The 251038-nt window shown below is 32.5% G+C and overlaps 6 protein-coding genes across 19 annotated transcripts; 4 read left to right on the top strand and 2 right to left on the bottom strand.

Moving 5' to 3' along the window:
• The first annotated feature begins 4879 nt into the window (after positions 1-4879).
• Positions 4880-16368, top strand: LOC123703504 (hepatocyte nuclear factor 6). Of its 4 annotated transcripts, none has more exons than XM_045651534.1 (5): positions 4880-5682; positions 12070-12244; positions 13356-13379; positions 13881-13987; positions 15743-15878. In XM_045651534.1, exons 1-4 carry the CDS (start codon positions 4965-4967, stop codon positions 13984-13986), a joined length of 1023 nt encoding a protein of 340 aa, XP_045507490.1. In that variant the 5' UTR covers positions 4880-4964; the 3' UTR covers position 13987; positions 15743-15878. The 4 variants fall into 4 exon arrangements, with proteins under 4 accessions (XP_045507490.1, XP_045507491.1, XP_045507489.1 ...); XM_045651535.1 differs by having other exon boundaries at positions 13881-13993; positions 15743-15871; XM_045651533.1 differs by lacking the exon at positions 12070-12244 and having other exon boundaries at positions 15743-16368.
• A 7361-nt stretch (positions 16369-23729) lies between these two features.
• On the top strand, positions 23730-86272 carry LOC123703524 (potassium voltage-gated channel protein Shal). Of its 8 annotated transcripts, none has more exons than XM_045651564.1 (7): positions 23730-24855; positions 76106-76268; positions 77443-77631; positions 80069-80221; positions 81447-81509; positions 82503-82616; positions 83812-86272. In XM_045651564.1, exons 1-7 carry the CDS (start codon positions 23741-23743, stop codon positions 83908-83910), a joined length of 1896 nt encoding a protein of 631 aa, XP_045507520.1. In that variant the 5' UTR covers positions 23730-23740; the 3' UTR covers positions 83911-86272. The 8 variants fall into 8 exon arrangements, with proteins under 8 accessions (XP_045507520.1, XP_045507519.1, XP_045507521.1 ...); XM_045651563.1 differs by having other exon boundaries at positions 80036-80221; XM_045651565.1 differs by lacking the exon at positions 81447-81509.
• A 470-nt stretch (positions 86273-86742) lies between these two features.
• LOC123703572 (piggyBac transposable element-derived protein 3-like) lies at positions 86743-89182 on the bottom strand. The gene is made up of 2 exons (XM_045651644.1): positions 88994-89182; positions 86743-88844 (listed from the first exon to the last, which is right to left on the bottom strand). Exon 2 carries the CDS (start codon positions 88839-88841, stop codon positions 86907-86909), a length of 1935 nt encoding a protein of 644 aa, XP_045507600.1. The 5' UTR covers positions 88842-88844; positions 88994-89182; the 3' UTR covers positions 86743-86906.
• Positions 89183-109965: 20783 nt separating this feature from the next.
• LOC123703546 (paired box protein Pax-5) lies at positions 109966-186610 on the top strand. 4 transcript variants are annotated; one of them, XM_045651607.1, is made up of 12 exons: positions 109966-110047; positions 138086-138258; positions 138648-138689; positions 160202-160367; positions 166701-166898; positions 172705-172810; positions 173391-173559; positions 174885-174970; positions 175666-175804; positions 182265-182399; positions 184087-184195; positions 185787-186610. In XM_045651607.1, coding segments are annotated over exons 2-12 (1293 nt in total). In that variant the 5' UTR covers positions 109966-110047; positions 138086-138116; the 3' UTR covers positions 185788-186610. The 4 variants fall into 4 exon arrangements, with proteins under 4 accessions (XP_045507563.1, XP_045507562.1, XP_045507561.1 ...); XM_045651606.1 differs by having other exon boundaries at positions 138648-138698; XM_045651605.1 differs by having other exon boundaries at positions 138633-138689.
• Positions 186611-190249: 3639 nt separating this feature from the next.
• Positions 190250-190813, top strand: LOC123703523 (wiskott-Aldrich syndrome protein family member 1-like). Its single transcript, XM_045651562.1, has one exon. The coding sequence runs from the start codon at positions 190312-190314 to the stop codon at positions 190732-190734; it is 423 nt and encodes a 140-aa protein (XP_045507518.1). The 5' UTR covers positions 190250-190311; the 3' UTR covers positions 190735-190813.
• Positions 190814-191427: 614 nt separating this feature from the next.
• Positions 191428-249378, bottom strand: LOC123703407 (muscle calcium channel subunit alpha-1-like). Its single transcript, XM_045651364.1, has 49 exons — positions 248988-249378; positions 233385-233575; positions 232858-232963; positions 231796-231935; positions 231024-231130; positions 230515-230667; positions 223399-223592; positions 219387-219490; positions 218732-218904; positions 218172-218281; positions 217147-217262; positions 216674-216776; positions 215630-215781; positions 214933-215143; positions 214420-214540; positions 213804-213892; positions 213473-213573; positions 213053-213165; positions 212611-212761; positions 212115-212250; positions 211331-211494; positions 210821-210908; positions 210633-210740; positions 209349-209401; positions 209022-209159; positions 208681-208795; positions 208465-208595; positions 207853-207997; positions 207443-207523; positions 207131-207232; positions 206808-206831; positions 206626-206649; positions 206333-206518; positions 202193-202292; positions 201361-201536; positions 200990-201087; positions 200758-200846; positions 200379-200519; positions 199694-199859; positions 198566-198574; positions 197424-197580; positions 196967-197083; positions 196722-196789; positions 196245-196337; positions 195158-195198; positions 193676-193752; positions 193075-193181; positions 192700-192766; positions 191428-192367 (listed from the first exon to the last, which is right to left on the bottom strand). The coding sequence occupies exons 2-49, from the start codon at positions 233567-233569 to the stop codon at positions 192302-192304; spliced, it is 5496 nt and encodes a 1831-aa protein (XP_045507320.1). The 5' UTR covers positions 233570-233575; positions 248988-249378; the 3' UTR covers positions 191428-192301.
• Between the last annotated feature and the right edge of the window lie 1660 nt (positions 249379-251038).

Here is a 251038-nt window from a genome sequence, read left to right as displayed (position 1 = left end):
ATCGGGAAAGAAATCGAAGTGATTGATTTGGAAAGCGATTTTTGCGACAGCGTCGATTTGGTAAGAAACAATATGGCGGCAATTGACAGTTATTGATTTTCGATATTTTTTAGGAAACTTATTGATTTTTTTTAAATGATTATAGTATCGATTTTTGTCTTTTTAAGAATACTGATAATTTTTTGTATATTTTTAATATGTGATAATAACTTAGGTATCTGCATTTACATTATTTAGCACCCGACTCTACCTTTCATCCCGAATAACTACGGCTCTATGTATGTTTCCATATAAGAGCGTTCGTTTTGTTAAAGTTACTGCACTAAACTTTTCAAAGTTCGGGTAAAATTTCAATGACTTAATCTAGTTTTAAATCCATTAATTTTATGAAAATTATAGGTACTTTAGCTAGTAGATAGAGTTAAATTATTAAAATAGGTTTAGATGTAAGACAAGTATCTTGAAAAAGATGCTTTCAAATTGAATAGGTTTTTATATTTTCTTATAAGAAAATAATATATAAAAAATTTAAAGAATAATTTGAAAAGATAATATAAGTATTATATTATATTGAAGAATAGGGAGAAACCTCTTTATTAACACGACAGAAGTCGTATGAATGAGCTAGTCTGTAAAGTATTTCTAAAATACATTTTCTTACACTGAAACTAGTTTTAGTCTGTGGCTTTACTCGTACTGTGTCGTGTACGATAAACATACAGGTGAAGCTAATAAAAGCGTGTTAAAAATATACATGAATACGAAATTATAGCTAAATCGGTTCAGTTGTTTTTGAGTAACAGTTTGAAGTAGGATTTATAGTACTAGGTGTTAAAGTAATAACTTGTATGTTTGTTACTCTATCATTCATCGCCAATTGACCTGAACAATTATTATTGATGAAATTTTGTCATTTTGGATGCTAGTGTTAAATCTAGAAATGCTATGTAAAGCCAGAATGATCTTAGAATATTATTGTTAAATGTAGAGTCTATTGTTATTATCTATTACTAATTTAACAATGAACTGCAGCATAGCCTTATTGATTCGAATAAAAAAATTGTCATTTATTCAATACTTCGAGACTTTTCCCGGAATTTTGATAACTTTCTCTTAACATCTCTATAAATGAAAATTTGATCGAAATGTGGCAAGCGGTACGTACGGTACCTTAAAAAAACTTGAGGATATTAAAACGGAAGTTGACTTTTACACCCCATATGCATGAAACCTTATGCTTTTTTAATAATTAAAATACTCGGTAAATCATGTTTTAGCTTTAAAAAAGTAACAGAGTGTGTTTTATTTAATCGTATTTATGATCTCTGATTATTATCTCGGTATATAATACAAATTATCTCTTTCTTTATTGTGTTCTGTTGTTCTGTTATAGGTATAATACAAACCCTTCTCCTTATTTTTGTATTCTTAAATATATCAGTAGAGCCAAAATACTCTACTTCAATGACAGCCGGGCAGATCTTTCTTCAACTCTTCACCGCGCATCGAACCTAAGACCCTCTTTGAACAACACACAGGCTTATTTGAAAAGCTCTTGCTCCAACCACTTTACCAAAGATCAAATGCAATTAACAGATGTACCTCCTTTCTTACAATTTCTTATCACCCTTCTAAAAAGGTCATTCACCCCGGAAGATAGTGCAGCACAGGTGTGCGGTCGATAATATCGATAAAAAAATCGATATGACGTCACAGAACGTGACTAGCGCGCGCAGCTGTCATGATAATTACTTAGGGTGCAATATTAGGGGCACGGTAGTATGCAAAATTGTTTTTTATTCTAACAGGGGTGTGTTTGAAGCTTATAATATATCATTTTAATATCTACACCTGGTTCGCGTATGGCGTAGATAAGTAACTTTTGTTTATCTGTTCTCTCTTTGTAAAATAATAAAAAAGTTGTTGGACCGTGTATGAGTTGAAAGAGCAATTTTTTAATGTAAATTCTTGTTCTTTTTAACAGCCGCTTCGTAGGGTGTAATTACATTACGTGAAGCTTTATATTTTTGGTGACTTGTTTTAGATATCTTTTTGTTTTTCGCACGTATGCCAGTTTAATTAAAATGTATATAACACTTCTAAAAAAATATTCATAAAATGTGTAAACTTTTGTATAGTTTGTAGAGAGTTGGACAGACGGGGGTTACGATAAGACAAATGACAGCAAAATATAGTATTATTGCTGGACAAAAAGAGCTAATAATCATAAGTATATTTCTAACAATACCCACTGTCTATTATAGATTAATTTGTATAAATGACAAAGCTTTCCATTTATATAAGTAGCCTATTTCTAACCGAGCGAGGTACGGCCAGAAATAAACCATTAAAGTTTTCTGGGAAATCAAATTACTTTCATTACACGAATAAAAAAGTTCCAATTGTAAGTTCTCAACAATGATGCCGACAGCTTTTTAGTAGCTATGCTGAAATTCAGATTTACGGTTAATACTAGCTTTTTGCTCGCGTTATTATAGCTGTTTCAAGTTTTGTTTTCGCGACGAATATAATATTCTAAGATAACTACTACCTTATTATAAAAAAAATCCCTGGTTATGCATTCAAACCTAATAAAAAGACAAAAAGAATGCTACGAAATTTGTAAGACAATGAATAATTTGTGTGGTAGTAGAGTCACAAACGTTTTATAACGTGTTTAATAGTGAATATACAGTTTTCTTCATTACTCATATATTTACATTGTACGAGAATATCAAAGGTTGTCCCCAACGTGCCCAGTAGCTCGTGCGAGCAGGATGTTGCAGTGATGTCTATAGCTAGAGTATATCGATGTTTTATAACTTCCGATTTAGAAGATATAATTTAATTTTTGTTCTTGGCGACTGTTTTGTGTATTCAAAATCAATTCTACATAATTGTGACTTTTATAAGAAATAATTGTTACTTTTATAAGAAAATGAAAATTAATTCCTTTGGACAAAAGGAGAGTTATTTAATAGAATACCATATAAAATACGATACATAAATTTATTCATTTAATCATTCAATCGATTATCAACATGGAAAAATCAAAGGATTTCTTTTTATAATCTAACACCAATAAGAGCCGCCAATATGTACTATATACACTAGTTAGTAGTAGTTTATTTCACTTCAAGCATGTGATTTGTTCAAACTAAATTGTGAAATCGTAAGACAAAGGATTTTTCTCAACGAAGTGATCCAATAGTCTAATTATACTATCGACGTAAAGTATATCGATGTTTCGCACATCACTACGGTCACCACTAGTTCCCTTTGTAGCGCCAGGTGTTGTACCGGGGACTGTGGCTTGTGCCACAGATAAAATTACATTGTAAAAAATATATATAGGGTTGATAATAGAGTGGTTTTTATGCTTTCTATTTTGTGTAGGAAAGGAAGTGATGTAACTAGCGTCCGGCCGTGGTTTCACTCGCATTGTAACTACTGGAAACTGGCCTTTTTATTTTTGGTTACCTATAAGCTGCGTATAAAATTTTAGCTAAATTGATAGAGCAATTGTTGAGAGATAGAGCGACAAACCTCAGTTAATAACAAATGAAAAGCTCAATTTTGATTATTTGAGTATAACTCGTAAACTACTGGATATATTGCGGTTGTAAAAATGTACTTAATACTTCAATAGTAGTAATATTCGAAATAACAGAGTGTTTCATATACACAATTAGGTATCGTAATCAGTTTTTGATCTGAAATAGCTAAAACACGCTAGACGAGAACTCTACCTAACAGAAGATTTAAAATATGAAACAAATGGTTGAGATTTGTATTTATAATACTTATTCTAACGATTTCTACCTTCACCGTAAAACAAAACTCGAGTGTAAAGATGAAGTGAAGAAAGAGCGTCGAAGTCCTAATGCAAACAGAATCTATCTCCAAATTTTACTCAAATCCGATCAACCGTTTTTTCGCGATTATTTGATTAGAGAAACAAACATAAATTCATATTTTATATATCCATATTATTTAGTTGATTCACGTTTTGTGTTTCAAGAGAATAACCTGATAGGTACGTTATATGAAATTTTATAACGTTAACACCCACATACAATTATAGATACTCTGACTCTATCTAATTTATCAGCGGGATGTCATTTCCTTTAATTTTGTAGACTACAATATTGATCAAAAATAATATATTATAACAAAAATGATCATATGCTTGTTTTTTACATTTTGTCGCGTAGGAACCGATGTTCATGAAATTTTGAAGGAATATAGATAGAAGTAGGTCGTTTTGAATAAATAAGATAGCAATTGAAAATTAAAAGATATTAAATAATAGGTACGCATTATCGATAAGCATAATGTTTAAAAAAGTCACCGTAATGAATGTACCATAGTGAAATATGAACGAAATGCTGTCCAAAATAATAGCTAGTTCATTTGACTCCAAGCTCAAAGCAAATTAGGTCAAATAAGGAAAAACCTGTGTATTCGAAATGAGCAAGAATTAATGTAAAATAAAATTTCCCCTCAGCTGGAAGTTCCACTACAAGGCAGAAAGTAGCCGAGTGACAGCCAACGGGGGCACCCCCCGCACCACACCACACGAGCGAAACACAAAACATCAACAATTTTACCCGTTCCTTATCCATTGCTCTCCCAAATCTCTACATAGCCATCTTTCTTACGCTTAGCGTTCAATGTATACGCTGCAACTACGTTATGTATACGTATAAGAGTAAAAGCATCGCAGGTTAGGTTAAGGGTGCATTGTATAGTGTTCACGTCTCACGACCAGACTGAACGCTATGCACACTTGAATACCAATCGTATTTTATAAGCATAGAGTTCACATTTCACTGTAGCCGTAGGATGTAGGACGTTAGGGTATAAAATAAGGGTGTTTGCAGGCGGACAGAGGGGAGCGAAGGGTTCGTGGCGCAGGCGTTGTTCAGTCGCTAGCGCGACCGCGCTCCCACCGGCCGCGCGCCATGGACGAGACTCGAGTACGGGACCGCGCGCCGCTCACCGTCATCGTCGCCCCCAGTAATGCATCGCCGCCGAGGCTTTCACCCGCAGACCTCTTGCCAGACGGAGATGCCGCCTTCCACCCGTTGTCGGCCGTCAACGGGCGCCTCACGCCGCCAGGCTTGGAGCCAGCTTCGTACGCCACGCTGACACCTCTCCTCCCGCTCCCCCCGATCAGCACGGTATCCGACAAGTTCGCGTACCACGCTGGAGGCACGTTCACGGTTATACAGCAGCAGCACTCGTACGCGTCCCTGTCTCCGGCGCCCTACAACGAGCCCCTGTCGCCGCAGTCCGCGTACAGCAGACGGAGCGCGTCCCCGAACTCGTTCGAGAGGCGGTCGCCCACGCCGCCCCTGCCCAGCCCGGGGCTCGACCTCAACGCGGCGTTGTTAGCGAGGGAAGAGGCGCAACAGCAAGCGCAAGCACAGACTAATGACACGGAAGAGATTAATACGAAAGAATTGGCGCAAAGGATAAGCGGTGAACTAAAGAGGTATTCGATACCGCAAGCTATTTTCGCACAGAGGGTGCTGTGCAGGTCGCAGGGGACGCTCAGCGATTTATTAAGAAACCCGAAGCCGTGGTCCAAACTAAAGTCAGGCAGAGAAACGTTCAGGCGAATGTGGAAGTGGTTGCAGGAGCCAGAGTTTCAGAGAATGTCGGCGTTGAGATTAGCAGGTACGTTTGCATGTCTGTTTTTTTTAAATAGTTCTTGTATATGATTAGTTTTATTTGTAGAGATGTCATATTATGATATAAGATTTTGAAGCTAATAAGAAAGTGATATTTTTAAAATATATTTCCAAGAATAGACCATATCATTCAAAGAAACTGTTCACTTATTCATTAAGGTGTTTAAAAAGTTTAAAATAGGTAAATTAATTTTAGATCATAATATTTGAAATATGTTAAAGTGGGATAATACTTTGTTTAATTTAAATGTCTAACTATGGTGATGAATGCTATATAATTATGTTCAACTTAAATAGTAGTATAATAGTAATCGTTTTAGGTACCTACTTTTTTAGGAAATCGTATGATAAAATAAAATTATTAAAATACCTTATTTACCTTGAAAATGTAGAGCGTCAATTTTAATTTTAATGTCAATTAATTGCAACAATTATCCCTGTTGTGTTCTGTTCAGTGTTTATCCAGTGTTCTGTTCTCACAGAACAAAACAAGTTAAAAAATATTTAATTGAAATAAAATAGAGCAAAATAGGAAATTAACTTTTAAATAGAGTTATTAAAAGTGATAATTTATTTAACTGAATAATTTTAAGTTTTCGCTTTCATGATTACTTAATACAACTTCATTTACTGGCAAACTCACTAGCCGTACAAACTCATTCGGTTCTAAAATCCAACCCTTCCTCTATCAGCGAGGCAAATTGTGTCATTTCCCCACGCCGCGTTTACAAACACGGCCCGCGTCAGCTGCCGACATCGATTGCTTGAATCGATACAGCGGGGTCGCGCGGTCGACGCGGCACGTCACTAGCTACCGTTCGATATTTGATCTGTTGAGAGCGTTCGAATTTTGAATTTGCCGCTAGGAATGGAATGCTGTTTTTCTTTTTAATTAGATAATGAATTCGGAAATCAGGAACGAGTGTTAGCTGCCAACATCGATTACTTGAATTGATAGCGACGGGTCGCGCGATCGACCGGCACTAGCTCCGCCGTTCGATATTTGACCTGTAAAAAAAGTATTTAAATTTTAGATTGATGTCAAAAAAAATATATGGTTTCCATTTTGTAAATTGTGAACAAGTACTATCAGCATCGGCTGTAAGTATCGATTGCAATAATCGATATGGAGCGGTCGATACAATACGTCACTAGCGATGGTATTTGATATTTTAAATGAAACTGGATGTCAACAAATAGGAATGTAGTCGCAGTTTATATTGAATTTGAAGCTAATGAGATTCCGTCACCGCACGCCTCAGCTGTCGACATCGATTGCTTTAATCGATATAGTGACGTCGCGCGGTCGATGTAGCACGTCACTAGCCGTTATTACACATTCATATAGCGATTTTAATACTGATTTTTTTTAATTTGCAAGAGAAATGAGAAAGGATTTAAATTTAAGATTTTGAATTGAGATACCAAAGAGAGAGACTGATACATTATATTTTTACTTTATTACATTTATTGTAACTTTTACGATTACATAGTTGAATTAAGATTAACTTTGATTTTAAAAATATGAATTTTATATCTGTTTCTTAAGTTAGATAAATTAACATTGGAATGGAAATTGTATAGCTTACAAAAGATACTGCAAGCAAAAGGATGGAAGTTTAAGTTATATTCTAAGTTTCTCTTCAATGCTTAACTTTTGAAAAGAACGTTTTATACTTTTGTTTTTGATAGAAAATAAGATTTATTGCATCTTGTATATTCATTGGGAATAAAGAAATATCTCAGTTCCAGATAATGAGTTAAAGATACCATAATCATAGATTTTGGGTTTATAAAAGGGTTTCTTAAAATTAAAATTAAAAAATACTTTTCTGCAATTCGATACTAAATTACAAAATCCCCATTTCGATTCGATGTTACTAGACTAGACTTTTAAAGTTTTGTTTGTTTGTTTGTTTATTTGTCTCTACATACTATTTAATTGATACAAATATGATTGTAAATTAAAATTAACACAAATTAACACAGTTAAAAGAGTAAGATAGCTTATCTGACTGACTTACTGACGTCGTCTCTACATCGAACGTCGACAATCGATAAACTCTACAATCGATATGGTATAACGTCACTAGAGAACTTAATATATTATCTTATATATAAAAGCATTTTCAGAGTATTATTTACATATTAATTATTATTTACCACCTTGTACACTTTTATTATTAACTTCTATATTGTATTGTATAGATATAAAAAAATTGTTACTGTAAAGATAAATTTTCTAAATTTTTGATAATGTTACTATAAAATATGTAGTTTTAATATGCAAGTGATGCTTATTCTCTTTTGAATTGTAAACGTTATTTTTTAAACCAGGAAATTAAATACTTTAAAACCTGTTTTACTTTTTAAATATAGTAGCTTTGTTATAGTAAAAATAAACAGTACTTATCACTGCACATATTGTTATAAGTGATAAATAACGGAATTAACAGATTTGTAAAACAAATTGTTTTCCTGTCTTGCGTGAATTGTAAAACAAATTTCTTCTTATATTATATAATTTTTCGTAAAACTTTTATTTTTCTTTCGTATTTTAAGTTTGTGGTAAAAAATCTTCCTGATAATAACAAACACAAGATACAATAAAGAGCGAAATCAGTACAGCCATTCACGTGTGATGCCGTGTTCAAGGGAAATACATAATATAAATATGTTTAAAAACATTTGGATTTTCTGCGCCTAATACTATTGTATTAAATAATTTGTTTAGAAATCTAACAAAATATCAAACGCTAATAAAATACAGAGATATAACTAGATAGAGATGTTAAAATAAAGTTTTACGTAATTACTTGTATTTTATGTATAAATATTTTACACATAGAGTTCACAAACGTCAGCTGAGTATCGATCGCTTTGTATCGATAACACGTGGTCTGTCGATAGAGCACGTCACTACTTGACGTAACCGATTAGATTCGAGTACATGTGATTTTATTGGTTTCTGCATTGTTTTAATAATCCGTTGTGTGGATATAAATTTTGGTTTTATAAATTTTATTTATTTGGCTCTTTTTACATTGTAAATAATCTGACAGAATATTACTTTTTATTACTTTTATGTTACTTTTGCTATAAATGTGGAAATAACTGCTTGTCGTTGCATATTTTTATAACAAAAACGGATGGAACATTGAGGAAGGAAAAAATATTTAAAACAACTTTTTGGTGGTAAAATAAAACTAATTGAAATAATGTATGAAAAAATTGTTTTGCTGCGAACCAATTCGCGGGTGGAAGGTTATTGAATATTATAAAAATGTATAAGGGGTTGTGTAGTATTATTATCATTGCAAGTTTCAACCCTATTTCGAAAGAATATATACGTATGAGTATACGAATGCAAGCATAATATTTATTTAATGGCTCTAACAAATTTTCTTTTCTCATATTGTTTACATAAATGATATAAATTATAAAATATTCATCAAATACAAATATATCAATAATTAATAAAGTATTTTGAATATCTAATTCTCCTTTTTAGAATCGGTGGTAAATGTTAAAAATATGTATATCGACGTTTCAAAAGTGCTTCTCGAAGAAGTCTAATGAATAAATAAATGTTTTAGTTTGAGTTTAGAATGCCATTTTTATAAGATTTACCACAAAATAAAAGGAGATTAAATCTTTCTTTACAAGTAGGTATTATCTTTATAAGTTGTAAAATCTTAATATTTTCTTTATCATTCGCCTTTATTTTGAAATCTAGGTCAATATTCGTAGACTGATGCATACTTGCAAAAATGCATCTAATTGACGAATTTTTTCGAAGAAAAATTTCAATCTTTGAAGCAAAAATGCTGTTATAAAAATTAAAACATACAAAAATTAAATATATACTTAAGACAATTATAATTCTCTAACTCCTCTCTATCTCCTTTTTAATAAACATAGATTAAGCCAATATGTGTAAAGCGAGCAACGTCAAACTAAGTGTATCTGTGTAAAAACATTTGGTTTATAAATAAATATATTTTTCATTTTTTTTTTCTACATTTTACAACATTATCAGTTCAAGAATTACAAAATTCTGAATATGGTGATCAGATGTATACGGTTTGAATATAATAAATCAGAGACCAAATAATATGCTAGCTTTAGTACAGTTTTGTATGGAAGTCTACTTATTATTTTTACTCGATTGCGCCAGAAGAAATGGTATAATTTTCCAGTATATAATATTCGTATGCTTAGTCTGACACGCTCTGCAGCGAAAACGGCTGAATGTATTTTACCTTGGAAGGTGTCGTTATTTCCAATATATTGTTCTCACAATCTCTGCCTATAATATTATGTATTTTAAATGGTTATTTTTATAATGAATTTAAGAAAATAGTTGCAATGTTTCACAAAGTTATGCTTTTCGATAAATAATTGTTTTATGTTATATTTATTATCTAAGTTTTTCACTGTAATATACTACCTGTGTCCCGCGATTTTACCCGCAGTGCTCCTTTCCTGTTGGTCTTATCGTGATGATATTATTTTCTATAGCCTTTCTAACACCGATAAGGTTTTTCAAATAATATCAGTAGTTCCCGAGATTAGCCTTCTCAAACAAAAAAAAAGCTTTATAATATTATAACCGATCCAAAACGCTTATAAACGAGTAATTAACGAACCTAAATTTATCGGACTTATAAAAAGGCCTAGAATTTGCGGAATTAGGTCACTTTTTGTGCCCAAATTTAGACATGACACATAAAGACTTGCATGGCCTGATTTCTTTGAAAGTTTCAAACGTCCATTTTTCCTTTAAGCCTGGGATTTACGATAAAGTATGGTTAGATGAATTATATAAAAAATGAATAATGAATGCAATGTTGCAGTTGTTAGTTTTAGACAACACATCACTATCACTACATAGTATAAAACAAAGTCGCTTTCTCTGTCCCTATGTCCCTATGTCCCTTTGTATGCTCTTTAAAACTATACGCAACGGATTTTGATGCAGTTTTTTTTTAATAGATAGAGTGATTCAAGAGGAAGGTTTCAGTATATAATTTATTCGGTTTTAGACAAAGCGGGCGAAGCCGCGGGCAGTAAGCTAATATAATATAAAAAACACAAATAATATAAAAGACTTCAGTGTAGTTCAATATGTAATCCACTTTTAACATTATTTTTTCGTAGGTTCATATAGTACCTACCTAATATATATGAGAAATGTTTTATATTTACCTATATCTATTCTTGTTTAATGTTTCTCGTTAAGATTTTGCAAATTCTGTCATTTTCAGCACTTTATGATTAATTACCATTGAATAGAGTTCTGTAGCTATCAATTTATTATTCTTGTCTGGTCATTCCTTAATTTCATATTGTTTATTTTCAAAGCTGTTTGGATCAATATTGTGTTTGAAAAGCAATGATGTGCTTCTTATTTATGAAGTGTAGGTGTGTATAAATAATATGTTTTTTTATCTGATTAGACCAAAAATATATCGTCATGTTGTCTTGTTACTATACCATCACTATAATTTTAATATTAACACAATGCTTTAATCTATCGATAAACATCATGAAAATTGCATTTTATTACCTACTAGCGGTCCGCCCAGGCTTCGCTCGTGGTACATATTTCGCAATAAAAGGTAGCCTATGTTCTTTCTCAGGGTCTAAAGATTGTCTGTGCCAAATTTCATCAATATCGGTTGAGAGGTTTATGCGCGAAAACCATACATACATACATAATTACAAACCTTTCCTCTTTATAATATTAGTATAGATTTAAACTGTATTGTATTGTGAATTTATTCATTTCAATATCTCTTATTTAATTACACATACCAAGAAACAGCAAATTTGTTTTTTCTTATAGCCAACATAAAAAGGATTTACTTCAAATCTAAGTTTTAATCAAACAACACAAATTGCAGTACATATTTTATTATTAGTGTGTCTTATTTAATTCACATACCAAGGCATTTCATTTATTTTCGATTCTGTCGCCAAATGTATGAGAGCGTAGCAAGCGTGTAGCTCCCTCAGTGACGTCACGATGTCGTATCGATCGCGCCCCCTCCCCCCTGTAGAATGTTCTAGTCCTATGTAGGTATTTGGGCTTGGGGTTTTTACCTTCAGTGTGTTACTTTTCTCTATACGAAATATAAATATCATGTTTTGGTGGATTTTAAGGGAAGGGTTGGTTTTTGATGCGTGTTTTAGGGTGTCCTCGAAATATCGATTTTTTAATGATATTAAATATAGGCATTGATATTATGAAACTAATAAACATTTAGACGTTACTAAACTAAATGTAGTACGTTAATTAACCTTATGTAGAGCAATCAAAGTAAAGATAGCCTATATACTTTCAAAATACATGATGCAAAACGTTTTACAGATAACCCCAGTCAAACGGTAAAAGGCGACAATGTAAACAACATGCAGCAGCAGAATTATGGGCCAAGGGACTATCACGGGGCCCCCTTGCCCCAGAGCCCCGCTATGTACCCCTCCGGGCCCACGCCCCATTGGGAACCACCGGCATACGAACCCGCCGGGGACGTTTCTTGCTTGTGAGTCCTCCCCGAAAAACATCCTGGTCTCCTCAACCTTTCCAAGATTATTTTCACTTTGATTTTATGGTCAGAACGACGTTTTATTTTTCCCGAAAAATGTAACATTATACCTAATTTTTTTGGTTTAATAAATGTTTCAAAATAGCATTATTTTTGTCCTTTTCTTTTGTGTCCTTCTCCTTTCCCAAACCCTGGCCGTGTAGCAGTGGACTTGGTTTCTTTTAGGTATTATTCAATAGCTTGTCGCAAAGGTAAATTATTATGTATACGTATGTATAATTTATTTAAACTAGCAAAAACATTCGCTTTGTGACAAGTTCATAGATTGGAAAGAATCATTTTGTTATTTTTTTATTATTTTCTACGGATAAAAGATGTGTAAAAATATAGATTGCTCTTTCTAGATGTTTACTTTTGGGTAGGCAGTATCTTTTCCATGGATTGCGTGATCGACGTTTGTTTCAATGTGTACACGGCGACGATACTGCCTATGCCTGAGATCATTGTGAAAATAACTACTTAGTATTAATATTATTTTAGTAGTAGGTAAGTGTATTTTGTTAGCTTCGAGAAGCCAAGATGTTTGTTAGACTGCTACCGCTGCCCCTACCATCCCGATTTTATTTTTCCCGCGCCCGGGCTGACTTAGTTTTTTGAATATGATTTTTAGGTGCCTGCGTGATCTGAACCCTTTGTTAATGTTGTTTACATTGTCGCCAGGTATGCGAATATTTGATTAAGCGATAGTCGGGTACTAGCCCTTAATGGCTTTATAGAATTTCTTGTTATTTTGTCGAAGTTAGTTACAGTTTACGCATGTCTGAATTTTACAGCAACATTGAATATGTCGGAAGCTTCTCAGATTTCTCAATGCTGCAAAATTCAGATATACAGATGAAGATTTATGTTTCTAGGATCAAAATGTACGGATGTTTTTATTTCTTTGATTGTAATAATTTATTTTGTGGTGGAAATAAAAGCATTTGTGTTTAGCAGCATGATTGTTGTCCCTAGAATTTCCAAGGGCTTGGTGTGCAATGGTCTTAGACCGTATGTATGTTATTTGATATAATTATAACGTATTCATTGTTTCTATTTTCTGTTTCAGCGGCCCAGATTCCACAGAGAGGCAGTGAGTATACTTTTTGATAGCTTTTTTAATACTAATTTGCATAAACTCATCAAATCGGACGAACTTTAGCGCGCACGTAGCGACGCAACTCCCCATACAGTTGATGGGGACAAAATAGTTGCGGAGACAAAAGTTGCTCTTGCGCGCTAGCTCTAAGGGCCGATTTTTCAATCCTTGGTTAAAATGTATCCGTCCAATGAAGTATTACACTAACATTTTAAAATGTCACCGGTAAACTGTCAAATACGAACAATTAGAATACATTTTTGAAATGGAAGTTTAATACGTTATTCGATGAATAAGTTTTAACCAAGGGTTGAAAAATCAGCCCTTATAGATATAGAATCAAAGATAAACTGCAATAATAAATCTACTACTAGAGACTAAGTTGAAAAGCCAATTTTTTATATGATATAAAACTTTAACACGTTACAGCAACATTAATGCCACACGATAAAGAACCGTGTGTCTACATAGCTGATGACACAAATTGCATTGCAGGCTGCAAGCGCAAGGAGGATATAACTTCGGATACCCATCCTTCGCCGAAGAAACCGCGTTTGGTTTTCACAGACCTCCAGCGGCGTACTCTACAAGCTATTTTTAAGGTAAATGTGAGTCTCGTTAAATAAACTAAGTTGGATTCAATGATGTAACCTTATTTATTTACTAGCAATCCGCCCCGGCTTCGCCCGTGATACATATTTCGCAATAAAAATTAGCCTATGTTCTTTCTCAGGGTCTAAAGATTATCTGTGCCAAATTACATCAAAATCGGTCCAGTAGTTTATTAGCCTATTCATCATCATCAGCCCATATACGTTCCCACTGCTGGGACACGGGCCTCCTATGAGGGTACAGGCCATAATCCACCGCGCTGGCCAAGTGCGTGTTGGCGGATGACACATGTCGTCGAACTTTTTAATTCTTCGACATGTCGGTTTCCTCACGATGTTTTCCTTCACCGTTCGAGCAGTGGTGATGTTACAACATGCGCAGATAAATTGAAAAATCAATTTATTTCCTACGCGCTCGCCTGGTCTCGAACCACGGACTTATCGATTCGAAGTCTAAGGTCTCACCACTGAGCCACCACTGCTCTACTGAGCCACCACTGCTCTGCTTATTAGCCTATTCATTACAATCAAACAAACAAACAAAGTTTTCCTCTCATACTAGTGTAATATGTAAAGATCTAAAAAGCTACATCAACTACAATTTTTTTTTCAAACAGTGTTTTTGTTTCAACATCTTTGTTGTCTATCATCGAATATAATTCAAAATGCTAGGGCCTCAGCATTTACAGTTTATAGTCTCTCGGGTTTAGTAGAAGGTAAATTTAAATAAAGAAGTTTTGTTTTAAAGTTGTTCTAATATTTTTATCTTCAACATCACACAATAATGAGACTCATTTTACATTAGAAATTGCTTCCAAAAGTTCTACTTCTTGATTTTGAAATAGTTAAAACAATGAACGAATGAAAGCTTTATTGTACACACCAAAATAATGAAATTACATTAAGTAAAATAAACATAAATTGCACAATAGGCGATGCACATGCTCATAACAATGACATGCTGCAAATTAAAAATATGTATAATAAAGTGTTAAATAAAATAAAAAAATTTGTGTGGTTTTATGAAACCACGGCAAAAGTGAAACTTTTTTTCACACTATAGATATTTAACTAAAAATTATCGTATTTGTACGATAATTATCGTACGTATCGTGCGTCACGCGACATGCGCTACACAGACCAAAAAGTTTGAGACGATTTAATAAAAGTTTCACTTTAAAAAAATGCTTCATAATTTTATTTACAAGGATTACGTTAGCCTCTCTTAATAAAGTCAGACTCATACGTTTATTTATTTACTAGCTTCCGCCCGCGACTCCGTCCGCGCGGAAAAATTAAGAAAAATTAAGATTAAATTTTTTTCTACGTATTTTTCCGGGATAAAAAGTATCCTATTTTATGCCCAGGATAATAAGGTATAATTATACCAAGTTTCATCGAAATCAAACCGTTAGTTTTCACGTGATGCCTTCACATACAGACAGACAGACAGACAGACAGACAAAAAATTTTTTAATCACATATTTGGGTTTGGTATCGATCCAGTAACACCCCCTGATATTTATTTTTTCAATATTTTCAATGTACAGAATTGACCCTTCTACAGATTTATTATATGTATAGAGAAGTAGCTAGATTAATTTTAAAAGCTCTTTTGAATCTACCACATATATTGGTAAAAAGCTTCTTTAAGTTTCATCACTAATGTTTTTAATGAGGTGAATATTTTGTAACATCTTATCTTACTATATTCCGTATATTTATTTCAATAATTTCCATTTCCAGGAAACCAAAAGGCCATCGAAAGAAATGCAAGTAACGATAGCTAGGCAGTTGGGCTTAGAGCCGACTACAGTAGGTAATTTTTTCATGAACGCGCGCAGGCGCTCCATGGACAAATGGCGAGATGACGACGCGCCGTCCACAGATCTGGACCAGCAGTGCGACACGCACGACCTCGACCACGTCCCCAGTCTCGACTCCGCGGACTCCGAGGAGGACCACGAGGACCACGACGACCATCTCTTGTGACGCCGTCTACCGCCCCAGCATTTATTAGTGCTTTGAAAACAATTTGGAGTTGTCCCTGATGGTGTGATCTTGACACATCACGAAGGGCGTTCCGGACATTGATGTGAATATGTCTAAGTCGATCAGTATTGTGCAAGGCGACTTCTGTGTACAGAAACATATTGTAAGTTACATTCGTTCAATTATCATTCCAAACTGATCTCCAATATCAATGTTTCTAGTCAAACATAATCGATTAGTCATTTAGTTTATATTGCTAGATAAAATATGTATTATTTTATTTATGTTTAGTGTCGTCGTTTGAATCCACCGGTGTATGTACAATTTTGATGACATTTGATTTTAGAATATATTAGAGCTCGCGCAAGAGCAACTTTTGTCTCCGCAACTATTTTGTCTCTCCCATCAACTCTATGGTGAGTTGCGTCTCTACGTGCGCGCACTTTCTTACTAGCCCATAGAGTTGATGGGAAAGACAAAATTGTTGCGGAGACAAAAGTTGCTCTTGCGCGCTAGCTCTGGTGTGTGACATTGAATTTATCTTTGACGAGTGAGTCAGAAATATCATGTTAAAAGCAATATTAAGGTCGATGATAATAATAGAGAAAAGGTGGATTCAAACGACCAGCTTCTATAGTTAATAGTACATGCAATAAACGATCGCTTATGTTTACGGCGAAATTAAAGTTTAGTAAAATATCCGATCTAATCGGGTCCCGAAAAGTCAGTATTTAAGGTTACTCGTCAAAATGTACAAAAATGCTACGATATTTCCTATAATAGACATAGAAATTCTGTTACCATTTTGAAGTGAAACTTCGTTGTCTTTTGGTTTCTCTTGTGGTTATTAAAATAATAGAGTAGGTATGAACTTTAAAAATGTTATACAAATAAAACTCTATATGTCATTCTATAAAATACATTTTGACATTAGAATCATTAATAAATTCTTTGCCCTAAAATATTACTTTGGCTCATAATTTTACTCGATGATCATGCTGTTAGATACTGTATCTATCTCAATCAAACATTAATTTTAATATAAATTATTTTCTAAATTTAAATACTATTTAAATTTCTTTTTAGAAGTTTCACTTCTAATACGAGTAGCAGCTATACATTTATTTTTTTATGAAAGCAAATAATTATTGATTTAGAATCACAGAAATATAAACAGAGTTGATGACTTTTTGTATATATTGACCGTGTAGCAATTATTTCCTCTAGTCAAGAGATCTCTACATTCCACTTATGGACAAAGACAGATGTAGCAAAGAAGTTTTGCGTGATATTACATAAAATTAATAATAATTAGATATAATATACACTATATAAGCTTCACTATTTTTAAGGGAAGTTGTGAATTCTAGTCCGAGTCGTGCAAGCGTAGAGAAGAATGTTACAGCTTAATGTACCTATATTAGGCAGTTTTGCTCACTTCGTGGTCATTCTTACTCGCTGACCGTGAATGTCACGGTCACCGAGTTAGGAGTAAGGACATTATTTCAATGCTTATTCGAGGGGTTAGTTAAATAATGTAAATGTTATTTGCATTTAGTTAAGTTATTTATTTTTCATGTTTATGAGGTATTTTCTGGTCGTGGAGAAGTTTTGTCTTTAACATTTTACAGTACAATTGTACCAAAGAAATTTATGTGCAATTTCTTTAAATATAAGTTTATGACGAGGTTTGCAATTTTAGACACATTTGAGAGTTGTTGATGTAGTCGATTTTCTTTATGCAAAGATATAAACGTATAAAGTTGTAATCATTGAAAGAAATAAAACTGTAACAATAATTTTTACCAGCTTATTATCGTTGGATGAATATTCAGAAAGTCTGTATTTGTGTAAAATAATTTAAAATACGTAAAAGAACGTGGAAATCGACTACTTCAGATGAATATCAATTTTAACAGTCATTAGTCATTACATTTAAGTGAATATTTATTTATTGAACTTAGAACATTATTTATCTTTTAAACATTTGTATTATTGTAAAATCTCTTATTTATATTGATTATATTTTAATATTTTTACTCTCACATGTACATAACCACTGATTTTTTTGTCAAATTATTTCAGTTTTGATTCGAAGGCGCACAAGGCATTTAAATATACGAAATCTGCAGAATTATTAACGTACTTATAAAATTATAGTTGTCTCGCTCTGGTTTGTGACTAGTGAAACAGTAGAGTGAGATAGCATTATCGTAATAAAAGTACAATCACATGGAAAATAAAGTTTTGGTTTAATTAAGAGTATATTTAGGTAGTTATACCTTCAGTTATAGTCGAGCCAATTTAATAGGCAACATTTGACGTCTATCAATTTTATCTTCGAAGAGAGGTAACCTGCTTAAAAACATCGATTAAAGTGTATTAATCGATACGGATTTGAAACATTTGTCAATCGAATTTATTAATTTATGATGATTTTTATTCACAAGTAATCAATGCATTCGATTCTAGATGTCAGATTTCGATTTTTAGAGTAACGTCTCTAGTATTTAAAAAGAAAAAAGGTTTATTGACACAAAATTGTAGCGACGTCAGTTCTTCAATTCAGAAATTGATTATTATGTTTAGGATGGTTTATCAGTAAAATGAAATCTTAAAATTACTTGTATCGGTCATTATTATTATAAATATGTAATCGTAATTGAAATAAGTTAAGCAAATGTGCAGTTCTAACAAAACGAAATATCATGTTATTCTATGTCGTCGTTACTAGGTTACGTTGTTGAATTTTGTTGAACTGTCAAATGTTGCCTATTAAAATGGCTCTACTATAGGACCTTAGATATTCTGAATTTACTTTTTATTTTATAGTGATTTTTAAATGACATATTATTTTACTTAATTGTCAATAAACTTAAATATACTCTTTATTAATCGATGTTAAACTCGTAAAAAAGAACAAAAACGCGTTATTTATGAAATTAGTTCAGAGACACGGTAACCACGTTTAAAACTTCAGTTAAGAGAAACGATTGGGTAGATAATACACGATCAGATATTTTATAATTAAATAAATTAGCTCTACATTTCATACTTTATTTAATACAATTTCAGAACTTTAATATGTCCCTCTATGATTGTTATTATTTTATCGTCAGAAACTGTTCCTGATTATTTCATTGTTTAAAGTTATTTATATAAAGAATTTTCGTGCTTTCAATACCTAGTTGAAATGTCCATCATCCATATCGTGTCCACATCCGACATCTATGCTTTCGTTAAAAATGTCATACATCAATTCAAACGCCCCTGATTAAAACTTGAATGGTATGATTCATATTCCTGATAATGTAATCTAACATAACTTTTACCTACTAGATTTTTATTGAAACATTAATTTACCACTTCATTTCTGTTAAAATATAGACGAAATAGTTAAATTAATACTTGTGTCACATCTTTCCATTGGTTTATTTCTATCGCCACAACTAGCTCAGTTATAAACCTAAGTGAAACTAATTTCTAGATGGTATGGACTTTTACAATCCACTTTTAATATTATTACTGGATTTGTATGAACCTTTAAAATATCAATTTTAAAGTGAAACTTTTATTACATCGTCTCAAACTTTTTGGTCTGTGTATCGCATGTCGCGTGACGCACGATACGTACGATAATTTTTAGTTAAATGTCTATAGTGTGAAAAAAAGTTTCACTTTTACCGTGGTTTCATAAAACCACACAACATTTTTTTATGGAACTAGTAATTTGACCAGTAGGACTATTATTTCTATTTATTAACTTATTTGAGGTATACCGTGTCTCCTACAGAAAATAAAGTAGTTTATGATACACTACCCATAAATGAGGGAGATTGTATCATATCGTGGAAACTGGGAAATTAACAACACAATTCAAGCAAATGTTTGCATTATTATTAAAAATGCATTCTTTTATTATACAATAATGCTTTATATAAATTAAAAAAAAATATTTTTGTTTTCCTGACTATGCAATGAATGATGATTTACTGTGCAATGAATGATGCTGTTTTTAATTTAATAACCAAAATGTTCGACGAAGGCTTAGAGTAACGCTTAGAGAAATTGTTAATTTTGAAGTTGAACGTATTGAATGAAAAATTGCAGAGTGCGCTTTTCTTTCCGACTGTACATAGTACGTAAATATCGATGTAAGAATAAATGTACATTTTATAAAGTGATTTGATTTTTTATTTCACCCTGTTTCTTTTCTTTCGTTTTAAGAAAGTAAAACCAATTCAGTTAGTTTTTGAGAGAATGTTTTTTCCATCAAAAATTAACTAAACAGCAACAAACATTTTTCATGTTAAGTTCATAATAATATTATTGTAATATTTATTTACTGTTATTTTATTATTAGTATCATTTACTTTGAATTATTCTCTCTTATTTCTAAAAAAAATATTATCTTCTCTGACAATTCACCGATTTTAATTAAAGTAGGTAATTATTTATAATCTATATTATTATAAAACTGAAGAGTTTGTTTGTTTGTACGCGCTTATCTCAGGAATTACTGATCCGATATGAAAAATTCTTTCGGTGTTAGATAGCCCATTTATCGAGGAAGGCTATATTATATCATCACGCTAAGACCAACAGGAGCGGAGCAATGCGGGTGAAACTGCGGAGCACAGCTAGTGTAGGTAAGTTAATGATTAAAGGTCTGAGAATAAATCGTTTACTTTACATTTAATAAGTAATAATTATTTACAAAATTAACTACCGGCCGCCCTTTGCTGTTTCTGTTAAGTCTTTGTTTTATGTATTTATTTTCAAAGAAATAAAGCATATTCATTCGTTCATTCATTCAAAAATAATACTGAATAATTTATTCTCAGTTAAGTTATTTCCCATAGTGATTATTTCTGGTAACTTCCTATAGGTAACTTTCTAAATATAAGAATAAATACTTATTTCCCTTGGTTATTACGTTTACGCGTGAACGGCTAGACCGATTTCGATAATTATTATTATTATGCGTTCGTTGATATTTGCGCCGAAATATAAAAAAATGCTAAAACATAACAGCTATATTAACTTCACGGGTTTGACAATTTGCACGAAGACAGGACACAGGGCTAGTCTCTGGATTCAGCTAGGCATGAAGCGCCATCTAGTTTCAAAAGTATATATTGTTCACGTTAAGTTCCTCGACTAATTTCTCTTATTTCATTAATCTTTGCAACATGGCGGTAGGTAAGGCGCATCATCAACAAACTTTTAACTATAGTAAAGTTTGTAATGAATAAAGATAATTGTGTATATTATTATAAAACAAAGTCGCTTTCTCTGTCCCTATGTATGCTTAAATCTTTTAAACTACGCAACGGATTTTGATGCGGTTTCTTTAAATAGATAGAGTGATTCAAGAGGAAGGTTTTAGTATATAATATATTAGGTTTTTGACAAAGCGGGCGAAGCCGCGGGCGGAAAGCTAGTATATTATAAAACAAAGTCGCTTTCTCTGTCCCTATGTATGCTTAAATCTTTAAAACTACGCAACAGATTTTTATGCGGTTTCTTTTAATGGATAGAGTGTATATTTAATTTATATAATATATTAGGTTGTAGACAGAGCGGGTGAAGCCGCGGGAGGAAAGCTAGTATTTCATAAAATACAAAATACAGGTTATATTAATTAATTGTCGAAACATATTACAATAATTACCTAATCTTTTTTTAAAGCCGTAATAAGTTATCTGGGTGTGAGCACGTCTATTAGGTAATGATGATTGTTGAATATTTAGTTTTAAGAATTGCTGATTTTTGATAGAGCCCCCATGTAGAGTCACTTAAAATCAACACTGAATAACTTATTAATTTATTTATCATTTGGACTAAACAGCATTTAATTAGTAAATAAAAATACACATTACATTCTTAAATATGCACAAAGAAAATATAATATTTTGGTTAAATATTACACGTTGTGTGCATACGTACGCCCTCTATCATGACAAATGACAAAGCATAAAACTCTTATGAGAAGTGAAAAAAGTGAACATTTAAGAATTATATTTATATTTTATATAATCCATACCACGTATATTTTAGGACTCTACATTGATTTACATAGATTAAAAAAAATATCATTGAGCTAAATTTTAGAGACGTAAACAATTAAACTTTTAGGTAGGTATTTTAATATTATTCAAACCTAACTAGTGATATAATCCAAATCTCGTTTAATAAACCTTCGTAGGTTCTACACCGTTTTACAAACTCACATATTCATCACATTAAATTAATATAAAAAAATCATCCTTTATCAACGTGTCTATAATTTTTCGATTTTCCCGCCCTTACAGGGCCCTGAAACGTCAGCCATCAACAACTGACAGCGTTTAGGTAAAGCTATTAGCGATTATAACCCTTCGTTACAATCTGTAGTATTATACTGTCTGTGTAACCCTTGTTTTCTCTAATGGTTCGATGAGATTGCAGTATGGAAGGTAATGTTAACACTTTAGAGTACGGGAATTTAACTTTTGCAATATATGGCTAAAGTTACTAATACTAGATAATTTATCAAATTTAAAGTCTTGAGAAGCGTGGTAGATGTAAAATATTATCATGAAAGAATGGATACTTAAAATATTTATTAAAAATAGTTATAAAAAAAAAACAATACCAATATAAAACAATAAGTACCTAATACAATTCCAATTTTCGAAAAATGAAAGGATTCAATAATTCTAAACTGCTACAAAAAAAAACTATCTCTTAAAAAACATTCACAAATATCGGTCCAACAGTTTCCGAGCAACACCCTTAACAAACTTTCAAATGGCTGAAAATCAGCAAACCCGCAAAAATTAAACGCCCATTAAAGGTGTTAATCAATGTGTTAAACCAACGTTAGACCAGTATGCTCTCGACCTATTTCAGCAAATAAACGGGACAAGAAAACAGAGTCTCACTCAAGAATTAAGTGTACCTTCGACGTAAAGCCTTTAGTAAAGACAATGGCGCTTTTAAAAAAATATATTTTAAAGAGAAAAACATACAAAAGGTCGCTTAATCTTAAAGGTGTGCGAGGGAGATGCAAGCATAGAGACTGAGCTGTGTAAGACAGGGATGCACGGATGAAAATCAATTTATTAGACTGTGACGTCACAATACACGCATGCGCTTCCCACCCAATCCCGGGATAGAGTTGCTAGAGCTGTGGAATCTTTGCGAAATTTCCGGGAATTTTCTTTTGTAATTATTTTATTTATGCTAATAATAATAAAATTATATATTATGAAAAAGCATTAAAATATTGCTCTACATTCTACAAGATGTTCTTTTATTTCGTATGAAAACTCTACAAAGTTTAAATCACAGTAATCTGGGGCATGTAGGTAATAGTAAGTAGGTATCTAACGTTATGTTGAATTTTGGATATCGTAGAGTTACAAATATTCAATTTATTTATTTATTTATTTTTGTTTAGTATAAAGTTAAACGTTTTACTGAAGATTGCACGTTTATAATTAATTATGAGATAACTTCTATTGTATTTTAACAAAATTAGACACTACGTATACGATGGAAATAACCACTGCCGTACTTTTATAAATATCGATCCACCTTTTAATGATCATCAAGCTCGGTTGAGGGTCAATACACAGTAAACCACATGTTTGCTTATTTTTAATAATTCACTGGCAACACCGCTTGCATCTGGGCGGGCGGCCCGAAATAGCGCCACGCGGGGGGTGCGGCTCAGTAGAGCGGCGACGGTGGCGCCGACAGCACGCGATGGCGTCCGTCGCCGCATGGCTGCCGTTCGCGCGCGCCGCGGCCATCGGCTGGGTCCCCATTGCCACACACCCCCTGCCCCCGCCCCCCGTCCCCAAGGATCGACGCCGAGCTGAGGATGAGAAGCTCCTCATCAACGTCTCCGGGAGACGGTTCGAAACCTGGCGGAACACCCTCGAGAAATATCCCGACTCCCTCCTAGGTTCCTCTGAACGCGAATTCTTCTATGATGAAGACAGCCGGGAGTACTTCTTCGATAGAGACCCCGATATATTCAGGCATATACTCAATTATTATAGGACGGGTAAACTGCATTACCCAAAACACGAGTGCTTAACTGGTTACGATGAGGAATTAGCTTTCTTCGGCATCCTCCCGGACGTTATAGGTGATTGTTGCTATGAAGACTACAGGGACAGAAAGCGGGAGAATGCCGAACGTCTCATGGACGACAAGCTCAGTGAAGCTGGCGACCAGAGTCTGCCCCAGCTTACAGATCTGCGGCAGAAGATGTGGCGGGCGTTCGAGAACCCGCACACGTCGACTGCGGCTCTAGTATTTTACTATGTTACCGGATTTTTCATTGCCGTCTCTGTGATGGCGAACGTCGTAGAGACGGTACCCTGCGGGCACAGACCTGGCCGCGCGGGGACCCTGCCCTGCGGGGAGAGATATAAAATAGTATTTTTCTGCTTAGACACAGCTTGTGTGATGATTTTCACAGCTGAATACTTACTGCGACTGTTCGCTGCGCCGGATCGTTGCAAGTTCGTTCGATCCGTCATGTCCATTATTGACGTGGTGGCTATCCTGCCTTACTACATAGGGCTGGGAATAACTGACAATGATGACGTCTCCGGGGCGTTCGTGACCCTGCGGGTGTTTCGAGTGTTCCGAATCTTCAAGTTTTCCCGGCACTCCCAGGGACTGCGGATCCTGGGCTACACGCTGAAGTCGTGCGCCAGTGAACTCGGCTTCCTTGTGTTCTCCCTGGCGATGGCTATCATCATATTCGCAACTGTAATGTTCTACGCTGAGAAGAACGAACAGGACACAAATTTCACATCCATTCCAGCTGCCTTCTGGTACACCATTGTGACAATGACCACCCTGGGGTAAGTTCTAGCTAAGTACCCGGAAAAATATAATAAGATCACATAAAATAAAAGTTTTGATTGATGTCTGGCATATGTAACACCTCAATTTTGACACAAAAGGTTTTTTACGTGCGTGTGATTAAAAATAACGGAAGTCGATCCAATGGCAGCCCTGACCTTATTCTTCTAACAATCCCAAGCTGGTAAATGTTCTGAGAAAAATGTAAATGCAGTGCCACCTGTCGCCTCCATTAAATATTAACAGCTGTCATGGCTGAAGGATTTCCCTCCATAAATTGATTCAGCTGAAAAATTAATGGCGTGCAGATTGGTTGCGTTTGGTTGCGTTTCAATGCGCCATGTTATTTGGATTTGCCTTTTATATTATAACTAGTGGTCCGCCCCGGCTCCGCCCGTGGTACATATTTCGCAATAAAAGGTAGCCTATGTCCTTTCTCGGGTATTAAAATATCTCCATACCAAATTTCATGCAAATTGGTTCAGTAGTTTAGGCGTGATTGAGTAACAGACAGACAGACAGACAGAGTTACTTTCGCATTTATAATATTAGTATGGATAATGTCATTGCGACTGTCATTATGATATAGTTTGTATGTGAATCTGTTAGCAATCGCGTATTTGCGTGCGCGTAAACTTATTTTTACCAGATAAATAAGAGCACATAAATAATGTTTTTTTCAGTTTGATTTTTTAATATGCAATGGAAATTTTCAAGATCTTCTAAATAAAAATGCGTATCTACGTAACACGTTGGTTTGGAACACAAATTAATATGCTAAATATACCTAATACATATTTATACACACACAAATATTATATCAGTCTTTTTATCTTACTATTGACAACTTATTATCATAAAAATAGTAATAAAAGATCAAAACTGACTAAAATATTTTACCAAACATGTCCACATACGAAATATACGTTTAAAGTCGCTAAGTCATTATTTATATTGTATTACATATTCATGTGAACCTTTTCAATATATTTCCAACCCGGAATCTTCAATGGACCTTCTTGGATAAGTAATTAGGGGTCGAAAATGATAAAACGTCTCTCTGGGACCATCAGGACTGTTTTATCTGAAAGACCTCTGAAATATACATACTTTTTCAATGCTATTACAAGCATTTTATGGTTGTTCAACCGGAAATCAAACCCATATACTTAAATGGAATCAAATATAAAGGACGAATCCCGAGAAAAGAAGTTTCTTCTTTTATAGACTTGTTTTTATAGAGCGTATCGGTGAAAACGTGTTTTTTCAGGAAATCTAGATAAAGTTAATTTGAAATATCGTTGTAACTATGCCAAAATGCAAATAAACGAGCAATGATATGGATGGATAGTTTTATGGATACTTATGAGCGTCTATCATCATTAATTGCTTGAAAAAATTAAATAAAAAAGATGCTTCTGTAGGTATTTCATATTTTTCATGAATTAACCTATTTCACGGATATCTTATGAGTCAAAAAATCTTTATACATACGAAGGAAATAAGTTATTCAACATGAAATTAAGTATAAATCATTTTAAGAGGTAAGTAGACACAAACTAATTTTTTATTTCTAAATATATTGCAATTCTTTTGTAAGATTATTATTTAATTTATGAATTATAGAATTATAATGTATAGTAAACTAAAAATGAAAAGGACAATGAATTTTGGACAGGATTTAAAATAGTTGGATTATTTATTTACTCAAGCGTAAAATTTATATTTATAATATTCTGGAAACGGAAAAACTTGTATATTTCGATAAAAGCCTTTCCAAATCCCTGTCTAAAAATAAAACGATTCCCAAATAACAATTTAACGTACCTCAAATCGTTATTCTTTCAAAAGAGGTTTCTCCGTTTAGAATTAATATCTTCGTTTTTGGGTCACGTCTCAGAAGCGAGTGAGGTCTTAAATCTTTGCTGAGATTCTGTTTAAGATAAATAAAATGATGTGCCTTTGTGGTTAATGATAAGGGAGCATTCAACGTTCGATTTAAATTGTTTATAGAGCGGATTTGGTATCATCAGATTCTTTGTTATATTCTAATGAAACAAATACTATATTATAGGTTTATTTCACAACATTTTACACTATTTGAGGTATATTTTAATAGATAACAATTAAGGTAAACGCAGGTATTAACGACCCCTCTAAGGCAATTTCAAAATCAACCATATTTTTTAAGTATACTGGTTCTTCTAAAGATTTATAGTTTCATTTTATATGCTAGTGCTATGTCTAAAAAATGTTTTTATTGAAGAAAATACATTCTAATAAAGGATTATCTTGTAAAAAATAATTTACAATGTGACTTAGTCGATTGTTGCTATTACCGACCCATAAAAACGGCTGTGAAGCTATTAACGATTTTTATGCAGCTATTCCCGATCGTATGTGAGAGGAGGCCTTTTCCAGCAATGGAATGTATAGAAGCTAGTGATGATGATGATTACCGATCTTAATAAAATGAAATAAAAATGCAAATATATTCGTATTTTTTTTAGTATAGTTATTTTTAATAAAACAAATGAGTACTTCTTAGTAATGAACTAAAATAATTATAAACTTTTAAATTAATCAACATAATACTATTAATATAATATATCTATACATATAATAAAATCGTAGGAAAGTCAAAATATAATAATAATATAATAAAATCGTAGGAAAGTCAAAACTGTACATTGAATATTTTTTTAAAAGAATACATAATCCATGATCTATAATCGATATAGAAGCCAAAAACATAGTTTTTAGAATTTTTGTCTGTTTGTCTGTTTGTCGGTTTGTCTGTTTGTCTGTTTGTCTGTATATTTGTCCGAGCTAATCTCGAAAAGTACCGCATAGATTGACTTCAAATTTTGCATGAATATTACTAACAGGTCGGGTGAGGCTTTTATATACACATTATCATGCTATCACCTCCGGGGGAGGAGCTGTGAACCTTTATTTTTCTAACGTATTCCGTGACACAGCGTACAATCTAAAGACTCATGTTTCAATGTTATTTTTGGGTAAGCCACGCTATTATCTAGCTTTACACTATAAAAACTACGTCATTTACGTAATTTTGGCAGAGAAACAGTTTAATGAATCTTAGTAGTATAAAGACAAATTTGAAACAGCGCCATCTATGAGACTTCATTAAAATCAAATCAATTTACATGTTTAACGCTTCTTGCAAATTTATAATTAAAAATTAAATAATATGATGTTGGTGGGGTTTTTAATTGTACTTATTTATTTAACTTTTTAACCCATGTCTTCCCAGAGTCCACTTCGGGTGCTTATATTTTATGTGAATATACTAAATAAAATTTTACAAGTGAGGGTAGATGTTTATTATTTGATGTCAAACAAGACACTATTAACAGTTAATTGTGACATTTAAAAAAAATCCTTCTTGCGTTCCCACAAAAGGTAAGTTGTAGCTTTTATAATTAATTATTTCTTTATTAATTAATTATATAGTTAGACTCATGTTTTTAATTAGAATTGAAGTTACGACAAAATAAGAAAATGATGAAATTTTATTTTTATGTATAACTTTTACAAGACGATATTAAACGCCCAAAGAAGGTCACTTTAGTTCTTGATACAATTTTATTTATTAAAATTAGGTAAAGTAATTTTTTCATTTTTTTTATTTACAGATTCAATGTTCATAAAAATTAACGATTTGCATGAGGATGTAGTAGAAATAAGTATCCTGGCGCGTGGTCAATTGTTGACTTAAGTTAATTTCCAACGTATGGTACAATCATTGGAAGAATCTTGGGTAATTTTAGAGGATATTTTTCGGGAATGAGAAAAGGGGCAGCCAACCACGTATCAGCGTGCGTGCGTGAGAATCTACCTACGTTTTAGTACCAAAAAAATGTTATTTTTAAACGTAAATATTGCACTCACAACTACTGTACAAGTATGATTTTTAATCGTGCTTTACTGTCATCTGATTGTTTTATTATCGTTATGGCTATCGCGGTACAGATCGTACTGGGATCAGAGTACATATTATTATTTATCAATTGGTGTGGTAATATACGTACCACACCAAGTAAAATATTTACAATCATACCAAATGGATTAACACGGTATGTACATAAGGCGGTCTTATTGCTTACTAGCGATCTCTTCCAGACTGCCCAAGGTAAGAGATAAAGAATTATACTCATGATCCAGCAATTTTCAACCGAAAAAGAAGTTTTTCTGTAATTGGTAGTTGTTTCATTTATTTATTTTAAATACCTAATTTTACTTTTATATTTGCCCATTTGCATTACATTCAGCTTCCATAAAACTTATAAAAATTTTATGTTTATTTCTGTCTAATATAAATACTCTTTTTTAGATATAAATAACAAAAACAACTTTTTTATTAAAATTTTGTACCTTGGGAAGATATTATCTATGTGTTAATAGAACACATAAAGGAAATTATGTTACGATTTTATACAATGAAAATATGTAAAAAAATATTAGCAGGTGTAATTATTAAATTGATCCCGAACCCAAAACTGTAGTTAATTTTTTTTTGTCATTTAGTGTTTAATTCATGTCAATTGGTTCATTAATAAAAAAAATTATGATCATTTAAATAATCACGGCGAACATTTGCTAAGGCATTCATGTACAAGGTGTAATCGTTCAGTGTGCACAGGCGATTTTTAGGGTTCCGTAGCCAAAATGGCAAAAACGGAACCCTTATAGTTTCGTCATGTCCGTCTGTCCGTCTGTCCGTCTGTCACAGCCGATTTACTCGGAAACTATAAGTACTACAGTGATGAAATTTGATGGGAATATGTGTTGTATGAACCGCTACAAAAATATGACACTAAATAGTAAAAAAAAGAATTGGGGGTGGGGCCCCCCATACATGTAACTGAGGGATGAAATTTTTTTTTTCGATGTACATACCCGTGTGGGGTATCAATGGAAAGGTCTTTTAAAATGATATAAAGTTTTCTAAAAAACATTTTTCTTAAAGTGAACGGTTTTTGAGATATCAGCTCTCAAAGTCGTAAAAAGTATGTCCCCCCCCCTCTATTTTTATAACTACGGGGTATAAAATTCTAAAAAAAATAGAGGTGATGCATGCTAATTAACTCTTTCAACGATTTTTGGTTTGATCAAAGTATCTCTTATAGTTTTTGAGATAGGTTGATTTAACTGTAATTTTGGTTAAGTTATTGTGCTTACACTGAAAAGGTGTATAAATTGACATAATAAGTTTATTATATTTGCTGCTACGGAACCCTTTGTGCGCGAGCCCGACTCGCACTTGGCCGGTTTTTATTTTTTGTAAGTATTACAGATAACAAAAAACTTTAAACTGATATCGAAAGTACTTAACCTAATAATGGCCGTAATCATTTTTTTTTAAATAAATCGAGAAATATAAAAAAAAATATCTTTAAACCCTCCCATACATTAAGTACATAATATGAAATATGAATATCCCATATACATTTAATATGAAAGATTTTAGCTTTCTTTTTCTTTTTTTGGTTGTCTGCTTTAATTACTTCGCAAATTTGAAGTGGCATTTTCCACGCTTTTCCCGGACATTTTCCGGATATTTTCCGGGCATTTTCCGGGCAATTCCTCACGCATTTTCCGGGGATTTTCCAGACATTTTCCACGCCTTTTCCGGACCATTTCACGCATTTTCCGGATATTTTCGAGATATTTTCCAGGCATTTCCCAGGCATTTTCCTGACATTTCCCTGGCATTTTCCGGAGATTTTTCAGGCATTTTCCACGCTTTTCCCGAACATTTTCACGCATTTTCCGGATATTTTCCGGGTATTTCCCGGACATTTTCACACATTTTCCGGGGGATTTTCCAGATATTTTACAGGCATTTTCCGGATATCCCCGGAAAATGCCCCGGATTTCCGGAAAATACGTAAGTTTTTTAGCTTAGATTAGTAATAAATTCTATTAACAATTCTATGAATTTTTTATGGTAGTACGTGTTTACTAAATAATTGTATGTAAAGTAGTAACTACTATGCAGTCGCTTTTCCACGCGGACGAAGTCGCGGGCACAGCTAGTCTCTTAATATATATAAATCTCGTGTCACAATGTTTGTCCTCAATGGACTCCTAAACCAGTTAACCGATCATAATAAAATTCGCACACCATGTACAATTCGATCCAACTTGAGAGATAGGATAGTTTTTATGAAAAAAAAACGTAAACATGTAGGTACCACGGGCGAAGCCGGGGCGAACCGCTAGTGTACATATATTAAATTAAGGATTTCAAACTCTAGGATATTTCCTTATGCTATTTGATTGATTGCTTCAGCGAGTTGTGTTTTACTGTATACTTTTCGCCGCTTTCGTGGCTCCATATTTCTGGAAAAAATATAATTATATGTTTTATGTTAATTTAACCTAAAAAAATATAATTTTTAATAGGCACCTATTATTTCATAAAAGTAATAAAAATATATTAGCACGCTCAACTACGAGCAGAATGTTTAAGGATCAATATTATCTGTATCTACAAACATCTTTATTCTACATTCTGCAAATAAAGCAATTTGAATTTGAATTTGTAGATGAGAAACTAAACAATCTATATTCGATCGGTAATAGCTTTCTATAGTTGCTATTGCCGACCCACATGGGTCGGTAATAAAGTATGTAAGTATAAACCTAAATTGTATTACCGACCCATAAAAAAAATGGTTATTTTAATTCATTTGACCATCAGACTATAAAATAGATTATAATTGATTAATGTCACACAAAATATGAACAAATGCATATTGTTTGAACAAAAACACAATGATTTACTACTGTAACTATTCGATATCGATCCTCGAAAAATATCATAACTTTGTATAAATTGACAACGCTAAAAGGTAAAAACTAGACAAAAAAGTTTAGGTCGCTAATAGATTTTTATGAAGACTCATAGCTTAGATTTAAACTGGTCTATAAAACCACTTGTGTTAGTGTGATACAATAACATAAAAGAAAATTAAAACAAAAAGTTACGTTGCTGCCATTGCCGACTTATGGGTCGTTGATACCTGCCACGACTTAAACTGGTGAAGCTAACACCGTCCCATTTTAATTTAAAGTTTTATCGTTTCAAATTACTTTCTATTAATAAAATGTTGTGAGAAATGAAAAGTTGACACTTAAATGCATTGACATTTAGTAATATAAAATAAAGTATAGATGTCATTTGTTTGTAAATGTCTTAAAAAGATAAATCACAGTACTTACCCGAAGGAACAACGGAACAGTACGAAACGTCCTGCGTCCACGCTACCCCGCAGTAACTTACGTATTTTAACTCTTTTTTGCACAGTTACTCACACTAACGTAAAAGTATACGATGCTCAAGTAATACATTCGTGTATAACTTTGCCTACCTATAGCTAGAATAGTTCTGGAAACGTTTAAATTTCGAATTACTTTTATAGGTCGGTAATACCTTCAGATTTTCGATGGGTCGTTGATAGCTGCGTTTACCCTAGTCTATTTAGCTAATAGATAAGCTGAATCGAATGTAGCTTGAAGCTCTGAAACCGTAAATAACAAAAAGGACGATACACATATTTTTTTGCGTTTTCGTTCTTTATAATATTATAAAAAAATACAATGAAAATATTAGATTATGTTTTCATAGTTGTTTCCTACTGTTTCACGCCATAGGTGAATTGATCTAGATGATTTTTTTTTGCAGAAATATATCATATTTTTTTTTGCAAAAAGGCACTTTCCAAGTTAAGCCTTTTGTTTTACGTAAACCACTATTCTCTTAGATGTTGTTAGTATGAAGATAATAATAAATTCATTTCCCCGAAGCTTCCAAAGATAAATAGAGAAACTTTTTTGTTACATAAGTAATAACGTTTTATTTGCCTTTGTCTGTTGTATTCGGTTCGATTCCCGATAGAGAAAAGTCATAGAACCAGTTCCATAACTTCTAGATATGTGTTAATTAGTTTATCTGTTAGTATGTTAATCTATACTTATATTATAAAGCTGAAGAGTTTATTTGTTTATTTGAACGAGCTAAACGCGGGAACTACTCCGTCCGATTTGAAAAATTCTTTCGGTGTTAGATAGCCCATTTGTCGAGGAAGGCTATAGGCTATATACCATGAAGATAAGACAAACAGGAGTGGAGCAATGTGGGTAAAACCGCAGGGCACAACTAGTATAATATTATGTTAACAAGTTGCAAATAAGCTATCAGTAACTCTATCTGCAAGTCCCTTGATTCTGCGATTTAAAAATCAATACGAAATTAAACATATCCCCAATTTTTTTTAAACTAGAATAGATATAGGTATCAGTATGTTGATTGAAAAACTCTTTTTGAGTTTATTTTTCTATGACATATTCTTTTCATACTGAGAAGAATCCATAAAAAATATAATAAAATAGAGATAGATAGATGTAGTAGTATTGTATATCATATTTGTCGAAATTATTCTTAGAGCTTTTGAAATAGAAGCATGTTAACGATATTCATCTGTTATTGGAATTAGTGCCAGGATCTCCAGTGATACTAATTACTGTTTTCACTAACTAATTAATAATAACTATTTTAAGAGCGATGGAGAAGTAAACATATTTGTTTTTGTGTGCTTTTCCACTATATTATATCTGCAGTGTGGTCGAAATCAGCTTACAAAAGTTTTTAACCAACCACAAAAAAGGAGGAGGTTGTTTATTCTTCTGTATGTATTTATTGTTGACTAGCTGTACACCCCGGTTTCGCATATGGTACTTTCGAAGATTGGTCGTAACCACTCAGAAACCTTCATGAGCATAAACACAACATTTTGCTGAAAATCATCACAGGATCAAATGCTGAATTATTCTTAAAACTCTTTGCGAACAGCCCTAACAAGCATCCCGCCCAATTTTGCCACCCGCACGTGAGATTATGTTTTCATAGACAAAATGCTCACATTATCGAAGCGTTATATGCCGGCTGCGCGAAGCTAGAGAAGAAAACATGAATTTAAAGGAAAAATTTAGCAAACAATTTTTGGCGTATTTTTGTTATATATTTGCATACACTGATCACGTATTTTTTACGTGATCAGTGTATGCAAGTCTACTAGTTCCTTCGCGCTTAGTATACCGATAGTGGGACACCCTGTATAGAGGACATATTATAGACAAACATTAAATTATATATACGTATCTATAGATTTATATTTAAGCCAATTAATTATTCTTATAAAAAAGTATCAATAAAATTTAAAATTTGATACTTTAATTAAAATATTTCAGAACTTAATGCACTCATTGTATGTAAAATTAAAATCTTTTATGCTGTTCAATATTAATTTACTTTGAACAATGAAAATATTTCATACATTTTACTGGATGAAATTAAAAATTCTTTATCGGAAAGCTTTTAATATCTTTTATTACTAAATAGGTATCTACGTAAAAAGATAGAGCAGTTTTATACGTTGTAATAATATGATTTTGTTTTGCAGTTTTCTATACAAAATATTAATGAACATCTACAATTATAACCTATTAATTTTTGTAGAGTTTTATTATTCCAACAATTTGTGCTTAAATCTGATGTTATAATGAGTATATATTTATCTATACTAATATTAGAAATCTGAAGAGTTTGTTTGTTTGTTTGTTTGAACGCGCGAATCTCAGGAACTACTGGTCCGATTTGAAAAATTCTTTCAGTGTTAGATAGCCCGTTTATCGAGGAAGGCTATATAGGCTATATATTATCATTTACGCTAAGACCAACAGCCCCCCTAGCCGAGTGGCTTTCTGTTAGCGTAGCATTCAATAGAATAGACTACGAATGTATGAGATTGACGTAAGCTGCAGATACGTTTATCTACAGCTTACGTCAATCTCATACATTCGTAGTCTATTCTATTGAACGCTACGCTAAGTGCTGATTTACACAGGGTCAGTAGACAAGTCATTCGCGGCGCCGAATTTCGGCGCCACGACTGACTTTAACTGTTTACATAGACTTCAAGCCTCTGTACTGACTTCAAATCTGTTTACACAGGGGTTTTTTTCGGGTCAGCACAGATTTGCGTCGAATTTGTAGTCAGTTACTGACCCTGTGTAAATCAGCACTAACAGAAAGCCACTTGGCTAGGGGGGCAGGAGCGGAGCCACGCGGGTGAAACAGCGAAGCGCAGCTAGTATGAATACTCCATTATATACAAAGATTAACCTTTAACATTCAGTATTGGCGAAGTTTTAATTTAGACAATCCGTTTAGTTAATCCTAGATGTATATGTAGAATTTACAAATAAACTATTTTACGTATCAATTTGGCTTTTTATTCACAAGACAGAAATAATTTTATTTACGTGCTTAGAAATAATTACGAAATATTAATGAATTTACTTATTCTCGCATTTACTACGCCATAAAAAATCATATTTATGAGTTTTTACAAATTGTAATATTTTAGTAATATAAGTGGGTCAAGTTTGTGACAGACAGACTGACAGTTTCGTAACTGCGGTTATATATATATATATACATTTTTAAGATTATTGCTTTGTTTTGTAAAATCGTTAGAAGTGATGAATGAGTCCAATTAAATGTGTTTTATTTTAATGCGTTTTTAAGTTGTCTTTTGATTTGTGAGTGTTTAAAAGTGGACTTGATAATGTATGCTCGGAGAGACGAAAGATGGCATTTTAATTAATATAGTATTATATACAAATATATAATTTTGTAGTATTCGTTTTTCATACGGTGCATTTACATCAAAACGAACATAGAGCTAGAGTTAGAGCAAGAGCATTCTTTCGTGATCTTTTAATAAACGAACTCGTATTCAGAGTTGTTCAGTATAAGAACATTGTATAGAATCTTTTCGAACGCACTAAGAACAACCAAAGAATGCTCTACGTCTTTTTACACTAAAAGAATTTGACATAGTGGGGTTAGAATGAGCTTTCGCTCGTTGCATGTAAAACCACCGTAAGAACCTACACGTTTGATCTCATGTGAACAGTGAAACATTCTAATTTCTCAAATAACAAACCTGGTACATCATTACAATTTGAATATCTTCAAAAGGAAGTTTTTAAAATTTAATTAAATTACCGAAATTTTTGATTCTGCAAGATTTATTTCTTCACAATATTGATTTGCCTTTTTTGACTCACGAGACTATGTGAAGAAACTTTAAAACCGTGAAAATCGGTACAGAATGACATCCATCTGTATGTCTATAAATAGTAAATACATACAATATCTAAATAAAAAACTCAAAGGTGACTAACTGAAATAATGATCTATCAACACACAGCCCAAACCACTAGTCCGATCGGGCTAAAATTTGGCATGCAGGTAGATGTTAGGACGTAGGCATCCGCTAAGAAAGGATTTCCCGAAATTCTAATAGGAACGGAGAAATTGTTATGTACGTACAAAGTCGTGGGCGGAAGCTAGTTCAATATATTACGGTTCTTCCCTCAAGGGTTATAATATTATTACGTGGGTATATGGATGAATGTGAACAGCTTTCACTAATCGATTTTCTCAACGGCTAAGCAATTTTCTTCGCTGAAATATTATGGTTGATTGGTATACATGTTATTAGACTGGTAATAAATGAATTTGTTTATTATTGTTTGAGGTTTGAGATAAACGGCTTGCAAATACTTAAAAGTAACTTATCGATGTCGATATCGATACTTTTTTCAGCAATTTTCACATTTTGGAAAATTTATATATAAATTAAACTATTTGGAATCAAACTTATACTTACAAGTTACATCATAATATTATTATAATATCTTAATAAATAAATAAATTATTGTCTGATCACAAATAAAAATACACTACATTTTGTCACTCCGGAATAATAATTAAGTTTTCTATCGATGAAACAAATATTATTTAACGATTAAATTACAAATAAAATATATCATACACACAAATTTACACAAAATACTTAAGTTACAATAGCAAAGATTGAAATATGAATCTTATCATACGTTTAATACAAACATATATTAAAGCATGAATATCAACACGAACAACGTAAAATGGGCATACTCTTATCTGTACGCACTACGCAGGCAAAGCCAGATCAACCAGCTAGTAAACAATAAGTGATATAGCGCATAGCCCCTCAAGTATAAGTTATTCATGACATAAGCGAAGCGAGAAGTTAAACAATTAACTTGAAGCAACTTAGCATAGACTTGGGGCTACGTTAGCTTAACTAAGTTATGAGCTGGCTAAAATTTGCTCTTTAACCTTTACGTGGATCCTGGGATATCATTTTGATGGTAACGGGTTAACTGCTTTCGGGCAAAGTGTTTGAGAGGAAATGAAATTTTGTTGCTAAAATAGAAGACTTTAGTTACCTTATATATACCTACTAGCTTTCCAACCGCGGCATCGCCCGCGCAGTCAAAGAAAAACCCGCATAGTTCCCGTCCCCGTGGGATTTCCGGATAAAACCTATCCTATGTCCCGTGGTAAAAAGTAGCCTATGTCCTTTCTCGGGTATCAAAATATCTCTATACCAAATTTCATGCAAATTGGTTCAGTAGTTAAGGCGTGATTGAGTAACAGACAGACAGACAGAGTTACTTTTGCATTTATAATATTATGTTTGGATTTGTTATTAATAAAGAAAGGTAAGATAGTAAAGTTATAATCATCATCATCATCATCAGCCCATATACGTTTCCACTGCTGGGACACGGGCCTCCTATGAGGGTACAAGCCATAATCCACCACGATGGCCAAGTGCGTGTTGGCGGATGACACATGTCGTCGAACTTTTTAATTCTTCGACATGTCGGTTTCCTCACGATGTTTTCCTTCACCGTTCGAGCAGTGGTGATGATACAACATGCGCAGATAAATTGAAAGATCAATTTATTTCCTGCGCGCTCGCCTGGTCTCGAACCACGGACTTATCGATTCGAAGTCTAAGGTCTCACCACTGAGCCACCACTGCTCTACTGTAAAGTTATAATACAAGTTTATTTTTGATAAACGCTTTTAACACGGTTTTAACTCCACCTGCCTATACGTTTGTGTGTATGTAACCGACTCCTTTAACTATATTAATTACTAACTGCTCCGCGAGGTTTCACCCCCGTGGCTCCACTCCTGTTGGTCGTAGCGTGATGATATATAGCCTTTAACCTTCCTCGATAAATGGGCTATCAAACATCGAAAGAATTTTTCAAATCGGACCAGTAGTTCCCGAGATTAGCGCGTTCAAACAAACAAACTCTTCAGCTTTATAATATTAGTTTATATTAATTAATGAAGAGTTTAAAAGTTATTCAATAATTGTTTCAAGCTGTCGAAGTGTTTCTAAATTAAGAAATTAATGTATGCAATGTATAGCTTGGATTAACTTTAAAGATTCAAGTTACAGTACAAACTGTACAAATCTTCAAGTTTTTATAATCGTAACAAGTCTGAAAACTATTTGGTCTCAGTTTCAATCTCATTTTATTTCTTAAAACAAAATTGACAAACATTGTTGACATGTTTTGAAAGTAAATAAGACGTTAAATAAAACAAACTAACAAGTCTTGTTTTGATCTACATGTAAAAATATAAATATTTATAAACCTTGGCTGTGTACTATACACATACCATTGACCTATATCTATTGAAAAATGACAAAAATGAAATAAATTTCGATACTTGGCACAAGATCAAAATATCTTACAAATTGTAACAGATCGCCTAATTGCGTAAATACTTGTGGTTTGTTATTTAATTATTCGTTATATGTATAAGAAGAAACTAACGAAGTTACCACGTGGTTTTGTTGTGTTTTAGTTTGTTTATATTCTTAATAACCAACAAAATATAACGAACCACGTTAATCAAATGTTATTAAATTTGTAAGCATACATATCTATAGTAATATTAAAGCTGAAGAGTTTGTTTGTTTGTTTGAACGCGCTAATCTCAACAACTACTGGTCCGATTTGAAAAATTCTTTCGGTGTTAGATAGCCCATTTATCAAGGAAGGCTATAGGTAGGCTATATATTAGCGGATCCACGCGGGCGAAACCGCAAAGCGCAGCTAGTAAATATATTAAACTATTTATTTTTACAAAAAATGCATACATACTTCAAACATATTTCAAAATTGAATTACAGTTTGGCCAAAGGGCGTTTCCATTTGAAGAATCTAAAAATTATTCAAATACTTTCACTTCTTTGTTTCACCCTATCCATTTGTTTCACGATTTACATAAAAAGGTATTTAATTAGCATTACAATACGAAAATAGATTTAATTTCACGAATGGCTCGAAAGGTCGAAAATATTGTTTATTTTTGAACTTGTAAAAATAACTGCGAACGTTCAGGGGCGGTACAGGGTGCTGGTCTTACCATCAAGGAGTTGTTGGTATTGTATCTTAAATTACATTAGTAATAATAATTATTATAAATTGTATTTATGGACTTGTAACCAAAATAAAGGACAGCTACCTGAAATGCAAAAAACAAAAACTGCCGATCTACAATCCTTTTCCTTTCTTTTAAACGAATGTCAACACATATTTAATCTACTACAGATTTATATATCGCAAAACGAATTAAGTCACCATTTATTCCTAAATACACATTTCCACTACAAAATTATTATAAAAACTATGAAGTTTAACAGCTTACCTTTACAATAAATATTATACATGACGTGTGTTTGTAAAGCAATATATCACACTAGTATATTCAACCTGGCGTCACGCGATCTACATGAACTCAATTCGACCTTACAACTGTGATTCTACATTACGAGCGTACAAATGTTCTTATTTTTGTACGTTATTATTATAATAGTCATAATTTTTGTAAACGACTTTGTATTGTGTTTTTGTTTTAGATTCATGATAAAGAACGATGATTAATTTTAAGAGTGTTTGTATAATTTGGATAATAAAATTAAAATAAAGTTAGGTTTAGGCACTTTTATTAATTGTAGACTGTAAATAAATGTATACTTTAGGTAATGAATAAGTAAGCAGTGATCGTAGGTAGTTACAAAAAGTAACACCATGTTATAATATAATGCGTATAAATTATTATTAATTTATAGAATACTGAATAACAATAAAAAAATCAAAACATACAAGCCTAATAATTCTCACAAAAATAATCCAATCAATGCACTTCAAATATCTAATTAATCTATACTTATTATAATATCTACACTTATATTATAAAGAGGAAAACTTTGTTTATTTGTTTGTTTCATTGTAATGAATAGGCTCATAAACTACTGGACTGATTTTAAAAATTCTTTCACCATTCAAAAGCTACATTATCCACGAGTACTATAGGCTATATAGAATCACGCTAAGACCAACACTAGCGGAGCCACGCGGATGAATCCGCGCGGCACAGCTAGTATATAATAATATTATTAAGCTGATGAGTTTGTTTTTTTGTTTGAATGCGCTAATCTCAGGGACTACTGGTCCGATTTTAAAAATTCTTTCTGTCTTAGATAGCCTATTCATCGGTCTCTATATATATCATCACGCTAAGACCAACAGGAGCGGAGCCACGCGGGTGAAACCGTGAAGCGCAGCATCACATAAAAACGTGCCAAATAATTAAACTCTCGTAATAATAAAGTCATAAAAGGAACTGAGCACATTAAAATACGCAATAAGTGTTTGTACACAAAAATAATTCACTAAAATCACTAAATAGTGTAACATCGATAATTCTCGGCAGATGTTTTCCCTCTTTCATTTAGATACACAGGAAACAAGTTGAAGGTCGTCGGAAGCTATAATTCATTTGAACAAGATATAAATTTAATTTCGACGTTGTATTCTAAATAAAATTAAACCCATATATTTTAAACGCGTTTTTATATAGAAACAGATGAATAGAACATAGGATAGCCGAGTTAAAATGTAGTCCGCGTTAAAATGTTTTCCGCGTTAAAATGTAGAAGCCCTTCTGGCTAACATTGAGAAACACCACACAAAAAAAAAACATAGGATATTATGTCCCCTTGTGGGGCATACCCCAGATCATTAGGCCTATGGGGCAAATGATCATATCTGTTTCACTGATCGATTTTCTTTACGTACTAGATTAACCTTCCCTTAAAGACTGTGACAATTATAACACACTTTTATTAGCTTCACTTGTTTGTATGTATGTAACCAACTCCTGACACGATTTTGATCCACTTTAAACGAAAAGATTTAATTCAAGCACTTAGCAAGAATCGGTGACAATATAATAATTTCACGAGTTAATCTTACAGCATATTTTAAACTTTCTTTGAATCGAGAAATTCCGTAACGAAAAAACCTCACGCTCCCCACTCCGACGGGCGGTATGGCTTGAAGGCATAGCATGCAATAGCTCTACAGCGGCAGTCCCCGAGTGCCACACGTGTTTTTTTTTCGGTTTTTAAGGCATTCAAGTGGTATTTATCTACACTGGGAATCGAACTTGGAACTTTTCAGTACATAATCTTATATATAAAAATGAATCGCAAAATGTGTTGGTAAGCGCATAACTCGAGAACGGCTGAACCGATTTCGATAATTCTTTTTTTATTATATTTCTTGAAGTACGAGGATGGATCTTATGTAGAGAAAACGTAAACATGTACCACGGGCGAAGTCGGGGCGGACCGCTAGTATAGTAATGAAAATACTTGATGACATCAAAGCAGTTATGTATGTTGCATGGTAGCTATAGAATAAATAAACCGATTTGAGTGTGTATTTTTAAGCGAAAGATTATAATGTTGAGATATTTTGTTATGTGGAAAAGGAAGTAGTTGTCTAGATTATTTTCAGCTCCCAAAACTAGATCTCAGTATTTTAAAGTCCTTATATCTTAGTTTAATGTAATAATAGTTTTATATACCTCTATCGCGACTTATATCACTACATATGCACAATTGCACAAGATTTTAGTACATAATTTGTTATTTGTAGAAACGCGAGCAAAGCCGCGAGCGAAAAGACATAAAAGACTTTATAAATCACCTTCCAAGCCTTAACCTACAAAATATTTGTCTAAAATCAGATAAAAGTAATGCGCAACAAAATTGGGTTGGCGCAGACCGTCCTACATACATACATACAATATAGTCTACGTCTAGGAGATTTGGCATGCTACATTTACCGCCTAGACTGGCGTGATTCATACTTCGCTAGTCAATCAATAACATTGAAAGTTTGGAAAATTATTTATTAATACTTGAACACTTTCTGGGAAGATTTAACGAGATTTCTTTGTCTATTAATTTAAAAAAATGAATAGACAAAGAAAATAATATCGTTTTAACGAGTCTGGAAATATTGAATAGAAATAAAAAGTATCGAGCCGTATTAAACATTGAAAACTCATTGACATATTAAGGTTTTTTATATATTAAAACCTTAAATAAAAAACCTTAAAGAACGAATTATCAATGAATATTATTGCAAACTATCTTTTCTCCCTCGTAGTCAAAGGAAAACCCGCATAGTTCCCGTTACGTGGAATTTTAGGGATAAAAACTAGGTATGTATTAATCCAATTTAAGCTCTATGCATGTAAATTTCATGAAAATTGGTACTGCAGTTTTTGTGTGAAGGAGTAACAAACAAACATACAATCTTTCGTATTTATAATATTTGGATTACGCGGGAAAAATCTGGAAGTTACGGGCACAGATAGTATAGGTATATTATAAGCCGATGTTTCGAATTTATTTACGTAGGTGGCCACCCAGGCTAACAGATTATTTTCTTTCAAAATAAAGCGAAGAAGTATTCAATTTCTAAGAGCCTATTTAATGTGATTGTCAGTCTAAAAATATTTTGGCAAAGAAATGATTGGTACAGAAATAAAAATATTTAATGTATAATACATTCGTATTTCTAATTTCATAATACGCATGAAATATTTGGTAGAAATTATGTCTACGGAGAAATTGTATTCCTTTGTAATATTTGTATTGAGTTTATTCATCAGTAATTGAAATAAAATAAAATATAAGTGGTATTTATAGAATCCTGTTAAGGCAGTATTATTGATGATATTTAAAAAATCTATACTAATATTATAAAGCTGAAGAGTTTGTTAGTTTGTTTGAACGCGCTAATCTCAGGAACTACTGGTCCGATCTGAAAAATACTTTCGGTGTTACATAGCCCATTTATCGAGGAAGGCTATAGAGTAAGGCTATATATATATCATCACGCTAAGACCAACAAGAGTGGAGCACTGCGAGTAAAACTGCAGGGCACAGCTAGTGTAACATAAAGATCGTAATAATAGTTTATTTATTTTTATACATAATGCATTTGTTGTTTTCATGTTTATTATAACGTGTTGAAATATTTAAAATAAAGTGTAAATATGAACTGTTAAGAAACTTTATTTGAGTGGAGACTTGGAGAGACTATATTGGTCATTAATTTTTTATGTCGTGTAATAAACATACACGTAGGTACCTACAGTTAAAATACTTTTCTTCAACAACTGTTCTTTTGGTACATTTACTAGCCACTCGCCCCGTGTTCGCCTAGATTGAATCGATTAGTAAGTACAAGAAAAAATAGTCTTTTAGATATATAGGTAACTGAGAAACGGTGTATTTTCAGGTGATAGGTATACCTAGTTTTTGATACAAATAAAAAAGACGTGTGGCACTCGGGGACTGCCGCGGTAAAGCTATTGCATAGCAAGCCTTCAAGCCACACCTCCGAGCCCGTCGGAGTGCGGAGCGTGAGGTTTTTTCGTTACGGAATTTCTCGATTCGGTCCCCGCGCTCAAGGCCCGCGATCGAAGCTATGTAATAGCTTAAAAAAATTCCAACCAATTTTTTCGCGCTGTCAATCAAATGAAGTTTTCTTCTATTAAAACATTTATAAATTAGGTACTTACCTATACGAGAAAAAAAAAGCAGTAGCTTGTTCATTTATAAAGTAAATACTAAATAGTTTATCGTCTTATCCAGACATTTAACCACTCTCGCAGACTGACTAATTGCATGTAGAATGTAACTTGACCACGCTCGCTCGTGTCGAGTAAATAATATAATGAATAAATCACGTTTCAATGTTAGGTCTTTATGTGATAAATGTTTATTTTGTTTTCGCGTAGGGAAATTGTGTTTTCATGAAGGTATGTGTATCTATACTAATATTATAAAGCTGAAGAGTTTGTTTGTTTGTTTGAACGCTCTAATCTCAGGAACCAGTAGTCCGATTTGAAAATCCTTTCGGTGTTAGATAGCCCATTTATCGAAGAAGCTATAGGCTATATATCATCACGCTAAGACTAATAGGAGCGGAGCAATGCGGGTAAAACCGCGGAGCACAGCTAGTAAAACATAATTATATAGAAATTATAAACCCAGGCGAAAGCGGGTGGCAGTATTGTATTAGTAATAACCACAACGCAGTTCCTAAATCCAACAAAACAGTTTTCGAATTGACTTTTAAGAATTGTTTTCAATTTGCACTATAAATAAACGCATTCCTTCCCCAAGAACAAACAATGTTTACAATTACCGGACAATCTGTGCTAGAGCGGAACGGTATCGTAAAAAAATTGTAAACAAAGTTTTCTCGGCTTTTCGTATGATGTGTATAATTTAGTGACTCTTGGGTATTGTCTTTAAGTTTTATGTTTAGAAGGTTCTGGATCGATTTCCTATATATATGGAAGTTTAAAGCACGTGGCTTCGCCTTCTCCGTTTAAAAAAAACAGTTGAGAACCTCCTTTTTGAAGTCGGTTGAAAACTTAATAAACTATTTATTAGAACCTTAATCAATAAACAGGCTATTCATTGGTGAAAACAAAATGACAATCAGTGCAGACGTTTTTTAGTTTCGCAAACAGACAGACACATATTTCCACTGCGTACCTATGCTTAGAATATAAGGTTAAGACATATTTACGAGTAAAATCTTTTTAGTCGAAACGGCTGAACAGCTTATAAATAAATTTTCTTTGGCAGTCGTGGAATTTTGATGATGTTTCATGAGATTTGGGGTAATAATATAACCTTTTATTAAAAGAAACACTCGATAAAATACTTTTTACTGCAAGACAAACAAACATTTGTATATCGTTGCAATAAAATTAAAATTCAAATAAAGACGTCATGTATATGAGTTGTTATTTATAAGCGGGAATTTATGTTTTGTTGACGTAAGGGAGTGCGTTGTTTTAACGCTTTAAAGTTATGGATGTACTGAGTACTCGACCGTTGTAAGTAGATATTATTCCTACAGGAAAAGTATTCTAGAAGCTAATTGTAACATAATGTTTTGTGTTATTGTTGTACCTATATATTTGAAGTTTTAGTGTTAAGTAACTGTTATATTATCTACATTTACACTTAATTGAAAGAGGAAACATATTTTGTCCATTTTCTGCTTGTTTGAAATGATCTAACTCAAACGATTAGATTTGAATTGTTTTAAATATGTATTAGAATGATTTACCGAATAATTTAAGATGTTATTTCAATTGATTGTAGGATAGTGATAATAAAATATTATCTTTAATCTATAAAAAAAAATCTATAAATCAGGGGGCATGTACATGTACTATACGAAAATAACGGGACCAAACAGGACTTTATAATATGTACATAATATACATTGTACGCACCAACGTAGGGGAGCGGGGGGCACGTTGTTACAATTTTTAGATAATTATTAATATCACAAAAGCTATCAAATAATGTATACATATTTTGATTGCTTTTACCATTAGTGTGTCTATTCAGCTACTAGAATAGCATTGGAAAAATATTAAAATTTATTTATTTATTTATTTATTTACTCTTTATTGTACTTACAAAAGTCTTATAAAATAAAAATACAACAAAACCATTCAAAATGTACAAATGGCGGCCTTATGGCTCAAAGCCATCAGGCAACCTTCAGGCAAAGGACAAATCAAAACTTTAGGTACCTAGCCAATTAGTATTTACGTAATTTTTCCCATAATAGAGAATTATTGAAATAAGTCGATTGGAACAACTTACCCCTGACTTGGGGCTAGTTGTTACAGCTTCGGGGCATGATGTTACAGTAGGTAAATAAACAAAATGAACAATAATAAATCATTTATTTTTTATTATTTCAAAACGTTATGAATAAAAGAGACTATTTTGAACGGTCTTATAACATTTATAAGCAATTATAATATCTATATCGTAATTTTCCAACTTTTTAACAGAATAATCACGTAACTTTGGCAGGAACTTTCTTAAATCTTATATAAAACACTTTTTCATTACTGAATTAGAAAACTTCGTCAGTAAATATCAACTTGTTATAAATTATTTATACTTTTTTAACTTGGCACTTCAGTCAAACTAAAATCTCATTCTAAAAAAAACATTGATTATTTAGAATTAAAAATAATTGAAAGATGAACCATTGTTTTAAAAAGCAAGAATGCGCCCGTCGGAACGAAAGCTTCAATTTCTTTCCATTTATTTTAATTTTTAAGTACAACGTAGTAATTTCTAAAAAATGATACTGAGGCAAGTCTTTACATGTAACAACCTACCCCGAAAAATTGTAACAACCTGCCCCATGGTATGTTTTTTAATTAAAATTAAAGCCGCCATTAATGGATATCAATAGCAGAATAAAACGCTATTACAAATTAAAACTCGATACATTATGAACGTTCGAGGTGAAAAGAATTTAGAGAATAATAAATATAGACAGCAGGAATCAAAAATTTCGTACTTAAAAGATTTTGTTACTTTTCTTCTATAAATCGAGACACGTTCACATAACCTAACAGTTTGCCGCTCAGCGGATCACTGATTGTTTTTTTGCAACGCACGATGTTATAAGGAAACAAATGAGTCCACTTACGTCTACCAAAGAGTTTTAAATCCCGGTAAAAAATGCGTGTAACTTCTTACCCCTGTAACAACGTGCCCCCCGCTCCCCTACGCATATACAAAGATGATATCTGAAAAACTGCGACTGACAGAAGCGTACCTAGTCTTCTACTAGGTACATAAAAATAAGTTGGGTTTTCCTTCCTGACGCTAACTCCAGAAATCAGAATGCACGAACCGATTTCCACGGTTTTGCCTACGATTGAAAGGTCTCGGGCTCCGTGAGGTTTATAGCAAAGAAAAGGTGTCTCTGGTGGCGAAACGGAGTTCGCCCGGTTTGCTAGTAGGTATCTATGCTATAAAATTACCCTTATTAGTATCTAAGTACTATCTAAATCTAATTGTGTCCGTAATTTAAGTTACTTTTCTAAAGAATTACCAAAAATAAAAATAAAAAAGACGTTTACACTGTCTGGAATAGACAGTTGCAATAAAAATAGGAGCAAAATAAACACGGTCGCGTCTACCTAACCCTTTTTTTGCCCGTCGGTTGAAAACCAAATATTCGTTATTTCTGGTGATTGTAAATTTATTCCGATGTGAAATATTGGATGCTGAATCAGGCTGAGATCGTCATAAATGAATTATTCATTTTTAATATCGAAACTTGAAGCAACTTATTCCGTTCCTTATCGGATTTTATAATTAATGACTGCTGAAGTTACAGTTATTAAGCTATGTTAGTGTGGTGTTGTGTTGTTTTGGAATAAGTTAAAAATTGAACACGATTTTTCACTACTTTATATTATTTGCTAGGTTGTTATTTTTGTTTAGTGTTGCATAAACCAAATGTAGATAAATAAAACAGAGATACTTAACAACTGAAAAATTATTAATTTTTACTAGTCCTTTGACTTATAGCCAATCAAATAATATGCTCTGACGGTGATATTATGTTATACGACTATGAGTTTTGTTTTTAAATCAGATTGTTCGAGTTAATAAAACGAAGGAAATATTAAATATTATATTTTGATCAAAGTAGTGAAAGCAACGTATGGTGAAATATTCCATTATATAAATCGTTTCTGCAACTTGAATCTCTTATTAGGTTTTCATTTTATAGAAATGTTCTGCTAGATTACAGAGTTGGCAGAGAAATTCACGACCTTCATATTGTACTAGCTTTCCGCCCGCGGCTTCGCTCACTTTGACTAAAACCTAATAAAGTATATACTAAAACCTTCCTCGAGAACTACTCTATCTATTAGAAAAAGAACTCTTTCTGAAAACTATCAGAAACTATGGAAGTATTCAAACTCAAACATTTATTTATTCAATTTCATTAAGAAGAGCTTTTATATCGTAATACAGAAAAAAATTAACACCGGTTTGGAATTAAGCAGTATAAAAAGTCTCGAAAAAACTGTTATGGCTGTTTTAAAATTATTATAAGAATATTTAACATTCAAAACAATGAAAATAAATGCTAACGGAAGTGTAGAACTACGTATTTTTTAAATTTGTAAATATAGAACTACTTATTTATGTTCTGTTTAGTTTAGCCGTTTAGTTTATAATATATACCTATATAAAAGAAAAATTACTTCAAAAATGATTTGAGTGTTACTTCAGTCATTAGTCTCTGCTAATTTAGAGTGAAATCTATCTCCGTTACTAATTTCATACATATCCAGTCAGCTGTTGCAAACATTAACAAACATACTTCCGTCTATCTTGACTTTTTATACTTTTTATTATATTAGTAGAAATAAAAACGACGTATTAATTTTTTATTTTATTCATTTATATTTATTTGGCACACCAACAATAAATACCTACATTTGACATTCATACAATAGACATTACAAATTCATTAATATTTTATGCATTTATCAATAGCAGGTGTACGCAGCATTCACAACAGTTCTCGAAATTATATAGAATTATTTAAGTACATTAACAAGTTTTATGACGATTTTCACACACGGCAAGATCTGATCCTATACCACAGTCTATATTAAGCTTTTGCTTGTGTTATGGCTGATAAACATACATAGTATATAATTTTAAATACAGAGTATAGATAATTAATAACAGGACACAGAGCAAACATTTATTGTTAATCACACAAATATTTGCCCTGGGTGGGAATCGAACCCACGACCTCTGGCTTGGAAGGCATTAGGCAGGGTCACTTCGGGTCTATGATGCATTTAATATATTTATTTTGAATTATCCTAGGTACTTAAATTGAGGATTGTTTCCTTCTTTTAGAATTATAAAAAAAATGTATTTGTCTATTTTTAACGCTCTACAATAAAGCATTTTATTCATTCAAAATAAATCAATTCACTTGAATGTATTTAAATGATGCAATTTCTGTAATGACGCATTCGTACGTGACAACATGGCTTCATCAACACCTTGCACATACGTCATTATTGTATTACTAATTACTATGAATTCAATTTATATTTTTCATTATTATTAAATAAAGATACAAATTACTTTATATAATTTGGTTCAAACTAAGGACATAAAGATTTATCAAATCAAATCAAATTGTCTTCAGCAAATAAAGACAATTTGATTTGATAAATCTTTATTTCATTAGTTTGAATCAAATTATATAAAGTAACCAAATTGGTTTAGTAGTTCCGCATATTAGTCGTGACAAACATGTTTATGTAATGAATCCTCTAAGGTTTCACTGTAGTGAGATATAAAATTAAATGTATAGTAGAATGGTTATTGCGTTTTATAACTAAGGTACCTACTTTTAGTTCGATTTCTGGTTGAATTATCATAATAACTTTCACAGGGTCGAAAGCAATTTAGCTTTCCAATCGTGTTCAAAACTAAAAAATCAACCAATCAGACGAGTAATTCCACCTTTCAGTGTGTTAGAAAAACGCTGATTTTAAAAACCTACATGTATGTACAAAAAACATCAAATCACTCCTATACCCCAAAAAGATCGAAAGCAATTCATATAACATAACCCTGATAGTGCAAACATGACCTAATTTGAAACGTGCGTCAAATTTGGCAAAATATGCCCCAAATTTTGGCGAAACACGACCCAAATCTTGGCAAATTATATCCAATAGCCATCTAATTGTATATTATAAAGGCGAAAGTTTGTAAGTATGGATGTGTGGATGTTTGTTACTCTTTCACGTAAAAACTACTGAACCGATTACAATGAAATTTAGCACACATATAGAGGGTAACTTGGATTAACACATAGGATAGTTTTTATCCCGGAAATCCCACGGAAACGGGAACTATGCGGGTTTTCCTTTGCAAACGCGGGCGAAGCCGCGGGCGGAAATCTAGTCTTACAATAAAGACTTCTAAAAGTTTTAATATAGTTTTCAATAACTAGGCACCAATATCCGAGTGACCCGGTTTCCTCTTTAATTGGAGGCATTTCGTTCCATTTATTGTTAAATACGGTACGTTTATTTCAAATATTACCATTTAAAATGCTTTTAAGCGTTGCCATTGAGCTTTCAAGTGCAAAGCGTAGTGTGTTTATAATGAACTGGGGAGCATTTTTTGAAAATTGCCGTTTCGTTGCCTACTTATACATTTCAGTTATTTTAATTTTTAAGTTAGGTATGTATAATTGGGTTCAAGCTTCTGAATTTAATTGAAGCGAAGATTTTAAGAAAATCTTTTGATGTACCTAGTGAAGGAAATTATCGTGATGAAGTGTTTCTCGAAGAATTATTAACATTTTTGTTTGATGAGGTTTTTACTTATTATTGTATTGTTTTTAATTAGTTTAAATTCAAACGAAGTAAGTTTACTTATAAATCATTTTTTCTAATAAAGAATATAATGTCTCAATGAGTAAAATTCATTGGCAAACGATGGCTTTTATAATCAGTTCATAATTATTATAGGCTTATCTTCAGGCTGCTACAAAACGTCAAGAGTCGTCAATGCGCAATTAAATTGTTATTATAATTAAAATATGCAAATAATTTGTGAGAATAATTTAAAGCTATAAAAGCAAACAAAACCGCGTGAAAACAGCTAGCTCATTAATCTCTTTGCCCACAGAAACATGAGCGTAATTACTGTGCAAATAAATATTAATTAGGGATCAATGATCGTGTCATATTGCAGATGTTAATTACCGCAGTACTCTAAATTGTTTACTATGGGTTCCGTAGCTAAAGTTTTTTCATTATAAAAGTTAAATGGAAGTTCTTGAAGATTCAGTTACGTAGACGTAGGTCAAGACATAGTTTGTATTGTTTGTTTAGTTGTCCCTTCTGTAATTAAGTTTCGTATATTTACTATCATTATTTATACTGTTATCTGGCTATGTATGTTGTCATTTGGTAATAACTGGACGGATTGTGATGATGTTTGTTACGATATAAATAGAATGAACATTTATTTCTTTCATTTTAGGTGTGTAATTAATAATTGTGTTTTCTTTTTCTATCAAATACGGCACCCGACTCCAAAGTAGAGAGTTGTTAGAAAATATTCGAAGTTATTAAATTATGTATCTACTGCCTGTACTTCTATACTATGCTACTTTAAAATAGAATCTTCTGATTAGAAGTTCGATATTTATAATGTTGTACCTATTGTTGTTTAATTTTGTCAGATTCTGTAGTCGGGTGATTTTCCTATGTAATATTCAAGACTATAATCTATCTCTGACCCTCATACAGTATCGATCAATAGTTTTTGCGTGACAAACATCCATCCATACATACAAACTTTCGCATACATACCTAATAGTAGAATCTATAACTTTTAAAAATCAAATGTAAATTAAACCACTTATTTCTAATAGAGTATCGTAATTCCAAACAGATTTTCGATGTAATTTTTTTTATATTATTAGGAAATATTTTATTCGAATATATGGTGATATTATAAAAACATACAAGATTACTTGAAAGAGCACTTCAACACATAAGCATTATAAATATAATATTTAATGTTATTGAGTATGCATTTAAAAGTACTATTTCAATAATTATGTCATTTAATTTCATTTTGTTTTATTTGTTTGTTATTTTCTTTTTTTACGAAAAAAAATTAGCATACGTGCTTTCCTAGGCCATGTTCACACTGGCCGAGCTGCTGCGCGAGGCTGCTTGCTTTATGTAGTCCAGCCTAATGGTTGCCAACTGTCTTTTTCCCAGGCTAGTTAATAGGCATTTGCTGGCGATGACAGTCTGCATATTATCCACCCTTTTTCTTCATTATTTTCTAGCTTAATGTATTTCCTGAAAGTTGCATATCGTTTAATAACTTTTAAAAATAAATCCAGTAGAGTGTAGACGGTAGGTATCAATAAATCCCTCCATTAAAAAACCATAACGATCTGTCTGATCTGTAATTCTATTTTTAGTTTTTATGACTTAATCTATAGGTACTGTAATATTATAAAGCTGAAGAGTTTTTTTGTTTGCATGTCTGAACACGTTAATCTCAGGAACTACTACTGGTCCGATTTGAAAAATTCTTTCGGTGTTAGATAACCCATTTATCGAGGAAGGCTATAGGCTATAAATAATCACGATAAGACCAACAGGAGTGGAGAAATGCGGGTGGAACCGCGGAGCACAGCTAGTATCTCATATTTAGGTATAAAAGATTGGATTGAACTAAGTTTAAAAAAAATTTGTTTAGCAATAATATTTTACGATAAAACTTCGTTACAATTAAATATAATATTAAAAAAGCTATTAGGTACCTATTAACTCATCGTAGCAACGATTAATATATTTTTATAGCTGGAATGTTGGCAGTCCGCCATCTTTAATGTCAAACGTATCTCACCATGATCTGACGTTTCACTCGCTGTTTTGTTTTGTAACTAATAGTTTTATTTATTTATTTTTAATTAAACGTCGAACCGCTCGCGCGCGTCGTGTTTTGGCGCCATTTTTATGTTTTCCCGCGGAATTGGTGAATGATTAGATTAATGAATCGCGCTTTTTTAAGAATGGCAATTACAATCTGTAGTGAATGGTAAGAATTTTTATTTTGTTGTATCTAAGACATGAATCTAATTTTAAAGCGTAACGTTTAATAAAACCGGTACACCTACAATGTTATTTTTAGCTGAATCAAATGACATTTTCCTGCGTCTTTGACAGTAATTTATGAAGTTAAAATGATAGATAATATTATTTCGAACAGTTCTTAAATTTAATTTTAATTTGAAATACCTATATAACAATCCCAGAATGCAATTAGGAAACCTATAACATTATTTTATCACAACCTCTATTGTATAGTCTGTACCGTGAAGACCATCAACATTTCCCGCATTTTCAATATCTGTGGAACAATCACAGAACACATAACGCATTCAGCGACAAAGCGCTGGATTCCTCGAAACAATTATATATAGCGCAAATGAACGCCGCTTTAAATAATTTTTACAGCGTGAAAAGCGGCTTAATTGCGCAGCGGGTTTGAGGAGGTTCGCTGAGAGGTCGTTTTCTTAACATTTTCTCTACAGAACGACCTGGGAACAGGGCCCAATCTTTTATTTTTAAGTGATCGCGCTTAAGGGCCGCGTAAAGACTTTTTTTACCGCTTTGTTATATAAAATAAGCTAGAGTTTGTGAAGAGCTCTTGTGGCGAGTGTTTCGTTACGCGGTTAAATTTGATATTATGAACATTAATGGTGCAAAATTTTGGATGGAAATTTTCGACTATAGTATTATAATAGGTTATTTTAAACTGAAGCGCTACATTATAGGACAGGGCATTGACATACTTTTCTATTCATTTTGATAATTTTCTCTTTATTAAATTTATCCAAGTATTTATCGTAGGTAATATACCTACAACAATAATGTCGTCAATTTCTATTTTGGTCTCAGGGTTATTTATGAAAAATATACCTACTTTTTCATTAAAAGAAAAGTATATTTATATATTAATATATAAATATGATTACTATTTGGGGAGGTTAGGTTCACACTTAAGCTGTAATTTAAAAATTCGGTAAAAGATAATTTGTATTCGTAGGTACATAGATTATGATTATTCTGCTTATGTAACTAGTAGAAACTACTTTATATCGAAATGGAATGAGATTAAATTTTCAAATGTATGTTACAATCAAATTTTCGCAGAATAGTCAACAAGGCTGATCGAAAATGAAAATCTGAAACCCTTTTAATACTGTGTAGGGTTAGCAAAAACGTACAATACTATTTTAAAAAGCATTCAATATCTACTTTATTGAATTGTTACAAAATGACAAATAAAATGATTAGTCATAAAAGACGCATCACAAGTTGGTTTTCTTAATGACTTTAATATTTTTTTCCTTTATGTGCAAATAACGAAGTAACGTGGTCTTATTTTTTATTGAGTATTAGACATAGAAATTAAGATAGCAATTTCTTTAAACTATTCAAAATATATATCACGTATATAGTTACTTAAAGAGACTTTATTAATTACATCAAACTTACTATAACAATAAATTACTGAAAATCGAAAACCAATCGTTTAAAACCATTGTATGTACGTGTTCTGTTGGCGCTCTTTTTTGCAGAATTAAATATTTTTCATAACAATAAAAAATAATGAATTTGCTGACGCTACACGGTTACACAGGAAATAAAACGAGGCTAGCAATCCCGTTGCAATCTGCCTGATGGACGGATATTTTTGAGATTCATTTTGTATGAGATTTCTAATAATTTAAATTATGATTTGAGTTCAGTTGAAAATGGATAGGTTTTTATCGTGTTTTTAACGATGTTATTTGATATCAGTTGAAGAGTTCGATTGCAAGTAACGACAAAGTCGCATTCCTCCATGCTTTTTGAAACACGAGACGTTTCTATACGTTTAAAGATGTTACTATACATTTATCATTAGGTACCTATACCTACATAGTTAAACATGCAAAAATGTAGAGCAAAGCTGATTCATTCTAGATTGATTTATCGTCCTCCTGAATTTCATGATAATCGATCGATCCATTTCCGAGTTTCATAATATATATAAAACTAGCTTTCCGCCTGCGGCTTCGCCCGCGTTTTCAAAGAAAAACCCGCATAGTTCCCGTTCCCGTGGGATTGCCGGGATAAAACCTAGCCTATGTTACTCGTGGATAATGTAGCTTTCGAATGGTGAAAGAATTTTTAAAATCGGTCCAGTAGTTTATGAGCCTATTCGTTACAATCAAACAAACAAACAAAGTTTTCCTCTTTATAATATTAGTGTAGATAACTAACTAACTAAATTTAATGGTATTACATTAGATAGATAGTAGATTATCTTGAAGGGTACGAAAAACATTGAGTTTAATAAGAAATGGTTCAGTCTAGCGCAGAAGATTGATCACTCACTTGCCCGTAAGAAAATCGATCAGGGAACAGCTGTGTGAAATGCATCTGCCTCAGATTATTATCTGCTTTCTACACGTTATTTATTTATAGCGGCTTACCGCCCGCGGCTTCGCCCTCTTTGTCTAAAACCTTATAAATTATATACTAAAACCTTCCTCTTGAATCACTCTATCTGTTAAAAAAAACCGCATCAAAAATCAAAATCCGTTGCGTAGTTTTAAAGATTTAAGCATACAAAGGGGCATCAGAGAAAGTGACTTTGTTTTATACTATGTAGTGATGATTATAACAGTAACTGAGACTTAATCTAAGAATGAATTATAAAAAAAAATTATTGGTGTTACTACACAACAAAGTGATTTAGTTTATGTACAAAAGTACATAAGGAATGTATATGAAACACAACACATGATACAATTTCTAATAGACAAATATAAGACATTTATAAATACACCATTTATTCGCAAGAAAAATAACGAAACCTTTTTTTGCGCACCGTAATAAAACTCTCGCCTTATTTTGCGGACGGTACAATAAAACGACGGTAGCTTGTAATAACGGCGCAATCTTTGTGATGGACGCTGCTATCCGGATAGACGCGGAAATGGGAATGGATTTTGGATGTCATAGCTTTGTAGTGCTGCCATTTTTTATTTTATTTATAGTTGCTAGATATGTGCGATTTCGTGTTACAATACATTTTTACAAGTTTTTTAAAATATGTGGTGATTCCGTGTAACAATTAGTAAAGTAAGTTTTAAGCTATATTGCTTCTATCGCGGGCCTTGAGCGCGGGGACCGAATCGAGAAATTCCGTAACGAAAAAACCTCACGCTCCCCACTCCGACAGGTGTGGCTTGAAGGCACAGTATTGTAATACTGTGTTGAAGGCATAGCATGCATGATGCAATAGCTTTACCGCGGCAGTCCCCGAGTGCCACACGTCGTTTTTTTGAAGTTTTCAACTTAGTGTGGAGCTTATTACAACATAAAAATCAAATAAATATAAAGACAGTTCCTTTATTATGTTATAAACAACTATATTTTCAATTATTTGTAATAAACAGTAACTTACTTTTGCATCGAAATATTATTATTAAATAAAAATCAATAAAATCCTGATTTTCATTGATCTGAACTTATCCTTAATTTCCAAAGCAAAATTTCTAAAATATCAGGGGTAAAGATAATAAATTATTATAAGTTTTACATAATTTTGCCAAACGAGGGTAAGTGGAGACGTAACTCAGCACTTTTTAAATTTTCTTTCAGCGGCGGAAAGATTAACGATTTATTAATTGGAAAATTGTTTTATATTAACCGAGTTTATTGAAATACGTATTTTGAGAATTTGGTAACAATGTTAAAAAACTTTAAAACAGATTTAAAAACTAGATGTCTACCTGCAAACCGTTCATTATTGAAGTACCTATCTAAAACAGTATTATTTCAGTTATAATATTATACAGAACTTATTTCAAAAACAATTACATTTTCCCTTGGGCGGGTAAAATTACCTATTGGGTAAGTTTTAATCCTATATAATTAAAGACTTTCGATAAAGCTAAAGTGGAACTTAAATTTTAAGCGGTTAGTATTGAATTATTATGTATGTACAATAAATAATCTACGTACCTACTTCTAAAACTCAGATTTGAGTAATATGAAAACTACACTATAATATAAACTATACTCTATGATATTAAGTTAAAAATTAAAGTTTTGATTGGACGCGCTTATCTCGGGAATCGAATGGTTCAAAAAATATTTTAGCCTTGATTAGATAAATAATGGATAGACAGGACTTTAATGTTTTTCTTTTGCATTTTGTTATTTGTAACTGTTATATTCGCATATTTTCTATAAAAATAAAAATATAATTTGTGTCCCGAAATAAACCCTCTTAATTATACATTATTAATTTACCTATTATTAATGAAAAAGGCAAATTGCGCGGTAAAATTATCTTATCCCTCACATGAACGAAGTCGTAACTATGTAGTTATAATCCGACCAAAAATAGTGGCTAATGTGTTCATAATTTATTAATGCGCAGGACTAATGATTGTTCTTGACGTGGTTGGTTTATTTTCACATTGGGGATGTTCACATCTTGGATAATTCATCATTTTCGAGATAAATGGACGGTAATGAAGGAATGAATAATGATCTGTGTTTTAGGGCTGTTAATGACGGTAGTGTTAAATATTACTAATAATAGATTAGATATATGTATATTTAATATTGAAATAATACAATTATTATTAATTATTCATACAGAAAATATACCTACACGTCTTTTGTAATTTATTTCAAGGACCCGAATTTTATAAATTTGATTTGTAGAAAATTATTTAAGTGGAGCAATACTTTAATCAATATCACAAATTATTTTCTTGTAGCAATATAATTCTTCTAGCGCTGTCCATAACTAACCCCATTGTCTAGCAAGACAGATACTGTGAATAAGTTTCTACAAATGTGAATATTGTTCGTCATTCACGCAAAAGCTATAGATTATTATAATTTAGTAAAGTAGGTGACAGAGGCTTTATGTGAAGCTATATTTATTAATGGCAGGTCTTTTGTTAACTCTTATTTATAGTGTCATATTCACAATCCCTTCGAGTCACGTATTTTTTAAATCCTCTGTGTATTCCGGAATAAAGATTGGCGTGTTATTATAATTATGTATTCTATAACCGTTATAACATTTATAGCTGTGATTTAACACGTAGTTACCTAAGTTATGTTTTCGTAAATAATAAAAAAAAATAAATAAAATCTTTATTTACTAAAAAATTTAAAGTACATTACATCATTACAGGAGATCCAAACTAGGCTGTTGCCTGTATCTTGGATATCAAAACGGTGTACAGGTTTCTAGATATGTCGAGTTATACCTTAACTATAACAAAATTTAAAAATATAAAAAAGATAAGTAAATTTAGCGATATGTGGCTAAGTGGATTACTATGTATGTGTGTGTGTGTGTGCGCGTGCGTGTGTGAGTGAGTGTGTGAGTGAGTGTGTGTGTGTATGTGAAGATGTTATGTATGCGAGTGAGTAGATTTGTGTGTGAGAGTATTTGTGGTTCTGTGCGGATACGTGAGTGAGATCAATAAGTTAATTGTACGTTTTAGACCAGATCTTCGGTGTCGCTGTACGTCAATTCATGGAGCCAGGATTTAATTATTTTCTTACATTTATGCGTGCTGTAATTCTTCAATGATTTTGCCTTACAGACATTGTTATAGGTGTGAATGAGTGAATATGATGGGCTTCGTCTGGCTAAAAGCTGGTCGTAAATATAAAACTTATTCAGAATGCCGACGAAAGTTACGATTTATATGTTTGGATGTCGCATTTATCAAAGAAACGAATAAAAATATCACGCAACAACCTACTAACCTTTATTTCAGCCCAAACATAAAACGTAAAAATACCTACATCCTTACACTCAATCATATACTTCGTATATTAAAAGCCCATCCAAATTCCAACCTCGCCAGCGCGCGCTTAACCTCGTAAACGTAACATTATATAGGTTGGAACAACTCGTAAACTCGCTATTTATTCGAGCACCGCGATGGACGTAAAGTCGCCTCATAAAATAGCCATAAATATCCAATAATAATAAGATCGATGATGTTTTACGACTCGTGAGATGCTGTAAATATGTTTTGATAGTGGAGCCGCGGTCTGCGTACGCGCATAGTAGGCGTGCAAGGTGAATTTGTACGTTCTTATTTGAATTATACTTTGGTAGTCTATTATAAAGTATTATATAATATCTTAATAGATATAGTACTAGTATTAAATTATCTGTGGTTAACTTAAGAGGGTGACAATCCCCCCCATCAGTTCCAAGCCTTGTCGTGGCCGGGGGGGCTTAGTAGCTTGGAGTGCACTCGTGTACTCTGAGTGAAGCTAATTGGACGCGGAGGGGCTGAAAGGCCGGTCTGTCGTCTGACGACATGATTGGTTCGACGGCCAGGGATCCATATAGCTGGCTGGCTGGCTTGAAGGCAGGCTGGCCGGGCTGGCTGGAACCGGCTGGTCACACCGGCTGCCTCGCTGGCTGGCTAGGGGGCCGGCTGGCAGGCTGGCTGAAACCGGCTGCCCCACCGGTTGGCTGGCTGGCTGCTTTGAGCCGCGGCGGCTGGCTGGCATGCTGTCACCGGCTGGTTGTCCGGCTGGCTGGCTGGCTGGCTGGATGGCTGGCTAGCTGGCTAGGATCCTCCGGGGGGCCAGGATTGGCTCAGGTGCCGTTGTGGTACGGCGAGGTATGGCGGCTAGTGGTCGCGGCCTGGCAATTTGGCTGGGCAAAATGGGGTTGGAAGGTCGATTGGGCCTCGTTTGGGTCTCGTTCCGACCGACTGGCAGGGGGCTGCGCTTTGCGGCGGTGGATGGCGGCCAGAGGCCGCGCGCGTTGTTTTTTGTTGGTAGTCTAACTACCAACAAAACAGGGGGCGGGATCCCGACGCGTCACTTTTGTGACACGCGGTGACTCCTGTAGGTGGGTGTAGGGCGGCGGCTGTCCTGTGACAGCCGTCTGCCAACTCGTAATCCGGTCCGTGGGGCCGGACCGAGGGCCGCCACCTCTGGTGTGAGGTGGGGGCTGCGAGGGAAACCTCTATAAAAGTGCGCCGGAGGGTCCTTCGACGCGTGAATCACGTTTCAGAGGGCCTTTCGGCGCGCGCCCTTCGGCCGGTCGATGCTGGGGTCGAGGGTTTGGGGAACGCCGATGATGGAACGGGGAACAATCCATCATCGGCGAGCGGGTGGCGTGAGCTCGTGTACAGCTTGCGCCACCCCGGGGTGGGCATTTGGTGGAGGGCCTGGAAACGGGCAAGTGGCGGAGGGCCTGGAAACGGGCAACTGCTGGGCGGGACATGCGGAAGATTGCGAATGTGTACCCGCATCCCGTCTAAAGCAGCGCGTTGGTACACGGTGGGGTTTTAGTCGGTAGGAATCCGACATAACCCACGGCTCCTTCCCCGGGAGCCGTGGGTATCTTAGGCAAGATTTCCCCACTTGAAAAAAAAAAAAAAAAAAGAGGGTGACAATGGATCACGTGAGGTGTTTAAAGGGGGTCCAACAGCCATTGAGTTAATATGTACTACGTACTAACTCAATGCCAACAGCTTACTAAATTTCACAAGGGGGATAGTGTATAGTCGAGCTTCTAACTATATCTCATAGGGGAAAATGAAGTATATTAGAAAATACATAATTTACTATTTTATGTCATGTTATAAGTACATAGGTAAATACTTGTGTCAGGAAGTTACGTGTAATAAATATGTATTACTAATGAAGTACTACCTACTACGGGATGTCACCTGTAAAATTGTTCGTTGCTATTTCACTAAAACAATCTAAACAGAATTGGCTGAAAGTTTATTTGCAGAAAGCGAGTACAAGGAGCAGTTAGCATTTCATATACCTACCACCAGATATTGATTTGGGGACAAGATATAAATCCTGTATTAAAGCTGTGCAAATAAGTTTTTCATATAAACTTAGCTCTATATTATAATATTGAAAAGTCACTTAGTTATTCTCACAGAGTTTGAACACATACAAATTTAAGAACAAAATGTCGGCGACCAAAAAAGAAAAATACAACAACAAAATCCAGCCAATTTCGCACTGAACCCTAATACATAAAAACCGAACACTTAATACGAAAAACGCGGTGAAAATCTTGAAATATAGCATTCGTTTAAATCATTAAGCACGTTTCACACATCAGTTGTTAAGCGTCTGTACGGGGCTTTATTTTTTCATAAAGCAACTGCAATGCAGAGCCGGGTTTAACTTATAATGTGTTTTTGCTTATATTTCTTTGGGATGGTCGAAGCGATCGGAAAACTAAATCGGTTTTATATTAAGTGGATTTTTATTTTTTATTGTATGCCTGTTTTGTAGTTTTTGAAGTGAAACTTCTTTAACGGGTTTGGAAAATAATTCAGTGTAACATTTTTTCGTTACGCGCAACGCGTGGCATTTTTCTGTTACATTACGTTACCACGCGTGATTCGACGTATTTCTTAGTTGCATATAGTAAAAGTTCATAAAGAAGTTTCACTTCTTACGTGTGTACACTAGTACACGCACACATGTATTTTATTAATTGGTTGTAATATTTGTGTATGCGACAGAATACATTAGTTGGAATGAATTCGCGTTCAGCGGTACAAGCCTAAAATGCGGACACGAATATCGTTTTTGCTCAAATTATACTTATATAATATTCTATAGCACATTAGTTTGCCCATTTTCATTTTCATTTTCATTTGTTTATTGCCAGCTTCGTATTCTGCTCGCCTATAATTTATTTGTAATCGAACCCAAGACTCTCCTATCTACTCGCCATATATTTTCAAATATACTAACCCCTACACTATTGAGGTATTGAACTACAGAAACTACTTGTATAACACTGTAACCCAATTCGAGAAGCAATTCTCCATTTTGTAAGCAAACTTCAAACTAGTTCGCTAAAGTTTGTCAATACTACGCAAAGTAATCATTGTTCTATACTTCTATTATGTACTCTGTCAAATCTAGCACATTTATAACTGATAGGTGTTATGTAAAAGTTAGAAATCAAATCAATAAATTAGAATATTGGTTGAACTTTTAAGCTATTGCATAGCTTCTATCGCGGGCCTTGAGCGCGGGGACCGAATCGAGAAATTCCGTAACGTTCCGTTACGGAACGACGGAATGGGGAGCGAAACGTCGGAGTGGGGAGCGTAACGTTACGTTCCGTAACCTTACGCTCCCCACTCCGACGGGCACGGAGGTGTGGCTTGAAGGCATGCTATGCATTTATGCAATAGCTTTACCGCGGCAGTCCTCGAGTGCCAAACGTCTTTTTTTAATTAGTACGTAATTTAGGCAAAAAGAACAAAGCCTAACAATGCCTTTTACGGAAATAGTTGCTTAATTATGCTTAATCGACGGCTTCGTTATTCTTTTATAGATATTCAATAATTATGTTAGTATTTAGAGATACCTAATAATTATAATTAATGTTTAAAGAGCAGACATTAAATTAAATCTAATTAATAAAGAAAGAAAGAAAGAAACCATTTATTCTAACACACACAAACGCATAACAATAGCATTATTATAAATTTATAAAGAATAGAAAAAATTCGATCACGACTCACGAGGCGGGACTCGAACCCGTATCCTTTCGCGCCAAACCGGGGCATCCAGACCTGACTAAACCAAAAATATCAAATTCAATAGCATTATTGCATTGTAATTCAACGAGGCGTGGCTTTAATTTTTTTGCAACACTAATAAACTCTATGTAATCTCTACAATAAAAAACATCATCTGCAAGTACTCAAATCACCACCAAAAATCTAAAGTCAATACATTATGAATCAGATGTTATGCATCACGTCTACAAATACATGGTCATAAATCATTTCATAATCCGCCTTCACGTCGTGTTATATTTTCATATTATTGTACTAATGTTTGTTTGTTGATCATAATGTGTGGTAAGTAAACAATCCTAGAGATATTTCAATCGATGGTATAGTAGTTTTTGTGTTATAAAAGTTAAAACTTTTGTATTATACAAGTTAAAACTAAGCCTGTGTATATAATGCGTGTATGCTGAGCACACGTTTCAGATGTGAAACTTCTTTGGCAACATTCAAAGATACCATAATAGTCCCCTCCATCACGTGACGGAGCGTAACGGTATAGCCAGGACGCAAAGTCGAAATTTTACTCTCAACGTGCCTAAAAGTTTCACTTCAAAAACAACTCAATAAAGACTAGTGACTACTGACTAGACTAATAAATGCAACGTAGGTAATAGGTATATTATGTATGTACAACCTTCATAAACTATATTAGGTATAATGTGTGTCAAATAATAGGGAAGGAACGAAGGTCATAATATTCAGGGATTGTTGGCATACCTAGAGACTAACTAACAAATTTCTATTCAAGTATGTTTCCTTATTTTTATAATTGAACTAGTGGTCCGCCCCGGCTTCGCCCGTGGTACATTTTTACGTTTTCTCTCCATAAGAACCATCCTCGTACTTCAAGAAATGTAATAAAAAAAAGAATTAACGAAATCGGTTCAGTTGTTTTCGAGTATGCGCTTACTCTAAGGCGCTTACCAACACATTTTGGGATTCATTTTTAATTTTTATATTATAGATTGGTAAGTTGCCAGTCTTTAAATTGTATTATGAAAATTGATTAATTATGATAAGTACTATTTACTACGGTAAATAAATGATAGAATTGCCGTATAAAGAAAAATCATTCAGTGTGAAATCATATTATTATATATACCCTATCTCACATGGGATTAAAGTTCACTTTATCAAATTTTCAAAAGAAAATTTATGACTTTGGAAAAAATGTACTCACTACACTGAATGAATGGGGGTCGTGAATGGTGTGATATTTAAAAATAGTCATTATAGTATTATGGGACCCCTGGAGCGATAGTTACGATTTACGAAGCATAGTACCTATAAGTTCTCTATGTACATACTTAGTACGAAGCTTGAATTAGGTCACAGTGGGTCAATAAGATCACACAAAAGTAGTTATAATATCTTAATGATATTTTCATTATGTATAGATCTATATACTAATATTATAAAGCTGAAGAGTTTGTTTGTTTGTTTGAACGCGCTAATCTCAGGAACTACTGCCTACTGGTCCGATTTGAAAACTTCTTTCGGTGTTAGATAGCCCATTTATCGAGGAAATAAGCTATATATTATCATCTCGCGTGAAGTTTATGAGGATGTATCTTTGCACAAAACAACTGTTCAGATTTAGATTGTACCTATGCAGGTATATAAAAAAAAATCAATTCCAATGGCGTAAAAGTAGTCTTGTAGTTAAAAAGGAAATTGTTATACCTTTAATAAGATACGAATGCTCACCTATGTACCAAAAACAACAGCGAAAGGAAGGTCTTTCAATGGAGAAGATGGGACATTTACAAATGTATGCCATTTCACTTGCGCGATTGAGAGACATATAGATACCTACTACGTGCTACTACATAGAGAGATATATACTACAAATGTAGTTAAAATGTTAAAATAGGTACTAATACAATCTCATTAACTTGAAACACATCACCTGCCACAGTCACATGACCGGAGTTTAGAGTGAACCATAAAACTGGCTGTTAAAATAAATAAACACGGCAAAGGCGGGAAACAATAAAATGCAACGTTAAAAATGTCGCGAGCAAACAAATCTTTTAATGTACGAGAGTCGATGTTTATTGTTCTGTTTAAACTTTTGTAATTCTAAATGTATGTACTTCTGTATGTAACTGTTAATAAAAACATATGTGTCAACAGGTAAAAATTTAATCACTATCACTACATAGTATAAAACAAAGTCGCTTTCTCTTTGATCTGTCCCTATGTCCCTTTGTATGCTTAAATCTTTAAAACTACGCAACGGATTTTGATGCGGTTTTTTTAATAGATAAAGTGATTCAATAGGAAGGTTTTAGTATGTAATATATTAGGTTTGAGACGGGCGGGCGGTAAGCTACCGCCCGTCTCAAACGCTTATATGAATAAAATTCTTAATAATATACTTACAAAATACATACGTACCTTAAAATAAATTTCTATAACCCTTGGCCCTGCTATTACTAGAGAACAACTTCATATTTCAACAATAAAAATTAAATTATGTTTTCACAATGGTTATCACATAAAATTATCACGACTGAAAAGTGCTTCTACAAGCAGTCTAATTGAATAAATAAATGTTTGAATTTGAGTTCCATTTTCGAATACGATGTAGTTCTTAGAGATTAAAAATTTAGTAGGTAAAGTTAAACGAAGAAAACGGGAAGTTTTATGAAATATAAGTATAAATAATTTTAATTTTTCTTCAAAATCTGTAGGGTCAAAACTATTATACCTAATAAAATTAATCTACACTCAATAACAATAAAATACATCTGTCAGTTGTATAAAGTAACATTTAATAAGCTGTGGTGTGCTCTCACAAAAATGATGGACAGTATTGAACACAGTTTTCATCTACTTCGCGAAAGAAGTTAAATATTCTAATAATAGTTAAAAAAAACTAAAAAACACGCTTTTTATAGAAAACCGAACTAAAAAATAGAAAATTTTATCAAATTAGTGTATTGTCATCGGTCCTCAATAAATCTACAAAGTTTGAACGAAATCTGGCCGTTTAAAGTGGGTCAAAATCGCGCCCAAAGAAGTCGGTTACAAACATACAAACATACAGGTGAAGCTAATATAGAGCGTGTAAAAATTGCTCTAAAGGCCACGATATAGGAGTAACTTTGTTCTGTCTGTGTGTATCGTTATCACTTATTTCACCCTAGAGACGTTGGTTTACCTTTTTATCACGAAAACTTTGTAAAGACACAAAATTGTATGAAAAACGGTTCACAAAGTACGCAAAGTCACAGGCAAATACTAGCGAGCACAATATAAACAAAGTTACTTTCTATTTTAATGTGTACGTATGTAATTCATGTCATATGCCGTGCCAAATATTATGGAGCTGCAGTTTTAGATTCCTAGTGACGTCAGCACGACCTAAATTATCGCAGATTCGATGCAGATTAGCACTTACAAAGAAAGTGTTTTAGGTACTAACATTTTTTATTCATAAACTTACAAGTTTTAAAAATTTGTACGCTACTATAGAAAATAATCGACAAGGATTGTTCAACTTTTTAGTAAATTATCAAATTATACATACATACCTTACTTATGTTGTTTGTTTGTTAACAAATAAGGGAGAAAAATATCCTCAACTTCGTCAAATTCTATTTCAATATTCGCAAAATTAAATCGAGGGATTTGCAGCCGCTACGCGTAGAATATTTAACTGAAAAAAAGAAAGAATTGCAGTAAAAGAAAAAGCGCGCTGCACGATTATTATTGTTCTATTTAAAAAAAAATTCTAATTGTCTATTACCCGTTTATGCTTCGAACAAAATTATGTAGATATCCTCGCGAACTATCCCAGTGGGTTTCGAAATTTGAAAAAAGAAAAAGAATAACAATTCTCATACATTGAGGTATTATTACTACTTCGCATATAAATTATACATCCAATTTTTGGATATCCAATTCATTATAAAGATATTATACATTTCATAAACATGCTAATGTTCTGTATTCAGGGATTGCGGGGCTAATCTCGATAATCCGTTCGGGAGTTAAAGCCCGCCCGATGAAATACGATCGTAGTTTAAATGTTTAAATTTTTAGTGGCAACACTAAAGATAATATATTTTTCATAAAACTGTCTGGACGTGCTTTTGTTCTTCTTTTCGGTCGATTTATGGGTTTATGAGACTTTTTGGTGATTATTATGAAGTATTGGCGTGATCGAAAATTTGTATTGACTGGTGGTATAATTGAGATTTTAATTATTTATTTATTGTATAAACAAAATCGTGTTTAAATGCGAAAGTGAGATAAAGCCTAGAACGTTTTATATTGGCGTAAAAAAAACAGAACATTGTTCAAGTTTTTGATCGTTTATTCGAAGTTTGTAAATAATTATATTAAAAACTTTAATAAATCATAATGAATGAAATAATCTATTATTTCATAATATTTACTTGAAAATTTGTCTCATTTTTTGTCTAAATTATTTTATTATCACTGAACCTTATTTGCAACCATCTAACAACGCCTTTGCCATTCTTAAAAAAAAAAAAAACAAAATTGGCGCCAAAATCCTAATCCATTGTTGCACAGATAGTATAATAACCTCCGTCTATTTTAGAATTCTAATTTTATCTCACATAATATATTAGGACTGGCAAAGAGATAGTAATAATTCAATTCTAGATTATATCTGGCCGATGATGGCCTAATTTCTTTGTAATATGTTATACTCAAAATAGTGCCGACATTTTGATGGTTTTTACTGTTTGAAAATAACTTTTTGGAGTGTAGTGTCTGTGTGTGGTCTTTTTTTGGTGCACTTGAAATAAAAATATAAACGAAATAATAATGAATAATTATGAACGAACGAATATTAGTTATATTTTGGCATAGTGGTATATTGAAAAGTGATAAATCTAAGAAAAATTTGTTGTTGAATTATTTAGAGGTAAGTACTCTGTCCTAAGTCCTAATATATTATGTTACAAAATATTTCAAACTGAAACTCCAAATGTTTTCATTCATGTGAGCTTTTTCAAATATTTATGAATAGTCATAAATAGAGATAATATACTACCTACCACCTTTCATTATTCTAATTATAATTTTTGTAAAAGTAAAATTAATATATGTACAAACAGCGAAGTGATATACTGAGTAAATTTCTTTCTTATTTATTTATATCCTTGCAGCGATGTTTTTTATTTCTTACTTTTTGTATTAGTGTATTTGTATTTTGTTGTTCTAATGAATTAACAACCTGAATAACCATATAAATATATTAATAAACCATAAAAATGTATTGTTAAATCTACGGCGTATCGTTGAAATAAAGTTTAAAAATAATCGGCTGATTTTACTAGTTGACGTTGAACATTACCTACTATCTCTAGTTGCTATATAATATTATCATGGTACAGATTTGTATTTAGTATGGATTTAAGTTGTAGTTGCAGTTTGATAAGCCAAAGTATTTATGGATAAATCCGATTTAAAATGGCGGACGTAAAGGCGCGGACGTGTAAATCACGTTTCCATTTCAACATAATATTGTTACAATTTACAATGTTACATACATAAGCTACTGAAACTAGAGTCCGGTTTGTTTAATCCGTAATGCAATAGGTAAACATTAAATAGTCAAACAAAGGTATTTAGGAAGGAAACGGTAACATTTATAAAAAACAAGCTTTCCTCGCGCCGCGGCCGCTTCGCTCGCATTGTCTAAAACAAATTAAATGGGAACTATATTTTCTATCACCAAAATTTATTTTTGTCATCAAGTTGTATCACCTAATAAATAGATCTATCACCACGAAATATTTTCGTTCTCAGATAAACAAAAATTGTTCCCAGGTATGAATTATCAAATTAATGTTAATATATGTGTAAAATAAGAGATCGATAACCAATAAAATTATATTGCATTACATGAATATAAACTTCGTTCTTATAATAACAGTTTTGTTACTTAAATAATAGCTCTGTGCTCAGAATGGTAGATCTGTCACCAAATAAATCGATTATCGATCCCTAACTGCGATTCCTTTTTATTTGATATTTTGTCACCTATACAGTAGTAACATTTTATTTCGTTCAGATAATAAATTAATAGTATTCGTTATCAATTTAATACATCAATTTATAATTTTAATGAAAAAATGATCAAAGAGTCGGAGACAAATTGGCGCGCTTTAAAAATTGACATGTGCAAACATATTAACGGATGGGTATCATTTAAGCTATCACCAATTTAATTAGTTTTGTGTTTCTTAAATAATAGGGTTTGTCCTCAAAATAGTAGATCTGTCACCAAAATGTAGTCACCAAACAATGCAAAATCAGTTCCACAATAAATCACCTAAAATCCTGAGATATAAGGTCTAGCACCAAATAAATGTTTTTGTATGTAGTAATAGGTGTGTCCTAATAAGTATTTAAGCAAACTAATTTAAAGAGATCACCAATAAATCATATTATGTTACTAAAAGTTAAAAAAATCAATATTTATTCCTAAAAATAATAACCACTTAATAATCAGCTCTGGTTTAATAGCTGGCTAATGGTTAGCATAATTGTAGATAAAACACTTAATTAAAGTTAAAATAATCAATATTTATTGTTAAAAAACAATAATCACTGAATAATCGGCGCTGGTTTGGATTTCGAAGGGCGCCCCCTTTTTCTTTTCTGGTCGATAAGCACATTTTTTTGCTTCTGGTGGGGTGGCCAGCTTATATTAAATTCATTTACCGTAGTATGTACCGTAGTTAGTAATTAGTATACATTAAAAAAAAAATCTCTTTAATATTTCTGTTGAAAAACAACAAACTTCGTTAGACCAGTAGGTAAACAAAGCTGCGGAAAAACTAGTGCGACATTTTTATTCAAAATATATAAAATATTCGAGGAAAACTCCACGCATCATGGCACGGACATGTGAATAAATGAATTTATTAATTAATGGCAGAATAAATGGATATATACAGGGATGATATTAATTAATTGATGTATAAAGGGTTAATAAATTTTATGTATAAAAAGGATCAATGCCAAAAATACGGACACACAATATCATTACGTTAAAAAGGGAATCATAATTATATTGTTTTCAGCAACGTTTAATAAATTGCCTAGGCTCTTAATAAAACGTCTGATTAACTTTCTCGACTTCGATACTATTTATGTTGATATCACCATAATTGGAAAACAGCTTTTCCGTTAAGAATGTTTTTATAAAAATTTAAAAAAGGATCATACATAATGAAAAATGAAGGTTATTAATCAAGAAATTTAATTAAATATTATTTTAATTTCTAATTTCTCACATTTAGTAGGTCGAGGTGTTTGTCGGCTAGTTCCTACTGAGTTCTTTGTACTAAATATTTTCTTGGAAAGCTTTTCTTAATTGCTCATTTTATATGAATATAGTACCTAGGTAATAAATAAGGGTCAAGAGGCTTACTCGATTTCATAATATGGTTGTAATAGGGCTACGTTTCTAATTGATTTAAGATTATTTCCGTTCTTGGGAACTCGCAACGTCCGCGTCGTGTTGGCCGACAATTATTTCATTTTTTAGTGTGTTTTATATTTTTTTAATATTTATGATTTTGCTGATATAGTGTTTTATTTTTTTATCTAACATGATGTCAGTTAACATGTTACATTCATATCAATTGTTATCGCTTACAAATGTAAACAATTTTTAATTCAGTTGAACAATATTACACGTAGTTTTTTTAATAAATTTTCGTGTATTAGATTTTGCGCGTCAATTATAATGAAGGAAACTGAAAACTTTTAAAAAGATTAAAATTTAAAAACATAGTTTTAAGGGCAGAGGGTATTCTAAACGTTTTGTTAATTACTGCAATGAATAATTATAGTTATCACATCTTAAAATCGAAAAAAAATTACATACTTACTGTGTATTAGTTACATCATTTACACCAAAAGTTGTCCTAATATGTATTATAATTATAATTATAATAATATTATAAAGCTGAAGAGTTTGTTTGTATGTTTGTTTGTTTGTTTGAACGCGCTAATCTCGGGAACTACTGGTCCGATTTGAAAAATTATTTCGCTGTTATATAGCCCATTTATCGAGGAAGGTTATAGGCTATGTGTCATTACGCTACGACCAACAGGGGTGGAGCCACTGGGGTGAAACCGCGCGGAGCAGCTAGTGTATTATAATATTAATTGAAGGTTGGCAGCCCTGTCCGAATACATTGTACATTGTGAACAAGGGAAACAATGTTTTATGACTGTGTTTACTCTGAATTGAGGTTAGAAATAAACTAGAGTACTATTCAAATAAATACTCCTTTGGTCTCGATTATAGTGTTTGTTTCGCTTGCCATTTGTTTCATTGATCGAATTGATTGCAAGGAACAAGATGACGTTGCATTTTGAATTATTTCTGTGTAAGAAATTATAAAATACTAGCTTCGCGGTTTCACCCGCATGGCTCCGCTCCTTTTGGTCTTAGCGTAATGATATATGTATAGCCTTTAAGCGATAAATAGGCTATGATATACAGCCTATAATCGATAAATAGGCTATCACACCGAAAGACTTTTTCAAATTGGACCAGTAATTCCTGAGATTTGCGCGTTCAAACAGACAAATAGCTTTGTAATATTACTATAGATTAAAGATTTGTATAGATAAGAGCGCTATGTATGCCGCGGGTATGAGGACATATTATAAAGACAAAAAATCATTTTTATTAGTAGGTACATTATTGTTAAAATATTCGACTATCTTGCTTCTTCCACGTTCGTGATTGTTGCACCTATTCGTGTTATATTACAAATTACAATACAGATTTGTTGAAAGAAATCGATATTGGTGCAGTCGAATTTCGGCTGCCAAGCTATCACAGTAATTTTACTATGACGCCAAGAATATGCGAGAAAAGTGTTTGTAAATAACCAAAAGTTAAATGCTAAACGCTTTCAAACTAAATGAAGCGAATTTCCAAGCATTTCATATTTGAAAGAAAACACAAAATTCTATCTTCAATGTTTTTTTTGGGTTAACTAGGTATAGATGTCTCGGCAATGCATCCCGGTTAAAGTGACTTTACAGTCAGTGAGAATATAAATGCCATAAATGGCTACTTATAAGCTGCTTGTTGTTGTTTACATTACATCAAACTGTTTCTGTGTAAAAGCGCTGACACTTTTATAATTATTTTTTTTTATGTAGCTGCAACATTTGTATTGTTATATTTTCCGGGTGAATCGGGAATAAAAAAAAATATTTTAAAGAAAAAGTAGAAACCAATTGGCCCTAAATTGACTTACTGTCGATTAATGAGATATACAAAAACAAACAAACGGTAAAAGTTCTTAAAAACAGGAAGCTTTTGCGTAAAATTGCGTCATGATTTGGCGGTAACAAATTGATGTTCTACTAATAGTAATGATATGTTTTGACCGATTTAAATCGAGATTTATTCGTTGGAATACCTACGTTTTTAGGACGTAATGCGTAAAAAATCAACGTAAATAATGAATTGCGTAACCGTAAAAGATGTAATAAAATAAGTTTGTGTGTGGTTTGTGTAGATTATTCATATTATATACCAACGTGTATTTTTGTGGTGTGAAATAAATAAATATTCTAATCATTAAAAATATAGATTAAGTAGGTACCTTTATTGTTATTTTAATGTCGTATTTTTTTCTGTCGATATGTCTTAAGATAAAGAAAAAGATAAAGATGTTGTATAATGCACTACTATTCCCAGGAATTATGTTAGAACTTATTAGATTAAGTACTTAATAATAGTCGTAATTATATAATTATATCTTCTATTTATCGAGGTTTATCTTAACCAGCTGAACCAATTTTAATGTGACTTTCCGGTACAGCTTCCGATCGCGAATTTCAGCTCAATAATGCGCCAAATTCCGCAGATAATCTATTATAATTATAATTTAGCAATAAAGGTAAATGGCCGTGTCTATCATAAACCAATCAGCGGCTCTCAAAATAGCCCGCCAAGTGATTTGTAAACAGCTCCGTTTATTTATGTTAGGGATGTGCGAAAATGATGCGAAGTATCGATACAACGATTTATAGGTCAAGTGTTTGATATTATCGATATTTTGAGTATGAAATACATATTATGCATTATTAAATTGTAACGTATAGAATATTTAGTATCGAATTTTTTTTGTCGATGTTTTCAGCATGTTTATAAAAGTTTGTGGGGTTAAGCATTGTGGTGGAGACGTCCGATGAATGAATAAATGATTCGATAAATATAATAAATAGTATTTTATGTCTCTATTTTGAGCTGCTTGGAGCCTTTAGAATATTGTTCGCGCTATACGGTTGATATCATCAATAAAATGTATCGATAAACCATAACGCATTGGCATAGAGCGTTGTATTGAGAATATACTATCGATATTTTGTCTACCATTGTAATGAAGTGTCTTGGGGTAAGGTAGAATGTAAGGCACGTCCGGAATACAATATCGATAAATTGTAATGCATAGAACGCATAGTATTCCGTATTCTGTGTCGATATTTTGAGTGGCTTCATGACAGTATCTGGGGGATATGTGTTTGTTAGAATTGTCTGAAATACAATGTATCGATAAATCATAATGCATTACAATGTATCGATTTTATGTCGTTGTTTAAAATAAGGTACAGTGTCTGGGAGGAGAAGGAATTCGGTAAAAATATCAAGGAGTGGATTTGTCAGTTGAATACTTTTAATTTGTCTCGTAATATGATATTATTCTTCGAACAATTTCAATGTACTGAGACATTATTTTAACTTGATATGATTACAACGATATTCTATCGATGTCTAATTCACCAGAACACCCTTAGTTATTTATAATAAAATTACCACAATAGAGCGGTCGGATGCGTCTACAGTCTACACGGTCAACGAGGATGGAGGCCGAGCGTGTTTATCCATACTAATAATAAAATGCTTGTTTTGTATGTCTGTTTGTGACCTTTAAACTACAGGACCGCTGAATTGGTTTAGATGAATTTTGAGAAATGGATAGGTGGAATTTTAGATGGTTTTTGTGAAGTCTTGAAAGGGTAAATGATGGTGCTCTTTTTCATAAGAATCGTCATATTAGCACTGTTTTGTATAGCAATTTCCGAGAAAAGAAGACAACAAACCATAGTCTCTATTTATCCTATATTCTCGTATTATATTTTAATACACCATATTTTAGTACTCCCTCCACATACACACAATATACCAACATCACAATACAGATTTTTCAAATGTTTTTCAACCCGCTTAAATAAATAAGAATAAGGCTTTTAAAATAAATTAAATACACGCAAAGTTCCGTTGAAAAGCCGTAATCGACAACTGAAAGTATATTTTCACCTGAAGCATTCTCGGTGGTTAATTTTTAATTGAATATCGTGTTCTGTACACTTGTTAAACAAGCCGAGAGTTTCAGGCGCCGTTTCATAATTTGTATGTTTTTCATGTATTAAGAGACTGTATTTGAGGCTTTATAAGGTTCAGTGGGTATGTGAATTCAATTGAGGTTAGGTAGGTGAGTTTTTATTTGAACTGTGGATATAAATCAATGATTTTGATTGTATCAATTATTATTGAAGATAAAAATACACATGGAACGATTATCACCATATATCGCGTTTGAATAGGTATAATATATTTTACTAGTTTTCCGCCCGCGACTACGCTCGCTTTGTATAAAATTATATACCTTCCTCTTGAATCACTCTATCTATTAAAAAAACCGCATCAATATCCGTTGCTTAGTTATAAAGATTTAAGCATACAAAGGAGCATAGGGACAGAGAAAGCGACTTTGTTTTATACTATGTAGTGATAATGATAATATTATAACCGTTTGGTTATATTTCCCACGAAATGGCTCTTTCGATTTTAGTAGATCTGAGATTAAATAGGTCGTAACTTTTATTATCCCTAAATCATAAGGGAGAATAACTCTGACTAAGGCCAATTATTTTTTTTGCAATTCTTAATAATATGCCATAAGACACAACAATGTTAATTAAAGATCTAGGCTCCTAGTTATTTAGGTAGGTATATAATTGTACTTGTAAGTTATCACAACCTTATTCAGAAACATAATGAAAGATTATCGAATAATTACAACTTACATCAATATTCAGGAAAAGCTGGCAATAGATGATACAAGTGATAACTGCGTTAAAAACAACCGACTTCAAACTTGCACTTGCAAAATTTACAAATACCTACAGACAAACATGCTCATAAAATAAAAACTACTGGGCCTATCCGAATAAAATTTTTATGGGACCAATTCGACACCATCCCGCATCGAACAAAAAAAGAATCACGTAAATCGGTTCAGAAACCTCGGAGTAATCGGTGTACATACATAAAAAAAAAAAAAAAAAATATATACCGGCCGAACTGATAACCTCCTCCTTTTTTTTGAAGTCGGTTAAAAACTCAATTATATTTATAATTATTAATTACTGTCCGTACAATAAATAATTAATGAATTTAGAGGATAATCCGTGTGAAAAGCGTAAGCGAGTAAATAAATAAGTAATCGGGTTTAACTTATTAACTTTTATTTTTTAGTAATCTTGTTAACGCCTTTCCGGAATACATTCGTACAAAGATCGACCGATTATTAAACTTTGAAAGCTATGTAGCGAAAACATTTATTCCATATTATCTGTACTTATCAGTACTTACAATTTATATGTCTGTTTATCTGTCTCTACTTCACACCTATACCTTGAAATCAGAGAAAAGATATTGAATAGTTTTTGTAAATATGAGTTTTACTTTGACTACGAGAGCGTATCTAGGGCGGAAGGTATTTTAGTACCCCAAGTCGAATTGTAACAGAAATAACTACCTCTATTAATATTACTAGCTTACCACCCTAATAAATTAAATACTAAAACCTTCCTCTTGACTCACTCTATCTATTAAAAAAACTGCATCAAAATCCGTTGCGTAGTTTTAAAGATTTAAGCATACAAAGGGACTATAGGGACAGAAAAAGCGACTTTGTTTTATATTATGTAGTGATACCATGCATAGACGTCACAGCTATACGATATCTACATTTGAACCAATATTAAAAAATAATAACCGGCATTAGGTAGTAGGTAGTATTGTTTCCAGAAAACATTAAAACCTAACATTTGCGCTATTATTAAAGTGTTTACAAAAGAAATTCAGGAAACTACTAATGGACTGCTGGATGTAGAATTGACTCATCTCTATTCCATTCCTTTGATCTTGCTCATTCGCTTTATAAATTGATTTTCTAATATGTAAGAAAACATTACAATTGCGTACAATTCGAAATACGTGCGTCAATTGTTTAAATTGATTATGTAGAGCGGCATTTTTGTTATGATTTACTTTGTAGATTCATTCGTGTGAACTTTTTATTTTAGCCTCAATTTCAAAACTAACTGAGATTTAAAATTTCTTACGCATAGCGATTAGCGAAGCTTCAAAAGCACTCAAAAGCTTCCCCTATCGGTCACACACTAAACTATATTTTTTCGCCTCGTGATCGATTTTTTTCTATTCTTAAAATCTATCGTTAGTATCATATACAATAGTCAATAATTAAATATCATATATGTACTTACTTATATACTTATAGATGATAATACAATATTTTGGTAAGTTTACGTGTACTTGTGCAATAAGTTAATACATATTATAAAGATTAGGTAATTACTTCTTCATTTATTACTTTCATGTGTTTTAACTTGTAACCACAAAATATATATTGTAGTATAAACACATTATAATATTTTCCCGAAATATGTGTCCACAATTAATAAAACTAATGTAAACTATTCACCTTCCAGATATGGTGACATGGTACCAGGCACCATAGCGGGCAAGATAGTTGGAGGCGTGTGCTCCCTCTCCGGAGTGTTAGTGATAGCCCTGCCCGTGCCCGTCATCGTCTCCAACTTCTCCAGGATCTACCACCAGAACCAGAGAGCTGATAAACGGAAGGCGCAGCGGGTCTGTTGCTTTGTTTACTTTATTTTTTACCCAACTGCGAAAGGAGGGCTATGTTTTTCGAGTGTATATTATTTGTTTAATTTATTTTATGAGGTGTTGTTGTGATTAGAATTGCGAATTGGATAGTGAAAATAATAATAGTCGGGTGTTTTATTTTATTTTTATTTGTTATTTCAGTGTTCTAAAGTTTTTCTTTCTGGTGAATATTGATTTAATAATTGCGAAAGTATAGCCTTTGTCTATGCTGGATTGGCCAAATTAAATAATAAAAAGCCTGAATTACAGAGAACAAAATTTATGCTCGATTCTTACCTTCGCACTTTTTGAGTTTAAAAATTAGCATTTTTATATAAAAGATTGTATTATAACTGATTTGATATGAATGAAAGTAAATTAAGAAAAATTTTATACAATTCAAATAACCTTTTCCTCGTTAAAATAATTCATATTTCCACCCGATTTTAATTAATTTCTCCTAACCAAAGACAATATAGAAGTTAGTTTAGGATGTTAGTTTTACGAATGGTTATAACTTATAATAATATGATATTTCTGTACATTTACATAATATTATTAATGTTTCTGTATTTCGCGTGTATTTTTTGGTGTTATAATATAGGTAATTATTATGGATAAGCTGTCTGTACGTCATAGGTTTTTTTTAACGGTTATAGAACCTTGGATTTGTTACACATTAGATGCCCGGATTGGCCGGGGCAAAAAATAGCTCGTGTGACTCAAAAATTGGGATTTCACTCTTTGTAATAAGTCAGATGTAAAAGAATAATTATTATAAATGAATAAATGAATCGCAGCTGAGCTATTTATAAACTAATCATATAATTTGTTTGTTTGAACCCGCTAATCTCAGGAACTACCGGTACAATTTGAAAACATATTTTACTATTTATAGAAAGCCCATTTATGGAAGGCTATACGCTAGCATCGTAAGACAAAAACGAGCGGAGCATTAAATTTTCAGCCTGAACCGCTCAGCTAGAATTGTTATATTATCAAGATTATTTCTTCTAGCTATCTCTAATAGCTATATCACGCTAAGACGCACTAAACGTGGATAAAACCGTATGACACAGCTAGTATATTACGGAGATAATGTTATTCACATTTCAAACGTTCACTTAGTTTTATTAAGGGCATATTATTCCCTTTCCAGAAAGCCCGGCTCGCCCGAATCCGCATAGCCAAAGCGTCATCAGGCGCGGCCTTCGTCTCCAAGAAGAAAGCAGCTGAAGCCCGCCTCGCCGCCCAGGAGTCTGGCGTGGAACTGGATGACGCTGGGCGGGATGAAGACATCTTCGAGTTGCAGCATCACCACCTGCTGCGGTGCTTGGAGCGTACCACGGTAGGACTACGTGATGTGTCGTGGGGTGATGTGACGTCATGTGATGTGATGTGGTGTAGGGTTGCCAATTTAGGGAAATAGAGTTAGATATTTGCAAACAATGTTTGAAAAAAGCTTGCCATAAAGCGAGATAGTGGTCAGGCGCTTCCCAATTGTCAATAAAAAATTGAGTATTTTGGGATGGAATGTGAAAAGTTATGTCACTGGGTTGCCTGAAAGAATGGGCTTACAAGTGATGAGGATGCCTATTTGTACAATTGAACTAAATGAAATAATTGGGATAGTTAATGAAGAGTCCTACATCCTAACTCCTAAGGTTGCCTGGGAGGATGCACTTCTAAGCAATAAGTTCGCTAATTTGTACAGTTGATGTGTTTTGTCGTCTTTGCATTGTGCAAAAAATTGGTTTAAGAGTATTTTGGAGATATATTAACAATATATCCTAAAAGTTTTAAAGACTGGTGTTACTCGCAGTTTAGATTGTGTGGTTGATTTTGGAAATATCGACATTATTTTTATGATGATGAATACTATGTTTATCTACAAATTATTCCTACTTTAAAATATTCTGCACTAGAAAGTTTAATGTAACAACGGTAAGTAGATATACTATAGTTGGCAACCCTACTAATATATTATTGTGTTGTTGTTCGTTTATTTTTCTTTTGTCACAAATATAGGTAAAAGTTGCTACATAACGGTAAAAGCCACGAGCAACTGAAACATAAGTACCTACTTTCAATAATGAGTATTTTTGTGAATATAAACATTTTAATTTATTTGTTTCTTCTCTTTGTTAATAGCTCATTATTTAGCATCTGTGACACAGCTTTAAGGATGTCATTTATAATTTTATTTTATCCCATAGATATTTTTTTGCTTTTGATGTTAGTAGTTGTTAGTTAGTAAATATGTATGAAAATCTATTCTAATTAATAGTAATATATTTCTGTTAAAAATTTAATTATTGAACTGCATGTTGTTATAACTATTTGTAAATGTTTACATTACAAACTATTAAAATTGGTTGTACATAATAATCTAGATACATAATGATAATATAAAAAAATAAAAATGTGTGCGTGTACCTACTAGTGTACACACGTAAGAAGTGAAACTTCTTTAAGAGCCTATTTTTCAAAAAATATAAATAATTACTATGCAGCTTTACAGAAATACGTCGAATCACGCGTGGTAGGGATAAGAAAAAGATGGCGCGTAACCTTAGCGCGTAACGGAAAAATTTCACGCGTAACGAAAAAATGTTACATTAAATTTTTCCAACCCCGATAAAGAAGTTTCACTTCAATAATTGAATGTACCGAAATTACTATACTTCTAAAAATATGTAGGTACAACTTATTCACAACAAATTTATTGTAACCACTTGTATCTATTTATATGTAAAATTTAATATCATTGTGTATTTAGAGTTTCGTTGTTATGCATGAACCGTTAAACAATTATAGATAGGGAAAATAAAACTTAAAGAGGGTGCAAGCTCGATTTATTTATACAGTTATCACGCGATATCGCGATGTGCACGCCAACGAAGCCGCGGGTTGAGAGCTAGTTATTTATTTTAACACTATGCAGTAGAATATTTTAAAGAAATTCTTTGAGCTAGCGCTTCTTTGTCTCCGCAACTATTTTGTCTTTCCCATCAACTCTAGTAAGAAAGTGCGCGCACGTAGCGACGCAACTCCCGGGAGACTTTTTTTATTAGCCCAATAGAGTTGGTGGGAGAGACAAAATAGTTGCGGAGACAAAAGTTGCTCTTGCGCGCTAGCTCATATTATAAGAAATGAATTGCTATTTATTTGTCTTGCTAAACTCGAAAGTGACTGAACCGATTGATCTGATTATGGTTTTGAATTTATCATAGGTCAAGAATAATTTTACTTACTACATACGAAGTTTACAGAGTTAGTTATAATATAGATAATATATAAAAATACATTGTCTTTGTTTCGCTGAGACTCGAGAATTGCTGGACCGATTTGGATATTTTCGACAATATAATTTTACGGTGATTCGAGTTCACCGGATATTTAGAGTGAATAATTAATAATTATGTTGTAGACATATTAAAATTTATAAAACCAATTGGCAAATTGTTCTTTTTGATTGGAATTAGCCTTTTTATTACAAAACATGAACGAATTGAATTTTCTAGTTGTTTTATATAGGTATTATGACTGCTCTGAAATAGATTTATTTAGTAGCCCGTAGCCCCCTTCCTATTCAAATTTATTATGAGCATCTCATTTTTGCATTTAAATATACTTCTTAAAGTCCAAAGACAGACATTCTAGCTGCCTGTAGCTCTTCCTGCATCACATTTCAAAATTTCCACTGCACTATTTATTACACTGCCACTTTTAATCAGTTTGTCGGTTTGTAGGATTTTCAAAAACAATCCGACAAAACATTCCAGGATCGTGAGTTTGTCGAAATGGAGAACCCATACAACGGCGCGGTGAAGCGTCCGGGCTCGCCGTCCCCGCTCGCTTCGCCCGCGCACTCGGGCCGCGCGCCCGCGCTGCTCGCCTGCTGCGCGCGCTGCGGCTGCTGCCCGCAGAAGTACCAGGTAACTTGTGTACTTATATACTTGGCACTTTTATTTAAAGGGGTTTGGGTACTTTGTGTACTTATATACTATTCAGTTTTACATATTTACATATAAAGGGGTTTGGGTACCTTTGTATGGGCTGGTGGCGTCGCGCTGTCGGGGCCAGTGATGAAACTTGTATATTTTAAGAGTATTGCTCTTATATTATACCTATACTGCGTATATAACCGTTTACACATAAATGGGTTTGGGTACTTTGTATACTTACTAGTCACTTTTACATATAAAGTATTAGGTACCATATTGTAATACTGTGGTATTACTCTTAAATTATACCTATACTGCGTATATAACCGTTTACACATAAAGGGGTTTGGGTACTTTATGTACTTATATACTAGTCACTTTTACATATAATGGGGTTTAGGTACTTTTGTTTGGGCTGGTGGGGTCGCGCTTTCGGGGCCAGTGATGAATTGTATATTTTAAGAGTGTTGCTCTTATATTATATAGGTACTAGCGGTCCGCCCCGGCTTCGCCCGTGGTAGTTAGATATTTCCCGTTTTATTTTTTAAAAGTTACTATTGTCACTTTGCTTATTAGGGTAAAGGGCTTTCGATATCAGTTTAAAGTTTTATAATATCTGCAATGGTTACGGAATAATCGCCTGTGCACACTTAACGATTACACCCTGTATAACCGTTCATATTATACATCGTTTTGATTTCCTTAAATAAATAAAGGAGAAAACTAAATAAACTTAGAAAAATCTTATAATAAATCATCTAGATTCTAGGTAATGAATAATACAAAACCAACTATCTCTGTTCCTAATACGTTTCCATAATAACTTTTGCTCACAATATATTGTTCTTTTAAAATATCCAAGTTTCATCCACTGGCCGCGAATGTTCATCGCGATGCCAATTTTACCCAAACCCCTTTAATGTCGACCTTTAAAAATAAATAATCAGTCATAATAACTAATATCGAATAACTAATTCTGTTCAATTAGGAGGATTATAAAAGCATAGTTGCAAACAGCTTCTTTTCTAATTTAGTTTCCAATGGAGGTGTAGTAAAGGCCCGACTCGATGGTAACGATTACCATTATTAATTATATGGCATGTGACGTAGACATCACGTAGTGAAGATTCGTCTAGTTTTACGATCATTAGGTTAACACGTTTGTAGATTTATAGGTTATTTTATGATATTTTCTAAGGATTTTGTATCACGACAGAAGCGTCGTCGTTCCGTACGGTGCGTCAGTCCGATCGGACTCGCTACGGGTCCGCGTCGTGAGGTATAAAGCACACAGCACCGTCCATGTTGTTTACGATTACATGTCGGTATTCTGTTTATACGACCAATAGGTGCTTTTACAGGGCACGATATTAATGTCGGGTGCCTACGGGTGCAAAATAAATGGACCGTTTTACAGCACACGATATACGTGTTTTATTAAGGGTTTTTATTCGATACGATATTGTGAAGATCGTTGGTCGTATAAACAAATAACACATACCGATATTGTGATTGGGTTCCGTATTGTTGCTTGTGTGGCTAGAACATTGTGTCCCTGACGTGCTTGTGTGGTACACTCCCAAATATATAAAAAATATACCAAAATATCGATAAAAATATATAATCGCTTTCGCTGAACCACAAAATTATAAGCTACGCTACGCTTCATATTATGAATATTGCTGACGAAGCAAATTTCGTAGCAAATTATCACATTGGCAATATAAGTATTTACTTATGAAATGTATTTAACATATTTTTATGTAAGTTTATGATTATACAATCCAATAGTATATAAACAACGTCTTTACGGGACGAAACGTTGAAATAAAGATGTAAATAATTACCTAATTATTAATTATATTTTTCTGGTAAGTATGTTTAGTAAAAAACGATTATACGTGAAGTCCTATTCTTGTAGAGATAGTTGTAGAATCTGTTATGCTATCCCTTTCTTACGAGAAGTAGACTAGCCACTGTGAATACGTTTCTCCCAACGATACTTTATCTATTTTTTACCTTTTTACTCTATTAGTTTCCATGTTCATGTAAAAACTCATACTTCGTAGGTAGATAAACAGACGATATAACGCTAGTTTCAGAAACTCTAACTGAAACACGTTTCACACACTTTCTTGTACACTTTACCAATCTTCTTCCATCTATCTCCTACTTCTAAATCAAAAATTTGGCTAAACAATCGCGTCATAACGGGAAAACACTACGCGATACTTCATTACCAATTGGCTCTAACAGGTAGTTGTAATTCAAGGTCCTGCTATTAGACTCGAGTAGAAAAAGAGCGCGAGGTACTCGGAGGTACACGGCGACGTCTCGGCCCTCGGACACGTCCGTGTCGGCCGCGCCCAGCGAAGACCCCTTACCAGTATGTCTGCCCAGTACAACCATTCAGCGATAGATTATCTATGTGAAAGTAACTGCTAATATTATGTCAACGATACTCGTTCTATGTCAACGATACTCGTTATAATATGTCAACGATACTCGTTAAATTACAACAATACTTGCTCTATGTCAACGATACTGAACCTCTCAAATCGCTGTGTGGTAACTGGTTGGCTTTTAATGTCTGCAGGGTGTTGGCTGCTAAATTTGTTGCTTAAACTATTATTGTAATAAATGACTATTATTATTGTAATTGATGTGTATTATTTTTAGCTTTCGCTGTGCTACCTTCGTTGAGGATTATTTTACTGTCAATGTGAGGTGTATTCGATTGTAAATGTGTTATGTAATTTATATTGTTATAAGTCGCATTTTTCTAAATTTATTATTTCTCCTTTGTTTTCTTATTGTTGTATATTACACGTATACAGTGAGTTTGACACGAAATAGAATGATGCGATTTCTGTATCGATAGTAGATCCACAAGTGTTGTAAATGTATAATCGCTTGAACTGGTGTCGCTCGACCGTTTGCTGACACAGCAAACAACATTGTAAACGCCAACACACTGCACACATGCTCGATGTAAGGGTAACTTGCAGTATGTAACTATATAGAGACGCGCTTGGTGTGCAAACTAAATGTTACAATATGTCCGGAGGTTCTTGCACTGAATGTGTAAGCTGCAGTGCAAAGCGGACCTAACTGACACTTCACAATGATACACTGATGGGTCTACATGATAATTTACGATAGCATGATCCAAGGCACCTTTTTACTCATCACACCAACATCCACTGCAACTTGCTCACTTCCAATTTTTGTTATATTTGTAAGAAAGTCTTTAGCTTATGTAAGTGCTTCCAGTTCAAACGTAAAGTCTTGTAAAGTAGTTAAAGTAAAACGGTAACGCTATAGTAAAGCTTTGAAATCGTCTAAATTAAGTATTGGCATTTTTTTATTTATATTAACCTACCTTTTTGTTTAAAATTTTTAATCTGATAAAAATTGGTTGTGTTCGAATTTTTTCCATTCTTTATAAATTTATATTTATAAATCATTTGAATGCCATAAAACCAAAAAATATAAATTACCGTTAAATTTGCAAAGCTAATTTACACTCGACGATATTATGTCGTGACGATAAAATTGATTTTATTTTTTGACAATTTCAGCAAGCGTGTGGCAAGTACATTCCAGCAGGCAGCACGGTGCAGGGCAACCAGACCGGCGTGGCGATGGACGGCACGTACCTCGTTGAAGCGTCGTTCTAGGACCCGTCTACTAGCGCTCATGTTGAGAGCTATGTGTAACGAGAACTGACTCCTGAGTGACATTTGCCGCAATTATTAGGTTATGTCTACAGCATCTAACGTGATACTGCCCGATCGAGATATCATAGATTTAGACATTCGGATGGAGACCTGTATGAGCTCGTCTCGCTCCATTCGCGAAGGATTTGGCAAACAGAATGACGGTACCGATGTGGATAACAGAATCGCAATGAGCGTTAGTCGTAGGTAGTAAATTCAATTATAGTGTGTGTTTAAGATAATATAATTTGCGCTATCTAGGCTTTTTAAAATCTTCAAGTCTTCAGGTCACGTGTTTCTAATAGAAAGGACTGTATCAAATAACTCGCTCGAGGTACGCGTTCGAAAAGACAGCTTTCAATAGTCGGGGAAGTCGAAGAATCATATCATGTTAGGCGAATAGTTCGATTCAGAGGAATTGAGCACTGGGAATCCTGTTTTCGGTTATATCAGGATGCTAGTGCCTTCGGAGATCATTGATACATTAAACTGTTACTCTGTGTTAGTGAAGTATAGTTATTAGATATTCTCTTATTAAAATTATCTCGATATTATCGGCGCGTAGCGGTCAATCTAACTGTTTGTACTTATCTGTGGGTTTCGACCAGATGTCAGTTTGACAGCTGTTTTGGCGCGAATTCGTAAAGTTGAAAGCTTCTTGGTTAAAGAATGTTGACTGTTTGTTGATAAGAACTATATGCAGTGATATTTAATTTAGTTTGCCTACTCGATATCTTATTTGAGGTTTAATGATAAGTAAGCGACGCAACGTGCTCGCGTCATATTTTAATGTATTTCTTATTGGCACGGACTATTCGGAAATAAGGAAATTTCAAATATGTATTGCCAATTGATCTGTATATATATTTAAAATACGCTACGTGCCACGTATTAAACATTGATATTACGACTCATTGCAACGCGCAATGTATAAAATAATAAAATTCTTATCCAATGGATGTTTTAAGTCCTTAGACCCTTATAAATATGTCTTATGAAAGCTATAGAGAAATAATGTTATATATAGATAGATGAATTTATGTGGTTATGATAGAGATTTATTTAATAATTAAATGTTAAAACATAGCCTTAAGTATAAATAACCGTGGGAGTTTGCATTGAATGCATGTTTTGATTACGTAGGTTAATTTTAATTTTTAGTAGTCGTGGGATCGTTGGTTACGAAGAAAGAAGAAGATAAAGGGAATAAAATACTACGTTATTTTCTCATTAATAAAGAACATTTTATACTTAAACTCGAATTACAGTTTTTCATACAAATGCACATCGTATAGAGACGACTTGAAGACTTCTCCGCTTTTTTACTTTTTCAATGCTAGCCAAATTAAATTATTATTAAGAACAGTATAATTGATTTTCTATATTTGGGTATAGCGTATAAAATGTTCTTAATTGTATAGTGTCGAATGATTGAGGAAGGACAAACTTTTTCCGGTTTTTCAACGATCCCACGGTATAATCTGTAAACCGAATTCAGTGTTAATAATACTTCTTCCAATAATGCCATTATAATTATCTATTAATATTCGAAAGTAGACATTCAATTTGGTATATTATAAAATTAATAATTGTATAAGAAACGAATAATATTAATTCTCTAATTCTTTTTACCTATATCTTCTTTTTTATTGTAAATCTGGTAATTCTTAATTGCTAATAAATATTTATAATTGAGCCAATAAAGGATAAAATTAAAATATTGGTTATTTAGTACGTGTGAGTGAAGAAGGAATACGTGTGAGTGAGATGTGAAACAATAAGTTGATTGCATTCTTTATTGGCGCGTATTTCAAGAACCTTCTCGAAATAATTATTCAAATTTAAATTTTCTCCTAATTCCAATTTCAAATGCGTCATAATAAATTTACGTCAGAATTCGTATGTATTGATAATCTGTTCCCTGTGATTCTTATGGCTGTAGATGTTTCTAAATGTATAAAATATTTATTATCTGTCCAGCGTTTAGATTCATATGAATTGTATTGGTAAATAATTATACCAATGATAATAAATATCTATTTCAAATTTAAAAATACAATAAATAAAGAGCAAGATTTATATTCTGAATTTAACTTGAAATTTCGATAGCATGCAATTTGAAAAAAACTTATTTATCAAACTATAATAATAATTATATTTGGATTGGTATTACAATTGTAAAAAAAAAATAACATCAATCGATTTCAGCAAGATTGGTAAACTTTAATGCATTTTTATGTCACGACAGATTTTTAAAATAATGTCAAATTAATAAACGTCGTGATATTTATTTTAAGTGACACGAGGCCTATGTTTAAAATACCTTTTAATTTTCATTGATTTTACTCATAAATGAATTAAATATTACCTACCTACCTAACTTGGAATAAACATAACTTTAAAAAACAGATAGTTAATCAAATATTTTTTTTTTAATTGCTTCAACGAATTGCAAAAAATATTTTAAAAGTCGAAATTCAAAATAAATAATGCCTAAAATCATCAGCAATATTTTTATAGACAAAAATATTTTAGGCAACACTTGAAAAAGCATTCATTTATAAGTAAATTGATGAAACATTAAAAATCTAATTTTATTGTTGAAGATAAAATATTTATGACTTAATATTTAACCCTACAAGGCTCAATTTTTTTTTTGGTTGTGAAAAAAATATATATGATGTAATTAGTTATGAATAGTTAGGAAAAAATTAAAAGAAAGTAAAAACTCCAATATTTTTCTAAAAAATCAATTTTTTATTTCAGTTCCATATATGGTACACTGAGCTTTAACTATACTATTTAGTACTGAATTACATTGAAACGTAATTATTAGGAAATAGTATCTTATTTTAATTATTACAAGCTTTTTTTATTTTAGACTTATTAACATAAGAAAAAAGAACATTATCTTGTCTGAAACAAAATTAAATAAGGAACAATTATGTTTATAAAAGCTATGTATGAAAGTTTCGGAAACAGTTATTATCTTTATTCAGGCAAAGTTCTACCCGACATTTCTCACAAAAAATAAAGGTTTTGCCTTTGCAACCAGGATATTTGCATCTTTGTCTTTTTTCACCCCAGACGGGAAAATGCTCAAACCCATCACGTCTGACATCACGAGGAGGTAGGATTGCAGTATTGGGCTTCTTTCTTTTCTTCTCAATTTCTTCAGACACTAATGATGGTCTACCTCTCTTCTTGTTCATGGATGGCCCAAACATACATAAACTTTTGCCTACCTCAAATTTGAAATCTTTTTGTTTTAGTAGAACTGGCGTGTTATTCTGTTCCCCAACTCTTTTGTACAATAACCAGCTATTGATCAGAGTAATATCAAGAAGATGATAAAATAGTCTCAAATACCATTTACGAGTCCTAATTTTTATTTTATATTTCCCTAGGAAAGAATCTAGAAGGTCGACACCACCCATATGCTGGTTATATGTTTTGATTATTTTGGGGCAATCTACTTGAATATACTTTTTCTCTTTCTTGCAATATCTTCTTACAGATTCTTTTGGCTCTACGCCCACAAAAGATGACGATAAAACGACCGGCTTGTTATCGTACCACAAAACGGTTACAATATCTGTATTATCACAGTTTGCCACCCATTCCTCTGAATAACCCCTCTGAATCTTCTCCTTTTTTAGGTCTTTGATGGTAGGTATTTTGAGATCTTTTCCGAAGCGACCTTTGTTGACAGTTCCTAGCGACTGTATCCCTTCTTTGGCCAAATAAGCAATTAATTCCGTTGACGTATAATAGTTATCAAAAAATAACTTGTAATTTTGATTCCTTGGTATTGATCTAGCTAAGCGTACTACGATATTTGAACTTGCTCCTAAGTCTGGTTCACTGGAATCTCTTCGTGCGGGATCATTCTCCATTCCGGAATAAATTTCGAAATCGTAAGCAAAGCCACGATCATCGCAAAGCATCAGTAGCTTATAGCCCCATTTATGTGGCTTGTTCGGCAGGTATTGTCGAAGAAGATTGGATGCTTTCGTGGCGCACATTTGTTCGTCAACGGATAGGGCCTCCCGCTTAGGCACACTTTGACATTTTTTTTTCAATGTTTCTAATATTGGTCTAATCTTATGCAAACGATCATACCTGGGATTATCTGACGGTGGTTGTGTAGAGTTATCGTTAAAATGTAGGAACTGGCAGATTTTTTTAAAATCATTTAGTGACATTGTTTCCATAATCAGAGGAACACCCAATTCAGTTGCCCAATACATTCGAATATTTGGTAATGGTGCCAAGCTCATAATCAGACAAATACCTAAAAACTTTTTCAATTGAATAACTGAAATTGTAAATGGCTTTGAGGAATCTTTTTGGATACTAAATTTGTGCATTTCTTCTACAATATGCCCAAGTAAGTCGTCATCAAAGAACCACGAAAAATATTGAAGGGGAGTTTCAAAGTCTATAATTGGTGACTGTAAACTTGTGTCTCCAGTAAATGTAGAATGAGGTGAATGAAATGTTGTTTTTCTCCAAATGAATCTCCTTTTATTTCTTTTGGCAACAGACGTAGAACTAGGGGTTCTATTTGATGATCGCCCAAGTGCCCGTGATTGTCTAAAGGTACCTGTAGTTGTCTCTGATGTGCTAGGCTGCGGGTCTGATATTTCTGACCTGTCCCGTAAAATATTCACAACATGAACATCCTCGTTGGCAGGAGACAAAGATCGTCTTTGCGGCGATAATGAAATGTCCTCGTCTCTAAGTGATTCAGATATAATGTTTTGGATTGACTGAATTTTTTCGATGTCATCATCACTTCCAGCATCAGAAAAATCCTCCTCATCTTCACTCCCAGAAGGGATATTCAAGAAATCTTCAATTTCTTGACTACACAATCTTCTTCGCGACATAATCTATAAAAGACAATAAAATAATAGTAAATATTTAGCGTAAGTACGAAATAGTAAAACAAGCACCAAAGCTCACCGTACCGTATGTGGAACAAAGATAAAAATGATAATTTCTAATACTATTACTAGAGAAATATGAAAAAATAACTTACCTCTGCAAAATATACACTCCCTTATTACTCACTGTATTTTTTTTGGATTCAGAACTATTCAATTACTATTTTTTAGAAATTTTTGAAATCACGAGAGCGATTAACGTAAAATTTTTACTCAAATTTCTCGCCAAACTATCTAAACAGGAAACAGTGACGACATCTATGCCCAATGGCTAATATTATTCAGTTGCTAAATATCCAATGGTTATGTTCGAATTGATAATAGATGTCGCTGCACGTTTTTTATCGCTGTAGGAACGATATAAATGGTTGTCCCACATGTGGAACTGGGGGCCTTGTAGGGTTAAGAAATGTTCCAGTATATAATATCTTATGAGTAACTGTTTTATGAAAGGACGGCGTGGTGTCCAATGAGAGTTACCAGAGTTAAAAAAATATTGGCGCGAAATTTCAATAAGAAAAAACGTTTTGCCTATAATAAAGTTAAAATTTAAAATCATTTGTTTATTAATGAACTATAATAAAACATACCTTATTGCATAATAATATGCAGATTTTGGAAATGACAATACCGAAAACTTTTTTTAATAATTATAAATTAATAAAAATGTTTGGACATCACGTCTGTATGTATCGGACCAAAGTACGATAAAGATTTTAAAGTGAAGAATTCTGACAAATAATATAATTTGTTGGTTTTAAAAGAATCTCTAAATATTTATACCCTAGTCTGTAATCTATGAGAACTGTTTTTATTTTGCCGCGTTTTTAATACTGCCAGTATTCATGCAAATGCTCAAATAAGTTTCTGAATTTGACAGATAAAATATTTTTTTTTAACTTAACGTACTTACTAAAAAGGTTTTTTCATTACCTAACCCTCACAATACAGTCTCTTGAAAAAACTGGCAGTATTTTGCATAAATTAAACATATTATTAACTATCTCTATGTTTACGGTAAACACATTTTTATCTAGTCATATTATTATTATGTTTAAATAATTCAATTTCATTGTAAACTACTTCCAAAATAATATAATAAATACCTATAAAATGTATTCAATATTTTTAGTGTCACAAATAGCGTTGACATAGATTTTATTATAAATAATAACCATTTTGGAAAATTTTAGGCCATATTATTATGATAATCACCAAATGTTATTCACAGTTCTTATTTATTCTTCAATTAATTTTCTTCAAATCTGAAGAAAGTTTTATAGAAATATATATATATATATAATATATATTTTATAAGAAAGTTTTATATATATTTTATGTGACAATTTTGATTATTATTTTCTATGTTTTATTGCAGTAGTTACTTATTTTTTATTCTTGAGGTAGGTACGAAAAATCCTGCCATGCTTTAAACCCGTTAAAAGATCACAACGATTGTCAAAAGAATAAAGAAATGAAATAATTTTTATTTTAATTTTAACTTTTAAGTAGGTAACTACGCAGTTTACAATGAAATTGGATATTTTCGGTTAAAAACCTTTAGATTAACTAAGAATTCTTTGTTATTTTGGAAAAAAATGAAATAAAATTAATTGTATATAATGTAATTTTGTTGTTTTATTACCCTCTAACGGTTAACCTGTTTCATAATAATGGAGTAATAAATTTCATATTCCCTTATTATTTTAAAGGAAATTCACAATAGAGAGATTTTCAATTCGAAATTTGAAGCCTTCTTTTTATCTTTGTATTAACGAATTATAAAATAGTTTTCAAATTTAACTTATTTGTTTACAAGGCGTTTACTCTGCAACTACTGAACCATAATAATCAATATTCGGTCAACGGCCTTCGCTTCAAAACTCAAAAGGCATCATAGCATGGGTTTCTTTAACCAATGCGTCCTCATCGTATTTTTTCTAGAATAGTATTCTTCTTCTTCTCTTAATTAATGGCTCCACCCTAGAATAATATTCAGTTAGTTAAAATCTAGTCTAGTCTATAATTAGTCTTAGTTAAAATCATAGGCTCTTTAATGTTAAAATATTTTGAGCGCCATCTAGTGATAGTCTAAAAACCTAACAGCTAATATTTTTACTACAGCGCCATCTAGTGATAATCTTCAGAAACGTAACTGCTAAAATTTTATTACTGCGCCATCTAGTGACAGTCTTTAGAAACCTAACAGCTAATATTTTATTACAGCGCCATCTAGTGATACACCAATAAACTATCTGCTATTATTTACTACAGCGCCATCTAGTGATAAGCCAATAAACTAACTGCTATTATTAGTTACAGCGCCATCTAGAGATTTCCATTAAAACTACGTGATACCTTTGCATGATGGCGCTAATTAATGTTTGAATAACAGATGTCGCTTTAGTGTATAAATGAACGAATTCCAGGATAGACTTAATAATATTTGTATGTACGTAGTATATTATAATTATTAGTCTGTGGTAATATTAGATTTTGGTCAAAATAATAATTTAAATTAAAAATTGTGTAAATCTTGTAGGTTTTGCTTTACTAGGATATAATTTGGATATAGTTTTCATATTTTGTTTTATGCAATGTCTATAGTAGCTTCACAGTATACCTAGCTCTTCAAAAGCTTTCTTTACACGTCTTGTAATTATTTAGATAGGTACGGTCTACGAGGTAATTAAAACCAAAACTATACTTACACTTTACACCGTATTGACTATTGAATATCTGTGATCATTTTTAAATTATTACCTAATTATTAGTACCTAATAGTCTTATAATATTTTTCTTCCATCAAGCACAGAACCTGTTAATACATAATAAAACTATCGAATAGGCAAGACAATTAGCTAACCGGTAACATTTATATACGCATCAACGATTTCTGATGATATCGCATGATTATGATGCTAGAAGCTTCCATGACTGTCAATAAATATATATTATTTACTTATACCTAGGTACATATTTAGCTACCCCGGAAAACCTTGCGTTGCCGTATACAATACCTATATCGATATAGAAGTACCTACCTATGTATAGAATTATGTATATCGATACCTCTGGGCTCAAAGGGCGTATAGCACAAAACAGCTACTTTTCAGAGAGAATTGAAAACTGAATACGGTGGTATTATTAACTCCATTTGCCCCTCAATGTGCTTAATACATTTGTGCATTACTTACATACTTCTATCCCTATATTAAACCCTTATAAAAATTGCATACGACCTACATTATCTAACCTACCTATTACCATCTATTACCAAAAACGCATACCTAGTTCAAAACTCAAATGAATCAATCGTTCAAGCCGGATCGATGTAGTTTGGTCATTAACAGTTAACACTGACATGAAAATTTATATAAATAGATTGCCTAGCTGAACAAAAAGACGAAGCAGAGGATTAGCTTAATAAGTACCTAGTACCTACTCTATTTTACACGCTTTATATTAGCTTCACATGTATGTTTGTAACCGACTTCTCTGGGCGCGATTTTGACCCACTTTAAACGGCCAGATTTCGTTCAAACTTTGTAGATTTATTGAGGACCGATGACAATATACTAATTTGATATTTTTTAGTGCGGTTTTCTATAAAAAGCGTGTTTTTTAGTTTTTTTTAACTATTATTATTTAAATTGAACTGTGGTTTATGTTGAAATGTTATAACTAATAAAAAGCTACATTATTGTTTAGTGGCGTCGGCTGTTGGTAAACTACCGAAGCTTACTTCAAATCTCGATTTATTACAGCAATTTTATATGATACCATGGACCAATCGTCTCCTAAAAATAGGTAGGTATCCAATTAATTGACAAAGGTATTTAAAAATAGAAATAACACACAGATACACTCTATATACAATTTATTCACACAAACAAACTTATACCTAACTTAGAATTAAGTCCAAGTAATTACTTAATAAAGGAAGCCAAGAATACAATCCTTAATCAGAAAGTCCACAATCTCGGCTGCTAACGGTGAACACACACACATACAAGTATATACCTACATAATATAATATGTACATACATATGTAATTGTGGAGAGAAAAAATAACTAAGTGTGCCTTACTTGTGCGCTGAGTTAAGTACAGTCAGCTGCATGTGTGTTTCAAGCAATAAAGATGATGAATAAGAACTTACAAAATTTTCCACAGAAACTTTAGATGATTGAGTTGAGCTGATCAGCATGATCAAAAATTATAGTTTAAAGAATGGCTTACATAATACAAATAAATGAGGCGTATAAAGGTGATAATAAAATTCCATAGACAAAATTTTTATTAATTACTAAGCAATACCTGCTGCGTATTATGAAAGTTTAAAATTTTAGAAAGTGTTTTTATTTGTAATTTGAAATTAAAATGAAAATATATCTGGGTGATTATACAAAAATGGGGTAACTTTTAAGGATATTTTGTTTACTATATTTTTTATATCAGATTATTACAAATTAGGGTGTATGTGATAGCTAATCTAATGAATATATTGTTCCAAATCGGGCCAGCCACTTTTTTAAGTAGATTGTGAGATATTTTAAATTTTCTGGATTTGGCCTCCAGGGGACTGACAAGGCTAACATAGTACTGATAAAAAACACAATTTTGTAATATTCTTAAAGAAATTCAATGAAAATTACTACAAATCTCTCAGTTTTAATAATGGCACATGTCTTTTAAGTATTAAAATCACTTAGTTACATTTAAAAATGATAATTGATAATATATTGTGATACTGGGAAAAAACAATGTCTCAATTTTCAAAACAGCCTTCTGACATTTAACGCAACGTGAATATTCTTACTCTCTTACTTAACTTACTACTTTGACTTAGTTTTACTTAATATTTCAAGTAATTCACAAACAATAGAAACAAAAAAAACGGCCAAGTGCGAGTTGGACTCCTAACAAACCTATTTTTTATTATGTTTGTAACTTAAAATTTACACTTTTAGCAATTTTTCCTTTATATGTGTTATAATACATTGCTTTTTACCATATTTTAAGACTGTATACACGGCAAGCATCCTGTGTATTTTTTTATTCCCTTGCGAATATTTAAATTTGCGGAAATTTGCAGTATTAACGGATGTAGGTATCTTTTAATTGCGTTGCGTTCCAAGTTTAATTTTTTTACAGCCCAAGGGTTCTTAATGTTGAGTATTTAATAAAAATTTCAAATTGATACCTCCACGCGCTTCAAAAAAACGTCTTACCAGACAAACGGACAACAAAGTGATCCTATAAGTATAAGGGTTCTGTTTTTTCCTTTTGAGGTTCGGAGCCCTAAAAATCTAACATTATTTATGTTAAAAGTACTAATTTTCATAAAATGGTTCATGGTTTTTAACCAAAGGCTTGAATGAAAGTCTCATCTGAGTTTTCATAAGAGCCTTTTGACATTTTTATAATGTTATTAAAATAATTAACTTTTATGTTATTTTGAGGTAATTTTACTTCACAATATTATACGTTTACGTATTTATCTAATAAATACATATAACAAGCTATGCCCTGAAAGCATCAAAATCAATAATTAAAATAAAATAAGATCTTTTAAATAAGATTATTAGTAGTTTGTTTCAATAGCTCTTTTCTTTGCTACTCTTTTTTAAATGTTTCTTCCCTAGTCAAATTCAGTTTCTTTTAGCGTGGCGCATGATGTTTTAAACTGAAATATCAAATAAAAATGCTTATACCAATAGCAATCAAGATAAAAGTTCTCAAAAACGATAGAATCATCAGTACTATGGGGTCGCGTCAGTCCACTGGCGCGATATCTGACATAGGACTGATGCCAGCGGATTGATAAAAAGGGACTTAATATGAGATTATAATCACAAATTATGTTTTTTTGCCTTATTTATTACATCAACAAACTATATTTTTACAAATCATACTTAACCATGTATGAATTAAAATAAAAATCAGTTTAACAATAAAATAACGACTCACCATAGGACTGAAATGTTGACTGGCGCAGCATGAATTTAGAGGACAAACACAACCCTAGCGCTGGTACAGTTATGACGGCCATCAAAATATGGGATGCACAAGTAACTTCATTACCATCATTAATATTTAGACAGGGATTTGACCTCGACTTGGTGATATTTAGCGAGAATTTCATATTTAAAGAACACACAACGGACTGACCAATAAAAACGATGACAAAGTTTATTTTTATTTTTTAAATAAAATGTTAAACATTTCGTTATGAAAGTTATACTATATAATACTATGTATATCAAAGATTGTCCTGAGTTAGTAAGTTTTCTCTAATCAATGATAATGTTTATAAAATAGTCACTTGATTGTTGGTTTTCGGAGTTGTGACATGCCAAAGTACTGATTATTTATGTATTAATTTTGTTTTTTTATCAATTTGTATTTTAAATAAAGAAGTGAAAGTGAGTGACCAAATAAAGGACGCTTTATTGTTTTAAAATAGATTGTTATTTGATTAAAATATAATAAGACTTTGTATAAATTGGCTGGTGACATTGAGTTACCCCATTTTTGTATAATGACCCATCTATTTATTTCGTAGACACAATTTTACAAAGACAAAAATTAATGGGACTTTTTTAAAAGGTTAAAAAGTTTTGTTCATGTCTCTTTCTTTGAATAACTCTATGCAGGTATCTACTAATTACTATTAATACATTGTAAGGAAACGGCTGTTGAACTGAAACACTATTCTACCGATTTCAAAAATTATTTGAGAATTAGAAACCTGAGTTCTACTGAGTAAATATTGACCATATTTTATATTTAGTTTTGTCATATTTTTCACTAACATAGGTGCTATAAAACAAATAAATCACGTACACCATTAACTTAAACTTAGCTTACTCCGCCAACTGTACATAGCGGCATCGCACCGCCCGGCCACAGTTGGCCGGCAGAGCGCGAAGTTCAAATATGCTCGTAATTGATAAATAAACGGCACGTGCGGCCGGGTCAACACACTTGTATGCTTGTCGTTGCCGTAGTTTATCTGTGGGTAGGTGTATCCACTTAAATAATAGTAATAATACCTGACACTTTTAGGAACGTAAGCCGGTAAATGGAGAGCGTACAAAAAAGTTCATAAACTGTAACTCGAACGCATGAAGAAGCTCTAGAAGCATTTTTGAATAGTCAGAAGTCTTTTATCATTTATTATCAGTTCGGAAAGCAGTTTCTACAGAGAAGAGTCAAATCCGAGTTGGGACATGTTATTGGTGAAGGTAAAAAAGTGTGTTAAAATCGGGCAAGTTGCTTCACATAATGCTGCGTAAAACTCGTAGATATTTAATTTATTCTACGAAAATAATGTCATTTTTATAGGCAATAGGATAAGAAGAATATCATACTGAATGCAGGTACAACTTACAAGCTTACCCCTTACCCTGGTTGCAGAGCTTGACCGACCATCAGTGCGTACGTCAGTCGCGCTTGTCATAATATGTATGGAAATTCATAAAACCGTTCATAGCTAGACCGACCATACGCACGCGTATTGTCATGCGCATTAGTGTCATAGTCATACAATTGTTGATGCGTATCGTCAGGACCGACGGTACGCACTGACGGTCGGTCATCCTCTGCAACCAGTCTTAGGCTAACCCAATACACAATACACATGCCAAATATGTAGAGCGTCAAATTAATTTAAAACTGATAAAGTTTCATACAAACTTAAACCTTGTAGTTCTCGTCATAATCACGTTTAAAACCCGTTAAATTCTCGCTTGTTCTGGAATGTTCGTTGACCTTGGTATTGTTACCATCTTCCACCCCCTCGCCACCTGCTGTTGTCTCGCTTCACTTACCTCCCTGTTAGTGAAAATAAGAAGTTCCCACAGGAGCAGCTTTTAGCCAAATTAACGATAACTATTGTATAATAAGTAAATGAAAAAATTGTATCCTTATCTATACTATAATTGCCTTTTGTGCACTTACCGTATTCATGTTTTCTTGTTAAATTATGTTTTTATTACTGGTACTTGTACAATAAAGTGTCATAAATAAAAATAAATAAATATAATAATATTATAAAGCTAAAGAGTTTGTTTGTTTGTTTGAACGCACTAATCTCGGGAATTACTGGTCCAATTTGAAAAATTCTTTCGGTGTTAGATAGCCCATTTATCGAGGAAGGCTATAGGTAGGCTATCATCACGCTAAGACCAACAGGAGCGGAGCAATGCGGGTGAAACAGCGGGGAACAGCTAGTTTAAGATATAATGTTTGACCAATGTTACTTAATAAGAGATAGGTACATTGAAATATATTACCTATGTAGCTAATGAAAATACATAGTTCCATTGAGCAATTTACGCCTTTACGTACCTACTGTATTGTATAGATAAATTTTATTCTGCTTTTAGCTTTCTTGTTACGAATTAACTCGACTGATTTTTCTTTGACCATAAGAGTTTTATATTAGGTACTAGCCTTCCGCCCGCGGCTTCGCCCGCTTTGTCTAAAACCTAATAATATATAAAACCTTCCTCTTGAATCACTCTATCTATTAAAAAAAAACCGCATCAAAATCCGTTGCGTAGTTTTAAAGATTTAAGCATACATAGGGACAGAGAAAGCGACTTTGTTTTATACTATGTAGGTACCTAGTGATATCTTTTTTTAGCACCAGGCTACCCGGCGAAGCTATCCACATTTACACATAACTTTTATTTATAAAATGGATATGATTTCAAAACAGGAACCATAGTTTCTTGTCGGGTCTTATCTGTAGAAACTTTCCTGTAGCCAATAAATCTCTATAATTGTCCGCACTTAAGCAGCCTAAAATAAGTCAACTTTAATAAATAACTATTAAATGTTACGTTTGTGTTTTATTAGAATCGAACCTGTGACCTCTTAGACCCTTGGTCCTTGACACTGGTCAATAACTTCCCCCGGGAATCGAACCATGACGCCCGCAGGTGAACTACCACCTGAAGAAATACTTAAAATGTATATATAACAATGTATGTTTAAATTATTGGAAAGGAAGAAAGGAATGACATTTAATTCAAAGAGCCAAAACTAAACATGGAAGAAATAATATTTCTTGTCTGTCTCCCCGTGATCACGCTCCCTGCAAAGTATTGGAAACGTCGGGATAATATAATTAACTAGCTGCTCCGCGCGGTTTCACTCCCGTGGCTCCACTATTGCTGCCCGTAGCGTAATGAAATATAGCCTATAACCTTCCTCGAGAAATGGGCTATCTAACACCGAAAGAATTTTTCAAATCGGACCAGTAGTTCCCGAGATTAGTGCGTTCAAACAAACAAACAAACAAACAAACAAACAAACTCTTCAGCTTTATAATATTAGTATAGATAATTATGTATAAATCGCCTTAATTTAAAATCCGTTAAAATCTTTAATTTCTAAATGTTGGAAAAAAAAATTTTTGATTGTTAATCTATACTAATCTGTACTAATATTATAAAGCTGAAGTTTGTTTGTTAGAACGCGCTAATCTCGGGAACTACTAGCCCGATTTGAAAAATTATTTGGGTGTCAGATAGCCCATTTATCGAGGAAGGCTACAGGCTATATATCATCACACTAACACCAACAGGAGCGGAGCAATGCGGGTGAAACCGCGGAGCACAGCTAGTTCATTCACAGTATGATTATTTTTAGACCAGCGAATAATAAAATTCATGAGTAACTAAAAAGTAACATCTCTGTCTATTAGATTGTATAAGTGTTTAGTTAGATATCTTTATGAGAAAGCTAAAGCATTAAAAAAGTGTTAATGGAATATCTTAAAACTAGTAATCTTAGAATTATTGTACGAGTTGAATTAAAGACATATAAGATACACAAGTATATTATGTCTATAATATTGTATGTAGAGAAAATTTAAAAGTGTTTTTTATTTAAGTAATTCAAAACAAGTGATAAAAGATATATTTTTGGTAATTATAATGCCTCTTTCAAATATGCAGATTCAAGATTGCTACAAAAATAATCCTACCTCAATTTGAAAAAAAAAACCTCATATACTTCTTATAAAAAATATTTACATTCTCAATTTATTCAAAAAAATGTAAATTTATACCATTAGTTTAAAAGTTATTTTTTGTAAGTTCAAATCGTTTTTTTTTATTTTTAAAGTATGGTTCGTATACGAGGTTGTGCCTTTTTTAGATCAATCTGTATTAGATAAAATATTTTTATTACAGACTAGTTTTGTTCCGCGGCTTCGACTGGATGTTAATCCTATATTAAATGCCTAAGGGTTCTTATATTTAAATTATAATGATAAGTTTTTAATGAATCGTTGATAACTGCATTTCATTCCACGCAGTAGTTTTTGCATAATGCGTGTAAAAACAAACAGACTGACATGATAAAAAAGTTTTTCTTTTAAAGACCCTCATATTAGTTTTTCTTCAATATACATATTATATCTAATGTATAATTCAGAATCCATAATGTACGGAGTATACCTATAGTACATTTTATATTATACTCGCTTACCCCGGCTTTGCTCGGGTTGACAATAATAAAATAGCTTATGTTACTTAGTAGAGACATTCTAATGAAAATTTTTTAAGTGATCGTCTTGTTGAGAGCTTCATTGTAAGCACTTAAGTATGGATTTATACTTATCATCACTACATAGTATAAAACAAAGTCGCTTTCTGTGTCCCTCTGTCCCTTTGTATGCTTAAATCTTTAAAACTACGCAACGGATTTTGATGCGGTTTTTTTAATAGATAGAGTGATTCAAGAAGAAGGTTTTAGTATATAATTTATAAGGTTTTAGACAAAGCGGGCGAAGCCGCGGGCGGTAAGCTAGTTGTTACAATATTTGTAAAATATTTTATGTCTCTAAAATCTACGCCACCTTGTCCATAGCTTGACCGCAGAAGAATGTAGAGCAATGCAATTTAGAAACATTTTCAAATGAAACTAGAGATAATAAATACAAATTAAAAAAAAAATACTACCATTTATAAATTTTTTATTTACTATAAATAATATAAAAATTAAACCCGTTATCCTTGGTCATGGCATCACGATTCACGCGTGAACGGGTGGACCGATTTCGATAATTCTTTTTTTATTATATTCCTTGAAGTACGATTGTTCTTATGTAGAGAAAACGCGAATATGTACCATGGGCGAAGCCGGGGTGGACCGCTAGTTTACTATAATATAGCTACTCTATCTGTTTACTTCTTAAATTGAATATTATTTCTTTTCATCCTTACTAGATAGCAACCCATACATCTATTAAAGAGATTTCATCACACAATGTCAAGCGTGTATCAACTTCCGTCGTGCGTGTGTGTGCGTGTGTGTGCATGTGTGCCGGCGCGTGCGCACATAAGGCTGTCTCTCTCTAACACGTATGTAATTACATGTACGTTACCGCCTTGCGAAGATATATGGATTAATAACTAGTGGAGATTTTTATTTTTATATACTTTAAAACGTATGGCACAAGTATGGAAAAATATGTTGATGACGTTAGTATGTAGTTTAATTTATGTTTTTGATAGTTGTTTTAACTTTTTATCCAGTTTGCGTATGAACAGTGGTTTTAGGAAATTCTTTGTTTTATACTGTTTTAATTTATGTGATGTATTTTTTTTAATGAGTACTGTTTTTGGGGTTGAATTGTTAAGTTGAATTGATATTATAATACACTACTGATATATCAAGAACGACTAAACTAATAAGAAATTGATAGATTTTTAGTTAGGTATATAATATAATATGTACTTAGTTTCAAATTTCAATTCAGATGATTTGAATTTAATAACTGTAAATAAAACTGAAACCTATCAAATACATAAAAAAACTGCACTAAGCCGGACGGAGCCGGGGCAACAACTAGTCTACAAAAATAATAAAATAACCATATAAAGCATTTAAAAAAAAACTTGTTTGTACCAATTGACTTAGGTATAACAAAGTTTTTCATAAAAAACTAAAATGTTCATATAAATAAGAAATTTTCGTAATAAAAAGTAAAATAGAAATGAGTAAAGTAGGAATAGAGAATAATTTCTTCGGGTGTTGGCCGTTACGACGGGTGTGCTTTCTTCGTTTCGCTCCGCCGCCTGCGCAGACGCTAGTGCTGTGGTCTGTCGATAGTTGGTTTATCGATATCGATAGTTGGAGTGGATATGACTGTAAAATGGTATAGAGGTTTGGGATAGAATGAGTTTGAAAATATTTAGTATTTTAGTATTACTTAGAACGATTAAAAATTTTGTGTTTGTGTGCGCTGAAATAAATGTTAATCTTTCTTTCTTTCTAATAAAAATAATATAATATTATATGCATTATTGAATGTAAAATTTTTGTAATTAATGTAAAATATGGCCAACATACGACTTGCACTCTGCAAATTTATCAGATCTTAGGGGAAGGGGGGGCAAGACAGGGTACTTAATGTTTAGGTTTGAATAAAAGTGGAAGGGTTTTGTTTACAATAACTGTTTTATTTTTAAAATCACTTAATATAATCAGTCTTCAATTTTATGTCTCTTTTAGGTAGCTTAATGGCACAGGAAATTAACAAATATATAAAATTCAAATACACCCCCTACACCCCATCTTGCCCCCCATGTCGGGTAAGATGGGGCACCCTTGGAGGCAAGATGGGGTACAACCCACTATCCCAAACATAATTCGCATGTGAACGTGGCATCTTCATCCTCATCCTCTATACCAGCACAGCTGCAATGAGCCCATTTTCCGCATGCAGCACAAGACGCCCAGCCTTCGTTTGACTCCAAATATCGACCATTACAATACAAACATGAAGTATTTTCAACATCACTATCGCTGTCGTTAGTTTTGGCTTTTTTCTTTTAAGTACTTTCGTTTTATTTTTAGTCCTCTTCACTGCAGTATTCTTCACTGCTGTTGTTACTTCTTTGTTTCAATTTATACCCCATTTTTCCTTGGATAACTGCAGCATCCACTGCCTTTCGCATCGACTCCTCCTCCTAATTTCCTCTATTTGTTTTTCTTTTGTAGTTCTTCACCATTCTACATCCGCATGCAGCACAAGACGCCCAGCCTTCGTTTGACTCCAAATATCGACCATTACAATACAAACATGAAGTATTTTCAACATCACTATCGCTGTCGTTAGTTTTGGCTTTTTTCTTTTAAGTACTGTCGTTTTATTTTTAGTCCTCTTCACTGCAGTATTCTTCACTGCTGTTGTTACTTCTTTGTTTCAATTTATACCCCATTTTTCCTTGGATAATTACAGCATCCACTGCCTTTCGCATCGACTCCTCCTCCTAATTTCCTCTATTTGTTTTTCTTTTGTAGTTCTTCACCATTCTACAACAGTAAAAATGCATTAATGAAGTTCTAAACTTATGACACTCAAGTGCACCCCCGTCAGATATACCCTATCTTGCCCTTCGTGCCAATTAGAATACAAAAACAAATTTTAAAATAACTGTTAGCAGTAGAAGGACAAAAATATACTTACATGGTAGTCAAATCATTAGCTCTCTGTAATAAATTAACTTCAAAACAATAAACCTCCTTCACGTCAGAACACGCTTCGAAAATTACGATAAAATGACAACGAAACCATTAAAAAAATGTTTTTCTCGAATAATAAAACAGCGCGGGATTTCTGTGTTACTTGACATCGCCGACTAGTAGCTGTAATGGCGGCGTCTCGTCATGCGTTAGAATGATCGTGATTGATCAGTTAGATCGCCTGATACAGCGGGTACCCCGTCTTGCCCGCTACCCCGTCTTGCCCCCCCTTCCCCTATATGTAGAGCCCAGTGTCTAACTCTACACGTATTAAGACTACAAAACTTAACAAAGTTAACACCTAGGTTTTAATCTATTTTAGCGAGCGTACCTAATACGAAAAAATGTCTCAGTATGTTATGGGCTCTTGTAGTAACGACGTCATGTTACAAATTTAAAGTTTTGATCATTTATTGTCCTATTAATTTATTACTTATACTTACGTTACGTATACGGACTTGGTACGGTTACTTACTATAGACTACTGCCAGTAGGATTGATTCGATCTGGCCTAATTCTTATGAATGCTATTGTTTTACTAACACACAATAGTATTACAGAGTACTTATTATTGGTTAAAATACATTACCTTAGCAACACCTTACATTACAATAATGATAATAATAAACTTTATCGATAACTCCTTCTCATCCCTAGCGTCCTGCAGCGGAAGTAAGATAATTGTGCGGCGTCTTCCCCTCACTAGTCGGCTAGTCGGACTCTCCACGATAAAAGTACTTGAATTATTTATTCATTAGGTATTATTATTTCATCGATAAGTAGTCGTTGAAAGAAGAGTTTGGCTTTTTACTCGATTACGTAGAGGTAAATAGCGTTATGGTTTTAGAAATAATGATAAATTATTGTTAGGGTTCCTATATTGCTCCGAAACAAATATCAAATCGACTTATGGCAGAAATAACAAAGGATATTTAGTATTCCGATAGAATATTGAAAGAATTACATCATATCCTTAAGATATTTTATTCTTAAACTAGCTTATCGCCCGCGGCTTCGCCCGCTTTGTCTAAAACCTAATAAATTATATACTAAAACCTTCCTCTTGAATCACTCTATCTATTAAAAAACCGCATCAAAATCCGTTGCGTAGTTTTAAAGATTTAAGTATACAAAGGGACATAGGGACATAGAGACATAAGGACAGAGAAAGCGACTTTGTTTTATACTATGTAGTGATATCATATATTATTATATAGATAATTAAAAAGCATAGGAAAATATAGTAATGAGTCAAATTTATAGTCTATCTCTACAACCAAAATTTAAGAAACAGGAATTATGGTAGTAGGTATAGATAGTAGTAAACGAATATGTCAAGTCACATAAATTAGTGCTGATTTACACAGGGTCAGTAACTGACTACAAATTCGAGGCAAATCAGTGCTGACCCGAAAAAAAACCCTGTGTAAACAGATTTGAAGTCAGTACAGAGGCTTGAAGTCTATGTAAACAGTTAAAGTCAGTCGCGGCGCCGAATTTCGGCGTCGCGACTGACTTGTCTACTGACCCTGTGTAAATCAGCACTTATGTTTATTTTCACACTTTACCATTTTTCTACGTGTAATAATATAAATTTAGCTAGAATATTAGAAGACCTTGCTATGATATATATCTGAATATGTAGATATAATCCATAATCGTTATGAATTTCAAATTTTCTCTTCACATATAAAACTAATTATCACATCTTAAGCATCAACATTTTTTTTTATAACTCTACTTCAAATATTAAATAAAATCGTTTTATCAATTTTCGAATTTTCGAATTTGGCGAATTGATTAGATAGATTTGTTTTATATGGAATTACTTGTCTAATTTTTATTTTTAAACGAGTTTCTTACACATACCTAACTGCATTTTATGTAATAAGTGCCGTTATTTTCTAGTGTTTGATTTAATGCAAGAATTACACATTTAGAAAAAAAATAACAGTTTTAATGTGTTATTTTATAATTATTCCTATGTCTTGAAAACTCTATAGCGAGTAAGATCACGGGCAAGTAGAGTATCAAATGGACATTATTAAAAACATAGAAAATTGCTCTAAGTAAAATGAGTTTCAATGTACATAATATTTGATTATTTATAAACCAGAACTATTGCTTACTATTTTTTGTTCTTAAAGTATCATTTCTAATACTATAAAAAAATGAAAAAATAATAATAAATAATAAATAAATAATAATAAATATAAACTTATGCGATAAATAAATTAATGGTATAAAATTCCAATGACCATCTTGTCAACAGGCAATTTCATCCACACAAACAGTTGTGAAAAAAAGCTAATTAAGTGAGATGTATTAAATTTTAGTCTGTGTAATTACTAATTAGTATAATTAACTTGTGAGTAAACAAATTATAATAAAAAAATGAGCATTCACTTGTTTTAAGCAGTTTTACCAAATACGAGAAAGGTGCTAAGGTTGTATGTAGCATAATTTACCTCTAAGGATAACATATTTTAAGAGAGAGTACATACCTTTGACGATGTTTTTATTTAAAAACTAGCTTTCCGCCCGCGGCTTCGCCCGCTTTGTCTAAAACCTAATAAATATAATATACTAAAACCTTCCTCTTGAATCACTCTATCTATTACAAAAAACACATCAAAATACGTAGTTTTAAAGATTTAAGCAAACATAGGGACATAGGGACAGACAAAGCCACTTTGTTTTATACTATGTAGTGATATTGAGACAACGTTTTTATAATTCTTATTAACATTTTTATTTAAATTATGATCGCATGAAATTAATAAATTAAATAAATAAAATTATGAACTTAAGTTTACGAAAAACGAGTTTTACCCCATTCCTAACTGATTAAAAAAATAGTTTTAATTTTATAAAGCGAACATTACTTCAAAATAACGAAGAAATTATTAAACAGTAAATACTAATTAAAAAATAATATAATTGCATACCAAAAATGTTACAGTACTGGTGTATATAACATAATAACGACTGTAAATCTGTCTGTGTGTGTTATAAGCCTTTTATCTAGAAATCTAGTCTAGCTGCGCGTGCGCCGCGATCTTTTGTTCTACGGGCAGCGGTTCTCAAAGATATGGTACATTTAATATAATGGTTAATGTAATAGTATCTATTTAAAAATGTTTATTTTTTTATAACATTTATTTGGTTTTGACTACATCTGGTAAGTTGGTTTGAAACTATAGGTAGAGTGGGAAGAACTTTGACCAACTTCCAAAAAGGAGGTTCTATCTTGCACTGTGTAAAGTACTACTACTAATATTACGTTTGCGGTAATGTACTGTATCCCACAAAAGTAGCTGATCGATTCTCTATGAAATTATGTACAGTGATAAATTATAGTCTACAAGTACAACGGTTACTTTTTAGGTTTTACTTAAAAACCACTTACCAATGGAAGCAATGGGAGTACTGTCTTAAGTTAGTAGATAGATATTTATACGATGAAAATTTTAAACACATACTATTAAGTACATAGAAATGTAAATTTTCTATAGTATTTGTTTTTATGTATTTTTTGACGTGACAAGTGACAACGTCTTATAATTCGATAGAGCCGACTGCACGCACGAAAAAACATGACTCATGCGGCGTTATCTTGCTCTGAGGCGTTCCGTAAGGCTTGAAGTGCAAGCGCGGAATGAGCGACAAAGAAGCAAAATCGGCCTAAAGACGTTGTCACGTTCAACTATCGTCAGTAAACCGACTTTACAGACAATCTATTTTTTTTAGTCAGTGACACGGTCTATTTAGTGCCAAAATGAAAAATATGAAAAATCAAAATATTATGTAGAGAGGCGAGATATAAAATTAAAATTATGAACATATATATAATATTATATTTTCTTCTTTAATTAAATAAAATCTGCTCGACTATTCCATGATATAAACCTAAATATTAAATATGATATAACAATTACGTATATGTATATCTACAAAATAAATTTGATTTCAACAAACAAACCAACTACACAAATCGAAAGTTTAAGAACCGTTGGCGAACAAAAGTCAGTTACGACATTCAGGCCGTTACAATTTATTCGACTTTTATCTTCCGGTAGAGAGGGACGCATGCATACCACTCACACTAAGTGCGAGCGAGAGGTCTGTATTTACACCTGTCACTACTTTTTGCCCCATCCAAGTTTTTTTCAAGTCACAATTAAATTGTAATGGTGCAATATCGGAGAGTCAATGTTATTTTGTTTGTGAAATTACTTTGTAATTTGGACATAATTGCTTGTACACAAATTGCGAGGAAATTTTTGATGATCTAGCTCAATGTAGCAAATGTTAAATGATCTTAATAGCACCGTTGATTGGAATGTGAAACCTAATGTGTACAAACTTTACGCACGTAATTTCTTCTACGAAAATAACGGGAAATAAAAAGGGATATACGGATAAAATTGTGTTTAATAAAACATGAATTACTTTAATAACGTTTTATTTTTTCTCCAATAAAAGTTCCATTCTATATGTAGGTACACCTAAATACATCAGACTTGATTCAGCAGTTTGGAATATAGTAACAAACCATTTTTTTCACATGAAACATAAAACATCTAAGTATGTTAACAGTTATACTATAAATTTTTTATTAAAAACTACATTATTGATAACGGTATTATGCACCATAATATAATTATGTGTTATGACGATTCAAAAAACTTTTTCAAAATAATTTTTGAATTATGTTTGTATAATTGATCAAGCATTACTATTCAATGGGGTGCTCATGGTTTATTTTAAACACACTTGTTACCGTAACGGTGCATTTAGACCAAGCGAACATAGAGCTAGAGCATTCTTTCGTGATCTTTTAGTGTAAACGAAAACTCGTATTCAGTGTTGTTCAGTATTAGAACATTGCATAGAATTTTTTCGAACGATCTAAGAACAACGAAAGAATGCTCTACGCCTGTTTACACCTGTAATAGAATACATAGGTAGTCGGGTTAAAATAAGTATTCGCTCGTTTGATCTAAATGCAACGTAATATATAATAAAATAATTGGTATGTTTAATGATATTTTTAAAAGGCAAATAAAAAACAAAATGTCACAATTTTTAAAGAAGTTTATTTGAAATACGTACTTATTCTAAACTTAGTTATAATATACACATAACCAAATATACACATTAACGCAATAGGATTCATATACTTACATTGCAAATTCACCAGAATTATTTGTTCTCTTAGATACTCTACTTAAATCTAAATAATAAACAAATAACTTAGTTAAACAATTCTTATTGGAATTTAAATTTATCTCTATAATTTAACAGTGAAAGGCTCTATGTCTGTACTAATATTATAAAGAGGAAAACTTTGTTTGTTTGTTTGTATGATTGTTACGAATAGGCTCATAAACTACTGGACCGATTTTGATGAAATTTGGCACAGACAATCTTTAGACCCTGATAAAGAACAAAGGCTACTTTTTATTGCGAAATATGTACCACGGGCGAAGCCGGGGCGGACCGCTAGTATCCAATATAACCAAATCTAACTAGGTATGTATATTATTAAATTAAACAAGAAAACGCAAAATAAGTAACCTACTAAAATAAGTATGGATTGTCGACGCAGGCTTCGAAGGAAAGTTATGACTATTCAATGACTGGGTTGGAGCCACAGATTATATATCAGTTGCCCTATACAGCCTCTTTACTTAATAGACTAGCAACGTAGCCCTGCTTTACTTGGTTACAATTAGGCTATGTGAGCTTTAGAAGTACATTTTTGAAGTGTGAATTATAATAAGAATATTATTTATTTGGAAATTATTAATTATTGTGGACATCGTTTCAAAATCTTTTGGGTACTAGTGAATAAAGAGAAGAAAATTTGATAAAGATGACTTCTAGAAATAAAAAATAGACACACAAGATAAGATAAAACAATTACTGTAATAAAAACACATTGGAAGAGTTTCAAAATAGAACCTAGTTTCAATATCCCATTTATCTCTCTTTTTTTAAAAAGAAATGTTTTAAGCTGCACATTGACGATTAAACAACTTACCTGTAAAGTTCTATGTGAAATAAAACTAAATTGTCCATGGCCCACAAGGGGACATATATATTTTCTTTAACTGGTTTGGATCTGTTAAGTTATTTATCAGGTGAAAACTTCATAAACTTCGAAGAATGCGTAATAAATGATATAGGGTTATGATATGAACTTTGAGTTTAGCTGGAGGCCTTATAATAAATAAGAATAGTGGGAAAAAAAAACTTTAGTATAATGGGGTGACGATGGAAGTCTTTAACTGTGTTATAATTAAGCCTTATGAGGGAAATATTAAACACGATTATTGTTTTATTAAGTATATATAGTACCTAATAAAAGTAATTTTTAATCTGAGTTGGTATTATTATTGTTGCAAGAGTTGTTAGATAGACTTAAACTATAAAAAAAATCATATTTTATCAATTATTTGTGAAATAGTCAATGCTTCTATCCGACCAACAACGAATATGTTTTACAATATTTATTGTAAATTTATAATATTATTTTTAACATTTGTTCATTTCAGACAACTCTACATTCTTAGAAGGTAATTGATATCGAATTTTTATCGAATTTATTCACAAATATAGGTTTAAATACTTAAAAAAATCAGTGAAATGAGGAAACAAATGTTGATAAATATTTAAATTAAGTAAGGTTTTTATTGATATTTTAGTAATTGGAGAACCGAAACACGAAATAGCCTAAATACGTAGTACAATTTTACAGAAGCAAATAAGTTTTGTTGTTGTTTTTGTAGTTTTTACAAGAAAACTACTAAAAACATTATGAAAAATATTTAATTAATTCAGTCTGATGCCTGATAAGTATATTTATATTTTATTAATTATATTGATATAAATATCTTTATTTTAATACTGTTATCATTTGACAGGTGTGGATACTAATAGGTAGAGATTTACAACCAGAATTCAATTTATACTATTATAACAAACACAATGAATAATATTTATTTATTTATTTATTTATTATAAAATTTCCAACAAAGGACACAGTTCACGTTTATTACATCTTATTAAAATACATAATCTACTGTACCTTTAATTACAGGAAATTACAGCGTTCAATGTTCATTACAATTCAATTACAATTTGTCATTTTATTAAAAAATATTAGGTATATAACAATAATAATTAAAGAGCCATTATATAAATCAAACAAGCATTACTATTACAGATAATACTTGATTAAAAGTATACGAAACATATACCTTATACGTATTTTAATAGATAATAATGTTAAGTCCATCCATACTTATTACATGAAGAAAATTCTATGAATAAAAGCACAGCGCACACAAATCTGTACCTTCAATTAGTTTTCCCCTTGAAGACTATCCCTAACCAAAAACTGTCATCATGAAGCTGCCTAATGATCGTTTTCCGTTAAGGTTTATATAAGTTGTGCCTGTGTGCGTGATGCGCAGGAGTGGCTGCTGTTCCACTCAGCCGCATTTGTGTTCTAACCGTCGCGCAACACAGACGTGCGCGTGGACAGTGTGTGTGTGTGTGCTTGTGTTAACTATTTGTGTGATTTCGCTGTATAGAGGTATGTTTTTTTTTTGTTTGTCGAATGTGAGAGGCTTCGTACAGGATTCTTATTGGATTAAATTATATTATTTTATATTGGATACGATAAAGTGCATTCTCGTTTAAGTCTTTTGTACGGGATTCTTGGTCACTGAAAGTGCGTAGAGAAATTATGGCATGTAAGTTGGAAATATTGTTATAAAACTCTTGTAGAGAAGAAACAGTTATGAAATAAATATATAAATAATAGAATGGAATAAGTTTCGTATGCTCTATGTAACAACTCTACATAATTTTAGGTATTGTTATCGTGACTGTGCTTTGGCCATGATTTTTTAATGCTTGAGGTTTTGTAGAGTACAATAAATATATTGAATTATTATTTCCTGGAATGGAAACTCTACATTTTAAATAATATCAAATATGTTTCCAATATTGTATATTTTTCGTAGTCATTAACTGATAAAGAAAGAAGAATTTTACAATATTATTAAAATATATTGTGTCATTAGTTTACTGAAAAATACTTTTTTATAAATTCAAATCAAATAAGTACCTACATGTATGTAAAAAAATGAATAAAAGAAGAAGGAAAACCATAATGACACTAACTCTACATAATAACAATTAAACTTTCTTATACTTAAATTTAACCAAAATGGCGTCGTTTAACAAAATATATACGAAAAATCATAAAATGATTTAAAATGTACACTTCTGACAATAATTGTCTAATTAAGAATTAAACGCCGGAAAACACAGGTTTTCCTAATTTTCCGACCTGAAAATTTTTATTTCATTAATAAGTACTATGCTTTTTAGTTTAATTTTTAAAACAATTGTGTATCAAAACAGAAAAAAAAAATACTTGTATATTCTATGACATGGAAAAGTAAGTTTAATGATAAACATCGTACAAGAAATGAAATTTTCCAGAATTTACTAAAACTTAGGTGGCGTCGCCGTCGGCTTCGTTTTAATGTTATAATTGAATGGTTTTGAAATTGTAACAGTGGTGATGATGTTGATGATGAGGTCCTTTATATATCTTAATTTAATCTATACTAATATTATAAAGCTGAAGAGTTTGTTTGTTTGAACGCGCTAATCTCGGGAACTACTGGTCCGATTTGAAAAATTCTTTCGTTGTTATTTAGCCCATTTATCGAGGAAGACTATGGGCTATATATTATTAAGCTACGACCGGAGCAATGCGGGTGAAACCGCGGGGAACAGCTTGTAATTTATAAACCTTGCAAAATACATCTTCTACATAGTGAAGAATACATTCATGGATAAAATTCACTTAAATTGGTAAAAAAATAATAAAATGTATTGAATTCAAAGTTCTTAAGACTTTAATTATTTTTTTTCTGTTTACAAAATAACGTAAATGCCTCGTGAACGACGGGATTCGAACCTATGCCTCATAAAAAACTACTTTAAAATAGCACCAAATATTATTTATCAGAAATAGTAAACGTTGCAATGATATTTATGCAAATTTTAATTACTTTTAATTACTTATATATTTGTTTTATCTCAAGGTCTTTATTTGCATTAAATAGTGATTAAAATTTAACAAAAACGAAAACATTTATAAAAGATTGAACGTACGGGAGTGTGCTAAATAATGGTACCTTCTTCATATAACTACACTATTGCAATAGATTACACGAATTCTAGTATTAAAACAATATTACAAAAAGCCTGCATTAACAATTATTTTAAGTTATTCATAATCTATCTGTCCACGAAGATTCATTCCGATCGGTAAAGTAGTTTATGCGTGAGTTACAAACACAATTCACACCATGATTATTTTTATTTATTAAGATTTATCTTTCAATAAAAAACATACGTTTGAAGTGTGTTATATATAATATTAAGTACTTGTAGGCTTTAAAGGTTATAAGGCAGATGCATTTCACGACTTGTTCCATTGATTGATTTTCTGTACTCTACTAGCTACTGTATGCATATTATAACAGACGGTTATATTTATTTTTATTATGCTTATAATTCTTCAATACATAAATATGTTAACCGTTACATACCTAGAAACAATATAGTTTAATAAATGGCATTATAACTTAGTAATCTCTTCCAGACAACCAAACCAAAATAATAAAAAAAAATTTTTTTTCTCCTCTAAGAATCCATAATAAATAAAAACTGTTTGTTTGTTTCCACCAAGAATCCATCTTCAAATGCCGAGTATAAAAAGGAAAAACATTATAAACGTTTAATAATACTTTTACTAACAATGTTTATAACCCAGTAAGTCCATGGGAACGTTGTAACAAAGTGCAACCTAGACCTAGCCGTTCCCACACTTGACGTGTTCAGATAAAATTGTCTTATGTAAGTTTTTAACGTTCTGACGTTGGATTCCGTTTTATGTGCCTTTAACTGATTGTCGTATGTGTATTATACATTTGTTTTATATTATTAGTAATTGTACATAGAGATTCTATAAAATTATAGGTATAGAAAAAATTAATAATACAGACACTAAGAGCAAAGTTAAATAAGTTATTAGGATGATAATAGTTAAGCATACATATTTTCAGACAAATGTGTGTTTACCTTAACCACACCCCGGACACTCCATACAAAATTATAGTTTTGACAGTCACACTGTAGAGACTGCAAATGTGTGTGTAAACTCTTTATGGTTGGCACATTTGTGACTAGCGTAAAAAAAAATTCGCGTTTTTCTGATGAAATACATCCGTAAACAGCACAATATCTAACCATTTTCTACGAAAAACGATAATCACAAATCCAAAATAATAAAATTGCTTTAAGTCAATTTGATTAATGTTGTCAATCTTCGTTGCGTTTCGTCTAAAGACGTCGTTGGTATCGTCCTTGCGGGGAAATGGGTACCATAACATGTCTGATCGTGCGGGGTGAGGTAAGTGTTTAATTTTGGCGGGAGGCGGAGAGTGTCCGTTCTGTAGCGTTTAGCTACTATTATGTATTCTGTGCCTTAACTTACCTTACCACCATGGACCCAATAAATATCTAGTTATCAATAAGGTTATATTCGTCCATGCTTACCACACAACAATGGGTGAACATAATTTGTTGAAACGAACTAAGCAGATAGATTATAGCTTGATATGAGCATTTATAATAGAGTATACCATTTGAACTATATAACTGTGTTAATAATTATAAGGAAAATAGTGCAGTTTTCTTGAATTAGATTCGGCAAAGATATCATATTATCTACCTACTAATATTATAAATGCGAAAGTTTGTGAGGATGTGTGTGTGTGTGTTTGTTACTCTTTCACGCAAATACTACTAAACCGATTACAATGAAATTTAGCACACATATAGAGGGTAACCTGGATTATCACATAGGGTAGGTTTTATCCCGGAACTCCCACGGACACAGGAACTATGCGGGTTTTCCTTTGAAAACGCGGGCGAAGCCACGGGCGGAAATCTAGTATAACAATATATAATTATATACATAGATTCGATACAAAAATTAAATTAATAAGTATGACGCATCTATAACGTTATAAATAAGTAGTATTGCGTATACTATTGCGAAGCTCAAAAATTAGCTAGATAGTAGATACTCTTTTAAAAATGTTTACACATAATATTTTAAAACAATATTAAGGATTAACATTTTACAGATAGTTGGACCATTCGAAAAGATTCTCGCAATGGTAATTATCATATTTTCCTGTTTATGTCATTTCATTGTTAATAACAATGTACATTATTATAAATGTAAATACGTAAGAATTCCATGAGATTTATATCCTCCATAAGTCGAATGAATTACATTATAAACACCTTTATTTAATAATTTAACGTACCCTTATAAATGCTGTAACTTTATGGATAAAATTATGAGGTACATATTATAAAATAGAGACAAACGTTTATCGGGATCAATGGACATTTTTTAAAACTGCTCATCAGATGGGACTTATAATTTAAGACTGATTGATTGACAAACATTCATACATATTACCCATAATATTCGCATTTATACAATATTAATTAGATTAGAAAACACATGAAATGATTGAACTCAGTAGTCATTCTCAAATTCATCTACATTCATCAATGTCCTACGAAAACGGGTAATTTTCGCGCACATAAATAAATGTAGAAAGAGTTATATTTAAATATAAAACCGTTTAAACGATACAAACTAATAGATACAATTGATACATTCATAATCTCGGTGGCAACACCTTTCCATCATTTTTTGTCGTTAAAAAGTAAAAAACACAACTCTATCACACTTTCTAAATACTCGTTGCATTAAGTACGACACGTTTAAGATTTTACATTGAGAGTTGTTTGAAGTATACATCAATATTAATCTGTTTATCGATAAAATAAAAAGATAAAGGATTTTTTGAATGTAGAGCAATGTTCGCTTAGTACATGGAATTTGTTTTTAGTTTTATGAATTCAAGGGTTTATTTTTAATTAGTACTTCATAATACGCTATATTAAATAATATATACGAAAAAATCATTAAGTCAATGAATATATATAGATATATAAATATGGTCTAGTAAGTTGAATCTGAAAAGAAATAAAAGAAATGGAAAGCACTAACTATAATGAAAGTACGATTACATTTCAATGTTAATAGTTAAGTTTAATTAAAGTACTACAGACTAATTTTATTGCACGGTAATGAGTATTTATCTACACGTATAATATAATAAAGCTGAAGAACTTGTTTGTTTGATTGCTCTGCTAACCTCTGGAACCACGGTCCGATTTGAATATATTTCACTGTTCGATAATCTATTTATCGAGGAAGGCTAGGCTACCTATATATTATCATCATGTTAAGACCAATAGGATCGGAACACTGCGGGTAAAACTGCGGGGCATAACTAGTGCACCTTTTAAATTGTCAATTCTAAATTTGTGGAATATCGTAGTAAGCAACTTCACACCGTAACCATTCGACTTGCAGCTAACTTCACACAAAACTTACTATTCACTAGAGTAAACGTTCAGTGTGCCTAGTGCGAGTTTTCATCGAGTACGAAACGTTACTATCGCATCTGCGTCACAGCGAAATTTGTATGGGGAATCAAAGCTTCCCCATACGTCCGCTAGGGGCGCTGTTCGATTTCCCATACTAATTCGGCTGTGACGCAAACGCGATAGTAACGTTTCGTACTCGATGAAAACTCGCACTAGGCACACTGTGCAGTCATTGTGTGGAACAAAATAGTGGCTTCCCTCCATTGGAGCATACGCCACGTGGTTGCTTAAATAATGAATAAATTCAAACTAAATATAACCAGCTTTGTTTTGGCTATGACGTCACATTTCTGCAAAGTTGCGGTTTTGTGACGTTACATTGAATAAAATTGCAACAAATATAACTATGATTATTCACAAAAATAAGGACAGTTAAATTGATAGTTTCTTTACATTATACAACGGCCTTTTTTGGCAATATTTTCTGTACATTTTTGGCTAATATACCAGCGTAATTGACTGCTAATTTGCATAAAATTAATTATCTTGGGTGATTCTCTTAGCATCTTTTTTAGAAAATATTGAATAGTGGACGTACCTAATTATTCTAATTATAATTTTATATACGCTACAAGTATTTATTCAGTTTTGTACCAAAATAGATTAAAAAACAAGTCAAACAGTTATTATATTCTCTATATCAATTCAAGTTGGTACGCATTTTTAACGCAGTTTGTTGCTCTCCAATTAAAGATTACTTACAGATCGAATTTCCCTTAAACCTCACATTTAGTGATCGATGTACCATCTATAGTATGATAAAATATAGGTTTAGTATACAAGTATGGGTATAGAACTTAGGTATAGAATGATAAGGGTATGCTATGAAATCGGTATGCCGTATAGGTACGATATGGGTATAGGTATGTCAAGATATCGGTATATCATTTGTTTGTTTTTGCTACCAAAACCTCGGCTAACAGTTTCTTCATCAATGAGAGGTCAGTACTATTTTGGATTGAGTGAACATGGCCAACGTGTGGAACCTGCCTTGCTCCATTGGAGCATGCGCCACGTGCTCTGTGTTCTGTTATATTTTGATACGAATTGTAAAGAGCGTTTTTTGTTTGTGGCATTGATATGCTGTTTGAACTGGTGTTAAGCGTATGTTTTGGATGAAGTTTGGTTCAGGGATAGATTATAGTATGCTTTAGCAGATAGGTTTCTGTCATAGATAATCTACCAAGTGGAAGAAGCATTAATAGGTTTTGTACTAAATTAAAGTTTAGTTAGTTGTAGTAGCGATAATCTGCTTCATAGTTGTAACTAGTAGTGGCTCTTGACTGGAGAGACACTGGCTTCGCCGACGCAACCAAGACGGTCCTATGAAAAACAAAATTACTGATAATATATAAAATATCGGCAAAAAATATAGAATTAAATATAGATAAAATATACTAATATTTTAGGAGTTGATTTCACAAATTAAATGCTACGTAACTAAAGTGAAAACTAAACAATCTGTGAATCTTATCATATATCTTAAAATACTAATATAAAACTCCAAATTATCCTAAAAAACCTTTAAGTTAGTGTTGCGCAAGTGCCCAGTAACCTTGCGAGTAATCGACATCGATAAAAAACCTATTAGCCAACTATCGACCTCTGTTTTTTAAGGGATGTGCTGATGGTCGATTTTTTTTACGTTTTCATTTGGGATTAGGGTCATTTTATAAACCAGGGCAGGTCCGTGACTCTAATTTTAAATTTAATTGAAACGACAATATGAACTTGGTGTAAGTTAGAAATTCGGATACATTGGTACTTTAGTTTGGGGTTTATGTGACTTCTTAATCTCTTTGTGTGTTATGTTTGTAAATAAATGTGTGTCTATGTCTATGTCTTACGCTGGTTTAGAAATACTGTATAGATTGGTATGTAATTATAAGAATTATATTACTAAAACTTAATTATTATTTATTATATAATTTAATTACATTACATATTATGATAAGTAGCAACATAAAATGTTTAGAAATGTAGAGTCGTCGAGATGAAAGATATTTTTGTTCTGTCGCAACAAATGCTACAGAATCGATTCACAGCATTAGTAATTTAATAATAAGCTTGAAGAACATACCTAATATAAAATACTAGCTGCTCCGCGCGGTTTCACCCCCGTGGCTCCACCCCTGTTGGTCGTAGCGTGATGATATATAGCCTATAACCTTCCTCGATAAATGGGCTATCTAACACCGAAAAAAATTCTCAAATCGGACCAGTAGTTCCCGAGATTAGCGCGTTCAAACAAACAAACAAACAAACTCTTCAGCTTTATAATATTAAGTATAGATTGTATTTACACATTTACCCTAACCCTGATCTACAGGCAGTTTTTACCACGTTACTACGTCACAGAAAACTTAACAGTATACATTTATAAATTTTTAAATACGCGGTAAACTTCAATCCCATTAAAAATAGAATAGAAACGGTTGATTTTGTCAAATATCCAAGCAAGGTTAGGCCAAGTTCACACAAGCTGAGGTCGATCATTGTCCACGCTTATTTGAGTAAGAATTATTTAATTGTATTTTGTTATGGATTAAAATAAGATGACATTGATGATTTTTTTAATTCACGGTACTGAAGGGCGTTTAATTGTTTATTTGTTTGTATTAGTTATACTATGATAATTGTGAATTGGATTCGTATACGTTATGTAATTTAAAAATAGGAAAACTCGCACAAAAGTATTGAGTTATAATTTAGAAATTCACAACAAAATGAGAGTGAATGCTAGGTTATTTTATTGCAAGAAGTACTTAGTTCAGGTATAGACACATAAATTGGTTTTCATCAAAGATAGAACTAATGGATGAGCTAAATTTTAAAGAAAGAGAATATCTAACATGTCTGTTCAAAAAAAGCATCCGTGAAACGTCGACGATAGCTTTATACTATACTAAAATACATTGATGTTAAACTATCCAGATAGTTTAGTTATTTTTGTCACATAGTTACACAAGCAGTAAATAACTATTAACTAGCTACATTGACAAACATTACTGTACAACAATAAAATCTCATTAAAATAACAATTTAACATCCATAATTAATGATCAAATCCAGACAATAAACAAAATTATTCGAACAATGGCGGCCGCTCTAAAAACCGTCATTACATCCTTTCCTGAGGGAAATCCATTTTGGCTCGCTCCCATTTCCCATGCCTCCACAATGCGCAGGCGCAGACAAAATGGCTGCCGCTGACGTCACTCCGGAAACGGCTCCATTTTGAATTTGGAACGGTCGAACGAGCAATGGCGGAACATCCGGCGAAGACGTTACAATGAGCGCGCGATCAGATCTAGTTTGTCGTCTTAATTTATGCAAATAATTGTGGGTTGCTTAATTTTTTGCGTCTAATATGAAACATGTTATTATCCGAACCATTATATGCTCCTATAATTATTATGAGTAAATCTTGTTCAACATTTTCTGGACGTGTGCTTGAAAATGAAGAAAAAAATTAGCGTTTGCGATTTACGTCGCTTATAACGTTAATTAATAATATCATAATGAACCAGTTCTATCTTTAGCACTTTATTTTTAATATTGATTAAAATATAAGTATTAATGAAAGAGAAAAATCCATGAAAGATAGTTAATAAAATGCTTTAGGTAAATTTAATTAACTTCTAGGCTCTTAAAGTATAATTTTGTAAAGAAAAACGTAAGTCATTGAGAATAAAGGATCTTCCTTTCAAATAAAAACAATTTTTTATCAGTATATCGATAAATTTTTTTTTAAATGATACGAAAATACTGAATCGGTAGTCGTGTGAAGTTCCGATACAAGCAATAATGATTTGAAATGGTAAACAGACCGCTAATCGCTGTGGTTACGTGTAGGGAGGTGCACTATTATCGATAGAGTCGATAATTTTATTTTTACGAGGAATTTTGTGGATTAGTTGACAGACATATTAAAATTCAAGGCAAATTACATATTATTGACTTAACTATTATTATTTTTAACTACTTTAAATACATTGTGAGTCATCAGTTTATCAGCAAAAAATACAAGAACCAATTTTATAACATTTTCATGCTTTAAATGTAGAGCAAGTCCCTTTTTTACAGCAAAATTTGTTATTCACCCGTATCGATCAAGTCAACGTCGAATTCAATAACGATTTATTGCAATTATCGATAAGAATGCAAGCATCACTAATCAATACGAACGGTGGCTATCTTTTAGAAATAGAAAACTCAATATTAGGTTTCGAATCCATTTATAATTTTATTTCGTTCGAACGGTAGTAATGACATTATTATTTAAATGAAATAAACATACAAAAAGTGATGCGGTTTTGAAAGGGACTTAAATGGTTTTAAAGCGAGATTTAAAGCTGAATGCCAAACTTGATAATAGTATCGAGAAAAATATATATTTTTATGGTGATTTAGTATTCAATACTTGAAGTTATGTGTAAGACATTTGGCCAGCACGTTAATTTTTAGCATAGAAGATTACAATAATATATTAAATAGAGGGAAAAAGTTATTGTGAAAATGTTCAAAACCTGTTTGTTAGACGATGTTTACGTAAAATAATGAATGGTATAGCGAACAAATCACGTTTTAAAATGCTATGAATGGTTACATATCTAAGGAGGTTTCTCCTCTATATAAACGACTATAGCTGTTGAGTTTGATTCCCTCAAATTATCGTGTAAAAACACATGTAGAATAAAAACAGTCCCAAAGAAGATTTATTAAATTTTCTTTTACTGTCAAAGAATTACAACTACGGTTGTGAATGAACTCTGATACTCCCTGTTTTTTTTTCAACGTTAGTGTAAAACAAATGCTAGAAAAAGGGCGCCAAAACAAAAGTTTAAGAAGAGTATCGAGAACAATGGGACAAAGGTAACGAGAGACGGACCACTACAGACTGACCGCATCCGCCACCTGTAGGTACCCAGTATCAAGTGATTTTAGAGACAATCACTATGAAACCACAGATCTATAGAACATATACACATATAGGTTTATACAACAAATATACGTATTGATTTTTTTTGTAAAAGTTTTGAAAAACAAACTATAAAAAAGATTTTGGAAAAAAAATTTTAAACGCAAAATTAAGTATGATTGAAATTACATTTATATAATGTACTAGTAAATCAAGGAGAGTATTGTAGAGTCAATTTTCAATGTATCATTCGCTTATAGTACCTATTGTATTTATTTACTAAAGTTTTATAATGGGTTACTATTTTATAAGTTCCTTATGTGATACGAGTTAAAATATTAGGTAGTGAAAAGTATTTCACATCTGTTCCAATTCTCGTTCTTTTCCGGTTTGATACCTTCAAATCAGTCCAATAAGCTATACCGATATATGACTTCGGGAATCGAAACTAGGACCCCTTGGATCTTCTTTACATTAACCACTTTACCAAAATGGCGGTTATACATAAAAGGAAGAAAATCGTTACTTTGGTTGAAGTTATAGGTACCTACTTCTTTTGGCGCGATGGAGAAAAATGATGAGAATGAATTTTTACGATGCGCGCGCACACCGACACCCAAATTTAACAGCATGAAGTTAGTTCTAGGTGGTATGAATATTGATAACTATATTCAAGTTGTATATTCTAGTAGTTTTTCCATACGCAAAAGAAGTATAACTTCTAACGCGTGTACATAAGTACACATACCTACTATTTTTTTATTATTATAACATGAACAAGGAAAAATATCCTGTCAATGGATGCATTGCTTCATTATCAGGATATTTTAGCTCAATATTATTATATAAGATAGAGTCATTATTATAAGAAGTGCATTTTAGGACATCACGCTTAGTCGTGACCTAGGTTTTCACGGTCCAGTGGGATCTAAGTCATATTTTTCAGAAGTCTAAAAAAACTAACCTAAAAATAATATTATATTTAAAACATCTTCCATGTCTCTTCTTGGTCAATATATCTTATATTGTCCAAGCATTTAGTAAACAATAACAATAAAATAAAATGAACAACTAATAAAAAACATAAAACGGCAGCACAAACCTCGATAAACTTAAAACTTAGTTTAGTCGATTGATAACTCAAAGTAAATCTTCGTACCAAACGAGCTTTTAAAAGCTTTAACAGTTTTTATCTCCATTCAAATATGACAACTATTCACTGCAAAGTAATTTTAATCTTATTATCTATAAGGGTATTTATATAATATGCTAAAGTTCCAAGTCCATAATTACAAATCATTTTTGACACAGTACACATCCACACACAAACATCATAAATTATACTTTTAATCTATACTAATATTATAAAGCTGAAGAGTTTGTTTGTTTGTTTGTTTGTTTGTTTGAACGCGCTAATCTCAGGAACTACTGGTCCTATTTGAAAAATTCTTTCGCTGTTATATAGCCCATTTATCGAGGAAGGTTATAGGCTATGTGTCATCACTCTACGACCAACAGGGGTGGAGCCACAGGGGTGAAACCGCGCGCAGCAGCTAGTTTAAAAATATATTTAAAGCCATTTCGGCATAAGTAATAGACACAAACAACAAATAAACCTCTAACCACAAAAATATATAAAACCATAGTATTATCTAGAGAGCGTCTAGCCCAGGGCTACATCTGAGAGACCTAGATTCACAAATACTTAGGTATTCAGCTCCGCGGGCGACACTTTCTTTAGCGAAGTCTAAATAACGTTTTGTTATTTTACTATCTATTTATAAGTGCTGTAGTTTATAGCACAACTTTGTGTGGATTGAATTTTTGTGACAAGAAAAAATAAAAAGTGTAACTAGTTTATAATAAGTAAATAATTTTTAAGTTAATTAATTTGAACTCAAACTCAAAAATGAACACAAGACTTCGTTTAGAAGCGGTTTTGAACATCAAAATATAAAAAAAAAATTACCACCGTTTTGGGAAGAAGTTTATTATATAACTAACAATAAAATAATATTTTAAACAATCATAAATAAATTAGAACTATGCAGGTTTTAACCAGAAATACCTAGGTCGTAATTACTGAGTTAGGTTCTGAGACAAAAAACGAGGAATAAAAGATACCTACTTCCTGACAATTACCGTTAAACTACTGTTGAAAAACTGCAACGAATTTTTAAACTACCGTCTTTTCATTTTACATAATATTGAACAATTTTCATTGCAATTTATTTAAAAGTATCATACAAATTGCATTATATTTATGAAAACTATCGTACTTAATTTATGAAAACTAGATAATAAACGATAAACATGCCTATTGCCTAGTTTTAAATTGAGCTTTATATCTTACAAAGTTTACCAGTTTTGTTTAATTCATTTAATTTACACAAAACGAAAAAATAGCGTGTGTGTCGAGCACACGGGTGAGAAGTGAAACTAGCAAGATTCAAAGATATCAAAATCGTCGCCTTACTCCATTACGTGACGGTATTGCCATGACGCAACTTTAAATTTTATTCTCTCAACGCGCCTAAATACATTTCAGTTCAAAAGAACAATTAATCTCATTCTCTACTTTTTAAAATTTCATCCAATCGCGTGTCACTTTCGCGTGACTAAACATTCTAAAACATAAGTTCACATTCTTGTTCAATAAATAATTTATTATAATATTGTGTACAATGTCAGTTGTTTACTTCGAGCTAACGAGGAAGTAAAACAGCTGATTGTAACTGTAGTAACGGAAAGTGGACACCTGACTGAGGGACGGTTTGACCTTAAGAAAAAGTTCTTATAAGCTCTGATAAAGGATCGTGTGTCTATGGCTGTTTCCCGCCAAAATCGAATCTTGGTTCGGCATGTAATTTAAAATTCGAATATATGTAATTTAAAAAAAAATTGATAGATAAATAAAAAAGTGAACTGTCATTCGAGAAATATCTTGGATTTGGAATGATGGTTGAAATCTTGGTTGAAATGGTTTGAAATTTGAATGTGATGAAATAAAATTTGTTATAAGAATAGTCTGTCAAATTGAGATAATTTGAAAAATTTGGCGCTAATACTTCTTGATTTACAATACTATGTCATTAAACAAATATAAAAACAATTAATATCACTACAATTTATAGAACCTCATCCAATCTAACAATTTCCCGCCAAATCCTCAACCGCCAAAATAATAATTACAGACAGTTTTTATTTCCCTATCATTGTCATCGCAGGAAATGACTTCACCCCTTGTAATTGGGCATAGCACCACGCGTCGGCATTTGAATGAAGCCTGCATTATCTATGCTTTTTATAAACTTTTTTCAACTGTCAATCGGGTTTTTGACAGTGAAAGTGCATTAAACATGGACAAGAGTGATCATAGACAATATCATGAGTTCTATTTTGTCTATCAAGCCTCGAAAATCAAAAATCAAAATACGCTTGCATGTGGATTCAACTTGTGGTCAATGATCTCTTGATATTACTTAGTACCGTAAATTTTTCATTTGAATCGATAAAAAAATGAATAATTATTCTAGTCATTGGTATTTTATAACAAACATGCATAATATAATATAAGGACTCTGATCAAGGAATAATGATGTAACAAATACGTGCATTTTTTCATTCACTTTAAATTGCCCTCGTCAATCGTCATAATATGAAGATTTTATTTTATTATTCGAGCACTTGTGTCTGTGCTTGTATGTCACCTTTTTGGTACGCTTGTAAAATACGTCCTTGATGGATTTTATTGTCATAATTGACGTCAATTTCGTGAGAATACTGCAAAAAAATTTTGAAATCGAAATTTAAAATATTGGCGCCCAAATTTTAAATTTCGATTTTCTAGACAAAAATGAAACGAATTTTAAGCGCCAAATTTTAAACTTCGAATTTTCCACAATTTCTTTGAATCATTCTACGTCATAGATTCCACGTGGGCAGTTAATAGAATAGTTTAACCTCGCTTGACATTTGCAATGTTGCTAGCTATAAAAAAAATCACGCGCCCCTTCAACTGGCAACACCTGTAGTTTACTTGGAGTTTCTTCAACGGTTGCTGCCCTTTCACAGGGCAATGACATTTCATATACGATTTCAGTTCAGGTGTTATTTATTGGTTTATTAAATAGTAGATCTGATTAGATAGTAATTAATTTATACATATATATAATATTTTGTACGTGCATAAATAAGAGTTGTTTCTTACTTGTTTGTGACGATTTTAGATTTATGTAAGAGGAGTAGGTTTTAGAGTTATGAGATGAAGAAGCTTTTTAAGCTTAAGGAGAAGTTATGAAATATTATTTTATTAGAGAAATGTTGTATTGGATTATACTTAGCTTTAGGTTGATCTTAAATAGAACTAGGGGCTGAAAATATTCGATTCAAATACAGGATATAAACGTATCCGGGAACGAAATTATATCCAAATTCGTTCATCCGTTTCCGTATATCCGTATATTTCTAACAAAAGTATATTAGCGTTTATTGAACTGTATAAATTCCACATAACCTCACACTAACCATATAAAATAATAAAAAATTTCCCGCGTTTTTCATCGTGGGGTGGTTTTTAAATTCAAATAATATGCAAATGTATATATTACAGTGACAGGTGTTGGATTTATGTGTGAATTTTTATTCACATGTAACGCCATTTAATAATGGTCATTATGTCGCTTTATGAGCTTAACAATGAGCTATCGGTTTGGCAAAATTTATCGATACTGGTTGAGCCGTTTTAACATAACCGCTTCTATACAATAATTATATTTTGGAATACTTAATATATAATCGTGTTTTGTAGGAAAAGCGTAAATGTTTTTCTAATCAATTAACTTTATGGAAATTATTAAATTGCCATAAAACTTAGATAATAAATTATTTTAAAAACCGCCATAATTTTGTGAATGCATGATGCATCCATACTTACAGACACACAAGAAACTTATCTTTCGTCTTTGTTATATTAAAATAGATTAAAACGACGTGTGGCACTCGGGGACTGCCGCGGTAAAGCTATTGCATGCTATGCCTTCAAGCAACACCTCCGCCCGTCGGAGTGGGGAGCGTGAGGTTTTTTCGTTACGGAATTTCTCGATTCGGTCCCCGCGCTCAAGGCCCGCGATAGAAGCTATGCAATAGCTTAAAAATTGTTTGATATTTTACAGCTGTATTTTATATACCGAAAAAAAATCTCCTGTTTAAATTTTAAAATTATAAAATTTCTACGTAACTTCAACTTACCCTATTTCATGTATCCGTTAAAAATAGAATTTAAATAACTTTAAGGAAGTCGTTTGCATCTCCCATTATAATAGAAAAGCTATTATAGAACATTAGGGTCTGTCCGTATGTCGCGTGCCGTTGTATCAGGTGTTTGGTGTTAGGGGATTATTTTATTCTTCTTGAATATTTAATTGTTTATAAAACTTTTTTTATGATAACTTTAAGAAAATAGCCGTTAGAAATCCATACTAATATTATAAATGCGAAAGTAACTCTGTCTGTCTGTTACTCAATCACGCCTAAACTACGGAACCAATTTTCATGAAATTTGGTATGGAGATATTTTGATACCCGAGAAAGGACATAGGCTAACGGGAACTATGCGAGTTTTTCTTTGACTGCGCGGGTGAAGCCGCGAGCGGAAACCTAGTATTAGGTAAATAAACGTTTTAAGTGAAGCACTAGTATTCTTATTATAGGTAAGTATGTATTTCTGAACCTGATAAAAATTATAAAATATTATATCAATTAAACATTATTAATAAGCCCATGTAATTATAACAGTTTTTGGCTCTAGGTATTTCAGTTAAAATTCAAGTATAGGGAGTAAGGACCTAAAGCATTTAAAAATATGTTTTAAAATATAAAAAAAGACTAGGTATCAAAAGAAAATAAAAGTAAATTGGCGCCAAATTCACTAACGTCAATAAGGTTGGCCGTTGGCCTCTGCCATTGATACAGGGTGAAAGAGTTAAACACGTTTATAGGGGTACCTAACATGTATTCCCTTAATGACATAGCTTTTTTTATATTTCCTTGAATATCCGTTACCATAATTTATAGATATTATTTTGAATAACTTAACATTTCATTTAATGTTGATTATTAATATTTTTTAACTCCTGCAGTATAACTAACTTTTGCTCTAGGACATATAAAACGTTAATACTAATTTATATATTAATAATCTATTTGACATTCCAATTTGTCCGAACAAATCAGTGCTGGCCACAAATAAAAAAAACATGACACTTGTAAATATTAGCTCTATACAGATTACAGATAAAAAAAAATCAGAGCTGGCCGCAAACAAAAAAATAAACATGACACGTGTGAATCCTAGTTCTACAGATTGAAAAAGAAAAAAAAGTGACGTTTAGGCGCGAGCACGTGTCCGTTACGTCAGGTGCCGCCCCCGCAGGTGCAGGGTGCTCCTGTCAGCTGATTGTCATCTGCTATGCTGATTTCTAAACGGAACTGTAGATTAAACATAATTGTATCAGCCCTATCTGTTTCGTCGATTGTGTGATATCATTTTTATTGTTCTTAAAAAAAGTTCGATCGGCCTTTGTTTTCTTTTTTTAATTTGGAACTTAATATTGTGGTTTAATGGATCGAGTTGATTGACTGAAAAATTTGAAGGATAATAAAAATTGTAAAGTTCAGTGACAGTAATTAAGAAATACTTTATGCAATTGATTTAAAATCCTTCATGTTATTTTAAAGTTATTGTCTGTTACAAAAAAAAAAACATAAATGACGTTAGATTTGGCGGGAAAGCACATTGTGACGCACGTGCTACGTCACAGGTGTGATAGCAGGTGTAACGACCTAAGTGTTAAGACGTTAACGAATTCATTATTTAATAATTAATCGATACACACATACAAATACATTTATACAAATACTGATACAAATAGATTAATTATTAATAAGAAACTCAATATTTTATAATACATACTAGATTTCCGCCCACGGCTTCGCCCGCGTTTTAAAGAAAAACTCGCATAGTTCCCGTTCCCGTGGGATTTCCGGGATAAAACCTATCCTATGTGTTAATCCAAGTTACCCTCTATATCTGTGCTAAATTTAATTGTAATCGGTTCAGTAGTATTTGCGTGAAAGAGTAACAAACACACACACACACACACATCCCCACAGTTTCGCATTTATAATATTAGTAGGATGTAGGTACAGGGAATTAATTAATTAGTATTTCACTTAGACTGTCTAGAAAATGCTATCAGCTGCTAGGTCATTCAACCGATAATTATTATCTATTATAGAACAATGAAAGAAAACGCGATGAAGAAGTCATGAATAACATTACTGATTTGGGTATTTCCTTCTAACAAATTGGCATAGAGCAAAGAAACATAGGTTTTTAACTTTTTAGATTAAGTATGTCTATCCCCTGTATTCTGTAGGAACTTACATAATTGATGTTACAGCCAATAGGCAGCTCTTATTTGATAGAAAAATATTAACAGTACCTAAAAGAACCTAACACTTCTATGACTCTACATTTTACATGGTATGCTTTATTTGAGTACATTTTAATTTGAAATTTGTTTTGAAAAGGAACAAATCTATGAGAAATTTCTGTATTATTTGCATATAAATAAAGTAGACGTCTTTCCGTAAGTATTTTATAAAGTTCCCTTCATGTATGGTGATGATAATATATCCTTGTTTCCATATTACAATGAGGATTTGTCGATTGTATGTTTCATCGCGATACATGCATTGGAGCGCAGGTAAATATAATTTAAATCGTCGATCAGATTTTAACATCAGTTTTTTCAAAATTACAATGAATAAAACTGACTTCTGAGTCACAGTTAGTCAGTACAGAAGTCAAGGTCACAGCAAGGTTAAACGTGTGTTCATACGATAAGGTTTTTTTAGTTATTCTATATTTTACTAGGTAGGTACATATAAACTATTAAATAAAATATACAATGAGATATAACTAACTTTAGTATGCAAATATACACTTAATTACTCGTTAATATGATGATTTAAAAAGCTCTTCTGATAGTGTTCTAAGTCTTATATAGGTACCTACCTATAAGTACAAAAGGTGGCTTTTCGCTGTATGTATGCTCAAATCTTTAAAACAACACGATTTTGGTGTGATTTTTTAATTCATAGAGTGGTTTTCAGGGAAGGTTTAGTGTTAAAACAATCATTTAGACAAAACTAACGAAGACGCGGGCGGAAAGCTAGTACGTTTTCAGGCAAAGGTTTTTCGGTTGTCCCTTTACACACTAAAAACTTTACTTCCTCTAAAACTAGATGGCGCTGTTTCATAATTCAAAAACTATTACCTCATCGCGCATAGCAGCTATTACCATAAGAATCAGTATCATTATTTCCCACGACGCCAATGCTAAGGTCATGCGAAATGTGTTATGTCACATTGTATAAGCGTGAAAGGAAAAGGCACTTTCATTGAACTAGCTTCTGAATTAGGCTTAATTGTTGTAAAAATGCTTTAATTTACACTGAAAATATCGTACTGAAATCCATACTAATATTATAAATGCGAAAGTAACTCTGACTGTCTGTCTGTTACTCAATCACGCCTTAACTACTGAACCAATTTGCATGAAATTTGGTATAAAGATATTTTGATACCCGAGAAAGGACATAGGCTGCTTTTTACCCCGGGACATAGGATATGTTTTATCCCGGAAATCCCACGGGAACGGGTACTATGCGGGTTTTTCTTTGACTGCGCGGGCGAAGCCGCGGGCGGAAAACTAGTAATACTTAATATATTTTATCTGTAGAGTGATACGAAAAAACTGCTAGAGGCGTATTATAATTTATATGTTACGAGAAAACAACATAATATTATTTTAAGATTAGGATCGTCACTCTACGTTTGCGTTAAAATTTGTAAAGTACCTACCTATTATTAAATCTACGCTGAAGGTACCTACTACGTAAGCGTATATAGCTACGAAGTTAATGAATATAAACTAAATATTCAATCTTCATTTTAGCTGAAGCTTCGAGACCACGCTATTTACACCACAGGCTACACACTCACACCAAAACCATTAGGATATACCTACAATAATACAAGTTATGGCAAAACCAGACCCGAATAAGTTCGTCCATATGCCTCAAACTAACATAAACATTAACCGAGGTTCATAATCGTATAGTCTCATAATAATCTATAAACAATGGTAGCAAATAAAAACGTTCTATTTCCCATATTATCAATGTCTAGGTCATGAGAAATATGCACAATGGCATATTATGTCATTTATAATACTTTCGTATTCTCTTTAACACGTGGTTTTAAAAAAATGTTTGGTGAGTAGGTAATAAGCAATTATTGAAAAGATATAACATGGAATTAGGTATCTGTGTAATTACCTTCGTTAATACCGTATGGATGGAGTAAAAAATGGCATATTTAAACGAGTTTTCGTAGTTTGTTAAATAAGAATGTTAAGTTTGTATTTGCTTTTAAAGCTCTAGGATAGAGTTTCAGGATATGTTTATAAACAATTAAACACACTGATTTAGGATAGGATTTAATACGTTTTAACGTAACTTTATATTATAAATGCGAAAATAACTCTGTCTGTCTGTACTCTGTCTCTTTTTCACTGAACGCATTTGTATGAAATTTGGTACAAAGATAGTTTGAGACCAGAGAAAGAACATGGATAGGTTTACTATGCGTGTTTTTTTTAGGCGTGGGCGAAAAGTTAGTATTTTCATGCACAAATTCTTGTCATTTTAACTAACAGATTTTAAAGAGATTCCATCGAGAAGTTGTTAAAGAACATGATAGAGAGATGAAAATGAAATCAAATTGCGACACAAATAAAAATGCATAATATAATAATTTCGTCATGCTCCCTAAATTAAATACAACCAAGTTAATACCATTTCACACATAAATTAGCGTGGGTAAGCATGTATTAAAATGCCACTTGACGGAAATCGAGTTTATTATTCAAATAGGGGTGGTAATGGTCACGCGAGGGATTGACCATCGGTATGTGGGGGGATGTTTTACTATTGTAACTAGAAAGTAAATTGTTTTAGTGTATAGGTAGTTGTGTGAAAACTGCTGTACAGATTTGGTCAAAATCGGTATTCTTTATGGGTTAGTAACTCCATAAACACATTTTTTCACAAGCAGAATAACAAATATTTAGGTAAACTGGGCAGATTATAAATATCACGTTCTTTTGAATGTATGAGACAATTGCATTTCACATCTATTTACTGTTAGTTATTTAAAGTACATAACTCCTTTGTAAATTGCTTTATTCAGGTATTTTTCATCTTACAAATAGAACAAGGACCACTCAATTTATACTTTCATGAAATATCAACTAAATTTTTGAATACTGACTACTGAATTTTTTGTGTAAGTAGTATTTATTAATTAGTATTCACTTGCTTCTCATCAACAACCATATTATAATATACTGTATTATCTATGTAATTTCCTTAATTTCGTATTCGATATTATAATTGGCGATAACCGATCGAGAGTCCATAGTAACTCGAAAGGGGGTTAATCGTGGTGCGCTTACGCAGGGGTCACGCAGCAAATCTACCGTAAAATTACCATTGTTTACAAAATGACTTATTTTTGTACGTTTTTCATCGAAATTTTCACGCACCAATAGTAATTGCAGCCCTCGTTATATTTTGTGAAATAATTTAACGTCTATCCTATCTTGTGGAATGTTTCTATATTGTTTGAAATAATCTATACTAATATTATAAAGCTGAAGAGTTTATTTCAACGCTCTAATCTCAGGAACTACTGGTCCGATTTGAAAAATTCTATCGGTGTTAGATAGACCATTTATAGAGGAAGGCTATATTATATCATCACGCTAATACCAACGGAAGCGGAGCTTCGAGAGGGAAACCGCGGGGCGCAGCTAGTAAGTGATAATTATTATGTGCAGATAGTTATAAAATAGGCAGTGTTATTTTATTTTTAACTTGATTAGGATTTACGTTAAAATGTGTTCCAATTAGATACGTATATTTTGTAGATAATTACTTGCAATAACTGAATAACATACTTTGTTTAATAGGTCTGCTAATATAAATTATTATTATCAATTTTTCACGCCCTTACCAAAATAATATATAGTTTTGTTAGATTAGATTAGAAGGTTTTAGATCTTCCTCGTCCGTATAGGCCACTAATTAATATTGCTACAGCATGATAGAGTACATAATTATTGAATTTGACTAATTTTGTAATTCTTTTCAGTTCATTAATTCCTGGTATTCTTGTTTTATTCTTACCTCTAATGGGAGAAATAAAACAAATAAAAATATAATGTGTTGTTTCCTTGCTACGCCTAAAAACGATGCTGAAATTTTGACAAGGTAGGTAACAATGAAAATCACAAAGCATTCATAAAATTTATCTATATATTTAATGGCTTTTTGTATTTGATAGGATGTACATAAATAACAACGGGTTTTACGAGCTTGTTGGATAAGTGGATAGGGTGTGTATACGTTTTGGCTTTTTGGGGATTTTTTGCTTTTACATTTTTCGGTAAATTTACTGAAAATATGTTATTCGAAATTTATAATTAACTCTTTTATTGCCAAAGCGATGATTATTTTTACATTTAATTGAATGTTTTTTATAGTGTAGGTAGTTACTAGTGATACTGATATCACTAGTAACTACCTACACTATAAAAAACATCAACAACTTTAATCAAAAAGATTGAGAAAAAGTCATGCAATACATAAACCATTAAAATATTATACTTGTCATTTGTAAAATGATAGGTAAAAATTAAAAATCTCACAGAAAGCAGAACTTGTCCTGACTTTGGGAACATATTTTGGATAATTACCTAGGTAATTTTAACTCTACGTAGATAAATGACCTGTAGATTTTTTTTAGAATTTATCCCCATTTAAAATTTGAAATTATGCATCACAACCGCATCCTAAATTAACAGGTCACCTTGTTACTGTGTTCATTTATAATAACTGTTATTTTTATTTCAAATATATCCCAAATTATCATCATTTATGGTCACAATGTTCATAATTAAATATACCTTTGTCTACATTTCGGCTGTGAGTCAATCGCTCGGTTCAATGTCATTGCTTTTTGTCAACGTGAGAACCGCCATCTTGTTTTATTCTCCACAGATAATGTGAGGATGTTAATGAATTTGTTGTGAACTAACTGATTGACCCGGCTTTGCCCGGGTTGACATGGGATAAAAATAACTGGTGTTACCTATTCAATAAAGATTATTATTACCTACTTAGGTACTAGCTGTGCCCTGCGGTTTTACACGCATTGCTCCGCTCCTGTTGGTCTTAGCGTGATGATATTATATTATAGCCTTCCTCGACTAATGGGCTATCTATCACAGAAATATTTTTTTTCAAATCGGACCAGTAGTTCCTGAGATTAGCGCGTTATAAATTTAACCAAAGTAATTTTTTTACGTTTTTCATCTCAGACCCTCTGTTAGGATCTTGTCACATCATTATCGCTAATGCGTGAGAAAGCGCAGTCAAATTGTCACCCATAGATTTATACACGATTACTACTTACAAATTTGATTTTTTATTTGTATTTTATCACCTAATTTTGTGATAATCTGAATAGGACAGGAAAAGATTTGTACACCTACAAGAAAAAGAAAAATGTAGGTTATGGGTGGTAATGGTAATGAATGGTAGCTGCGATATTCATACGTACAGAAAAAAACAATATTAGGTAATTATTACTACGAATCCTATATGGAAATAGGGCCGATTATTTGCTTGAACAATTTTTTGGAAATTTTTCTTGTAAAATTTCGACACACACACACCAAACTCATCGTCATGTTCTGACAAATCGTAATCTTCTAATATATAAAAATCAATGCCACTTTTCGTTGTAATTCCATAACTCGAGAACGGCTGAACCGATTTCGATAATTCTTTTTTTATTATATTCCTTGAAGTACGAGGATGGTTCTTATGTAGAGAAAACGTAAACATGTACCACGGGCGAAGCCGGGGCGGACCGCTAGTTATTCTATGTATTTATTACTCACATTTAGACGTAAATAATTTGATAGTCATCAACAAGATTCACATCGGCGGACGTGTGAATGAACCGGGTGTAGGTACGTGGTAGTTATCGTGGGGATATATCTCGGGATATAGATGTAAAAAAAAATTGAATGAAAACACGTTGTACTTTAAAATTTCGAAAATGAAATTCTGTATAGGTATTAAATATGTTTAGGATTTAATGGTATAATGGTAAATCATAAATCGATACAGTAATATAGACAAAAAAAACCCCTGTGTTGCTGCATTTTCAGTAGTAAATGTCGATATAGTATTGGAGAATTGAATGCAGACTGGCAATTACGATCAAATTATTAAGTTTGAAATTCATCAACATCTATTTAGTTTTTATACAAAGTAACAATATTTTGACACTTTATCGTACGATGTATCCTTAATGAGTTATATCATGTGTTCTGTAATGTATTGTAAAAATGATTCCCATAGCCTTGCGCATCGCGTTTTTGTTCATAACTTCAAGTGATAGGAGATAGCGTTTTATTGAAGATTCCTAAAAAAACAAACTATAGATAAGTTTATTAACCGCGCCATTACGTAATAGCCTAGATAAATAAAAATAATTAAAAAGTAGGCTTTTACTAGCCCTAGTGATTAGAACTACCTATATATTTAGACAAGAAGCTCTCTTTTTTCCAAAATATATTATAATCGAGATAGATACAACTATTCTGACGTTGTAATTACAAATATTCGCATTTATTATTTAAGAATACTAATAAAGAATACTAGGTTGGTTTCATATAAATATTTAAACTTAATATACAGCAGACAGTGCAATATTTTATATATTTTGAACAATAGAAGGTTTGCAAGGACATTCCGCTAAGATATACAAATTATGGATGTGGCTTTTATTTTTAAAATTATGTAGTAGGTGAAGTTAATTTTTTCATGATTGATTATGACGATGCGATGATATAATATAATTAAGTAAAAGTATATAAATTTATTATAGAAATGTACGATTTTTACAACTTTCCAATTATTTAAGCTCTACGTAATATATCTACTTTCGCTGCCTTTTTGGTACTCGCCTAAAATTTATATTATACCTTTTATTCCATAAAACAATCTATATTATGTAATCTGTAAACAATAAGAACTAAATCAATTCAATAATTATCCTCTAATAACAAACAAACTTAACTTCTAAACAATTTTAATTCAATTCTACGTACGATATTAATGGTAAAGCACTTTCAACAAAAAAGCGAACAAAACCAGAAGCTGCGGCTTGTTAATAATTTATACCAGGCATTGTATTCGTAAATCATAGTAACGCGAAAACAATGGCTGGCCCGGGCACGAACCTGGGACTTTCATACAAAACATTAGGAAACGGAACCAAGTGATTTATATTCTAGCTTTAGGTTATCTGTTTAACACTAGATTATAATATTCATTATGTATCTGTGTTATGTAGTAATTTAGATATCTCGACCTGAGACGCATTAGGTCTGATGTGGAATTTTACAAGTTTAGAGGAGAGCCAAAAGAAAATTATTGACACAATCGTGTCATAACTTTTGTTTATTATCGAATAGGCTAACAAAAATAGTATAATATTTTAGATAAGTTATCTAAGTTTGTATCAGTATAGTAATAAAACCAATCACAGTAATATAAAAATATTTTATTTTTCAAAAACATTTTTTCAGTGACATCCAACCTTATGCTTGTACACAGTTATTAAACGACGAATGCTTTTAATTATATTTACTGATACAACTTTATGCCTGCAATTTTTTAGTAAATTCTATTCGTATTTTAAGCTCTAATAAAAGATGTAACGTTATGATTGGCTAAAAATAGAAATTTAGTTACGTCCGATCTTATCATGTATCCAATTATGAGGCATTTAAATGAATTTATTATTAAGTACATAAGGTCGTAATTAACAAAATAAAATAAAAAAAACTTCAAACAAATTTCGCCGTTGATATAGGCTGCCACCTATATTTTCAGACCATAACATGTTTGCAGCTCTATTAGCTGTAGAATCAAATATTGTCAAATTTAGTGTCCAAAGCTTTCGTAGATAAAAAGATTTACTATTAGTTAAATTCGGTGTAGCCAAACACTTCTGCAAATCAAACATCAATACTTTTTTTTCGCCTGAACTTGATTCTGCTTCCTTTTTGTCATTTCTCTTCAAGTTATATCTTTCTTCAGCAGTTTTAGCATGAATGTCCTTTTCTTTTTCTATCTTTTGTTTCAGCTCTTCATCCACAACATCTAACAGTTTTCTCTCAAATGCATCGCAATCATCACATGTGTCGATCGACGGTAGTTTGAAGCTTAAATTGAATTTGGTGTTGAAAATGTTTCGATACAACCATTCTTTGGCTACCAAATTTGGAGCGATCTCTGTAGATTCCATTCTTTCTCTATACTGTTTATACATAGTAGGGATATTCAAGTCCGGTCCCAAAAATTTGCGTCCGCTCTTTTGTCGTGAATAATGACTCTCATAACATGGATATGAGTTAATATGATCCATCACTGATTGCACTACCACATCTGAAGTTTTATTACCAGGAATATGCTTTCCCCTCTGATCTGGAGCTTTCAACCCTCCATCGAGCTGTTTCTCCAAACTCACCTTAACAAACTTTTCTCCTATAGATAGCGTGTGAAGAAACATATTCCGGCATATTTTTTCGCTCTTAGAATTTACAATAAGTCTATATTCGTATGTAAACTTCCTTCGGTCAGTATCTAAGTTCCCAGTCGTTCTCATTGTGTGTTTTTGTTTTTTTGTGACGTTAGAGGCTGGCTGGCGAACTGGCGACGTTGATCCCAACTGCTGCATTTTTTCCAAAATTAATCAAGTATTTGTATTCTTGTTTCATTAGGCACTTTTTCGTAACATTTTGATTTACACTTACATGGAGGTTTCATTTCACGACCGTCTATTTCAGGGTTTTTTTGCTACAGTTGAATGATAGGGAGAACCTTTTAGTCTTGCAATTTTAGCCGCAACTCTTTTCCATTTAGTTACGTTTTTAACTTTCTTTCTTGTGTTAGATTTTGAAGGGACTGCTGTAACGATCTGCTGTATGTTTTCATTATTTCTTATTTGTCGGTCATCTGGTATATAAACATTCCCATTCTTATCTGCGACCATAATTCGGTTCGAGTTAACTATATCTTCATTCATAGTAGTATCAGAAATATTAACACTTTCATCAAAATGGGGTACAATTAACAAGCCTGTAGTATGGTCTCTGTCTGTTAAATTACGGTTTTCAATGTGATCATTCTTATAAGCAGATGTACTCGCCCTTACTTGAATCAACATCATGTTATTTGAATTCGTACTTTTAGGGCTATCTTGATCAAACAGCGAAGATTCATTAAGGTTATCTACCGACGGATATACAGAAAGAATTGTTTGTTGAGCTGTTGCAGCAAAGCAACGATCGTTTTCTTTAGGATTTTCATTGAAAACTGAAGTTGCAGATATAATATTTTTTCGTGGACTTAGAAGATCGTCTAAAGTGATTAAATTAATATCTTCATTATTTCTCACTCTAGCTTGCCTTTCAGGCGATTTTTCCGAAAAAGAAAGCTTTCTTTTCACCTTCAAATACCTCGATAGAGCTAAGACTTTTTCTGGCGAACCACTGACGTAGCTGCCATCCGAAAGATCTTCATGTGGTTCGTAAGTCTTGTCTTTAACGCTATCATCACTATCATAATCGGAAAATTCTTGGCCAGGATCTGTAACACAATAAACTTACTTTACTCAACATAACTTAAGTAAATGCACCCGTTCGGTGCTATGCGCTGATAGGTCAAACCATTGTGGCGCCAAAAACGGCCGAGTGACCGGCGATAATGTCCGATGTCATTCTATCGCGTCGGTGTGTGGTCACAAAGTCAATAGAATAGTGTTTCTTCTTCACATAGGCATTTTTTTACAACGATAAAGTACTTAGCACTTTTTAAAGGCATAAGGACTAATTTATGTTTGTAGACCTTAACCAAACAAATAAAATTTCGGACATAACACTATATCTCAAGGTACGACATCCCAATTATTTAATTTCAAGAAGCATAAAGTTCTATCTGACATTACGTATTATTTTTGCCAACAATCCTTGTAGGATAAAGTCGAATGACAAAATTGTCCCTTCGTTACGCATGAAATAATTTAAAAGCATAAAAGCTGAAGTCAATATTCGACTTTCCAATTAAACCAAAATTTTAAGCATAAATACTGTACTTGCTATTAAGCCTTATTCCACAATATAAATTTGGAAATTCGAGAGATTCGACCTTATGCTTTTGTATTATTATTAGAACAAAAAGAGCTAGAATTATGATTGTTATATGCATAGAAAGAGCGCGAGATACTGGTTTCAGTTGACTAATAAAGATATTTTACTCTGATGTCGACATTCGACCTTATGCATCTCAGGTCGAGATATTTATTTCGACTTTTGCAAATTGAGGCAGAAAACTTTTAAGTGTCACAAAATTTTTAAAAGCTTCGTTTTTCTCATAAACAACAAGTATTTTGAATGCACGACCGTAACAATCAATTTACTCGACACTCGTATTGCCTGGTAGAGAACACCAGACACGTGCAAGCCCAACAAGCCTGCCAGATAGAGAACGTCACAAGCTATGAAGCCGGTTTCTCTAATGTATAGGTACTTCATAATTCATTTTATTAAACTATTAACATAAATAATTTGTTTTACTTATGTCAAGTTGTTTAATTAACTTGCTTGAAAAAACACCGCAACTGATGAAGCCTGCCTCCTTATACCTAAATTTAATTTTTACTTTCAACTTCATTAATAATAATTATGTGTCTTACAACACCATACCTAAAGTTCTCTAAATGGCATCTGCGTGTTGAACCTGTGTCCCCACGTAATCCTTCCAAAGGGCCGTATCTCCCATCAGAAAAAGAGGAATATAATAATATTAAAGCCATTGTTCCAGGATGCACTCGCGGTAACAGCTCAATGATAGGATGGACCTGCACACGCCGCTGGTGGTCCACGGGTATGAGCACGCGCCGCTGCTCGAGGTGGAGGGGATGGATGGGCCCCAGAAGCTACTGCACCCCCCCATACAGAGTCAGGAGCTGATGAGCAATGACCATAGGAATGGAGGTGAGCTTTCTGTACACTTACTGTGTACAAACTGTTTTCAGAACCGGTGGGATATAATATTATTGGGGAAATATTAATTGACGATGCAAAAGCGAAAACGGGCTGCGTCTGTCTGTCCGATCGCGATATACTCAAAAATTACCGCACTGGAAAGGTTTAATTACCTATAAATAAATATTCTTAATTCTGCCGCAAATGGAATATTTTGCCGATTGTCCAATATGTCTTTAAAGACAACACACAAAATAATGTGTAACAATACAATTCTTAGAACTTGTTTTAGTGCAGATGCTATTATTTATTTATTCATTCATTCCCACTTATATCATAAGATCAATTATTGTATCGAGAGCAGATGTGCTTATCTAACATAGAGTACGAATTTTCAGATGAGCAGTACCACGCCCACAGCAGCAACCAGAGCGGAGACGGTAAGTCAGGTAGTTGAATTACTATTTTTTATAGTAATTTATTTTATTATTTTATTGACGTCTGGACTATACATAAGGATAGGATACATAAGGATCATTTCGAATGTATAGTACGGTACACTTTGAGGATTCGATTTTTTTTTATTTTAAGGATAGATTTTTTGTGTTCGTAAATCGAATGTTCTTACTAAATTACTTATGTTATTTGTAATTATTTAATATTTAGTTCGATTTTTTGGTAGGTATAGGTATCATTTTAAAAAACTTACCTACTTGATGTTTTTGCACAAGTTTGCAATCGATATTACTTACGCATGCTTTGATTTTTTTATGTTCGATTTAGAATTATGCAATGAAGACATGAATTTGTCTATGATAATTTTGACAAATATTCCAGACGTGCTAAAAGTAAATAAAACTAAATGATTATAAAATAGAAATGAGAATCCATTATGAATATAGAAAAATACTAAAGAAAGCTGAGTGAATGTTAAGTGAAAGTAAAGAATAACAATACCGTTATGCAAGCAGATCGGATTCAAAACACAATTAAATTGTGTTCAGTAATTACCTACTTACTTTTTGTAAACATTATTACAAAATCCACTGTTATGATTTGATTAGATTTTAATAAAATTATCAAATTAAGATTTTACTTTAGGTTCTTTTAGTAAATAACCCATTTTATAATCCAATTTTAATAAAATTTCCGGTCAAAATATACTATAGTTATATTCAAAAATACACAGAGCTTACCTACTATAGGTCTTTTATAAAAAAACAACGCACTTATTAAAGGTTACAAATTTGTTTTCGTAGAAATCGAACCCGGTACACTAAAAGTATTATTCCATGTGAATATTCCAATACGACGATACAGACAGACGATGAGTCACTAAAATTTGAATTATGTATGGATGAACTGTTTGTGGTCCGAGTGGTAGCGGTTTTATAAGCTGATAGCGATTAGCGGTTTGATTTAGCGTTTTTTGTAAAAAAAGTTGGTCTTCCAATTCAAAACTGAATTTTTTTATAAAAAAATTACGCTAGGTTTTTATTTTCTATCAAACAACCACTAATACGAGCTCAGAATAATGAAAATTGTTATCACATTTAAAAGAAGGTAATTTCGTTCCTACGAAAAGCATTAATGACGATTCATTGGCAATTTAATTTTTACTTATAGCTTACCATTACATATAGGTATATGTATACATATACATAATAATATGTTAAGTCCTTAAGCGTATTTTTTATAATCGATACTGTCCAGTGTTTAAAGTACCTATTATTCTTTAATTCGTTTTTCATATTTTTAATTCGTTCTCTTGCCATTTCATTTGTAATAAATATACCTACAATAATAATGTGAAGGTACAATACATCTTTTCGATGAAGGCTTGGATAGCAGCCATTGTTATATAGAATCTCTTAGCTAAAAATGTGACTTCACATTCACTGTACTTAATAAAAACAAAAAAATGTGTGTGTGTACACACGTAAGAAGTGAAACTTCTTTATGACCTTATTTTTCAAAAAATAATTAACTATATGCAACTTTACTGAAATACGTCGAATCACGCGTGGTAGGGATAAGAAAAAGATGGCGCTTAAGAAGTTTCACTACAAAAAATCATAAAATCGACTTTCAATAATATTCGTTATAATTTATTGAATGTGGTTCCAATAAGACATATTTTAATGACTCACTTTCATTGAACACAAAAAAAATTACGAACCACGATACAAATTTTGACTTTTCAATATTAAAATATATCGCGGTAACTACAACCGCACAACAAAAGCAGCAGCCGGCAAGTAATTTCACAGTGATTTAGTCAAGTGTAAGCTCACAAAAAAGCCCCATTCACCCGCGAGTCGCCATGAATGAGCGGTGGCCCTTTTGGAATATAGGTCATAGTTTTATACGTATTTATATGTTACTAGCTGTTACACGCGGTTTTGGTCTCTTTTTTCTTTTCTTTTTTAGCACCTGTAAGAAAGTAGCGATTTTTATGTAATTTTTTACATAATATTGTCAGGTCCAAAAAAAAATTAAATAAGAAGTTTGAGAAAACCTAGATTGAAAATATAATATTTTATTTTACTAGGTTATTAGAGTGTAGAACAACATTTGTCGGGTTAACTAAAAAGTAATAATTAATAAGTATGTAGTTGATATTTTTCACTAGCAAAACGCTCTAGTGACGTCAAAACCCATATACCTAGTTAGAACCCATTTTATTCAAGAACAACGAAGCTTTCGAGTGAAGTGTTCTACATTATAGTGTAAACATAACGTGACTACAATTATTAAAATTCTTATCAAAATTGATCCAATAGAACTTGATTTAAAGTTGAACAGACACTTACAAATGTGCGTGTAAATAATTGATTTTTGCAACAATTACAATAAACGAACCATTTGTAAAGTGTACTAATTTATGTAATTGCATGCATTCAATTATAATTCGGAAGTTTGATTAAATCGTAATTCCTTTTAATGAGAGCGAAAGAGATTGATTAATATAGTAATTTTATAAAATTGTTTTTATTTGTAAGTGTAATGCAATCTCCGGAAATGCTGTATTAAATTAAACACTCTCTATTTGATTATAGATTTGAGCTTGATTATTAGAGAATTCAACGTAAGTGTCTTGCACATTCCATTGTTAATAATGATTCAATAAAAAATATTTATTGAGCATTTCGAACGAATACAATAAAATGTCAAAAAATGGTTAAAATTCAAAATCACTTCCGTAATGTTACAGCAGTTCCAAACGTGACTGCTTTACTGTTTACAAAAAAATGTACCTACTTATACAGAGTTCAGTTTGAGTGATAATTGTGTAATATCTGAAATGACTGATCCAATTTTGATAATACTCTTATTGAGAGACAGTTCATGTTTATATGAATAATAATTTATACTCGTACAAATTGTGTGCATTTTGCAATTTGACCCTCTTATTAAGAAAATCAACTCTTTACGTTTATATTTAACAACATAAATCAGCAAAAGTGCTGTCTCTCCTACTTGTTACATTACTTAATTATGTCAAAAGTGTCAAAAAATCTAAAATGACACATGATAACATAAATCTACATAGCCTTTCATTATCAAAAAATACTTAAACTCCCTCAAAGCCATACATTATACACATATTTTATATTCTATTCTATAACATCCGTAAGTCCCGGCCCCGATATTTAGTAGTCACGCACAACGAAAGCGAAATTCAAGAAAAAACGCTACGTGACCGTCGCGTCGCTCTGAGCGGCAAGCGGTGAACTAATATAGGTATGGACTATAAGTAGATAGCGATAAAATTGGAACTTTTTCGAATTTCGAATACGGCGTTCTTTTTTCAAATTCTAGGAGCTGGTTGACGGGTTAGTTTTTTTTTTTTTAATTTCGAGCGTTTTTTGAGTTTAAAAAGGATTTTTAATTTGGGATGCTTAATTGATTAAGTGATTATGGAATTATAAATTAATATGCGTAGGAGCTTAAGTAGGTACCTACAATAATATTCTCTAATAGATTAGATACTAAACTAACATTATAAAGAGGAAACCATTACGAGTACCTAAGTATTTTATAATATTATCTGTATTCTGTGCTATAATATTATTTCGTTTTTATCAGTTATCGATCTAGTAACTATTTCCACAGGATAAAAAAAAGCGAACATACATTTCTTGCTCCCATGCACCAAGTTCCCAGGGAAGTGGCTGCGGTCGCGGGTTCGATTACTTTCTCAGCTGATGTGTCGAGATTGGTTCCGGTTTTCTTGGCGCATGCGTTTTTATATGGACGGGTTTCGGAACAGATAAAAATCCCGGATTTTTTTCTGTTGTGGATAAAATTTGACGGATTTAAATCGGTTAATTAAATATAATATCTGATAAGATAATCTAGTTATCTTGCAGAAATATAAATCACTTTTTAGTTATGGAACAACTTTTTTGAAGTCGATTGAAAATTGTACCACAAAATCACTTTCTTAAAAGTGTGAACAAAAACCAAGCAAACAAGAAAATCATTACAATATTAATATCACGCAAATATAAATTATATTATCAGTCTATTTTTTATCGAAAACCGGTTTATTGAAACGAGGGTCACGCCTTCGAGTCCCGTCGCGTAACAAATTGGATAGTCTGTGTTACAAACTTGATTTTAAATATAATTCTATGATAATATTATTTAAAGTATGAATGTTACTCAATATCGCAAAAACGAATGAACCGATTTTGATGAAATTAATAAATATTGATATCAAATTCGATCGATCGAGTCGATTTCAAAGAGTGAAGAAAAAAAAGGGAAACCACAACTTTGATTTATCCTATACTGTAATATTTTTATTTAAATGAGAAAAAAGGTAGGTAGACATAGCCTAAACTCAAATAACATTTTATGTAAAATTGAATTGTAATATTGACAATTTTAAAAGAGCAACTATGGAGTTTCTTGCCGGTTCTTCTCCATAGATACTGCTTTCCGAATCGGTGGTAAATGTTAAAAATACCTATGTAATGACGATTCGAAAGAAGTCTTATTGAATAAATAAATGTTTGAGTTACCTAATGTTTGAGTTAGCAGGTGCAGATGCGTAGACATAATATACCTAGGCTCATTAGTTACGTCTAATTTTTGCAGTCAAGAGCGGTTTTGACCGGTTTTGAATTTGGCTGTAACATAAACTTACTGGCAAATCTATTCATAGACTTTGTTATGGAATATAAAACAAATGTTATTTCAATATCTACACACAAAATATTATCTAAATACAAACACAATATAACAAAAACATATTAATGTACCATTCTATGTATATCCATAAAGATAATTCAATAAGTCCGCTATTGACAATATATCCCGAAAATTTTGTAGATCTAGCCTAATCCAAACCCAAGTTATGAGGGTTCAAAAAAAACGTCGAAGCGCTTCGAGAAAAGGTAGGTAGTGCCCGTGCGCTTCGCTTTCGCTTGGCTCGTCTACTACACTACCGTGCACTACCGTCAACCGTGTCCCCAGATGAAGTTATTGGTAACTAAAAAAACCAAAAACCAATCTCATATTAAAAAATTCTCCACACCATTAGATTTAAAAACTCTAGACAGAGACAGCTATATATTCCTTCGTTCCGCTCGATTATCCCGCCTCACTTAATTTTTGACAGCTCACCGCCCAATCAAATTTAATTCTAAATTCGTAATTGACATAAAACAAAGCCTTCTACAGACAATCGATTTTCAACCTTAGTACGTTGTAATAGATTTGCTTTTGAAGCTGTGATTGATTTGAGAAAGCTTACGATTATTGGAAACAAATGTCTTTATTTAAATAGATAGAAATAGATTGTAATTACTGAATCGATTTTGAACATGGTATTTTTTGTAAGAGATAGTTTTAAAAATCTTTGTTAAAGTTGAACTCCTAATTTCTATATATAAATAGGTAAGTTTTTATTAACAAGTAAGTAGGCATCTAGGCATAAGAGCAGTGGTGGCTCAGTGGTGAGACCTCGGACTTCGAATCGATAAGTCCGTGGTTCGAGACCAGGCGAGCGCGCAGGAAATAAATTGATTTTTCAATTTATCTGCGCATGTTGTAACATCACCACTGCTCGAACGGTGAAGGAAAACATCGTGAGGAAACCGACATGTCGAAGAATTAAAAAAAAAAAAAAAAAAAAAAAAAAAAAGTTCGACGACATGTGTCATCCGCCAACCCGCACTTGGCCAGCGTGGTGGATTATGGCCTGTACCCTCATAGGAGGCCCGTGTCCCAGCAGTGGGAACGTATATGGGCTGATGATGATGATGATGATGATGAAGTAGGCATCTAATAATGCAACACTTTCTTTTGTTACCTACCTAATTGCACATTATTAAATTGACATTAACATTTGAAATATCGATGTCAATAAAATACACTTACAAATTTATATAGTAGGTATATACCTACAATAATTGTATAGGTAGGTTTATTTCTATTAGAAATATAATATACCCACAGGTCTTGCAATATTTTATTTCTATAAAACTATGAGAAAGACAGACAAAGCCGCGAGCTATCACTATGCTAGTAATAATGCAATAAATTATTTGTCACTAATGGACGCCATTGGTGGAATTAATGATCAATCAATCATATTGTATAATACAATAATAATTATTGTAGATAAATCACATTACCACGAAAACTAGGAACTTGAGACCTTCTTGAGACATTTTCATTTGAAGTTGAAACTATATAATATCTACCTATAGGTAATCAAATAATAAATCTAGAATCTAGATGATAATTTACTATTTTTATCCTTGACTGTCTCCTTGATACTTTGGTCAATGCATATAGAGTACAGCACAGAGTATTGGGATCAATTTCAGATAGATACATCACAAAAGGTTGATCATCTAATAATTGTTTGAAAAGAATGTAAAAAGGTACATGCAGTTATAACTCTTCCTCATTATGTGAATACCTAAAGTTGATCTGGGGCTTCAATAGTAGATAGTAGGTAGTACCTAATAGGTACCTAGTTCTTCTATAACAAACATACAAAAACACTTTTCTCTTAAAATTTATTTAGTTTTGTCTCAAGTCCGCAATACAGTGGTCACTCTACCTACTACCTATAGGTATTATCGATATCTAATTTGTCGAACAGACAGAACCATTAGCCATTATTCCGATACCTACTGCATATTATAAGATAATAATATTATTATATGTAATATAATATGCTATGACTTTAGTATATGTATATTATGATCCTGGAATAAGGTCAAAACAAGAACTTGATGTTTTGATTATTTACTTTAGTTTTAGAGAACCGACCTAAAGTATGTAAAACCCTGTTTTTCACTGGATAAAAAATCATAGTATGTTAATCTACACCAACGTGCAGTTCCGGCGTAATTATAACCAAACAATCATTTAAACCTTTGCACTTTAAAATGATAATAAACTTATGGTATTATCAATAATAAGGTAAAGGTTTTGCATAAATCCTTACTACCTAGGTATATCTACAGATACGTACTCAGAATAATTTCTCAGTCCAAACAAAAAAGAAACTTAACTTTAATATAATATTTGAATAATTCAAATTTCGAATGGAATGTGTGAGCGAGATAACAAAGATCAAAAATCACGATAGAGAGAGTCGGCTATGGGAGCGTTCGGAAACTCTCTGTGAAATTATTTTAGATTAAATAGTTTTGTTATATTTTTTAACATTCAGTTAAGTATTTCCACCTCTTTCACTGACGTCGTGAGTTAAATGATCAGTAGGTATAAAATAATATATTTTTCATAGTTATAGGTAGATAGGTACTATCATTAGATATGTTCTCCACCACGTCTGTCTGTCTGTTCGTGATAAACTACTGTTGCTGCTTTTTCATTCCGTTTTCATATCAATATAATTTGTTTTGTTTAAGATAATGAGGGCGAAGCCGCTAACAAAAAAAATAGTGAAGAATAAACTAATACTTTCAGTAAAATATTGGTCAGATAATTCAGATTGGCGCTAAAATGTAGGTAGATATTTTAAACTATTTAATCACTAGTATCAGATTATGATTATATTTTTAGCACTCGAATAATCATTGATAGCTCACTTAAAAGTTATTATCAATTACCTTATCTTTCGAGGAATACCATGATGTCTTATTGCAGTATTATTTCCAGTATGGGAAAATGATGGCAAAAGACGACCTATATCAGTCAGTTTTCAACCTGGAACTAATAGGTACTGCTTTAAAATAATAATACCATAATTATAGGTACTTGTGAAAAAAAAATTTTTTTAAAATACATGTACCTACCTACTTTAAACAAAAAATATTTTTAAAAATCATTCTAAAACAGTCAACAATCAATCGTAAGTGTATCATGTGCAATGTGCATGATGACATATATGACGAAATATCTGCTTGTTTTGTGATATTAAAACAAATCATCATAGATAATGTTTACTGTTTTCATACGGTATTTTAATTGTCTTTTTATAACCTGTCGTGCCGCACTGAAACTTCATAACAGTACATTAATCAAGAAATAATTTAAGATGTTATTTATTTCTTTCATAATAATTATGTGCTTAGGTGTGCTTCTGCTTTTGATATTTTGTTACTTCAACTAGGACCTTCTGAATAAAAAGTTCAAACTTAAAAAAAAAAAATACTAAGTAGGTATACTTAGGTATGCCAGATTATTAATTTGTGAACGAGATTAATTTAACAATCAAACATACTGCTCCCGATCCTACAAAATATCTATTATTCGAGTAAAAACTGCTCCTGATCCCGAATATATTCTTACGTCATTCATAACTAAAAAATATAAATATAGATGAAAAAATAGCTTATCTCAACAGCTAGGGGTAGTATCCGAACGCGTCCCATCCGCCACGTGCCGTAGAGGGTGTCGTGTCATCGCGACGCGCGGTCGACTGCGAAATATCCCGCCAAAATTTGCCAAACATACATGTCACTCGATACAAAATTGTGTTCCGATATTATCTGTCCATAAACCTTCGCTTCGTTTAAAAAAAAAAAAGTATATTGACGCGCTAATGAAAACAACATTCGAAATTTTCAAATTTGGAAGTGATACATGAAAAAAAAAATGACGAACTTTCGCGCGTCTTGTGTTTAGTGTTGTGTCTTCACTCTTCAGTGTTTTTAAATTCGATAAAACGATAATTTAATTGGTGCAGTGAGATTCTTATCTATATTTATTATCTATTAAAATATAACATCGCAGTGTAATATTATTGTGAATTGAGGTTTTAAATCTAGAATCGCTATATGAAACGAAAAATATAGGTATATGTATAAACTATATAGGTGCACAAGTGATACATAAGCTGTAGTGTAAAATAATACGCCATGTAATTCTAATACCTGTCTAAATGAGAGATCGGTTATGTGAGCCATGTGAATAAATAATACAGATCGTATTAGCTTCGTATATGGATAATAAAATAAATATTAATATTTCATTGATTTTCCCGATCGTAGTTTTTCCTAATAGATTCATCACCTACGTCATAAATTATCTACAGGATTGGCTATAGGAATAGAATACTAGGTTACAAAATTGACAATAAAAAAAAGCTTCCATTATGAAAGTTTACATCAATATAGCCTACGTATATTGAGGCACTAGGCGTAAAAATCTGTCCTACCTTTCCGACGATAGAAAAGTGCTTTTGTACTAGCAGCCTCCTTAAATCAGGCATTGATATTTTATATTTCAGTAAAAAAAATATATTTTCCTAATGCCATCTTTATGATAAATCGAGGTGGGTAGGTAGGTAATGTAGATTTCTTTACAATATGTTATACACAGGTCCTGTAGTTAGGGACGTACGTAGCTACGCACAAACGTCGATAAAATAATATTACGCGACCGCATTGATTACTCGTTCTTACATAAATAATTTCATAATGAACAAAACAATCCCACGCCAAAGCCGGACATAAGATATCAGAAAACCGATCCTCTTGTCACAATCCATCGATTCTGAGCGAGCCAACCGTAAAATATACCTCAAAAACGAGATCTATTCATCTGTACTGAGACGTCTACGAAGCGATTAAGACGTATTTAAATTAGTGATATTTAGTGTAAGTGAAGTGATAAAGTACCTGAATAGTACTAATAATAATAACATGCGTTTATATACAGTGAAAACGTGATATTGGGACACGTGTAAGAAACTAGTATACGCAGGATAAGCTTTATAGGTATAGGTACCTACCTATAATCTTTTAGATTTCCTACGTGTGTGCAGTGCTTTCAATAGATACCTACTAAAGTGGCAGCTGAATAAAAACAAAGAGCATAATACAGTATTCAATATAGTGAATAATAATTGGTTTAACGATTAAGTAAATAAAAAATCATAAAATTAACTTTAAAATCATGCTTCGACTTGAGACTCGATAATCATGATGCTGATACGATGCATTGTAGGAAAATTAATGAAAAGCGATTTAGATTTCTATAGGAATTAAAAAATGTTGATATTTGGGTTATAGGTACTGTTTTTTTTTAAATAAACAAACCTTTAAACTCACTTTTTGGTAGGTAGGTACGCAGGAACTTAATTTTGCTTTCTCATACCTTATGTATGAAACATATCTCTCTTCCTTGTGTTTTATTGGTATCTTATGTACCTACCAATTAATAATGAATTAATCGCGCTTTAGTGCTTAATAGAGTAATCATTTCTATAAATAACTAAAAAAATCTCGTGAGAAGTACCACCTGCCGCCATCGACCGGAAAGAGTATGCTCAAACAGCGGAAAATCGCCCAAAAACCGGTGAAATTTAACCAAACGAATCGGTTTTGACTAAGAATCGGTTACTTAACGGATTTTAGACACTATGGCTCTTCAATTAGATTCTTAAAAAACGAAACTCTTCAAGTGTAAAGTTTATTGCCAAAAATAGAAGGTCTCATTACAATAAATAACGCGAACCTACGTAAGTCGATGTAATTAATGCAAATTTATGTGTTTGTTTAATGTATGATTTAAATTAATTATATTTTAGTGGAAAAGAACAACAGCGGTGGAAATTTAAAAATAGTTACAAATATTAAACTAATTAAATACCTACTTATTTATTTGAAATAGTTATGACTTTAACTAATCAAAAAACTAAGAAACAATCGCCAAATTATAAATTATTTTAATATTACCTACTTTATTAAAAGCACAAAATATCGATTCCTATTTATCACATGGCCACATCACTAAATAAATAAAAAAAAAAATTTCGAACGCGACTTCAAATTACGAATTTTTTACAGCCACATGAAAAATTTAGAAACAGCACAGATAGACAATGTGTTCGTATAAAAAATAATAAATAAAATGTGTTTGTGAGTGTGTATGTGTGTTTTGTACAAACGTGATTGTGCCGGCAAGCTGGAGGGCCAGGGTAAGGCCACTTTCGCGGCCCTTTTTGGGCTGAGGGCCGGCGGCGTTGACCTCTCCGCCGCGTATCGATATAATCAGAATATGATGGAGTATTATACATGTAAGTCTAAATATACACATTTAGTTTAATTCCTGTAGATAACATTCATATATAAAAACATACAAAAACTACTAGATGATCTGAAAAAGTAGATGTAGGTAGTTATTTTGTATAGATTGTTTCTATACAGCTTCAATATTTGATGCCGAAAGTTTAATCTACTTTCTATTTCGTGTGAAGATTTACCACAATATTTAACATAAAAATAAATGAAGCGTTGGTTATACTATAGTATATAGTATACTATAGTAAAGCTGATTATAATCAGCTTTATTTTTAGAGGAAAGTCATACGAAAAGATTGCAATACTTACCTACCTACATTTTTTTTATAAACCTATACCTAAGTAGGTACTTATTGGCAATATGCCAAGGTAATTCTTATTCGGTTTTTTATTCACAAAACAAGGCACTTTTTGATGATTATTATTACTTAGAAGTTATTATTACCTACCTTTTAATAGTATACCTATACTACCTATGCTAAATAAAATGAATTGAGGGATTATTTGAAGAGATTCATACAAATATTGCAACAACATAAAAGCTTTTTGAAATCTTTATAGAAAAAAAGGTAGAGTTTGATTAATAAAAGTTGCTCTCTATTTTTATAGGAAGATAAGAAATTTCGTAGTGATATAAAATATCTACCTAGGTAGGTACTTATAAAAAAAGAGTTGCTTGATTGATTGATATGCTTAGGTTTAAAGTTTAAACCTTGTTAGTGTTAAGTAGATAGGTACTTATTTAATTTAATTAACATAATACTTTACTAAATAAAAATAATATACCTACTTAATATTATGTATTCAAAATCAAGACGTGTTTGACTAAGACTCGTTTTTGTGTGTTGTCGTTGTTGTCGTTTTCGTGTTGTCGTGTTTGACTAAGACGCGTACTTAGGTATAATTTAATCCAGCCCATTAAGAACAACTCATAAACTCGTTCTGTATGAAACATATGAAATCATAACTAAACATAGGTAGGTATATCCAGCATAATCTTCATAAAAATATAACAAGCCATTATCCGCTCCCATATTCATAAGCAACAAAAAAACATCCCAATCTTCCACAGACTATAAACGCAAAAAGAGCCATCTCCATAACCGGATTATCATAACGACAAACATAAAAACCATAGAGATAACTCTATAGCACCGCACATCTGCGTTGTGATTTAAAACGGCCAAAAATTTCCTTCCAAATTCAAGATTTCGAACGGGCCAATGGGGGCGCCGCTTTCTCGCGGGAGGGAGAACGCTCCGCTCTGATTGGCGGATCACTTGTGGGCGGGAAAATGTGTCTGTGTGCGTGGAACGCGTTTGAATTTGAGCATGCGTTGGAGGACATTGGCTTGTATGGATTTGCAAATTGAAGGATGTTGGAGCGATTTTGAGGTTATGTCCTTTACATCGATCATTTTACGGTGCGAGCTTGAGATTGGATAGCTTTCTGTAGCGGAATGATCGCTTGCTGTTATACAGTGATAATGTATGCTAAATGCTAATATAATTGTTCAACAATTAATTGAACAGTATTCGCAAGGCCTATTGCATATATTTTGTTAATTGTCTGGTCACCGTAATACTAGAAATAAGTAGAGTTAAATTTCGCTCTACAACCTATAGAGTTATCTACTAAATATATCTATTATTATTTTGAAGTTCAGATTCAGTCTAGCTATAGCTAGGTAGGTAGGTATTATAATTTATAGGTAATTTCGTCGTCGATTATATTTCGCAATATTTGCTCAGTATTTCACACTTCCAAACTAAACTCTACATTTTAGCTTTCAGCTTTATTTCCACTTGGAATAGGTACGAATGCTGGATAGGCTGAATATTTGTATCTTTGTTTATATCAGTTGGCTACTGAACTCATAAAAAGAATTCCAAACGTAAGTTAATACAAATTAGGTAGGTAGGTATACAGTATACCTACGTATGCTAGTGATTCTGAAAAAACATTTCTCAATATGGAAAAACTTTAGACTACTACCTACTTGAAAAAGATAGTAGAAGTAGGTACCTATAATCTATCTGTGTGAAATTCATTATCCACATATCTTTTTAACGATATTTACAAATTTGCACAGATTAAGTACCTATCTAATTACCTAACTTGCTACCTAGTTTGTTATTTTATTATTATTTGGGAAAAAAGGAGAAAATCCCCGGAGTAACTCTATAAAGACGTAACCCTATAGGTAGGTATATCGTTAGAAAATACGACAAATAAGGCAAATAATTTATTTTCATGATATTAGGTACCTATCATGAAAATTAACGAAGAGGACGTTTTTTGCACATTCTAAAAATAGGTAAAAAACATTAGAAACATAGGATACACGTAACAAGGGGTACAAATTACAATTTATTTTCATTTCATTTTCTGTTTTAAATCTGTGATTATTGATTTTTTTACCCGACTGCCAAAGAAGGAGGGTAATGTTTTTCGAGTGTATGTAAGTATGTATGTATGTCTTTTCCTTTGTGACCACCTGTAGCCTAAACGGCTTGATGGATTTTGATGTATGAGGTATCGTTAGATTTGTCTTGATTACGGGAGTGTCATAGGATACATTTTATCCTAAAAGTGGAGTGGTTTTAGTGTGCAGTCGGGTATTTTGTTTTTTTAATAATAATTTTATCTTGTTAATGTTTGTAATGCAAGAATCTTACATCGAAAATCTTGTAAAAGTAGTGCTAATTCATGGCACTAAATTTGAGTTAGCATTTCTAACAAGAATAAACAAAAAGGATAGGTAGAGCGGTAATTATAAGGAAAATGTAAGTTTTTCACCTTTTTACTTAGGTAGGTATTTACTATTTACCTAGTATCAGTATTTATTTTTTCGTCACATTTCTAAATCAAAGCATTTAAAAAATCAACTGATAAGTAGGTAGATATAATAAAAACTTTTTATGGCCCTCAAAAATCTCATAAACGTTACTTTGTCAGACTTTTTTATGCTCACATACCTACATCATTAACAAAGACTAAAACCTTCCCATTCGTCAAACAAAAATACATTTGATTCACGTACCAAAACTCATAAAAATATAAATGATTACGCAATTTGAAGGCACTCAACAAAAAGCCATAATATCGTCCTAACAACAATAGAATCACTTCCTCATAAAACACTCATATACCACGACATACATAATACATATGTGATACAAAAACAAACAACAATGAACTCTAAATTGTATGAATAGAGTTCAAAGTACAACAACCGCGAGTCAGTAACCGGAGACAAATTACTGTACACATGCGGACCGTGTACGTGTAATGTGTGAACGTATCCACGCACACATGGCACGGCGCGCTCTGATTGGCCAGGGCGTGTGCGCGGGCGCATATATCACTGATCTTTTTGAAACGTAATAAGATTTAGAAAGGTTGTCTGGCTGGTGTTTTGAAACGACCAGTTTGTTGCGTTGTAGTTATATTAACATGGTTATGTAAGGTATTCGTTAATCGCTATCTACATAATTTATCGTTAGATTTGTGAGCCAATTAATTTAATTATTTTATTAGTACCGTATTCTCATTATAATTATAGGTATGATTCAATATTTTACAACAAAATTTGCGATTTGTTAACGAACGTTCTGGAAAGTGAATATTCTTTCTCCGCGACAAAACAAATTCGATATAATATAGGTAGGTATTTATAGGATAATAAGGATAAAGGATATGTAAAATACTAAATGGTTGGTATCTAAGAAGATACCTAAAGAAGAAGAAGCCGAGGCAACGAAGGTGATCTATATGCTTCCATATTAATTTTATAAGATAGGTACTATTGTTCTCTGAGCTTGGATGTTTTCGAGTAATTTTATCATAATATAAACAAACTTAACACACATGTACAAGTGAAATTGTGTAGGTACCTATCTACAATTTCAATTAGTTAGGCAAGTTGTTGTTAGTACCTAATATACCCAAAGACTGGATAAATACCTACGTCCTGTTTATAAAGTCGATTTTGTTTTTATTCAAACTTCCCGTCAATCATATTTTTTCTTCTGTTCAAACAAAACATTAATTAAAAAGGATTAAAGATATAACAAATACTGTGTAAAATAACTTATAAGTTATAACCTTTATCAGCAAAAACAAAGCATAAAAATACGAAATTTTAAATTAAGGATGTTAACCATAATAAACGTAATTACAAAATTAAAATTTAAATAAAACTGTCGCTAAACAAGTTTTATAAACAAAAAAAGCTAAAAGGAAACATTACCATTTGACCGGATGCGCGCCCGACGCCATTGTTGCCGCCATCTTGTTTTTATTAAAAACGCGGCATTTTTATAGTGGACTTTACGTTTAGTTATGTGCGATTCATTTGGTTTTTATATTTTCATAAACAGGTTTTTCGTTTTAATTACCTCTATATTTCGAGTGGAATATTAATTTGCTTGTCGAGTTTTAGATAAGATAAGTGGAACAGACTAGTTCGTTATTTGGAACAATTACTCGATACTATCTATTACAGATATACTTATTAAAAAGTAGAGGCCCAAAAGAGCAACCTTGAACGACTCCCTATAGGATAGAATAATACCTATAGTACATCGTAGATACAAAAACAGTAGTTTGGTATCTCTAGGTATATTCTGTTTCGATTTCTTCGAAATACTTCCAGCTTGTTTCTTTATAAGTAGGATCAAATGTAGGATGGTAGTAGGATAAAATAGAAAAGGTTTTGGCAAATTAACCATTAAAAGACCTTAACAAACATTAAAAATATTATTCGTTATGCATAAAAAGTAGGTACCTACTCCAATCTATTAATTTTTAACAAAACCTTCAACATATCCAACCTAATCATACCTACCTTCTCTTCTTTCCCTTGATTTATTTCCTCCATCACAAACATTGACGGTTTTAAAGCGTGATTTATTATTACTTTCCTGTTTTTCTGTGCTATCTTTAAATTCCATACACACGGGTGTCTCATAGACCGTGACGGAGGGCTCTATTGGTATTTATAATTAAGCTTTTTTATTAATATTAATGTAGGTTGAAGGTCAAAATAGTGATTTAATAGTAGGTACCTACATGTATTTGATTTTTCTGTGACCCTTTTATTATTTTGTGAAGTAGGCTTGCTAGACGCCGGAAATTTCGGTTTGATTTTATGAAAATGTGAAGGATTCTGTTCGTTTGTGTTTGAAATTTTTTTCACAATACAGAACCTATAGGTATTAATTTTATGTTGTTACTATTTTAATTTTTGGGCTTCTAAAATACAAAATAGGTTGGTAACTATTTAGTCAGAATTAAGATTCGTAAATGGTGATAGGTAAATTTTATAACGACTTCTTCTAGTCTTTATAGTTTATACTATAGTAAAACTTCGCATTAAACGTGTTTTAACCAATGGTTTTAACTGTATATAGATATATATATTTTTTTTTCTAATACATGAGCATGTTGTAGTTTTTAACCGACATTAAAAAACTAGCAATCGTTTGTACGTTTTATATTCATCACATTATCCGCACCATTATCAGCTCACCAAAGAACGTTCACCAGTTTTTGCGTTAAAGAGAAACAAACACACATAAATATTGCTCTGATTTTTTATCAACAGTAATAGCCTATCAATCAATTGTTGAATGTAATCATATAATTCTGTATTCATTAGCGGAAATAAACAATGTTTGCAAAACATACAAAAAGCAATTAGGTACCTACCTATTCATGGTAATATATGCAGTTATTTATTTGCATAGATATGTAAAACTTTTTAATCAATAAGTATTTCAGAATTTAGTTTAGGTTTGTTGATATATCATTTTAATCAGAAATTAATGGAGGCTGTTTGTTTGCATATTTTTCACAAAACCGCTGTGCCTCATTTTTTGGCTAAGTTTATATACCTAAACTAACTAGCGGTCCGCCCCGGCTTCGCCCGTGGTACATATTTTGCAATAAAAGGTAGCCTATGTCCTTTCTCGGGTATCAAAATATCTCCATACCAAATTTCATGCAAATTTGTTCAGTAGTTTAGGCGTGATTGAGTAACAGACAGACAGACAGAGTTACTTTCGCATTTATAATATTATTATGGATTGTATATTGCAATAGTCTATATCTGTACGAGGAAATATTCTGGAACAAAGTTAAATCGATACTAAATCGACACAGCTAATGAGCTAACAGAAGTTTAACCCAAAATTAGTTATCTAGATTTTATCACTAAGGTTCAACTATGCTGCAATCAATTCAATCATCTTTTAAATCCGTTCTGAACACTAATTTGTGCTTTAACAACAGAATTCACATAAATCACTAGTTATTGATCCCGGCTTTGCTTGTAGCGGCCTTTATGTAGGTACCTATGTAAAATGTAGAGCACTTCATTTAAATGTAAAAAATGAAGCTTTTAAGCTTTCTTATGGTAAAATAATTTTTAAAATCACTCAAGTAGTTTATGAGTAAATCGTAACAAACAAACAAATCAGTCCTTTTATCATATTAATTTACATTATGAAATGCTTAAAATGTATGTCCGATAGAATCAGTATAGAAATGTCGGTAGGAAAGAGGGAGTGCGCTCGCGCATGACTGTCCTCGTTTACTTGTTCATAATTATGCTTTACAGGTGATTTTATGTGATTATTAAGGATTTATTTATATATGAAATATACGGTGATGTTTTACAGGACGAAAACTAGCCTCTAAAAGTAACCTGTCGTCTTAATCTATACTTATTATTATAAAGCTGAAGAGTTTGTTTGAAGGCGCTTATCTCGGGAACTACTGGTCCGATTTGAAAAATTCTTTCGGTGTTAGATAGCCCATTTATTGAAGAAGGCTATAGGTTATATATAATCACGCTAAGACCAACAGGAGCTGAGCCACGATGTAACCGCAGGGCGCAGCTAGTACTTAATCTATAGAAGTTATTGCGTGTTTCAAAGATTTTAGGTAATATTCTGACTATCTATTGTGGCATAATGTGAAAATTAATAAACAGATAGAAGTGAATCTTATGAACATACTTGTGTGATTATTATAGGCATTAACATTGAGACTAAACTTCCAGAATTTTCATATTAAAAAAAAATAACGGGATAGAATAACAATAATTCTTCGGAGTACTTACAGACAATTTTGTTGTTGTTAGTAAGGACGGTAAGTTAGGTACCTACTTGTATATAACACTAGCTGTGCCCCGTGGTTTTACCTGCATTGCTCCGCTCCTGTTGGTCTTAGCGTGATAATAAATAGCCTTTCTCGATAAATGGGCTATGTAACATCGAAATAAATTTTCAAATCGGACCAGTAGTTCTTGAGATTAGCGCATTCAAACAAACAAACAAATAAACTCCTCAGCTTTATACCTAATGTTAGTACCTATACCTACCTAGATGTTAATAAAAAAATCTGTTTTACCGGTCAATTGAAACATTTTCTGGCACATAATTTTAACACTTATTTCTTACAATGTAGTTTTCAACGTAAATCAACCGATTAATTATATTCATTGAACAACAATTATTATAAACAAGGCAATTGCGTACCTACAGATAATGTTTATTTAAAATTTATCTATTTGTTTTTATAAAGTAGAAAGTTAAAAAAAAAAATAGATAGGTAGGTACCTAGTAGTTATGAAGCCTTAATTATAAATTCACGCATAAGTTACTTTAAAGGTTATCAAGAAAAAGGAATGTCTCATCTTTCTATTTCTTTCCTAAGTAATATAATTATCAATCATTTAAATAAATTCATACAGATAATATACTTAGTTAAATATTATTTAGGTACAAGTGTAATATTCTCCTAATAAGTAATAGGTATGTTTAAAATGTAATTTCACTAATGTTACTTTTTTAAAACCCATATAATATTGTGTGTTACTTATGTATTTAATCATTTATGTAGAGCTGGTAACAGAAAAAAGGTCATTTTATCATTAAAAAAGAACTGAAAAAAAGGAATTTCAAAGAACAAAAGGACTATGAAAAAAGGGAATTTCATAGAAAACGAAAAGCAAGTAATTACAAAAGGCTGGAGTGCTGCCACCTGGCGGATGACGTTTAGTTTTCCCGCTTCCCTCCACTTCCGGTGCGCCATCTTGTCCGCCATTTTAGTTAATTACCTAAGGGTGCTTTGAGATATTTTGAACAGCCTCTCTGATGGCTTTTCCTTATATTTTTGTAAATTTTTAATAGGGTTTCTTCGTAAATCTACTGAAATTTTAGTTTAAGTTACGTTTATCTCGTCGTCTAAAAATTATACTAGAGAAGAAAAATTTGTTTAATATGTTATTCGATGAATAATTTTAACCAAGCATTGTAAAATCAGCTCTTAGAATTATTACAATAATACTTAACCTAAGAATACATTAAAACAATAATTGGCGGTCTTATCGCTATGCAGCGATTTCTTCCAGACACCCGGACGTACGGAGAGAAATTAAATTAGAGGAAAGGTTTTTGTGTGTATCTTATATCTATATCAGACAGGTTTGAAAATCGGCCAACATCTCTGGGTATATTTTCATACCCCTCAATCTACGCAGTACACTATCCCTACTTTATTCCAATCCGCACATACACATACCTAGATGCAACGTAAACTACCTATATCCTTCTAAATAGGTACACATACACACCTAGATGCATCTATTTTTTAAGCTATTGCATAGCTTCTATCGCGGGCCTTGAGCGCGGGGACCGAATCGAGAAATTCCGTAACGAAAAACCTCACGCTCCCCACTCCGACGGGCTCGGAGGTGTGGCTTGAAGGCATAGCATGCAATAGCTTTACCGCGGCAGTCCCCGAGTGCCACACGTCGTTTTTTTATATTCCTACCATATTCGTAAACACACTTTCACATAGATTTTCTTCTGCGCAAACTATATATTTTCTTTAAACTATTTGAAATCTAAGCATCTACAAATACAATTCTCAATATCTCTTTATTTTTTATTTATTATTATTATAATGTTTTTGTTTTTATATGTTCCATAATGTATATAATTATTCTGTAGAGGATTTTGTTTCTTTTTAGTATTCATTATTTTTCCTGTATAGGTATTATTAGTAATAGTCACGGTTAGGGGACACTTTGGGCTTCTGCCCTGATGTCTTGTGGGGGGCACTGAAAACCAGCGTTATGCCGACCATGTCGGCATGACATATGCTGAGGGCCTCACCATTTAGGTCGCCACACAAAATTGTTTATTTTCACTGTTCTGCGTTCTGTTCTTTCTTTTTTTTTAATTTTGTTACTTATGTTTTATGTGTTAATGTGGTGTACCTAATAAATGATTTTCTTCTTTCTTCTTTCTTTCTTTCAATTTCTTCTACGTAAACTATCCTTGTAAACATACATACATCTACACTTAAATTCTCCTTAAACTATCCCTATAAACATATATACATCTAGATTCCTAAACATCTTACGGTTATGACGCCGGGCGGGGCGGGCACGAGGCGTGACCATCGACCCGTCACGCGTTGCGCCGGTCGATACCCGGGTAGGATATCGGGAACTCTGTTTACAAATACAGTTTCAGGCTTGATGAAGGTTTTCGTATTGATAAAGGTTCTAGATGTGGAAATTTGTAAAGTATGGCCTTAGGTGGTTTATGCTTATGATAGCCTATCTATACTAATATTATAAAGCTGAAGAGTTTGTTCATTTGTTTGTTTGTTTGAACGCGCTTATCTCAGGAACTAATAATCCGATTTGAAAAATTCTTTCCGTGTTAGATAGCCCATTTATCGAGGAAGGCTATAGGCTATATATCATCTAAGACCAACAGGAACGGAGCTTTTCGGGTGAAACCGCGATGCATAGCTAGTATTCTATATAACTTTAGCACAGGCTATAGTCTATAGTATTGCTGTGGTATTGCGTTGTGGGTCTTTTTATTTGATTGGAAATTATGAAAATGTTACGTTTTATGTTTCTCAACTTTGATAAAGAATTTTTAAGCGTTTTATCGACGTCTACGATTAGATATTATTATGAAATATTTGTAGCGTATCTTGTAGCGCAATTTGGGAAATGAACGTTGTAGGGTTTTCTAGATATTTTTAGCTCATATCACGGTATATAGAGCCTTTAGCGTTGCGTCGGTTGTCAAGTCTTGTTTGATACGATAGGTACCTACCTACTGAAAATTTTGTAGTGTTTTTATCTTAGATTCCTAGAAATTATGTATTCTAAGACAATTATGATATTATGTTTGTTCAAGTACCTATACTTACGTCGGTCTCTTGCCTAGGTACTTGAAGAAAAATCTAGTCATTGTTCATTATCCTGTTAATAAGTAACTATTTATACATTCATATCGTTTATTTAAAACAAAATAACAACCTACCAATTTATCTATTAACCTGTCACCTCAAGGAAACAAAACTATACTCTACATGCAATACTAACCAATAAAATCTTCCAGGCCACGGCGGCGTCAACCAGCTCGGCGGTGTCTTCGTGAACGGCAGACCTTTACCAGACGTGGTCCGGCAGAGGATAGTAGAACTGGCGCACAGTGGAGTCAGACCTTGTGACATCAGCAGACAGCTGAGGGTCTCCCATGGCTGTGTGTCGAAGATTCTGTCTAGGTAAGACTTTTAGATTCTGTAGAGCGTGAGTAAGTAGGTGGTAGGTAAGTAAGACGATTCTGTTTGATTTTGCTTTCAAGAAATGTAGGGTGAAAAGAAATGCCTTGCAACATCAGCAGACAGCTAATACCTACGCTATCATATAATATGACTGTTTCCCAAAAATAAATAAATACGACTCGTAAAAGCATATATAAGCTCAAAAAGAAGAGGAGAGAAAAATAAGTGGTACTTACGGTACACCTCGACAATTTAGGTCGGGAATTAAGAATAGGGCAGAAAAAGTTGAAAGTTTCAGTAACAGTTGAAAAGCAATAGGAAAGATCTGGAAAATTTCCACATAATGATTCATACAATAAATCACGTCGTTCCGCCGAGCGAGCCGCGCGCGCGCAGCTTGTCCATCCGTTAGACATTACACTTATGTCATACACTATTGTTCTTTTGTTTTGTGTGTGTGTCATTTTAGAATAACAGTGTATATATTTCGAGATGTGTTTTACAAATTTTGGAGGAATATTAATAATAATTAGAGTTGGATGTCAACGTATTTTTATTTATAAGTAACTAGATTTCCGCCCGCGGCTTCGCCCGCTTTGTCTAAATCTTAACAAATTATATATTAAAACTTTCATCTTGAATCACTCTATCCATTAAAGAAAACCGGGTCAAAATCCGTTGCGTAGTTATAAAGATTTAAGCATACAAAGGGACATAGGGGCAGAGAAAGCGACTTTGATTAATTATACTATGTAGTGATTATTCTAAACAGTAATAAGAAGATTAAGAATAATACTGTACTTGCACATATTTTCACCGACACATCTTTTACTATCAACTGTGTTATTAACGTACTGTTAACTGTACTGTACTATTATATTATGTTGATGGATGTTGATTTAAGTATTTCTTATGATTTATTCATGTTACTACCTCACCCAATAAGTTAGCAACACATATTCAGAGACCTCTATAGATGCCTTTAGATGGTGGGTTTTCTCCCACCGAACGATGGATATTAAACTCACTGACTTTACCTTTAATCGTCCACTCTAATATATAAAAAACACTACTTTTTATTTTTAACACAAGCCAGGCTACATAATGAATATGCATATGGACTGGTTTGGACCACATTATAATAATTGGTGAACCGGTGCATTCGGTATGTGGCTTGCAAAATTGAGATATACATCACGGACAAGTATCGAATGGGAAAGACTATATTGACATTAAATTGAGTATTATATTGACAAATTTAATAAAAAATAAATAAATAAACTGAGAAAAGATAGAGAATCTATAATCGAGAGCGATTTAATATGATTCAATTAGCATTTATAACTCTAAAACACAGGAATTTATATCCAAGGAATGAAACGATTATTTTATTAGCTAGAATTAGAAACCTCTAAAATACCAATAAATTATAAGACTATTAATTTGTACCTAAAAATATCCAAAAATTTGACTCTACCCAAACTGAAATTTTCAAATAGGTACAATAATTTAATCAAATTAAAAACAGCATTACTTATTCAATTCATTCATTCATTGTTGTGTTATAATCCCAACAGCCCAGCGATATGACCACTCGGACGCTATTGTCTGATTTAAATTGAAACCGACCTGCTAGTGATGTGCTAATGTTATTTGAATTTAATTTGCGAATTTGTTATGTCCGATTCACTCATAAATTTTTCTCTTCAATTGTCATTTATAATATTTTATGTTTATATAAAAGCAGAATGTTTTCTTGTGCATGCTTGTCTTTTTAGAGTGACTGTAAGATATAGTATGTACAATGAATAAATCCGCTTTCATCAGATATGTTTTTATATAATTAACTTAATAAATCGATCTAATAGATTATATCTCATAGATTTTTGTACGTAAAATCTATGAAAATACAATGCTTTTCAAGTGCTCAGCATCTCAGTAATTTTACGCGTTTTAGACACACAGTTCACTTTATAGGTAGATAATAAAAATGAATGAATAAGATAAAGCAAGTACGTACCTAAGTGCGTCTAAGTAGTTGTGATAAGCGCGCAAAAAACTAAAGTATATTAAAATGAGAACAATATCTGTATAACCCGGATGTTTACCCGAATGTTAGCACATCACTAGTCCCGCGGGATCGCCGCTGAATAGAAACAGTCATTGTTTTTCAATTTATTTGCCCTCCGAGTTTTGAATTTTGCTCTGAATGCAGGCTATTTCTGTACTCTTATAGCTTTTACTGGTTGTATGAAAACCCCGATTGTTTAGTGATTAGTATTTTTCAATCATTTAGCCATAGGTTCGATTCTTATTAGTGGAAAAGTATGATGAACATTGTGTTTTCTAATAAGTGTTTAAACATAAAGGAAATAAAATATATTTTTGTTTGGGATAAGGTTTTCTTTTTATAAAAATTACGTAAATTACTGTTAATATTAGGTACAAATATGTTTATGTTCCAATAAGAAAGTGATTTAGGTATCTATTAAGAGGCAGCAGCATTATTTTTCATTTCTTTAAACTGCAAAGTACCCAAATGTGTTTAAAAATTAAAGCCGAAGAAAAACTTACATGTAAAAATACGCTAAAAACATAGGTCACTCATTTTTACAGTAGTGTAACCATAAATTAGTAATCCCCTATTGAAATGCAAAATAGGTGTTGTTGCTACGGTTCTATCCTTTTTTGTCGAAATAAATTACAAAATCATTTTAAATACACACTAGTGGTTAGTAAAACGTAGCAACACATATATTTCTTAATCCGATAATAATCTAGATGGAACAAAAGAATACCATATAAATTCTAGATAAGCTGAAATCTAGACCAGGCGTGCGTTACTGTACTTATTCTTAATTCTAATTATTTCTTAAAATCATTACACAAAAACAGCCCGTACACAATATGGGTATATACTTGTTTCCCGTCACACGAAACTGACGCTTATTCCCTTGTGTTAGAGTATGAATTGCTTTAAAAATAAAATAGCACCAATATTTCTTTGCCAAGTGTACATTGGCCAGGTTTGAGCGGAGAGTTTTGAACCTTATCGCGTTGCGAAAGAGTTGATATTCGTACAGCTAGTGATAGCGGAAGTGTGGCAATGGTCACGCTTTCTGCCTGCCGACGTACAGACAGAAAAAAAAGTCAATAATTATTATATACGGACACAGGACTGGGCTACTTTCTGATTTCGGTTTAAATATTAACCAGGAAAAATTTTTTCGTCGATATGACGTTGATGTGTGGTTATTTTCCTTTGTCAATAAGTACGCTATTATATGAATTGTTTAACATAATAAATAATACGGTATTTGCTAATTCAAAGGTAGGTCGACAGCACGTGAAAACATTAGTTAAATAACACGTAGACCAAGTAACATTTTTTTATAGTACAAATAATGAAAATAGACTTTACAGTTCTTTTAAAAATATTTAGTCTGTGTCTACTTCTATAAAAGTGTTTTATATTATAAATCTATTACAATTCATCGAATATTTCCTCATAATAATCTAAATATCCAGTTATATATGAATCAATAAGCCCATGTGTGTTGAACATATTGTTCATCAAGATAACACAGGATTTAGGATTACAAGCTTTGGTTCTGGTTATCCTACTTAATTATTAATATGTAATATGAACTTCAAAAATCGGAGGTTTTTACCTAAATAATTATATTGTATTAGGATTTTGGCCATAGAAAGCTTGTTTCCTGACAGGCGAAAAAAATAGTTGTTTATTATGTGTTTGTTGCTTTTCAATACATATTACATATGGTTGAAACTTTTTATAGATACATTTAGTTAAATATAGGTTAATTTTTTGCCACTACGCAAACGAAGCTGCGTGTCTAAGCATGTCAAATATAATATGTATTATTATACTAACAAAGTTTTAAGTAATATAAGATACAATATTATATCTCATTTAATTTCCTATAAAAATTCAATAAATATCTTCGATACTAATTCACCAGTTTGTAAAATCTAGTAGGCCATGATATACCATTAGATGAGAGCAACACAAAGTGATGTTATTGTAATGTAAAAGAGCATATTCTAAAACACATCACAACGGGTACAGCCCTTGTCCCGTGGGACAGAAAACATGGACACCCTTGTTGTTGCGTAGGACTGTTGTGGTGAAAAGTGCTTATTTTTTTGAATTAATATTTTTTAATAAGCATCTTCCAATTTGTCTTCTTCTAATAAGTAAGTGTGCAAAATATATATTTTATGTTGTAACGGTAACAAACCTAGGTATTGTTTTCATTGTTTTGTTTCATATTGCATTACTTTTTTATGGATTATGCAATTTAAAACATGTTAAATGTTTCGAAATGTACGTGAAATGAGAAAACAGTTACTATTATTTTCAAACTTTTCCCATTTTTTTATTAATGTTTTTCCCAGTTATGTCTATTATGCTTCAAGCTCACGAAACAGTTCATTTTAATTAAAAATTACCTTGAAATATTAAGCTTTTATATTCTTTAATCACAATTATTTTTCCAAAATTGTATTCTATACTAGGGGTCCGCCCCGGCTTCGCCCGTGGTACATATTCACGTTTTCTCTACGTAAGAACCATCCTCGTACTTCAAGGAATATAATAAAAAAAGAATTAAAGAAATCGGTTCAGCTGTTCTAAAGTTATGCGCTTACCTACCAACACATTTTGGGATTCATTTTTATAGATATTATTCTATATTATGTACGACAACTGTACCAAAAATACTGTGTTAAATGAACATTCCCTACCCGACTGTACATAGTCACTTAGGGTGTGATCACACTCGTAATTGGCTTATCAAGATACGAACCCCTGTCACAAAATTACTTAGCGGTGCTATCCGATTAGATTTATCTCTTTATTATGGTCTAGCCACTTGCGAGCTAAATTTATTTATTTTGTATTAATGTCGACACGATTGGTATAATTGTAACTTGCAAATGGTTCAAAAACTTAGTAAGGTATCCAATATTATCTTATAGGAATTTAAAAGACTTGTGTGCTATTAATATTCCAACTTTTGATTGATATTTTGTACTTTTAACAAAAAGTTGACTCTCTCCCACTTTATTATCTATAATATTAACGTAACTAAAAACTATCCCTGTAAAAATACAATCCGAACAATAGAATAATAATAGAAAAACTATCGAACAGATTTTGAACATTTATTCTCAAGCAGGAAGCCTTTATAGTCCTTAGTCCCAAGTTTCATATTTGTACTTATAGCAATTTATGTAAATCAATCTTTGTCAAGTGTTTATGCTATCATCGCAACTCAACGAAAACACACCCGTTTCTAACACTCATACTAAAATAAATTAAACAAACAACAGCGCGAAAAATCACACCATACTGTCCCATCACGGGACAATCAATAGATTCCCAAATCAGCTATAAACAAGGTCTCCATACCGGGGGTCGGCCCACGCCCCTCTCTGGGGACATGGCATTATAGCAAAATTTAATTTCAACTGCTCAATAAAATAATGGACATTATGACAATTCGATTATGACAACACTGTAAAGTGCATTTGGTATTTTAGTATTGTACTATGGTAGGATTATAAATTGTAGGTAGGTACCTAATATCAATCGATTTATGTATGAAATAATCAATTTTAAATTAAAGCTAAATAATTGAATATGTGTAAAATGAAGAAATGAAAATGCAAGAGAAATAAAAAAAAGTAACCTGTGCCTTAATAAACATTTTTTTTTTTATATAAAGTCAAGATCATATTATACCTATCTATTTTTTTTATATACCTGTAAGAAAGGTATGGAATGGTAATCATCTTTAATTAATTTTTGCACAGGACCAATTAATACATTTTATTTACCTACTTTAAATCTTATTCCAAATGTTTGAAGTGAAACTTTGTTAGGAAATTTTATAATTAAGCCGTATACACGCCAAGTTTCATATTTTAATGACTCTTCATAATTTTAAAATTTGATACACGATAGAGAGAAAGGTAAATTTAAACAAGTATGATTATTAATAAATAAATGTGATACTAAGATATTCTTAATACTTATATATATATTTACTTACATTTCGAATTTTCCACGATTCCCTTATGATTATTTTCTTTATCTACCTACGTATTTATTTGAAAGATTAAAACTTATTTCAATAAGCAATAATTATTTTAAAGGGGATTTTTAACAAGTTAAGAATATATTTCCTTCTTTCGCAGTTGGATAAAAACTAATGATTTTCCTTCTTTTCGGATGCTGATAATCATTATGAAATGCCTAAGCCCTAACCCTTTCTTAGCAAGTTTTTTAACCAGCACTATTTTGTCCAGGTACTACGAAACGGGTAGCTTCAAAGCCGGCGTGATAGGAGGTTCGAAGCCGAAGGTAGCGACCCCACCCGTGGTGGACGCTATCGCCGCATACAAGAGGGAAAACCCGACGATGTTCGCCTGGGAGATCCGGGATAGACTGCTGAGCGAGGGGATCTGTAGCCAGGATAATGTGCCCTCTGTGTCCAGTATTAATAGGTATGTGTGTTTATAACAAGTTTATATTAATATGGAAGGTTATAATAGTTTTTGAGTCTCAGTATTACAAAGAAACAAAATCGTCCTCTATCTCAATAACTCTCAATTCCTTATAGTATAGAGATTGGAGAATTACAGTAGCTACTTATAGATATAATTTCAATGATTATTTTTTATTTTTTATTTTTAGTGATATTTTTTATTCTTCTATAGGTGAGATTTTTGACATCGCGAACTCTTTTCGCGAAATTCATTTTAATACTACTTCAGATTTAAAATTCCGTTAAAGTTACTAATCTAAATAACACTGTACTATTTAATAGGTTTTTGGACACAATAAAAAAGACATTGATCAATGTAACATCACAATATATTAATTAATATTAGATACATCGATATTAAGTATTTTCAATAAAATATATTTAAAACTAAGCCAAATGAATCAATGTAACGGTCCCAAGGCCCCACGGTTAATGCCCATCGCGTTTTATTGTGCCTTAATGGACTGCTCTCGATTTGGGGTGAAATTGAGATGTAACAATATACTTACTGTAAGCTCATTGCTTTATTTATTTTTGTTGTTTTTTTATTTATTGTTGGTAATTTTTAATCGTCAGCCTTTGCCGTTTAATACAGTCGTTAAAAACCAAATGATTTCGTAGCCATTTTTGCACACCTTGTTTCTCTTGATATCTTTTCTTTTGACGTAATGTGAAACATATATAGTTGTTTTAATGTCTAATAAAAATTGTTCATTTATTTTACTAATATTTTTTATAAATAAATCGCTAATCTTTATAAATAAAGCTTCTTCAAACAAAGAATGTACGAATCATGTATTTAAATTCTTCAGAATAACGTCAACGAGTAATATTAAATGAAAACAGAGCTAGCGCGTAAGAGTCAACTCTATCTCTCATCAACTCTATTGGCTAGTAAGAAAGTGCGCGCACGTAGCGACGCAACTTCCTATAGAGTTGATGGGAGAGACAAAATAGTTGCGGAGACAAAAGTTGCTCTTGCGCGCTAGCTCAATACCCCACTTTAAAAATTTTTACATGTCAATTCTTCCCTGAAATTATATCAGTAGCTTGTAATCAACCTAAAATCAATACAAATTCATTTATTGATAACAACACTTATTAAAACTCTACGCAATTACATTTCCAGATAAGATACGTTTGTGTTATCAGCTACCGTTTATTAATTTTGTTATCTCTGGATTACGCTAATATTCCTTGTTAAAAAACGGGATTAGATAAAAATATATGAAATTAGTGATTGGAAAGGAAAATCTGGATAAATATATTGTAGCGCCCAATGACCTATTTTTAAAATCAACTGTGATCTTCAGTTACCTATAGATATAATTTTAAATTAATAGAAGGATCGTTAGTAGTGTAGCTACACTACTAAGGACTTAAAATTTTGTAGTGACCTCTTTTATATGGAACTAGCGGTCCGCCCCGGCTTCGCCCGTGGTACATGTTTACGTTTTCTCTACATAAGAACCATCCTCGAACTTCAAGGAATATTATAAAAAAAGAATTAACGAAATCGCTTCAGTCGTTCTCGAGTTATGCGCTTACCAACACATTTTAGGATTCATTTTTATAGATATTATAGATTTATAAAATTGCCTGCTTTAATATGACTTATCAGTATAGTTATAGTTCTCTGCTTTATTTATCTATATATATAAAACTCAAAGGTGACTGATATAGTGAAGCGGAATAATATACATAGATATTATAGGAAAAGGTTCAAATAATAAGTGCTTGATCATAAATTTGCAAGATCATCAACGGGTTTAGCAAATTCATAAGTGCCCATAAAAATCGGAATGAATCATCGGCTATCAATGTTGCCATAACCCTAACGTTTTCCCGAAAACGGGGGAATTCAGTTTATATGTTTATTATTTGAATGGCAATAATTCAATGGATGCTGCTGAGGACGTCCGGTGCGAGGAGCACGTGTCCCTGTTTCCGGTACGCCATCTTTGTCCCCCCTTCCCTACTTCCGGTAGACAACCCCTTGATGGCTACGAAAAATACGTGTTATATTTGTGAAGTTAACTAAGTATTTGAACTAATAATTATTGTAAGAAATGTGGATCCCTTTCGGTTGCTAAAATAAAATAACAATGACTAGATTTTTCACGTGTCGTCACTCACGCATAATTTGCGTTATCCATACAAACATTTATATGTATTAATAATAATAAATAATAATATTAATAAATGCTAATTTAACTGCTGTAATTTATGTGTGACTGACTTTTCCTAAAGTTTACCTACATATTTTTAACATTTCTAATCTCTATGTTTAATATTATATTATACAGCACAACGTGATCCTACCAAAAGCTTCTCAACTTGCTACAACACTTAAAAAAATCAATGAAACAAAAGTGTTTTTACTTTTTCGTAGCCCCAACCAACTCTTTTGCAACGATTCATGGTACACCGTACAATACAAAATGTATCTTATCCCCTTACAAAAGAACTTAAAATACAATACAATCTTGAGCACTATAAATGTAATGGGTTGCAAACATTTGGTAATGTGTGAGAATATAGAAGCAAATAATTTAACAAATACTTTTCTAACGTTTACTGAATACGGGGATGTCTCGTTATGTAGTAAATTTGAAAGAAGTACTTTTACACCATTATTTTTCGAACATTCCTTGAAAGTATGTGCTTACGAAGCTTTTTAATTTTTAGTTATATTGTTTCTTTTCATTTGAAATATTATGATGGCGATATTTCTGAAAATCATCGTCTATTTAGAAATTATAACTGTTTTGAGGACTTCAATTTTTAACTGTCAAGATGCTGAATATAATGTATTTTAAATGCACTAAATTTAATTCCTCAAAAAATTAACTTAGTCCATTTTATGCGTATGATGATGAAACAAAAACACCACACCCAGCAAAGTAATAAAAACTTTAAATTTCAAATTATACGATCATTACTTTCAAAATTGCATTGCAGAGTCAATTTTAAAGCAATTCACTGGAGGGGTCCTTGCACCCCACGACACGTGCCCGACACGCGCAGCTAATGTCGTGTCGTGTCGTCTCCTGCGGTCTATTCAACGATAAATACGATTCTGTTTAAGTGACGATATGGAGGGATTATAGGATTTCTGTAGGATGTTAATTGTTTGGACTGAATGGTCAATGGAAACGTTTATGTATGGGAAACAAGAATGATGTGAGTAAAGTTTCGAATGGTAACAAAAACAACACATTTAAAAAAATCGCTAAATTAATTACTGGAATAATGAGTTTTACCCAAAAATAGATAAAATAACTTAACATGGTTCATAATATTTAGGTACATTCATTACACACTATCATTACAGTTATCTTAACTTTAATAGGAAATATTTTAGCACACACCACATCCTTACGTTATAAACCGTATAAATAATTTCAAATCACCGATATGAATACAGCAATAACCATTATTTCAAAAAATCAAATGCCATCTGCAATAAAATTAAAAAAAAGCGCAAACTTGCAAAAAGACATTTTTAATCGAGGGCACGCCGCTGCCTGGTAATTGAAGCAATAATTCTAGCAACCCCAATTTGACATTTGAGTTTTTTACGCGCCAAACTGAATAATTCCGATGGACAATTTAGGTTCCCTTTGTGAGTGTCTGTGCTGACAACCGTCAACGTGGATGTTTTTGTCGTAAATTTAACGATATTTCACGTTAATTGGTTATGAAATGATAATATATAGGTAGCTGTTATTTTTTTACAATAATGTTTCATAATAAGTTTTGTTGATACAAAAAATATATAATTTTGGAATTGTCGACTCGAAAATAACTCTTGAAGGGAGTAATAATTTTTCATGTGAAAATAAGGTACAGGAAAAATAAAAGTCAACAAAGCTGCGGGAGGTAGCTAGGACATAAATAGTTTCTATATAAACATCGAAATATTAGAAAACTTTTTTTATGTTATACTATTTCCTCAGTAATAAAATTGTTGTACATAAATACTTATATTTGAAACTATCCAACTTATTGTACTAAAATGATAATACCTTTCAATAAATTACACATTTCAACAAAGAATATTCTTCCGGCAGAGAAAGGAGTAGGTATTATAATATAAAAAATATGAAACCGCACGTCCGTCCGGAAGCGTGTAGTGCGCGCTTTTTGCGAAATTGCCATCGTTAAAATTTGCATTTAAAAGCTAGGGAAATGTTAACTAAGTTAATATTTTTGTTATTCATGTAGTTGTTGTAAAGATATATTTTGTTTAGCACAATAAAGACAAAAATTTAGCATGAAGGAAATAACTTGAAATATATATTTTATAGAGGTACACATAAAAGTATCTGCTACATTGGTATTTGGTAACCTACATCCTTCAAAAGTATAATCTTTCGTAGTAAAGCATATAATTCCCTGTGGTATTTAAACACTGTTTATCCAATTACAAAATAAATGATAGGTATTACTCAAAATACCTACTATCATAACACTAAACTCACAAATCATAACATCCAAAATCATAATACAAATAATAATCCATGTAATTTATAATAAAAACGCGCCATCAATCAAGTCCCCTCAGTGATGAGTACATTACAACCTGACCTTTATAAGTTTGCGAAACAATTTTTGCATATGTCAACCCGCGAGATACTGGCAATACTTCAACGGGAGCCATTATCCATCATGGCGGGAAATGAACTGTCAACGGCGCGATGGCGGGAAAATGATAGCTAAATGAACGTAGTTTAATTTGGTCTGGGATTAGCGTTGTTTGTTTGGTGTGATGGGATATAAAATAAAATATTTGTAGGCATGTGGTGCTGTGTGTTTATGTAAGTGTGTGTGCGAATTTGCTCAATATTATTCTGGTATGATATAACTAGTACAAGAAGGTAAATAACGATGATTATTTCTGATTATTTATATGTATGAAAAGTAGATTATAAAATTTTCCAAACATTTGGATAAATAACTTCGGGAATAAGTTTTTACTTAACTACCATGTTTAATTAATAAAAAATTACTTATTTAATTAAATTGTTTACGAAATCTTTTTGTAACATGTTATTTTGTTATTGTTATTCATACCTATTCAATTAAATGCATAGATATAAATTAAAATAATTAATGCACTTGATTATACCTACAATAAATACTCTTTAATACCCCAACATTAAAATTTATAAGCTAATAAGGAATCATTATTACGTAGGAAAGTACTCTCCAATTCTCCATAATCTATTTATATATTCCACATCAATACAAAATTATGAGAAAGTATATCAACAACAAGTACAATCCATTAGCTAAATAAAAAAGCACCCTACGACCACGACACGTGCCACGACATCGCAATGCAATTTACATGCGACCGCTACGATTTGTTACGCTTCCGACACGCATTCGACAAAAATGTCGTGTCGGCAAATTTATCACTTTTTGCGTTTTAATGATTTATTAGTGCAATTTCGGTTACGATATCGATTATAAGAATAGTTGAAATGTCTTTTTTTTGCTTGGTTTGATTTTCTTTATCATAGTAAATTATTTTCCTTACTATTCCTTTAGCATAAATAATAATTATATGCTTATATTTGGCGATTGCAAACTCGTCTTTGTACCTAATCTTTAACTACCTATATCTAACATTTAAACGCGCTTTAATTGCAAATATCGTAAGTGTAAAAATATGCTAGGTCAAATTTTTATATGCCTCTGCAATTGTAACAAACTTATCGACTGAAGATGATGATTCTCATACACCAATCTTGTTGCAGGATTGTGCGCAACAAAGCGGCTGAGAAGGCGAAACACGCGCACAACCAGCAGCAACAACAACAACAGGAACAGGAGATCAGCTCCGCGCAGGGGAGTGTTGTTTCTGTAAGTCTGTTATAAATCTATACTAATAATATAAAGCTGAGAGTTTGTTTGTTTGAACGCGCTTATCTCAGGAACTAATGGTCCGATTTGAAAAATTATTTCGGTGTTACATAGCCCATTTATCGAGGAAGGCTCGCCATATATATTATTCTCGCTATATACTAGGCTATATAATATCATTACGCTCAGACCAACAGGAACGGAGCCACACAGGTTAAACCGCGAAGCGCAGCTAGTTATAATTCTACCTATATAGCCAATAGTCTTCTCAAAGATTGCTCAAGTAGGTATGCGATCAACAGCATTATCATTGTGTTATAATCAATCAACTCCCAGGTCACAATTAATACTTATTCTAAAGAAAATCATTATTTATTCAATTAGACTTCTTTTAGAAGCGCTTTCGAATCGTCATTACATATTTTTAACATTTACCACCGATTCGGAAAGCAGTATCTATGGAGAAGAAACGGCAAGAAACTCCATAATTGCTCTTTTAAAATCCGGTCATTACAATTCAATTTTACCTACATAATATGTAACTTATATCTAACTACATAATATATCATATCATTCCCAGGTAATAACGCACGCAGGCAATGCTGGGACCACCGCCGTGTTATCTCCAACCACGGAGCAGCACGTCACAAATACAGGCAGCTACAGCATCAATGGGATCCTGGGGATCGAGCAGGTGGAAGGTCTGCATAATGGGAACGGGCTGAAGAGGAAACGGCATGAGGATCAGGGTAAGTGGAACATGAGGGAAGATAAGAAGCATTGTGTAGGGTAGTTACAATTAATAAGATTCTGGGCATCGAGCAGGTGGGTCTCTGGTGGTGGCAATCGAACAGAATACAATATTATTATCGCCGTGTAGGTAGGTATGTCAGAAGAACATAATATAAATGTTTTCAACAACTATACGTGAATTTTTGTTGCAATTTTACTGTATCAATTTTAATATTTACGTATCAAACACTGTGCTTGCTACTACTTACATAACATACAACACCAAAAATATTAAATAACACTAAATATTATACTCAATTCGTCCCATGCCCCATTGAGTACTAGAGACATAGTATCGAGTGAGCCTACATATGTACCACAGACTATATAAACTTGCGCGATGGGGATTAAAACATTGTGGACCCCGCAGCTACGCGTCTCCGAGTCGCGGTAGTGATGGGACAGTGGCTATCGATAATAATATAAAAATGATGAGCATAGGAAAATAGTGGTGCATCGTTTAGGCATTTCGTGCATATGATAATAATAGGTACAAACTTGTGTAGTTTGAATGATACATTATAGTAATATCTGATTAAATAATAGACATTGATGCACTTCAGGCAGCAACACGTCATAGAGAAGATGATGAAAAAGGCAGCAGTAAAATAAACTTTATTTTAAAGAACATTCCCATGTTGATGATGATAAATAGATAGATAGATCTTTCTATTTACAGCCACTTTCATACCTGCTATCGCCCGAACCAAACTTGGAAAAATTTCCATATAAAACTTCAAAATCATCGTCAAAATCTATCGACACCCACCCATCCCTACCGTCCCTTTCATAGTGGTGTGCGCTGAGCGGAACCAGCAAGATTTACTGTGCTATTAAAACCAGCACAAATTGTGGCCATATTATATTAACTTATAACTTCTCTTTAAATTCTAACCCCTTTTCCGGAGCGGATACGGGTGTCATAACCATAGCTTATCTGTTATACCCACCGACATTGTCTACCCTGTAATCGTATAAACGTAAAATTTGTATGAAATGTCGTGGGATTCCTTTAACTTGAGTATTTGATTTGATTTAGTGTTACATTATGGTATATTATTTGTATGCCTTCTTATTTTTTTAATGATAATTCTACTGATGTTTTGTTGTTAAAGCTTTTTTGTTTGCCAAACTTTCACTTAATGACTTGATTTTGTCCGATTTTTATTTATACAGATATACCTAGATTCTGTAAATAGGCAAGCTCTTATCCAACTGTTACTCGAGTGAAGCCACGGGATTCACTAACAAGTAATTTAATGACTCTGAACTTTGTTAACAGATGAGAACAGAGATTTCAATAGTCATTCAGAAGACGACGTGAAGAGACAAAGAAGTCACTACAACGGCGACCAGATATATTCTAACGTAAGTATTATTTTAAACTTGAAGCAATTTACTTAAAATGACTTACATATTATTAAATAATAAATATAAATTAAATGTTAATTTCCCGCATTCAGCAAACTATCCAACATAATAAAATGGAGTGTTTAAGTTAAAAATTATCATTGAGTTTTGACTCATGGTTATTATGACACAGTGCGAGTAGCGAATTGCTTACAGCCTAAGCTTACAGCTACCATCGTATTATAGTCCAATTTTGTCCTAAAATACGCAAGCTCAAGCATAAAAGAATGTCAAAAATACCGGTTGACCATTTGATTAAAGGAAAATATCATATAACATGCTCAAAACATAAAAAAGAGCGTGCGAGCACACGTGTCAGAAGTGAAACTTCTTTAGATTCAAAGATACCAGAATCAACACTTTATTCAATGACGTGACGGAACGTGGCAAATATTTCCATAATTTTTAAGGTTTTTTAAGATTTTTTTAAGAAGTTTTAAGCTATTGCATAGCTTATCGCGGGCCTTGAGCGCGGGGACCGAATCCAGAAATTGCGTAACGAAAAACCTCACGCTCCCCACTCCGACGGGCGGAGGTGTGGCTTGAAGGCATAGCATGCAATAGCTTTACCGCGGCAGTCCCCGAGTGCGACACGTATTATTTTTCTTCAAGTTCCAAATCTCACACGTAACTAAACCCAGGTTCCCTTCCAGCTGTGGTCGTCGTCGAAGTGGAGTCTAAAGGACGAGTACAAGTTGCTCTCAGAGCTCGGGGGCGGGACGGGGTACTACGGGGAGCTGTTCGAGGCGCCGTATGAACACGCCGCTCATCCGCACTATGCACCGCATTCTGGTGAGTTATAGACGACTAGCTTTCCGCCCGCGGCTTCGCCCGCGCAGTCAAAGAAAAACCCGCATAGGTCCGTTCCAGTGGGATGCGTCATTTTCCCGGGATAAAAAGTAACCTATGTCCTTTCTCGGGTATCAAAATATCTCTATACCAAATTTCATGCAAATTGGTTCAGTAGTTAAGGCGTGATTGAGTAACAGACAGACAGACAGAGTTACTTTCGCATTTATAATATTAGTATGGATTATGTGTAGGAAAGTTCTAGAATATGGTTTTTATCCAAGGATCTGAAAATATAGGATCAGGGAAATTATCTAGGTAAGGTCTACAACTAGGCTATGTCGAGATACTAAAGTATCAGCAGTACGACAAACGCCGCAATCTGGCGATTTCCAGATATAAATAGCATCTAGGAAAGTTCTAGAACTATGTCTTATACAGATAATTTTATTCTTAGTTACTGATTCTATGTGCATCCTGAATTATTTTATCGTAATCTAGAATGAAAAATGCAAGGCAAGAGATGAATTTTAATATCTATTTAACCATTTATTGTACCACACCTTTTAACATTACAGTATATAATATAATATAGTTGTATAGATTCGAGGTAAAGTACAAAAGGTGACCTTATCGCTTAAAAGCGATTTCTTCCAGGCAATCTACCAATTAGTTCGATAAAAAGATAATCCGGAAGTTCTGAAAATAACTTAAAAATCCTTTATTTCTATTATTTCTATTAAATGATTTAAAATTTTATAAAACTTTAATCATTTTATAAGTAGGCGAGGCTCGTGTCACGATCAAGCGTCGTTTTGCCAACCCGCCAATTTTTACAACTACCGTCATCAAACCATTATTAGTTACGCCCTGAAAATTACTATGTCGTTATGTTTGTTTCGTAATGCAAGCTGAGATATGCAAAGCTAGTTGGAAGCTATTGTTTTCTAATACATTGTATAATTAATTGTGTTCATTTTTTAAAAACTCGATTCTGCACTAATCTTTATGCTATAAAGTATATTTATTTATTTTAGTGGTTTAGGTTTGTGCATGTATCACTTTAAAATATTTAGATGTTTTGTTGAGTTTTCATGTTTATATAATAATATGATCTTTGCTATAAGACTTACGCTTACATTCGAAAGTGGTCAATGTCGTAAAAATTCCACTTCATAGCTTTCATATATCATAGCTTGAAATGGAAACAAGCCTTATTCTAAAACAGTATAGCACTAAATAACTGTATCTAGACTCTCTTCTTACGGTTGAATTGTTTACATCCAACTGCAGGTCGCTATTTAAAACCGGGCTAAGCATGTTTTATAGGTTTTATTATCCTTATTAAAATACACTTTACTTTTGAAAATATATTGACAAATAATACAGGACGAAAATACATGTAATTTTTGAATTCTGATGATGAAGACACCTATTTTAATTGAGATTTCACAGCAAATCTTGAAGAAGTTATAAATCAAGCTACTTAGCACGCAAGAGCAACTTTTGTCTCCGCAACTATTTTGTCTCTCCCATCAACTCTATGGGGAGTTGCGTCGCTACGTGCGCGCACTATAGAGTTCATAGAGTTGATGGGAGAGACAAAATAGTTGCGGAGACAAAAGTTGCTCTTGCTCACCCATGGACTAGTATGAAAGTGCACGCACGTAGCGACGCAACTCCCCATACAATTGATGGGAGAGACAAAATAGTTGCGGAGACAAAAGTTGCTCTTGCGCGCTAGCTCTTACGTATACAGGGTGTAATCGTTAAGTGTGCACACTGTACAGGCGATTATTCTGTAACTATTTGCAGATATCAAAAAACTTTAACCTGATATCGAAAGCACTGTACCTAATGAGTAAAATGACAATAATAACTTTAAAAAATAAAACGAGAAATACCCAAAAAAATTACATCAAACGCTCCCATACATTTTATTTGATTTTGTGCTTTAATTGCTTTGCAAATTTTAATGAAAGTTCTTATAAAAACTGTTAATAGAGCTCGATGTGGAATACTTTTGGATATTTCTCGTTTTATTTTTAAAAAGTTATTATTGTCATTTTACTCATTAGGTATAGTATCGGTAAATTAAGGAAAGCTGGCATGTTCACAGTACTCACACTTATGCAATTTCACTTACAGTATGTTCAAAAATAAATGCGACTCTAGTTTCATTTTGGACTTGAATTGTAAAATGGGTGCGTTGTAGATAAATATATGCAAATATAATTATGAAAGCTCTCATAATTTACCTGTAAAATTATAATTTAAAAGTAAATCAATTAATGAACTTAATTATTTATTCTAAAAATAATCAATTGGATAAAAGTATTACTAATCATTCATACAAGGATTGCATCAAGTAAAAATTGTGTATAGTTTGGCGTAATTTTTTTTAAATAATGTCATAAAGAATAGGTATTGTGTTTTATTCTGGATATTCGCTCGTCTTTTAATTCTATTAAATATGCTTAGGATATGTCACAACTAAGCGCTCTAAAAGATTTTCCGCAAAATTTAATTACGGATCAACAACTTTACGAACACTTCCAAAGAACACATACCGCAATAAGACATTGGTATTCAATTTTAAGTAAGAACAACCGATATCGTTTGTAAATTAATGTAAATGGTGATAACTCTGATTATTAATTAGTAATTTGATTTTTGAAAAAAAAAAATGCCGATTTTAATCAAAATTTATATTTTTCTAACAAGATCCTTATCATCCAAATTTCCACCTTGGTGAGAAAAATTGACATTTCTAATGAAAATGAACAAAAAATTAAATGATTTTATTAAATACTGTAAAATAGTCTATAATTCTTCCATTTACTGTATCACAAAATTCTTCATAGATTTTTAGATATTCGTACTACACCAATAACATCACCCTGTATTTATAAACAATTGCAAAATATGACACATACATAGGCCGGGAGATACTGACACAAAATTTCGGGTCATTTGTAACAGAATGGCGGTTCTACAGAGGTCTTATTACGCAATGACAAAAAGAAAAATGATGGTCAGAACGCTGGTACCGGCGGACTAGTCGCGTGGGCGTAAGTCACACTCGTCGGATAAGTAAGACCCCTCTAGACCGCCATCCTGTTACAAATGACCCGAAATTTTGTGTCAGTATCTCCCGGCCTAACATGTGCAATGTGTAAATGTGTTGACGTTCCAGCTCTTCTTAATATACTTATATCAATATCAGTTTAAAGTTTTTTGATATCTGTAATAGTTACGGAATTATCACCTGTGTACACTTAACGATTACACCCTGTATAGAACATCTAAGTGTTAAATTAAAAATATTTTTTTCTAAATCCTCTACCTTTCACTAAAAGCTTAACAAAACCACATAACATATATCGATCTATACAAAATTGATATAATTAATAATTCTCACGCTTAAGTGGAATACATCTGATTGAGATCACCGCAATCCCATGGCGTCGAATTACAAGTACTATGGGAAACTATTGACGGCTTATTATGTTTCATAAGGCTTTAATATTTAGTGGTTAGAGGATAATAGGAACAAGGCTCAGGTTGTGTTAGAATAAATATTGGAAAAATGATAAAATTCGTACCAACATAAAAATAAATAAATATTTCAGGACATTTTTTGCACACGGCACTATCTGATCCCATACTGAGCTTTCGCTTGTGTTATGGAAACCAGATGGCTGATAAACATACATATATAATATTAAATAAATATTTATAGAGATAACTAGCTATCCCGGCAAACATTGTTCTGCCTTACTCTTATCCCTTAGGGGTATGAAAAATAGATGTTGGTCGTTTCTTGGAGCTACCCAATAAGCACAGAAAACTTGAGAATCGGTCCAGCCGTTTTGGAGGAGTACGGTAACTAACATTGTGACACGGGAATTTTATATATTAGATTAACACCCAGACACAGAGCAAACTTCAATGTTCATCACACAAATATTTGCCCTGGGTGGAAATCGAACCCACAACACACCCCCCTGGCTTGGAAAGCAGGGCCACTTACTATGTCAAATGTTTTTAATAAAAAGAAATTTCCTTTGAAATAATTCAGTACTTGACATTTAAATACCAACGCGAATGACATAAAAGCTGTAACGTGGACTTCTCACTTACAAAATGAAGTCGGTTAAAATCTTTAACTTCATATATACCATATACAAATACCGTGGTATTAAAAAAAGTAACTTTTAACTTTTACTATGAAAAGATATACAGTGATTGATTTGTAGTAACAGAATTAAAAATCACGAATTATAAAACGATTGCAATTTTAGTAAGCTTATGCCCGTTTTCACCAACAACCCGTAAAAATTAAGTGTCACCTAAGTCAATTTAGGGGATACCTAACGTAAAATTTGCTTTCACCGACAGATAAGTGTCACCTAAATCGTTAGGTTTGGTAGTGATTTGAAGGGTCCCTTAAACTAAGGAACCCTTACTTAGGAGACTGTTTAGGGGTTATTGGTGAAATCGGGCCTTTTGCCCAGGTTGCCTGGAAGAGATCACTGCTAGTAAGCTGATAAGGCCGCCTAATAAACTATATTTTTTTTGTTTTATATTCATTAGCAATAAGTTTCCCATGTATAGTTTTATTAAAGAGTAATAAATACTAAATAAATAAACGATATTATATTTACTGGTAATAAATGCAATTTTATATGAAATAGTCTTTGTTTTTGAATCAAAAAACAGCGATTGTCTGCAACTGTTCCACAATAATACATTGAGAAAGATAGATATATCTGTAGTATCAAAATAATCACATAAAATCCATATACTATAACACTAGATTAAACCCAATCGAAAAAACAGAAAAACAAACCAATCAACTATCAGATTAAAAGTCCTGTCCCGATATTTATTTGATCGCATTTTCCAACGATAGCTATAAATCCATCGACTTTGATTCATCACTTCCCGATGTCTATTTTAATACCTATTCACTATGATATATCATGTTTAGCATTAATGACTTGAGTTACTTTCGAATTCAATTATTTTGTGGTATAAATGTACAATTGATTTTTTCGATGATTTAGTGCGTGGGCAAGACTTATATTACCTAGGTATACTATAAAGACTAGAGGGAGTTTGTTAAAGTTTTTAATATTAATATCATATTCATTACAAAAGACAGTGGGTAAAGTTTCGTGGGTATAACACTGGTTTTTTCGATGAGTGATCATGCACGTATTTGCACGTATGCAGAAAATACCTACTCTTTGCGTGCCTAAATAAGTTTCAGCAAATCTTTCCTATATTGTTAAATTTCATTTTGTATTGTGTTTTTACTGAAATAAAGATAGGTATTTCGTTTCAGTATATCTGCACATTATACACTATTAAATTTATTACATTTCTTCAGAAATTCATCATAGGTATTAAAAAAGGCACACTCGAAGCTCAAAAAACATAGCTGTTTTTCAGCAGTCGGTAAAAAACCTGTACATAGTAATGAAATGTTGATCAAAGGTGTCAATCGTATAGCATGTTGTCGATTGTACTACAAATTGCTAACAATTTAGAATTGAACGTGTAATAAATTGTTTTAACTGATACCTACATTTTTTTTGTGACTTTTTTGTAATGGATATGAAAATTGTAATAATGTAGTTGTTCTAGTATTGAGTCATAGAATTAAGTTTACAAGAAATATATAAGATAAAGATTTTTATTGGTCGAATCGTCATTAAGATTACTGTTCGTATTATGCCTGTAAAATTTTACATTCGAGCAACATAGTAGAAAGTATAGTAAATGATTATAGCACACAATAATAGTCGAGAGACAGGGAGAGTAGAAGCAGCTTTTGCATTTATAAATCAAGGTTCATTTTTGAAGATTTTCAGTGAATTTTTCTTATCGCTTCATTATTTTGTAGCCAGGATTACGGGACGAATCATTGATCTAAAAATTAGTATGTGCCAATTTGTTTGCGTACATCATTCATTTTATATATCTTTATATTGTTTTAATTCTTCTTATGAATCCACAGTGTTCGAACGTTTATCTAATATGTTATGTTTCTCTATTTTGCTAGGAAATTTTATTGTATTTTATTTATTAAGCTATTGCATAGCTTCTATAGCGGACCTTGAGCGCGGGGACCGAATCGAGAAATTCCGTACCGAAAAAACCTCACGCTCCCCACTCTGACGGGCTCGGAGGTGTGGCTTGAAGGCATAGCATGCAATAGCTTTACCGCAGCAGTCCCCGAGTGCCACATGTATTTTTTTTCGAGACGAAACATGGATTCATAAATTTATTTTTAACATTTCGCTGACGGCCGTCAATCGTTTTATATTATATCTTTGTATTGTTTTAACTCTTCTTATGAATCCACAGTACTTATTATCTAACATGTTATGTTTCTCTCTGTATACGTGTGTGTTAAATATTGTATTTTTATGAATAAATCTATCTTTCCCTTTAGCGGGCACAAACGACTCGACGGGGTCGGCGGCGGGCCCGGGCGAGCCGCCGTCCGCGGCGGGCAGCCCGGACGCCGCGGCGCTCGTCGTGCTGCAGCCGCCCGCGCCGCCATACCCGCCCTATGCGCATTATGATGGTGAGTAGTTTACATGTAGTTAGTAGATGGTAGTAGAAGTGGTAGTAATAGTACTTGTAAGTCGGAAAAATTCGTCGTTTTTGACGTGATAACGTCTTTAAAATCGTTTTAGTCGGGTGACATGTTCAGAAACTTGTGTCACACCAAAACCTCACGAGCGCGATCGCAGGTATAACGAGAGAGAGACGGACCGATCTCCCGTCTCATCACGAGCGTCTCATCTCATCATAAGACGTTATCACGTAACATCACATCTCGATCGTAAACCTACTTTACAAACAACCAATTTTTTTTTCAGTGAAAATCTTATTCTATAAGCTCACATCGCGTCGTGTTCACAGTAAAACGTCCACATTGCGAAATTCATCCTATGGGTCTAATGAAAACTCTCCAAACGCGTTGTGGCAAATATTACGGCCTTGACGCGTTCTTTACCTTGATTTTAACTCAGATAGGAGAAGAAAATGATATTTTTTTCTCTTTTATGTGAAAGAGGAAAATTTTGAGTATTTATGTCTTATTACAATGTAATCATAACTCACCGACCTTTAAAAATATAATAAATTTGGAAGCAAAATTTGCCATGTTGAATCGATTTATGTTTAGATCTATTTAAATGCAACTAATTATTTGCCATTCGCACGTTACAAAATGAAGATTCAATACATTTACAACTTACAAATGAAAGACTCAGTAAGTCAAGTGCAGCTAAATCTTTATTCCTACATCCATAGGAATCCACAAACATTAACAGCATAACCCATCATCCAATTAAACAGAACCAAACCAATTACCATGCATCCAACAAAGAGCGACCGCATCATACAATTAATCCATCCGAGCCACGCCCAAAATATAATATTTACAGCGCTTTGAAGTCACAACGCGCCGCTTCGTTACTTGCGCAGACAAAGCCGTATGGTTCCCCTCCAAATTATTTGCATAGCCCCGAATGAGCTATTAAACACCCCCTCCCGCTAAGCAGATTGCGGTAGATTAAAGACCAAACGTCACATCACTGAAAACACGATCTTATTCCCATAAAACAAGGTCTACAATCCTGTAGATATCATATCCATCGCCACAGTAAAGTGTGGGGGGAGGGAAATTGGATTTCCTTTGAGTGCTTGAGTAGTGCTCGAGCCTGGAGTCACTTTTTTGTGATTTCTGTTGTCGCTCCTAATTCTTTCATTGTTTTTGTGAATCGCAAATGATGGTTTGGTTTGCCGGCTTGTGTTTAACGTTGAGTGTTATTTAATTTGTTGCTTTAAGATTCAGACGTATTGTGATGCTTTTTCCTTTTGTCTTATTTAATTTTACATAATATTCTCTGTTTTTATAAATTCGATATTATGTTAAAACAATGCAATACATCGAAATGTATTGTACAGACAGACTTTAAATTAATGAGATATACTTACCTAATATTGGTACGATGCGTAGTACGATAATATATAATTTAATATTGTAATTAATAACCTTTTATATAAAAGCATCTGTAAATTTTTATAACAAATCTAGGTATATGTATGTAAAAACTATTAGCTAGAGTATTTAGTAGGTACCTACTTATAACAATTTCTGCCCAATCTTTTATAACTCATAGTTATACGGAAGTCAAAAGTTCACACAACAAAAACACAAATTTTCAAATATTCTAGTACATAATATGACCTAATATTTCCAGGTACAGCCACACTGGCGAGCGAGTACGCGTACGCGGCCCCGTACTCGCAGTACTCGCCGTACGGAGGGCCATACTCACATTCCGCGGCCACGGGACTTCTATCCAAGTGGTAAGATTGTTTTTATTATTTATTTAGTAAATAAAACAATATATCATCATAAAAGAAAATTATATTCAGATTTTTTGCAATTAAAATTTTTCATTGTTGTCAAGGAATTGAAATCATGTTTAGCGTCATTCATTTCGATTCGCGTAAGTAGGAAAACGTAAAAGTTGTGCTTAAGTATTAACGTAAACTGCACTTTTATCGTTATCTTAACGATCCTGGCCTCCTGTAGACATCTAATAGAAAAAGTGATTAATTAGGTTCCTAGAAAAAATGCTTAAAATATTTGTTTTCACATATTCTAGTATACATAAACCTATTAAAACACTTCAAAGGGCCTTGAAGTTAAAAAATATAACTTCTATACATTCGAATACTACCAAAACAAATGTCTCAAACAATAGTAACATCCAACAACAACAATGCTACAACACAACTTCATCTCCCGTTTTGCGTTGTTAAGATGTAAATCGCGTCATTAGCGGAGGCTAACCAAGGCTCGCAAGGCTAAATGTTGAACAATTTGCCTCGAATACAAATGGCGGTGTGGCCGAAATAAATCTGCTCGTTTTATCACCGGCCTCGGACAGGTTATCGAGGTGTGCTCCAGGGATATGTGTTGGCGCCGGTGGTTTTCCTGATCGTTAACGATGAAAATTTATTGGCTAATTGTTATTTTTTTCGCGCACCTGACGCAGAGTTATGTGTTGATACCGATCGTTTGATACGGGAATTTCGATGTACAAGGAACTTTGTGTTTTACGGTTTAGACTGTAGTACGTACTATGTTAGTTGAACGCGTGGTTAAAAGGTGTGATAAGTTGAACTTTATACCTATACACAAAAATAAATAAATTTCCATCCTCTAATGATATCCAATTTATTAATCAGTATTCTTTAAATTCACCCAATATATTTCTAGAATCTGTAATATTAAATTAGTTTCAAAAAAACTTGCTACGCAAAAAAACTAAAACAGCCATTAAAACTAATTCCAATTGGAAACAGAAAGCGCAATCTATAAAAGCGAACTCTATCAAAGCAAAAAAACAATTCTTTCGCACATTTGTCGATCTACCCTTATCCCTCCCAGAGGACGCTAACAAAGGGCTTAAACCCTCGGGACCGGAGTAACTTATAGCGTTAGATTTAAGTGATTCTACTATCAATTTTAAAGTTTCCAACTTAGGGGTCGAAGAGATTCAATATGTAGGAGCGATTTTGTCAAATCCGTGAATAATTGGTTTGATTATTATGATTTGTAGGCAGTTTGTTAGCTTTTAACGGGAGTGATATATTGTCTTTAATGATTTTATATAGTTACTCACTAAATATTCGTATCTACAATGTTACTTAAATATCTAATTGAAGGAACAAAGTTCATATTTCATGTATTGATCATTTTGTCATGTAAATACACATAAGGTTACGGTTAATTTTTAAAAAAATATTAAGGAAATATAGACGCATTGAATACTATAAGGATTATGTATTGATGTTCATTAACATTTTCAATAATAATTTGTCAGATACAAAATATAGAAATTTATGCTTTTTCATATAGATAATTAATTAAATGATTTATTTATTACAGATATCAACGGACGCCGTGCGAGCAATAGCTATCGGCGAGCCACAACGAAACTAAGTGATATGGACACTAATTAAAGTTAATGTGACAATTTTAGTTAACTACCTTTATCCATTCCTTTAGAACTCATTTATATTATAGATCATTGATCTATCAACTAATGGGAATTGTGTATAAAAAATTAAAAACCCAGTGACGAAATTATAATGTATAAGGCGAACATAGAAATGTATGAAACAAACATAGAAATTCTTATTTAAAATGACAGAGTTTTTACATCTTGCACATTTTAAAATGTCTTTAAACTAACTTTCTTTATGAATGTATGTTAAAAATTTGTTATATTTTCAGATAATCTTAAATGAATTCAGTTCAATTTAGATGACTAACTTTGTCATCTTCAAACACAATACCATTAGTTGTTACATCAATATAATAGACAAATAATGTACAATTTGATATGTTTAATTCATTTGTATTCGTTTCATGGAGGTCAGTAGCTTCTTTGCTTTCTCTGTATAGATTTAACGTTATACTCATTAATATTTAGTTAAATTTCAAACGAGAGAGCCAAAGTTATCATCAATGTAAATACTGATAAATGTTTTATCATTTTATCATTAATAGCTTAGATTTTTCGTTTACCTCATAGTAACAAAATATTTGCGCTTGGTGTAAGATCGGCATAGAGATTGACTTTCACAAAGTTTTTATCATCTTCCCAGTGAAAAATAAAGTATTTTTTATTTTCCCACATCTTTAGTTTAACCATTGAGATAATATTACTACGTATGGAGGAGACACCACGAAGAAAATCTGATGGCGGCGCGGGGCGCATTTTTTTGCTCGAACTAAGTTTTAAAAATTATTATCTAGTTAGTTACTTACCGATGAAACGTTATTCCTTTGCACTTTTCCGTATTATTTGTGCAATATCGTAACACACACGAAGGCATACTTGATGCGTTTCACTTTAAAACAAATAAAAAATGAGCGTGCAGTTACGCCATATGGCTTATGTTGAGCGGAACATAAGTGATGTAGGCGGTGTCGTCTCCATATGAATATCTCAATGGTTTGAACTCTATCTGGTCTTACTCCAATATTTTTCTTTAAGCTGTCTTAGCACAAGTAATCTATATATCAACTGTTTATATAAGTTAACTTATTTTTATATTGTTATATATAAGTACATAAGCTGAACAAATTAATATATGAGTCAAGTAAGTGTAGATTTTCTTGAAATTACAATGAGATTATGTGTTTTCCCCTTTTTTTTTAATTTTTTTTATATAAACATTAGTTTCTAGTTACGTTTGTATTGTTTTTAAAACATATTTATTTACTTTGTTTCGAATGTTTTCCGTCCATTTTCATTTATTATTATTATTTGTAAATAATAATGAATTTATAGTGATAAAACTTCCGTTACGAACCGTGGTGTATATATATTATTATAATTAAAGATATATATGTTTTGTTTCAAAAGTAAAGCATACAGTGTAGAGTTACGCCAAAGACAAATGATATCGTCTTTTCGCAAATCAGTTGTATTTTAGATCAATAAATAATAAAAGCAATAATTTATCGCCAAAGAGATATTGTGACTGACTTCCTTGGGCAATTCTCTTATTTTCTTTAGTATATTAATTGTATTGCATGTAATAATTTAGAATAATAATTGCAATCAATATAAATTAGTTCATCTTTGTAGAAATTTCTAAGACATTAAAAACAACATAAACTTTTAACAGTTCGACATATTAATCAGTTATTTAAATTCTTTCTTATTAGTAAATCCGTATTTTCCCACAATTGCCCAAGAAAGTATATATCTAATATAATTTACTCATTTCTAACAAAATATTGTTTCCTATTTATGTTATGAACTCTCGATATTGCTTCAGAGCATATCTATTAGTGATCAGGTAATATTATGGTAAAATATCATAGTTTTGTTTAATTTGTACTAAGTATATTTGTAAGGCAAACGCACCAGTACGAAATAAATGCATATGAGTTTATATAATTCAGTCTTTTCTTTTACCCATAAGCCAATTTTTTTATCACAATAATAAAGTTACTTATGAACGCCCATCATTACATTTTACTTTATTAACATCTACTTTTGACATTTTTCATAAATTTCCTAGTATATCACGAAAATGCTACAAAGTTATGCAAATTAGATTTTTTTTTCTACTAAAAATAGGACAATATTCACGTAGGTATGTCGATAGAATATGAACATATGAACACATTTCGTCTTCTATACTTTTTTTTTTCGAAATCTCTTTGCTGTCAAATATTGAAATCAATAAATGATTGTCAACCAGATTTATAATTATCAAAATGACATATTCACATAAAATGTTTCAACAATAGCAAAATTTTCGTAAAAATCAGTGCATGAAATAAAAATAAAATATGATCAACGCTACTTAAATTATTATGTATTATGATCCCACATTTCATATCCTTTGAAGACTTTGAAGGATCCTCACAATCTCCTTCCCTTTGTGACAAAGATACGCAAACGAGTGTAACCATCGTACGAGATTCTTCGGACTATATTTCGCCACAACATAAATCCCGAAAAACCATAAAAGGATGTGAAATAGACGAGAAATCTAACGTAAAGGAATCAAATTCTCTTACAATATTAAAAACAGTGCTTTCTGAACGTTACAGTTATTGCCAAGAAGTGTTACGTCCGTATCTGGAGAAATTCTCAAATAATTCAAACTATATCGAAGCTAAAGATGATTTTGTAGTTGTCGCTGCAGATAAAGATATTGGCCATGCACAATCTTGTAAAATAATTTGTCCCGAGGAAAAAGCTATGAGTCCTAGAGATACAAATAATAGAAGTAGATGTAGACCGAAAGACGAACCAGAAGCGAGTTGTTCAGTGAGCGCAGAGTGTCCTGATGAACCATTAAAATCTGACACTTGCTGCTGCTGTAATAACGAACCGCCTTGTGTTCAACGACCAAAATGTCCCCCGCCTATGACGGAATGCGAGAGAAAACCAAATATTTGTGACAAAACTATGAAAGAAGCGAATGAATGCAAACTAAAGAAGTGTGTCACGAAGTGTGTACGGGACACAGTTAAAACAATTAAAAGGGATCAAAGCCACTGTGAAACTGTAATCGGATACATACCCTCTAAAGATCCTAGTGAGAAAACGATATTCTATCCATTTAACAGAGTCAAAGAAAGAGGCTCATTGGATTGTCCACTTAAGAAAAGTAGTGTTCAAGAAAAACTTGAATCCAGTAGTGCGACATTAGCAAATATGACGGGCGCAGTAGGGAGTTTTATTTGTAAGATGTATAATAAAACAAAAGAGGTTGTAGGTCTTGCTGCAACAAACAGTTGCAAACATCTTGGCCTGACAAATGAAGAAACACACGCGCAAGATACTGAGTCAAACGAGTCTTGCTGCAAGCGATCAAAGAAAAAGAAGTGTTCAGCGACCAAATGCCTTTTTGAAAGTAACGATGATATTAAAACCGAATTGACTGACAACAAAATCGACGATGTTGGTACAAGCAAAGACATTTTCCAAACAGCGTCACAAGTTGTAGAACAAATTTATATTAAAGTTAGCGAATCATTTTCCTCATTAGGCGACAGTTTTAGAATGGAGAATTTACTCGATGTTGTGACGTTTCCAAAGCCTGATAGGAGTTCTAAGTACGATGTGCCCACACCACCTCCTACACCGCCTAAAGTAGCTCATATTCCGGCTCCAACACCACCGAAGCAACTGTCACAAGATCAAATAACTCCAGTTCACAGTGGTGTAGTTAAATCAGTAGCCAATAAAATTTGCTCTATATTTAGATACGGAAAGAAGGGATCAGCAAGTAGTGTAGCATCTGAACCAGCTAATAATGAAACTCCAAATGAAGAAGGTTTTGAGATACCAGATGAATGCGAATCATGAGACTCGTAAAATTACACAGTGGATAGGTTTTGTTAAACAAAATAGTACAAATATTTTGTAATTAAAAATTGTGTTTAAACGGTTTGCATAATAAAATGGGTTGTTATTGAAGATGAAAATTGAAATCTTTTTTCAATATCAATAGTTTTTTTTTTTTTCTAGGTTCTGAGTACTTAATAAATAATTAAATATGACGTAGGTATGTGTTGTAGTGAAATATAAAAACTATTTTATCTATTGCATCGCTGCATGACTTTTATTATATAGGAGTGAGACATTGATTTATCCATTAAAGACTCGAAAATATGAGATTAAAATTTGAAGCTTCAGTTTAGTTAATAGTACAAAGAAATTCATCAAAATCCGTCTAGTAGTTTTTGCGTAACTTTTCTAGTATATGCAGTAAATAGTAATTTTTATTGAACTTCTTACTGTAAACTATTTGGTGGAAATCAATAAAAAATAAACAGCAAAATAAGAAGATTTAATTCAGACAGATACTGACGTGGATGTCACGGCTCTGGCAACCAACCAGCCAAAATTAAAACTCCAAAATGGATCCGTAAGCTGAAAATGTTCATAAAGAAATGTACTATCGAACCGGTCCCCGAGCCTCCACCACCGGACCCATGTAAGCTCCAGCGCATCAGACAGAAGCAGAAGGCAGGTATCAAAATATGTCCACCAAAACCTATTATACAGCCAGACCCGCCGCCGCCGTGCCTGGCCATCTGTATAGAAAAGATTAAGAACCCGCCTTACACAGTCTCTGATCAGCCAGTAGTGTGTGTCGTAGAACGCGAGAAGACAGGCACAGCTAGGTGTGACGCAATCGAAGACTTATCAGCCGCTCATCAGGACCCCCCGCACCCTTGCCAGAAACAACCCCCGCCCCCGCCCCCACCGCCTCCACCACCCCCTGACCCCTGTGAAGTACAGAAACGACAGCAAAGCCTAGCCGCTTGCAAAGAAAAGTACAGACGATACTACGAATGATGGATAGGACTACAGACGCTAGACCTTCGAAAGTAGACACACATATAAATAGATTCAGAGATGTTTTAAACAAGGAAACAGAAACAGATTTTATAAATACACGCAAGCTGGCAATCAATTCGCCGATCATATCTGACTCGCCGTATGAATCGTCTCAAGATATAGACAGGAAAATATTTGATTTAGAAAACCTGATCAAGCGTTTGCAGGAAGATATTTTAGAAATGTATAATAATGCGGATAAAACGGAGCCTGAAGTAAATATTCTTGAAGACAGTTCTAAAGATTTAGAAGAATCTGGAACTACAAGTCATGTATATCCTCTTATGATAGCTGATATGGATTATCCCTTGGCAGAAAAATCTCGAAGTTTCGAGAACAAACGAGATGATTTAGTTAATTATACACATTTTGGGGAAGTGGCTGAAACTTTTTCTGTTATTAGACGAAATTTTGCCATTCTTTGGGATGATGATGATGAAATTATTAATATCATTGCTAAGGATAGTACGAAGCCTGATGAAGTTATCGAGGATGGAAATAAGACTTGATTTATCTGATATTTATCTATTCTATTATTTATATTTCTGCGTAAATACACATTTCTTGATATCTTTAGATATGTATTTTTCCTAAGTCAATTTATAAAAACATCTAGGAGCTCATAAAGGGAAATAAATAAAAGAAACAATGGTTTTAAAATGTTTTATTTTCATGGATAACAATTATTATATAATATTCATACAAAATACACGATTTATTAAAAATACAACACAAATACAAGCACTTCATGACTAGTTTTATTAATTTTAAAGATCAAATCGTTTTTAAATACGATTTATTTCATAAAACGGTTACAAACCTGACGAACAAACATTTTGGAAAACCGTGGAGTAGCCATTATTACAATTAAAAAAATACTGAAATAAATTTATATTTATACATACTTTGGCACTTATTGTATATTTTTCACAATAATATACATTAAATAGAGTATATACTTCATTGTTTAATAAATAAGGCACATTGCCATTTTCTTAGAATCTCTAACTCAATAACAAGCACGTTATATTCATATACTTATATATATTTTTAAATAAACGCGTCGAATAATATTAGCCAATAATAACTTCCCTTCAAACAATTTAAAGACAATAATAATTTTATAAATAACATAGCGCATAGCATTAACTGTTACAGGACGGTAGCAACCTTGTAAAAATGCATGAACATAAAAAAATTACACTCAATACTATGTATACAATATACATACATCTATATATTTCATAATTCCAAAGGCTTTTGACCTAAAAACCTCTAAAAATTTCAACTTAAAATGCGTCAAAATAGCCATATTCCATAAAATTCCGTCACAAATAGCACAATTCCGTCAAGTGGCAGATAAACAATATTTCCTATACGAATAAAACAACTATATTTTAAATATATTAACTATGTACAAAAATCTCCAAACGCCCGAAGCTCGGCTGAAAGCTCAAAGCTACAAACCCACGTGGAGTCAACCGACGTGAGCGGAAAATGTCGCCAAAAAATATAAAAAAATGCTTTATTTCACTGTGGGGGGCATGGCCGGCTGGTGGAAGGGATGGTACTGCCGTGAGAGTATACTTTCCTGGGAAAATAACAAAAATTAAATATTAGATGTATGTAGGTATTGGTTAAAAACATTTTTGGTCAGGATTGCCAAATTCGTATGGAAAGGGTTTTTGAAATTAAATTACGTATTAATTATTGCATAAGATTTACTCATTCATTTTATATTTACAAAAAAATTTCGTGCAATAATCATAATTATTAACTTTTATGACTATTGAAAAAAAAAGTCTATCTGCTAGTACTTTATTTCGGAGTGGACCTATTTTAATGGAACTTTAAATAACAGATAGCCGATTTTAAAAACGAGCAAATACTTATTACTCTAATAAGTAAACCTTAGAAACTTACCACATCGCTGTGTATATTCGGATCCCTCATCATGTTGCGCTCTTGTAAAATTATTTGATTAGCGGCGCTGTGAAACAAAATTTATTTCAGAACATTAAAAAATATACATCCATTATTTATTATCGGTATCGAACCTGAACTCGTTAGTAATTTAATACAATTTTTGTTATGTATAAAAAAATGTGCGATATTATATTAACTATTAAAAAAATAAATTAGTTATTAGTTAGTTTGAACAATTTGACTCAATACTCAATTACAGCTTTATATCGCACTAAATAACTAGCAAAAAAACAGCATTAAAAACGGATATATATAAATAAAACCTGTAAAGAAATAGGGTAAAAATAACAAAATAAATGCAAAACATCATACGTGTCCATCTCCTCCTGCGAGAGGTCGAGCGCGTCCTGCATCTCGCGCGCGGTGCTCTGCAGGAACTCCGCGTCACAGTACTTGCCCAGACCTTGCTCGGTTAGCACCTGCAATATACAATATAGGATCCCGAAATTTAGTACCCTGAATATATGAACCTGAAATATAGGATCCAGAAATGTAAGATAAACTGTAATCGCGAAGTATAGGGTCCAGAAATGTAAGATAAACTGTACTCGCGAAGTATAGGGTCCAGAAATGTAAGATAAACTGTACTCGCGAAATATAGGGTCCAGAAAATATGTAGAGTTCCGGATATATAGGATGCTGAAATATAGAATCTATCCCAAAATATAAGATCCTGAAAGTATCTAAGCTAATGAAGCGTAGAAAGTTATTCTATGTATGATAATAGATGATTGAAGTAGATAAATAAAGAGATTCGAACATAAAATTTTATACCTATCTTATAAAATTTATATAGAGATATTTGAAATTTGGGAACAAAAACATGCAATAAAATACCAGTTATTAACACAGAAGCTTAAAGCTTTAACGTTACACAATACATTCAGTTCATACTATTTTATATGTAACTCACCCGAGCTATAAGATTCTCCGCTGGATTGTCTACACAATAAGGCACGTTGTTTGTCTGTTTGGGCATATTGTCACGATCTGTTGTAAGTATAAAAAAAAACATGTTTATTTCAATAATTAAAGTATAATGGTTAAAAAACCACACGCAAATTCAAATGAACACAAAAATCAAAACCAAAAACAAATAAAAGTTATTTTTAGGGAAAATCGTCTCCATTAATTTAAAATAATCGATTATTATATTTACTTCAACAAAAGGGATAAGTATAATTTTCAACATATTTTTTTTTCCTAAACGTCTTTATGTAAAGACTAACAGACAACAATTATTTTGTTATTTACTAGTAGTGCGTGCCAACATTATTTTAATACAAGCATTATTTAACATAGATATATAAAATATAAGAATAAAATATGATTTTTGTTAGAGTGGTGAACCTAATTTAAATCCTTTTATTCCAGTGTATCTATATTTTAAAAAATGCTTCGCAAAAAGGCTATATATATTTTGTTATAATCATCATCCCCCCATGTTGTTATCTTTGAAGTTTCACGTACCTTTTGAAAGCGATATTATAAATGCGATAGTAACTCTGTCTGTCTGTCTGTTACTCAATCACGCCTAAACTACTGAACCTATTTGCATGAAATTTGGTATGGAGATATTTTGATACCCGAGAAAGGACATAGGCTACTTTTTACCCCGGGAAAAGGGATAGGTTTTATCCCGGAAATCCCACGGGAACGTGTACTATGTGGGTTTTTCTTTAACTGCGCGGGCGAAGCTGCGGGTGGAAAGCTAGTAGACTATAAATTGAATTATTATAGTCGTTAAAACGTTTAAGCCAGGACTCCTGGATAAACACTAGGCTGTTTACTATCAGTCTTCAGGCAATCTTATCATATTAATTAAGATAATGATACTATGTATTTAATTTTGTATTTTATGGTGAATAAATGATTATGATTATGATTATGATCTTATCATATAATTTTCTAAAATGTAATTTTTGAGTTATAAGACCGCTAAGTAATATAACAAATTTACATAGAGCAAATAATCTGCCAGCTACCTTGATATTATATTATTTCTTTAAAACTCTAACGAAATGAAAAAAGAAAGAAAAATATATACAGAAAAAGCGTATTATAACAGGAATGAGGAAACCTTTCTTTTTTTGCATCGATTAAATAATGAATAATTTGTTGCCTTAATTTTAAAACGTTGACGAATATGTAGTTCCTAAATTATTACTTATTGCACATAGATTTTAATCCGCCCCATAGTAACTATAATATCTTAAAATATTTTGATAGCATAGTTTTTCATAAAACATGCTTTTAAATCCATGCTTTAATGTCTCAATCATGCACCATGCTTACGTACCTACCTATTTATCTACACTTTTAACAATTCTTACACATGATTGTTTAGTTGTTTATAATAAATGCATGACACAATCAAAACACACTAAAAACTTACTGCTGTTTCTCATATTCTTCATAAGTTCGTTGGATGTTTTTCTGTAAACATTACCAAGTATTTTTATACTAATGCCACTTTATAAAATTGAATGAAAAAGTGGTACCTAATAATTCAAACCGATAATATTTATTTTGTTGAATTTACGAAGGTAACTTTTAATAAGAGAAATGTTTACATACAAATGTACCACAAATAACTCCCAATATAAAAATTATTATTGTCTATTATACATAATAATGCGTTTTTAAATTATAATATTGCTTCCATTCCCTAGAGTGCATTCTATTAATACAACGCCATCTATAACTTTTACATATTTTATAAGAAAACACCTCTGAGAAAGCTTTGAAAGCTCTTCTAACAAATATTTAATTCAATACCTGAACACAAGATGGCGCGATTCTAAAAACTTAAAATATTTCTGATAAATAGATGGCGCTTTCATAAAATTATAGGTAGAGCTTTTGCACGCAAAATTTATTTGACTCGGCATTAGTATAAAGATTCAAAACATGCAGATTATTTTAATGTGCCATGATTTTAAATACGACACCGATACAATATAGATACTAATAACCAAAATACAATAAGTCATATGTATACAAAATATGTTTTTCTATCAATATTTCGTGAGCATTAATGAAGTTAAAAATATGTACATTTAATAGTATATTGCATGCTTGGAAATACTTTTTCGTAACCGTAATTTATTCCCGTAATTTTTTAAAATGGCCTGACTTCATGATTGCTCACATTATTATTAAAATAAACAAAATACATAATGTAATAAATACATATAAAATAGTTTTAAAGAAAACACTACTATGTTACGCTTATTATTTTTTATGAAGAAAGGTGATTTCTGGAGCAAACGAAATAAGAAAAAAGCCAAATTAATGTATCTTCGAAAAGCTGACACGATTTTCACAGGACTTTTATGAAATAGAAGTTCTAAAAATTATCTAATATTTAAAAAATTGAAATAAAGAAATAACTAAAATAAACAGCCACGGAATGTACCTATACAATAAAAAGAGCTAAACATAGACAAAGTCACAGAATTTAACTAGATAATAGAACTTACTCGATAACCCTAAAGATCCTCTCGGAGTCCTTTCCATGAAGAAGCGGCTGCATCGCGATCTCTTCATCACCATCACTGTTTTCATCGTATTTACTGAGGAAATAATCAATTTAATATGACTTCTTCACTTTATATCCTACTCATATTATAAATGCGAAAGTTTGTATATTTGTTTGTTACTCCTACACCCAAAAACTGCCGAACCGATTTACATGAAATCTGGCACATTGCTAAGAGCTATAATTTTTATTAAATAAATTTTGAATTAATTAAATTAAGAAGTAATTAAGGCTTTTTATTTCATTTTTGTTTATTTCATTACCTTATTGTTAGCGATAGTGAATACATAGAATAGCAACATTTATGCATGCATAATTTTTGTAATTAATTTATCTTTGTAAAAATCAATAATAAAAAACAATGTTTGTAAAAACTATCTGTTTCTTCTTTTAGTGTCTTATATCGTCTATCACTTACTTCTCCTCTTCTGGTATCTTTCCATCCATACCCAGTTCCCTCTGCATCATCATACTTAGAGTCATGTTCTTGTCACCTACAAAAATATTCAAAGTTAAATCAAAATAACATGAAAAAAATCTCTTTATTCCTTCTTGAGCATCTAATTCATTCATTTTAAAATTATCGAATAGAAAACTTCAATTTACATTTGAATCATCAAGTACTATTCGAAAAAGTTTATTAAAAAAAATATATGTGAATACTTTACCATTAGCGGATTTAGATTTAACCATAGTTTTTGGCACTTTGCGCGGTGCGTAGAAACTGCCGCGTCCTTTCTTTATACTTGTCCAAACTTGACCAAATAGTGTGTGATTGCGCTGAAAAAAAATTTTTTTTTATTCAAATACCCAATTCAATCTTCACTATACTATTATTATAGAACACATATATTCAAAGATCCTATTAAAGAAATATAAGCAAACATATAAATCTAGTTTTGATCAACTGATAAAGTTATCTGAGACAAAAATCTAAAATCCCATAAGTTTGACTTGATTGATTTGTAATGCGCAATAAAAAAGATTCATTTAATTCCTAAGATCAACATTTCTAAAACTGACCATTATTAATAATCTACTGAAACATTAGGCTAATTTAACAACTAGGCTCATTATGAAAATAAATAAAAGATAATTTTAGCAAATCAACTCAACCTACCCTATGCATAGGTTCCACAGTCTCCCCAACAATCTCATCCAGGTTACCCGATATAGCCCTCTTTAGTTCTGGACCCGCCTCATGCAAGGTCCTCAAACCAGCTTGTAAAGTCATCTGGTTGTTTTGAGCTGCTGCCAGCTCTTTTCGCTTCCTGAATCTGTGGATAGCGTTGTTTGTCATAAGCATTGTGATTTGGTAGTAACCGTTTGTTAGGTCGAATGTTTTGGATGTGGATGAAAGCAATAAGTTTCGTTTTTGAATTGTTTGGAATATTGGACTAAATAGCCAATTAAAGGAGGGTATTCGTTTTTGAATAGTTTTAAAATATTGGATAAACTGACCAATCAAAAAGGAAGGTATAATAATTTGGAATATAGGGGCTAGCTCGATATAAGATAAAATGTAAATAACTCGATTTATTCAAATTATTCACCATCTTGACAAACTCAAACTCACATAACAAACTAAAAATAATACAACTCAAGAATAATGCCTCGCATATTCATTCGATTATTATAGAAATTTCATGTCATTCTAAAAGACATAGGGCAACTTCATCCAAAATAATCATTCCAAGAACATGTCTTCTCGACGTAAACTCAATAATTTAACAATGTTAGCCAAGCCAGTTGTGATATCAAGTGGATTTTACATGCAAATCTTCAAAAAACACCGAAACCACGCTAAAACAATAAAACGGGCTAGCAAAATGAAAAAAGTGCAAATTGTAAAAGCGAGTGGTTGTAGAAACAAAAACAGTTATGCGTGGAGAAAACATGCTTTGGAATTAATAAGATTTAAATCATGCACCAAGTCTGGTCAAATGAAACTCAGAATTCGGAATGCTAGGGAACTGAAAAAGAAAACTAAACGAAATCAAACAACCATCCTAAATTAGTTGGATTATAGACAAGTGTCTAATACATAGATATAGTTGAAAAGAGTTTCCACCTCTACATGTAAAGTTAAAAATTATTAATCGATGATTGTTTGAATTATAAAAAGGGGACTATCGAAAACTATAAAAGGTAATAATTGTAAAATCTTTAAGCAACATCCTCGGCTATCGTCAGAATGCCGAGGACAAAGCAAAATTACAGCAAAAATTGCATTGGTTGCTTAAAATTGAAATGTTGACTTACGCATGGTTCCTATAAAATAGAATATTATAATATTAGTATTGCCAGTTTTATACCCCTTACTTTCTTAATATTAACAATTAATGACAGAATTTATGAATTTATTCCGTTATTTATTCAGGGTTATTTTAGAGCTAGCGCGCAAGAGTAACTTGTGTCTCCGCAACTATTTTGTCTCTCCCATCAACTCTATAGGAAGTTGCATCGCTACGTGCGCGCACTTTTTTACTAGCCCATAGAGTTGATGGGAAAGACAAAATAGTTCGGGTTGCTTGGAAGAAATTGCTTGAAGCAATAAAGCCGCCCTTTGCATCAAATGTCCTGTCTGTGTGAGTGAAATTTGTATTTGTTTTGTATGCAATAAAGATTATAAATAAATAAATAAATAGTTGCGGAGACAAAAGTTGCTCTTGCGCGCTAGCTCTTATTACCTTAGAGTTAATTATATTACCAAAGAGTCTAACAATATCTGTTGTTTACGACAATAATTTTAACTGTCATTAATTGTTGTAAACTTTCATTAAATAACGTATATTTCTATTCTACTCTATCTACTGTGCATTTATATTTTACACGTCATGCCGGTGCAAATATTATGCCACATACATTTACTTTAACATCAATAAGCACATCATTATAATGCTTTATATTTTCTACTTATTATTTTAACCTATGTTTGTTGGTTCGTTACAATTGAACTTAAAAATAGTTGGCAAGTCTTTTTTCTAAAGTCGTTGGAAAATATCCGTCGATTACGCTTACACTGGCCAATTTTGATGAAATTTGGTCAATAAATAATTTGGAAAGGAAATAATTTTCATCATTGAGAAATCAATCAAAGATGTTAAACGTATAGTGAATGACGTAGGATATAAGTTTCTTACTGATTGAATGATTCGACTGCAATCAAAATAACTGCCATTAAATTTATAGGAAGTGACGTTATGAAAAAAAAAATTGAAACTAGAACAGCTACTAAAAGACAATAGACAATCTAGATACCTATTATAACAGCTAGAAATTTATAATTGACAACCTAGCTGACTATTTTTCATTTTTGAAAATCATTTTACAAGTCAAAACACGTAAAAAAATCTATATTTATATTTTAATCTGTTTCTACAGACTCACCTTCTAAAGTAGTCCTGAATGAGGAAGGTAGCATAGAACTTGCCGACCGTGATCTCATTTGGATCTCCCGGTGGAGGGACCACTTGGTCCAGCAGTTTGGGAGATGTTCTCTTCCATACCTTTTTGATGATAGAACGCAGTTCTGTGTTGCATTCGTCTATTACACCTGTTTGAAAAATAACAATCTTGCATTAGATAAGATAATTAAGCTATTGCATAGCTTCTATCGCGGGCTTTGAGCGTGGGGACCGAATCGAGAAATTCCGTAACGAAAAAACCTCACGCTCCCCACTCCGACGGGCGGAGGTGTGGCTTGAAGGCATAGCTTGCAATGGTTTAACTGCGGCAGTCCCCCTGTGTCACACATCGTTTTTTTTATCAAAACGTATTGATATACAAACGAAAATTGCACAGTCTGTCAAATTTAAGATTATTTTGCAGTGTAATGTAATTGCGATACACTTTTCAATGTCATTTCTTTATTATCTCCTTTTAAATTGCAACTTCTTATTACCTATCATTTTTCTAATGATATTTTACCTACTACGTAAGTACTAACCATTTTTTACTTACTTGTCATTGTCTTCAACCCTATTCACTTCTATCTCTATTTCCTTAGTTATATCACCAATATTAACGACCATTGCGACCAAGAAATAAAAAGTTTTCCTATAAATAAACTTACCAGTAGTTTTAATTTGCAGCTGTGTCCGTACAACAGCAAATAAAGTGGCGTTAAAGTTAACAGTACCATCGGAGTTGAGCGGCATGTTCATTGAAACGAGACGCTTGCAAGCCGTGCGGTGCGGACATAGCTTGCCGAAACCTGTGATTATTATATAAATATATCGAAAATACATGTATTTTGACAGTCTTATCTCTTCCAGATCAACGTACCTACTTAACTCTAAAATTTGAAAACAAATGTATTGAAAAAAAGAGGTGAAGGAACTATAATTTGCTGATGCCAAGTTGACTTATCAGATGATAAGTTGATTCTAAAATTAATTAATGAATATTAATAAGCTTAAATAAAATACCTACCAAAACATAATATTACTTACCCAATGGAGGACTGATTTTCCTCAATAATGTTACCACGTCCAAATGTTTGATACGTCCTTTGGCATCCGGGTCGTACTCACTCCACAATCTATAAAAGATACAAATAAAAGAAACAGACAGTAAATTTATTATAACTAATTCTTAGTTCATAGGAAATTGAACAATAATGCGTTTCAAATAAGATGCACATCGTTTTTAAACAAATTATAATGAATATTGTAATAAACTCACCTTACAAATTCATCAAGATGATGCGGTCCGAGGATAGACCAATCTCTCGTCAAGTAATCGAAGTTATCCATAATAACAGCGACGAACAAATTGATAATCTAAAAAACAACATTTAATTTCTCATCTCAAATAATAAAATAATGTTAATACTTATCACAGAGTTAATTTCCAATTTAAAAGTTTCGAAAGAACAACAATTAGAACAGCCTAAATCAAATTATTTCAAAACTAAATCAAATATACCTATAAAACAGTTAAATGTTATTATCTAAATAATAATGAATTTAACAAAGCACTAGATACCAAATGTGTCTTAAAAGAAAATTAATTTGCACCACTAAAACTAGCTCCTTTTAAACAAAAGCACTTACCAAAAACGTACAAAGCAGCGAGAAAGATATAAAGTAAGGGAAGGAGAGGCGGGTTCCACATCCTTCATCAGATAATGTGGAGTTGTCTCCATCAGGTCTGAAGCAAGCTACCGGTACTCCAGGATGCTCGTCTTCGTTTGGTGACAGAGCCATCATTATGTCCTGCCAGGCTTCTCCTGGCATCATAATATAGCATCTTATAATATATAATATATAAATCTCGTGTCACAATGTTTGTCCTCAATGGACTCCTAAACCACTTAACCGATTATAATAAAATTCGCACACCATGTGCAGTTCGATCCAACTTGAGAGATAGGATAGTTTAAATCTCAAATCGTTTTAGAGAAAGCGGGCGAAGCCGCGGGCGGTAAACTAGTCTTATAATATATATAAATCTCGTGTCACAATGTTTGTCCTCAATGGACTCCTAAACCACTTAACCGATGATAATAAAATTCGCACCATATGCAGTTCGATCCAACTTGAGAGATAGGATAGTTTAAATCTCAAATCGTTTTAGAGAAAGCGGGCGAAGCCGCGGGCGGTAAGCTAGTATTATTATATAGCATAAGATAATAATAGATAATCTGTTCTAAGCATAACAATCTTTTCATGAAATATTTTTAATAAATCTTCATTAATCTATGTAGTTATAGTAAAAACATGAATGTTATATAATTTTGATCTTAATATCTTTGTATACAGTACCATGTTTTATGCAATAAATTATTTATTTATTTAATCTATTTTTTTTTTCACTAAAACTGTAACATCATTGATGATCTAAGTATAGACCACAGACTATAGAAAATTGACGTTATTAACTTACCCGTAGCTGATCTAAATAGCACCATCAGTGCACCACCAAATGTTTGGAAATTGTTATTTCTCGTTATAATATCATCATCGAGTGCTATTTTTCCAAAGAGCTGAAAATAAATGCAGAGTAAAAAATAGGAGAATTTGACATTTGTGGCGTTGGTGTGATCTCCACTATAGTATATGTTGTAATTTGGTTGTAATTATAGTTACAAGAAGCTATATCAAATGCTCACATCATAAAGCATCAATTATCTTCTATTTTATGTTACAAATGGATCTAAATGTGTTGCTCGAGAACGGCTGGACCGATTTCGTTAATTATTTTTTTATAATATTCCTTGAAGTACTGAGGAATAGTTGTTATGATGAGAAAATGTAAACATGTACCACAGGCGAAGCCGAGGCGGACGGCTAGTAACTTCATACCTAATATTAAACTGATTTCAAGGATATCAAAATGGCAAATGACAATTTGACTGGCCGGTTGGCTAGGTTGGTAGTGGCCCTGCCTTCCAAGCCAGAGGTCGTAGGTTCGATCCCCACCCGGGGCAAATATTTGTGTGATGAACATAGATGTTCGCTCTGTGTCTGGGTGTTAATTATCTATATAAGTATTTATTTAAAATTATATATGTATGTTTATCAGCCATCTGGTTTCCATAACACAAGCGAAAACTTAGTATGGGATCAGATCGTGCCGTGTGTGAAAATTGTCCCTAAATATTTTTTTTTTTTTTTTTTTATTAAAGATAGCCAGGCATTTGACTGCATCCTACCTGATGGTAAGTAGTGATGCAGTCTATGAATGAGCATGCCTGCCTAGAAAGAGCCTATTCACTTTTACCCTGAACAGATCCGGATTATAGGTTTCTGGAAAGACAGACGCGGGCAAGGCGTTCCAGTCCCTCGCTGTTCGGTTTATAAAAGAGTTCTGAAACCGTTTTGTGCGCAAAAAAGGTACATCAACTATGAAGGGATGGAAGCCAAGCGCGCGTCGAGATGTTCTGTGGTGGAAAGGGGAGGGTGGAATGAGATTATGCAGCTCCGTTGCACATTCCCCGAAGTGCAAGCGGTAAAAAACTGATAGGCATGCGACTTTACGTCTATGTTCAAGACTAAGCAGTCTACTCTTGGTCAGATTCTGGTCATCTATAATCCTTACAGCACGTCTCTCAATCGAATCCAATGCTCCTAGATGTGTTTTTGCAGCTCCAGCCCATAAATGGCTGCAGTACTCCACACACGAACGAATTTGTGCTTGATATATATTTAGAAGCTGTTTTGGTGTGAAGTACTGCCTGACCTTCGATAATATGCCAAGTTTTTTGGCAGCCATTCGAGCCTTGGATTCGATGAAAGCACCGAAGTTAAGATCAGATGAGAGAGTTACTCCTAGTAGCTCGAGGTGGTCAGCTACTGTAATCGCTACATTCTGAAAAGAAGGCGTCAGCTCAAAACTACTCTTTTTGGCAGTGAAAAGGCAAGCCTGAGTTTTATTGGCATTGAATTGGACAAGATTGGCGTCGCCCCAATCTGAGACCTCTCTAAGTGTCCTATTCACGCGTTCGACCATGGCCTCTCTTTCCATTTTAATTTTGTCCTTTGTTGCAATAGCATCAGATAAGTACCGTTCTACAACGGTGCTGTCATCTGCATACCCAAAAATGTTATGCTTAAGCATATCATTTATGTGCAGCAGAAACAGCGTTGCAGACAGGACAGATCCTTGGGGAACTCCGGCATTAATTGCCAATTGATCAGAAGCGCAGCCATCGACGACGACACGCACTGATCGTTCCCGTAGGAAATCAGCTATCCAAATGCTAAGGGTGGAGGGCACTCCATAGGAAGGAAGCTTGTTTATTAAACTGTCGTGCCAAAACTTTATCAAAAGCCTTGGAGATGTCAAGGGACACAGCAAGAGCCTCCCCATGATTCTCCAAGGCTTCTCCCCACAGATGTGAAGCGTGAACTAGAAGGTCACCAGTAGATCTCCTCTTACGGAAACCGTACTGGCGATCATTTAGAAGGTCGTTGGATTCAAGATGCGTGAGGAGCCTATAGTTCAATATTCTCTGCATAATTTTGCAAATTATGGATGTTATTGAGATCGGCCGATAATTAGATGGGTCAGCGCGACTTCCTTTCTTAGGCACTGGTTGGATGTTAGCGAGCTTCCATGCTTTAGGCACCACCCCCATTTGGAGAGACAGGCGAAACAGGCGAGTGAGAATTGGTGATATCTCAGGTGCGCAGGTCTTCAAGACGATCGCTGGTATACCATCGGGCCCACTTGCTTTATTTACGTCTAGGTTGCGCATTTCATTCAACACTTCTTTTTGTTTTATACGAATTTCTGGCATTAGGGAACCACAATGTGGTATGCTAGGTGGAATTACATTCGTAGGACCTAGACGAGAGTTGGTGGAGAAATGAAATGCGAACACATCTGCTTTCTCTTTCGCACTATGGGCAAGGGACCCGTCAGGTTTAAACAGTGGAGGAAAAGAGGGTCGAGAAAAGTTGGTTTCCACAGCTTTCGCAAGAGACCAAAAGGCTTTGCTACCGGCTGGGTAAGATGATAGCCTGTTCCCTATATGGCGGATATGGTCGCGATGTGCTTCTTTCATCACCTTCTTGCAAAACTTAGATGCCCTGTTAAATATTTTCTTGAGCTTACTGATGTCAGGATCTTTACGGAGACGCGCGTCTGCCCAGTTCCGGTATGCAACTTGCTTGTTCCGTTCAGCTGTGGCGCATTTACTATTGAACCAAGGGCGGGTTTTGCTACTGATGGAGACATCAGAGAACGGTATGTAATATTCCATTGCTTGACGAATAACATCTGTGACATTTTCAGCACAGAGCGACGGGTCATTGGAGCCAAAACAAACCTGTTGCCAGGGGTAAGACGCAAAAAAGTGCCGCATTTCGTCCCAATCTGCTGAATTATATCTCCATACTCTCCTCTTTCCTTTAGCCGAGAGATCAGGAGGAGAGTATGTTGACACAGACTTCACCAGACAGTGGTCTGAAGTACCTAAAGGTGCGGTTACCATTACCATGTATCGGTCTGGATCAGTAGTCATCAGAAGGTCGAGACAGTTTGCAGAATGGCCTTCAACGTCAGGGATGCGGGTTGCGTCAGTTACTAGTTGGGTGAGGTTATGTGAAGTTACGAAATTGAATACTTCCTTCCCAGCATGATCGGTTTTTCGAAACGGAAACAACCATTCACTGTGACAGGCATTAAAGTCACTGAGAAGCACAATTTGCGCGCTAGGGAATCTTAGTTGTACTGTATCGACGGTCTCACTCAGATAATTGAAGAGCCTTGTTGTATCTGAGTCCCCACTGTGCGAACGGTAGACACAAGAGTAGACTATTTGTTCAGACGAAGTTTCAATCATGATCCACAGAACAGAGAAATTATGATCTTCAAGGTGGCGGAGACGTTGTGAACAGATATCATCACGTACATATGCACATACACCAGCTTTAGGACGGAAATTATGTTCCAATGAGTATCCCGGATATCCGAGGTACGACGAGTCAGGTGGACATCTGATTTGTGTCTCCGTTAAGAAAAGCAAGTGCGGCTTATCAGTCTCAAGGTGGTGGTGTACTGGAAGGAGATTGGAGTGCAATCCTCGAATATTAGAGAGGTGCACTTTTAAAGAGAGGAAGTGCCGCCGCTGTGTAAACTTATTTCTGTTTCGGACTTTTTTCATGTTTTATTTCGTGTTTAAGGCGTGAATAGGCAGGAACATTTAGCAGTTGAACGAGGCTCAGACATCAATAAAATAACATCGCGATGCATGCAATACCAACGCTGGAAGATGGCTGGCCTGGAGACCGCGGGGACGCCCGAAACCCCCCAGATATCGCCAACGGGTCCTCTCTTCCGGTCGCCAACCGGCACGTTGAAGCCAATCTGGGATTATGCGCAGGCGGCGGGGCAGCCTTTCATGAGTGGCTAACTCATTACTTGGGCCTCCTACAACCTGCGGTCGGCCAGCGGAGAACCGTTTCTTCGAATCCCGCTGCTCTCCAAAACCAGACATCCGGCGTTAAAAATACTACAGCAACGGAATCAGTAAACGAAATATTTATTTATTTATTTAAAATAAAGATATTTAAAACTCACCTGCATCCCAACAACAGCATAAATGAAGAACAACAAAACAATCAACAAAGCAACATAGGGCAAAGCTTGAAACGACTTTATGAACGTCCACAATAAGGTTCGTATTCGCTCGCCCCGAGATAATAGTTTTATGAGTCGCATAGCTCGAAACAGTCGGAAGAAGATGACGTATTTAAGAAGGGTACCCTGGAAAGGAAAATAATATATTAATAGATTTGTGGAAATAATAATGCAATTTTAAAGGTAAGATAATATTATTTAAAAAAATCGTTGATAAAATTTACGTTGCTCACCTCCTTGTTTTCAGATGCGTCGAGCTGCAAAAATAGATAAAGAAATAAAACAGTGGTTCTAATATTTTATTATAAAAAATCATATTTTGCTACCCACTATGGCTTAAATTTTGAAAATATTTAACAACGTTATATTCTATATTAAGAAAAACTATAAGTTATTTAAAGGAAACTGTGCTTACCTCTTTCATTTCCAAGGGGGCAAGCTGAAAAAAAAACATTTTATATTTAATTGATAAAGCTTTTTTCAACTCATTTCCATTTCCTGCCTCATCAAATAAAATGTTTACTCTAGAAACACAAAAAGCCTTTGTGTGGCTTATTATTACTATTATATTATTTATGTCAAGGACACCTTAGTTCTTTGTCAATAAATTACTGTGTAACATATAGGTTATACAAGATATCATACTATATCTTCAGTAGATTTGTTTGATTTATTTATTTCCTCCTTAAATATTTATGTAATTACAAAAAATGTATCAGTAAAATAAAGTATACTCACAGCTGGCAGTTTATTTTCGTTCACTTGCGTCACTACAATATCTATTATACTACCTACAACCAGAATAAAATCTGTCGTATTCCACGCGTCACCGAAGTAATTCTGTAAAAAGTTTTAAATCCAACTATAAAAGAAATCTTCTCATTACCAGATTTAGTTTATTTTAAGTTGTAACCAGTACCTACTAGCGTACTTTACCGCAGTTCTTGATATTCCTACATACCTTTGTCTGTTTCTATCTTTTAAGGTCTTTACTTGTTTTACTCAATTACTCAATTGATTATGATTAATTGCTTAAAAAGGATTACTCACCTTAAATCTAAATGCTGCCAATTTAAATACGAACTCCAACATGAAAACTGTAGTTAAAACCATGTTAAGATAATCTAACGCCTGAAAATATAATGTGCCATATTAGTAGTAAGTAAGTAGTCAATATTATAGCAAATCTATACTAATATTATAAAGAGGAAAGGTTTGTATGTATGTATGTACAAATGTAAGGTTTTCACGCATAAACTACTGGAGCGATTTTGATGAAATTTGGCACAGACAATCTTTAGACCCTGAGAAAGAACATAAGCTACCTTTTATTGCGAAATATGTACCATGGGCGAAGCCGGGGCGGACCGCTAGTATAAAATAACAAGAATTTTGATTCAAATACTTGAACAACACCATAGAAAAAAATCTACTAGTAATAATGTTTATTTACTACTTACTTTCTTATAGAGAGGTTTTGCGTCATGATATTTCATCATAAGGGCAACTGTATTGAGTACAATGAAGAAAAATATCACATACTCAAATCTTTGTGACGTCACAAACCACCATGTCTTATACTGTATTCTATGTTTTGGTATATACCTGTAATTAATAATAATAATAATATATCGTTTATTTCTTATTCTTTCATAGACATAGACATGGACATATTCAATATAGTTTTGTTCAAAATTAAAGAGTAGGTATAAGTGGCACCCGTTTTAGGCTAAGTTCGAAGAACTAGCCTGTATATATAAATGGAAATTCAATTTAGAAGCCAATAGTTGAATACGTAGATTTTAAAAGTTTACTTTAGTACTAAGAAACGCGTTTGACTTGGTATCCGTTTAAAATATACAAAGTATTCCTTATAAATGCTCTATTTAAAGAGTATGTTCATTGAATAATCACAGAAACGTGAATGTTAAACAATTTCAATTTGTTTGAATAATCATTCTTGTAATATTGTACAAGCTTATTGAAAAAATAGCAAGGAGTACCGCTGGGTTCTATACTAGGACCACAATTTAAAAACAAATTTAATAACTATCTTATGCTAGATTACTTACCTTCTTATTGGTTTTGCTTTTAACGCAAACTCTATACAATTTCTTTGATTTTTATCTAATTCACAATCTTTAAACTCCTGCTCTCCTTCCTTTTGGAATGTTACTATGACAAAACCTACGAATATATTAACCTGAAAAAATTAATTATAGTTAGTATTACAAGCTTAATATTATTTAAAAAGTCACATACATTATAAAACAAGAAGTTAAACTTACCATAAAAAATGCTATCACAATAATATAACTTATATAGAAAAACGCGACAAGCGGCCGAGAATTTTCTATAGGTCCGTGATTCTCTTCATTCGAATCCATTGATGTAGATAATAAGCTATAACAATGTTTAAAGGTATAAGTGTAACGAAATAATTCAGTTGTTCTTTGTTTTTACAAGAACTTAACACCAATTTTAATTAGAATTGAATTGAACAAAATATAAGAAACCGAATGATCATAACGACGGCTTGAATATCGAATACAGGGGTTCGAAAATGTATATGAATAAATAAACACACAAAATTTATGGAACAAATACAATAAAAACTAAAATAACTTACCCTGGCCACCCTTCAAATGTGGACACAGTAAACAACGTGAGCATTCCATTCAGTACATTATCAAAATTAAACTTATTTTTCATCCAAATACGATCTTCGATTGTTGGTTTATTATTCTTATATACCAGATAAGCTCCCCTGAAAAGTGGAAAATTTTAGGAATTCTCGAAAACATACCCAAAACATGCTTATTGATAATAATGATAAATTTAATGACGATGATCAAGTTTGTCTAGAAAATGATTATGATGATCATGATGAGATAACGACTGAATGAAAATAATGTGACAATATTTGTTATCGTATAGAACTTGATACAATACTTACTGGCATTGATCAGAATCCACTTTGGTTATATCTGAACACATATAGAATTTTCCCTGAAACCAACTCAAGTTAATTAATTTATAAATTAATACGAAATAGGGTAATAACACAGCAAAATATAAACCATACCATGAGGAAAGGCACACACGTGATTAAGTTGTTAATACGCTATAATTCTGACCAAACGTATATGATATTTGAAATTTAAAATTAACGTCTTAGTTTTTGTACAGTAGTTACTTTGTGAACGATATGTTTTATTTTACTCACTTTCGTTTTCGTTTACTTTCGAATATGTTGATGATTTGTGTTTTCAATTAAACTTCATTAACTTAATAGTGTATTGAAAATGTTTACTACAATACTTGTAAAGCTTATCTTATCAGAACATAATCTAATTGTAAGATTTTTTCAATTTTAAAAATAATCTGCATTATTACAGAATACCATATTCCTTTGGACAGAATATCAAATAAAGCAGTACCTTAAACAATTGTATGCCAACAACAGCGAACATAAATTGCAACATATGATTGATCACCAGAATGTTCCCGATCGATTTTATTGAAGCAAACACACACTTGACCACATACTGTCACATGAACAAAGAGTTACGTTTGTTAAATCCACAGTTACGTTACCAAAAAATAATTTTCCATTCATCCAAAAACGTGACGTTGCATCGCGAACATTTGTGTAAGAAAAATAAAAAAAACTGTTATTCAACAAAACAAAATATTTTACAAGACATTAGTCCTTGGTTTTTAATTTCAAAAAACAAAATGCCAGTGTCCTGATCTGACTTGAACAAACTCAAAAAAAAATCGTGAAACCAAGTACCTTATTCCTACTTCTCGAGCGGAAATGTCCAGGTAGGGGTGCAAAAAAACACAAAAAAGCTCATTTTGAGTCCAAAAAATCACATACACTTTACAAGTAGCACACAACACCTTTGGGTTTTGTGGAAAAAAATAGTTAAAACGAACACGCGTGAACCTAAAGCGAATTTTTGGACCCACGGACAAAGCAAGGGTTAGTAATGATCGAAAAGAAAAAGCCTCACACACAAACGTAATCAGATTATTTGAGAGTCAAAAATTTCTAAACAGCCCAAGATCTAAATAGTCGGATGCTGAGAACGAAGCATTATTTTCGATAGATAGAGAACGTTCTAATCAAGTAACGTGCGAACACAGCTAGTGCTATACTTACTACATAAAATGGTACCCAAAGGTGTCGTTGAAAAAAAAAAACTCAAAATAAATGCAAAAAACATTCCTCTACCTTGAACATTTGCACTCCCATTACAGCGAACATGAACTGAAGGAGGTTTGTCACCAACAAAATGTTGCCGATCGTTTTAATAGCAACGATAACGCATTGTACTACGTGCTAGAAATACGTAAAAATACATTTTACTAAACTGGACTTTATTCTGTATGAGATAGAGTCGGTATTGCAATGGTACTGACCTTCAAGCCCTTCGCTCGGTTGATCGCACGGAGCGGTCTCAACACTCTGAACACTCGCAAGATTTTTATGAACGATACGTTGTTTGAGCTGAAATATAAGAAAGATTAATAAATAACTTGTTGTAAGTAAATGTCAATCAATAAAATAGTTTAACAGCTAAAGTGTTTTATAAAATATATGTTGTGTAGCATAAACATATTTTATAACATTCATTGCGCAGTAAACATCACTTCACTTTATTTTCCATTGTCAAACTTTTCTACTGCTGTAGTTAGAATAGAGTTTTTCAAATCGATTTTAAAATCTTTTATTCTTGAAACTTACATATAATGATGTGGAGGAAATTTTACGATTTTTAGTTATTTAACAATCATACAAATATAATAATAGCGATACTTATCAAAATGGTAATGATAAAAAAATTAATACAAGAATCATACAAATATAATAATGTCAATACTGATCATAATGGTAATGACAAAAACAATTAAACAGACGATAAAACTCACCCAGTCAAAGAAACAAGAGAAACTATAACAACCAACAAATCCAACAAATTGAAAGCAGATCTACAGAAGGCGTCCTTGTGCAAGATGAAGCCATACGTGATGAGCTTTAGGAGTAACTCGATGGTAAATACTGTTGTGAAGAAGTAGTCTATTTTGCGGAGGATCTGGAATATTTAATAATTGATTTGTGAAACCATATAGCAATATAAAAAAAGGAAAATATATTGTTTATTTATTGGCTTATTTGTGAAATTGTGTTGTACAATAACTTATAGCTGCAAAAAGACTACAATGTAGAAATTTGATTTCAGGCTCATCCAACAAACAAAGAACACTTACGGATTAGAGTAAATAAATAGTTGCAGAAATTTTCCTGTTACGGGTTAGGGTAATTAAATAGTTTCAGAAATTTCCAGTTACGGGTTAGGGTAAATAAATAGTTTCAGAAATTTTCCAGTTACGGGTTAGGGTAAATAAATAGTTGCAGAAATTTTCCAGTTACAGGTTAGGGTAAATAAATAGTTGCAAAAATTTTCCAGTTACGGGTTAGGGTAAATAAATAGTTGCAGAAATTTTCACATGCCCAGTACTAATATTTCCTACGCAGTAGACTAGTCTGAATCGAAATAAAGAAGTATACCTAAAGTAAGTTAAACGATCTATACGGCCAAGAGAACTATTTATACTAAAAGGGTATTTAACACTTTTTCGAGTTGATAGTAGTTTAAAAATTGATCACAAAAACAAAATCTTGATTTATAATTAAAAAGAAAGAAAGACTAACCTCACGTTTCGCTTCAGTAGCTTTCCCCTCAACAGGATCTTCCATCGCCAACATGAGAGACGAGGCGAGAATACAAACCAAAATGAGATTTCTGAACCAAGAGTTGTTCTGTACTTTGTAACAGGACACTCGGAACCTGGAAAAATAAAAATAAATATTTTGAAGAATTTTTGAAATGATACTTCTTTAGGCGCGTTGAGAGTAAAATTTCAAGGTCGCATCATGGTAATACCGTCACATTATGGAGCTAGGCGACGATTTTGGTATCTTTGTATTTTGCCAAAGTAGTTTCACTTCTGACACGTGCGCTCAGCACACACACTTTTTTATTATACAACTTATCATAATCTGTATTGATATCATATCCTCCCTATCTGACTTGTTTATAAAAATCTAGATACTTCAATTATTGCCAATACTGCTCTCTTCTGCTCTCTCCTTCTTGAGCTCTCTTCTCCAATTAAAAAGAACATTTATGAAATTGGTATATTCTTACCAATTATCTTTAGAAAATACAAAGAAGCTGGTGGCTTCTGGTATTGGTTTTTCCTGGGTCTTTATTTCCACTTCAGACAATCTTCTAGGTCGAGCTGTGATGGTTGGCTGGCGTTTGGGAGGAGGTTGTGGTTCCTCTTTCTTTATGTCGCCTAAAATACCGATAATTCAATTTCATTTGCTGGATTTATATAACGTTAACATTGTTTCAGATCATATATTTAAGCCACTTTTAACTTCTAGGGTCATTCTTCCCTTTATATTGAAATAATACAATAAAAATGAAATACTTATGTTTTTTTTTTTGAAATAAGTACAAATCGGATTATAATATTAACACATATTGAATGAAATATTTTAGTAGGAATCGAGACTACAATTAAGTATTTCCACAGATTTGCCAATTAAATTAATGAATATGAACTACAGATGGAATGTGTTACCGTTTTGTTTCTTCTCAGCTGTCACTAAAACATCTTTAACGTCGTCATTTTGTTCCTCTTGCTCTAGCTCAACTTCTTCCTCAGATCCTGTCTCTTCGTATTCATTTTCTGATCTAGTTTTAATAAAATAAACAATATTTTAATTCACATTTCTAAATCAATCTATGTAGTACATCACAAATGAACTACATATTATATTCATGGTAACTTATTAGTATGTACTGATATTAAAATTAAAAACTACATTTAAACATTAAAATATGTACGCTATTTACCTGGCCACTCTCTTATATTTTTTATACTTTTGGCTGCATGTAAAAATTGCAATTAGATATCATCTTTCGTATTAATATATCGAAAATATATATAATATTATAACTCTTACCAATATAGAAATTCAAATATATATTAAAACCTCACCCTTCACTAGAATACCCTTCTTCATCATTAGCATATTCATCATCAGTTTCACCTCTCTCTTCATCTAGTTGTGGATTTCCTGCTTCAGGATTATCTGCACCCTGAATTATGAATTCAACAAATTAATTTACTGTTTTAATATTATGTAAAATATTAATTTTATCCCTAGAAATGAAACTTATATAAGACATTATTTGAAAGTAGAATTTAAGAATTTGCAACATTTAATACAATGTAGTCATAAATAAACATTATCTTGCATATAATTAAAAATTAACAATTAATTATTTGTTATTTATTGCTAATTATTTTCTAGCCCCTTAATACTTACATCTTTTTCTTTAACAATTTCTTCATCCATATCTTCAGCATCTCCCAAATTATCAACAGCAATAGCCAAGAACACGTTCAATAGAATATCTGTTCTTGTCTCAGGTATTTTATTGTTTTAAAATTCACAAGTATACTTAATTTGGTATAATATTAACAATGTAGATTGTGATAGTTCAATCGATTTAACTATTGTAAGATGATTTTTTTTTAATCTTAAATGAAACTCATCATTTACAGTTTTCAATTATTGTCCCAATTTATATGACACTAGCTGTGCCGCGCGGTTTCACCCGCGTGGCTCCGCTCCTGTTGGTCTTAGCGTGATAATATAGCCTTTATTACTCGTGGATAATGTAGCTATCGAATGGTGAAAGAATTTCTAAAATCGGTCCAGTAGTTTATGAGCCTATTCATTATAATCAAACAAACAAACAAAGTTTTCCTCTTTATAATATTAGTGTAGATTTCATTTCAAAATAAATTTTTGATCCCCACCTCTACACTGATCAAAATTTACAGTATCTTTTACAAATCATACCAAAACTACAAATTTCAAATACCATTTCCACACAGCAAAATATAATTTTCAATCATCTATTTAATAAAAAGGATACAGTTACCACAAATAAAGATAACAATAAAGTATATAGAGGCCAACATGCCGGGAGTCCCCACTCCACCGTACGCGTTGATACCGTGGTACATTACCACATTCCAGTCCTCGCCTGTTAGGATCTGATAATAATAAAATAGATGAATGAATGAGATAATTGTAACAAGAAGTTAATGATTTATTTGTAGTAAATTAAATAACAACTATATGCTGAAAGTTATATTGAATTTAGGAGACTAGAAAAGATTGTAATAGAAATTACAGGACGATGATAAATGCAGGAATAGGTAACATAAAATAGAGTAACATAATAGAGAATTGTAGATTTTAGTAACCTAGGAAAGGGACACAGGCAGAAATATAAAAGATAAGAAATGAACCTGAATGTAAGAGTAAGCAAGTAAGTACTAATAGAAGAAATTTTATTCTATATAGCTATCAATAACAATAAACATCGGAAAAATGAAGCATTTAAATCTATCACAAAATCAATGAAAGATATACAAGTAAATACCTGGAACATAGTCAACACAGCTTGCCAGAAAGAGTCAAAGTTATGTCTTTCCTTCTGCTCCTCTGGTTCATAATCAAATCTTCCACCAAACACCTGCATCCCCAGTAACGCGAAGATCATGATGAAGAGGAACAAGAGTAAGAGAAGGGAGAAGATCGACTGGATGGAGTTGAGAAGAGATGCTACCAGGTTGGAGAGGGACCGCCAATACCTGGGTAAAAAGTGGATTTTAATTTTATTGTGTTAGAAAACGTCAAGTTCTAAATATTAATGTTTCAATTATATTTAGAGCAGGGATAATACGATTATTTATGTTTTTCAAAGACCAAAGTAATTTATGGAGAAATTAAAGCATGTAGATTGTAAATGTTTTAATAAGTTTGGAAACTTAGGTAATTGCATAATTGGTAAAAATAAAGGGAAAGATATCATTACAAAACTCAGATCAAAAAGACGATACACAAGTTATGATGATAATGTTTATTATTATGTTATGACTCTAAGACCAAATTGGATAATTTTTTTATAAGTTAGAATCCTGAAGATGGATATATAAATCTGGGATAAGATTTAATGGCCAAGATATATTTATGAGAGAAGTCGCGATAGAAAAGTTACATTGTACGAACACATTTTACTACAAGTGCTATTTTCGAAATTCATATTATTTTATACCATAAAGAAAAACAATACTTACTTAGTAACCTTAAACACCCGCAACAATCTAACACATCTCAACACAGATATACCAAGTTGCGGAATCGTTCCCGATATAGTGAGAGCCAGTTCGACAATTGAACACACCATCACGAAACAGTCAAAACGGTTGAACAGGGACACGAAATAGCCCTGTAAAAGGAAACAGATAATATAAAGAATGAAATAGGTCAAAAAGGATATGAAATAACATTGGAATATGGTAAAATAGATGATATAATAAATTAAACAGGTGATATAAGTGTAGTAAATGGTATTGAAAATGATGGTGATACATCAGATGATGTAAATATAATCACTACATAGTATAAAACAAAATCGCTTTCTCTGTTCCTATGTCCCTATGTATGCTTAAATCTTTAAAACTACGCAACGGATTTTGATGCGGTTTTTTTAATAGATAGAGTGATTGAAGAGGAAGGTTTTAGTATATTAATTATTATGTTTTAGACAAAGCGGGCGAAGCCGCGCGCGATAAGCTAGTATAATGATAAAACACGGAAACGTTGTAACATAACCAAATTATGAAACACCTAATAAAAATGTATATATAATCATAATTAGGATATTACTATAGATGAACTCACTGTATATTCTTGTAGAGTTTCAGATATTTTGATAAAATAAACCATTATAAATCAAATTAAAATGAATAAAATCATAATTTACAACATTATAAAGAAAAATACGAGCTTGACTTTAATTAATGATATTATACACTCGAAAGTAAAATTATGGAATTGATTTTCATTTTTTTTGAAGTGAAACTTCTTTATCGGGGTTGGAAAAAAATTTAGTCTAACATTTTTTCGTTACGCGTGACATTTTTCCGTTACGCGCCATCTTTTTCCTATACCTACCATTCGTGATTCGACGTATTTCTGTAAAGTTGAATATAGTAAATTATTTTTTGAAAAATAAGGTCATAAAGAAGTTTCACTTCTTACGTGTGTACACTAGTACACGCACACATTTTTTTTTCAATTTATTAATCCTATAAATTAATAAGTACTATTCAACTTACCTGAAAGCCTAAAGCGTACATCTTTACCAGCATCTCCATCGTGAAGAGTACCACAAACAAGTAATTTGCATAATTCTGAACATCATCCAACCATGGCGGTTGACTGTAACAGAAAAAGTGTAAATTATAAGTTAAATTATGAAACGAAAGAGTTAGAAAGAGAATAAACTATTCAATAAGAGATTACGACAAGAAGAGCAAGATAACTAAACGCTAGACGAAAAATCATAAAACAAAACGTGTTGAAAGGGATTGTAACAGATGTACGAATGTAACAAATGTCCTTATTGTTTTTCTCTTGCCTAATTTTCAAACATTTTTACAAAAAAAATTTGATATTTTTTTTACAGAAAGATGTAAATAGGGAGGAGTGTGAGCTAAATTTTCTACTTAGGTATTTCATTAATTGTAGACAATATACTAATTGTTTTAATATTTACAGGTTCAGATAAAATCAACGGCTAAATACTCACTTATGATGTTCAGTGGCCAAAACAAGTGTATTCAAAAACACAAGAACAATGATCGCCCAGTAGAAGGTCTGCGATTTTACCGCCTTACGACATGCTCTGCGCATGCGACGGTTTACCTGAAATTAGATGAAATAAGAAATTAGAACTTCATTATATTAAGTCATGTCATTCAAAGAAAGTCAAGAGTAAACTACTGGACCAATGAGGCTGAAATTAGGTACGCAGATAGCGACTATGATGAAGGCGCTATGGTATTTTGATAAATACCCCCCAGAGGATAAAAAGTGTTGCAAGTTTGTACCATGAAAATATATTTTCACCACGCGGGCGAAGCAGTGGGCAACAGCTAGTTTAACAAGTTTCACTGGTTGGTCAAAAATAGTTGGATATACCTGAGCTAAAGATTAAATCTCGGGCTCTTTTATCTAGAAAACTTGATTATAATTTATAACCATTGAGCTATTATTACTACGTATAGAGGAGACACGACGAACAAAATCTGTGCGCGGCGGGGGCGGCGCGGGGCGGCGCGGGGCGGCTAGTGAGTCATAGATTAAGCGATGTCATCGACTCACCGCTATTATAGAGGCGCCCGCCAAAAATTTTCCTCGAACCAAGTTTTAAAAATGATTGTCTACCGATGAAAAGTTATTTCCTTGCACTTTGCCGCATTAATTGAATTATTAGTGCAATATCATAACACACTCGAGGGCAGCATCAGTTTCATGGTTTTTTGCTATAAAATAAACAAGACACGAACGCAACCATCACGCTAAAGCGACTGAGTGTAGTGTGGCCGGTTGACCTATGTTGAGTGGAACATAAGTAATCACTTATGTTGAGAGGCGGTGTCTTCTCCATACGTAGTAATATCTCAATGATTATAACTTCCACACACTGATAAGTAGATGTATTTCAAACATAGCAATATTTTACATCCGTGTCAAATCTTATACTGCTTAATTAATACAACATTTAATATCATACGAAAATCATATTTTGAAAACTTGTAAGTATTTACTTACTTTATCAAACCTCTTGCAATAAATTTTACAAGATGTCGTCTGTTGTGTGTCGCCATTTACATTTATGTTGTTTTGTGAGCCTTCATTATTTTTTCTTTCTTTCTTGTTTCCTGGAAAAGAATAACAATCAGCATTTTAAATTATTGGTTATTAATTTTTATTTATTTGAATTTTACGATTTTTTTAATTGCCAAATCTGAGTCATTTCCAATGTCTTTTTAATTTACTAACTGGCCGGTTGGCTTGGTTGGTAGTGACCCTGCCTTCCAATCCACTGGTCGTGGGTTCGATTCCCACCCGGGGCAAATATTTGTGTGATGAAAATAGATGTTTGCTCTGTTCTGGGTGTTAATTATCTATATAAGTATTTATTTAAAATTATATATGTATGTTTGCAGCCATCTAGTTTCCGTAACGCAAGCGAAAACTTAGTATGGGATCAGATCGTGCCGTGTGTGAAAATTGTCCCGAAATATTTATTTATTTATTAATATAGATAACATTGACGATAATTGTTTTCTAAATTATGACTTTGCTAAGGAAATTAGGAAATAACATACCCTGTTCATCCTGGTCCTGATCCCTCTGCCCCTGGTCGTTCTCCAGGTCCAGTTCCTCCGCGACTGTGATCCAGTTGAGGTAGCCCTTCAGGTCCTCTTCGAACTGCTGCCGCTCCCGGGACTTCTGGAAGTCCCCCCGGTTCTTCGCTTTCTCACGCTCTTTCGAGAACTCTCTGGAAGTATTGGTATTATATATAAATTTATAAAGAATATAAAAAATTCGATCCGCCCCGGATCCGCCCCGGATTGGCGTGAAAGGATGCGGGTTCGAGTCCCGCGTCGTGATCGAATTTTTTTTATTCATTATAAATTTACATTTATAAAGCATTTGAATACCATGAAAATATCAAATTCAGTATTGGTATCGATTAATCAGAAGTCGGAACCACATGTGTTGTGCAACAGCTAATTTTAATACAGGTTTTTTGAAAATTATTTATAATATTCTTGGAAATATAGAAGGAACATAATAGGAAGATAACAAGCTGATATGTGATTCAGGTTAATATTGGGCGATATTTTTGGAAGAAATATTGTTAGTTTAAGTAAATTCTTAAAATTAATGAATTCTTCAAAATATATTCTTATAATTTTACTACTAATGTTCCTCTAAACTGAATTCATAATGATAATATATTTGAATACATACACTCACCCAGACAACACACCAAGAATCAGATTCATGACGAAAAAGTTGCCAAAAATGACTAGAGTCACGAAATATATCCAGACCCAAGTGTTGCCTTTCACATCTGCTATCTGAAAATAAGCAATATTTCAAGATTAAAATTACAATTTATTAAAGGAAATTAAATAACTAAAAAAATGTTTGAAATCAATAGCTGACTAAAGTTTGGAAAATTACCATAAGAAACAGTGCCGTCTTTACCATAGGGGCACAGGGGGCCAGTGCCCAGGGCCCCCCATCGTCAGGGGGCCCCCCTGGAGGAGATGTAGGACTGACAATTTTTCTCACATAAATCTCAAAATATTTTATTAAAAACCAATACAGCTTTTTAATGCCAGAACGTCAGATCATTTTCAGATTTATTCGAATCAAAACATCTATGTTATTACAAGGTTATTACATGGAATAATTCGAGTGATTCGAACACCATTATAATTAACTTATCAGACATTTACTCGAATTATTTATTTACTTATTAACGTAATATAATATATTTTTACTTGAATTATTTTGAGATTTATGAAAATTACTAACAAGTCTAAGTTTACAGAATAGCATACAAGGGCGTTGTGACAAAACTTTAATCTCTGGGCCTCTAGACAAGTGGCAGAAACGCTAGAGAATAGAATCCACTATTGATACTAATTGATATAAGCTTATGACGTTTTGCTAATGTTTCGGTCACACTACCGAGGACGACGACGACCACGACCAAAATTCCCATCCAGTCGAAATTTGGTGAAATTATTAAAAACACAATCTATACTTAATATAATAAAGCTGAAGAGTTTGTTTTTTTGTTTGAACGCGCTAATCTCGGGAACTACTGGTCCGATTTGAAAAATTATTTCGGTGCTAAATAGCCCACTTCTTTGGCAAGATTATAAGATACCAAAATCGTTGAATTACTCCATGACGTTACGGTATTGTTATGATGCGACCTTGAAATTTTACTCTCAACGCGCCTAAAGAAGTTTCACTTCAAAAATATATTAAAATTTCCCGACCTTCTGTTACTACGAAAAAATTTTTTCCTGAAAGTCAACAGATATAGGTTTTTTGTGATTTTTACCGAAACGGTAAGTTTTATCATATAACCACTTTTACCCAAATTGTAGATCATAAAATTATCTATACAAAAGAATCAATACATTATTTTCCTAAGATTAGCTTCCTACCATTTTCTAAGATATAACGATTTATAAACTCATCCCATCCTTATAATATGCACACGTTTCTTAAATCACTTCACACCTAAATGATTTTATGATAAAACTTATCGTTTCAGTATAAATCGCGAAATCACCTATTTTTTTATTTATTTATAACCTGGAATATGTTTTTTAATTCACGTACCGGAATGACAGTTAATTTTGAATTTTATTTTTAGTAATCCTTATTCCTTTGAACAATTTTACTAATTTTCTGCTGGATATGAAATTTTGTAGTTTTGAAGGTCCTAGAATTTAGTGAACTCTGTTCACACCGGACCATTTCTATACGAATAGATGACAAGCGTTTTGACTTTTGCCATTTGCCTAGGCTTTGAATAAATTATGTTAATAACGCACGCAATAATTTTGATCAATATGAAACGGCTACGAAAGAAAAAATCCAGATGCAAATTAAAAAGATAAATTTGAAAAAGAGAAAGTTATAAATTTATAAAAAATAGAAAAAATTCGATCACGAGGCGGGACTCGAACCCGCATCCTTCGCGCCATTCCGGGGCGGATGCTTGACCAACTCAGCCACTCGTGACCCGCCGGAGCAACCGAATTTATTCTATTCCTTCAGTTTTATGTGTCTTAAGCTTAGAGTATATAATATTACAATAGTATAGAGCGAGTGTATTGCACAAATTGCTTATTGCGCATCGTAGGCAGATGAGCTATAGATACTATATAGATGTGTGTGTGACAAATAGGGATGGGTAGGTATCAATTGCGTGTTGAACTGTCGATAAGTTATGTAAATAAATATGTATCATAAGTAAATTTTATGTTCAATAAGTTATTAAAGGAAAAATATACGAATAAAGTATAAATATGTAATTTTAAATTTGTCTACCAACTGAATAAAGTTTGTTTATTCCATTTGAATATTAAATATTATAAATGAAATTTTCTTGTATTAATTATAAGTACTTTAAAAAAATATGTTTAATTGGAATATCAGAATAACGTGAGTACTTTTTAAATAATAAAGTTAATAAAATAAAAGATCAGGTTTAGTGCTATTTCTTTAATAATAAATCAAACCATAATAATAATGTTTTAAAAATGGTAAAAAATATTAAGAAATAATTAATAATTTAAAATGATAATATAGTTAATAAATAATATTAATAATTTTTTTATTTAATTTTATCCATTCTACTATCAAAATCTTCAAAATCAATTTAGCGGTTCAGAAAATATATCGTAACATTACATACTTTACATTTACATTCGCATTCATAATATTAGAAAGTGTATCATACAAAACACACCACAAATATATTTATAATACATTTTTAAAAGAGTTTTAAATTTTAAGTTAAATAAATAATTTGTTAAAATATAGTTCTTCTAGTAAACTTTATATCGAGTACAGCGGTGGTCAGGTCACATCACTATGATCACGTGGCGGCAGTGAGGCGCGCGAGCAAGCCTGCGCGTGTCCGCCTCTCACCTACCCTTCACGCCCGCGATGCTAGATTTATTTTCATAAAAATAAGTATAACAATCGACTTACTGATGGAATGTGATAGTGGATTTCAATTTTGTGTATTTTCTAGTATCGTTTTTGCAAGATAGAACAGCACATTTCACCATGTTTATTCGTAATATGAAAAAAATCCAGAGCAACGCACTTCGTGAGCACTCAACCACGACTGCGAGCGCTCGCGGCGGGAACGTCGTGTTGTTCCCACCTGTGCCTACTGTTCCCACTTGGTTGTTCGCACTCTATAGATAGTATATATACTCTAAGGTCTTAAGGGACACACCGCACGCCATCTATTGAGATGATTTAACAACCATCTCAACCAATATGAAGCACTTTTCAGTGAATACAATATTGTAACGATGGAACACGACCTTTTTTGTTGAATTTATATTTTATTTATAAAGCATTTGACTGCCATAAAACCTAAAATATAAATTCAAAGAGAAAGGTAATTTGAAAAAGTAATTCTTAAAATATTTCTTAATTAAATTTAATTAAAGTCAACTTTGGAGCGCCATTACAGCAGCAGCGTTTCAAATGAATTATATAAAAAAAAAATAAGGAAAAAAAGTTTCCTCAAAAGACCATATTATAATACAAGATTGGTCAGAAGTAACTTTTTTGTAAAATGTATAAAAAAATGGAGCAAAAATTTTACATAGAAATTTTCTTTAAGTTTTCTTATTACTTCTTTAAGTTTCAATTTAGGGCAAAAACATATATATAATTGTGGGAAAAAATTTGCGTACCTAGTTTGATTTCTTTATATTTCAAAGGGGCCCCCAATTCTTGTGTGCCCAAGGGCCCCGGCATAGTCTAAGACGGCCCTGATAAGAAATGTAGACAATCTTAAAGTATATGTAAAATTTCTTACATCACTTCACTATCCGATTGTTTTGGAATAATTAACACTTACTGCAGTTACAAATAGAATTGGTTCTAAAATAAAAAATACTCTAGATATTAAAGACTGATCAGTCTCCCCATAACCATGCTCGCTCTAAAGCGTTTGAAACGTCTGGATAAATAAATAAAACAAATATATCAAACTAGCTTTGCTCCACGGTTTTACCCGCAGTGCTCCGCTCCTGTTGGTCTCAGCGAGATGATATATAGCCTATAGAGTTCCTCGACAAATGAGCTATGTAACACTGAAATAAATTTTCAAATCGGACAAGTAGTTCCTGAGATTAGCGCGTTCAAACAAACAAACAAACCTTTCAGCTTTATAAAATTATAGTATAGATTAAAATCCATTAAAAATACTCACAGCATACATAATATCAGTCCACCCTTCCAACGTGATACACTGGAAGACAGTCAACATAGAGTACCCTATATTATCAAAGTTGGTGATCCCAAAGTTGATCCCCTCCCAGTATCCCTTGCAGACCTCGCCCTCGTTACAGTGGTTGCCCACTTCAGCGTCCCGGGAACAAGGGGTGGGATCGTCTACCATTTTACCTGGATATTTCATAATATTGGTCAATATTAAAATAATATTGTATTTTGACGATTTGACTATGAAGGTCTAGTTATCTAGATAAATGTTTGTGTATTGGTTTATTTGATATGCTTATTTAAAAGGTTATGAGCAAGCGTTCATATCAAAACACAGCACCTCAGAGTAATAATTTAGAGAGGTTTATTGCTCTGAGCACAGCACTTTAAAGCTTAATTAAATTAGACAGACCTAAAACGTAGATAACCTAGAAATTACGTAGATTAAAATCTAGTAACTATATTTTTTTTACTATCAGTACTAGTAGGTACCTACCTAGTAGTTTAAAATTTGGACGAAGTATCTCAGTGATCGCTTTTAGATTTAGCAAAAAGAATCGGCAATACACAATCAATGATTAAATGTAATGAAAATTTCGCTTTTTTTTAACGGAAGCCACGATCATTACAATACGTTGGTCACGTTTAAAATACCTAGTAGGTAACTATAATAATTATTGAATCTAATATCTAATATATTATATTAATATATTACATTATAAAGGCGAAAGTTTGTATGGATGTATGGATGTTTGTTACTCTTTGACGTAAAAACTACTGAACCGATTACAATGAAATTTAGCACACATATAGAGGGTAACTTGGATTAACACATAGGATAGTTTTTATCCCGGAAATCCCACGGGAACGGGAACTATGCGGGTTTTCCTTTTCAAACGCGGGCGAAGCCGCGGGCGGAAATCTAGTACTAAATATTATATGTACTTTATCAAATTAAACTAATCAGCTGTTCTTATAGCATGTCACAATAAACATATGTTTATCTAAATGTTAACACAGTTACAGATAAATCTAACGTTAGTAAATAATTGCGTTTTGGCCACAATCAATCACGCCCACGCTTCCTTTTGCAATCTTCTTGCGTGATCATTGTAAACAATTTATAAGAAAGATTCGTGTTTTTTGGAACTATAATAGCTGGTGATGATGATGATGATGAAAGTAGATTACCATCAGCTGACAATTAATTATAGCAAAAACTTTATTGTGTGGATGAAATTTCCATTCATGTGTTAAAACTTTGGTTTAATTTCTGTAAAGTAAAAGTTAGACATAATTTTGCATTAAACGTTCTGCTATTTCAATGTTATTTTCTTTAGTAATACCTTCCAAATCCAACTATAGATACCGAGCTTGCCAAAGAATTATACATATTCGTGTACAATGTAATTTAAATCGCGGACTTAAGCTAGTAAAATAACAAATACACAAATATGTGAGAGAATTATAACATAGTAGTTGTTATGTGGCTATACCTTCCTATTATAATGAACTCTATGGTGTACAACATAGTGTTGATATTCAATTGATATGAAATGCATGGGGTGTCGGGCCATGCTATGGTTTATATTCTTTGAGTCAGTAGCTCGATGATATAGTCTCGGTACTACCATCGACCGCGCAAGGTGTGCGCACTGAGTCATTATTTAATATTATTTCACATATCTACCTAACTATAATTAATTATGGAGAGTTATTTAAATTCTCTGACAGCAGCGGTGGGATCGGCACTTATTACCCCCGATTCCAATAAGAATAAGACTACGTTAAACGATGCAAATCTGCAAGTGAGTGAAACGAGTGATAGTGTTAGTGAAGTTCAAGAAGAAATAGATAGTGTTAATGAGGTTCGAGAAGAACCAGAGTTTCCACCAATAAATCGTGAGAATATTAACACAACAACAACAACATCATGTGTTGTGTGTGGGTTGTAAAGCACCATGTCGTGCGCATCTCTGTTAAAAGAAATGGCAGATACACTTTCCTAAAACGAAACATTTTGTTTCCGGGTCTAACGCATAAGTAAGGAAGACCCACTACGAGGCCAGCCTTTATCTACCTGTGTGGACATTATTTTTAACGTGAAAAGAAGCTAAGAAGCGAAAGGAAATACCTTTTCGAGATATGGTATGGTAAAAAAGTGATCGAGTTTCAACATACATCGAGTGCTCCACTACAAAGTTGGCGCTAATCGACCGGCTGAGAACGGGCTGGAACTATGCGAATATAGTAAATTCGTGGTAGAAGGTATTGCAGATGACCAGGTATGATCTGATTTATTATGATACACGCCGATTGATTTTGTGGGTCTTGATAGACATTTTGGCATAAATCATTTAAAGCGTCGCATGTTGCAAATTGTTTGCTATAACTATGTGTTCACATGTCATTACGAACGTGACTGTAAATCTCGCCCATGAAACAAAATCAGTTAGTTTAATCGATAAGAATAACAAAGGTCCGCTCAATATTTAAGAAATAGTTTTATTGTCATAAATTTGGTCACATAGAAGAGGTTTGTTTTTCTAAGCAACGGGCGGCACGCTCTTAAAGAAACAATACCCTTATTAATGTGTGTTTACAGCACGATACCCCGCTTACAGACACAGACGTTGCCGGCGTAAAGTTCAAGTGCCTTATTGACAGCAGGTCCGATTGTTTTTTTTTTCCTTTGTAAAAGGATAGCCGATAGCATGACCGGGCCTCTAGAATTTGTATACACTCGCGTAACAAGAACTGGCACTGTATCAACCTATTCATTCGCCCGTACAACATTACCCATAACTGTTAATGATGTAAATATGAGCTTTGGGTATTGTAGACTCTCGAGTACTTCCTGGGATGGAGTAACAGGTCGAGATGTTTTTACTAGAGCCGGACGTAGTTTGATTATGGATAACAATGGGCTCAAATTATTCGTGAATTTAAAATAAACAATATTTGTTATTGCGGACAATAATTTTGAATCTATAGACACGGATTTAAATGATTTTAATGATGTTCATCGTGTGAGATCCATTATTGAAAGTAAAGCACAAATTTTGTGAAATGGGAATAAGACTTGTGAATACAACCCTAGCACAATCTACAGTTCTTTCAACATTGATAAGGTTTTGTAATGCCCTTGTTGTTAACCAAGGACTAGATAAATTACGTGACTTCATAGCTACTTTTTTATTATCAACGATCTTGTCGAGTTTCAAAATCATAAGAGGTTACATTCTTTTGTTTAAAAAGAATATTGAAAGTCTCGCTTGCGCAGAGTTTTCATTTAATTGGGATAAATGCAAGTTGCTGTTGCAACATTGAATAGGTATTCACCACAAGGTTTCATAACATCGAATGGTAGACTTTTCAGATAAAAAAAATAAGGCTCTTGCTGAAGCATTATTGTCAAAAGAACGTTTAAGTTCGCGAAATATTTTAGAATGATAAAAAAAAAGATTTCTGCTTCTTTATTAACGATTTTCGGACAAAGCTCGTTGTTGAAGTGCAAACAGATTCCTGTTCAATAGATTAATAGTGGTTCAGTTTTCCTACACGAAAATAATGATCAACTTAAAAATCGAATATTATCAAAGAATCACTGACACAGAAAGTTGTTATCATAGTTATTAAATAAAGTTATAAGATTTAAGAAGACCTCAAGCATAATCTATTAAGCGTTAACATTTTAGAATATTAACAGACTGAAATAGTCTCAAAGCATCATGTCATAAGAAAAATATTTTCTCCTCGTGTTCATAGATGATGGGCTTACATACAAGCTTTTGATTTCGAAGTCGGTACCTACGCAAGGGTCCAAGAATACCGCGTGTAGATTTTATTAGTAGAAACTAGTTGTCTTCACATAATGTTCAATTTGGGCAAAAATAGTAAAGATTCGCGACGACTACAAGCCGAACAACTTAGATCCGAACATAAGTAAAGTAATTGAAGCCGATAAAATGATATTATTGATTTAAATTTAAGGTGTCACATACGATTAAAAAAATGCTTGCTGTATAGACATTTTCTTTTGTTTGGTGCAAAGTGCAAACGAAGTGTTATCAATCATTTATTGATACAATCATTTCATGATTACTTATTTGAAACATTTTAGTTTGGAAAAACCTGCAAACTTTGTGTACTTAGTTCGTTAGAACGTACATTGAAAGTTTTTAGATTGCAAAGTTAATAAAAGGCCCTCTAGAGCTAGACAGTTGATTTGACATCCGATAGAAAATGTATCAGAACCACTTCATACATAACCATCGATACGAATGGCACTTACGAGTAGCAGTATAGAATGCGCATTGGTAATTGTTGACGCATTTATTGGTTAATATTTTCACCTAGCTCCTGTTAAAAATGTGTCTTCAAAAAAAAAAAAAAGAGCATGTTAAGCGCTTTGTTTTTGTTGTGCGCTGAAAGGAATAGTAGCCGATTAAGCTATGTCATTCGCAGGTAGCGAACTCATAGACTTGAGTTGGCAGTGTTCTTTTGAGTTTTACAAAATTACAAGCGGGTTGAGTTGCGCTAACGGGTTATTTTAAAAGGTTTATGTCTGTTCTTAAGTTCATTGTTTCAGTATCGCTGAAAATCATGAACCTAGATGATGGTATTCTTCAGTTATTGGCGAAATTCAACTTACTTTGAATTGTATTGTATAAAAGAAACGCACAGCACAGGCGACAGCCCATTGCAATTGTCTATAGGCTGCAAGACCACTGCGTTATAATGATTTAGTACGAGTGTCAACACTTTAGTAGTTAACCTGTTTGAAATTAGAAATAACGCAAAAGTCAGGATGGACGAGCAATTGCACGTCTGTTAAATGTTGTTGATTTTGTGTTAGTAAGAAAGAAAAGCCGATTGTAACATCAATACTATTTTACTTGTTTTGACGGTCATTTTATGATTATTGAATTGTCTGAAGGTAGACTATGAGAATGTGATATTGTCGGTAGTGGTAAATGATATGGAAGTTGGTGCGACTTTAGAACCGGGTTCAGTCCTCGTAAATTAATTATTAGCAGTTACTCTGCCCCGTAAAGTGTTGTTATTATACGTTGTTAGTATACATCAAGTTATAAGTGCAAGGTGGTTTTGTGTATTCCTGTAAATACACTAAATATGTCACTGGACGACGAATTGATGGCGTGTCATACGATGTTAATTACTAAGTTAGGAGAAAAGTTCTCCAGTCCATACAAATTATGAGATTATAGACTTTGCGATAACGAGAGGTATCGAATCGAGCCTCAAACTGGAGGCCATGCTCAGTACATATTTGTGTCAAGAACTTCCAAATTCATCTGCAGTTGGAAAGTGAGCCAATGAATAAAAATGTATTCCACAAATGTTACTCCTTACTTCCAGTAATTTGCAAGTTGCCTGGTAGAGATTGCTGTGTAGCAATAAGGCCGCATATTGTGCAAAATATTTTTACCTTATAAGTTTGTACTAGATTTTCTTACATTGTTTTCTACTATAAAGTATTGTAAAAAAAATAAATACTCCGTATATTTTTATTTTTGTTTTATTTTATTATTTTTACCTATTTATTTCCTCGGTTGTTACATAATTCCTTATAGTTAATCTAAGTATTACACAAAAGTTTCATAACACACATGCACACCACACTTTAATAGCTCAATAATAGCTCTGTGTTTGACATAGCAAGGCGTGTATGTCATATTGTACATTGGAAGCTCCGCGCTTCGTGTAGTTGTGGGTAGCGCTTGCGCTCCTTGTGATCACAGTACATGGCAGGCTCCGCGCTGCATGTAGTTCCAGATGTTGTGGGTAGCATTGCGCTCCTTGTGATCACAGTACATTGGAAGCTTCGCGCTTCATGTAGTTCCAGTTGTTGTGGGTAGCTTTAAGCTCCTTGTAGTCACAGTACATGACAGGCTCCGCGCTGTATGTAGTTCCAGATTTTGTGCGAAGCATTGCGCTTCATGTGACTACAGTACATGTCAGGCTCCGCGCTGCATGTAGTTCCAGTATTTGTTCAGAGCTCTACATTTACATTATAACACACACACACCAGTACATGGCAAGCTCCGCGCTGCATGTAGTTCCAGATGTTATGGGTAGCATTGCGCTCCTTGTGATCACAGTACATGGCAGGCTCCGCGCTGCATGTAGTTCCAGATGTTATGGGTAGCATTCCGCTCCTTGTGATCACAGTACATTGGAAGCTTCGCGCTTCGTGTAGTTCCTGTTGTTGTGGGTAGCTTTAAGCTCCTTGTAGTCACAGTACATGACAGGCTCCGCGCTGTATGTAGTTCCAGTATTTGTTCAGAGCTCTACACTTACAATATAATACACACACACACACAATACATTCAAAGCTTCGTCTTAAGGCGACAGTAGCCGTTGTTGATATCACCGATGATGACGATGATGAGTAATAATTTGTGAGTCGGTGTGAAAAGTTACAAACCGTGAAGGGAAAAGAGTTTGAATACAACAAATGAAATAGCAACGCAGTAAGTAATCTCGCAAAATTACTAGTGGAATGTTCGCGCGAGAACGCGCTCGTTGTCAGAATGGCCGTGTGAGAGAATTATAACATAGTAGTTGTTATGTGGCTATACCTTCCTATTATAATGAACTCTATGGTGTACAACATAGTGTTGATATTCAATTGATATGAAATGCATGGGGTGTCGGGCCATGCTATGGTTTATATTCTTTGAGTCAGTAGCTCGATGATAATATAGTCTCGGTACTACCATCGACCGCGCAAGGTGTGCGCACTGAGTCATTATTTAATATTATTTCACATATCTACCTAACTATAATTAATTATGGAGAGTTATTTAAATTCTCTGACAATTAATATATATTGCATTTATGAACTAATTTATTCTGTAAACTAAAATCTTACACAATTCGTAACAGCAACGGTGCCATTTTATCAAGAGCCTGTCCTATCAATGAAAGGACTCATTTAATTAGTTTTCTGCGATAATAATACAACGTCAGTATACGATATAAAAGTAAAAGCGTCTTATATTATCTGTGGTAAAAGTATAGAATTCTTATAATAATTAATTAAAGTATACAACATAGGGAGATAATACTTTTTTCATACCTGTCTGATTATCAAAACAAGTATCATGGAGGGCTCCAGCAAATAATTCCAGACCAATTATAGCATAAATGATTATCACGAAAAGCACCAAAAATGCTATGTGGAATAATGGAACCATCGCTTTTAGAATCGAGTTGAGAACTATTTGAAGACCTGGAAAGTTTAAAAAAAGAAAATTTAAAAGATGATATAAATAATGAGGATGAACTTTAGTAGTTTTTTAATTTAAAAAGTTAAAATATGAGATAGTGTTTCTAATAACTTTACAAGTATCACTTCAATAATATATGGTACAGTAAGTAAAGACTACAAATTAAACCATTTTATTAAAGTGAATGCAAGTTTATTCGTAGCTGTAAAAAAGAAAACAAATGCTAGAAAGGTGAAAATTAATTCTCGAAATTAAAAGACGACTTGCTTAAACTAATCTAAAGTTGCATATAAAATTGATAAAATACTTAAAATTCTGTATAATATGATGAAAATGAAAAACTAAAATATCAACTTACTTGGCACTCCAGATACTAAACGTAAAGGCCGCAGAACTCTAAATGCTCTCAAAGCTTTAACATCAAATAGGTCTTTTGAAATGTATTGCAATATCTGACTTGCTATTCTGTAAAAGAAAAATATTGACGATTATTAATTTCTTAATTTTGTCCAGTTATTTTGCGCAAGATACAGACATAGTAAATAGTTTTCAATTGAATTGTGGATGTGTGATCAATAATTATTAATTTCGACTGGGTTACTGGGTAAGTCAACAAATTGAGCGTATAATTTGTATAGTTTTTAACTGATTTGACAATATAATGCCCATTGTAAGATATTCGAAGTAACTTAATTGTTTTTCATAAAAATATTTTCGAGTAATGATAGAAGATGGTATGAATTGAATGCTTTTACAAAATTAAGAACATTCGTTTTTACACATACAATATTGGCTAAGATCCTACGCCTAGTACTAATGAGAGGTAATAAATCGTTGAATTTACTGTTTCTATTTTCACCAAACGAATATAAGAAGCACTCACTATGAATTTGGAATTACAAAACTCGCGTACTCAAATCAATTCATCCGTTTGGAAGTTAACAACAAAAATTTTAATTTTGGGAAATTAATTCTCCTTAAGTTACGTTCATTTAGTTATTGTAAGGCATGAATTAAATGAACATAATAAGTAAAAGTAAACACGAATTATAAATTTTATTATACGTTTAACCAATAACTTTAAAGTTTACTAACACTCTTCTTTTTCTAGAATGGTAAAAGATACTCACCCAATAGTAACGATGGTAAAATCGAGACTGTTCCACGCATTCCTTAGATATGCTCCAGGATGGAATAAGAATCCGTAAGCTATAATTTTCATCACACACTCTCCAGTGAAGATTGCCATGAATATCCATTCTACTTTTTCCTAAAAAAATTCCTTATTAATTTATGTATTTTGTACTCAATAGTCAATGTTTAAGATAACCTTTTAAGGGTGCTTTTCCATCAATATGGGAGGATGTGTAGCGAGGTATGTTTTTGCAAGTAACCAATAGTATCGCTTCAAACGCTAAACGCTTCTAACTTCAAACTAAATCAAGTAATAATGATTGGTTATTACAAACACATTAATCGTTACACATGCTTGCACATTATTGGTGAAAAAGCAACCTAAACCTGTAAAAACTTATTAGAATAGGTCTCAAATGACAATTCCATTGATTCCATTATTTGTAAAAGTAAAAGATGTGAGATCTAATATTTTTTTCATCTGTTACATCCATGCTTCTAAATACAACAAGATTCGTCTTTCTCAATAAAGCATTTCCTTTACAATGAAGAGGAATCGACAGTAATTTATGGAGGAGACATTGATATTCTTCCAGGAAAATACTTAGCATAATTTATGGATCTAGGCAAAATACGCTGTGATATTTTCTTGAGATATAGTTGGAGCATCGATACCTTATTAAAATGTAATGAAGGTATGACCCAGGATTCGAACCAGTGCATTCGCATTATAGTGGTTTTTTTAACTACTCTGATGCTCAATTTTTATCATCTAAACTGTAAAGGAACACCCCACATATCATCTATCAAGAGTTTATTAGCACACTTTGACCAGTTTATTTCAAAATAAAGTTAAACTAGGTACTTATATACTTTTGCATACAATATCAAAATATTGAAAACTTCTAAAGAATCTAAACGTTACAAAAATCGATAAATACATAGAATTATGAATATCTGTTTGCCTAAATTAGAGTCAAAATAATAAACCTTATCGTTCCACACAAACAAAAGAAAATAAACTAAAATTAATATGTGAATATAAGACGTTTACTTACTAAAATCTGATTAGTATTATTCGTATCCCCGGACGGATAGGGTGTGAACACAGCTAGTGCTATACAATTTGCGAATATAGTTGTCAATATCATGTATTCGAAGGGTCTGGAGGGTACTTTAGAAAAATTATTGTTTGTTTATCAATATTTTGATTACCTAACTATAATTACCAATTTGATTTAAAATTTCAAAAAAAGAACCATATTTCTGAAGTACGGGTACAATTTTTTAGACTATGAACAACACGAATACAATAAATACAATAATAGAAGAAAGCAGCAATGAAGAAATTCAAAAAGTCGCGTAAGCACTTTGTACGAGCTATCTGTGACTATTCTATATATTACATATTCATCAACTAACTACTAACCTACAAAATACATTGTTAAACGGAATGATTTTTTATCTATATTCTATAAAGCTTGTTAAACATTCTCTCCTTTAACTACTTATTTGAGTAGCTTAATCAATCTAAAAAGGAACTGAATTGAACAATTTCCTAAATAAATTGTCTTAAAAAGGATACTTCCACTCCACAATATCATAGCACAGCTTCCTCAACGGGTTCTTCAAGCCGAGGCACAGGAGGCTCCTCTTCGGCTTCTCTGGTTGTGGTTTCCCTCTCGCCCTTGCCTGTTTCTTCGGCTGCACTACCACAGGCTGCCCTGTGTCGTCACCTTCTGGAGTGGTGGGTTGCGCTTGGTCCGCCATTACCACCTGTGATATTAATATATTAGGTTATTCATAACTAATCTCTATAGTAGTACAAGCTTTCCGCCCGCGGCTTCGCTCGCGTTTTCAAAGAAAAACCCGCATAGTTCCCGTTCCCGAGGGATTTCCGGGATAAAATCTATCCTATCTCTAAAGTTGGATCAAACTGCACATGGTGTGCGAATTTTATTATAATCAGTTAAGTGGTTTAGGAGTCCATTGAGGACAAACATTGTGACACGAGATTTATATAATATATTAAAGAAGAAGACGACATTATCTATGATCTGAAAATAATGTTATGTACTTACTATACTTGACAATGATGTTAGGAACATAGGTTTTAATAATTACCTAAGTAAAAGTACACCTGATATATAAAGAGATATTGTACTAAAGCACGCGAGTTGCGTGTCTATAATTATTCAATTAAGGGCTGATTTTTCAATCCTTGGTACTTATTCATCGAATAACGTATTGAACTACCATTTCAAAAATGTATTCTAATTGTCCGTATATGACAGTTTACAGGTGACATTTTAAAATGTTCGTGTAATACTTTATTGGACGGATAAATTTTAACCAAGGATTGAAAAATCGGTCCTAATTATAATATTATTATTTGTTGGTTGATATGGCGAATTGTTCTAACTACACTTTTCTTGCAAAATATATTCAGTCATTTCCTGACTGCTGTCTTTATCAAGAATACACAGATTTTCATTATGATTTTTTCAAACGTTTGTTTCATTTCCTTAATTTTTCTAATTTTTCTAAATACTAAAGCAGAGTTCAATTACGCTCTCTAATATTTTCCCTATGTAATATGTAATGAAGCTCATTTTCATATTATGCTATTTTTAAAGTAGATGTTATCGTTTTAAATTATGGATTGTGGTAAAGGGTAATAATTTTTCCTGTCAACATTATACTAGGTGTGGAACGCACTATAAGTGTGTCGCAAACTCACAAAATATTGAGGTCATAGAGACAGTACCTACCTATATTTTTTATATAATATTAGTTGTGTATCGTTAAACTACAGAAAAGTTAATTTCTATACATTGAATAAACCCTATCATACGAATCGACAAACAAGTAAACCTGTGTGTCCGTCTGTTTTCTGGCTTTCACACAAAAACTACGGGACGGATTTTTATGAATACTTCTTCGTTATAATCATAGTTATTAATCGCCGTCAACTTATAGGCTATAATTTATTTTGAATAATTAAATTTTTAATTTGAGTCTACACACCCGCAAATGAAGTCACGGGCACAGTAAGTTTACTCAATAATGTAGACATCTTACAAATGACGAATCACTATTTCCTATCCAAAAAAGTGCCATAAAACAAAACATGTGTGCGTACTAGTGCACGCACGTAAGAAGTGAAACTTCTTTATGACCTTATTTTTCAAAAAATAATTTACTATACTTATGCAACTTTACAGAAATACGTCGAATCACGCGTGGTAGGGACAAGAAAAAGATGGCGCGTAACGGAAAAATGTCACGCGTAACGAAAAAATGTTACACTAAATTTTTTGCAACCCCGATAAAGTGAAACTTTCACTTCAAAAATATTTCCAAAAGCTACGCTCATGACGCGTCATGACGTCACAAAGTTTACGACTTTCGTCTCTCGTAAATCTATTACAAAATAATACGAACAAACAAGTTTTATTTCCATTTTTTTAACTCGCTTGCTGATTTGGAACATTGAAGTACTTTTTAGATTGAATCCCTCAATTCAATTTGAATGAATCTAGGTTGTTCGAATTGCAATTCGTTTAGTTTCTAGATACAAAAATTATTTTTTTTATTATAAAATTGTGTTTTGTGGATAGATTTTTATAGGAAAGAACACACATTAAACGCTACAATATCTTAAAATAGCAATATGGTTATTCCCTAAACTAAACTTCTGTTTTCAAATGATTTTTTATGTATTTAAATGTAATTAAAAAACATAATAATAAAGCAAGTGGTTAACTAGAAGTTCATAGCCTTGTTTAAAGCCTTGCATCATAATTTACGGCAAATTTATAGTAAATTTTCAGTCACTGATATTATACTAATGCACAATAAATGCATTCACACTGAGGATTTATATTTCAGTTAATGCAAGTGGAAATGTTGCCAATGATTCTGTTACAGGTTTTCAGAGACGTGTCCAAGCTTTAAGACATATTTAAAAGAGCAATAATTTTAGTCCAAAAATTATGCAAAGGGTTTTTTAAACTTTCAAATTAAAATTTCTTTCTTATTCTATAAAACTATTCAATTCTTTGAAAAAAATATTGAAACGCATCTTGCACATACATATCAACCACTCGCGTAAAATAATTAGTCTTTGAGATTTTTTAACGTTTGATAGAATGTAGGACAAAGCTTACAAAATACATATAATATTACCGTTTATATTCATTTCAAGAAGATGATTTATAAAGACCCTTTTCTCATAAGTCTCTTTGTAATTTTACTAATAAATACGTTTCAAGAAACAAGACTAAATTTTCCGAGAAATCTCAATACAGGATCAACAATATTTTTAATTCAGATTCCTGTAGAATCAATCAGCGAAACAGCAGCATTTCAATCATAATAAATTGTCCATAAACACATGAAGTGTCCATTAAATAAATGTCCATTTTACGGCTTGTTTGGACATCATTATTATTTACGACTTCATCAATACACTCGTATAGTTGGTTGTGTTTGAACCTTTGTGACATGGGGTAATGAGGTCGGTATGTTTTGGTTAATTAATTGTGTCTAGTCTTACTATTTCATTATAATAATATAGCGTAAATGACTCGAAATAATAGCTGACTCGACATTTTGGGGAAGTTAATATAGACTTATAAATTATAGTAATATTACGATCATATCACTAGTTCCTTATCTTTTTATTAAGTTTTATAATAAAAGTTATGGAAGTTAATAATACATGATTTGGAGGATGTTATCTTCTTTTTTAAATAAGACTACACTTATATAGTGATGTATCAAATAACCTTTAACATAGAATAAAAAGATAATTTTAAATTCCCTCTATAAAGTGTGAATTTAAATTTATCAAATATTAAAAAATACATATTACCTGTTATCATTATATCCTTACCATATCTATCTATCTATACTATATAAAGCTTAAGGGTTTGTTTGTATGAACGCGCTAATCTAAGGAACTACTTGTCCGATTTGAAAAATTCTTTCGGTGTTAGATAGCCCTAAATGGGCTACAGGAAGGCTATGGGCTATAATACATCAATGCTGGTAACACCGCGGGGCACAGCTAGTTTTATAATATTTCATATCACATGATTTCACAACATTTTTAAAAGAAAAACACAAAACATGACTCTTGAGCAAAATCAGACGTTTCAAGTATTTTACGATAATTTTGTTAAGTAAAAAGCTTTTATATGTAAGCTTCACGCTGATAAAATCTACTCAGCTGGAGATAAATTGACTTAAGTTTATTCAAGTATTGAGAATAAATCAATTCATGTATTTGTTATTATTATGTTGCCAATAAAATGAAGGGTCGATGACCTAGGATAAGTACAATATTTATCATTGTGTAAAATGAAAGAAAATCAATTAAGTAACATAGTAATTTATTCCCAAATATTCTCTAGGTATAAATACTGATTTTCGAACCATTGGTGAATTTATTTGCTTATTTTTACGATTAAAAGTTAAAACCACTTCCAAAGAAGTCTAGATGGAAATAAATGTTTGAGCTTTGAGATTTAAATTTAATGTCAGCCGAGAATTTTTTACTCTTTAGATACTTACGTAGGTATTAAGTATTATATTTAGGGCCGATTTTTCAATCCTTGGTATGTATCCTTCTAGAATGTAATAAAGTATTACACGAACATATTAAAATGTCACCTGTAAACTGTCAAATACGGGCAATTAGAATACATTTTTGAAATGGTAGTTTAATACGTTATTCGACGAATAAGTTTTAACCAAGGATTGAAAAATCAGCCCTTATTGTAATTCTGTTTGAGATCGAATGATCGAGTATACTTCATATAGTGTACTTTGTGTTATGTGTCTATTAATGGCAGTATATAGTGATTTTCCTGTGCATTATAATATTTTGTACGCAACAGTATCACATAAACTTAAATTAATTTTAAAATTCAGCTTGTTTGTGGAGGATTACCTACCTATAATTTGCCGTTTATTGTTTGTTTTATAATTCGGTATTTAACTGTACCTACATGTGTAAACTGTGAGTGATCCGTACCAGTATTTCTATTATAAATTCGAAAGTGTGTAATTGTTTCATTATCTTACGTACGTCGTTACAATTCATTCAGCATAATCTTAATATATATAAATTTCGTGTCACAATGTTTGTCCTCAATGGACTCCTAAACCACTTAACCGATTATAATAAAATTCGCACACCATGTGCAGTTCGATCCAACTTGAGAGATAGGATAGTTTAAACATGTAGGTACCACGGGCGAAGCCGGGGCGAACCACTAGTATTATTATAATTTTCAGGTCTGACAGTAGGGGGCCAGAAAGTAATCGTCGCTATTTTATCGCGAGGAAACATATCTCTACTACCTATATAAAAATAAGTCAGGTTTTCCTTCCTGACGACCGATTTCCACGGATTTGCATTCGTTGGAAAGGTCTCTAGTTCCGTGAGGTTTGTAGCAAAGAAAATTCAGGAAACATTTCAAAAGAAAAGCGGGAAAACCGGGAAAATCATTTTGCACATACCTTATGTAACATTTCGTTTGGTATTTAAACATAAGGTGGCGAAACGGAGTTCGCCTGGTTCGCTAGTTATTACTATAAGAATTTCCTTTGAATACGCAGATGAAGCTGGGTGCGGAAGCTACTAAATGGAATATGTAATACTTTTTATGTAAAACTAGTTTCCGCCCGCGGCTTCGCCCGCGCAGGCAAAGAAAAACCCGCATAGTTCCCGCTCCCGTGGGATTTCCGATATTGCGTCATTTTCCCGGGATAAAAAGTAGCCTATGTCCTTTCTCGGGTATCAAAATATCTCCATACCAAATTTCATGAAAATTGGTTCAGTAGTTTAGGCGTGATTGAGTAACAGACAGACAGACAGACAGAGTTACTTTCGCATTTATAATATTAGTATGGATTATCATTTGTCCAAACGCAATAATAAGAAGACCTTCGTGAGAGGCAAGGTCTACGACGCTTTAACATGCTTGCCCTATTTCTGAAGATTATTTTTCATGTTCGAACCCACTACGAAGAGTCCACTTATACTCGCGATACCATCAAACAATATAATTAATACCAATTACTATATATCGTGCCTACAACGATATCATTTAATGAAATAGAGCAACAGTCGATATGAAAAAGTGGTGTAAGTTTTTAAGCTATTGCATAGCTTCTATCGCGAGCCTTGAGCGCGGGGACTGAATCGAGAAATTCCGTAACGAAAAAACCTCACGCTCCCCACTCCGACGGGGGAAGGTGTGGCTTGAAGGCATAGCATGCAATAGCTTTACCGCGGCAGTCCCCGAGTGCCACAAGTAGTTTTTTTTTTAAGGTATTTGGCTTGATACCTGTGATCTTTGCCTAGAAGATTAGATTTGACTGATTTAAATTATATTCATTCAGTAAATGCGTTTTGGCATCGGTTTAAATTTTAATAATGTTGCAACTATATATAACCTAGTTCAGAAGGCAGAGCAAAATTGTGAACTGAATATGTAAAATTTGCTAATAAATATTTTTTTTTTTTAACTATAACGCGTTTTATGAAGACCATTGTTATAGCTTGACATTTTTTTTCCGTTTTGTATATACTTTACAGGGTGTTCCACTATTGGTATACTAAGCGCGAAGGGACTTGTACTTTTGCATACACTGATCACGTAAAAAATACTTAAACAACAAAATTACGTCAAAATTTTTTTGCTAAATTTTTACTGAAAATTCATGTTTTCTTCTGTAGCTTCGCGCAGCCGGCATATACCGCTTCTCTAATATTATGAGCATTTTGTCTATGAAAACATAATCTTAAACGATAGCTCACGTGCTGGTGGTAAAGTCGGGCGGGTCGCTTGTTATGTACACTGTACACGTAGAGTTTTAAGAATTCATCTTTTTGAAAAAAATGCGTCTGGAATTTTATAAGTATTTTTTACGTACTCAGCGTATGCAAAACTATAACCTCCTTTGAGCTTAGTATACCAACAGTGGGACACCCTGTATACTATCTTGATAATTGTATTATATTATAATTCAAATTCATTCTTCTTTCGCAAACTGTTGCGATTCTTTTGAAAATAAGAAGTGCGTATAAAATAATTTATTGTATTATGAATTTGAAATCTACCTAGTCTTCCGTAAAAGACGAATTGTGTTTGAATACCTACATTACCTTTCATTTAAGTCGAAATTCGAAAAAAATCCATCATTTGGAGTCATACCAACTACCAAGAAGCCTTTGCCACCAGAAGGTTAGCAAAGAGTGTAAGTATTTCTTTTTAAATTTTCGAAAATGTCGAATATCTCTAAAAACCGAGTGATTTTACTAAACACAAAATTTATATTTCTAAAACACCACAACGGACTCTACCTTAGTAGCATATTACTCATTAATTACGCCACACCCTATATAAAAATATTAAATTCCCCTGTTTTGGCTGAACTAATTGAACCTTGACATAATATATAGGTCAACACTTGAAACGTTAAGATAACTCGAGTATTCTCATGAAAACGTCTTTGATACGTATTTACTATTTAGGTATTAGTTTTATTTTAGAAGCTTAAGTATATTAATTTGAAGTGTTGAAAAGATTTTAAATTTTATTAAACATTTAATATTTTAATTTTATTTATTCAAACCACATAATAAATATGAATCATCCAATGTTAAGCCTGAAACTCGAGAACGGCTCGACCAATTTGGTTAAATTTTTTAAAGTATTTGTTAAGGCAACGTACGCCTTGTTGTTCACGGCTATGCACGGAATGTTCTTATGGCTTGAAAAAATAGGAAAAAGGGTATTAGGGCGGAAAAACGTCTTCTGGTGAAGCTAGTTATGTATACGAATTGATATTTCTTTCCAAGTTTCAACGGAAAATTATCTACAATAACGCAGTTTCCGATCAAAACAAATAAAAAATGCAATAAAGATATTATATACAAATACTAGCGGTCCGCCCCGGCTTCGCCCGTGGTACATATTAACGTTTTCTCTACATAAGAACCATCCTCGTACTTCAAGGAATATAATAAAAAAAGAATTATCGAAATCGGTTCAGCCGTTCTCGAGTTATGGAATTACAACGAAAAGTGGCATTGATTTTTATATATTAGATGCAATAAAGATATTATATACAAATACTAGCGGTCCGCCCCGGCTTCGCCCGTGGTACATATTAACGTTTTCTCTACATAAGAACCATCCTCGTACTTCAAGGAATATAATAAAAAAAGAATTATCGAAATCGGTTCAGCCGTTCTCGAGTTATGGAATTACAACGAAAAGTGGCATTGATTTTTATATATTAGATGCAATAAAGATATTATATACAAATACTAGCGGTCCGCCCCGGCTTCGCCCGTGGTACATATTAACGTTTTCTCTACATAAGAACCATCCTCGTACTTCAAGGAATATAATAAAAAAAGAATTATCGAAATCGGTTCAGCCGTTCTCGAGTTATGGAATTACAACGAAAAGTGGCATTGATTTTTATATATTAGATAATTCATTCATCAAGAGTTACACAATTAACCATTACACATATTATTAATCTAGTTCATTTCCGATCCTAATAAATCAATTACTGTCATTGCAACATACAGTCTATCCATTCCGCTCATTATACATGTGTAAGAGAGAGACAGATAAACTGCATTGATACGAAAATATTATTGGCTACAAAAAGACATGTTAATCTTTTAACCGAACTAGCTTTCCGCCCGCGTTTTCAAAGACAGTTTTGCGTGAAAAAGTAACAAACACACACATCCTCACAAACTTTCGCATTTATATTATAATACTAGCTTCCGCCCGCGCGGATGTCGGTCTTCGCGTGTATGGTTTATTTCTCCATTTTGAGTAGGTACCTCTGACAATAAAATCTTATAAATATCTATTGGACCCAATTCCCAAATACGGCTAGGCCTATAATAATACGCAACGTATGTTCGCGGTTCTACAGAACGTCTATGGACGTCTATGGATAAAACTGAAAAAATTAAGATTAATTTTTTTCTACGTATTTTTCCAGGATAAAAAGTATCCTATTTTACGTCCAGGATAATAAGGTATAATTATACCAAGTTTCATCGAAATCGAACCGCTAGTTTTCACGTGATGCCTTCACAGACAGACAGACAGACAGACAAAAATTTTTTTAATCACATATTTGGGTTTGGTATCGATCCAGTAACACGCCCTGCTATTTATTTTTTCAATATTTTCAATGTACAGAATTGACCCTTCTACAGATTTATTATATGTATAGATTAGTAGGATAGGATAGGTAATTTTATAGAAATATAGATTTTATTCGAAAACATCAGATTGTCTGGAAGAGATGGCTCAATAGCCATAAGGTCGTCTATCGTGCAATTTGTATCTATATCTATTTTAGTATTGTGTACTTTTTTGAAGAGTAAAAGTTTTTATTTATTCATTCATTCATACTAATCATCTTACCAAATAACAATAATACAAAATATAACCAACGAAATACGTAATAATCAAAGGAAAACACAACACAGTAAAATCTGCCAGAACACCGATATCAAACCGAAATATCTCCCAATACATTTTCCTCGACTTTATTTACGAGGAAAATTAAGCCCACTCTGCTACAAATGGCCATAATATATTATAAAGGCTTAGATCATTAAGTAAAAAGGTAAATAATATTTGTGTGATAAACATCGATGTTTGTGCCTGGGTGTTAATTATCTATATAAGTATTAATTTAAAAATTAAAAACATGTGTTCATCAGCCACCTGGTTTCCATAACACAAGCGAAAGTTAGTATGGGATCAGACCGTGGCGTGTGTGAAAAATGTCCTGAATATTTATTTTAGGTACATAGGTATGTATCATCTATATTGATAAAACTACTTCATCGTGGACTACAAGCTATTTCACACATAATATACCTAGTCCAAAATCAAAATTTCAACATTAGTTACCACTTTTTCAAACCAGTACCACAGACTAATAATAATATACTACGTATACAACCAGTACTAAATAAATAATTTAAATGCTTGTTCATTACATTCAGATCAATTCAAGAAATTTACATTAAAAAAAACTAATTTGTCTTTTTTGAGTTTGAGTTTGAGCAAGACATTGCCCACAGTTTCGCCAATGAGCCAATGACGTGTACTCACTATTGTAAATCTTCAGAGCGTGTGTGTCTTTGTTTACGATCTTCTTTAGAATTACGCATCGATAATAATATAAGCCTATAAAACCTTTTATCGATATCCACTGTTTGTTAGATTTTTATGTCGATAATCATATTAGCTTATATTTAAAAATATAACACTGTTATGGCGAATATAAATAATTTTCAGTCAGGAAGCATGAGGCAAATAATTTTTATAAGTATAGATTCTTTCTTTCTTCATTTTTTTCAATATATTTTGAATATTTATTTAAGTACCTAATTCTATCTTCTGTCAGTTCTTGTTTACCAAAATCTTCTGGTACATTCTCCCTTAAAAATTGGCTATCCATTGAAAATAATGAAATAAATGAGGCGCTACTTAACTTTTAAGAGGTTTTTCCAATTTAAAGAGAGACTTATTCATTATAATAATAAATTTAATACTAATATTATTCAGCCTGGTTATTCAAACACCATGAGCAGGATAACTATCTGCTGATCTTTATCTGTTATACTTTATCCAATTTAGGGCTGATTTTTCAATTTATATTCATATATATGGTTAAAACTTATTCATCGAATAACGTATTAAACTACCATTTCAAAAATGTAGGTATTCTAATTGTCCATATAATATGACAGTTTACAGGTGACATTTTAAAATGTTCGTGTAATACTTTATTGGACGATAAATTTTAACCGAGGATTGAAAAATCGGCCCTAAATAAAGTTCTTAAAGTCAATCACAAGAACACACCCATCTATCAGCAATAACTCTATTATGATAACCAAGCCATTAGTTATAAATTATAATAGCATTTACAAGAACTCTTATTACGTTCAAATAAAATTCAAAATGAAAAGTGCATAAAACGATTACCTCCACTACGAGTGGTGCTCAAAAGATATCTTAGCTCGCTATTTTCATCAGAATGCCAATACTATTTATAATCTGGAGTATGTTAACTGGTTAATCCAATTATTGAAAAACAATCTTTATTATTGTACACGAGAGGAACAAGGAAGGAATAAGTATCGATTTGTTTATACAAATGTTGGAAATGAGTATTCGTGAGTAGAATTATCACGTCTACTATTTTTAACCGACTTCAAAAAAAGGAGGAGGTTATCAATTCGGCCGGTATGTTTTTTTTATTTTTTTTTTATGTATGTACACCGATTACTCCGAGGTTTCTGAACCGATTTACGTGATTCTTTTTTTGTTCGATGCGGGATGGTGTCGAATTGGTCCCATAAAAATTTTATTCGGATAGGCCCAGTACCTAGGTTTTATTTTATGGGCATTTTTGCAAGTGCAAGTTTGAAGCCGGTTGTTTTTAACGCAGTTATCACTTGTAGTATATAATAGAAATAGATTTGTGGGTAAAGAATTTATCATCATGAAATCAATGTAAAGCTTGTGAGAGATATTTAACAACTTTTCTGTAAAAGTAATTAATATAAAAATCAATAATATAAAAATGAATCGCAAAATGTGTTGGTAAGCGCATAACTAGAGAACGGCTAAACCGATTTTGTTCATTATAATAATATTCCTTGAAGTACGAGGATGGTTCTTATGGAGAGAAAACGTAAACATGCACCACGGGCGAAGCCGAGGCGGAGCTAGTAGGAACTAATAAGTTATATTTATGGTTCAAAAAGCTCATCATCATCAATTTCAGATCTTACATTTCTTGATGGTAGGTACATTTACCCTTGCATATTTTAAAGATTCTAATAAAAAATGTATATCTAGACCAGAAGCATCAAACAAAGATTCAACAGTATTATTGAAGAGTACTAATATCCCAGAGCCCTACCAGACTGGTCCAGACAACAAACCTATAAAAATCAAATAAATCAACCAGCGAACAGTCCTCAACCAAACATTTCCAATGGCTTGAAAAACTAAACAAACAACCTGACATACAGATATGTTTAGACAATGTGATAAAACTTTAATAGACAGACGGTTATTTTTAGAGCAGACAAAATGTCGGAGAATGGTTCACGTGCATCTCAATAGTTCACTACTATAGTATATCTATATACACTAGTAACCCGCCCGCAGCTTCGCTCGCTTTTACTAAACCCAATAAATGATATACTTAAACCTTCCTCGAGTATCACTCTATCTATTAAAAACCACATCAAAATCCGTTGCGTAGTTTAAAAGATTTAATTTAAGCATACATAGGGATATAGGGACAGAGAAGTCGACTTTGTTTTAAACTATGTAGAGATTATCTGTATTCTGTGTTACAACGTTCCCTTGATGCACAGAGACGAGTGCTGAATTGATGTTTAAGATTTTATACATCTAAACTAATATTATATAGAGGAAACAGTTAGTTTGTATGTACCTATGTTTGTAATATTTTCACACAAACTGCAGGACCGATTTCCAAAATTCTTTCAGTAGCAGGAAGATACATTTTTTCATATTTCATTTCGTTTTTGCACTAGGAGGAGTTTTTCCGACAAGCTGCTGGTATTATGTAAAATTTGTATGTTTGTTTCTGTATTTGTCATATTTGCATAAATAGCTAAACAATAGAGCTTTCATGTTGCGTAAATAGCTAAACAATGGAGTTTTAATTAGTGACATTAGTGCAATAGACAGGGCACGTGTTGGGATAAACTTCATTTATATTGGCAAGGTTCCTTTCATTGATTGAATAGGAAAGTATGATGAACTTTGCGTCTGTATATATCGCTATCTATACAAATATTAAATATTATTGAAGTGAAACTTCTTTATCGGGGCTGGAAAAAAATTTAGTGTAACATTTTTTCGTTACGCGTGACATTTTTCCGTTACGCGCCATCTTTTTCTTATCCCTACCACGCTTGATTCGACTTATTTCTGTAAATTTACATATACCTACAATTAAATTATTTTTCGAAAAATAAGTTCATAAAGAAGTTTCACTTCTAACGTGTGTAGGTACACTAGTACACGCACACATTTTTTTTCTCTATTTACTTTTCTTCATTACAAAAAATCGTTTGGAATAGACAGATTTAATAAATATATAAATTACTATTTGTCTCGGCAAACGTTGTTCTGCCTTACTCAACTATCAGACCTACCATATGCACACAAAATTTCATGAAAATCGGTCAAGTCGTTCCGGAAGATTTTAACTTCAAACACCGCGACATGACAATTTTAAATAAGAACCTATTAGAAGATGAAAATTTTAGTGATTTTTTAAATGTCTGAATTTATAATTCAGGGTTCTACTATATAAAATTTAAATTATTTGTATACCGAAAGAGCAATAAAATAATACATACATTTAATTATTATCTAATTTTATCTCACTTTCAATTTTAATCGATAGAGCTCTCTTGGCACAATACCACGATGTTTTGATTTATAATAACAATGTTGCTAAAATGTACACAGTCAATTACTAAAGTGGTCCAGATGGCAGAATTTATGAATCATTTCGAATCCTTTCATGTGTAATATTATTATTCCATTTAATTTAATTGAACAATATAGGTACGCAATTGGTCATAATTCATACTGACTAGCTGTGCAACGCGGTTTTACCCACAGTGCACAGCTCATATTGGTCTTACAGTGATGATATATAGCCTATAGCCTTCCTCGATAAATGGACTATCTAACACCAAAAGAATTTTTCAAATCGGACTAGTACCTAGTTCCTGAGATTAGCATCTTCAAACAAACAAACTCTTCAACTTTATATATTAATAGCTTCCACCCACGACTTTGTACGTGCATCCCCGTTTTTCCCCGTTCCCGCAAGAATTTCGGGAAATCCTTTCTTAGGGGACGCCTAACGTTATGACATCTACCTGCATGCCAAATTTCAGCCTGATACGTCCAGTGGTTTGGGCTGTGCGTTGATAGATCACTATATCAGTCACCTTTGAGTTTTATATATATAGATTATATTATATATATTATGTACTCTGAAGTCTGAATACTAACCCAATTAGGTACTTGGTCAGATTTTGAACTAGAAAAGGACAAAATATTGTTTAATCAACATCACAGATAGTGACGTAATGCAAGTACATACATATAAAAAGCTTGTAAAGCTAGTCGATCAATACCGCGTGTGATAACATGATAAAAATATACATACGTGGTGATAAGAAACAATGATAATCGAATCGACTTAGGAGGGTCTTCATTTAAAAAAGAATTCGCTAGAACGAAAATCGATTTTTTTTCCTGGATGTTGTACCTACTTGCTTCATCTAATTTAACGATGGCTTAACTTTTTAATTCTTGATTACCTAAACCATGACATACCTAGTATAAGTTTAAAAAAACATGTGTATATTTTTTGTCCACTATGAAAGAATCAAATAGGTAGGAATAAACTACCTACGTAGATATTAATTTGAGCTGTATCTAACACTAGCTGCTCCGCGCGGTTTCACCCGCGTGGCTCAGCTCCTGTTGGTCTCAGCGTGATGATATATAGCCTATAGCCTTCCTCGATAAATAAACTATCTGACACCGAAAGAATTTTTCAAATCGGACCAGTAGTTTCCGAGATTAATGTGTTCAAACAAACAAACAAACTCTTCAGCTTTATAATATTAATATATAGATGTGTTTTCTTTATAGTCTCAAATTTTAAAACATCTTCTCACTAATACTGTATTAAAATGAAATCTAGTGCAATTATCAACAATCAAAAACCCAATAAACATAATATGATAAATGCCCGGGAAATTGAGGTTACCCTCCATCTTGTAAATATTCATCAAACATCACAAAAGATGCCGACACGTAACTCAATATAAATATTTTGTTATTCCGTCCGTTTGTGTGATATCACTTGTCTGTGCATTGAGAAAAATGATGGAAACCTAATAATACAAAATTGTATTGAGACCTAGAAGTTACTATGTAGGTACATAAGAAATGAATTTAAACTTAAAAAGGCACTGTATGTTATTTATGGTAATAACTTAAATATATTTTTAATTTCACAATCATTCTCCTACTGAATGTCAATATCCTAGTAAATCATACAACAAAAGGTGTTTAAGCCTGCTATTCTCTGTGAATTTACGTGCTTTCCAATATATTTCGAGGACGTGTTTGCAAGTGAATATTAATAAAAAATACCAATAAGGCAATAACCATTTTTTTTACACGAATCGGCTTTAAACATCTCTGAATATGTTAAACATATTAAAAAAATAGACAAAAGACATACCTACCTACCTACACTAATATTATAAAGAGGAAAACTTTGTTTGTTTGTTTGTTTGATTGTAATGAATAGGCTCATAAACTACTGGACCGATTTTAAAAATTCTTTCACCATTCGAAAGCTACATTATCCACGAGTAATATAGGCTAGGTTTTATCCCGGAAATCCTACGGGAACGGGAACTATGCGGGTTTTTCTTTGAAAACGCGGGCGAAGCCGCAGGCGGAAAGCTAGTCTCAAAATATATAATGCACAGCTACAGATTTACACAACACCACATTCGTTTTTAAATTATTTAACAAGCAAAAACCCATGAACTCCTTATATGTTAATAATATAATGTGTTACCTATTAAATCGAAATTTAATTTTAAACATGAAATTGATTTTATAAGATATGCAATTAATTTGGTTTCAAGATAAAATTCACGAAGTTAACTTCAGCCTTTCTAGAATATCGAGGAAAAAAAACCCAGAAAAGTTTTACCATAATTTAAACTTTTATATAAAAAACTACTTCTATTTATCGTGTTTTCACAAACTGAATTATTATTCCGTTTCTGGTTAGAAATAGTAACACAAACGCTTTCAAAACAAATATTTCAACTCCGTACACAATAATCACCTTCAGTAGTTAAAAATACAAAACGTACGGATTTAACGCAACTAACTTGTTTCCCAATTTTATATTAACCATCAACATATTTTTATCGATAATTATTTATGTTTTGTTAATTTACTACCTACATGTTCAAGTAATATTAATATAATTATTATTAGTTAATAAAAGTATTAAAACTTACCGTTTATAATAATAGGACAATCCGAAAATATTTCAACAACACATTTTACTGCTTGACACACGAAACAATTAACATTTAAAAAAAGAACACAGTCCGTACACACAGGCCGAATTTAAAAAAATAACGCGAAAACCGCCAAAGCGCTTGTTCGAGGTCGTCGATATGTCACCGAAATACAACGAGCTTTACGTCTGCACTGGATCTCCGTAAAACACTATTTTTAAACATTATCCTTTCACAAATAATTTTAACACAGTTTAAAAACAAAATTCATAATACGTGTGTAATTATTTGTTATCTGTACGAAGACTATAAACTGGAATGCTGGTCGAAAATGAGTTTTATTTTTAAATAAAAAAGCGCTGGGCGGGCGCGCGCGTCCGCGGTAAGCGAAGCTCGAAATTCGAATTTAGGTTAGAAACGCGGGTTATGGCGTCACGCACACATGCGCAAAGCTACATGTATGTACAAAGGTTAAAAGTTTTCCCGCCTGGAATTTTCATGAACTAAATTTTGTTTACTCGGTGCGTTCAAAAACAAACACTTATAAGAATAGAACTAATGGTTTATGAATGTTAATATTAATGGAAACATTATTGTAGGTAAGTAGCTTTATTGTTTTGATTTTTATAAGTGCTATTATAAAATTCGATTTTGTTTCTATTTTGAATGCTCTTAATTCAATTGTAGGTATTTCCTTTCTTATATATTCTCATACATGAAAATAGTAAAGTAATGATGAATAATGTTTATAAGCTCAAAAAATTGCCAATTCATACAACAATAAGAACGATATCGAAATATTCAGTAATCGAACCACTTAAAGAAAAAATCGTATTTTTGCACAATTTTAACTTCTTGAAACTATAAGATATCAACTAATACCTCAAAAAACTTTTTGTCTCAAAAGACACATCTATTATATACCTAATCTATGGGTCCACACATGCAAAAACACGCGTTCCTCTGGCAGACTACCCGGCGTTTACGTAGATCGGCCGAACTTGCAATATTACTAAAATACACACAGATGATTCGCCGACACCGCACCTAGTGGGTACTATTGGAACTAGAATGATTCGAGTTATAGGTGAGAAGTAAACTATTGTGAGTATCATAGTACCTATACTCTTGATATTATATTGATTGACTGCACAGGAGCTCTAGCGCAGTAAAACTTTTTGGTTCTAATTCATATAAATTCGCCGTCGTGTAAATTAAGTGTAAAAGTAAATAAAAAGTTTATTTTTTTAGGCTATTTATCTCAATCTCGACGTTTACGTTTATTGTAGTAACTATTTATAATAAATAAACGTAATTTGTAAGTCATACACCCCTTCGCTTGAAAGCTTATGAGATTCGCTTTAAAAAGCAAAAACTTAAAAAACCATAACAGATATATGTACTTTTCAGATGTATTCAATGAAAACACTCACCTGTTAATATTTTGTGAGCGGACAACAAGAAACAAATGAGTTAAAGCGAAGTTATTTAGAACCCCTAGTAATAAAGTAGGTAAGTAATAGAAATAAGTTTGATTGAATAAAAACGAGTACCAATAGTAAAATAATGAGTCACAATCGTTAATTGTGAATTACTAAGCAGTGTGGATCTTCTCACTTTTATTACGATTCGAGAACCATTGATAGCGCAACCAAATTGTTTTTAAACGTTGAAAAGATTTATATAATTGTGCAATGAATAATACAAGGACGATTGTTTATGAAGAAATTGTAGAAAAGCTTGAAAATTTACTTTTAGACAAAAAATAAAAATTCATTCAACCGCGGATAATTTGATCAGTAGGTATTCGATTAAAAAAATAATAATTGTAGATACATTATTTTACGACAGAATCTGAAAATTTGAAATCATTTTTGCGTATTGGAAATTTTATCTATATTTATCAATGACATCCAAATTTTAAAATATTGTAAAATAATCGATACCTACTTAGAAGCTTTGTCATTCTCTAATTTGGAATTAAATTTGTATTTCTTTCACATTGGAATACATCGATTTTAATTTTTAAGGTTTGTTTTTCGTGTCTA

Source organism: Colias croceus, chromosome 26 (assembly GCF_905220415.1).
Source record: "Colias croceus chromosome 26, ilColCroc2.1".
Taxonomy (NCBI): domain Eukaryota; kingdom Metazoa; phylum Arthropoda; class Insecta; order Lepidoptera; family Pieridae; genus Colias; species Colias croceus.
The sequence above is the reverse complement of the archived record's forward strand: the minus strand, read 5'-3'. Positions and strand labels throughout refer to the sequence as shown.

What these genes read in the sequence shown, in the direction of transcription:
- LOC123703504 (XM_045651532.1), top strand. Translation starts at nt 4,965, where the DNA reads ATGGACGAGACTCGAGTACGGGACCGCGCGCCGCTCACCGTCATCGTC. An exon ending in GTCGGCGTTGAGATTAGCAG is followed by an intron (nt 5,683 to 13,355) that starts GTACGTTTGCAT and finishes TTTCTGTTTCAG; the next exon opens with CGGCCCAGATTCCACAGAGA. An exon ending in CCAGATTCCACAGAGAGGCA is followed by an intron (nt 13,380 to 13,880) that starts GTGAGTATACTT and finishes ATTGCATTGCAG; the next exon opens with GCTGCAAGCGCAAGGAGGAT.
- LOC123703524 (XM_045651563.1), top strand. Translation starts at nt 23,741, where the DNA reads ATGGCGTCCGTCGCCGCATGGCTGCCGTTCGCGCGCGCCGCGGCCATC. An exon ending in GCTGCCCGCAGAAGTACCAG is followed by an intron (nt 80,222 to 81,446) that starts GTAACTTGTGTA and finishes GTATCACGACAG; the next exon opens with AAGCGTCGTCGTTCCGTACG. An exon ending in CCAGCGAAGACCCCTTACCA is followed by an intron (nt 82,617 to 83,811) that starts GTATGTCTGCCC and finishes TGACAATTTCAG; the next exon opens with CAAGCGTGTGGCAAGTACAT.
- LOC123703572 (XM_045651644.1), bottom strand. Translation starts at nt 88,841, where the DNA reads ATGTCGCGAAGAAGATTGTGTAGTCAAGAAATTGAAGATTTCTTGAAT.
- LOC123703546 (XM_045651604.1), top strand. Translation starts at nt 138,117, where the DNA reads ATGGACCTGCACACGCCGCTGGTGGTCCACGGGTATGAGCACGCGCCG. An exon ending in GAGCGGAGACGGTAAGTCAG is followed by an intron (nt 138,699 to 160,201) that starts GTAGTTGAATTA and finishes AAAATCTTCCAG; the next exon opens with GCCACGGCGGCGTCAACCAG. An exon ending in GAAACGGCATGAGGATCAGG is followed by an intron (nt 173,560 to 174,884) that starts GTAAGTGGAACA and finishes CTTTGTTAACAG; the next exon opens with ATGAGAACAGAGATTTCAAT.
- LOC123703523 (XM_045651562.1), top strand. Translation starts at nt 190,312, where the DNA reads ATGTTCATAAAGAAATGTACTATCGAACCGGTCCCCGAGCCTCCACCA.
- LOC123703407 (XM_045651364.1), bottom strand. Translation starts at nt 233,569, where the DNA reads ATGGCGGACCAAGCGCAACCCACCACTCCAGAAGGTGACGACACAGGG. An exon ending in AAATTGTTAAAGAAAAAGAT is followed by an intron (nt 213,574 to 213,803) that starts GTAAGTATTAAG and finishes TTCATAATTCAG; the next exon opens with GGTGCAGATAATCCTGAAGC. An exon ending in TCTCTTGTTTCTTTGACTGG is followed by an intron (nt 210,909 to 211,330) that starts GTGAGTTTTATC and finishes CTTATATTTCAG; the next exon opens with CTCAAACAACGTATCGTTCA.